The sequence below is a fragment of the Helicoverpa zea genome, chromosome 9 (assembly GCF_022581195.2).
Source record: "Helicoverpa zea isolate HzStark_Cry1AcR chromosome 9, ilHelZeax1.1, whole genome shotgun sequence".
Lineage (NCBI taxonomy): Eukaryota > Metazoa > Arthropoda > Insecta > Lepidoptera > Noctuidae > Helicoverpa > Helicoverpa zea.
The window spans coordinates 7,010,132-7,284,348 of record NC_061460.1 but is presented as its reverse complement, the minus strand read 5'-3'; the positions used below and the strand labels follow the sequence as shown (position 1 = coordinate 7,284,348).

The following is a 274,217-nucleotide window of genomic DNA, read 5'->3' as shown; positions in this document are numbered from 1 at the left end:
GCAGTCAAAAATAAGATGCTCCATGGTTCCTTCTTGTGATTCACAATGGGGGCACGTATTACTCGTAATAATCCCAAGTCTAGCAAGGTGTGACGGTGCAGTATTATGGCCAAAGCGCAATCTATTTAACGTAGTGATAAAGTCTCGGCTGGCTTCTTTCAGTCTATTGTACCAGGGTCTAACAGGTAATCTTTCTTGAATACTTCCATACCACTTCCCTTTGATGTTTTGGTCTTTCTTCCACATTTCTAACCATAAATTATGTACATTTTCATTAATACATTGCAGGAAATCAGTCATCGGAATTTCCATTGCATTTCTAACATCAACAGCATTATTACCATCATATGCGGTTTTATCAGCTATTTCATTGCCAGAGATGCCTCGGTGAGATGGTACCCACAGGAACGCAATTTCGATATGCTTAAGGTAATACTGATAAATTATTTCTTTGATAAAATACAAAATATAATTAGACTTAAATGAAATTGAAAGGTTAGCTAAAGATTTTATCAAGCTTAGTGAATCAGAAACAATCAAAAAGTATTTACAATGATCAAGCTGACGAATATATAATAATGCCCTATAAACCGCATATGCCTCTGCAGTGAATATATTACAAGTATTGTGCAGAACAAAGCTTCGAGAGAATTTTGAATGTGAATCGTATATAGCAGCATGCACATAATCGTTCCCCTTACTGCCATCAGTATAAATAACATAATAATTCTTATTTTCTGCCAAAAACTGCAACATTTCAAAATTATTATTAATTGAATTTTGCATTACTTTAATAGGATGTGTAATACTCTGATAAGAGAAGGAGTAACATGGCCATGGGCACTGTTTTCTAACACCAGTAAAACTATTCTCTGTTTCCAGCAATATTTTGGATAATGTTGGGGAATTGCCACTCAAGAGATCCTCTCCTGTTGTTAGTCTACTAGAATTAGTATTTACAAAAGGTACAATTTTATTTTTTATTTTCTTGTTATTTGCAGCAATTAGCTTAAGACAGAATCTTCCTGCAAGTAGAATACGTCTCAAAATTAAGGGCATCAATTTAGTCTCTACTTCCATGGCCCTTATGGGAGTAGAGCACATTGCACCAGAAATTGTTCTCAAAGCTCTGTTCTGCAAGAGATCTAATTTATTTACATGAGTACTATTTATATACACTAGAGAACTATAATCGAAATGACTCCTAACTATACTTTTGTACAAAATTGACAATATTTTCGGGTCTGCCCCCCATGAAACACCTGCGAGACATTTCATTATATTTAAGCCTTTTAGAGCATTCTTTGATATGTATTTAATATGTTCCTCGAAAGTTAATTTTCTGTCGATTACTATGCCTAAAAATTTCTTTGAATTTACTGTGTTTATAATTTCTCCATTATAAATTACTTTTGAATTTGTATTTTCATTTCCAAATATCATGACACTGCTTTTGGAGGGGTTAATTTTTAAATGCAATACATCATTATAGTAGTGGAATAGTTCAGACAGGGCTTTGTTGATATTGTCAATCGCAATTTCTACATTATAATTACTAGTGTACAGAACAATATCATCTGCAAACTGCAGAATTTCTACATTACTATTTACAAATTTACATATTTCACTTGTGTATATATTATATAGCAAAGGAGACAGTGTAGCACCCTGCATAGTACCTCTAGATGTAGATTTTGGACCATACAATGTATTATTGTGCCTTACATAGACTGTTCTATTTTTTAAGAAGTTAAATATCCATTTACACAGCTGACCAGGCACGCCCAACCTAGACATAACTTCTACAAGTATAGTCGGATCTAAACTGTCAAATGCACCTTGAACATCTAGAAATACACAAACAGTGTTTAACTTTCTATCTTTTGCATGTTTCAGGTCAAAGATTAAAGAAGTGAAGCTGTCAGCACAACTTCGTCCTCGACGAAATCCATATTGAACATGTGGAATGATGCTGTTAGATTCCATATACCAATCTAAACGATTTTTGATCATGTTTTCAAATATTTTCCCTAGACATGAGGAGAGTGATATTGGTCTATAAGAGCTGGCCAACTTTGCAGGTTTATCTGGTTTGAGTATTGGAATGACACATTGAGTTTTCCATGACTGTGGAATACGTTTACAATGCCAAAGGAGATTAAGAACATTAAGAAATATTTTTTGCGCAGATTCATCTAAATTTTTAATAATACAATATGGAAAATCATCTAAACCAGGTGTAGTGTCTCTCCGAGATATCAAACTCATGTTAAATTCTGACCATGTAAAAGGATGTAATAAAAATTTTGAATTTAGATTGTCATTGTTTAATTCAAAAATACTGCCTAAATTATCAGAATCTTTTAAATTACTATTATCTGATAATTTATCTAGAAATGGAGAAACAAACTCATCACTGTATGATTTGTTGCCAGTTCTTATACCTTTAAACATTTTAAGATGATTCCAAATCTTACTTATAGGTGTAGTTCTATTAAAAGTGTTACATAAGTTATCCCAACCTATTCCTCTTTGTTCCGATATAGTTCTTTTCTTAAGCGCATCTTTTCTTTTGTAATCTAAATAATTCTCCATAGTAGACTCACTTCTATAAAGTTTTAATGCATTATAAGAGGCAATTACACTTTTTTCACAAATGTCATTCCACCAAGGAGCTGGAGGCCTGCTTTTAAAATTATTTAATTTAAATAGTGAGTTTAGGAATTGTCATCTCTTTTAAAGTATCTAATCGAGAACAAAAATCATTATAGGTTGAAATAGGATCATACAATTTTAGGGCTAAATCATTGAATATTGTTTTGGAAATAGTTTTATACTTTATCCAATCTGCTTTTTTGTATATAAATCTATCAACTGGGGGATTAATTTGATATTTATCTATTTGTAGAGTAATCTCTGTTATTGTTGGATAGTGATAACTACCCATGGCATCATCATGCACAGACCACTCGCATATTGATGCGAGGTTAGCACTAACAAAGCTAACATCAATTGCAGATGGATTTCGTCTCGGGTTATTAACAGTTGTAAAACTACCATCATTCAAAATACACAAATCCAAGTCATCAATGATATTAAATAAATCCTGACCTCTGCTCTTAGTGGACAGACAACCAAATGCAATGTGATGCGCATTAAAATCACCGCTGATAAAGATGGGCTTTGGAAGATCATTAATTATATTACGCAGTCTGTTGATTCGTAGGTGTCCACTAGAAGGAGGACAGTATACACAAAGAATAGTTAAGCTACCATGCACAGTAGATAAGGACAAAGCAACAGTTTGTATGTCTTCATAAAATCTAGTGTTTAAAACTGTGTACTTTAAGTATGGCTTAATTAGTATTGCTACACCATTATGAGCGTTATTGGAATTTTGATTATAAATATTATATCCAGGTATTCTAAAATTATGATCTTTAAACCATGTTTCGTTAAGTAAGCAAATGTCAATATTTTGTTTTTCTAAGAATTGAATTAATAAGGGTTTCTTACTATTGGCACTCTGTATGTTATACTGAGCAATACGTAGCTTAGATATTGTGTGACTTGGATCCATTACTTTAGATTTTTAAGTAAAGTTTCTTTAATACTGTTTATGGTAGTAGGCGTATTATCTCCCTTATTACCTAGTTCCACCAATGTTTGCACCAGGGCCATGAGTACATCATTGCTGGCAACTATTTGTGCTTTGATGTCCACCTTAGGGACTTCCTTAGGTTTATTTACATTATGTACAGTATTATTTACAACAGGCTTATTTACAGAAGTATGTACAGACTTATTTACAGATGTATGTACAGACTTATTTACAGTTTTATTTACATTATTATCAACTAGTTTCATTTTTGGAGGTGAAAGAGGTGGAAATTGTGAAATATCAGTCATTTGTTGTTTTGTCATTGTTGCACTTGCGTAAGTTATTTTATTTTTCTTTTCTAAAATTTTGTTTAATTTAATTGGACACAATCTAGATATTGCCAGATGAGGCCCACTGCAATTGACACAGCAGATCTCTGTTGGTTTGTCACATACTTTATATAAATGCTCACCTCCACAAATGGAACATCTTTGTTTACCATTGCATATTCTAGCAGAATGGTTAAATTTGAAGCAACGGAAACATTGCTGCAATGGGGGGACATATTCAAATACTCGGTATGAAAATAAATCATATTGTACATTGTCTGGAAGAATATTTGATAGAAAAGTTATGCTAACTGTTTGTAGTGGTACTCGCTCTTGTCCAACTTTCTTTGTGAATCTTCTTACAGCTATTATTTCATAGATTGAAGACAGTTTTGTATATAATTCTTTGTTAGAGATGTTTGCTGGTACAAATCTGATTATACCTGTTTTTTCTATTTGCGCAGCCGGAATAAATGCTTTCAAATCATGTTTGTTAAGAAAAGCAGTATTATTAATAAAATTATTAGCAGTATTATATTGCTTGAATATTACCGCTATTTTATTCGCATTAATGCGCTGTATGGCCGTCACCCCTTTTATTTCGCTAGAAAATATGTGGTTAAGGTAGATAGGGCTCTTATTTCCTATTCTATCCTTATTGTTGGTGGCTTCAATGAACACTTTAAAGTCCACATAGGGTGCATTTTCTGGATATAGTCTTTTATAATCTGGTTTGAAATATGGTGTATAGTCAGTACGCTCACCGCCGCCGCCATCACCACAGCAGTCCATCGCAGTCCCTTCGCCTCCGGCCTCAGACCGGGGACGTTTATGTGAGGTGGGCGGGTTATCCCCGCCCCCCTCATTTCCCACCATTTTCACAGTTTTCCACACCTAGCACTTTTGTTTTAATTACTTTTACATAAAAAAAAACTAGCAAATGTTTAATAAAAACAAATTTTGAAAAAATCCTGAACCGCGCTTATTTAAAGTTCCCGCCAGAATCAATCAAAGAAGAAGTGCAGACACCCAACGACAGTATTATGACCATAGACATAATATAGTAAACAGGACTGGGCACTTTTAACCAAAAACGAGCCGAGTGAAACAGTTCGTACGGAGGCCGTCTGTCCCTTTCTAATAGGGTGACTATGAGATTAAGCTATGTGAGACCAATCCGAGTTTGCTAAGATTATTAAACACAGATTGGTATTGAAGTTTTAACTTACGCAGTTTGTGACCTAAAAATACTAATATAGGCTTTTAATAATTAGCGGGAATTAGCAGTAATAAAAACAGGAAGATACGAAGTGCACACTGATTTTTTTGTATTTTTGCTTCACATATAGACTGCTGAGCCATTTATATCGCCTTTCTACATTTTTTTGGGAAGCTATAACAATAGTACAACATTTTTAAAATCCATCTCCCATATTTTGACTCATTACAAGAATTCATGGTCACCCTAGTTGTTTGATTTACGAAAATGTTATTATTAGCTTACCTGTGGAACGATATATTGCAACCACCATAGGATTCACTTTCACAAGTATAAAAGCAACACTTTTTCACCATTTTAATAGTTTAAATTGATTTAATACAAAAAAATATAAACAAAATTTTAAATGCTGATTACGCGCCAAGAATGTTCAGGGTTACCGCTAGAAATAAAAAAAAGTAAAATAAAAATTTATGTTGTTTATGTTTTAAGAATAAATACAAATAAATTAATGCGATTGTTTTTAATTTGTTGACTTACAATTGTTAAAATAAGATAAAAATATAAGTGATTCAATTATTTTTTTGGGCTAAAAAAACTGTTCATCACAACATTTTTTTATGCTGGCAAGGTGTTAGAAAGAGACAAACGGCCTCCGTTCTAACTATCCCTCTCGGCTCGGATTTGCCTCTGTGTATTATGCAACCAATTTAGTACCTTATTGCGTTGGAATAGAGTTCATTTTCGTAAATATATATTTTGAGAGTGCGCAATCTTGTTTATAGTATATTACATCTATGATTATGACACTAATGACGGACTTATAGACAAAGTTTCCATACATCCAGCCAGCCGAAATCTGGCATGGGTTTTGTTTAATAAATCGAAACTTTCGCGTCTTTACAATAAACCACGTGTAATAAACTGCTATATGGTGAATTGAATAGTGAAATAATTGTTGTAACAGTAGAAGGATATTTGAACAATAATATCTATTGTACCTGTATTAGGTTATATTGTACCTCACGATACTTCTAACAAAACCGAAGAATGGCCAATTTATTGAAAGAAATGTAAGTTTCAAAAGATAATACGTATTTAAAAAAGTAATAGTTATCTTAATTGTGATATTTGTTATAAGAATCGTTTTCGCATTACAAATATGTTGCTAGTCACATGTTTGAGTGTATTCTGTTGTGAATTGAATCAAAATAAACAATATCTAAAAAGTTAACGATGTTATATTATAAGTATATTTCCATATAATATAATTTTACTTTTACTTCTTTCTGTTTTGCAAATTTTCTATTGATATATTTCAGATATGAAAAAACTGCTGAGTATACAGCCTTTTATACTGGTGGAGATGTCCAATGGACAACAGACGGCACACATCTACTGTGTCAATGTGAGGAAGTGATAAAAGTAGTAGATGTGAACACATTTTCTACAAGCCACAGTATCGGACAGATTGAAGAAGATGCTGAAGCAGACCAGATTTATACTTTTCAAATGTCTCACAGTAATAAAATAGTGATAACTGCACACAAAAGCGGATTAATGAAATTATGGGACCAAGCCACTGGTGTACAACAAAAGGTTTGGAGATCTGGTCATAAGGGACCAGTTGCGAAATTAGCATTTGATTACAATGATGAAAATATAGCTTCAGGAGGTTCTGATGGTAATGTCAGGTTATGGGATTTAGCGCACAATACTTGCACAAGCAGTTTAAGAGGAGCAATGGGTGTATTTTCTGTTTTAAATTATCATCCTGAAATAAACAAACAGTTAATTTTTGGAGCGGCCGATGACACTAAAATAAGGTCATGGAATTCCAAAACTGGCAAAGAACATTTAATCTATTCTGGTCATTTTAGTAAAATCACATCATTACAGTTTACTAATGATGGTAAACATATGATCAGCTCTGGTAGAGATCGAGTTTTAATACTATGGGACATAAATGAAAGTAAAGCACTGCGAGTTGTTCCTGTGTATGAAAGTCTGGAATCTACAATTCTGTTACCAGTTATATTTAAAATACCTAATTTTAAAAAGAAGTTAGAAACAGAAGGTATTTATATCGCTTGTGCAGGTGAGAAAGGAGTAGTTAAAGTGTGGGATGTACAGAAGAGCAGACTTATGTATGAACAGAATAACAGTCTTGTGTCACCAGCAACCGAGGAAGGAGGCCTAGCTGTCACGCACCTAATTTTTAATGAATTAAGAAATGTTTTATCTGTTGTGACTGCAGACCATAACATTATCATACATGACCTTGAAACATTTGATTGCAAGAAACAGTTGATTGGTTTCACAGATGAAGTGCTAGATATTATATTTGTTGGAAAAGAAGAAAAACATTTAGTTGTCGCTACAAACAGTCCAGATTTAAAATACTATGAAATTGATAATATGAATTGTCAAATTATTAAGGGTCATACTGACATTGTTTTAGCCCTAGCTTGCTTTCCTACCAAACCTGAAATGTTTATATCTTCTAGCAAAGACAACTCTGTTAGAATTTGGCTACAGACAACTAATAATGATGTGTTATGTATAGGAGTTGGAGCCAGACATACAGCATCTGTTGGTTCTGTGTTCGCTTCACAAACATCAAATGATTTCTTTGCTTCTGTCAGTCAAGATAGCTGCTTAAAAGTCTGGAGTGTACCAAAAGACCTTACAGAAGTTGGCCAGAAGATCAAGTCAACTTATACTGAAATAGCCCATCAGATGGATATAAACTGTGTCTCCGTATCTCCTAATGATAAAATGATTGCTACTGGCTCTCAGGATAAGACTGCCAAACTGTGGTCAGAGGAGCTGACATTATTGGGTATTCTAAAAGGACACAGAAGAGGTGTTTGGTGTGTGAAATTTTCACCTGTGGATCAAGTTGTAGGAACATCTTCAGCTGATAGTACAATAAAGTTATGGTCTATAGCTGATTTGAGCTGCTTAAAAACCTTTGAAGGTCATGAAAGTTCAGTTTTGAAAATTGAATTTGTTAGCAGAGGACAACAAATACTTTCTAGTGGAGCAGATGGACTTCTCAAGCTCTGGAATATAAAAACATCTGAGAGTAAAATGTCCCTTGATAATCATGAGGGGAAAGTATGGTCATTGGCAGTCAGTAAAGATGAATCTGTCGTAATTACAGGCGGTTCTGATTCCAAATTAGTTAAACTTAAAGATGTCACAACTGAAAAGAGAGAACAGTTAGCAAAGGAAAGAGAAGAGATGATATTGCAAGAACAAGAGTTAATGAATTTGTTGCATGATAAGCAATTAATCAAAGCTCTAAAATTAGCATTGCGCATGCAAAGACCAATGCATGTGTTAAAAATAGTTAATGAGGTTCTGTCTGGAGGCAATGAAAAACTTTATGAAACACTCAAAGAGATCAATCACACGCAAAAAGAAACTCTATTGAAATTCGCAGCGGAATGGAACACAAATAACAAAAACTGTCACGCCGCTCAACTCGTGTTCAACATATTGGCGCCCGAAATTATTGCTGGGAATTTAAAAGTTCCCGCTCTGTCTAGTTTTATAGAAGGAGCACTACCATACACAGAAAGACATTTTGAAAGGCTTACAAATCTGTTACAAGATCTTAACTTCATAACATATACTGTAAATTGCATGCAACCCCATGCAATTAATAATGTTTGAATAAACGGATACTGTTAACTTGGACTTAGTTTGAATCGCTTATGTTTAATTTGCCTTTTGTTTACCTAGCTTCTTGCATAAACACAAGTATAATAAACCAACTTTATCTGTTTTAGACCGTAACCTATGACGCAAATTAATATTTCTCCTCAAACAAAGCTTGCGAAATGTTAATTTGTTCGTTTTGTGTGTAAAAGCTCTGATATGGGAGCACGTCAGCGCCCGCGCAGCCTTTTTCCATGGAGAACAAGTTCAACCTGCGTGCACGCAGTAGTAGTGAATCGATCACGCGAAGCGGACCGCTTGACGAGCCGCGCTTCTATTTTCCGCGAGTTGCAAATGTTTAGTTATTAGTCATGGAACTAAAAATCTCAATTATTTATATTACTCTTTTAGTAATTTGCAATAAGGCGCAGGGACAGAAAACACAATTGTAAGTTAACTTTAATATACATTTTCTGTTGTTAGCAATTTTAACTGAGTTAACATTAGTGTAACTGATTCCTAAATCTAAACACCTATGTCAGTAAAATATTAAAATAAGTTGTTTATGTGACACTAACTTAGAACCATCTTAGACCATTTCGCATAAAGTGTAGGTATTTTTTGATATCTCGGAAGTTCTTTGCGTTAAAAAATATTAATTAATTAAGTACATACCGACTCATAAGTAGGCAATTGTTCTTATTTTCTTAGTCTCCAATTCTGATCACCTAATGTAGAAATTCTTTCATGCCTAGTTGGTACACTTTATTATGAAATAATTCGGCTTTTGATTAGTTCAACGACTTCCTGTTAATTACTGTGACGTGCATTCGTTTAAGTGTTCACAACACTCTCGATATTGTCCTGCTAATGACGATTATGATATTGAGACAAGTGCTAAGATAATTATTCTAGGTCTAAAACAGACATCGGGGAAACACGATTTATTAAAAAAATGGCGATGTATCTACACGTTAATGTGTACGTACGAAATTAATTTTAAATATTTAAGAACAATGGGCCGTAGAAATACATATATGTATATCTGCAGTTACTCGCATGAGTTCATGCTGATAATACAAAGACTATATAATAATGTTATTTTAATGATACGAATACTTATGATTGTTCGTATGTATCCAAAGTGCACCAAAATTAATATTAATGGTTGCGCTCGACAGCTCAATAAATACGTACGAAACTGATATAACTACGCTGGAACTAGAAACAATTGCTTTTTTTATCAAAGTGAGCCCTATAGGCAAAATGCCTAAGTTCCATTTAGGATTCCCGAAACGTAGAGACATCGAAATGTCGTCAACCAGCCTTGGTCGCGGCCATCAATGTCTTCGACCTCGATTGAACGATTGAACACTCGCTAGTGGCAGTAACAAAAAGTTAAGAAGCAGCCTCTTAACTAACGATGATCTTTGCAGTAATCTAGATTATGTACCTCTTACTGAAATAACGTTAACTCTGGAGTAGATTCCGATCATCATTGACTTATCATTTGACTATATTATCACCTACATGTGTTCCTTAGAATTGCCTGTAATGACCATGCTTCTTGGGAGCTACTTGGCGCACTCTAGGAAATCTATAGCTTTATAACCTTTCTTTAAATCGGACCAGGCATTCAACTAGACAACAGCGATTTCGAATCTCGGGCGCACAACCATTTTCCGTTAATTATTTTTGTTTCCATCAGGGGCCCGATTCTCCTAATTTTACTTACCTAAGCGACATACGATTCACGTTGGACTGAGATCCAATCCCGACTCAATTACGATTGAAGCGTATGTGGCATTCCGCTATTTTTTCTTTGAAATAAACGTTTTTATCCTTTTCTGTCATTTAATAATGAATCATTTTGTCTGCAAATGATTGTAGAGCAAACTACTGTATAGACCAAAATCACCAATATAGCAGACCAATCGCAAACCAATCGAATGTCGTTGGAATACGATTGTTCTTATATTAGTAGGTAACAGAATGCCCGACATGGTTAAAACTGCTATTGCGATCATATTGCGATGCTATTTCTATTAGATTTTGACTTTATTAACTTAGGAGAATCGGGCCCCAGAATCTCAGACAGACCAATACTAAGAAACATCAGTAGATATCCATCCTTGATCCTTTGATAAATTTGTAGGTACAGTTTCAATATCGTACTCATTTATCTATTTACTGTAGCATTATTCATTGATCATGGAAGCACCTATTACAAATTAATGGCTATTAGTGAGGTGCTACTTTAACAATTAATAGATAATTAGAGGTTTTAGATATCTTTACTAATATAATGCAGACGAAACATTTATGTGTTTGTTTGTTATAGTTCGGCCATTCAGAGAATGCGTTCCTGACACGTCGCGATTGAACTGACGACGTAACTACATTCATTGATTATTGATATAATAATGTTGTTTTAATGCTCCTCAATTGTTAAAACGGTAAACAACCAGCAAAAATATTTTTATCGTAACTGCAACGCCATTGCAAAGTTACGTCGTCAGTTCAATCGCGACGTGTCAGGAACGCATTCTCTGAATGGCCGAACTATAGTACCCTAAAGGGTACGAAACCATTGAACGGATATGGAAAACACTCTGCCCGAGTGTTCCTACGGGACGCGAGTGAAACCGCGGGAAATCGTCTAGTAAATGATAACAGTTACAAGCAACGTTTTAGCAGGAAAGTATGCATCGCCACTAATCTATACATATAATAAATCTGTAAAAAAACTGTGTCTGTACATTGAATATATTAAAAAAATAATAATTGGGTGGGGTTTAGAAACAGTAATGGAGCACAAATCCAAAAAAAAAATTCTGTCTGTATGTCTGTATGTCTGCATGTCTGTATGTCTGTATGTCTGTATGTCTGTATGTCTGTTTGTTTGTACACGCTAATCTTCGGAACTACTGGACGGATTTCAATGATTTTTTCTTTGTTGTATCAGTATTAAGCCTGGTCAACATATAGGCTATAATTTATCTTCGAAACTTGAAGACCTGGTGCAGAACACCAACAGACCAACAAAACTATAAGAGATACCAAAATGGTGCCATAGCAAAAATTGTTTCATGTGATAAGCATTTTCAGCTGAGATAATAAATTTTAAGATCTGGAACACCTGATGTGGAACCCCAAGAGCCCAGCTTCTCTGTACCATATACAGGTATGACGTTTTAGCAAAAGTTGTTCAACTTGATAAGCACTTTCTATTGACTTATAAAAATTGAAGATGTAAAACACCTGATGTGGAACCCCAGGAGCCCAGCTAGACTATAGCATATAAAGATATGACGTTTTTGCAAAAGTGGTTCAATCTAATAAGCACTCTTTATTGACGTATATACATCGAAGATCTGGAACACCTGATGTGGAACTTCAAGAGCAATACTACACTTAAAATGTATAGAAACGAATGTTATGAAATAGGTATGGTGACACAAAACCGACGATTATCCCTTTATACACTATAGAAATATGAACTCAAGGACAATCCCCGGTGGACGTCGTTAAAAAAAAGACAATGCCTATACCATACCGCTAACTGTGGATGAAAATTACTTGGGCTATTGTGATGGGATGCTAATGGACTAGGAATGGGGAAACTACGGGAACTATGGCACCTGCCGATGACAATGTATTAGATACATGTAAAAATTGCTGGTGGAGACTTCGCCAGCTCACTTACTGGGCCCCCGGGAATCAGTCACTGAATAGCAACAAGAGGACAACAGGGACATGAGCGGCTGAAGTGTGAGAATACCTCGGCGGATTTTAAACGCAGATTACGCGCTCCCTGTGGGTCACTTACCACGAGGCATCCTCCGAGCAGGGCTACTAACCCTGCTCTAGCGACTCCACTCTGGACGGCCAAGCCAAGCCAGAGGCTTGAGACCTACCCCCGTCATGGTTCACTCTGACCTGCCGGAGATGGGGGCAGTATACTCTCCCTGGAGAACTCAGTATATACAGCCCCGCGGGGTAGCTACTCCCCGTCATCAGCCTCAGATGTCCTGCGGTGCTTATATCTCATTATTATTGTCGTTATTATCTCAAGAGCCTTTGTCCCAATTATGTTAGAGTCGACTTCCAGTCACGATGCAACTGAGTACCAGTGTTTTACAAGGAGCGACTGCCTATCTGACCTCCACAACCCGGTTACCCGCTCAACCCAACACCCCTTGGTAAAACTGGTCAGACTTACTGGTCTGACTACCCATAACGACTGCCAAGAATGTTCAATGACAGCCGGAACCTACAGTTTAACCTACAGTTTAAGCCTTCCAAATAACGGTCATTGGTATCCAAAATATACGTAGAAAGTACCTACATACGAACTTAGAAAAGTTGCATTGGCAGGTACTTGCCAGACCTGGAATCAAAGACGCACGTTCATACTTGAGAGATTGGTTCTCTACCCACTAAACCACCACGACTTCCACTAAGTCACCACGACTTTGTCATCTATTTAACGTTTTTTACGTAATACGTGTAATATTTTTGCCACACACAACTTAAATGCGGACTAATTAGAATCACTACATTTATCCCTATGGTCGCGTCTATTGCGGTTCAGTTCTCAGCGTTTTGTTTAGTCTGCTGTGCTTTTGCCGTTGAAGTACAAAAATTAAATATATGGAACGTTTCTAATGCGTATCCCGTTGTTTTCAAGTCAACGGGCTCTTAAAATTCAATATCAGACGATTAAGATCTTTGATTTTGCTGACCCCGTAGTCGCTGGCATAAGGGACAGGATCCGCGTACGAAGTCGCGGGCAGAAGCTAGTACTTAGTATTTCCCTTAAGAAGTCTCTTTAAGCTTCTGGAGAATCCATGGGAGATATATTAATTTCGATGATATATATGATAATCTAATTCATAATTAATATTATCATGCTATCTACTAAGTAGATACGAATACTACTTCCTATCGATTCAAACGCTAAAGTTTTTAAGAATGCACATTTCTTTGTTACTCCTCACTCAAAAACGACTGAAAGGGTTTGATGAAACCTGATGGTGAATATAAGTAGCTAAGATATTAAAATTACATGCAAAAAGAAGAACTAAACTTATAAGCAACCTACTTTTTATTGGAGGGCGGGAAGCAGTTGCCTCGGCGAACCGCTGGCGGAAAATGGTAGGTAATAAAATAATCGCGACAATAATGATGACAACTTGATTAAAATATGGGACTAAGGGATTGTTCACACCAAACGTATTGTCCGCCGCTGACTGTGAGTATACTCACAGTCGGCCTCAGTGTGAACGTCGACTCAATCTGCAGTACGCGTACTCACCAAGCCGACAATAGGCTATAGCGTACGATGCGCTACATGTGTGAACAAAAGAATACGCTCGTGTAGGTTCACACTAGATGCGTACGCTGAGCGGCCGACTATTCTACACATAAAAGAGCTCAGTATTTGAAGTTGCTCGTAGTATTTTATAAACGATCTCTGAGATCACTCGTGGTTCCCATACGATAAAACTAGTGTATTTTTAAAAAAAATCGGACGTTTACTGATATTTCTATTAAATGATGCGCATTCAGATAGTTGCCATTTGCGAAGCTCTAGAGGAAGACGAAAATAATAAAAAGAAGAGATTGTGGGTACATCCCTTAAATTTGAAGAGATGTTTTCTTGGTCAATTTCATACTTTATATTTCGAATATAGACTTTATCCAAATAAGTTCAAGAAATATTTTCGTATGACAGTAAAAACATTCGATGAGTTACTATCTTTAATACGTATAAGTTTATATAAAAGGGACACTAATTATCGACGTGCTATTCAGCCAGAAGAAAGATTGACAATTACTTTAAGGTAAGAGGAAAACAACTTGTACTGTAATCAACACTTATTTATTATAATCAAATCAATCACGTTTAAACAATTGCGAAAAGAACAATGTCAGACGTCCATAGTAACTTAGGCTCAATAAAAATATTTCATGTACAGTGAAAATTCTTACAGTTTCTTGTGTAGTTTCCCGCTGATCCCCCCAAAGGATTGTTCCCCCCAAAAAATCCCCCGTGGGCAGAAAATACCCCCAAATTTGAGGGGAATCCCCCCAATCTGGCATCACTGCGCGGCGGTGCGGACGCGGCGGAGCGGCGGTGCGTACGCGGTGGAGCGGCGCTATTCGGCAACTGCGTCCGCGTAGCCAATCCGCGTCCGCCGTGCATAGTCGCGTAGTAAAATAATCGGCTACTGAGAGTCAGCTACAACAGACGACGTAACAGCGTATAGTCGGTTCGGTGTGAACGACAATTTCAATATATATGGAAAAGCAATAAACTGCGTAACGCGCGCTCACAGTCAGCGGCGGACAATACGTTTGGTGTGAACGATGCCTTAACCAGTGACGCATTTTATAGCTCTTGAACAGAGGGACATATGAAAGTACAAGTTAGTAGGTCACCTTATTCTGGAACATAGATTTGCACATTATCCTTATTTTTTTTTTAATGAAATCAATTTATTTATTTGCCAGAATCTAGGTAGGTACATAATAACTTGGTCTATACTATACAATAAAAATATGTTCCGACATAAAATGTAGTCAAGCAAAAAATTATTTATTACATAGTTTATTAAAACTAACTTAAACTTTCAACGGAGTCGAGATTTTCGTGTAGGTAGCTAATCAACTAATTAGGTATCTAGGAACACTGTAGGTAGGTAAACCTATCTACTGTAATTCCGTGAAGGTATATTTTAGTTGTCTCAATATTTTTCCTTTGGGCAGAAACTTTTTATAGGCAATAGAAACAGGAACATGATTTCGTATAGGCTTATATTTTTATCAGCTTTCTGAACAAACTGCGTTTTAACTAGGTATTCATATTCATATTCATATTATTTATTTGCATTCCACAATGTTTAAAGTAGGTGTTACAGTTAGGCTTAGAGCTAGGTACAATTGTGGACCCTGTAGGGCACAGCAAAATAAAATAAAACTTACAACTAAAATTATTATTATTAAATCTATAGAGAAAAAAATATATATATATGAAAAATACAACAATTGACTTATATTCTTATAGGAACAAGCGTGAGACTAGACAATAAGGTATACCAGTACAATTAAATAACACGTATTTGCTAATAATAAAAAAGAAAAAAAAATACTGTAAGGTCGGAAAGTGTGATGTGTTGTTATGTGGTGTGTTGTGTGTAGACTATATCTTTATCATTCATGTATTCGTTTATTGAGTAGTAGGCTTTGTTGATGAGGATGTTTTTGAGTGCGCGTATGAATTTAGTTTCGCTAGTTTCATTTTTTAAAGAATCTGGTAATTTGTTGTATAGTTTGATAGACATTACATAGGGGCTATTGGTGTGAAGTGTCATGTGTGAAGAGGGAAGCATTAACATGTTTTTGTGTCTAACTGGTCGTCATTATGTTTATTTCCACGGGTTATGAAGAAGTTTGCATTTCTTCTTACGAATTTACATATTTCTAAGATATAAATAGATGCTAGTGTTAATATTTGATACTTAATAAAAATAGGTTTACAGCTGTCGGTTTGTTCTATATTTTCTATAATTCGTATTAATTTCTTTTGGAGGATGAATAGGGTATTGGCGTCGGTACTGTTTCCCCACATAATAATGCCGTAGCTGAGCCAGGTATTTAAGTAGTTGACAAAAAACAAGTACCTACTTATTTGTCTGCGATTTTATATAGATAGTTTTTAATAGAAACTAGAATGTAATAAAAATATGTAGGTAGGTACCTACCTGTGTAGTTTTTATTTTGGACTATCTAAGTACCTAATTAACTAAATTTTGTTTTTTTATTGAATATTGATTTAAGTAGACATACATCTATTAGAAGTACCTAAGTGCCTATACATACCTATTTGGATTTTCTGGGTTCTAAGTAGGTACATAATAGGTCATCATCCTCATCCTCCTCCATCCAGGCCCGCCGCTAGCTGTTTGTTCGCCCGCGTGCAAAACCGATTATGCCGCCCTACGACTACATATTATACTGGGTTTTGTCAAAAAATATATAAGGGGTCCAGGGGGTCCGGACCCCCCCGCCCTTTCATATCCATTTTACTTGTCCAACAGAAAAAAATATGTACATGCACCGCTCTGATTGCAGAAAACCCACCTACTTTTGGATGCATAAATATTGCAATATGTACATACATATATTACACATAACTTTTTATTTACTTGAAATGCTCTAAGTGTTAGAGTAACCTAAGAAGTCCTGGGTTAGCCCATAAGCAGACTATAGTTCGGCCATTCAGAGAATGCGTTCCTGACACGTCGCGATTGAACTGACGACGTAACTACATTCATTGATTATTGATATAATAATGTTGTTTTAATGCTCCTCAATTGTTAAAACGGTAAACAACCAGCAAAAATATTTTTATCGTAACTGCAACGCCATTGCAAAGTTACGTCGTCAGTTCAATCGCGACGTGTCAGGAACGCATTCTCTGAATGGCCGAACTATAAGCAATTGCTTAGGGCATCAATGCAGTGCAATCATTACCCAAGTGGCCCCTATGTATTGAAAGATTGTGATTAATGGGTAGGTACCAACATAATGTATATCAAAGTGCTTAGAACAGATTATGGGTAACTTAAACTAACGAACTTAAATATCTATAGCAATGTTTAATTTCGGTAGAATATGTTATTAATGGTTTTTGGTGGGTTTCCCGTTGAAAAAGTCAACGCATGAGACACATTTCATATGTAAGGAAGCGCGAGCGAAGCGAAATTTTTTTAGTCTAAGGACACAAAACAAATAAAAACAACTGTAAATTAACAAAGCAAAGTCAAAAAGTAAGATATGCACAGAAATAAAGTGCAAATGTACATGAAGCCGCGAGCGAAGCGAGCGCGATTTTTTCCTTAGAGTTTTCATGAAGTAAACATGATGATTTTTCGGAATTGAATGCCTCAACAATTAAACAAAGATAAATAGCGATCAGTGCCGGTTTTAACTCAACCAGCGCCCTGAGCGAGATTTCTACGGCGCTCTCCAACTGCAATTCAAACCCATACGAAAAACAGAGACGTATGTAGTTACCGATTGCGCGAGCGAAGCGAGCGCGAATATTTTTTTTATAGTTAACAAGTCGAAGAAAAAATTACGTAAAATGTAGCCCAATCGTACATAAGCTGGTTGATGAATGCAAAAACACTGGAACATGTCTTCTGATTGCGCGAGCGAAGCGAGCGCGAAATTTTTTGTTATATTTTAGAACTCATAACCAAAATTACTTAACATTTTGCCCAAACGTACATAATTCTTTGTTGGTGATGGCGCCTATGTATTAAAATTTTGGGACTTAAAGTAGTACCGTAAATAAGAAAGTTCATATGGAAACTAGAAGTTACTTTCTTATTAATAAAATAACTTAAAAACGACGCTACCTTTTTGCTAGGGTAGACTAAAAAATTGTTGAAAAATAAAAACAACTGTGAACTGAAGCAAGCCCGAAAATGTTTGAGTTTTGGATCACTAAAAGTCCTAAACATATATAATAAAAAGCGACTGTGAAGTGAAGAAGCCGCGAGCGAAGGGAGCGCGAATTTTTTTGAGTATTGGGACATTAAAAGTAGCTTGTGATAAAAAATTGAAGCGTAAAGCAAGGAAACCGCGAGCGAAGCGAGCGCGAAAATTTTTGAGTTTTGGGACATAAAAGTAGTGTTTGTTCGAGAATTTCTCAAATTTAACGCGTAATTAAACACTAATTCGCTTCGGCTATTTCTAAAATCTGATGTAGCTTCTAAAGTACTGATTATTTGTTAGAGGTATTTTAGTAAGGCCTTTCCAGTAAAATATAATTTATTTGTAGAGAAGTGATTTATAAACTGAAAACACCTATCGATAATATAATCTAAAATAAGCTCTAACTTCTAAAGTACTAAGAATTGGTAATTAGTATGTTAGTACAAAATGTAACGCTTGAAAAGACCTTTCAAATGATGTATGACTCATTACTAGAGGGGGAGTAGACCAACAACCAAACATTTCGCCCATTGTTCTTTAAAACAAAAATAGGAGTAACATTCTGATCAAGGATTGGTTGGGGGCGCCTGCGGCGCCCTTTATATCCGGCGCCCTGGGCCGTCGCCCAACCGCGCCCTACCCTAAAACCGCTACTGATTGCGATATCTGACATGGAGGCGCGAGCGCAGCGAGCGCGAATTTTTTTGGGGATGCAAAGGGTGAACCCGTCAAAATTGATAGGGCGAGACCAAAGCGAGGGCGGCTTTTTCTGAAATTTTATTGCTAATGTACTCATCTATTTTGAGTAAAAATATTTTTATTACGTAATTATGGTTTAATTTTGCTGTATGGGTTAATTTTGCCGCCCCGTAAATAGTGCCGCCCAGGGCATTTGCCCCCCCTGCTCTCTCCCCCCACGCTACGCTAATGGTTGATCTTAAATCGTTTTTAATAATTTTTAATTTTGAAAATGTTCAACAGATGTAACTGAAACCGGCAGTGTAAGTAATATTCTTAGCGCTATTGCTGTGTTCGGATTTATTGAAATCAAATAATTGGTAAAAAGATATTGTATTTTTTTAATATTACGTGATAAGTTGCTCGATTTGCCGCCCCCTAGGACGTGCCGCCCGCGTGCGGTGCACGCCTTGCACGCCCGCTTACGGCGGGCCTGCCTCCATCCTCCAAAAAGCAACACTTATCACTAGCCCTTTTTTGCATTAAAAAAGCTCTAGATTGTGTATTGAATATCTAGTAATTGAATGCGTAATTGCGTAACAATTTTGGTTACCTTCAGAACTAATTTCTCATTTTCATTCATGAAAAGAGTACTTACCAGTAAACCGGTGCAGTATACCTTAAAATTATTAAACCATTGCCGCCCATTTATAATATCCGCCCGCCTACGGCACCCACTGAAAGTCATCGAGAATTTCACGCTACGTGATGTCATACTTAGGTACCTACATAGGTACTTCAATTTACGTATCTTGGCACTTTCAATTCGATCTAGGTACAGTGAAGAACATTTTCAATGACTTTAACTTAATGTTATGAAATAGCTCACATTATCCTTCAGAGGAAATAGTCTCTAATATTGTCAGCTGATATCTACAGCAGTCTGAAACGCAGGAAAAGTGCCCGTTTTCTGTCGTGCTGACTGACTGTTTGTTCCTATTGTATTAATAATGATCCGTGGTCACGAAGGCTACCCTACTCATTAACAGATTCATAATGAATAGATAATTATTACTAGTCCATCAAAATAACACTAAGTAGTCGTAGATCCTAACATTTTCCTTAATTATAGTCTTCCCATTTAAATTGTTCAGCCTAACTAAACAAACATATTTAAAACCATTCATAGGAACGAATAAATGTCTATCTTCTGTCCGTAAGGTGAAATTCTTTTGGAACTTTATCTGTGGATTAATTAAACCGTCGGATTATCTGTACATCATAAGGTGCACTAAGCTCTTAATTATGTGTATCTCTACTAACGTTGCCGACGTCTAATAACTCCGAATATTATGAACAAGGAAAAGTGTTTATTGGCAAGCGTAAAATATGGACCATGGGAAAAATACAGAAATCAAAAAGTATCGCCTACAGAATGCCTTTCACAGTGGTGAATTTTACGAGCGGAAAGCCAGTCACAAATTAGTACATAAGTAGTAACAGTCATCTTCAATTTACGCTGTCGTTCCGTAGGTTTAACTACTTAAGCGAAACAAAATTTTACACTAACTACTTAACCTATTTGTTGGACAGTATTGTTTTATGAAGCACCTGCATGTCTAGGGTACATAATAGAATTATAACAGATGTCGGTACCTACCGATAACGTTTTGAAGTATCTGACAGACAGATGATATCAAGATTGTATAATTCAATGCAATCATTGTAAAGTTGGTAATTTGTTAATATTTACTGTCTGAATGTGATAGGTATGCAGGAAAGTCGAGTCATTAATTCTCTAAAGATATAGAATGTTTCAAATCTGTTGTGAATTGAATGTTTCAAATGTTCATGACGAGGAGAGGATAGAAAGGAGCTATTTCGACTTTCCGACTGCTTAATCTTGTCAAACCTAGGTCTTGGAGGTCCTGTGTACCTTCCTCGACATCGGATAATATATGTACCTACTAAGGTCAAAAACGAAATTTACATAGATATCAATAGATACATGATCTTGAGAATATTCTTATCTCCAGACCCTCGGTAGGTACTTACACTAGAACCTACGAAAGATTAGTTTCTACCTATCTCAGAATAGTTAATGCAGACGTAAAGATACTTACAACCTATAAGTATAACCTATACAATGGTAAATAGTGCAAGTAAAGATTCTTTCCAGTTTTGGATATGTTAAAAACATTACATATAAGTGTAGCTGGCTACATACCTACGTATTTATTTTTACCTGGGTTAGACATTATGTTGAATGACCTCGTGTTACCCGCTTCAAGTATTTGTTACCTATATCGTGTGATATCCAACATCGTCATCGAGACTTTAAAGAAGAACAAACCGAACTAGGTATTTACTTTAGCTCTAAGAATATATTTTGATCATTATTATTTGCTTGATAAAAAGTTACAATAAGTTACAAGAACGGCTCTATGACACGGTCCGATAATTGACCGTGACCGCGCGTTAGACATTGTCTATAAATTCCGTGTTTAGATAAAATATAACAGGTTACCAACACTATTGTTGTAAGAACGACTTCCTAAACAAATGTTAGCCATGTGGAGGGTCTTCGTTAATCATCAGATACACGGCAGACCGTTACTCTGCCTACCTAAATTGGTTTCTGTCCCTTTAAGATATTTACTTAAAATATGGTACTTATTATTATGCAAGTGTTTTGTCAGCAGGAAGGTATCTTTCAAAGACTTAAATATACCTAGGTATCTTATATGGTGTCTTTGGACAAAACTGTATTGAAATGAATAAACTGAAGATAAATGTAGAATCCAAGATCTTCAAGGGAGATTAAAATGTTACTAATACCTAAATCAAAAAGGCTAGAGATGCTATTATAGGCTAAGTCAAATTAAATAGGTAATTAATATTATAATGCTCACTATAGATAGATTTATATCCAAATTGGAATTATACTCGCACTATTCAACTCGTAGCACTCATACTCGGTAGCCATTCTCTTTTTTTGTCGAAAACCCATTTTGGACGTACACTTTCACGTATTTAAGTCAACAATAGTTTTTATGGGTGATAAAACCAATTACAACCCAGCTAATTGTTGTTATAGAGCGAGGAAGCGGTGAATTGACCTTTTTCCAAGTTTTTATCGCTCAAGGCGCCGATGTAATGGATCGCATTAGTGAAACAGTGTTTTCCATCAAAGCCAGAGTGCCTGACATATTAAACAACGGTAGGTAGATAGGCAATGAAATCTGACTGGCCTTTTTCCAGCTATGTTGGTGTCTACTTCCAGTCAAACCGAATGCAGCTGAGTAGATACCAGGATTTACGTGGGATTTACCTGCTGCCAACAAGATCTTCCCTATCCTTTGTTAAGACTGGTTGTCAGAATGTGTCTTCCGAAACCTGGAAGATCTCGTTGACTTAGATGGTCACCAATCCACAGTACGACAGCGAAACTTGCTCGACCCGTCCGACTTAAATAAATTATCAGAATTTTCTAAGACCATCTAGAATATGTTTTTAAGGATCATTCGTAAAGATTTACATTTTACAGTAGAATGCTTGCAAATGTTTAATGCCGAGTCATGAGCGCTTCAATCATTTGATTACCAAGAATTTATACAGGTTGACTAATTTTCAAACCATTTGAAATTCTATCGAATGACTTAGCTCTTCGTCAGTGGCAGTTTCACTACTTTGGAAGGTGATTGATCATACCGATCATACCTAAGTACCTTTATCTTCTGCTTTGTTCGACTTTTATTCCGATGTACTTACTATTAGCCTGTTAATCTTAGACAAGTAGGTATTAGAAAAACAATGTCAACAAACATATTATGCAAAATAGGTATGTGTCCACATATCATATTATTACCAGTGATTATAAGCCATTATGTCGCCTAACCTCACTTGCACAACCCTTGTATGCATAGGACCTTAATTATGACACCGACCTTTTGTTACGTTCATAGGTTATTTTTTACTAATAGGTGCTAATAGCAAGGATATGTGCAGTGCGTTTACTTGAATGTAGGGTGATAAATTACCTACCTCTGTAAAAAAAGTTATCATGCGTAAAGTAAAAGTTTAAAAATAATATCACTAATTATACTTTGGTGCTATTTAGGATACTAATTAGAATTTATCAACATAAATTAAATAATCGCAATGCTCAGGAAGACTGGGCATTAATCACTTACGGCATGTTAGCGATTCCGGAACTGACTGAAGTACCGACTTTTAGTTACATTAGTAAGTCCATGAAGTTGTCCGGGTATACCTATTTCTCTGAAAGATGGTGAAACAGATAGTAGATAATGTTAATAAAAAGCTGAAAAGTTTTCATGTAGATATGTATATGCAAAGCTGGTCCAATATCGGCCATATTAACCAACTTAGGAACTTGTAGATATACCTATATATTATTCGAAAGGAAGTTACTTAACGCATTCATTGAATGGGAAGCGACGCGCTCTTGGCCATCCGTCACATGACTTAGATTCAAGATAGACCGACCATCGCCAATTACATTTGCCGAAAACCGCATTTTTCTATTACCTAATTACCATATTCGATTATGTAATAAATCCAGTTGTAATTTTAATTTGTATCTACACTTTATTCTGTTTGATATAAGTGAGATATCTTGGACTTGTAGCAAATGCATTGCATCACACCTATGCAAAAGAAGACAGTGTGGACAAGATTTTCGTGATTACAACTCACGACTGTGAACGTGGCTGCTGAATGATAAGGACGAAAGGAAGCTGCAGTATCATTTGTAATTATTAACATCTGTTGGTTTACAATAGCCGTGGCGAAGTGCCGCTATTCTGATGCAGATGATGCGCGTGCAACGCCACCGACCTTACGCGATGCCGCGCACCATCACCACAGCATTGTTCTAGACTACATGAAATGTAAATAAATGATTGCAAACCTATTTCCGAATCGAATTTCCTCAATGTGTGTTAACCTTACGATTGAGGTAAATGTGCTATTCAGATAACCACATAGACTAGTAGATAAACACCCCATGCGTTAGGTATAAATTGTATAATCTATAATCATTATAAAATGTGTAATCTCGTCAATTGCATAATAAGATTCAGTATTTAAATAAGAGCAATTTATGATTAAGGAAAACTTATTTTTGTGTCGAAAGATCTTAAATATTACCTAAGTGTAGTCAATAAGGGAGAATGGTAAGTTCAGTTCAATGGTAGTATAGCAATGATATATATAATGTATAGTGATCTATTTTTTATTGTTACCAATAAATGGTAATGTTATAAAGTTACTTACCTACTGCTTAAAATTCTAAGATCAGATTTATCTAACGTCGAATGTAAACTTGTCAAATGTATAGGGGGTGATCTGGGTTATGTTCCAACTATACCTAGTCGTTACCTGTCGACGAAGACTTTGAATGAATTGTTTGTCGATAGACTTGTCGACAGTCCTATTTCTTGAAATCCTAATTGTTTAGCAAACGGTATCATCTACGTCTAATATGAACCGCTAATTATGTTAATAGGAGAGTTAATATCTAATAAACATTTTCGTGACTAATCGAGCGTGACTCCCGGCTAATTTATTGTAAATTATTTACGAACGAAATTATCAACAATTATTAGCGTACAAATAGGAAATAATGACACATACCTACAGGCACTAAATTATACATTGTGTGGTCGATTATATGATTTGTGTAAGATTCGTAACTGCTACGTGGGTAAACTTCATCGTATTAGCGATCGTGAACTATATATTACCTACCTGGTCTAGTAATGCGTACTTTACAACAATTCAGAGAATTTTGAGAATTACGCCATAATGCTGAAAATTAGGACAGACAAGCAGGATTATAACTATATAGAATTATGAATATAGATATTTGTTACTCTGTCACGCAAAAACTACTGCATAGATTTTGCTGAAACTTCAATAATATAGGCTTGAAACCTAGCTCATATCCTTCTATATATTTTCTTCTATTCGGGGTGCAAAGTACAAAGTTCAAACAACTGGATCGAATAATGATTAGCAAATGCCACTCGTGACGTATTCTTCTCTGTTAGGCGCTGGACAGCTAATTTATATGCCTGCTTTAGGAGCATACGCAATTTTATGGAGTTTTCGAGGACGTCGCCCGAGATAACACCGCCATAATTTGCTTTACAAACAAATGAAGATTGATCGCTATTAATTTATTATTAGAAAACGCAACAGGATTACGATACATTTTCAATAGTGGGTAAATAATTTTGATGTAACCAAAATTTTTGTTTGGATTGTACTTATCAAAATTTTAATTAAAACAATCTATAATTAGTATTATATTATATCACAATAGGAAGACTAATGGCGGATAACAATGACTGTCCTATATATGACTATCCTATATACATAATATTGATTTCCTTGATATAATTTAATTTTCCCTTCTACTAATTATAATTATTGCTGCGCTCTTTTATTGGTCTAGGTATATGGTAAATGCTTTACCCATCAGTCACAAAGTCAGAAGTGTCTTCTTATTCTGTTCCGCAGAAATAGTTAGTTTGATAGGTAAATGTACGTTACTCAAAACCAAATACCTACATAAGCATTGGCAATAGAGCTGAAATGAAATCTATGTAAAAATAATCCCTTAATACATGATTGTTTTAGCGAACCAAGCCTCTTTACCTACCTTTTCATATCCTGCTACTATTATAATATGCAGTTAAGGATTTTGTATCATCTTACATGATTTTATGAAGATAAGATTCATAAAATATACATGAATAATTTGTAATTACAACTGCATCATACCGTTAGTCATGTTTATTTGAACGGAACGAAGTAACTGTATGTAAATACACCTTATTAAGAGCCTAAGCCAAAACTAACACCGGTTTATAAAAGGCTTTTCTTAGAAAACAGTAACGTTAGATGCACACCTATATATTTTATTTACTCTGACTAATAGGTACGTTGCGGTTGTTAATACACAGTAGTCTGATATACTTAAAGCAATTCTGTTTGAATAATACCTACTTCTTTCTTGAGTTTAATCGCTTTATTTGTAAAATGTCAAGTCGTCCAATATGTGTTTATTCAGATATTAATGCAGTTCCACTGCGGTTCCTTGGAAATGATGTTGCGTCGTCGTTGTGGTAGCAATGGAGTAGGAATGCCTACGTAAGAACTGGCGTACGTAGGCAATTGACGTAGACAAGAAATACACTACGGTTTGTGAAAAACCAAACCCTTTTAGCTGGTCGAAATAATATGTTTCAAATAACTTGACTCATATGAATTCAGCACACTGATAAACAATTTGTACATAATTGCAGTAATTTCCGCAGATGGCTGGACATTTAAATAAACTCTAGTAGCTGGACATAAAACGTAACTAGCAGCAGTAACTGATATGTCGCAGCCATTAAAAATCCATAAGTCAGCTAATTCTTACAACTTTATGGATGGCAGGCAAATGATGTCACCTAACATTTAGTAAAAATGATTGCACACTACGTCATGTACAAAAAATCATTACCTAGGTACTACCTAAGTAAAAAGGTACATAGGTATAGTAACAATCCTTTCAGTTAAAGTAGAAGGCCAGGTTAAAGCTTTTTATCCCTTTACTGTAAAAGTCTCTATTGTTTGTTTTTATCTTTTATCATATGAGTAAATTATTACACAGTTTGCAAACAGATTAACAATAAAGTGCCGCTAAACCAATTTGATTAACGCAGTAGCTGAAGTGTAAACTATGTCTAAAGTAAATAGGATAGATAGAGTCGGCCCTAATGTGTTTAATCTTAAAATTTTGAACATTTAAAATCAGTACTATGCAGACAGAAAAGTACCTAAGTGTAGTTTTAGAAAAACCTCATGAAAATGCTCATTTGTTGCCTGATAACATTTAAAAAACAACAAAAAATATGTAGTTAGCAAGTGTACAGTGTAATCTACGTCAGTAATTAAGTACTTTCAGTCTGCATAAGAATGTAATACATATTTAATGTACACGTAGCGTTCGGCTTAGCCTTAATCTAAGAGTAAATCTTGTTGATATCTCTCAGAATTGGTTCATAATGTTATCAGGCCCCACAAATATTAGCTTTGTGGTCGTTACCTGCTCCCTCTTCGACCTTGTCGCTCTATAAATTCATATATTAAGCTGATACTACATCTTTCAAGTAAACAATTACCTAGATAATGTTATTGAAAAGAGAGTTTGTTTAAAGCGCAATCACCGCCACAGACTGAATACGTGATTGAGCATAGATAAAATTAATACTGAAATACACACATTACGCTCGTAAGAAACTTCGTACAGTTTGAGCTACTACGAGTAAACACGTCCAAATACTTAGTTTTGCTATAATTTAAAATGTAATTGTGTTTGGAATCAATTATTAGGTAATATCGGTTAAAGCCGCATTATGTAACAGAACCTTACAAATTATTCAGCCATCACATTATCATAGAAATGTGGGATTGTTGGAAAGAGTTGAAATGAAAGATGAAAAAAAAAATGGGTCAGCTTTGTTAGTGATATTAGTTTTGACTGGACTGTTATCGACACCAGACCCACCACACAAAAAAAGGAGAAAAAGGCCCGGAATACAACATTCTTACTTAAAAGAAATGCAATATAGTGTCGACTATATATATGGTCAAAACAATAAGTATACTTAAAGAATAACGCTACTAAACTCTTTTGTTTACTTAAAAGAATGTTAAAAACTATGAATTTCGCCAATGATCAATAGCTAACAATGACAATCTATTATGGCCTTCATTACTTCTTAATGCTTCCTTATTGTTCACTTAAATGGTATAATTATGTTGACTATTTCTTTAACTGTAGCATGTTAGCATCGAGGGATTTTTGGATTTCGAATTTTCAATTTTTAATATATGTATGAGTAGATACATAATTGTAGAAACAAAAGAACATAATTCTGTTAGCAGGACATTTGGACCATGTGACGGGGTCGTTTACATGACGTACATTGTTGGTGTACCTACTCTAGGAATGTGCCATTCCTGGTAATAGTAGTAATACAAGCATTAAAAGCCGCAGCATTCCCTTAAATATGTAGATAGCCACCAATTTTACTGAATGAATACTATTATTATTATCATGAACAACTATTAAGATGATGCGCTATTCTACACTCACAGGTCACGTGAGATGTGCCATACAGATATATCGAGCCGGCATGGCATGAATAATTGATGAGGTGTCGTACATTAGCACTAATAGACACTTTTACCAGCGTCCTTAACTGCACGTATTAGCAATAGACCAGGAATCGGGATAGGGAAAACAATTCACTGGCTTTAAAATCAATGAGACAAATTTTGCGTGTTGCCCTCGAATAAGGCCGCTAATAGCGCTCGTGATTTAACAGTCTGCACAAGTGGACGCTACGTGATGAGGAGACGAATGATCTATTGTTGTCAAACTGCCATACTCATTGAGTGATAATTGTTTCTTACAGACAAAATGTAATCACTGATTGCCCGAGTCTGAACAATGGCGACAGCTACACGCAGTCAGAGTTCCTATCCCGGCTGGCCCACCAGTGCCGCTATGACCGGCTGCTGCTGCCTACCTACAAGACCAATGACGTAGTGTATGTGCACGCTAGCGCCTATGTCTACTTTATACAGCCGGCTGAAGCCCATGATCTGGTCAGTAAATCCTTACACAACCATTATAATATCCCTATATGTAGAGGTTGCCTGGATAAGTAATTTAGTAATCTAAAGAACATACTTCAGTCGATAGTAATTTTACAATATATTTTCGTGTTTCAGAACTTCAAACTTCATTTCTTACTGCAACTACGATGGACTGATCCTCGGTTGGCATATCAATTATTTTCGCCAGAAAGGTCAAAAATCATAGGTGAGAGTGACTTGAGAGAACGGATATGGGTTCCACATCTGTATATGTCCAACGAGCAGTCCTCAAGCCTAATGGGAACCGATAGCAAAGACGTCTTGATATCAATATCGCCTACTGGTGAAGTGATTTTCAGTCGGCGAATGCAAGCCGTGCTTTACTGCTGGATGAACCTCCAAAAGTTTCCGTTTGACGATCAAACCTGCTCAATGAACTTGGAAAGCTGTGAGTTTTACTTGATCTCTGATAAAGCTTTACATTATTTATTTGTAAACCACAACCACATTTATTGTACTCATTCCATAAAGCGTCTATTTATTTAACGTCATTGTGCGTGATTCATGAATTTGCAAAATGTGACTTTCCTGCGGAGAATAATAACATATTTTCCTTATAAATTATTTTTTAGGGAAATACAATGCATCCATCTTACGCTTGATGTGGGAAAAAGAAGACCCAGTGCGATTATCATCGGAGCTACATCTGACAGAATACTCACTTCTAGATTACTGGACGAATGAATCAGTTGTACGTGGGGACATAGTCAATATGCGCCTCGGAGGTAGATGTAATGTCGCTTTTTATGTTTGTGACGTCTTCATTATTTGGAACTAATTACAGCAGCATTTTGTAACAATTATTATTTTTTTACAGCGGGAAATTACAGCGCTCTAAAGTTCACATTTAAACTTGGTCGTGAAGTTGGTTACTACCTTATGGATTATTTCATTCCATCTATGATGATAGTCGCCATGTCATGGGTCACATTTTGGTTACAAGCAGACGCTTCAGCTCCTAGGATAACTCTAGGTACGTCAAGACAAACTCTGCCTCTTAATAATGCAGTACCACTCACCAAAGGCTGGATTTGATTTCGGCTAGTAGCTCATTTGCTCAAAAATAGCAGTAGGTACCATTATGTATCATTAAGAGATGTAAGCAGATACCTTATATGTTTTCCTTGTCTCATTTCAGGCACAAGCACTATGTTATCGTTCATCACACTGGCATCCTCTCAAGCGAAGACTCTACCAAAAGTGTCCTATATCAAGGCTAGTGAAATATGGTTCCTAGCCTGCACTGGATTTATTTTCTCTGCATTAGTCGAATTCGCTTTCGTAAATACAATTTGGCGAAGAAAGTATGTTGAATTTCATTAGAACTTACATAAGTCGTAATTTGTTTGTTTTTTCCAATATATGTACTGATTGTACCGGTACGTTTACAGGAAAGCGGTAAGCTTGAAGAAAGTAAATAGCAAGTATATATTGAAGAGTACATTGACGCCGCGGCTGGCTCGCAAGGAGCTACAGAAGGAGTTGCAGGAATCGTCTCCGCAGCTGAGCAAGTCACGCTCGTGCTCCTCACTCAACCAGGAAACGAGCACCGACCCCGCCGGACCAGGATACAACAACTATTTAACCGTACACGTAAGTTATTGTACATTGTTTTCAATAATTAATTAATTCCTTAATTAATTCATTCAATAATTAATTAATTCCTTAAATAGTTAAGGAATTATCTACATGCTCTTCACCTACATAATACCCTCCTATTAAGTATAGATTAAATTAGAGTGGATATTGCTACCGATGCCAAAGCAGTAAACAGATAAGTCTGTAAGTTGTTTCCGTTGAAATAATCTGAGCAATAATAACGGCACCCAGATCTATTGCCGTGGCATCTGTTCTCGAAGGAGATCAATCTGTGGAAGATCAGAACATATGTGGTACACTCCATGCTGTTTTGTGAAAGTTTCTTAGAACCAATAAAACGATTTCGACCCGACCTGGGAATCAATTCAGAGTCCTCATGCACAGCAGTCGCTTTGCAACCGCACTAGGCTTTTAGAATATTAGTTACCATCACAGAACATGCGTGGTCCACTCCGTCCACTTTCTTAATTCAGCATAAAATAATACCTTGACTCAAGTACATAATAATGACATGCATGTGACTTGGTACGACATTAAATTTGCATAATCGTAATTGTACAATGGGGCGACAAGGTAAATTAGATTTAATTGTTATCAAAGGTAGTTCACAAATAATGGGTCTGTACATATTGGTATAGCACGTGCAATATTATTGAATCAACACATGTTAAATAAGGCTATAGGCGCTTACTTAGTTGTACAGGTATGTACTAAACACCTGTGAATTTCTAATGAATAAGATTCTAAGTATGTGGAAGCTGGAATATCCTCTCCTTGACATACCTAGGTAATTGTACTAATCATGAGAATCACAATTGAACCAGTCATCAAATATAACTGCAAATAGGCCTCTAATACTGTTACCAAGGATATGCAAAGCAGTATAGTATGTTAAATGTAAAATGCTTAATGTTCCAGAGTTTCCCGTCTGCTATGAACCTGCCGACCATCACGACCCAGAGCTTCGACGAGCTGATCGGGCAAGGAGGCAAGCAACAGCGCGGCAACGGCAGCGAGGGCTCTGACGAGCCGCCCAAGCACAACTGGACCACCATGACGCCGCAGGAGATCGCCACCTGGATCGACAAGCGCTCCCGAATTCTGTTCCCACTCATGTTTGTCCTCTTTAACATTATTTACTGGACTTTCGTCTACTGCCTTTAATTGTTCAAATATGAAGTGGCTGTTTTTATACAGGAATTGTATCTCCGGACAGTTTAGATCCAGTGTAACGTATTTTCTCGTTTGGATACAAACTTCCTACACCTATCTAGACTTACATATGTCTCATCTGGAAACACCACTTAGATACAAAATGGAAAGGAAGAGAATCTTGGGGCAAAATCTTCGAATAGTAGGTTATTTACCTACACAACTTTAAGTGGCCATAATATTTATACTTTTTGACGATAGCATTATTTTTGCCAATCCGCGAAGCTTGCCTATAAAGATTCTAGTTACGCGAGGTTGTATTGAATTTGTAAGGACTGTGGAGGAACGAGGTGAGCATGGTACACCTACCTGTTGCCTCTAGAAGTCACTACAAGTTTATTGTTGATTTATTATAATGAATCAAGCTGTAACGTTGGGTACTTATTGTACTTATTACTACTTATAATAAAAGAGTAGGTACGCAAATGTGATATCGTAAAAGGCAAAATAATATCTATCAAAATAATTGATTATTTATTTATTTATTTGAACAATCATTCACAAAAACGAATAATGATGTGATTGAAAATAGAATGCATTTTTAAAGAAAGTATTTGTTTTGAATGAGTGTGAAATATAAATGCAATCATAGCTCATATCAAACTTAAGGGAACAAATAATTAGGGATGTTTGAACTTTAAGCTGTTGCTAATTTACGTTAGTAGGTGGGTCGTTTTCAAAAAAATTGTAAAAAACAGATAGGAAAGCTATATTGTTATAACGGAAAAGTAACAGAGAAGAATTATTAGGGTCAGTATATAACGACGTACTTTAAAAAAAAAATAAGAAGATAGTAGTATTCGAATTGTTCTCTATAATTTCGCTGTCGTCCACCTGGTGTTAGTGGCATATTGCCTGTGAAGAAAAGAAAACCTTAATACATAAATATTAAATATTCTAAAACAAACCCCACAGCAATTCTTATACCCGAACTAAAGCCATTCGTAGGTAGGTAACTATCCCAAACTTATCCCATTATAATACATGATGTTACCTGCAAATATCGATTGTAAAAATGTATATCGATAGAAAACATTTTCGAGTTTTATATTTTATTAGTGGATTGATTTTTATTTACTCTGTTCATGTCGACTTTTCGTAAAGATACTTTTATAAAATTATAAAATAAAAAGAAAAGTGGTAGGTTTGATTAAATACGTTTTTATCTCGGTACGTACACTGTGAACAAACCTTAACCGTTCATATCTGTTACGTCACAGAAAAAAGTAATCGATATGATAACCGATATGAATAAATTGCTTGTGTCTAATCTAAAAAAATCTCTTTTTCAATGCTAATTCTTACTTTATACGAAACTTGTATAGTACAGTGATAGTGTCAATATACATTTATTCTAAGCTGAGTTATAAAACAGTAAAAGTACTTACCGATACTTTAAAAGTCTCACAGTAATAAGTAACTTTTAATTGTCGAATAATCACTGCACCACAATATTTCGCGCTTGTTGCGCTTCTCAAAATTACCGAACATTTTTGATTCGTCGATTCTTTTGACAGTTCAGTTGCTAATGTTTTAGGTAAAATAATTTTGATAACTACTACAAAAATATTAAAATTACTAATGTAACAGACAGGAATAACAGAAATGAAGTGAAATCAAGACTTGCTTTAATTAATTATTCCTGAATTCTGCGTGTTATATTTCATGATAATTTTAGCAAATTCGTTCAGGTTCCACAATGCTCTGCTAAGAAATCAATTATTTGTCAGTTAAAATACTAATATTGAATAATAAAATGTTTTCTAAATGTCGCGCCAAGAATGTGGACACACATTGCTTATATGAAAACAAATGTTCTACGTTGTAGTTTTCTTTTAAAATTAATCATTCATTGAGGATTATGGGGCGTTATTTTTGTTTTTCATAATGCTGAAATAAATGTTTATTCTGTTTTAAGAGTAATTAGCTAGTAGCTATTCTTTAAAAAAGAATAACTCTGTTGGACGTTTTAATATACAATTTTTTTGAATATGACCCAGGTACACAATTATGTATATCAAAGGTGTTTTTTAAATTTTATTCCAATGTGAACTTTACATGTTAATTAAGTAAAGTTACCTAGTTCTTATTTTTGAAACACTATTACGAGATTTATTTTCGATTCGCATTTATGTAAAGTATATCAAATGAGATTAGTCGACTTTAGTCAAACTATGGTAAGACATTAATATTATAACTGTTTTGTTATAATTTTGTTAAGTGAACATTATTTATTAAGTCGAGTGTAGTACGTCGGACCGAGATACATAATCAAACAAAATTAAAGTTGCATATCTAATTATTTATTGTAAATCGCGTTGTGATTTTGAAAGCGGTCTGTGTTCAAAATGTTAGATTTGTAGGTACTATTTGTACACTCTTTTAAAAGATTATTTATAATTTATTCATAATGTAGTGAGTGTGATAGAAAATGATAGAATAATAATTCACAGTGTACATACGCATGTAGAATACATATTTTTGTTAAAGGTAATTTTCAAAAAATTAAGTGCCTCCAAGAGATTATTTTAGATAGATTAAGAAAACTTGTCTACGTATTAGATAAGTCCTATTTGTAATCTCAATAATATAAACTCGAAGCATGGTTATTGGTTTTATTGCTGGCTTGCATTATGTATAATGTTTATTTTCCCTCACGAGGTAAATGCAGATGGTTATTCACCTCGTTATTATTCATGCGTCGTGTCGTCTGCTGTTCTCCGGACATCACCCTCAACGAGATGTTATGCACACGACCACTTAGTTTTCCTCAATTACTTATTATACGTAGACATTAATCTTAAGCCCTAACCTATATACAAGTTTGCAATACTCAACAGATTCCTCTGTAATGATCTAGATATACGATAAGTACAAGTATCGTGTAGGTCGTGTATAAAGCTAAATAAAACAACTGCAATTCTATGCCAAACAAGTGGCGATTATATTTATTGGATCATTTACAAAAAATCACAATATCTTATAATACGCCCAAATTAACAAACAGATAGTTACAACCATTCACAACACCACTAAAGTGACCTAATCGCAACTTCAACATAGTGTTCTCAACGCGGGTAAAACCAACACATTTTCAAAACTGCAACATTCTATCACTTCACACATTTAAAGCCAAAATCAAGTAAGGACCCAAACTGACGATGGATAAAACCTAGCTAAAGTACAACAAATAATAAAACACCAGGAAGGACTATTTTTAAATACAACTTTGTGCGACTTGAAAACATTGTCATCGACATTAAAGCCTTTGCCCATTAAGTCAACTTTGGCTTAGAAATGCCCTTAGCATTTGCCCATGTATGCCAACCAGATAGAAGAAGAGAAACCAGATAAGACGAGGGTAGTGAAGTCAAGGCACTGGTTCATCGTCGCCGCGGTGACCGGCCGTCACCAGGCTGTCATCACTCGCGTAACGTTTGAGCGCCGACGCACTTGCTTGACTGAAATCAAAAGGTAAATTAAAGTCCAAGCTAGCTTTCACTTGAACCTTCAAGTATTTAGTAGTATTGTAACAGCAGTAACGTAGTAGTTCAATAGAGCAAATGAAGTATTATCACAGAAGAAGGAAAGAGAAGAGCTGGGACGCCATAGGTCATAAAGCAGGTAACTGTTCAGGAGCCTTCTTGCAGTCAGTTACTATTAAACTAACGAGGCGTAGGAGTTTCTTTAGGCATCTGTCAAAGCTTGGTCTTGATTGATTGGTTTTAAAAATAGGGTGCGAGGGAGGAGCTAGTAACGTTTCTTTTCCCCCATACACCCGCATTTTGGCGACGCTATATCTTAGATTTTGCGTTATTACAGCTCCGCATATCATGGGTATTACCTATACTAAGCTGGAATGTTACCTGTATCTGGTCCGTGGGCGCGGGGTGGGCGCGAGGCGCGGCAGGCGGTAGTCGTAGGCGAGCGTGCCGCCCGAGCCCGAGCTCGAGCCGCGCCCCGACCCGCTCGAGCTCTCCGACCACGTCAGCTCAGACATGCTGGGACAGTCAGTACAAATCATTAGGTACTAATGTACAAGTTGATGTGACTATAAAGCAAATAGGCTCTTAAACACAAAAGCAGTAGCATTTCAAAGGTCTCAGCCGTGCAAAAATTCAGTAAAAACATCGTTTCAGTACATTTCAGTAAACTGGGATTGGTAGAATGGAGGCTAGTTACTGAGTTATTTTTCCTATTTTTTTTTATATTGAAAAATCGTACCGTAGACCTGCTATAGAAAAAGAAAAACTAAATATAAAAAGCTAGTACCTGGTAGAAATAGGCGGCAAGCGGTAGGGAGGCGTGTAAATGTCGTTGCTCTCTGTGTACGTAGACGCGTGGATCTCTTGTTGGTACAACTCGTAGAGTTGAGCCAGCTCGGGGGGAACGCCGACGCCTACGTCTAAAGGAGAAACAATAAAATTCAACGATGAACATTAAAATCACATGCAAAGGTTAAATGAACTAGCTTCCACCAACGGCGAAACAGTTTGCTTTAAATCCGCAAAGTTTACGAACAACAATACATAGGTCTATGTGGTACCTATGAATGCAACTAAACGGTCAGTCTACATTTCTCTACTATTATGAAAAATCTTGTTAATGTTCTTTGATGATACTGAAAAAAAACACAATAAATACCAATTTTAGTTGAAGAAATCAGTGGTAAAAATCCACATATGAAAAAGTTACTCAAGGGGTGTATTTAATTTTTGGTTTCACTAAAAATGGAATAAATAAAATATGGTTTGTCGATCTATTTACTATTCTATATCTATGCGTGGGACATCCTGTAAGACCACAACGAACCTTGCAGCGCTCTCCTCTGGCGGGTAATGATCTCGTCGGACAGGCGGCGCTGCGCGTCGCGGCGCTGCAGCGCGAGGTCGCGGCGCCGCAGCTCGTGCGCCCGCGCCGCGCGCTCGCCCTGCAGCGCCAGCTTGTCGGCCTCCAGCTCGTGCACGCGGCACACCAGCGCCAGCACCTCGCGCTCGGGGCCGCTGCTGATGGTGGCGGGTAACTCCTGGAACATAAGTCCAACAATTCCCACCATTAAGTACCTATACCTACATATGGTTGAAGAAGAGGTGATTAAAGAGGATGCAGTGGGGAACGCAACTCATTTGAAGTCCTTACACGAAGCCATCGTGTCTACATTCAAGCAACAGATGCGACATACATACAACACTTAAGTCCAAGACCAATAAGTCACTATCTGCCAGGGCCCAATAATCTATCTATCTGTAGTTTTAACACATTTTAACATTACTTCTATGGGACTAATTTGAAATAACTGTCTCTAGTAGCAAAACCACAGACATACAAAATATGGGTGACGGACGTAAAATATGTAAGTGGTTGGCTTTCAGGTATACTGGCAATATCAAATGAGTTATACCTGTTCCAACTGCGCCCCTCTCAGGCGCACTTGCTCCAGTTGTCTCTCGACGCGTTCCCTCTCGGTTCGCGCGGACTCCTGTTCCCTCTCCACGGCGGCAAGCTCGGCCCACGCCTGCTCCACCGCCACCTCGGCCTCGGCCCGCTCGCTGCTGCTGGATGACAAGCCTGTGCCACCCCTGGATATAACAACTTGGGACTTAAAAACATAATCCTTCTTGGCAGGGTAAAAAAGCAAATCCGTCAGCGAGACCAAATCTCCTATACGTCATCATTGCTGTAATAAAGTAGGTATTCATAGTTTTGATGATTTACACAAACTTTCTTTGTTTAACGTTATCTCAATATCGATAGTACGAGTATCATAGAAAGTGAATATTGGCTTATTCGCAGTAAAACGGTTGATACGTGTGCGATTCACATGATAGATAAAGTGCGGGAAGTACCTGAAGCAATTGAGTTTGCAGCCAATTTGAAGGTCGCTGTTTTTGTATAAGAAACATGTCATATAAAAGAATTCTTCCTTACCCATATACTAGATAGATATACATTATTACATAGACCAAATTTTACATTTTTGATCTTATAACTGATTAAATTGGGTGACATAATGGGCGGTCTTATGATCACTAAGAGTCATCATCCGCCGAGCCTTTTTCCCAATCATGTTGGGGTCGGCTTCCAGTCTAACCGGATTCAGCTGAGTACCAGTGCTTTACAAGAAGCGACTGCCTATCTGATCTCCTCAACCCAGTTACCCGGGCAACCCGATACCCCTTGGTTAGACTGGTGTCAGACTTACTGGCTTCTGACTACCCGTAACGACTGCCAAGGATGTTCAATGACAGCCGGGACCTACAGTTTAACGTGCCATCCGAAACACAGCCAATGGTGTCTAAGATATACTTAGAAAGTACATACAAACTTAGAAAAGTTGCATTGGTACTTGCCTGACCTGGGATCGAACCCGCGCCCTCATACTTGAGAGGTTGGTCCTTTACCCACTAGGCCACCACGACTTTTATCACTAAGAGTGATCTCTTCCAAACAACCTTAGGATGGATCGAGACTGGTATTTGGGTCTCAGTAGTATAATGTACCTGTAACTCTGCTGCGTGCTGAGTCTCGAGCCAGGAATGTTGATAGGTTTATAGAGGCGATTGAACCTCGCCTCCCAGTGAGATATAGCGGCGTGTTGTCTCTCAGCGTCTAACGCTAGCCCTAGGAGGTGACTGTCCAACTCCATCAATCGTCTCCGGAGTCGCATCTGTTGCTTGAACGTAGACACGATGGCTTCGCGTAAGGACTTCAAATGAGCTGCGTTCTCCGCTGCATCCTCTTTGCTCACCTCCTCTTCAACCATTTGGAATTCCTTTGGTTTTCTGTAACATAAAACGACACTATTTGATGAGATTTTTTTTACTTAATATATATATATTTTTTTTTTGAGTATCTAATTCTGATATGACATAACCAAGACTTATATTTCAAAATTCCAAAAAAAACGATACTTGGTTACTCGTATAACGTTGGTTATATTGATACTATTTGAAAGAGATGAAAATTTTAAGAAAATTTTAAATATGAAAAAAAACCTGTCTTTGAAAGAACGTGAACCGTGTATACCTAAGAACGTGCATCGGACATTTTCTAGAAAAAGATAAAATTATCAAGAAGTATATTGACCGAGCATACTTCGTCTTAATTCAGATTTAACACACTACGTCATTGAGCAAAAAACCTACATTGTTCTATCGTCCTTCATCTTGAGTTTCAGTCGAGCGATTTCCTCGCGCAGTTCGTTGATGACTGTCCGATATTGTGAAAGAGGCATCGGAGTTTCGACCAGTTCTCGTTCCACCTGAAGTGTAAAACGTTCCCCAATTAAAATTCGTAATAAGTTGTCTGGCTGTCATGAAACAAAAACAACCGATTTATTTTAAGTTCCTCGTTTTCAATACCTAAGTATAAAAAATCCCTGTTAATTAGATTTCAGTTAAGAAAAGCATTAATCTCCTTACTAAAACATAATTTAAAAATATAATGTCCCACAATATTTTATCTTGAAAGCACATAAAGAATGAAGTCTACACATAAATATATAAAAATCGATATGCCATTAAAAATCGCTTAAGAAACAAATGACTACATTTTTAAAGAGGTTCCTATGTGAGCCAACCTTGTTGGTGATAGAAGAGGCTTTTTGAGCATAATGGAGCGTGGAGCGCGTGGTGTCGCGGTGTGCGGCGCCGGGCGCCACGTGCGCCACCATGGCGGTGCGGCAGCGCCCCCCCAACACTTCTCGCAGCAGTCGGGTCAGTTTCGAGTCGCGGTAGTTCACGTATCTGCGATTTGGAATATCATCAACTAAGAAAACTGGGGCCCGATTCTCCTACCGACATACGATTCACGTTCGACTCGGTTCGACTGAGATCCAATCCCGACTCGATTACGATTGAAGCGTATGTGGCATTCCGCTATTTTTTCTTTGAAATAAACGTTTTTATCCTTTTCTGTCATTCAATAATGAATCATTTTGTCTGTAAATGATTTACGGTTGCAAAATGATTGTACAGCAAACTACCGTATAGACCAAAATCACCAAAATAGCAGACCAATCGCAAACCAATCGAATGTCATTGGAATACGCCCAGCCAGCACAAACCTTTTGAGTAATTTTTGTTTAACAGCAGTCATAGAAGCTAATTGCAGAAAAAAAGTACTGTAAATAGCTGATATGGCGCTTACTCAGACGTTATTCAAGCAATTTGGGCACAAAATATACTGCTATTAGCTGTGTAATAGCAACGTAAAAGATGATTAATTTTTGAATAATTGTACGACAAGCTGAATATCTTCTACATAAAAAGATTTTGTTCTTTAACACAAGTATTACAGCTCTTTTAGCCAGATGATGAGTGAATGATGAATGAACATATTATAATTGACCGAGTCCTTCAAAGCTCAGATATTCAGATCATACACAGCGTTTAGCTTATTTCAGGTATATTTTAGCAAGTAGTTGATCAAATTAAATATTGACAAATCCGAACAGAGTTATACATATGCGTAGTATAATATTTTACCTATCGTAAATTTTACCCTTATTTAGGCTTGATGAAAGAAATTGTAGGTGCGCATGCAACTTTACCGTGTATATATATATATATTTCGTGTAAATTTTTCACGCGCTTCCTGATAAGCCGGGTTTTGAAGAAATAAACAACATTTTTTCTAGTTATGTTTTTTACGTGTAAAATATTTTTTTAGTTTATTTCAATGTAAGGGTTCAAAAATAACCATGTAAAGCTTTTTTAAGAATATTATATTTATTTCGTTATTAAACTTGAGTATTTGAGTATAAAATTCCACATCAATATAATTAGGTTATGTTGTTCGATAATGGCGACGCACATTCTGAATAAAATCTGATTGCACAGCGGCTTACCGTCTAATGTATGCATAACAGACCATAAGTGTCCACTTATTAAGTTGTGCTCTGGTTAAAAGTGGACTGCATTAAACATTTTTCGACAACTGTTCTATAATAACACACATTCGTACTGTAAATCAAACAATTAGGATTCAGTCATATAATAATAAAAACCCACATTATAGGAAAGCTATATTATTTTTTATTTTTAGTTCTTATCAAATTCAGATAATTATAGAAGATTCCGATGAATTGAGAACCTCATTCTTTTAGAAGTCGGTTAAAAAATATTACGATACGAAAAATTACATACTTAATTATAACTAATCATTGTAGTACAGAATTCATAAATAGTACGATACAAATAAATAAGCATAGTAGGTACTATATACCTACTACAAACGTGCGATTTTCACGTAGTAACCCTACAAAACTGTCAGCCGGTTAAATTCTGACTAACTTTCCAGAACAGCTCTTCTAGCTTAAAAATGTCTAAGTACTTCTCATGAATACGCAGCAAACTTCTGCATCAGAATCTGTTAATATTGCTTTAACTACAGTAGCTGCACATGACGGTAATTTCGTACTCAAAGCGTCATAAAGTAGTTACAACAGCTATCTTTATTTCTGTTAAGTTACTATATGCTTCATAACAGAAACAACGCCTATTTTATACAGCAGCTGAATAACGGTCAAGGTGTAGTGTGTAATACAACTAAAAGAAAACAGAATACAGCTTATCCAGTATCATGCTTGATAATGGAATTTTATACCAATGTTATACAAAAGATTACACGAACTCTTGAGTAGCAGGTCTTTTTATGATGATTATTCAGTTTGAAGAAATAAAATCCGCAAATTACTAAACTAATTCAGCTGATAGCATTATTATAGCAAGAAATAACTTTAATACATAATTTGGTAATACACTCAGCTTATATTCATATATAATAAAGCTTAACCCTGCATAGAGTTAAATTCTTGGCCAGTTATCTGACTTGTGTGCTGCCTGGGCGATTGGTCTTATATTAGTAGCAGAGTGCCCGATAAGGTTAAAACTGCTATTGCTTTCATATTGCGATTCAATTTTATTCGATTTTGACAATATTAACTTAGGAGAATCGAGCCCCTGTTCAACTGATTTCGGTTGTTTGTAGAAATGGTTGGATCTTAATTTACGGACACATGAATTAAGACTTTCGACGAACCTGTTTTATTGAATGAACCACCATACCATTTTTACCATAATATTTTTAAAAAGAGTAGGTAACTATGGAGATACTTGCCCGTTCTTCTCCATAGGAAGCTACTTTTGGAATGAGCAACTAGAATCAAACTATTTATGACGTTCATAAGTGCTTGTGTAGGCCTAAATGATTTGTTTTTTTTTTTTATATTTGACTTTCTAAATGGGTTTGTCGCCTACGTGTTCCGTTAACGTTAACGGTATTGTTTATTTCAAGAAAGCCTCTCACCATTGCCATTACTATATAGGAATCGATACCTTCACCCCAGATATTGAACGATGTCAAATTACAAAGGATTTCATAAATTCCATATTATTCACTTGTAACTCATATTATCAAGACTTTAAATTAAACAATTATCAAACAGGTGATAAGCACTTAGTTGCAATGACAATAATAAAAGGCGCTTCACCTACTCAACGTGAAATACCTAACAGCATAAAATACCTAGCAGCGTAAAATACCTGAGAATCAAGCAAAGCAGCAACTAAACTGTTCTCCGGATAGTTACCTGGCTCCTCCAGAAAGAGCCATGATGCAGTTCCCAAGCGCTAGAAGTGATCGGTTGATGTGAGCGCCCTCTAGTCGTCGCGAGCGCAGCCCGGCGCGCTCAGACCCAGCCAAGTCAATGAGGAACAAACGCCCGCGCTGCGTACCTTTCTCCACTTGTTGACTTACTGTTACACTGTAAAAGATAGCAGCAGTAATAATAAAGATCGTCAAAAATTATTGTCAAGAAGGCTTAACGTGCATCTTTTAATTTTCACAGTGAAAACCATCAATAGACAAGAGAGACCCATATCTATCAACAGAACTGAAAATAAAACCTTTTGTCTTTAGAATTAATGATACCTTAAGAGGGCATGTCCTCTGGAAGAGTGTTGGTTAGCATGTGTAGGCTCAGCAGTACGAGATCTGTCCCCCCTAGCCAGCAGCTCTGCTACATGAGCAGCACTGTTGGCTTTCAGTTCACTAAGACCTGCCACCACGGGAGCCCCGCTGCCCCCTTCATCGCGAAGCTCCAGAGGTCCCGCACTCGGGTTCAGCAAATCCCGAATTATCTCGTTGTATATCTCGATGTACGACATTTTTACCTGTAACATACGATTTAAGGTAAACCAAAACATTCAAAATACGCGTGTTTAAACAAGTAATCCGGAGTCTCATCAACATTGGCCTGTGGATCTGAATAATATTTGGTACCTAATTGTTACTTTTCCAGTTGTCAATTAAAAAACATCAAGCCAATTATTTTCAACTGCTATCATAATTACTGGTAAAGTGACAAAATACTGGTTATGCTAAATTAATGAGTACAAACAAAACGGCTATGGGAGTAAGTAATTATCATAATGATTACTTTGGGTACGGTGTGAATGTTCTGAAAAGGCAGGTACAGCCCTCCTGTCAAAATAAAGACTAAATAATGAAGCTAATGATAAATGTTATTTGACAAAATTATTCCACGACATGTACATACTACTACATGTACTAGTATGTACATACTACGTATTTACTTATACTTTCCAATTTCAAATATATTCGACCTTAATCGAGTGTTGACCGAAGACATTCGTTTCTACATTTCTTTCATTGAAACAGTAATAGCCGCTAAACTGTTTGCTTCTCGCACATGTCAAACAGCCATGACCATTAAGGGATCGTTATATAGTCCACAGTGGAATGTACCAACACCACCCCTATTGATTGCACGCTTCGATATACAGCAAACATCCATTTCGGTCTTTATGAATATCAAATATCTAAATGTACACAGAGTACGCAAACAACATTTCCGACCATCATTCACGATAAAATCGATAAGAAATTGTAAGTCAAATGTACAATTCATAAATAAATAATTTCAAATTGCGAGTTAGGTACTTTTTTCTGTTTTCACTGGTAACTATTTGTCATTGTCAGGCAACCTTTCTGAATGCGACCTTTTTATGAGAGAAAGAGAAGCTTTTCAAAGACCTATCCAGCTATAGTAGCGTATTTTAAGTGGGTAAATGGCCTAACAAATATTTATACTAATTGATAAATGCTCCCCTTAAATAATATTGCCACAAGGTTTACAGAATTTATATAATGTTTACGCCAAAAAAATGGAGTGTGCACTTTTTGTAACCATTTATAAAATGCTACGAAAAGGGGCTACGAATCATAGAAGAAAGAGATCGAGCTACGACTGCTACGACATCCAGCTACGCGTACTACGACAGGTCTACGTACTACGACACGGGTCTGATTCCTGCGCGAAAAGATAAGAGTTGAATATTGAATAATTTTTAAAGTATTTCTTTGTGTTTATTATTATTAGTTGCATTCTACAATTGTGTACATACTTTATAGGTATACATAATAATATACATACATACTGTTTCATAAAATAAGTATAATACAAATACATGTAATACATTTTTTCTTATTAAAAGTATTTTTTTTGTACTATGTATATACATAAGTATTTTGTGGAATAAATCTTTCGTTGCTACGCGAATGACCATTCCTTTTACTGGGTTAACATATTCACTGGTATTATATAGGTAGGTACAGTGTGCAAGACTGGTGTTATAACAACAAGAATTCTAAATATTGCACCGTTTTACGATTGTAGCTAAATGCAGTCGGCAGCACTATAAAATAACTGAAACCTGATGACGAACTGATGTGTTTGAACTGAAAATAAGATCATGATTTCATATCCACGATTACTACAGTGCATTTCAATCAATAATTGACTAGTAGAGCGTGTACTCTAAGTGCTCGCCATATTATGAACTAACTGTAGCTTATTACTGTACTCGCATTATCTAATTAACTTTTGCATTAGACCATGTTGTCACGACATTGTGACAATAAATGCGGATTGACGTCCACTTTTCAGAAATTGTAATGCACATAGATATGTGTCTCTTTATCCTAATAAATTGCAAAAAGGTCCCCAAGACTTTTTCTAATCTTTTTATAACAATGTTGTAAGAAGGCAAACCGCTAACCACAAATCCTTAAACTGTGGTTTTTACAATTGGAACACTACAGCAAACAGTCATGATCAATTCAAATAAACCTATGCATTTGCTTTATCCTCATTGATGAGTAAATTCTTACGTATTTGCAAAACATGTGACTAAACAGACGCCTTTTACTCATTTTGTTTTATTGGTGAACCTTAGCTGACGTAAACAAGTGAACGCTATCCAAACAATAAATCTATTAAATAAAAACAAAAGAATTACTCATTCAGCATTGCCCGCCGTAAAAGACGAAGGAGTCGAGTTACGTTATAAATGGATTTGGCCACCAGTGTGCAAATCCACAATGCGCATCGTATAAACATTAATGCAGTGCAGTGTTATCAGATGCAATACACAAAGCGACTTAAACGTTTCACTAAAGCGCAACGGGCTCGATGCTCCACTTCCACTGTTTATAATGTGTAGCTATTGGAGTTGTTGTTCGCCAGTTATCATAACACTAGATCGCGAAAGGCCTTCTAGAAAATTGTAATCTATTTCTAATATTTTCCATTGTTTAATTAAAACACAAATAAAGTTTTTTATCCAATTGCACATTTATTCATTTTAACTTCGGAAAACGGTGGGAAAATTGGCATGATTGTTGAATTTAGCAATGCAATTTTAGTTGAAAGATTTGGTCTTTTTCGTATCAATTATAAAGCAAGACAAATGACAAAATAACTTTATGACAATTAATACTGGAATTTCTAAACCTACCTATACAACTAAAGGATTAAATAATTGAAACTTTCTTGCCAAATCAATCATTATTAAAAGGTACATTAATGCAATTAATGAAACAAGATTTCCGCTAACCAGCTCACTTAACTAGGTAAAGGCCACTCAGAGTCTGGCTTGTCCTAGAATGTCGCCCCACAAATAGCAAGCCTTATTAAAAACTGTGTTAATTGAGGCCAACCCTTAAGAAAAGGTTTAATGTAAAACCTCGAATTTCGAATACGAAAATAATATGCAAATCATTATTTAACATTGTTGAATGAAGTTTGATAAGTACAATAATTACTCATGATTGCGATAATACAAACAGTTGTATTCAACTGCACCTGTTTGTTACTCGTTACCTATGGTTATTATCACTGGCCACTGGTCACGCTCGCGTGCTTAGGTTAATAGAATACCTCGTCTCACGATAACCTTGAATATTTTAGAACTACTTTCTTATACTGACATGTGACGAGTGACGTAGGTAAGCTAATTTCATGGTCCGCGAACGAACTTGACTTGCCTCGACATCTCTGTATAAGATAGAAGGGGGGCCGCACACAAATAGATCGGCAGCATTAATATGGTATCACGGTGGAAAACAGAATGTACCTACTATACAGATTGTTATTTGATTTATGAGGCATCGTCAACCGATGTTATCGTGGCGCTGTGTCATTGTTGTGAGTTTTTCTGATACTTTTCAGTACATTTTCCTGATATTAAGACATTTGTAGTGAGATTCTCAACCATTTAGGTATTTATATTCCCCGATTGAGAAAGTCTAGGGTAGCATTTAGGTACACTTATAAAAAAAGTTAAACTTCTTTAAACGTCTTTAATGTGTGTCGAAAGAACTGGTTTCTGAGTAAATTATTTTCCATCAAATGGGTGTTAATGATGACACACACCTATGGTAATATGTGTAGGTACAAAGCATGTCAGTGTATTGAAGAAAGCCTCGTCATAGGTTAATGGTTGCCGCGGTGTCAATCACGCGAGTCGAGGCGCCACGCTTCACCGACAGTGACCTTGCGGCCGGTGGCCTACAGGGCTACTTCACACCACTAACGTATATTTGATGGATATTGTCATTTAGATGGAGCCCCCTCTATGCTACCTATCTGCTTATCTGCTGATTAATCGATAAGATACGACGTTCCTATGCCGCGTTTGTCTCAAGAGGCGACAGAGTTATTTCAGGGATTGTACTAGCGTTTAATGACGTACCTACGGGAACAGTTACTGTGTGAATTTGTATTCGGAATTGAAATTAGCTACAAGGAGGTTGAATCTCGGAATAGAATCGGAGCGTTTCCAAAACGAGCGGCACCGGTACAGTTGTAATCATATAACATTTCCAGATTTCTCATAAGGAAATATCATCACAACACCTAGATAGATATCATAACATTAATTGAGGAGTACTGCATCCGCAGAAAAACTCATATAATTACAAAATGGTTCACGTTTCCCTCAGTTAATAAAAAGATTAACTAGGTATTTTTGTTTAAAAATAATAATAGATTTTGTTATTACCTACATATTTTACGACTTTCAATGAAAAGCAAGCAGGAAGAAAATAAAATATTATAAAAAAAATATGAATAAATCAACTTCACTTTAACGGTTTGCTTATTAGGGTACTGAACAAGCTCATCAATCTAATGGGTAGCACATACCACTCGGATCTTGACTCCGAGGTCAATCGAAGAACAGATAGGTAACTTACTGGAAAATTCCAAGTGTCTTTGAAAAATTATTTGAAATTGAATTTTATCAAAGAAATTGTGCCACTATTATTACAGGTAATTAGAATAAATTATGTATGTAAGATACCCTTCACCTTAACCTAGCAAAATATTATGTTGCATGGTAAACAGCACCTACTTATACAAATAAATGCTGTGGGTTACCTGAAAAATCGAGTGCAGTTTTTTTAGCTCGCTGGGTTTGAAGCACTTTTCAAGACTTTTCCTGGTCATTGCCAAGTTCAAAAAAATATTTTGTATACCAAATTAATAACTTCTGTCAGTTTCATTTTTGTGAGAATTTAGTTGTTAAGTATATAAACCTTCTCTGCATAAGAAGTGGCCTAGGCCTCTTCTTAGGCAGGGCATAGGCCCTCCAGTGGGACAATAAAATGGCTAATAACGACGAAGAGTATGTACAAAATTCCAAACAAAGGAATAAAAAAATCTATCAAACTATGGATTTCATGGCTCGTGCAATTTCAGCGGGGTTCGTAAATATGCATGAAAAACAGTAAAGAACTTCCGTTTGGTCAAGGTCGTCAGCGTCGACTTGCGGTCAGCCCCCCACATTTACATATTGCCCACCTACCCACAGTACCCACCCTATCGACTAATCTCACACTTACCGACTTCTACTTATAAGGTAAGGTGAACAGAGTGAACGAATGTTCGACCTCTACGAGAATTACTGAACTTGCTCGTTATCTTACTGATAGCTCGTAGTAGGTAAGTTGTTAATATCCGATAAAAGTTATATAAGATCAGTCATCTCTCTAGGTATGCAAAACACGAGTACGATGTCTAATTAATTACTATGAAGACGATAATTGAACCTTTTTCTAACGTTATATCACTTCCAAATCGTTATATGCCATCCTTTATATTTTTATACCTCTCTTATCTTAAATTTCAGTTGTGAGTTGCCGCAATATACTGAATTCAGGTCCATTTCAAAATGAAACATTCTAAGAAGCAAACCTAACAGCTAGGTAGTAACTCAAATATTATTATACTTGCCAGCAGAGAGTGTTAATTAAATTAATCAAATGCCAATCATTGCATTTATTTGGCACTCGCATACACGTGAATGTGCTCGAGTGACAGCGTGACAAAGAACCCAAAAAACAAATTACACGAATAAATGCCGCGATTATTTATTTTACACTGTATTCTAACTATTCGATCCACATAATTTATAACGTGCTAAGTGCGTAACAATGTTAAAACAAGCTGGCACAATAATAAACATGCAGTTCCATGTTCGATGTGACTGAACAATATAAAGCAAGGTCTGAAACGTCACGCTATATGGTCCTACCACTGTAGGAATGCAGGTAACTAATTAGTTAACTAACCCTTTAATATACTTAGTAAACAAGGTAGGTACAATATTGATGGAAATAATTTGAAGCAGACTTTTTCGTAGAAACAATATGGGTGACAATTATCAACCATATATGGGTGACAATTATCAACGTTTGTCTACATGGTAAATAAACTATTATTTGCTTAACGATAAATCTTCAACAGTTTCGTAACTTTTCTCTCATCTTATATAACAAATATCGCAAAGAGTATGTAGTGCCAAGGTATAAACATAAATAACTCATGACAAATAGCATTCCTAGAGATTTCATAGTTTCATAGCACATAAGTACTGTTGACGTTATTGGTAATACCAGAGTCACACTATTTTGTTTGCAAAGGCCAAGTCGTGAGTTTAGTTAATATTTATAAATACCAAACAACTTATGACAACTGAAAAATATCATAACATTTTAATTAGCGAATTTAAGACATAGTCCAACAGTAGCTCACAATATATTGTGAAAAAGAAATTAATTGAGTGTGTAGCTCAATTTCTTTTTCACAATATCTACCCAAATTCCATCTACGTATGCGACAGGGTTTATTAATCAAAAAACATCTAATAGAACAATAGGTAAGATTGATTATCATTTTAATAACAAAGTAAAAGCATAAAAAAGTAACAAATGAAGCGGTAATAGAGATTCGGCCGACCCTGGGGACGACGCTTCTATTTCACTAAAACCCACAATGATGGTGCGTTTCCAACAGAGGTCTGAAAGTGAATGAGACTAATGATACGACTTTTCACGTAAGGCTTTTACGATAAATATCAGCAAAAGGCCGTGAAGTGTTATTGTAAGTATTCGTCGCTTCGTTTTACAACAAAAAAATAAACATTCTTTTTAGTAGGTAGGTATTGATATAAATTATGTGATAATTATAGTTAGGTATTTCATAAAGAGACTTTATTTACCATATGATAACCATTTTCCATTGCTTTTGTCAAATGAATTTCCTTATTTGAGTAACCATATTTCGCTCTTCCTTTCTTCTACTGTGGTAAATACGTAGATGAACCCAATACTTACTTCGTATGAGTCAGGCTGTTCACTCTCAGCGATGCTGGCGAAGAGATGACTAAGCGCGCGGGACATAAGGCCAGTCATGGTGTACGTTTTGCCAGCTCCAGTGGCTCCGTACGCGAACACGGCCCCCGCGAAACCTTTCAACGTGTCGCCCACCAGAGGAGCACATACTGCGTCGTACACGTCTTCCTAGATCATAGATATAGGCAATAAGTATTTACTACCTATTTAAGCATTAAATACCTAATGATCCAAATAATAATATTTTAAGAGTTGTGCTGTTTGGAGCAATGCTTCAGCCAGACTTTCAACTTGCAAGCAAACGTTTGAAAAACAGAACCAAAATTCGACCATTGCTTTGTAGGTAAGTATTACTTTTTTTTCGTTGAAATAAATAAATCGGATAAATCTAAGTTAATTTCAAAGTGTTTCGTTGTAAAATATTAGTCACCTATAGCTAGCAGGTAATAAAATCAGCAGAATCCGTAAAACAAGCAGTTTTGATATTTTATACAACAATTTATCAGTCTATCTTTACTGCAAAGCGGACATCGAACTCTATGTATTCACTGACATAGATAGAATCAATCAATAGGTGAAAATTAACATTGATGAAACTGAAACCCTTCTGAAACTAGATACTATGCTACGAAGTAAAACTGAACAGCGTTCTGCGAACACGCGGACGCTTGGTGTAGTTTGGCATTCTGCCATGCATCGTGTTGGATCACACCGAAGACGTACCTACCTACTTATAGTTTCCTGTCAAGACTGCATGCTGAATACGTCATATGATATGTGATAAGTATAATGTTACGTTCGGTGAAATGTTACGCACTTGTGTGCTCCCTTCGCCAAACACGCGGTCGTAAATGTAATGTTTGTCGTTGAGCCGTCGCTGACGCAGCACGTCCCGACGGCTGTCCGCCTCCTCTTCCAACACCAACATCTGATAACACACATATCTGTTTGATAGGTGGTAAATGTGAAATAAATATCAGATAACAATGTTCGCTTGATAACTAATGATCGATGAGATAACGTAGGTATATGTATTTCGTTTTCAGGTAGGTGCTACTTACTTGACTCTAAGCTGCCGAAAATCCTATCTGCACTTATTAAGCAAAAATGTGAATAGGCTTTCCGCCAAATTGTGTTTCACTCGGAAAATTGATTCAATTAAGAATTCGCATGGGGAAAGTAGGAGTTAGTAGGTAAATCAAAACCATACCTAGATGATATGTTAGCTATGCAAATCCATTCAAACACAAAAATATATATATAAAATTGGCTATTCAGTGTTAACGTAGCTTTATTACTTAGATTTATTACGGCTTATTTCATAGCAGGCGATATATTTATATTCCTTATCATTGCCATAAGCCATGGTGGGGCTTTTTATGCAGCAGGTTTTACCGTTATGAAAGGTGAATAATTTAGTGTTCGTGAAGTAACGAACGTAAATTCAGCATTTTATAATTAACTCAGCTGCTTGTAATGCGCCATTTTATGGAAATACTGGACTAACTTACAACACGCAACATCTAGATATGCTTGTGTTGGTTGGTAGGCAGGTACCTGCCTGCATACATGGATTTTTCTATCAGAAACTCAACTATGCATAGAAGGTAACATACTTATCTAGTTAAGATACTAAGTAAAACAAAAAGTAAAGTGTCTTTCTATAAACACCGCGTATGTCATTGAAGTAAATGTTCTATTATCTGTGCTATTGTTTTGATTTAGGTGCAATTGTTTGACACCTGTGGTGATGCGTGATTGATGAGCGAGTATTCTAGTAAGTAATGCATGTAACCTTATCGCTGACCACGTGCACGATCCGGGGACCTTCATCTGCTCGCTGCGGCCGCACGCGCACCGCCACCTGTTGCATAGTACACCGTGCATCCAATATCATATTATTCCGAGCTATACACACTAAGAAAGAACATATAGTTAGAGGAAATCTGAAAGTAGCACCAGTTACAGAAAAAAAGAGAAGCAAGAGGTTTTCATTGTACCTATGGGCATGGAATGAGGAGGGATGACACGATGTAGGTAGATGGATGGAGAGGGAGAGGAACAGCTCAGAAAATATGGATGGATTGCTTGAAAGATGACTTAAATAAGTGTCAGTATGGCGAGTGCCATATACCTACGAATGGAAGTTCCCTACATGCTTCCCTAATGGAGAAGAATACACACAATCGGGTGATCACAATCGTGATCTCGGGACTGTAGTAGAAATCCTATCATTTTTAAACCTTTTGAATTTTAAATAAAAATTTTCAGAAATGTACATTTAGGTTCATAATTTCGCCATTGTCTTCAATATTTACATCAATCTGTTAAATAAATAAAACCATGTAAACAAAAAGTACCTAAGCTAGATCATGCATTTAAAATACTGATACCCAACTATCAGCAACACAATATTAATTCTAGTTCGCAATAAAACACAATGTTCCCAGTGGGTTCCCATGCAGTTAGCAAGCACACGGGATACGTAGATTATATTAGTGCATCCTTTTTATTGTTTCGGGGCCAAACATATCTATGTATAGATAGACCTATGCAAATACGTTCAACACCTAAAATGGTTGTGTAGGCACTACGGAGATGTCTTGAAGGAAAAAGATTTTCTTTTTCAATACACTTCATTAAGTCGTTTAATGTATGTAGCTAAGTGCCGCTAATTTATTAATAGAGATATTTAGATATCTCCAATTTGTTTTTTTTCGACAATTTGAATTGTAGATATAGGTACCATTTCTATCTAGCTATGTGATACTCTTATATCCATGCAAGTAAAGTCTATCCAATGTCACGACAGAGGTCATGATCATAGCTGATTACGGTTCACTTATCATTTTATATAAGCGATACATAACATTGATTGCAGCTCAGGGTAGATATGAACTTACCATCCATTTACAATTTTGTTACTGAGGAACGAAAAATTACCCAGGTCTGTGACCAGTTAGTGAACCTATTTAATAAAGGGTCAAAATAAAACTTTTGATATGGCTCTAGAAGCGACGCTCTAGATTAGAGACTGCGGCGCGGGCGTCTGCAAGTCTGTTGGTGTGTTTATTTTGCATAAATATATTTGGGAGATTGGTACGTCGAAAAAGAACGAATATAAAGTACAAAATTTGGACATCAGATCCTCAATAGACTAAGGTACCCCTATTACTCATAAGTCACAATTGTCGGTACCTATGTTGCGTAGGTACCGATAGTAAATAAGTGAGTGTTCTATTTCGGGAATAACCAGTAAGTGGGCGTAATCAGTTTACAGGTTAATATAAGATCAATTTAGATCCCAATAAATGGTTAAAATGGAAGGTACTTATTTACAGAAGTTGGTAGGTTGGTATATCTACCTAAAAGTAGAATGTAAAAATATAGGTGATTTGATTAGGTACCTATGTATTAGCGTTTTATTTATATTTTCTATATTATATCACCTGCACATACTTGCCTACCTGCTTAGCTTAATATTGTAAATGGTATGGGTTGCATACACTTAATAGTTACCATCAACTTCTCTTCAGAAACCGTACGGATGCTGCCATGTGATTTCTCAGAGGCTAGACTGCTCTGAGTCATGGCATCACTTCGTTGACCCCCACGCATCCAATCACAAAGACGTCCTGCACTGATAAGCCAAAATTATTTGCACTCGATAACTTTATTCAAAAATAAATTGCACCTAACAAATTAACATTAACAGTAATATAATAATAGTTTTTATATCTATATCTAGGAAGGAAGTAAACAATTAAGTAAAGGGTGTTCAAAGGGTGCGAAAACAAACGTTCTCCGCCCGCGTCGCTTCACGTGGACTGAACACTGGTCAAAATACAGCCTTCGCTTTGGGCGGTCGCTGGGGCAACAGCTAATCACCACAAATAAAAGTTTCATGCGCCGTCATGTATGTATGCTGCTGTTATTAATAAAAGCAACAACAGACTATCCTACGAATTGGGTACCTATCTAACTAGACGACGTAGGTACCTACTGAGCTAATAAATATTGCTAATAATATTTATTACATGTGCTCTCATGAGAACGTAGGAAGTAGGTATATAGAGGTAGGAAGTAATTTTAACCACCTAAATGGCTTCGCTAAGTTTTCTTTGGTTTGCTGAGGTACGTAGGTAGGTACTTACCTTCACTTTACACCAGGCAATTGGGTAGTTGACTAGGTCAAAAATAAATCCTTAATCATATCTAGATACTAAAAATAATGCCACTTACGCCAATTTACACAAGGTAAAATGGTCTAATGAACAAGCAAAGATCCTGTATCTTGTGAGACTGTCGTTGGGCGACAGGATCATGGGACTGTGTGGACTGGATATCGTGAGGAAGTGTCGAACCTGAGCTACCCTGCTACTGATGTAGATCAATTATAATGTCATGTGTCTCAAGGAGACTGTCCAGTACTATGTAAACAGAAAGACGCCTGTTTATGCTTGTTTCTTGGACCTGTCAAGGGCATTCGACCTTGTGTCCTACAGGAAACTATGGGAAAAATTGGAAGGGGAGACATCTTGTGAACAAGAAATTGTAAATTTGTTAAAATATTGGTACAATGGACAAACAAATATTGTAAGATGGGCTGGGGCATCATCAGATGCGTACAGGTTGGATTGTGGTGTGAGGCAGGGTGGCTTGACCTCACCGCGCCTCTTCAACCTGTACATGAATGGTCTTATTGGTGAACTCAGCAGCACTGGCGTCGGGTGTCATATTGATGGAGTCAGTGTCAACAACATTAGTTACGCGGACGACATGGTGCTGCTGAGTCCTTCAATCTCAGCCCTGAAAAGGTTACTCCGAATTTGTGAGACGTATGCGGAGTGTCATGGACTGAGATATAACTCAAGAAAAAGTGAGATACTTGTATTCAAAGCCGGTAATAAAAGCTATACCCCAGTACCTATCACCTTAAGTGGTAACGAGCTGAAGCAAGTGTCTCACTTTAAATATCTTGGTCACTGGGTCTCAGAAGACTTGAAGGATGATAGAGATATGGAGAGGGAACGTAGGGCGCTGGCGGTTCGATGCAATATGTTAGCCCGCAGGTTCAAACGATGCAGTAACGCGGTTAAGGTGACGCTTTTTAAAGCTTATTGCCAGTCAATGTACACGTGTTCCTTGTGGGTTAACTATACGCGGACGACGTACAGCGCCCTGCGTGTACAATACAACAACGCTTTCAGGGTACTGTTGGGGCTGCCCCGGTATTGTAGTGCCTCGGGCATGTTCGCAGACGCGCACACTGACGGGTTTCATGCCATCATTAGAAAGCGATGCGCTTCTTTGTTACACCGAGTGCGAACCAGTTCCAATAGTATCCTGAACGTGTTGACAGATAGGTGGGATTCACCATTACTGAGGCATTGGATTAGCCTACATACTGCTATGTAATTTATTACATGTGTTTTTGTATCGCTCATATGGACTTGTCCGAAATAAAGTTTTATTATTATTTTTATATACGTATTCTTTTTCTCCGGTTATCGGGGATTTGATTGATGGCACGGGCCTTAGCCAAGTGTTCATCAATTGGGTTTGTAGTTTTACGGGGTGGTGTTGTCCGCCTCGCATTGTAAAAACTTTCGGACCAATCTGCAGGTATTTAATATGACCGCTTTTTGTAGTAAGTGGTAGGTATTTGGGGACAGTTTTAGGGAATTGAGAGATTGATGGAGTTGTGTGGGTATTACGCCTGTTGTAGATAGGACTATGGGGACTATGATAACTTTTTGCAAATGCCAGAGGCGAGCTATTTCTTCCTTAAGTTCGGTGTATTTAGATATTTTTTCCGCTATTGTACTCTGTAAGTTATGTGTATTTGGCACAGCGATGTCAATTAAATATCCGATCTTGTTAGTTTTGTCTATGAGTGTTACATCTGGTCTATTGAAGTGGATTGTGCGGTCGGTGAGAATGGCGCGGTCGAAGTATAATTTGGTGGAGGAGTTCTCTAAGACTGTTTCAGGGTTGTATTTGTAATATGGTACTATGGAATCGATAAGTTTGTACGTGTTTGTACATTGGCAACTTGGTCGTGTCTGTGCTTATAATCGGTCTGGGCTATGGATTTACATGCGCCTGTTATATGTTGGATGGTTTCTGGGGAACTATTACATTTTCTGCAGCTGTCGTTAGTCAGGTTCTTTATTATATATTTCCTGTAATTTCGAGTTTCTATCACCTGATCTTGTATAGCTATCATGAACCCTTCAGTCTCTGGGAAGAGTTCGCCTCGCCTGAGCCACGCGTTCGACGCATCTTTGTCGACATTTTCCAGGCACAGATCGAGGCGGTGTCTGCCGTGTAGAGACTTCTGGGTCCATTCTAGCACCTTAGTTTTTTCGTCGGTTATTTTTTCATTTCGTTGTGTGTTCGTGTCGTTGAGGTTTAGGGGTGTGAAACGTAGGTCATTTTGTGTGATTAGCTTGTGTAGTGTAGAAGATTCTGATTTGGTGTAAAAATATTGCCTGAGTGTAGTGATTTGTTTATTGTGTAGGTTTAATATATCTATAAGTCCTCTGCCTCCTTCTTTCCTAGGTAAAGTAAGTCGCTGCAGGCAAGATCTTGGATGATGTTTTCGAAATTTTGTGAGTGTTGTGTTAATTTTCAGTTGCAGATTTTTAAGGTCGGTTTTAGTCCAGTTGATTACACCAAAAGAATACGTAAGAACGGGTATGGCAAATGTATTAATTGCTTTAATAGTGTTTCTTGAATAGAGTTGTGTTCGTAGGATTGTGTTTAGGCGGTGTTGGCATTGTTTTTGTAGCTTGTGTTTTGTGTCTTTGTAATTTATCTGGCGTGATTGTGCATACCCTAAATATTTATATGTGTCGTGTTCGTTGAGAGGTTCTATTTGTGATCCAGTCTCTAAGGTGTAGTGATGTTGGTAGTTCTGCCCTGCTTTTACTGAATTAATTTTACATTTGTCAATGCCAAACTCCATTTTTATGTCGTTTGTGAATTGTTCGGTAAGACTAGCTAATTGGTGGAGTTGGCTTTCTGTTGCCGCGTAAAGTTTAATATCATCCATATACATCAGATGGTTTAAGACGTTATTTTGAGTTAGATGGTGGTTTCTATCGTCAGCTTTAGAATATAAAGGGGTTCCTAATGAGGTTGAGTTTAATATGTTCGATAGGGGATTGAGAGCAAGGCAGAACCACAACGGGCTTAGTGCATCTCCTTGAAAAATACCTCTCTGGATTCTAATAGGGTCGGTGTGTAGTGTTTCGGTTGTGGTAGTGAGTCTGAGAACGGTAGTCCATGTTGTCATTATAGTTTTCAGGAAATGGATTAAAGTCGGGTGTACTTTATATATTTCTAGAACTTGTATTAACCATGTGTGGGGTACAGAGTCATATGCTTTTTTATAGTCAATATACATGCTAAACAGATCAGACTTTGCCTTTAGAACTTTCTTTAGAACTACAGAATCTATTAGTAATTGTTCCTTACATCCTTGGCTAAACCTCTTACATCCTTTTTGCTGTTCGGCTAAGATATTATTTTCTGTGATATGTTGGTATAGTAATTCAGATATACAGGATGTAATGATCTTATATAAGGTTTGCAAGCATGTAATTGGCCTGTATTTTGCTGGATTGGAAAGATCATTGCTGTCTTTTGGGATCATATAAGTAGTACCTAATGTGATATATGGCGGTATTGTATCTGGGTTCTGAATAAACTTGTTTATGTGATTGTGTAGGCAGCCGTGGACTGCGGTGAATTTTTTGTACCAGTAGCTGTGCACATTATCTGAACCAGGTGCTTTCCAATTATGGAGTCGGGCTAAAACTTTTTGGAAAATATCTGGGGGTACGTGTTCGAAAACCATTTCCTGAACATTTGTGTTTGTGTTAGTGATTTCTGTCTGTATCCACTCAGCCTGAATGTTGTGTTCGACTGGGCGTTCCCAGATTCCCGCCCAGAAGCTTTGTAGAGTATCTGGGTCCACATTGTTGCGGCCCTCTCTGATTTGGTGATTTTCATGGGAATTCGAAGTTGTGAGTTTAAGATTGCGATAGAAAAGTTTTTCGTTATGCGTAAATTGAAAGTTTTGTTGTTTTCTCTGAGTACACGCGCTATATCGTTTAAGACGACCTGTAACTACTGCCAGCTTCTGTTTAAGTGTATCTAATGTGTGTATAATTTGTGTGTTTGGTTCCTCATGTATTGTGTGGGTCTTATACTGTTTAACTATTGCGTTTACTCGTTTTATTAATCTGTTACTTCTGTTACCGTTAATGTACTGTGTCATCCTACCTATTTTTGATCTTAGATCATTTCTTTTTCGTTCTAATCGCTTCTGCCACCTAGGTTTGTATTGTCGTCTTATATTTGATTCTGTTTCTTTTGGTTGTAATTCTATCTTCGAACCGTTTACCTTAGCAGCAGTCCATGCTGCGCAATATATCACAGTCTGCAGTGTGTGAAAATCTGTATCTGCGTCAATGTTTTCTGGTATTGTTATTCTATTTAAATAGTTAATAATTTTGGCAAGAGTTATTGACGGTTTCTGTTTGGGGATATACATTCGGTTTATGGGATTACTTTCTTTATAAAACTGGAATGCTTGTTGAAATGTGTTATCTATTGTCTGGTCTCTTTCACGATTGAGTTGTGGGTCTAGTATAGTGTCTATAGGTTCAGGATTATTTTCGATGGTATCGGGGATTATATTAGGGGGGAATTCAGTTGTAGGGCTTATGTCTAAAATATTTGCGGATTGCGTGTTAACAGTTTCATCTACTAAAGTAGTTTCTCTAATAGAATTAAATGAGTTGTAAATGTTGTGTCTTAGTTCTTCAGCTACTTCCATTTTAATTGAATCTAATCTATCACTTTTAATGTATTTGTTGTTAACAATGGCTCTCCTCTGGTCAGCTATTCGCTGTTCACTAAGGTGAGAGAGTGATGGACAGGTGTTTATAAAGTCTAAATACATGGGCCTACGATGTGCTGTTTCATTTCTACCTAAATCTGTTACTCGATAGTATGATCCCATGATTGCTTCGTTTTGTTCGTTGGTCCATCTCATGCGCGTCCGCGTTTGTCTTTGTGTGTTATCGGTTCCATGTGTTGATGGCTGAATTTGAGTTAATTGTGTTGGTGTTGGTTGTATGTGTGATTGATCAGTGTGGGCTAGAGTGTGATTTGATTGTAGTTGGTTGAGTTCTTGTTCTACTTCTTTGTATATCTGTTCTATTAATTGTTGTGGTATGAGTTTGTTACGGATTATAGCTCTGCGTTGGTCCCCAACTCTTTGTCTGCTTACTTGCATATCTGGGAACTTTTCTGTAAATTTAAGGTGGAGCGGTTCAGGGTAAGTTCTAGTGTCTGTGTCTAATGAAGTTAATAGTAAATAGGTGCGCAATATGAATTCATTCATTTCATGTGTCCATCTTTTGCGCGTGATAGAACTGCTCGTAGTGGGTGCTAGATCAGAGTCAAGGTTGACATCCTGCACAACACTAGCAAGCGTGCTGGTGGACAAGGTCGATGTTCGCCTTGTCATGTAAGAGGGGCGAGTGGAAGGGATGGAAGAGAATAACGAAATAGTATCTTCGCCCGAGGAATCGGCTGTAGCATCTACGCCGTGAGCCCGCCTGCTCAACTCACTGCGACCGGCTGTAACTTTATTTTCGGTGAGAGTCCGCCTGCTCAACGCCTCACCGCCGATGGTTCGCATGCTGTGGCACCCAGCATCGGCTCCAGATGTGCCCCGGCGCTCCCCGGGAAGCGACCGTAAATTATATCTTCTTTCTTTACTCATCTCCATAAAGGGTAACCTTTACCTTGTTAGCCGCGTAAGTTTTTTTTTTTTTTTTTTTTTTTGTACTATTGCACAATACGCGTGTCCGCCCCCCACGTGGCTAGGTGTTCAGCTCGGACGTAAGGTAGGAATTTAGGGGGCTTATTATTATTATTATTATAATAACTTTGTAGAATATTTACTGGAATGATAACACCAAGCCCCATATTTTTTCATGTTAATTTGATAAATTATAGAAATATAACATTCTGTATTCGAATTTCCCGCTCCAGTCGGTTTGTAGGTATACAAATGTTGACATGTTATTATAAATGTAGGTGCATGGGAAAGGCATCGTATATTTTTTAGATTTCTAAGGTAGGCTTGCATCCTTTAAATAAGTACCTACCTAAAGACTAACGAAAAAGTTGAAAGCTACGTAAAAATTGATTCCTTGCTTACACGTAAAGTTGATGTTAAGTACCTCCTTCTGTTCGTTGGTCTACAGTAGTCGTAAAGTGCGATTGCAGCGTATGAGTTGACGGCTTCATTTCCGGCGCTGTTAGTCTAATCTAAAGGTCGGTCCCCACACATCTGTGCCGCGACACTCGACAGAACCTACGTGTCCGTCGCTAGATCGAGCATCCATGTACCAGGGATTAACTGTTTTTCTGCTCGCGTTATTATTTCCTTATGATTGCGGAGTAAGGGAGTCGGAACGCTTGTACACGTCAGGGAGCGTCAGCCCTTGCTATCAGCATTCCGTTAAACATGATCATAGAAAACGTTAGTCTGCACCGATTTTTTTTTCACGTCTGATGAAACTCATGAAATACATTCTGTTGTCTCTTACTCGGCTCAGATTTATAGGGATAGAAATAAAATCTTACGCTAAGCATGAAACTGAAATCTGAATCATGATTTTGTGGTCATACCAGTCTGGGCATCAACACTAGCTTATTGTCAAGTACCAGCACAGATTACAGAATCACAAAATACTACATAGGACCAGATAAGGTTTAGTTGATAAACAAAAAGAAACAACAAAATTGTGAAAATAATATTTATTTAAAACATCCTGTAACAAAATATATTCATACATATTTTTTTTTCAAACTGTACCTGGAGCAAACAGTTTAACTCCTCTATCAAATAATTTGAAAAGATATTTGTATGGTTTGATATCCATAATGTAAAAATGCTCATTATCATATTTTAGACCTGGATATGTTATAGTTAGATGTCCAGACACATCTGTACTCCAGCCTGAAGGCAGATTCTCAACCTTCACCAGTGTATGAGCTTTATGTGACAATAGATTTGACATTACACTTGTAACATCATCGTCATGTGCCTCATTGCAGTGACAAAGAACAAATGAGTTATTGTAACAAGTAACAAATTGTATCAACTCTTTACAAAACAAATTAACATCCCTGAGTGAATAATTTAAATCAAATAAGTGGGAAATGCCATCTAATATAACATTGACTACCTCATGCTTTTCCCGCATTGCTAAAACTTTTTCCTTCACCTTAACAAACAACTGTGGTAACTTATCATCAGACAGTAAACTATTTATACAATATTCTCCCAAGTGAAAGTAATCAATAAACCCTGTATCCACATATCTTTGCAAGTTGTAATTCATTTTCAGACCAACATTTTGGTAGTGTTGCAAAGAGTTGTGAGTTGACACTATGATAACAGCAGTCTTGTTCTTGATACAATGGTTTAAAACACAACTTGTTATAAATGAACTGTCACATCTGTTGATTTCTTTTACTACAACCACTCTGCTGGATAGAACTTTATCCAACTGGAGCAATGTTACAATATCTGAAGACATTCTGAAACAAACAATTATAACTGGAACACTTCCAAAATGTAACTATATACTGATTATAATTTCTGTTCCACTACAGTCCTCTACACCGGATGATAAGCGAAACGCAGTCTTTACTGGATGTTTTAAAACATAGGCCGCGTGTTCAGTTCATATTATATGAAAGGCAAACTCCGCGCGACCTCAGCCAGTAGGTGCTCGCTAGTTTACCGGGATTAACATTTCTCGACACATACATTAAAAATATAACACGCGGTAGATAATAACACAGTGTAATTTATCTGTAAGACAAGAATTGTTTAACGAACTGTAACTAATTACAATCAGCGAGAACGAGAAAAATGTAAGTACAATAACTAATAAATTGAAGTATTAAACGATATTCGTAAAAAGACGGAACATAAACAGGGAAATCTGCCAATATAATTATAGTTCATCAAATAACCTTGAAAATAATAGAAATATGAAGGTTTACGATTTTCACAGGTTATATGATTACGTCAATTTTATCTTGCCATTATGAAAATGTAACCTACCTATTTACGGTGGAAATTAATTATGTATTATATAAGTGCATGAATAAGCCCCGGATATCTTAATTATTAATTAATTAAAAATTAAATTAAAATGTTTATCGTGATACGGTCATGACATCAACAAATGACATACATGACGTATGTAGTCAAGTCACAGATTATCACAGACTCAGATTACTTTAAACAGTTATATAGTCCCCAGTAGCCTTATTCGCTAACTCTACTGACAGCTCGCAGATATCATCAATTGGTAAAGTGTACATCAGTAAATTGTCAAACAGCTATTTTCTTATTCGCTAACGCCAGTTACCAAATGAGATGACGTCATCAGCATCGACACAGGCTGATATCCACCATGACTCATTTTGACAGCGGTTTCTGTAGCCTTATTCGCTAACTCCACTGACAGCTCGCAGATATCATCAATTGGTAAAGTGTACATCAGTAAATTGTCAAACAGCTATTTTCTTATTCGCTAACGCCAGTTACCAAATGAGATGACGTCATCAGTATCGACACAGGCTGATATCCACCATGACTCATTTTGACAGCAGTTTCTGTATCGATAAACGTTATATTGCGATTCCGTAAGCCCAGTGGACATCAAATTGATAGAAAATGTCATTTTTTGAAATACACTACAAATAGCAGTGTTTTATGCCTCATCACTGGGATGTCTATACTATATTGTTGCATCAGACATATTAGATTTCTCTAATTTTGCGATTCCAATAGAAATACAAACCCTGAGTCGTTTCCTTTATTTTTTGATAGTGTTATTTTTATTTGTATTATTTTAATTTGTTTTATCTTTCTTTGTGTGGAATAAAAATTTCGCGTGTATTTTTGCTGGCATTTGTGGAATAAGAGACAAAACGAAGTTTATCCAGAATCCAGAAACGTCGTATGCGAGATTGCAATAATTCTCTGGATTTACGGGAGAAGGAATTAATGGCAAATTTCCGTATCAACAAATCAAGGTTTCAGCGAGTTTCGGCAGAGTTACGTCCGTTTCTGCAACGTGCTCAACAAAACACTGCTGTTGCAATTGAGCTAAAAGTAAGAATTTATAACGTAAAAAGTTAAATAAATACCAATATTACATAATTTGCAGCATGTCTTAACCTTCATTTAGTAAGTGCGGTAACCGATGCTCTCAATGTATGGGACGACCTACTCAAGTACGTAAAGTTACCTTCCTGTAGTGTACCAATTTTTGTTTTGCATGCAAAACATAGGAATCTACGTATCAAAATATTGTTTACGTTGTAAAATTTATAATAACTACAATACTCACAATATTCTCAGTTAAAATATTGTTCAACCACACGGAATTTTAGACACCAAGTTCACACACAATAGAAAGCAAATACTGAATTTTACCGCCACAGATTGTTTTTAAACATATAACACGCTGAAAATAAAGCGTTCTCTCAAACGTAGTAATGTAATGCTAATAGGGTATTTCCTACTTAGCAGTATAATAGTCGATAAAAAAATAGAGTTGTCAAGTTGTCATCGTAGTTTTGGCGTCAGCAACCGTGTAACGATATCCACCGATATCCACTTCATGCGATACAGAATACCAATGTTTTGAACTTATAGGTTGACATCAAAGTTCCGATGACAACTGAGGTCAGTTGACATCTGAGAATTCGAAAGTTAGCGAATAAGCCAGCTGTATCGATAAACGTTATATTGCGATTCCGTAAGCCCAGTGGACATCAAATTGATAGCCAATGTCATTTTTTGAAATACACTACAAATAGCAGTGTTTTATGCCTCATCACTGGGATGTCTATACTATATTGTTGCATCAGACATATTAGATTTCTCTAATTTTGCGATTCCAATAGAAATACAAACCCTGAGTCGTTTCCTTTATTTTTTGATAGTGTTATTTTTATTTGTATTATTTTGATTTGTTTTATCTTTCTTTGTGTGGAATAAAAATTTCGCGTGTATTTTTGCTGGCATTTGTGGAATAAGAGACAAAACGAAGTTTATCCAGAATCCAGAAACGTCGTATGCGAGATTGCAATAATTCTCTGGATTTACGGGAGAAGGAATTCATGGCAAATTTCCGTATCAACAAATCAAGGTTTCAGCGAGTTTCGGCAGAGTTACGTCCGTTTCTGCAACGTGCTCAACAAAACACTGCTGTTGCAATTGAGCTAAAAGTAAGAATTTATAACGTAAAAAGTTAAATAAATACCAATATTACATAATTTGATGTTACTAATTTGCAGCATGTCTCAACCTTCATTTAGTAAGTGAGGTAACCGATGCTCTCAATGTATGGGACGACCTACTCAAGTACGTAAAGTTACCTTCCTGTAGTGTACCAATTTTTGTTTTGCATGCAAAACATAGGAATCTACGTATCAAAATATTGTTTACGTTGTAAAATTTATAATAACTACAATACTCACAATATTCTCAGTTAAAATATTGTTCAACCACACGGAATTTTAGACACCAAGTTCACACACAATAGAAAGCAAATACTGAATTTTACCGCCACAGATTGTTTTTAAACATATAACACGCTGAAAATAAAGCGTTCTCTCAAACGTAGTAATGTAATGCTAATAGGGTATTTCCTACTTAGCAGTATAATAGTCGATAAAATAATAATGATAATAGTTGTCAAGTTGTCATCGTAGTTTTGGCGTCAGCAACCGTGTAACGATATCCACCGATATCCACTTCATGCGATACAGAATACCAATGTTTTGAACTTATAGGTTGACATCAAAGTTCCGATGACAACTGAGGCCAGTTGACATCTGAGAATTCGAAAGTTAGCGAATAAGCCAGCAGGCCGGCGAACAAATTTTTTTTTGATACATATACATTTAAGACTTTGTGAGTGCCTTCCTTACGATGAGTCCGACAAACTTTTCGAATGCGCAAATTTTGGTGCCGCTGCGTTTTTTAATGCTTGACTCCTGAAATTGTCGATATGACGTCACTATGGCTCTTCGTACATACACGTTTCATTTTTTGAGATTCGTTTAATAAAGTTAACTAGAGAATGGTGGTCAACTTGTCCGATAAAGATCGTGCTGCGTTTGGAGTGTCCACCATCCTGAAAATGTCGATATGATGTCACTATGGCTCTTCGTACATACACGTTTCATTTTTTGAGATTCGTTTAATAAAGTTAACTAGAAAATGGTGGTCAACTTGTCCGATAAAGATCGTGCTGCGTTTGGAGTGTCCACCATCCTGAAAATGTCTTCCTTCTTTGTGAAATCTATTCTTCTTTGGAATGAGCTACCTCTGGAGGTCAGGATGGTAAATAGTCGACACACTTTTAAAATGAAACTGCGAAATCACATCCATGGCAAGTTGGCCGAATCATTACAGTAGTTCATTTTTCTTACCATCTTCTCCTACATTCTCCTGGATACAGTTGTACATATATATAGTTATATATATATATATATATATATATATATATTATATTTATATATGCATAAATATATATTTTTATTATCTTCCACTGATGCTCAAATTGTGTTGCACCTACCACTTCTATTTCACCACCACCCTAAGGTAGACTGGCAGAGAACGCCTAAGGCGTTAAGTCCGCCGTTGTACAATGTGCAAAAAGTATTTTAAATAAATAAATAAATAAATAAAAATGTCGGTATGACGTCACTACGACTCTTCGTACATACCTGTTTCATTTTTTGAGATTTGTTTAATAAAGTTAACTAGAAAATTGTGGTAAGCTTGTCCGACAAAGATCATGCTGCATATATGGAGTGTCCACCGTCCGGAAAATATAGGTTTATTTTAAGATTTGGTATAAAGTACTGACAATTGGTGTGAAGTATGTTAATAGTAAATGTTGCATTTAGAAAGTCGTTTCGAATGATATATGTGTCATTACTACAGGAGGGATTTATTAACTTGAAAACACCTATCGATAAAATAATCTTATATAAGCTCTAGCTTCTGAAATACTAACAATTCGCCGAAGTTTTTTTAATATGAAATGTTGCATTTAAAAACGTCTTTTGAATGATGTATAACTCATTACTAGAGATGGGATTTATTTAATTGAAAACATCTATCAATAATTATAATTTTAAATAAGCTCTAGCTTCTAAACTACTAACAATTTGTCGGAAGTATGTTAACACGAAATGTTTCATTTGGAAAGGTTTTTCAAATAATATATAATTTGTTACTAAAGAAGTAATGGATTAGCTTGACAGAACCTACCGATAATATATTCTTAGAAAAGCTCTAGCTTTTAAAGTACTAACAATTTGTCGGAGTTATGCTAATACAACCTTGCGCTTAAAAAGATCTTTTGATTGAAATATGGCTCATAACTTCAAGTGAGATGTTATTCCTTAACACAATGTAAAGTATCAATAATATGCCTTAGGTCAGTTATGTCTTCCAAAATACTAAGAATCGGTAAGTGGTATGTTAAGACGGAATATAGCGCTTAAAAAGATCTTTCGATTGACATATGGTTCATACCTAGAGGTGGGACATTATTCCCTAACATAGGAAAACCTATCGATAATACGCCTTATTTGGGCTATATCTTCTAAAATACTAAGAATTGATAAATGGTATGTTGAGACAAAATGTTCCACTTAAAAAGACCTTTTGATTGATATATGGTCCATTAATAGGTGTGGGATATTATTCCTAAACATAATATAAACTATCAACAATACGTCTTAGTCAGGCTACCTTTTCTAAAATAGTAATTAAAATTGGTAGGTAGTATGCCAATTTAATACACTTAAATAATGCACGTGAATATTCAAGTCAGAAATTGACAAAAAGAATAAACTTCTTCCAATTGTAATATTTTTTTCTCATTTTCTTGTCGAACTGACTATTTGCCTCACTACATTTGTCGGACAAGTCGATATTTGCAATAAGAATAGATTATCTATCATTGTTTTATTTGACCGACATGTATGTATGGGGAGACACAGTGACGTCATATCGACATGTTTCGGATGGTGGACACTCCAAACGCAGCATGATCTTTATCGGACAAGTTGACCACAATTTTCTAGTTAACTTTATTAAACAAACCTCAAAAAATGAAACGTGTATGTACGAAGAGTCGTAGTGATGTCATGCCGACATTTTCAGGATGGTGGACACTCCAAACGCAGCACGATCTTTATCGGACAAGTTGACCACCATTCTCTAGTTAACTTTATTAAACGAATCTCAAAAAATGAAACGTGTATGTACGAAGAGCCATAGTGACGTCATATCGACAATTTCAGGAGTCAAGCATTAAAAAACGCAGCGGCACCAAAATTTGCGCATTCGAAAAGTTTGTCGGACTCATCGTAAGGAAGACACTCACAAAGTCTTAAATGTATATGTATCAAAAAAAAATTTGTTCGCCGGCCTGGGGACTAAGTTTTTGATATCGTGCCCGACGAACTACGGACCATACATGGTACATACAAACAAATAGACAAGGCATCAGTGTACACAGTGTAAGGCGGTCCCTAGACTACACAATGAATGTTATGATATTATGCATTACTTTTAGGAAACATTTTTTATTACGTTTGATAGGATAGAAATAAAAACCGAAACAAACACTCCATTAATGAATCTTTGCAAAACTGTTACTCAGTTTCGCTCGCATTTAAATGTTTGCGTTGACGCTTTTGTGTAGACTTTTTATTATTTTTTTAGGCCGGTTCTATACTTTACTTCTATCTACGGCTATAATAAGCCACAATGTCAAAGTCAAAATGGCAAAACGTCAAAACGTGGACAGGGACAGGATCATGACAGGATAGTACCGTCAATGTCAGTAGAGTTTATGTCTGTCTTGCTTGACAGATTATGTATGTATGTAGTTGATCGTCAGGCAACAGCAACCATGGACGTCACGTTATTTTAATTAGAAATTGCAAAAAAAAAACTAAAAAATAGGTTTTAAAATTACTGCTTCTTTCAATTAATTACTTTAAATCATTAAATGATCTTGGTCTAAAAGACATATAACAAGTAAGAATTGTATATTTATTTGTTTCTTGCTTTTTTCCTGTTTATCTTGAACATCTAACAAGCGAAAGTCACTGCTTATTATGTATTAATTATATTTAAATAAATTAACTGGTTAATAGTGCATGGAAAAATACAGCATTCAACGTTTTTGAGCCACAGTGTCACATAAAAAGCTGATGTGAAGTGTTTGTTCTCTGATGTTTATGTAAACATACGTATGATTGTTTTTTTAGTTCACACAATGAGTATACAGAAAGAGGTATTACAAAACGAAGTGAGAGTTTCAAAATGGTATTTCGGTGGATTTTCGTCAGCTGGAGCAGCTTGTGTCACTCACCCATTGGATTTACTAAAAGTACAAATGCAGACCCAAAAAGGAAAGAATATTTCAATGTTTCAACTAGTTGGGATAGTCGTCAGAAATCAAGGTAATAGTGATAAACTATTTTTTTTCATTAAAGTGAATGTAAATAAAGGAAGATTTACATAAAAACCTTAGGACTAGGCTCCACCAAAGTACTCCAAAGCAGAGGAGAGATGTTATTAAACAACCAATAGAATTTCTCCACTCAGGGATTCTGAGTGGTCAGAAGCAAGTTTGAATAATGAAATTCTATTAATAGTTTAATAACTTTTCTGCTAAACTGTGGTGAAGTGTGGGCCATTTTATTTGTGATGGAATGCAATTCTTGATATTCACAGAATCAAGATAGATGTAAATGTTAGATATAACTTTTTCCAGGTATCTTGGGCCTGTATAATGGTATATCTGCTTCATTGCTGAGACAGCTAACATACTCAACAGCTAGGTTTGGAATATATGAAATGGCCAAACAACAACTTACTCCTAAGGATGTAAGTAATTGCTTAAAACACTTACTCTGTACTGTACAAAAAGGAGATATTTTTTGTTTTTGTTTACTCTAAAAGCTAAAAAATTCTTTGATATCGCATTAAAAACGTGTCATGAACACGAGGCATAATATAACGTGCAAGTACAGCAAAGCTACCAGTGGAGAGAGCAGCTATATTTTCGCTAGATAGTCCAGACTGTAGATTAATTCTGGTAGTGCTAGATTGGCCATCTAGCTAGATGATCCTATAGCACCGGAATGGCCATGCTGGATTCAAAAGTAGAATGCCAAACCAGTTTATAAACTGACCACAAAACCTCCACAAGGGCCTAATTGAGCAATTGTAACTCGCACTTTGCCGATTTATATTTAATAATTGTGATGGTATTTACCTCCAAAGCAGTTAAATATGTTTTTATTAATCAATTATTGTTGTTATATTTTCAGGGCCGTCCTATTCCATTTTACTTGACAGCATTCATCGCTGGAATGGGTGGATTCGCTGGGGGACTTGTTGGAAACCCTGCAGATTTAGTCAATGTACGGATGCAAAATGATGTTAAGCTACCCCCTGAACAAAGAAGAAAGTATGTACAAATATTAATTATTCTGAAGTATTACAATATAACTATATTACTATTTTTTTATATTTTTCGGTTTTGAAGATGGCTCTGATACAAATTGCAACAACAAGCAAACAAATTATATTTAATATATATTTTTATTTTATTTTTTAAAGTTGCTAATAAACAAGCCTTCGGGGTCAACTGGATAAATATTGTATTTATATTGTCCTGTCCTGCCCCTGTGCGAAACTGGGCTCAGCATGTTCAGCAATAAGAATATATGTATTTTCATTCCAGCTATAAAAATGCTATTCACGGCATATGGCGAGTAGCAGCAACTGAGGGTGTACTTCGACTTTGGGCGGGAGCTTCGATGACATGCAGTCGTGCAGCGCTTATGACAATAGGACAACTGGCCTTTTATGATCAGATCAAGTTACTACTTCTCACCACACCATACTTCAATGACAATGTTGTGACACATGTAACGTCTAGTTTATTAGCGGTAAGGAAATTTTATTTTAAACTACTCTTGTTTATCTTGTGTTTGTGAGCCAGTAGCCAGTAGCCTAGTCTGGATTCTTGGAATTTCGTGTTTGTAAGGACATTTATATTTCCCTCCGTTTTTCCCATTTATTTTTGAATAAAATTAAATGGTCCAAAACACCATGTTTGTTCTGTTGAGTGCCAAAGAATGAAATGAATACAGTAAAATGCTAGATTCCAATTGACTTTTTTTATGGTGCTCTAAAAAATATTTCTGCAAAAAATCGTCTATTAGTTTTGCAGTCTAAGGAAAACATTTGCGATTAACTGAGCAAATACCGCCTTCTAACAAGGAATTAATAAGTTTATTTCAGGAGGTATATAAATATTATTTATAACATTTCAGGGAGGCGTAGCAACAACTATGACACAACCTGTGGACGTCCTGAAAACCCGTGCCATGAATGCTAAGCCCGGCGAATTTAAAGGCATTTTCCATCTCATTACAAGTACTGCGAGGGAAGGTCCCCTTGCTTTCTTTAAAGGATACATTCCAGCATTTGTTAGGCTTGCGCCACATACTATCTTGACATTTGTGTTTTTAGAACAATTGAGAATGAATTTTGGTGTAATCAAACACTAAATAGGAAATTTTACTATAGGACACAGGTACTTTTATAGTTTTGTAGAATGGTTTTAGGAGGTGTGTGATATACTTGATTAGATTATTTAGATGCATTTAGTTATTCAAGATAAAAATAATAACCATCTTATTTTAAACCTGCAAACATAACGTGCTTGTGTAGATCTTATAGTCAAAGTGTAGTCGAATTTACTTAACAACCTGTTCATAGAACGAGATCTGTCTTGGCAGAAGTCTGTGACTATTCAATACTAACATTTTCCTTGAGTACAGGGTAAATTCAATGGGCAAAAACTTTTCAATGGTTTCATTGAGACTATCAGTCAAGACAGGTAGTTGATTTTTATTTTTTGATGATAATCTTAGCCAAAAAGTATCTGATGCAAATGTGATATGGAACAAATTCTGCAGATGTATAAGGTCCAGACCTTAGTGAGTATGGTCTACATTGCAGAACCAGTACTTCCATGTACCGTTGTATTTTACGGTCGTAAATAAGTTTATACTCATTGTGCGATTTGTCTACAATATGGATGATACTTTTCATGGATTTATCCATGTATAATCTACACAGTCTTACAGTTCGTAAAGATTTAAAACTAGCGAATTAAATAATTTGTTATTGTAAGAATTTTTATAGTTACCATTTTCTTGGATGCTTTTTATTGTTTTTTAATGTTTTATACATAATTTATTTTTGAGATTTTTATGATTCAAATTGAACACTTCAAGTTACGTGGTTTTCCGCTGAAATAAGACGGTTACGTCCCCGGTTCGTCTCTTTGTACGTTAGTCACTGGTATTTTCCCTTTAAATGAGTTCGTCTGCAAATTCATTGACTAGCATAATTTTCTTGATAATATATATTAAATCAGACATATTTTTGAATACCGGAACCGCGAAAAAGCATGCTAGTGCGAAAAGGCGCCACTCGCAGTTGAACTCTAGGTGCACTTTTCCAAGAATTCTTGTACCTTTAAGTTACGACTGATCTAACATTCCGTGCACCGAATGTTATGTCTGTCCCTGGAATGAAAAACAATGTAATAATATATATCTTTATTAACACTTTCGATGCCCAGCACCCGGGATTCGAGTCGAACCATAGTTCATTCCTTATGCCCGCAACCCGAATACCGAGTCGTCGCTATGTGTAGCTATAGATGCATGTGCTCATACCCAGGACCCGAATAGCTAAGTAAGCTGTAAGGGTTGTCAAAAGTAAATAAATGAAATCAATTGAAAAAACATCGCTTTAGTTTATAACGGATTAGAAAACGTAAATTGGTATTATTCCATCCAGTTATTGCTTCATTCCAGTATTGTATTAATCGTTTGCCGAAAACTTTTTTAAAGTTAAAACAAAAGTGCATCTATCGCCTTTTGTGCAATAACGAGATTTATGGTTCTTTATCTCTGGCCCGTAAAATGACAAACAAAGCGCGTGGTGAGCTGGGCAGCGAAAGTGTTAAGTTTTATAACGATTTCAACGAAGCCTCAATTCGGTAACGGTTTTATTCGTAAAGCATTATATTCTTATTATAACTTCTTTAAAACTTTCATATCTTTTCTATCCCCTATTGATTGCGAGGATTTAACACATTGACATTCCAGGTTTTCTAAAGAGGCAAATACTAGATTCGACATTTTATATACCAGCAGACACGTAAGTGATCAAAGTGTATTTTATCTGATTAAAGACATTCAAAATGTCTTCCCCTGCAAGGCAAAGATACGAGATTTTGATTTATAAATACATAAATTCTATTTGGGGCTGTGTTGTTTAAAAATTAATTATGTTATGTTTTATATCGTGCCAAAATTATATCTAAAACGAAATAGGAATTTCTTGGTATTTAATACACTATTCCATTAAAATATGACAGTATCGTAATATTTTTAATAGAATTTATTTTTGGATGTACTTTTAAATGATTTGAGTTACATACATTCCTCAAAAACATTGTCTTTTAAACAGTATTCGAATACATAATTTTAGGTACGTGTTCTGTGTTCCGTAGAAATTGAAAGATTATTGTTCTGTATTCTTCACGTTGCTGCATTATTCTGGATGAAATATCCATTTGCGATGAGTGAAGGTTGAAGGCATCTTTATGGTTCGTCTCTAATTTACTCATGGTTTTGTCTACGTTTCCTACTGTTTATTATTTTAAACTACTACAGAAATGGATGAAATGGCAAACGTCTAATATAAGTAGCAAGTTGTTACAAAAAGTACCCGTAAAACTACCATCGCAGATTGTGACTTTGTGGGTGGAGAGTGCACAATTATGGCCCAGTGGGGTCGGGTCTATTATAAGTACGAAATATCCTTCTTTGATGACGGATTCGAAATTTACTTTTGGAGGGAGGTGGACGCCTATAGTAGCTTGGTTTAATGCGATTAAAAGAAAGGTCAGCAGCTAAAACTTTAAAGAAGGCCCCTGTATAGCTAATGACCTTAATTAGTCGCAGTACCTACACCCCGCCACAAAGTATCTGATGTCATGTTAATAGATGTTTCTGTGTTCACATTTGTGAATAAGTTACACAAGGGACCAATTAACCCGCTTTCCACTTTACGGGTATTTTTGAAACATCATGTATCCTGCTTATATTTTACCAATAGAACACCCCTACTGATAGCGAGATTGAGTTTCTAATTTTATTGTATAAACTGCATGTTAGGTATTCTCTATCTATCCTATCTATTTACAGAATACACGTAGCCAGTTAGCTATTTTGCAAGAAGACAGAACTTATATAAACTGCCTAACTAAATGTACGATAAATACATATACAATTTTTATGTCATCTATGGTATGTAACTTACTTTAGATAGATATTTCTTCCATTCAAGTGTCCTAATATAGTAACCAATAGGTTACATCAACAAAATGAATATATACCTAATAGTTGTTATTTTTAACATACTTGTTATAGACTACTGTTGTTAATTACTATATCAATGTTATAAAAAATATGAGGCGTGTATAATTCGTAGTTCCTAAGGTATTAATGTACCCACCCAAAACAAAAATGTGAAAGACTGCCAAGTTCGATAATATGGGAATGCTTCGCCTATAAAAGAAGTGAGATCTGAATAAGTACCAAGTTCCATACACATACCTCAGTTAAAAATAGTTACTTTTTAATGATGTTACTTGGAAAGTTTTCATACACCTTGTTATAAACCTACTAAACGCAATGAATCAAGTATTTAATTTTCTATTAAAACTTGCCAAGTAACATCATTAAAAAGTAACTATTTTTAACTGAGGTATGTGTATGGAACTTGGTACTTATTCAGATCTCACTTCTTTTATAGGCGAAGCATTCCCATATTATCGAACTTGGCAGTCTTTCACATTTTTGTTTTGGGTGGGATTTCATTTATTTTTGTAAGGTTGTTTATTTTATTTTTTTCTTATGATGAAGTTAGTTAAAGAAATGTCTCATTTATACTATCTTTCTGATTTTTTAATATGCACTATGTTTCTTACAAAGAAATGAACTAGATTAACTAAATGGACTAGATCTACCAACTGACTGACATGACATGTTATCATATATTATGTTCGTGGATCAAAGTTACACATTCGTTATTTTCGAAAGTGATTCACACTTGGCCGTTTTCAGATTTTTACTTTACTTTGACTAAATAAAAACCTTTGTAACGAATTTCAGATCGGTACGACCATTCGAAGATATATTATATAAATATAGATAAATTTAGTTCGTTTTAGTTCCTTAGGGGTATACATTTACACCGGGTATAAAACACCTTCATTATTTTGAAACCGACTCACACTTGGCCATTTTCAGATTTTTCCCTTTACCTTGACATAAAGACCTACCTTCATGCCAAATTTCAAGTCAATACGACCATTGGAAGTGGTCTAGGTTTTTGATGAGTGAGTCAGTCAGTCAGTCAGTGAGTGTATAGTAAAAATAGCGATTTTCTGACGTCAATATCTCAAGACCTACAATAGGTATATTAATGAAATTTTGTATTTTAGATAAGTGAGGGGGTCTCAATAGATACTAGAAATTTGATATGCGTAAATAAAATAGATTTTGAGTTACAGGGGGGTCGAATTTGGCCCGAAATGGTTCGTGTAATATAACCCACGGCCGGTGTGTCGCTTTTTTTGCTCGAACTTGGCGGACACACTGCCGTGTGTCTAGATGACATTATAAATGTTAATGGTTTCCCCAAAATATACTAACTTATGACTCATTTCTGTGTTCAATGGTCACAATATTTAACAGTTAAGTAATTTTTAGGAATTTATTTCCTTTTATGTATAATATTTATGATAGCGATATAAGAACGTGTTATTGAAAGGGAAGTGAAACATTACATCATTTATTTTATAGAAATTAATCTATGTGTCCAATTAGTTGGATAGGACTTGTGTAGATTTTGAGCATTTTTAGAATTCCATTATTTTGTTCTATGTACATTAAAATTCTTGTTACTGAATTATTATTTCTTTACATTTTCCTTGTTATTTACCTGTTCATCCTCTCCCCCATAAAACCTTTGGTAACAATAATCAAATCAATTTAGTAACAATTATCCTACTCTATGAATGCCTAAAATTTTCGAGAGTTGCCTTCGATTTCCTGTTTCCATCATCAAATTCTGACCAAACATGATGACGATGGGACCATTTTGGAAGATATACCCCTTCAAACAAAAATAATAAATGTTTTAATTATTTGGTAAACCATGGAAGCGCATATCGCGGGAACAAACGCAAAAATAATGCAACCATCCGAATTGAGAACTTTCTCGTTTTCAAAAAGGATTAAATAGTTTTTTTTTGCTATAGTTCCACTACCATCTAGGTTAAATAGGATAGGGTTATTATGATTGTTTGTTTAAATAAAATATTTTAAAAAATAACATTGGGTGTTTATTACACAATTTGTTTCACAAACTCATAACATGTGCATCAAACATTGGCACTTAAATAAGTGGTGAGATTTGTCATTTAAAATAATGTTATCAATCGATAACTGAGTACTAAACTAACACCTTAGGTGAATTATAAGAGCCAAATAAGGCTTGTATAACGTAAGAGATCATTCGTTCTTGCGCTGTTTCCCGCTCGCTCGTAACATGAGGCTCTGGCCGGCCGGCTCGATCAGAATAGTTGCGGGCCCCTGCATCCACGGCTCGCCATCCACTTGCATAGCGCAAGACCCTTCTAATTCAATCTAGAACAAATAAAAATAACTTAAAAGCACGTAAATAGAACAACATTTAGTATATTTTTTTTTCCTATTTAATGTATACAACAATTCAGGGTTATTCCCGCTCGGTAACAGCCTTTCGTTCACAGTGTTGACGAACGCTACTTATTATTTCGGGTAATTCCCGTTCGGTAACACCTTTCGTTCCTGTCATCCACACTGTTGACGATCGGGAAAAAAAAGTTAAAAGTTGTTAGGATGGCGATCCGTGGGTCCTTTTTAAAAAAAACACTTGTTACTGCTAAAAGAATGTTTATTAAGAAAGGTTATACACTACACAAGACACACTGGTTACACAACACAAGAACTGAACTCCCGACACGGATTGTACAGTATGTACTGCGAAATGGCTATGACTGACTACTCTAGCACATGGAAAATGGCTTTTTATAATATCTGTGACAATATGGAAGCGGCGGGGTTTTCACCTAAGTCAGCATTTGATGCATTACAAAGTCGGTTTATAACATCTCCCCCCTTTAGACTGAGCTTTATTTAATTTATTTAAATTAAAAGCGAAGGAATATTAAAAATGAATGTTCAATTAGTAAATAAAACTCAGGTTACAAAGTGTGTCTTAACTAATTACAAGAAATGCTTAAGTTTTACAACTTATTTAAGATAATATAGTAAACCCAAAATAACAATTATTAAACCCAAAATAGAAATTGAAACTTATATTTAAGATAATATAGTAAACCCAAAATAACAATTATTAAACCCAAAATAGAAATTGAAACTTATATTTAAGATGAAAGTAATATTAAACACACAGGGGACAGAGCCTTACGGAGCCTGTGATGGTGCTTTAAATAAACTAAATCACCAGTTTTGTATGTTTTCTCTCGGGCTGTCGAATCATAATATGTTTTTGAGGATTCTTTACTTTTATTCATATTTTCAATAGCTTTTTCGCGAGAGTATCTCATCCTATATTGTAAGGCACGAATGTATTCTTGATAGGTAACGTTATCGTTCGACTCGTAAACACTACTAGGAATTGACAGCTTATAACCGTATAGAAGTTCGAAAGGCGAGAATTCGGTAGTGCAATGAGGGGTTGTATTATATGACAGAATCGCTGTTGCTAGATAGCAATGCCAGTCGTTCTGATTGTCATTAACAAAAGATCTTAAGTACTCCTTGAGAGTAGCATGGCTTCGTTCTAGTGCGCCATTTGTCTGAGGATGATATGGAGTAGAAAATAGACTTTTTATTTTGAGAATTTCAGTTAACTGCTTAAATAGATCTGACGTAAAGGTTGTACCTTGATCCGTCAACAACATTTTGGGAAAACCAAATAAAGAAAAGAAATGTATGAGGCTGCGTGCAACTTCATCAGTCGTACAGGTTATCATAGGATAGGCACATGAAAATTTTGTTAAATCATCCTGAAGCGTTAAAATATATTTAAATTTCTGAAGGCCTGCCTCGGGTAAAGGACCAACGATATCGAGGGCTAATCTTTCAAAGGGCCTAGTACTCGTTGATGTTATTACCATAGGTGCCTTATTTGATGCTCTTAAAGGTTTATTTACTTGGCATAACTTACAGTCTTTAACAAATCGTTCAATATCTGAACGCATTCCTTTCCAATAGTATGAGGCTTTGATTCTACTAAACATGCGTTTAACGCCTGGGTGACCCGCTATAGTCGTCCCGTGGTTTTCTTTAAGGATATTACCGATCTCGGCAGGAGTTGGATAGAGTATTTGATTTTTATAAATACGGATCTCAATTTTAGTGCCATGAAAAATGTAAGATATTATATTATATATTTTAACGTAAACTAGTTTAGAAAATGGTTCGGAAAAATCAGGCAAAGCTAACTCCTTTTCATAATCATTTTTAGAAATAATATCATCACGTAATTTAAGTAGTAAGTTATAAAAAGTTTTATAAGTTGTTTCATCGAAATGATGGACCTTAGTGTATAAGAAATAGAGTATCTTATTGTTTTTACAGACAACCGTTTGTAAGGTGTCAGGTTCGCGTTCGCCTGCGCGAAATTCCTGTGGGTTGTCAAGCAACGCTAATAATTGCTCAATATGCGGCATTGAGTTGTCTAGATCTAAAGAAACTGGACAGGCAATACACTTTTGTTTTGTTTTGTGTAAACTCTCGTTATGTTCTACGATTTTTGTGTCGCAGACCGAAATGGTTTTTGTGAATTGTTTTTTAAAGTATTCCTCATACGTAGTCGAGTTGATGTTGGAACTTCGGGTAGTCACAGCATTGACTGGATAACGCGATAGCGCATCAGCGTTACTATTAACTCGACCGGGTTTATACACAATGTCATACTCGTATTCTTCGAGTTTTAATCGCCATCTTAACAAACGTCCGCCCGGATCTTTAGCGTTAAATAACCACGTTAAAGGGCGATGATCAGTCACGATTTTAAATTTATAACCGTAAATATAAGGCCTAAATGTGTTAACGGCGAAAAGTATAGCAAGGAGCTCCTTCTCAGTTGTTGAATAATTACCTTCTTGTTTATTTAAGGTGCGGGACGCATATGCTATGGGCTTATCTTTGCCTATCTCACCCTGTGATAAAACTGCTCCGACGGCATAATTTGAAGAATCCGTCGTCACAATAAAAGGTTGAGAGAAATCAGGGTATTGTAATAGAGGAGCTGAGATGAGCTTTTCTTTAAGCATGCTGAAAGCTTGCTCTTGTTCGTGAGACCAATGAAAGTTAACATCTTTTTTTAGTAAAGATGTGAGAGGTTTAGTTATGTGAGAGAAATTCTCGATAAAGCGGCGGTAATAACCGGTTAATCCAAGGAAAGATTTCACATCTTTCGGGGTTTTCGGTGTGGGGAATTGAGATATGGCCTTTACCTTATCTGGATTAGACGAAACACCGTTGTCCGTAATAATATGCCCTAAATAAGCCACTTCTCGTCTTAAAAATTCGCACTTATCGGGCTGTAATTTTAAGTTTGCCTCTCTAAATTTAGTAAATACAGATTCCAATGTCTGTATGTGAGTTTCAAGGTTATGTGAGTAAATAATGCAGTCGTCAAGGTATATATAACAATGAAGACCTTGAAGTCCCGAGAGCACAATATTCATCATTCTTTGAAATGTCGCTGGAGCATTTTTGAGCCCGAACGGCATTCTTGTAAATTCAAATTGACCTGATATACTGCTGGTCGTTACGCTGAAGGCTGTTTTTTCTGTATCCTTGGGATGTAATAAGACCTGGTGGAACCCGGAAGATAAATCAAGGGTACTGAAATATTTTGAATGGCCTAATTGATCCAAGATGTCTGTTATAAGAGGAAGAGGATAAACCTCGGATACAGTAACGTCGTTCAAGCGTCGATAGTCAATTACAATCCGCCACTTTTGTTTACCTGATGCATCTATTTTTTTCGGAACCACCCACACAGGCGCATTCCAAGGAGATGTTGAGGGGCGAATAATGTTCTGGTCGAGCATTTTTGTAATTTGTTTTTCGACTTCATTTTTATGCACTTCAGGGAAACGATACGATTTGACGTGAATTGGGGGTGCGTCCCCAGTATTGATTGAATGTTTGATTACGTCTGTATGAGATAAGTTTTCGCCATCAAGATGAAATATATCCGTATATTTAGAAATACAGTTCATCAAAGCCTTATGTTCTTGCGGATTTAAATGAGAACATCTTATTTGTTCAAGAACCCTTTTATGACGGTCAGTTTTTGAGAAATCTAATTGGTGAATAGATTCCTCATGAGTGTTATCTAAATTAGAAGGTAGTTGGTCAATTGGAGTTAACTTGACTTCGTAGTTATCAATTGGGACCTCATGTTCCGTGGTGTTTAGAATAGAGACATTAACTCTATTGTTAGGTTTTAAGCTCACTATACAGTTTGCTAAGAAAACACCGTCACGGATTTTATGATCTAAGATCAAACCTTCTTTTAGATTAGCAACCTCGGAGAGATTGGAAACAGGACACTCTATGACAGTTTCTGACCGCGGAGGTATAACATATGATGGCTTACTAAGGAAAATAGGTATTTTGTAATTTTCTAAATTAAGAGTATTGGTAGAGTAATGAATGTCTATTTTAAAATGTTGGATGAAATTACTACCAATAATACCATCGTAATTTAAGTTGATCGCATCGTTAATAGTATGAAATAAATACTCAAACATTATCTTATTTTTCGACGAAATGCCATATTCAAAAATTAGTTTGATGGACCCAAGAGATTCGCAATATGAGTTATTATCGCTTAAACCTCTAAGTTTTATAATTTCGGGGCCCAACACTGGTTTATTAAGTAAACTCGAAAGTTTAACAATAGAAACTGAAGAACCAGTGTCAATTAAAAAGCATAAAGGCTTGTTATTATAATTTGTTTTAAGATAGACGTGAGGTAAGGAAACTTTACAATTTATGTTAAGCGTTTGCTCACGTATTAGAGAAAATGTGGGAACACATTGTTTAGAACTTTGCGTGTCGTTTTTTGGATTTGAAGGTTCCGGTAGACACGAAACCGTAACCTTATTTAGTTTAAATCATCGGAATTATCAATGTCTACTTGATGCACATTAGAGCGATTATCATTGTTATTCGGTGCACTTGCACCTGGTGGTGTAGAGTTGCTAGCATGTGAGTTCTTTGCCTTAAGTTTCCGACACTCGCTTATCAAATGACCGCGTTTTTTGCAATATTTGCATGATTTCTCGGGGTCAAACTTGGAAGTAGTAGTATTATGGGAATTATCTGATGAATCTACATGATGGAAATTTGGAGAAGACCGCTTATTTTTATAACATTCGGATGCGGTATGACCACTTTTGTTGCAATGTGTGCAATGTTTATTAGAGCGCGTGGTTAATTTTGATAAATTAAATATTTTCTCCTCTTCAACGGCATGCGTTATTGCTTCGGATAATGATTTAGGATTCCTACACCGCACTATATGAGAGTAATTTGAGTTCAACCCTAACAAGAAAGTATTGAGGGCGAGATCCTCCATAGCGGCTAATCGACCTATAAGTTCTTTATCATTATCGCAGCTATAATGGATGTCTGATTGCAATCTTGTTAAACATGATTCAACACGCACAGCATACTGCATCGCGTCTTCAGAAGGCAATTGCTTACACTGTTGTAAATTAACTAATAAATGTGTGGTGTTTTTTCTCCCCAAAGGTAGTCTTAAGAAATTGTTTAATATCAGCCCAATCCTCAAATTTCTTTAAACAGGCTGCTAACTGAGCTTTGCCTTCTAATTGCGAGATGATATATTTACATAAAAAGTTCTGTTGTTCTGTAGTTGCTAAAGATATCGCACTCTCGCAGTTTGTTAAGAATGCGGGTAAATACTCGCGATCCCCGTTATAGGGTTTAATGAATTTAGTGAGAACATTGAGGGTGATTTTATCCGACATTTTATTAGTTTTATGTTTTACTGAAATGTTCTCTGATTCTGAACTGGATGAAGATGCGATTTCCTCAGATTGTTCTTTCTTTGGAGGCATTGAAATAGTAATATGATTATTATTTAGAGCACTTACAGAACATCAGATAAAAACAAAGCATGCACAGTAAAAAAATTAAATTCGTTTTGTTTCAATAACACACGAGTGATTTTGAATATTTGGGAAACGGCACTTCACTTCACTAAAGCACTTTTATAATATTTGAAAAAACTCACATTAGCAGATGAACAGCAGTCGCACACGTGAACATTCTGGAAAGGTGACGTCACGATGCACGCGGCGCTGGCGCCTGGCGACCCAGAGAGTCGTATTGCAGGCAGTTCCTGCACGTGGTGTGCTCAGAACACGTGGCTAATGATGAATGGAGACACAGCCACAAATCCCATGCGAGAGTTGTTGAAGCAGTACAGAGGTCTTGTGATAACCTGGTGATGCGGGCTCACACTCGAAAGTGGAGGCTGACCGTCGACCACGTGGTAGCAGATGTGTTCGGGGGTGATGCGGGCTCACGCTACACAGCGGAGGCTTATCGTCGATCACAGTAGCAGCAGCGCGGACTTAGACGTTTTTAGGGAGCCTAAGGTTTACCGTCGACCACGACACAAAGGACTTTCGACCACGGACCAAACAATAATGGTGCAGACACGTGGAAAGATTCGCGACGCCTACACCTAATGGATCCCAGTACTTAACGATTTTCCTGGGATCCCACTTCTGACACCAATTTGTTAGGATGGCGATCCGTGGGTCCTTTTTAAAAAAAACACTTGTTACTGCTAAAAGAATGTTTATTAAGAAAGGTTATACACTACACAAGACACACTGGTTACACAACACAAGAACTGAACTCCCGACACGGATTGTACAGTATGTACTGCGAAATGGCTATGACTGACTACTCTAGCACATGGAAAATGGCTTTTTATAATATCGGTGACAATATGGAAGCGGCGGGGTTTTCACCTAAGTCAGCATTTGATGCATTACAAAGTCGGTTTATAACAGTTCGTTCGCAGTGTCTATGAATGCTGGTTTATATTTTTAAAATATAGAAATAAAAATAAAACGTCATGGATTTTTATAGTGTAAAATGTTATTTTATCATGTTTTTTTTTATTTTATTGTTAACTAGCTTCTGCCAGCGGCTTCGCCCGCGTTGTGTGTTGATAAAAAGTAGCCTATGTGTTAATCCAGGGTATCTCCTATCTACATACCAAATTTCAATCAAATCGGTCCAGCCGTTTTTGCGTGATTGAATAACAAACATACATCCATACATTCTCACAAAGTTTCACATTTACATATAAGTAAGAAGTAAGATTGTATTTTAAAAGATCTAACATAATCCATTAAAACATTTTAAAAATCCAAACAAAATTAAACCAGCATTCATGGACACTGCGAACGAACGAAACTTTTTTTTCCCGATCGTCAACAGTGTGGATGACAGGAACGAAAGGTGTTACCGAACGGGAATTACCCGAAATAATAAGTAGCGTTCGTCAACACTGTGAACGAACGAAACTTTTTTTTCCCGATCGTCAACAGTGTTCACGAAAGGGTGTTACCGAGCGGGAATGTTGGTATAAAACAAAAATTAATTTTATATATTGTCTCTGGTAATGTTTAACATGGCAACACCAAATACTATAGTATAAAAGCCGTGAACGGTTATTATTTCGTCCCTTTTTCTTTTCATCTGTGTTAGGAGGCAGACATTATACCTTCCTTGCAGAAATATTAATTACAGGTACGATTTCTGAAATTGTATTTTTCTTTGCGCCCATATCCTATTCCCAATAGGTTATGGGCCCAGCCATACTGTTTGTTTGAAGTAGGTATTGTGCTGTTGTTCCAATATTTATCATGGACCACCTTAAAACGAAGAGAAACATCCAGCCATTCAACGGGGAAAAATACAGCGTGTGGAAGTTCCGAATTCGAGCGCTGCTAACCGAGTTAGACGTCATCAGGGTCGTCGATGAGGTACCTGTGATACGGCTCGAGGCTTGGGAGAAGCAAAACCGAACTGCGAAGAGTGTGATCGTCGAGTATTTGGCAGACTCCTTTCTTAGTTTTGCTAAAGAAGAACTGACCGCCAGAGAAATCTTCCAGAACCTCGACGCTTTGTACGAAAGAAAAAGTTTAGCAACGCAGTTGGCGATACGAAAGAAGTTGCTGAGCTTGAAGCTGCAAGGTGACACTCCACTAGTCAAACACTTCACGATTTTCGACGACTTAATGACGGAGTTATTGTCTGCTGGAGCGAAGCTCGAAGAAACTGACAAGGTTTCTCATTTACTTCTTTCCCTCCCAACTTCATACGATGGCGTCATCACGGCAATCGAAACATTATCAGAGGATAATTTAACGTTGAGTTTTGTGAAAACAAGATTGCTGGATCATGAAGTAAAACTTAAAAATGAGGGTAGTGACACTTCGTCAAAAGTACTTCACGCCCGCACCGAGTTCAATGGAAGGCGATTCGATACGAGATCAAACCAGCAGAGTTTTAAGGATACGAAGAAGCTGTCCCTCAAGAGGGACTGTTTTTACTTCAAGCGCCGTAACTACCAACATAAATTTGACCGGATGAATCAACCTAACCTACAGCGAAAACCGGCGGACCGGCCCCGAACGATTCAAGCGGTAGAGCTGACTGAGGGGGCATCCAACTCAAGTGAAGCCACCGGTTTTGCATTCATGTCTGGTAATCATGAAACGAACGACGATGTGAGACAAATAACATTCCTATTGGATTCCGGAGCATCCGACCACATCGTTAACAGGGAAGATCTTTTCAGTAATTATACGAGTTTACCCACACCGTTTAAGATTTCAATTGCTAAACACGGTGAATTTATTTCAGCCACCAAACGTGGAACACTGGAAGTGATGAGCGACACAGGCATCCAGGGCACTTTGGAGGACGTGTTGTTCTATCCTGAGGCGCCACACAACCTGCTATCGGTGTCGAGGATGCAACGTGCTGGGCTGACCATCACCTTCGATCAGCGTGGAACGTATATCAGTAAGGACGATAAAATACTGATGCGAGGTAAGGCAATTAATAATTTAATATCGATAGATTTTAAAATTTGTGTCAATCGGTCTATTTCCCAGTTGTGTAATAGTGATAAAAATAATTACGACTTGTGGCATCAAAGATTAGGTCACATTAGTAAACAAAAGTTTTTAGAATTAAGAAATAATTGTATGACTGACGATGGTAACCTAATTGAATCTGTGACACCTGACGCAACACTATGCGAGTCATGCATAAATGGGAAACAAAGTCGGTTGCCATTTAACTCGTGCAAGGATAAAAGGCATATTAAACGACCCTTATTTATTGTGCATACTGATGTTTGTGGGCCAATCACTCCTTCTACAATTGATAATAAGAATTATTTTGTGTTATTTGTGGATCAATTTACTCACTACTGTGTTGTATACCCGATAGCCTATAAATCTGATGTGTTTTCTGCTTTTAAAGATTTTGTTGCAAAAAGTGAGGCAAAATTCAATTTGAAATTGGTTAACTTGTATTGTGATAATGGTCGGGAGTATTTGTCTAGTGAAATGAAAGAGTATTGTGCGTCTCGAGGAATTTCATACCACTTTACTGTGCCGAGAACTCCGCAACAAAATGGAGTTTCGGAACGCATGGTTCGAACAATAGTAGAAAAAGCCCGCGCAATGGTTAGTGGTGCAAAATTACCTAAATGTTTTTGGGGTGACGCGGTATTAACCGCTGTATATTTGATAAATATAACGCCTACCCGCGCATTGCAACAAAATAAAACTCCCTATGAAATGTGGCATGATAAAAAGCCTGCTATTAAACATTTAAAGGTTTTTGGTGCTACCGTCTATGTACATAATAAAATCAGAAAAACTAAGTTTGATGAGAAATCATGGAAGGGTGTTCTTTTAGGATATGTACCGAATGGCTATAGGGTATGGAACGCAGAACATGTAAAATATGAAATAGTGAGGGATGTTATAGTGGATGAAATTAATTTTTTGCAATCTAGGCCTCTGTTGAGACTCGAAGGGAATGAAGTGGAACATTTCCAAAATACTGAACTGACATCAAAGTCAGGGTCAATAACGCCTTGTGAGAGTTCGAAACCTGATAGTGTAAAATCAGGTAGTTTAAAATCAGATACATTGAAATCTGATGAGTCGGTTCCCGGTTGGAAGAATCGTAAGTTAAACGATTCAAATGATATGGTTGAGGCAAATGTTGACAATCAAGCAAGTTCGACTAAAACTTGTAGTACTGAAGTAGATACCGAAAATTCTTGTAAATTGAGAAGGAGTGAGAGGCTAAAAGGTCGTATACCAGTATCTTATAACGAAATTGACGAAGTTTTGTTGTGTGCACAGTCAGTCAGCTGCGAATTACCTACTTCATATAATGATATTAAAAATAGGCATGATAGGCTTCAATGGGAAGGTGCAATAAAAGATGAATTAGATTCACTATTTGATAATAATACTTGGACGCTAGTGCCTAAGCCTGATAATAAAAACATAGTTGACAGTAAATGGGTTTTTAATATTAAAAGGGATGAGTTTGGTAATCCATTAAAATATAAGGCACGTCTTGTTGCTAGGGGCTTTAGTCAGGAATACTTGAGTGATTACAATGAAACTTTTGCCCCAGTTGCTCGTATAGCCAGTTTTAGATTTATGATTAGTTTTGCAAATCAATTTAATTTATTAATACATCATATGGATGTTAAAACAGCATTTTTAAATGGAATTTTGAAGGAAGAAATTTATATGAAAGTACCAGATGGTATTGTTAGTAAAGAAGGTTATGTGTGTAAATTAAATAAAGCTTTATACGGGCTTTAACAGGCTGCCAGGTGTTGGTTTGAATTATTTGACCAATGTCTGAAAGAAAAAGGTTTCGTTAACTCATCGGTAGATAGGTGTATTTATATTTTAAATAACGGTGATATTAATAGGAATATATATGTGCTTTTGTATGTCGACGATTTGGTCCTAGCTTGTGCAGATAGGTCACTACTAGACAGTTTTAAGAGTTATTTAAAGAGTAGATTTAAAATGGTTGACTTTAATGAGATTAAACTATTTCTTGGTATTAAAATAACTCGAAGTAATGACACTATAACTTTAGATCAGAGCTCATATATAAAAACCATTTTAGAGAAATTCGGCATGACTGACTGTAATGAAATCGGCACACCTATGGAGAATAAACCTAACTATGACGCTCTTAACATAGATAGTGAATATAATGCACCTTGCCGTAACCTGATTGGTTGTCTAATGTATGTTATGTTGTGTACACGCCCTGATTTGAGTATTAGTGTTAATATATTGAGCAGATACACTAACAAAAATAATAAGGAGTTGTGGCAAAGTCTTAAAAGAGTGCTTAGGTATTTGAAAGGTACTTTAGAATTAAAACTAACGTATGTAAGGTGTAATAATTTTGAACATGTTTTGTGTGGATATGTAGATTCAGACTGGGGTGGTAACGATGTTAATGATAGAAAAAGTACCTCAGGCTACTTATTTAAATTGTTTGAAAGCTGTACAGTAACCTGGAATACAAAAAGACAATTAACTGTGGCGGCTTCTTCAACTGAGGCCGAGTATATGGCATTGTTTGAAGCTGTAAAAGAGGCATTATGGTTGAAGTCTCTAATAATTAGTTTTAAAATTAATATTGTCAGTCCTATACCTATTTTTGAAGACAATAATGGTTGTATCAGTATAGCAAACAATCCCACAAGCCACAAGAGGTCTAAGCACATTGACATTAAGTACCATTTTTCTAGAGAACAAGTACAAAACAATGTTATTAAATTGTTGTATCTCTCCACAGGTGAACAGATAGCCGATGTATTAACCAAGCCACTGCCTGCTGTTGTTTTTAGACAGTTCAGAGATAAGATGGGTTTATGTTAATGTTTTTTTTTTTTGAGTTATTGTTGAATTGTTGTGTTGTATTTTATGTTGAATTTATGTTTATAATGTTTTTGAGTTATTGTTGTATTGTTGTGTTGTATTTTATGTTGAATTCATGTTATTTTATTTTGATATTTATGATTGATTATTTTATGGTCTGATTAGGTTTTACTGGGTTTTCCTAATCCTTGCAACGAATGTTGGACCATGATTTGATGTAATTTTTCCCAGGCAATACTTGGAAGGTTTTAATGTTCTGGTTAGTCAGAAAACTATGATTGTAAATAGTTTATAAGTAATTAATTTTTGAGGGGGCGTGTTGTATAAAACAAAAATTAATTTTATATATTGTCTCTGGTAATGTTTAACATGGCAACACCAAATACTTTTAGTATAAAAGCCGTGAACGGTTATTATTTCGTCCAAGTCCGGTTAAGCAGTACACGGCCTCCTAGGCTGAACTGCGAGATGCCATACCAAAAAAAAAAAAAAAAAAAAAATTATTTCGTCCGGGACTCCACTTCTGACTCTCGTCGTGTACGGACGTGTCGCTCTGCGCTCGCCCGTTTACGACTTTTGTCTTTGTTACGCCCGACGTAACGCTCACCGTAGTCGCTCTGCCGACTACAAATATATCAATCTAAAGCTGCTTTTTTCAAAGCGGCGGACGATTATCCTGTTTCTAAAACGTTTGTGTCAAGTAAATTCACTTGACCCCTTCTGGGTAAAAGCCACAGTTTCGTGGTTCTCGGTTGAAACCATACGGTGCCAACGAAGCCGAGAGGGTGTTGACCCAATCACACCCGCCGAACCCCTTCAGGGCAAGGCAGTCAATTGGACGGGAGCTCGGATTTCGGCCTTGGGGGATCTCCTAGTCGTGCCTTGCATCTGGTTTGCTTTCACAGCTACACACCTGGTGTCGGTTGGGTATCTCTATACCCTTCGCACTAGACTGGCTAGGGCCCGTTCGCACAATAAGACTGGCGAACGGCTTACAAGCTTAGGGCTCACCAATAGGTACTCACCTCCCTGCCTATACCCGGCAGGGAGGGTTACACATCCCCGGGCCCATCCACCCGGGGAGATAGGAGATAGGTTGTTAGGTTTTTATAATTAGGCCCCCACCTCTTTTAGCTCGGTAGCCCTCTTCCCTCACGGGAAAATGACTACCGAAGTAATTAAGTTCTTCTTTGAGGTCCTCCTCAAGGACCAAGACATCGTCGCCAAATATGGCGACATTATTAGTAACCTTGATATCAAGGACCCGCGCCTAGCGCGCTATTGTGTTATAGATAACGGCTCAACAAAGGAGGCCGGCGCAGCTGTGCCGCGCCCCATTGTCGAGCCTATAATTGTCTCTTCGGGGAAAACCGCCGCATTAGCGGAAACGGTAATCCCCAATACAATGGTCGATGCCCAGCTGCACTCGACCATTGTTTCTAATCCCATTGTCTCACAGACAATGGAAATAACTCAGGCGAGTGCACCTGCGTCAAACGTCGACGCCGAATGCATGGACACCTCGTCCTCCCGCTCTGCCTCACCCGTCCCTGAGGATGCTCAACCCTCCGAGCCCTCTGACTCCTCTTCCTCCGATGAAGACTTCACCGTCGTACTGGGAGGTAAGAGGAAAAAGAACAAAAACAACGACAAGGCGCGCAAGACCATCGCCCTTGCCGCATCTCCTCTCCCTGGCCCGCCCGCTGTGTCTACAGCATCCCCCGCCCCGTCACCCTCGACCTCGCAGGTCGCTTCCTCCCAAGGTGCCGCTAAGCCCAAAAGCGCACCTAAAAGCAAACCTCCGCCGCCTGTATACTTACAGGACAAGGCGAAATGGACCGAAGTGTCCAAGCTGTGTGTTGATCGTAAGATCAACTACAGATCGGCCTCCAATACCGGCAACGGTATCAAAATCGTCCTCCCTACGTCAGACGACTATAGGGAAATAACTAAAGCGCTAAGAGCGAGGAACATTTCGTTCCATACGTACTCCCTCCCTGAGGAAAAACCTCTCCGGGTCGTCATTACCCGTATTCCGAAGGAAATCCCTTCGGATGACATTTTAAGTGACCTTAAGTCACAAAACATCCCTGCGACGCAAGTCCATAGGATGCACCGCGCCCGCAGCGGCCACGCCTTCGACATGGTGCTCGTAGTATGCGAGCCGTGTCCTTCCAAAATCCACCCGATTTTTAACATCAAATCGGTGTGTAATTTAACCGGCATCTCAATCGAGAAGCCAAATAGATCTGGCATTGTATCCCAATGCCACTGTTGCCAACTGTGGGGTCACTCACAGCGCAACTGTTTCGCCCAGCCTAGGTGCGTGAAATGCCTAGGCCAACACGGCACCTCCGACTGCCCGCGACCCAAGGACCGCACTCTGTGCACCGAGCCTCCGAGCTGTGTACTCTGCGGCGCCTCAGGCCATCCCGCCAACTACCGCGGCTGCCCAAAGGCCCCAAAAACGTCTCCCAAGCTGGCCAAGCGTGCAAACGCCCGCCAGCTAAGGGAAAGCCCATCAGCGAGGCTACCTACCGCTCAACTTCCCGAGCGTCTCAGCCCACAACGGCCCTCCCCATGGAACCCTCTCAACCATCAGAGAGCCTTTCCAACCCCGAGGCCAACTCAGCCCCAGCCAACTCCCGCCCCGGTGAATAATTCCACCGCGGCGCCCGCGAGCTTACCTCGCGTCCCTCCCGTCCTTCCCTCCGCGCCCTCCGCGCCCTCCGCGGCTCCTATAGCCGCCAAGCTCGCGCAAGCGCAAGCGCCATCCAAATCCGTCGCGCCCTCTTCTAGCCCAGTATCAGCGCTCAGTTCTATGAACGTTATACTGAGCACGTTCAGTGTATTCACGAGCGACAGAGCTCAACAACTTTCGAGGGAGATAGTCGCCAGCAATGGCGACCTTATCAAACTCTACTCCGTTATGCAGGAGTATTCAGACGTCGCCCAGGCAGTTCAAAACCTGCCTCACTTTAGGAAATAGAAATGGATAATACATCCAAAATTAAACCCCATTCCCTTAGGCTTGGCTATTATAATGCCAACGGTATTCTCGGCCAACGCGACGAGATTTCCGCCTTCCTACAATCCCATAAGATAGACATTCTTCTCGTACAAGAGACCTTCCTAAAGCCGCGTGTACGCGGCCCTAATATAGCTAACTACAAGTTAATTAGAAATGACAGGATCACACGCCACAAAGGCGGCACGCTTATCTATTATAAAAGATCGCTACATTGTGTAGAGATCACTCCCCCCGACTTAAGCTGCATTGAAGCCTCGATCTGTCGACTAGCCATGTCCCAGCACCAGTCGATCACTCTCGTATCGGCCTACTGCCCTCCCACGTCCTCATCCTTTCAGTCCTACGACCCGATCCTTTTCACGAACGATCTCAGAGCCTTACTAGGCCTGAGCGACTCTGTAATAATAGCAGGCGATCTAAACGCCAAACATCCCGCCTGGAATAGCAACACTACCTCTCCAAGAGGCAGGTTGCTATTTAATCAGTGTGAATCCCTCAACTTCGATGTCATCGCTCCGATGCATCCCACTCACTTTCCTAATATAGTCGACCACCTTCCCGACGTTCTCGATGTAGCGCTCCTCAAGAACGTAAACTTACGTTTACATTCGATCGAGGTACTACACGAGCTCACCTCCGACCACAGACCGGTTCTTGTGGAACTAGCCTCGCGCTCAGGCCCACTCGACCCGGATCGCCCTCCTCCCACCCAGATTGTCACGGACTGGAGAATGCTAAGCGAAAGCTTGAAATCCTCCTCCGCCCAGTTAGAATCAATTCCCGATGAAATCAACTCAGTCGCTGACATGACGGGCGCGATCGGCTCGTTCACCGAGCACGTACAATCCACCGTGGACAAGTGTTCACGTAGAGTTGAAGCGACGAGCTTTCATCGCTTCAAGCTCCCGGATGACGTGCGTGCTCTGGTGACCGAGAAGAACGCGGCTGTCCGTGCCTACAGTACTTTTCCCTGCGACGCTAACAAGTCTCACATGCGTAACTTACAGCGTGCTGTAAAGGAACGCCTTGCTGAGATGCGTGAAACGCGCTGGGACAAGACGCTGAGTGAACTCGAGCCGACTCATCAAGCCTTCTGGCAGCTTCAAAGGAAACTCAAATCCGATGAAGTAGCTTCCACCCCGCCGATCAAACGCCCCGACAATTCCATCGCCTTCGAGGACGATGAAAAAGCGGAATGTCTGGCCGACAGCCTCGAGGCTCAATGCTCGCCTAGTACCCAACCGGTCGACCCGGCTCACCTACTAAAGGTCGAAGCCGAGGTCGAGCGCAGATCCTCCCTACCACCGCAAGAAGACCCCGACGATCCCTTGCCACCCGTCACTCCAGACGAAGTGGCAGAGATCATCAAACGTCTCAAACCCCGTAAAGCTCCGGGCCCAGATAGAATAACCAATAAAGTGTTCAAAATCCTACCCGCCTCCCTCGTAATGCTCATGACCGCGATCTTCAATTGCGCCATGACCCATAACCTGTTCCCACAGGCATGGAAAGAGGCAACCGTAATCGGTATTCCCAAACCCGGTAAACCAAAATCAGACCCGTCCAGCTATCGCCCTATCAGTTTACTCAATGTGTTCGGCAAGATCTACGAGATACTTATCTATAAGCGTCTCAAAGATTACGTCGAAGCAAAGAGTCTTATTCCATTAGAACAGTTTGGTTTTCGAACCCATCACTCTTGTGTCCAACAAGTCCACCGCATCGCGGAAGGTGTGAGCCACGGATTCCAACGTGGCCAACTCACCGGCACGATTCTCTTCGACATAGCAAAGGCATTCGACAAAGTCTGGCACAAAGGCTTGATTTACAAGCTTTACCAACTCGGTGTCCCAGACCGTCTCGTCGTCATCTTACGAGACTTTTTGTCGAATCGCACCTTTCGCTATCGCATAGACGGCACTCTTTCTTCGGCCCACCCTATAAAAGCTGGCGTCCCACAAGGCTCGGTACTCTCCCCCATCCTCTTCACGCTATACACTAGCGATATTCCTAAGAACAAGCATGTTCAATTAGCCTTATTCGCCGACGACACGGCAATCTACTGCTCAGGCCGCAGCCCAGCCGCCATAGTGAGACATCTCCAAGCCTATTGCAACACCCTAGGTGTCTGGACTAGGCTATGGAGAATCGAACTCCACCCCGACAAAAGCCAGGCCATACTCTTTTCGAGCCCCCGCCGTAGGCTTCCTCCCGCGCCCCCGTCAGTCACCATGTTTGGTAGGCCGATTCCTTGGAAGGAGCATGCCAAATATCTAGGTGTAATCTTAGACCAGCGCCTCTCATTCGCCGAGCACATACGTAAGGTGCGCTCTAGAGCAGCCTTTGTGTACGGCAGATTGCACTTCTTGCTCAATTCAAAGAGCAAATTATCTCTTAAATCCAAGTTACGCCTCTACGGATCGTGCATACGCCCCGTCATGATGTATGCTTGCCCTGTGTTCGCACAGGCAAGCCATCGCCGCCTTCACAGAATGCAAGCCCTTCAAAACCGTGCCTTACGGAAAATCACAGGAGCTCCCTATTATGTTCGAAATGAGATTCTTCATGTCGACTTAAAAATCCCTACCATCCGCCAGTATATGAAGCGTGCCGCCATACGGTACTTCGAACGCGCTGAGAAACACGATAACTCACTTATCGTGTCAGCCAGTAATTACACTCCCTCCCGCATCAGTAGGATTCGCCGCCCTAGGCATGCCCTTCTAGAACCTGACGATGAGATAACTGTCCTCCAAGAGAGTAGTAAACTCACTAGCACCCTATACAAACACAAACCGCGTTCGTACAAACCTCGCCGCCGAGGTCCGCCGCGACGTCCCGTTCTCTGTCCTCCCGACCCTTGCTCATCGAGCCAGCCCGCGAGCTGAGCCAGTAGCTTTAAATTCCCCATTTAATAATAATGATCATATGATCCAGCCTGTCCCTTTGCTGCCTCCCCAGCGACGCCCTAAGCCGAGGTCCGACCCCACAGGGGGTACCCTTAGCGCAGTCGCTTAGTTTATAAGTTGTTTTACGCCCCTGGCTGGAGGCCTTAAATTCTAGGCATCCACAGGGAAAAGTCCGGTTAAGCAGTACACGGCCTCCTAGGCTGAACTGCGAGATGCCATACCAAAAAAAAAAAAAAAAAAAAATTATTTCGTCCCTTTTTCTTTTCATCTGTGTTAGGAGGCAGACATTATACCTTCCTTGCAGAAATATTAATTACAGGTACGATTTCTGAAATTGTATTTTTCTTTGCGCCCATATCCTATTCCCAATAGGGAATAACCCACAATTCATAGCAAGAATTTATTTGGTAGCGGTTATTCCAAGCTCTTAACAACAAAAGCGTAGTACTTTTTAACCCACAAATCAGTCTCGTATAATAAAAATAACTTTTTCATCCCTCATTGCTGCGCTGATCTATTTAGACAGACAATCGGTCGAGACGTTATTATTATTTACCTTTAGGCTAGAAGCTTGAGCGAAACGGTAAGGTTCTGCTAGCCCACACTGCAATCTCGCTATGTGGAACGATGACGAAATTCCGACTACCTGTAACCATAATTAATGGTTTGTTGATGATATTGTTTGTTCAAGGATAATTTTATATTTAACACTAAAACCGAAACTTTGGCGTTTACCTCAAGCTTCCCATCGTTAATACTCTGCTCTCCCACTTCATCTTCGCTGCCCATACCTGAAGAAATTATATTGTCAGAAGATATAATTGAACTGTAGCTGAAGTAAAGATCTGAAGAATTGACAATCTATCGGTCTATATTTACATATCTATACAAATGTATGGACACATACTAGTGCTCGAAATTTTGAATCAGAACGAATTTTAAGAAAACTGATGATCAAAGTTAGTGGGCAGGAGGTCCCAACATTTTCGCTCCTACAGACAAAATAGTGGATAGATTGGCAATCGAGTTATTTGAGTGAAGCCAAAACTGAAATACTTAGTTGAGTGACTTTCTTATGTGCGATTAAATATGTGCCAGTTTCCTTCAATATACTTAGAGGTATTTGTGGTGTTCCTTCATTTTGTTACTATTGTTACTATTCTTTATTGCACACTTAACAATACATAATAAAAAAAAAAAAAAAAAAAAAAAAAGACAGTTTGATCATAGAACATTAAAAAAATTTTTTCAATATTGCGGGGTTTGTTAGGTACATGCTCTTGATAAATACAAGCCCACTACAGGCTCCAAAAATGTGTTCGTTTTTTGGACTCATACCACATATAGTTACGATACGCCACGGAGGAAAGAAAGATGAGAGGAGATGCTATAAGGCAGGTAGGTCAGAAGCCCTCGTCCCCCGAACACCCGTATTTTGGCAATACAACTTTCATAGAAGATTTTTCGTTATGACATCTCCGCTCATCATTTTTTTTTTGCCAATGTATCAAATCAAACGGCAGTGAGATCGTAGGTAAATATAAATGCATGCTGACTCCAGAGGTCGACGCCGGCGCCCCAGGAGGGGATGTTGAGCGCGACGAGCGCCTGCAGCGGCGGCAGCGCCAGCGCCTCGCCCGCCACGCACACGCGCAGGCGCCGCTCCAGCCCGCCGCAGCCGCCGTCGTCCAGCGCCCGCCCCACGCCCAGGAACGCGTACGCCATCTCAAACACGGATTACTACAGTTAGGATAATTGACTAACAGTCTATCTAATATGGCTGATAAAAGGGGGAACGAAAACATCATGAGGAAGTCGGAAATCACCAACCCGCATTGAGGAAGCCGAAACAGCAGTAGTCTAATATTTATTGTTTGTTTGTTGGATTTGTTGTTTGTTTAATATGCATAAGCTCCGAAACTACTAACCGATTTGAAAAATGCTTTTACTGTTAAGAAGCGGCACTATCTGCACTAAACATGGGCTGTGTTTTATCCAGGTACAGGAAGAAGTTTGGTTGTCAGACTTGCCTGCCGTAATGACTGCCAAAGATGTGTGAAACCTGGATGTATTAGATAATTTTAACTTACATAATTAAGAGTCCTACTAGCGTATCTGTAGAGAAATTGCGCGCGTGCATGATGGAAATCCAAGGCCACTTGAGCGTCTACGCCGATACTCGCGTAGTTGTACGCGTACAGCATGCGCGGCTGCCGATACCGACCCAGTCTAGTGCGCTTAGGGTTTATCGTCACCTTCCATCTGTTGACACAAATTATTTATACATATTATTTCATTACAGCGATATAATGTGCTTTACCATTAATAACTTTACCAACGACAAAACAATGAATTCGCTTACTGCACCTACTTGCATCGATTAAACAAATAAATAATTAGTTACTTCACTTTGTACATAATTTTACAATATTTTGCTTAACTCTAAAAAGTTCCATTGATTGATTACATATTCAAAATAATAATAAAACCATTAATACCTGTCAAGTGGTTGATGACTGGCATTCTTTACAGAATTAATGATGTTATGCGCGTCCAATGTAGTGTGTCCGCCTGCGCCCCATCCCAGCACACGCGACAGATCATTGCCAGTGCCCATAGGCAAAATCGCAACAGCCGCCTGAAACAAAAGTTTACCTACAGTAATACAAAACGAATACGATAATTTTAAAAAATCTTTCACTGTTAAAAAGCTACACTAATTCCCAGTAACATAAGCTATATTTTATCCGGGTACGGGCAGAAATTCCCACAGGACGCGGCACGAGTGGAAAGGCAGGAAAACAGCCAGTTAAGAATAATGAAAATAAGGCGTTAAAAATATTAAGCTACAAAATAATGTACGTAAACTGTTTACCTTAACTTGAGGGAAAGAGAAGAGAGAGTTCATGACCCATGCCACAGTGCCGTCTCCGCCAGCCACGAGGATGCGACATCTTGGAGGCAACCATCGCACCACACTTTCTGGAGAAGTTGAACTGATATCCACTACCTAATTAACATGAATTAACTTATATAAATCATTATAGAAATGAGACATTATAACAATTTTTACATTTGTATAATGTAATGATGTTATCAAACTTGCCTGTATTGGATTAAGCACACCTCTAAACAAAGACAGTACTTCATCACTTCTATTGCTTCCGGACTTTGGATTAGCTGAAATTTTTAAACGTATATTACGATTGCATAATTCGTTTTGCTCACTGATATTGAATCTTTTAATAGTTCTTTGTTTGTTGCCATAAGTTGAAACATTGTTTACCAGCAAAGATTAATTGATAAGATTTTATTTTATAGTAATTTGGTAAGCATTAATAAACATAACACATCAATAATTAAATATTCTTTCTATCAATCAAGTTCATTAGAATTCCATTTGCATATACAGGTGGCAGGTCACCAGTATATAGCAAAGAAGGTAACCGATTAGTACACTAACCTCAATTAAATAACCATTCAAAAAGAAAATAGATACAATGACATTATTTTCTTGCCTTCAGTACAAAACTTAACAAACTCCACATATTATATGAATTTATTATGGGAGTTGTTTATAATAAATATGATCAATCCATAGTGCTGAGAAAAATAAGTATGGTTGGATTTTGATAAAACTGGGCAGAAATAAGGCTAATAATGCATATCAGAAAAAATGTAAGCTACTTTATACATATCTTTCTGAAGGAAGTTGTTGTCTCGGAAACAGGTTAACCACAAGCTAGCAGGTGAAGGAAGCTAGCACTTGTTTATAATGAAAATATACTGCCTTGCTTTAGGACTTTGCTCCATATGGGTAAAAAGATATTTGTGTTCATTCAAGTAGAAAACATACCCAAAATTATAAACGGTTCCCATTCATTGTCACCTGGATGTTTTATGTTAGAAACAACTCCTTTTTCTAACTGAACACATGCAGGTGGAATTATTATATTTCTGTATTTTTGAAAATCACATAGCTGCAAAATTTTAATAAATAACATTAAAGGGTTATTATAAAATACCATATTTAATAATAAGCCAAAGGGTTAAGAATATGCTCTTGGCAGTCAGGTCATAAAGGAATACCTCTCTATCATCAGCAAGAGTATGAGCCCATAGTTTTGTCCTTTGACACCATGAACAAAAGTACTTTCTAAGACCTTCTTCATTCTGGTCCACACTCTCAGACGGACTGGTTCCCACTGATAAAGAAAATGTTTATAAGTTCATATGGCAAGGCAAATAAACTAATACTATTATCAACAAATAAGCAAATACATGAATGCATACCATGAACCCAGTGATGGTAAAATGGCTTGTCTCCAGGCCAAGAAAGTGATTTACATTTAAACTTTTTATCTATAGCCCTATGACACCTTTTGCATGCGCTTATAGCGCAACATTCACAGAAGAGCCCCACAATTGGTAACATCAGTTTACCACAATTTGTGCACTGCAATAAATGCCAAGTTATATCAATATGTTATGCAAATAGACAAATAATAAGAATAAAGTGTACTCACATAAATATTATAAGGTAATGATTTGTTACACTGAATGCTTCTCCAAGTATGACCTCGGCTTCTATATCGTGTGCGCATATAATTATTATCGGAAAATATCGAATGAAGAATTCTATAAACTAAATAAACGAGAAATACGCCGCCTACTAAGAAATAGTGATTACAGATTAGAACGTCATTCAAATTCAAAAAGGCTTCCATTTCAAATCAATGCCAATAACTATACTTCCGATTTAGAAAGTTTTGGTAGTACAAAAGTTCCAATTGACCAAATAATAAGGGAAAATCAATAATTTTATTTAAATGTTTACATCTGTAAACTAGTTTATCCAATACACTTTTTTTTTTTTTTTTTGGAATTTTATGACCTGGTAACTGAGACCTTTAAGTCAAGTCATTTTTTACACATAAACTTTATCACTTCACTTCACGACACTTAAATTGTTTTGATAGTATTTTTAATGTATTTGTATATGGGTTTATAACTGTTCTTGTCTTTTAATAACTGTTTAAGTGGCGGCGGGCGGGATGAAGAATCAAACTTAATTTTCAGTTCACACAGTTCACTAGCCAACACTAATCTGTCAAGTAGGAAGGTTTGGCAGTCAAAAATAAGATGCTCCATGGTTCCTTCTTGTGATTCACAATGGGGGCACGTATTACTCGTAATAATCCCAAGTCTAGCAAGGTGTGACGGTGCAGTATTATGGCCAAAGCGCAATCTATTTAACGTAGTGATAAAGTCTCGGCTGGCTTCTTTCAGTCTATTGTACCAGGGTCTAACAGGTAATCTTTCTTGAATACTTCCATACCACTTCCCTTTGATGTTTTGGTCTTTCTTCCACATTTCTAACCATAAATTATGTACATTTTCATTAATACATTGCAGGAAATCAGTCATCGGAATTTCCATTGCATTTCTAACATCAACAGCATTATTACCATCATATGCGGTTTTATCAGCTATTTCATTGCCAGAGATGCCTCGGTGAGATGGTACCCACAGGAACGCAATTTCGATATGCTTAAGGTAATACTGATAAATTATTTCTTTGATAAAATACAAAATATAATTAGACTTAAATGAAATTGAAAGGTTAGCTAAAGATTTTATCAAGCTTAGTGAATCAGAAACAATCAAAAAGTATTTACAATGATCAAACTGACGAATATATAATAATGCCCTATAAACCGCATATGCCTCTGCAGTGAATATATTACAAGTATTGTGCAGAACAAAGCTTCGAGAGAATTTTGAATGTGAATCGTATATAGCAGCATGCACATAATCGTTCCCCTTACTGCCATCAGTATAAATAACATAATAATTCTTATTTTCTGCCAAAAACTGCAACATTTCAAAATTATTATTAATTGAATTTTGCATTACTTTAATAGGATGTGTAATACTCTGATAAGAGAAGGAGTAACATGGCCATGGGCACTGTTTTCTAACACCAGTAAAACTATTCTCTGTTTCCAGCAATATTTTGGATAATGTTGGGGAATTGCCACTCAAGAGATCCTCTCCTGTTGTTAGTCTACTAGAATTAGTATTTACAAAAGGTACAATTTTATTTTTTATTTTCTTGTTATTTGCAGCAATTAGCTTAAGACAGAATCTCCCTGCAAGTAGAATACGTCTCAAAATTAAGGGCATCAATTTAGTCTCTACTTCCATGGCCCTTATGGGAGTAGAGCACATTGCACCAGAAATTGTTCTCAAAGCTCTGTTCTGCAAGAGATCTAATTTATTTACATGAGTACTATTTATATACACTAGAGAACTATAATCGAAATGACTCCTAACTATACTTTTGTACAAAATTGACAATATTTTCGGGTCTGCCCCCCATGAAACACCTGCGAGACATTTCATTATATTTAAGCCTTTTAGAGCATTCTTTGATATGTATTTAATATGTTCCTCGAAAGTTAATTTTCTGTCGATTACTATGCCTAAAAATTTCTTTGAATTTACTGTGTTTATAATTTCTCCATTATAAATTACTTTTGAATTTGTATTTTCATTTCCAAATATCATGACACTGCTTTTGGAGGGGTTAATTTTTAAATGCAATACATCATTATAGTAGTGGAATAGTTCAGACAGGGCTTTGTTGATATTGTCAATCGCAATTTCTACATTATAATTACTAGTGTACAGAACAATATCATCTGCAAACTGCAGAATTTCTACATTACTATTTACAAATTTACATATTTCACTTGTGTATATATTATATAGCAAAGGAGACAGTGTAGCACCCTGCATAGTACCTCTAGATGTAGATTTTGGACCATACAATGTATTATTGTGCCTTACATAGACTGTTCTATTTTTTAAGAAGTTAAATATCCATTTACACAGCTGACCAGGCACGCCCAACCTAGACATAACTTCTACAAGTATAGTCGGATCTAAACTGTCAAATGCACCTTGAACATCTAGAAATACACAAACAGTGTTTAACTTTCTATCTTTTGCATGTTTCAGGTCAAAGATTAAAGAAGTGAAGCTGTCAGCACAACTTCGTCCTCGACGAAATCCATATTGAACATGTGGAATGATGCTGTTAGATTCCATATACCAATCTAAACGATTTTTGATCATGTTTTCAAATATTTTCCCTAGACATGAGGAGAGTGATATTGGTCTATAAGAGCTGGCCAACTTTGCAGGTTTATCTGGTTTGAGTATTGGAATGACACATTGAGTTTTCCATGACTGTGGAATACGTTTACAATGCCAAAGGAGATTAAGAACATTAAGAAATATTTTTTGCGCAGATTCATCTAAATTTTTAATAATACAATATGGAAAATCATCTAAACCAGGTGTAGTGTCTCTCCGAGATATCAAACTCATGTTAAATTCTGACCATGTAAAAGGATGTAATAAAAATTTTGAATTTAGATTGTCATTGTTTAATTCAAAAATACTGCCTAAATTATCAGAATCTTTTAAATTACTATTATCTGATAATTTATCTAGAAATGGAGAAACAAACTCATCACTGTATGATTTGTTGCCAGTTCTTATACCTTTAAACATTTTAAGATGATTCCAAATCTTACTTATAGGTGTAGTTCTATTAAAAGTGTTACATAAGTTATCCCAACCTATTCCTCTTTGTTCCGATATAGTTCTTTTCTTAAGCGCATCTTTTCTTTTGTAATCTAAATAATTCTCCATAGTAGACTCACTTCTATAAAGTTTTAATGCATTATAAGAGGCAATTACACTTTTTTCACAAATGTCATTCCACCAAGGAGCTGGAGGCCTGCTTTTAAAATTATTTAATTTAGTGAGTTTAGGAATTGTCATCTCTTTTAAAGTATCTAATCGAGAACAAAAATCATTATAGGTTGAAATAGGATCATACAATTTTAGGGCTAAATCATTGAATATTGTTTTGGAAATAGTTTTATACTTTATCCAATCTGCTTTTTTGTATATAAATCTATCAACTGGGGGATTAATTTGATATTTATCTATTTGTAGAGTAATCTCTGTTATTGTTGGATAGTGATAACTACCCATGGCATCATCATGCACAGACCACTCGCATATTGATGCGAGGTTAGCACTAACAAAGCTAACATCAATTGCAGATGGATTTCGTCTCGGGTTATTAACAGTTGTAAAACTACCATCATTCAAAATACATAAATCCAAGTCATCAATGATATTAAATAAATCCTGACCTCTGCTCTTAGTGGATAGACAACCAAATGCAATGTGATGCGCATTAAAATCACCGCTGATAAAGATGGGCTTTGGAAGATCATTAATTATATTACGCAGTCTGTTGATTCGTAGGTGTCCACTAGAAGGAGGACAGTATACACAAAGAATAGTTAAGCTACCATGCACAGTAGATAAGGACAAAGCAACAGTTTGTATGTCTTCATAAAATCTAGTGTTTAAAACTGTGTACTTTAAGTATGGCTTAATTAGTATTGCTACACCATTATGAGCGTTATTGGAATTTTGATTATAAATATTATATCCAGGTATTCTAAAATTATGATCTTTAAACCATGTTTCGTTAAGTAAGCAAATGTCAATATTTTGTTTTTCTAAGAATTGAATTAATAAGGGTTTCTTACTATTGGCACTCTGTATGTTATACTGAGCAATACGTAGCTTAGATATTGTGTGACTTGGATCCATTACTTTAGATTTTTAAGTAAAGTTTCTTTAATACTGTTTATGGTAGTAGGCGTATTATCTCCCTTATTACCTAGTTCCACCAATGTTTGCACCAGGGCCATGAGTACATCATTGCTGGCAACTATTTGTGCTTTGATGTCCACCTTAGGGACTTCCTTAGGTTTATTTACATTATGTACAGTATTATTTACAACAGGCTTATTTACAGAAGTATGTACAGACTTATTTACAGATGTATGTACAGACTTATTTACAGTTTTATTTACATTATTATCAACTAGTTTCATTTTTGGAGGTGAAAGAGGTGGAAATTGTGAAATATCAGTCATTTGTTGTTTTGTCATTGTTGCACTTGCGTAAGTTATTTTATTTTTCTTTTCTAAAATTTTGTTTAATTTAATTGGACACAATCTAGATATTGCCAGATGAGGCCCACTGCAATTGACACAGCAGATCTCTGTTGGTTTGTCACATACTTTATATAAATGCTCACCTCCACAAATGGAACATCTTTGTTTACCATTGCATATTCTAGCAGAATGGTTAAATTTGAAGCAACGGAAACATTGCTGCAATGGGGGGACATATTCAAATACTCGGTATGAAAATAAATCATATTGTACATTGTCTGGAAGAATATTTGATAGAAAAGTTATGCTAACTGTTTGTAGTGGTACTCGCTCTTGTCCAACTTTCTTTGTGAATCTTCTTACAGCTATTATTTCATAGATTGAAGACAGTTTTGTATATAATTCTTTGTTAGAGATGTTTGCTGGTACAAATCTGATTATACCTGTTTTTTCTATTTGCGCAGCCGGAATAAATGCTTTCAAATCATGTTTGTTAAGAAAAGCAGTATTATTAATAAAATTATTAGCAGTATTATATTGCTTGAATATTACCGCTATTTTATTCGCATTAATGCGCTGTATGGCCGTCACCCCTTTTATTTCGCTAGAAAATATGTGGTTAAGGTAGATAGGGCTCTTATTTCCTATTCTATCCTTATTGTTGGTGGCTTCAATGAACACTTTAAAGTCCACATAGGGTGCATTTTCTGGATATAGTCTTTTATAATCTGGTTTGAAATATGGTGTATAGTCAGTACGCTCACCGCCGCCGCCATCACCACAGCAGTCCATCGCAGTCCCTTCGCCTCCGGCCTCAGACCGGGGACGTTTATGTGAGGTGGGCGGGTTATCCCCGCCCCCCTCATTTCCCACCATTTTCACAGTTTTCCACACCTAGCACTTTTGTTTTAATTACTTTTACATAAAAAAAAACTAGCAAATGTTTAATAAAAACAAATTTTGAAAAAATCCTGAACCGCGCTTATTTAAAGTTCCCGCCAGAAAAACCTATCCAATACACCACAAGTTACCACAGACAGTGGAAAGTCGTATTATTTACTACAGACTGCACATTGTTATGTTTTTGTTACAGAAAGCAAGAGTTGGATTGGAGGAGAGCATGCTGGTCTGGTTGAATTAGCTTGCTGTCAAGTGTCAATGAATGTCATGAGCTTGTATTTTTTAATCTAGTGCAACACTGAGAGTTCTTCTGTCAAACAACTAAAGGCTTTCCCAGGCAGCTAACGATGCGATGTGTGATTTTACAATGTTAGATTTTCGCCGAATTATGCAAGAGTTGAGACTTTTCACTACAATGGGTCATTATTACTGCACGCATCAGTCTGAGTGAAAATTATGAACTAACAATAGCAGATTTATCTATAAAAATATTTATTTCCCATCATAAAAATCGAATCGTTACGGGTCGGGGGTCTTTACCAGTCTTTACTTCCCAGTTGTTATTAGTTGTCAATGTCAATTGTCAATGATACTTCATTTTCGATTTGTGTTTAATTCAAAGATTTTGCATTTCACTGTTTATTACATTGAATTTCGTGATTTTGCAACAAAAGAAGCGCTTTTAAATAAATTTGCCTTGCTTCCTTCGTTGATTGACACTAACCCTAGTTTTTTAAATTATCTAAATAATTATAAACACAAAAGCATCATGTCTATAGGCTCAGTTTATGAAACCGCATACCGAGGAGACTTTAATCAAGTAAAAGTTAAGGTTGATGAAGATAATGCTTTGATAAATAGACCAGATTCGGTAAGTGTGCACTTTTTTCTGCCAATATATGTATGTGCATTTACATTTACCGGCCAGTGGGACAGTGGGTCATCTTCAACAAATGTAAGCTTTTTTAAAACAATATTATTTATATCCGACTTTTTATAAAGAATTATAAATGAAAAACAAACTTCGTGGTGAACTTATACGTCACAATAAACGGTTGGTCAATATAAACGGATTCTACTGCATTTTTTATATGACTAAACTTTAATTGACCAATACAATAGATATTTAAGTTTTATTAGATTGCTTATTTTTCTCATTACAGAACCAACGTCTTCTAATTCATTGGGCTGCATTGGGAGGGAACAAACACTTGGTTGACTTCTTGATTGATTTAGGAAGTCCCATTGACCCTTTGGATGACACAAATTCAACTCCTTTAATACTATCGTCGTCAGCTGGGAGAGTAGATGTAGTAAAACTTCTGCTGAGCAAGGGAGCCAATGTTAATCAGAAAACTAATCGAGGGCAATCATCTTTACATTATGCTTGTTCTAAAGGCCATTTTGAGGTGATCATAATTATCTGACCATGTAACTTAGATTGAGACTTGAATAATGTGAACAGAACTTTTTTAATTTGTGAGACTTATCTACATAAGTTGTAGGAATATAGACTTAAGTTAAACTAACATAGCTATAGAAAGGCTAAACATTAATACTGGAGAATTTTTATAAACAAACAGACAGAATAAAATCATCTAATTTTTTAGCATGTATAATGTATAGCTATTGCCTGCCGTTTCTATATAGAAAGATTATTATTTATCTTTAGAAGAATTTGATTAAAAATTATTTCTTGTCCATTTAGGTATCAAAATTACTAATTGAATATGATGCAAATGTCAATGATGCAGATGTTTTGAATGCAACACCTTTGCATCGAGCTGCAGCTCAAGGCAGAAGTAATATTGTGGAACTTCTCCTAGCCTCACCACATATAAAAGTAGATGTGTGTGATTCCACAGGATCAACACCATTGTAAGTATTAAATACAGAATGATTGTATAGTACTGTGATCATTCATTCATCATTCTCCTCAATTCATCATCAAAATATACTTTCGTTTGATTGATTATGCATTTTCCTTTTTATTTTATAATGGCTTGTGTCCTATAAAAATAGAAAAGGAAAGTGAAATTATTAATTTGACAGCAGTGACAGAGCCTTTAAAAAACAAACAAACACAAACCTCTTTATAATCTCAGTTAAAAGATAAGTTGAGATATTGTATACTGGCTGGTGCCCGCGACTTCGTCTGCGTAGGTTTAGTATTTCGAACAATATGTTTACAAATTGTAGCCTATGTGTTATTCTGATGTATAAGCTATATTATTGTAAAGTTTCATTAAAATCCATTCAGTAGTTTTTGCGTGAAAGAGTAACAAACATCCATACATACAAACTTTCGCGTTTATAATATTAGTAGGATAGATACATAACTGATCATATTTGTTTTGCAGGCATATAGCCTGCGAGGAAGATAGAGAAGCAGTAGCCTGCATGTTGGTCAAAGCTGGAGCTAATATGGAATTGGCCAATAAAGATAAAAAAACACCTTTGGAATTAAGTTCATCACCAAAGTTGAGAAATATTTTAAGAGCTATTGTAATATAAATAACTAGGTATCCATCCATAACTGTACCTAATATTAAATAATAAACTGACATAAATTAAGTTTGCAAAACTGTTTGTTAATAGCTCCTCCTTTATCATAAGATTCAACCTTACCATTACATTTTTTTATTCAGGATTTTTTGCAATGCTGCTTGGAGCCAAGGTAAGAAATATGTACATAATGTATCCCATCTTTAACTCCGAAAGTTCTTTCATTTTAAATGTTATACAAAATGTAGGATTCATGTTCAAATGTTATATGTCTTTTGTATTAAAAAGTTTATTTGGTTTACATAAAATTGAAAGAATTTGAATTCGCGCTACCATTGAGAGTGGGAGCGTTTGAGCGTGGAGCGGTAAACGCTTGTCGGTAGTGAAATAGGTACCAAGAACAGCGCCATCTAGCCAGCAGCTAAGAAAAGAATAAAAAAAACCCTCGTTCCACATAAGTGGCAAAGCCACACACGGCAGGTAGTATAAATCTCAAGTCGACAGCGGCTCATGTTCCAAAAAAATCAAGCGCGAAACTCAGATCAGACTTGTGTCCAGGCAACGTCTCCACTCGCCAACCGCTTGTTCCACTTGCCAGCAAGGGGCAGCGGGATAACGCGAACACGTTTTCATTGCGATTCCTTTACGTAACTTGAATTTTGCATAAATAAATAATAGATTAGCATCCAACCATGAACGTGTAATACAACTTGGCGAATAAAAACCGTTTAAAAACAATCGAGCGAGAGGGCCCCAAGTAGTAACGTTATCCTTTTTCAATAGGGTGTAGACATACATAAATTTAGTTTTTCTTTTTGGATCGGAAAGTGTAATAGCTATTAATATTTTGTTTAAATCTTTTCATATGGTATGATGTGAGGATATATATGTGTAGACTGTGTAAAGTAGGTATACTCTTCCATCTTATGGCTGTTAAGTCCGCTCCAGACTTGCGAAGTTTGCTTGGCCAACTTTGCCTCGTTATATTCCGTCCCAATAGTCAGGCCCTAATGAACATTCCCGAGAACGAGCTGAGGAACTTTGCGAATAGGTAGTATTGAAGACATGGGAGAAGATTCAAAGTGGTCTCAAACACCATATTTGTTGTATCTATTTAAATTAAACAAAAATTGCGATTTGTAATTTTGTAAAACTTTATTTGTGGTGTTTTAGATTCATGCATCCAATTAAGTATTGTAAACTCCATCCCATCCTGTTTGATGTTTCAACCTTCTAAAACCGTAATCCAGTAAAATCTGGTGAAACCTCGATGAATCGATCTCCGATTAGTGTTCCCTAGATCCACTGAACCAATTTTGAAAATTATTTTGTAACATTTTGTCCGTGTGTGTTATACTTATGACTTGATTTTATTCATACCAGAAATACTTACTTCCAGATCCTGAAACTGAAAGAAATAGGTCGTTTTTTATACTGCAGATATTTTTATTACTTATTTTTTTAAGTGTTACATTCCAGTACTCGTTGGTGAGAACATTTTTGTGACTTCGCGAATTATGCGAAAATTCAACTTTGACATTGGGTTTGGTAAAAAATACAGTATGTTATTTGTGCAATTACTCTATATTTAATTTCAAACTCCATTATTCACAACATTTAATAGGTTCCTTCAAGAGTTGATTCACAAAATAGTTACATGACATCAGGGTCTCCAGTAAGTTTTCGTAGCTCCTTGACCCTGTGTGGTGGTGTGATTTGCCGTATGTACCTACCTTCCGACGACCGTGCCGCTGCGCTGTGCGTTTATGAAGTTGAAACGAATGACGTTTGTAATCGACACAAATGTATGAAATTGAAAAATACCTTTGTTAGCAATTTCTTTTTATGTGATACAAAGAAAGATGACGTGATTGATACTTTATTGAAATGATAGTCACTAGTTGAGGCAATAAAAGTCCGACTGTTTCAAAGCTACATTCAGTAGATGTGTGTTGTGATAACTGGCAAACAATAAAGCCATTAGGTGTTTCAGGTTCAACAAATAAAGTATCTGTTACGACGAGCTTTATGGAGATATTTTTGTCATCCTGGGGTAAGAGAATAAGAATCCATTATATAATAGTTATATGTTTTGAATTTGCTCTGCCTGGAATTTATTTTTAACGAAACTTTGTTTATTTACAGTAAATAACTTTTAGTGACAATGACGTATTATGATTATTATGATGGGAGTAGAATATTCCTGTTCATATCGAACAAAGTTGGTCTTCCCCTAGATTTAGTAAGTATATTTTCATCAAACATAATATAATATTCTTTTTTTTGTATCACCTACTGTGTATCAAAAACATTACTGAACAATCTGTGTTTCTGATTCCATCACATAGTTAGCTTTCTTAAAATAATACCTGCTATAGTATTCATGATTTTTGTTACCAATTGCATATTGATAAAATTCAATGTTCCCTTGTATTACTTGGGTACCCAATTGGTGAGAATTACCTTGTGTCAACTTAATATTAATTTGTTTCAATAGGTTTGTTTATTGGATGCTATTCGATATCAATCTAACTATTAGAAGTCAATTAAGCTCTTGGCCAGTCAAATACATAAAAAAAACTGGCCAAGAGTATGTTGGGCCATGCTCACTGTAGGGTTCCATAGTTTCCCAAGTATAGCCGATAATAGGTATGATTGATCGATCAATGCAAAAATTCTAACTCGAATTCCCCGAAAAAACAGCAACACCTCTCGGGAAATTGACTTACAACTTTGTAAAAACTAGATGGCTTATGTATGTTGCGTTTTCGGTGGTAATTTTGGATTGCATAAAGCAATTTAATTATTATTTAAAAGATAGAAGCGGAGAATAAAATATGTATTTTTTGTAGAGACACATTATTTTCAACTTTCAGAGCGATTATTTCTGGAAGTATTCATATTATCAAAAAATATTTTAGTAAACCCCTATTCATTTTAAATACCTATCCAACAATACATCACACGTTAGGGTGGCATAGAAAACAAATATTTCCCGCTTTACGTGTACTGGGGTACCCCGTTAAACCATTTTTTGCACTTTGTTGGCATGATTGAAATACATATTGGTACCAAATTTCAGGTCTCTAGTGCTTTCTTCACTTAAGTTAACCGCGGACAGACATAATAGGCAAACTAAGGTTCCTTGTTGAACCCCTAAAATACCAAACATAATTATTTCTTACTGTAATTGTTTAGTTTTTGTATCATATAGTGTAGTTTGGTAAATCAACCGTTTTTATGTTTATAATTGAGTAGAAATCAGATTGAATCAAACAAACAACACAATACAATATTTTCATAATGTCAAACTCAATAATTTAATGTGAATTCCTGTATGCTAGCATACAATAATGAATACCATAGCTATGTAAATACAATTCATAATATACAAACTTGGGGGAAGGTAGTATTTTTTGAATACGTACGACATACGTATGACAGTAGGTACTGCATGTCTCATAAATATTATTATACTATTGTTTTTAAATGGAATCTACTTTTGCTGTTTTCAATACAATTAATACATAATTAATGAATTTGTAGCTACAAGGTGCCTTAATGATTTATAAATTCAAATAGCAAAATTTTAAATATAGATAGAGTACGAGTATATGGCAACTAAATTTTGAAGGATTTAATTTGTACACTTTAATAGCAATAACAAGATTGAAAAATGTGAAAAAATTAGAAAAACATTCTTCATTCAATTTACTTCCTTCCCCAAAATACCAACATTTCCGTGTATCAAAGTTTTAAATTAAGCAGCAATTTTCTATTACAAGCAGATTTAGTCACACTGATTGAAAATTTACTATAGTTACACCTTTGCATGCAGTATAATTTTTTCCATGCAGTAATTAAAATGTGAGTTTGACTTGTACTTGACAGAGTCAAGCAGGTCAACATAAAATTGTATGTTGACCTGCTTGAAGGTAGAGCCGGCTCTGCTTGAAGGCATAGTGATAACATTCATTTATGACTTATGCAAACAAATTTAATTATGTTGTGAAGCACATTGAAAGTCATAAATAAAACCATTCTGACAAAACTACTTTATATATTTACATATTTCCATCTAAATTGAAATCTATTGTTAACTTTATTTCAAGAAGTCTATTCTATTTATAGCAGTGTCTGGAAATAATGGTCTTAGTATTGTTGCTTAGTAAATTAAATAAGAAAAAAAAATACCGACACTAGCACATGCAAATCTGTTTTTTTTTTCTAATGTTAAATGGAAACTACCCATACCCATAAAAAGTAGCTCTAGTCACGTGGGGATAAAAGTGTTGCTTCCCAACATAGAAAGAATTTTTCAAATTGTGTCTGAGCCTTTATGGTACAAAAAACAAAACAAAATTTTCCTCTTTATAATATAAAGTAAATATTTACCAGTAGCCTGTATCCCGCGGTTATATTAATCTTACCCAGTTCAGCCATTTCACTGTGAAAGCATACAAACAAACTCATTCACCTTCATTTAACAATACACATAGGTCTTGCATTCGATTAACTAACTGGATTTAGTATATTCTCATTATAATGGTATTTAGGAAAATTGTCTTAGTTAAATAAAGTTTGGAAGTGCAGAAAAAAAAAACAATTTAATTAAAATAGTTTTTAACAATATTATTGTTGATTTGTACAACATTAAATCGAATGTGTTATCTATTGTATTGAAAATCGTGTGATTGAATAGATTTTCTAGTGTCTCATACATAAAAATCCTTTCAGCTGAGCATAGCACACTATTCGCATTTCAAAAGTTGCCTTATTTACACTCGAAATAGGAATCTAGCTTGACCTTGGTATCTTATCTGTGCAGCTTTTCATTAGCTACCAGGCTTTCCTGCATAATTTGCCAAGCAATTAGAAATAAAGTAGCTTATGCTATCATTATAGTATATTTTAAGATATTACCAAAGTACCTAGTTGGTAAACAATACAAGTTATATATGTTAATCCAAGTAGCTATAAATAACACAATGTATGTAAATATAATGGTTTTATTATATGTATGGTAGCTGAGTTGTTGCTTATAGAATAGAAAAACACAATTATGTTTTACAAATTGCACATTATTCATTAGTTTTTTTTTTCAATAGGTAAATTTTTTGATCGCACAAGTAGCTGCACTATGCCTGGCAAGACTGTTTCGAAAACCATTAAGATATGCTTCTCCGGAATTTCGACATTCTGTGTGCCTTGTTATAGGTTTAACAATGGGGTATTTCTGTTTTGGAAGGTAATTCTTTATTTTCTGTTTAATTTATGCATGTAATCGTTTTTTTGTGTTGAAATGTGTACAACAGCATTTTAATTGTAATATAGCTCGTCTAAGGCTACACATAGTACTGGTAGATACCGGCAGCCTGGTTACTTTACAGTCTTTTAATTTCCTGCTTGTTTATGTTGGTGACATGCCGCTCGCCATAAATCCAGCGACACTGCCGTATTACCGGCTGTGTGTGTAGTATCCTAAGCTGAAATTACACGCCCCATAACCATAATTATGCACACAAGCTTTACAACGTGTATATAGGTAAATGCGATAGTAAGGCGCGTCATATCAGCTAAGACGAGCTCTATCTGCCTTCATTTAGGTATTTCATGTTCGGGTACCTTTTATTCGATACTTGGGAACTTTTGTAAGGGGGAAGAAATTATTTCCTGAAACTAATATAGCTTCGCTACGTACCTGCTGCTGCTTATCATCAATTATGATACACCTACCTACTTTAAAAAGGTTTTGCTTCAGGTGAATCAGCTAAAAACGTTCTTATTAAACTATTAAATTATTTGAAAACATGCCCGATTTCCTTTTACAAATAATACCTATATTTTCTGAAAGTACGAATTCCTGAAAACAAATAAGAGTTTTGTTAACCCGATACGTTGCTGTTATGTTACGATCCATAGCCTCGCTGTTGTATGTTAATTAATGTATTTGTATTGTGTGCAAAAAAGAATGATAATGTTTTCCAAGCCTGAATTATTCCTAATCGAAATTTTTAGAGCTGTTCCTAGAACTTTGTTTCTAGATATTAATCCCATCAGATGCGAGATCGTATTTTCTTAAGTAGCTGGGCATATACATCACACGACAGTTACAACATATTTTAACGGTACAACAGATTAAGCTCAAACAATTAAATCAATCATTTTTTTCAGACAAGCTATCCATTTATCGGTGCTGCCTATGTTAACTTACACCTTGTTAAAGAGCGTCAAGCACCAAATAATGGGCAAGTAAGTAAACAAAACGTATTATAAAAATATTTATGTGATATAATTTGATACTTGTCTTGGGAACCCTGTACCTGTAAGTAATCCTAGCAGCCCTCAAAGTGAGGTCCTATGTATATTTATTATTTTATATTCCTGTTTGCATAGAGCTATCATGGTGCTAAAACCGCTCGACTTCGCTTTCAAAACTAAAAGCTTTTTTAGGTCCTAGCGTCCTATATACATTATTTTAGTCTCTTAAAAACTTTAAAAAATATAAAAGGTGTAAAAATCTTCATTTTCATAAGTTCCCTTTTTGCAAAGGGGATTATTCTCGAGAAGTCATATATCTATGAGAAGATATTTCATAGTATCTTGATTCTTATTTGCTCAAAATATTTTCACGACTTTAATATTTGAAGTCAGAATAATTAGCAACAGTTAATAAGAAGATAAAAACTGAGGCCAATTAGCACTTGAATTCAAATAGTACCTACCTATTGCAAGACGCAATGAGCTTCACTATGATTTTGCTTTTTGTTTATAAAATACATTGTACTTTTATTACTATATTTGTGAGTTTTATCCATGGGTACTTTAACATTTTATTAATTTTCAGCGTTATCCTGGCAGTGTCCATGATATATCTTTCATGTCTTCATTTACATCGACAGATATATCACACGGCTGATTATACATTAGATATAACAGGTGCGTCAAAATAACAAAAAATGGTTTAACTGATTTGTTCAGAATTTGTCCAATTCTTCAAAAACTGACGAATAGTAATGCGATCCAGACTCATTCTCTTCTCTTGTTCAACAAGAACCTATCCATGAAAGTAGTAGTACACTTTCATGGTTACGGTTTTATTTTATAACAGCCTGTACTATTACTATGTATAACTTTGATGAACCTATTTTCACTTTCAATACTTTGATTAGACATATAGTTCACGAAACTTTCAACACTAATTATCACACTTTCAACTTTCAGGTCCGTTAATGGTTATCACTCAAAGAGTAACATCATTGGCTTACTCTCTACAAGATAGTTTGACTGTTAAAGATTTAAAATCGAAAGCGACGGCTTTGCAAACTACGGGTGGCGAAGACTTGGTGAAAATAGAGAAAATACCCTCACCGCTCGAATACTTCGCATTCACTTTGGCCTTTCAAACATTAATGTGTGGTCCAGTAGTATTTTATACTGATTATATCAAATTTATCGAAGGTGCTCGTGTCGATGAGGTAAGAATGTTTTTTTCATTTTAAGTTATTCGGGGATATATAGAAGTCAAATATCCTTCCATCAAACAGAAGGGGGTATGCGAGGCTTAGACATAAAAATTAGAACATTTTCTTAAATTTCAGTTGGAGAAGTCGGCAGACACGAAGGAGCCCTCGCCGCGGACAGCTGTGTTCTATAAAGTTGCCGGTTCTTTAGCGGCGGCATTGTTATATTTAACGTTAGCTAAGAAATATCCTCTGACTGTTTTAGAAGGTAATTGCTTTTTAATACCCAATTGATTATTATTTAATGACAAGGCAATTAATAGGACGCAGATATCTATTTATGACTAGCTGATCCCTCGAACTTTGTATCGTTTAATTAAACCTTCCCTGGACCTCTACAAACATTTTAAAACCAAAATAAGCCAAATCGGTCCAGCCATTCTCGAGTTTTAGTGAGACTAACGAACAGCAATTCATTTTTATATATAAGATTTGAAATGTCGATTATCCAGTAAGCTAAGAATCTAGAATCTAAAATAAAATAATATCTAGTCATCGAAAAATAAGTCAGAGTTAATCAGACACAGGATATTTTTATCCCCATCTGGGTAAGGGAATTAGTTCCTATTCTTGGCGCGGGTGGAATCTCTGGGTTGTTGCCACAATTTAATGAGGTTCAAAGGTTGTTGCCTCATTTACGTAATTACAAAGATAGGCTCAATAGGGTTGCCAACTTTTTTTACAAGAAATAAAGTATATTCAGGTCTATGAAGATTATTAAACAGTATTTTAGCAAAACAAACAGTATTTATTGATTATTTTAAAAAATATATATTAAAAAAAAAACTGTGAGCGTCTAAATGTAACACATAATAATGTGTCTGCATTTTGATGCTGAAAACAGTATTTTGTATACTTTTTTTTGTTAAACAGTAAAAAGTATAATTTAGTGAAAAACAGTAGAATACTGTTTAAAACAGTATAGTTGGCAACCCTAGGCTCAACATCGCAAAATACTTAACTGATTCAGAAAAACGAAATTTTTATATATTTTTACAGAGCTAACGGACCCCACATCGGAAGTATCTCGTTCATGGTCTGCGCTGTACTTGCTGTGGTACGCGTACCTGTCGACGCTGGTGGTACGCTGCAAGTACTACCACGCGTGGCTCCTGTCCGAGGCCATCTGTAACAACTGCGGCATGGGATTCAACGGGTACAACAACGACGGATCGCCTAAGTGGGACAAAATGTCCAACATCGACATATTTGGTTTTGAGGTAATTTTTGTTTGATCTTTCTACGGCTTCATTAATTTTTCAATTATGCTGGGGCTGTTGTCCGCAGTTCCTACTAGGGTAATTCGCCACTGGTAATGACAGGTTATAAGTATCATGAGACTGAACCTTTTTTCAAGTCAAGAAATCGCGTAGCGCGCAACTGATCGCCTATAGATCAAGAGTTCGGCGTATTATTGAATATCATATGCGTTATAGAGTAAAAGTCGTGTGGCCTAGTAGGTTAAGAACTAACCCCTCAAGCGTGGGTTCGATTCCAGGACAGACAGGCAAGAACTGCAACTTTTCTAAGTACCTATATCTTGGAGACCAATTACTGTTTCGGAGTGCACGTTAAACTGTAGGTCTGTGCTTATACCATAATTATAACACAGCAAATTAGAAACACAAAGCTAGTGCAATTGTCGGAGGTAAGATACAATTGTAGTTTGTTTGCAGTTCGCCCAAAACTTCCGCATAGCGATCGCCAGCTGGAACAAGAACACGAACGCGTGGCTGCGCGACGTGGCGTACTCGCGCGGCGGCGCGGCGTGGCGCACGGCGCGGGTGTACGCGCTGTCCGCCGTGTGGCACGGCTTCCATCCCGGCTACTACCTCACCTTCTTCGCGGGTGGCATATTCACCGTCGCAGCTAGAAAGGTATGTTCGGTCCGGCTCGCCCATCTACAAATTACTGTTGTCCCAATATTCTATATACCTGTCGTTTTTTTTGCTAGAGCTATCTCTAGACTAGGCAACTATGTGAAATTCCACCATACCAGCATCTAATGTTAATTTTATCTGTCGTTAAAGTATTTTCAAATCAAATAGGTACCTTTATTTGCATGCTGCATTGGCCCATATATATATGCATTGGACATATTTATACAAAATAGGTAAAATTTTAGGATAGGTAGTGTTTTAGGGACGTTATTAACGTTCAATCGTATTCTTTTACAGATCCGTTTCGTAGCTCGTCCTATGTTTTTAGACAGTGTTCCTAAGAAGCTATTCTACGATTCAGTCTCGTTTATCACTACGCGAGTTGCGATGACATACGCCACGGTACCATTTGTCCTGCTTCACCTCGCGCCAAGCCTCGCTTTTTATGCGTAAGTACAATTATAGGTATGATTCTTCGAAAGACTGCCTTTGCGGATTATTGCGCCAAATATGTAGCTGCGCAGAAACCATTTTTAGGAATCCACGTGATGCGCAATATGATTTTCAGTAAAACTCGATCATCTACTTGCTAATGCTAGTCTAGTCATTTTGATACCACACTGCTCCGTTCATGAATACAATTTAGTGGTAAAGTAAATATTTAACATAAACGAAAACATTATTTTACAGAAAATTCTACTACTCCCTCCACTTCATCGCCCTAGGTGCCATGTTAATACCCGAAAAGGCCAAACGACCCAAACCTGCAGTTGTTCAAGAGCAGCAGTCGAAATCCCCCACACTGAGTAAGGAAGCAATGGAGGAATCCCTTGACGAATTGAATGGTAAACTGAAAATATCATAAAAATAGTATGTAGGCATTGAAGGGTCGACAACACATACTTCATCAAGGGGACCTCTACTGTATGACCCAGTCAAGATTGAACTAGCTTTTTAACAAATCATCCTCTAATTGTAACTGTTTCATATTTTTTTCCGGAAGGTGGTAGGTGCAATTAATCTGTATTATTTTTTGCATTTAACTACGAATACACGCCGTCCAGGCATGCACCGTCAGCCATCATAGTTAACTTCTGTTGAATAATGTGTATCACTCATATAATTTTTATTTTAATACAATGATTGTTAGTAATTGTTTTGATTAGCGTTTCTTTTATTTTAAGTTTATTAGATTAAGAAACGAATTGACTATTATTGTTCATAAAAAATAATTCACAACTAAGACGTCAGAGTGTGAAGCAGATTGGAAATAAACTATGTATAAGTTCTGCTTTAATATTTCGCACGTTGTTGGCTGAAGCTAATTTATTTTAGATTAATATTGTTTGAGTTATTTATACTTTTCCGAGTTCTTGACCCAAAATACTTCAAAATGTTTAGAGAGCAACCAAGTAGGCTCTGGTTGATCAAACATTTACCTGGACTAGTACCTAGTAAAGAGGCACATGCTGCTATTCTCGAATCATTTAATGTATTACATTATCATATTGAATACGTTTACCGCGCGTTTTATTTCGGCAACAGAGGTAGTAAAATTTGTTACGTTAACAACGGTTACAAAATTTTTATTCTAATTATACCGGAGTTCCTAGGGGGGTTTGAACCAGGACTGAATGCTTCTTTCTTTCTTCCCAATGGTCCCATTGTCATCATGATGATGAAAACCCTTAGGAATCACGGGTAACCCTCGAAAATTGTAGTAAGCTTCGGTTCGGTTCGCGTTCGCGATTCACCCACACAGGACCTTCGTGTACAATTTTAATTACTACAACTTATTTCAAAATCAAGAGCACGATTTTTTATTAGGTAATTCGTCAATAATAAGCTCGCTATCTATACATTCCACTTTTCCGTAAAATATTTTGTCCAATTTGGGGCACTAGGAACTCCGTCTTGCTATCTACTAAGCTTAACATATTGGAAACGTATTTTTGGTGTCAACAAAACATGAAAAGTTGTATGTATGTACTAAGATGTAACCTATTGCTCCGAAAGTGGGGACTTGTGACGTCACAGTTAAGTAATATTTGTGCTTATAAGTGACAAATTTTAATCATGTTATATTTTCTAATAAAGTTTTGAGACAAAACAAACGTTTCCAATATTCTAGGCTAATTACTTTACTTGATTACTATTTTAAAAAATTATGTTTTCTTTATTTGCCAAACCTGTTGCTTTTTTGGAAAAGGAACATAAGTTAGATACCTATTTAAACAAAATATATAGAGGTATATATGGTTTCTATTTTATGCCTCTAACCAACCGCGAAAGTCGGATACGTCGCTCATCACATTTAGGTACTTTAGGCAATTAAATCAAGTGATATGTATTCACGATGCGAATCTCATCTGATGTGCATTGTCTTGGGCTACGGTAATGATTACAATATTGATGAACTACGATAGGAGTCAGCCATAATAACTTTCAGACCATTTTAGTTGTTACCTATATATAAGCCAGGCCCTCGAAGTATTGATCAAATCGAACAAGCTCATTTTGGCACTTTTCAACTAATTCGGATTGTGCTCAAAGAAAAATATATTTTTTATTAAAAATCCAATGTTTTTTGCCAAATCCATTTTTGATTTGATATTTTTTAGGCACTAGTTGCTACCTACCTATTACCAAACAAAAGGCTAGATCTTCTTCTGAAAACAAAAATTGAACCGGTAGCCCCACGGATATTTAATAAACAAGTACTGATTAGTAGAAAACTGCAAAAAAAAAAACAAACAAACCCAATCGTCAGTACATGAATTTCCACGCTACCAAAAACCAACAATAATTTGTTTTTTGAAAAAATAACACTTAGTGGGAGGTAACTTAAAAGATGTATTTACAGAAAAGATTCTAATTTAAAGTGGTTACATAGATGCAGCTTTTATTCAAAAGTTGCTGGGTACACCAACCACGTACTCTTGTTGATGCTATCCCCCAACAAAAGGACAAATCTTCAATATTTTTAGACTTCATTTTAATAGATATTTAATTAGCTTTGAGCTATTTTACTGCACAAACATTTGTGGTTGTATGAACCCAATGAAAAAATAAGTTTTTATGAGGAACTTTGGCTATTAACACACGGCACCGCGCACCGCCGCGGTAGGCGATGAAGCGGATCTCATGTCGCATTGACCTGTATTAAATCCGTTAATTCCTAACACACTTACACCGCCTGACCGCGCGTTCGAGCGGTGATCTTTTGTTCGAGCGCCACCGCCCTCCGCGACAGTGCGCGGTGCCGTGTGTTAATCGCCTTTCTCGAGTAAGCATATGAAATTCATAAAATCATTAATACTTTACGACAGCTGATCTTTTATTTCTGAAATCAGTACAGTATTTCCTTATTGACAATTAAAGAATTCTTTACAATTAATTATCTCTATTATTTTTTCAATCTACATACTATAATTACATTATTTTTAATATTACTTTAATTTTAAATTTAAGTATTCTAAAACATAGCTACTAAATAAATATAAATTATCAGATATCTATACTAAACATCCCTGGTTTTCTTTTACATCTCAAGGTGTACCTTAAATGTTGTCTTGACACATTTGCAATTACAGAATGAAAATCTTTGAATACACTTAAGGATGTACAAAAAAAACTGGGATCTCGAATATTTCCACTCGTCATTTATTGAGTAAGCTGTTAAATATCAAAATTTGATTACTAATTGTAATTACTTACATGTCATTTGCAAAAACATTGTATAGAATGTGTACTTCAGGTAAATTTTAAATTCGTTAGAAGTACTTTCGCCCACTTCACGAAATGTTGCGCAGCTTCTTTTTTGGCTGGTTTAAAATAAAAATTTGTAACTTAAACCAACTGTATCCGACTTGGTGTGCCGTGAAAGCAACCGACGAAAATATCGCGCATTTCATGAATTGACAAAATGTACGATATGGCTTCGACATAAATAATGAATGTTTTTGTAAGCGATTGCATTCATCAGCATTCTATATGGAAAACTAATGATAATACTTATGTATTACTCATATGTGGCTACATGTTCATTTTGATCAGTCATCGCATTGTCAGAAATAACATCAATATTTCATCTTATCAAATTATCTAGTTGTAAAAAATATGTGGATGTGTAGCCTTGCTGCGGTTTTCTTTAACCAATCTATCCGTTGGTTTTTGATTAGAGATCTAAATTTGTCCGATTTCATATAGAGCTTATGTCAAAATTCTATCTCTAATCGCACATCGGCCGATATATAGGGTAAAGAAATCCACTGTATGTAATACTTACCTCAAACATGGAATTGTATTTATTTTTGTTACAAATTAATTTTATATTAAAAATGTATTTTATATGGTTAATAAAAATATATTTTACTTGATGATCTTAATTTCTGAATCCATATAGTAATAAACATTGCGGTTTTTAAATTATACTGATACGACTTAGACATTACAGTCACAGAATTAGGAAATATGAAATGTCATTATGCAGGTAGGTCAGGCGCCTTCTTCTCGGGCAAATGCGTATGGTGAGCATAACCAAAGTGGTCAGTTATGAGTGAACTAACGAGGCTTTCGGATTATTTGAGACTACGACTACGGTATTTGAATCAAATTCAGAGAAAGTCAAGAAATACGTACTGCTAAGAGTGAAAGTACTTGCAGAATGTGGCTTAGTCCCCCGCCCTAGCATTACATAGTAAGTAGTTGCAAAAAATATTTGATGTATTGAACTGACGGATTTGAACAAAATCTAAGTTTACTTTGAGTAATATTGGGTATTACATTCTGATCTTTAACATTCATATGAAAGAAAAGCACACCTTGAACCTACCTTCAGTACTTCCTGCTACCTGACCCATCTTCAAATGAAACATTATTTCTTGTACATTTTACTTTTTAAAAATGCTTGTCTTATGCTACATAATGCTCCAGGTACATCATTTGTTTCAAGCAATTTCTTGCTCACTTCCTCAAAAGCCTTCAGTTTTGGTATAGCACTGGATACTGAAATGATAATATGTAAATAAGATTTAATAATGCCAAACGATTACTGTCATGGATTACGGCAAAGTAAAGCCTGATGCCATAATAATTAACATACATGCACATGTAAGAATAAGACATTATATTGAACTCGGAGCCGTGCCTCCGCTGCGATCGAAAGCAGACGTGTGCAACTAATTCTAATAAATATATATTGCAATCTTTAAATCGTAATTAGCAAAAGTGATCCTTAGTGTACAGTGATAAAGTAGAACCTTGCAACAAACAGTTATCTACTTAAAACCTTGTGCATCTGAGTCACGAACATCGGACAGCGCGCGCGCAGTGCCGCACCCGCCTGTATCACCCCCGCGGAAGGAGAACCGTGGCGATTTTTCGACTCGCTCACACACGCACGCAAACTCAAGCACCGTGACATAATGAATCCGCAAAGAACACCACCGCCCAAGGTGATAAGCAGTAGCGAAAGCGGAAGCGGGTCAGTCCCAAACCTGTCAACTTATGGCAAAGATGAATATAACAACAATGTCAACCTCAGAAAACGGAAAGAACGTTCTGAAGAAAACGACTATAAAGAAGACTTTGACGATTTCCGCATGGAGATGATGAAATTTTTGGAAGACTTTGGACGAAAACAAAATGAAAACCTAAACGTCATCCAAACAGAAATATCGGAGATTAAAAACGAGATAAAAACCATAAAATCAGCCACAGAAATTTTAACACAACGTTTTGAACTCATAAACAACGAAATACAAAATATTAAAACCAACAACAGCACAACTGAAGATAAAATTAAACACATAGAATGTGAAATATCCCAGATCAAAAACCAACAACACAAGAATAGCTCGTCCGCTGAATCGCTCAGCTTATCATATGAACACCTTATCCTCGAAATGAAAGAGCGCTGTGAGCGCGAACACAATATTGTGATTGTGGGTATTCCGGAAATAACTGACCAAAACTCAATTGCTAGGCAAAAACATGATAATGAAGAAGTTATTAAGATCACAAAAATGCTGGTCGAAGACTGTCCTATACCAATTAAATGCTTAAGACTAGGAAAGTACTCGCCTACTAAGAACCGGGCTATAAAAGTCCAATTTAACAACAATAATACCCCCAAACAACTACTACAAAACAAATCAAAACTACCTGATAACATGCGGCTATTCTCCGATCAAACTCCATCACAAAGGAAATATTTGTTATCATTAAGAGATGAGATGAATAAGCGCATCGAGAACGGCGAAAAAGACCTCACCATCAAATATGTAAAAGGAGTACCTTCAATAACCAAAATAAATAAAAAAAACTAAGCACAGCATCACTACAAAAGGCAACAAGTACAGATATCCTCAACAAATTAAACCACCAAATAGTACAAAACTACGAAAACATTCCAGTCCGCCCATCTTCATTAAGATTTCTATATGCAAACTTACGAAGCATTCGCAAAGCGGGCAAGTTTGATGAAATAAAATGCATAATTAAAGCAATACCAGCGACGATTCATTTATTGATATTCACAGAGACCTGGATTATCTCGGAAAGCGATGCAAGGTTATATCGATTAGACAACTATAATCATGTTTACAACTACAGGAAAGACTGCAAAGGAGGCGGTGTCTCAATTTATATACATAACAGTATTAAATATGATATAACTGAAGAACTATACGAAAATGGCAATCATTATCTATGGATATACATAGACAAGCTATCATTAAACATTGGAGCTATCTATAAACCTGGAGACACGAATATAAATAACTTTTTAGATACTTATTCTGCACAACTGGAACAGCGTCGGAGATCTATAGTGTTCGGAGATTTCAATATCGACTTACTCAGCAAGAATGCCGGTGTCACAAAATACATGAAGGAATTACAAGAAAATGGTTACCGAATCCTGAACAAAATTGACAAATTATATAGTACGCGTGAAACTAACACAACAAATACTATACTCGACCACGTATGTACGAATGTAAACAATCACTCGTTCAGTATGTCGATTATCGAATCTTGCCTTTCCGACCACAAACAAGTTTTCCTCGAAATCGGGAGCTTAAAAACAAACAACAAAAAAAAGAAAACACGATATAAAGCACTCGACTACGAAAAATTGTATAACAGCACGTCACGAGAAACCTACACGAATGAGGACCACGACTATTACTACTTGGAACGTTTCATAACACAACAAATAGAAGCCAACAAAATAGACAAAGTAAAAGTTCAAAACACGCCGCAGAATGACTGGATTAATCAAGAAATAATCAATGCAATTAATTTACGGAATATTATATGGCAACAAACAAAATCTGACCCAGAGAATGAAGAACTACGAAACACTTTAAAGAAACAAAAAGAAAAAGCCGAAACTCTAATAAGCACAAACAAGAAAAAATACTACTATAACCTATTTTATAACTGTCGAAATCAGCCGAAGAGAATGTGGGAAACTATAAACAACTTAGGTTTAAATAAAATTAGTGACAGCAGTGCTCCTACAAAACTAATATCGAACCAGGTACTCGTAACTGAGGCGAAATCGGTATGTGACTTATTTAATAATTTCTTCTCGTCGATCGGAACAGATTTAGCCAACAATATACCTAAAGAATATCACATAAACACTGGTAACATACTAATGTACGATGATAATTACACACATGACACAATCTTAAGCGAACTTACACCATGCACTACAAACGAAATATCTAAGATCATTGATAACCTTGACAGCAATACCAGCACCGGACTAGATGGCATAAGCACAAAAGTGGTTAAATGCTTAAAAACCATAATTATTGACAAGCTTACTAACTGCATAAACAAATGCTTATCAAGTGGTACTTTTCCTGATACCCTCAAGTTAGCAAAGGTGAGTCCTATTTACAAAGCTGGGAATAGGACTGACCCAAATAACTATAGGCCAGTGTCGGTACTGCCTGTTTTGTCCAAAATATTTGAACGAGTTATGTATGACCGTCTAAATAATTATCTCACTCAAAAACAATTTCTAATAGAACAGCAATATGGTTTTCGTACACAATCAAGCACTAAAACAGCCGCTATTGATCTTATCACAAAAATCAAAACCAACATAGATCAAGGAAACCTAGTGTTAGGGATTTTTATTGACTTAAAAAAAGCTTTTGACACAGTGAGTCACAAAAAGCTACTACAGAAATTATCCAATATAGGTGTCACAGGAGAGGCCCTTAACATTTTTAAATCCTACTTACAAGACAGGAAACAGGTAGTTAAAATAAAGGATACTACAAGCGCAATCAAAACCATGCCACCATACGGCTGTCCACAGGGCTCAATAATCAGTCCACTATTATTCTTAATTTACATAAATAACCTTAATAAAATTGGCTTAACAGGAAAGCTAACATTATATGCAGACGACACATGTCTTTTTTACTATGGAAAATCAATCCACAACATTATAGCCGACGCACAAAAAGACCTTGACCTCATTAACGAGTGGTTAAAATACAATTTGCTGACAATTAACACCTCAAAGACATCTTTCATGATATTTGCGGCAAAAAATAAAAACATACCAGACTTTACACAACTCAGAATAAATAATGAAACAATAAATCAATCAAATCATGAAAAATATCTCGGACTGTGGTTGGATGACAAATTAACATGGAAAATGCACATCGATCATACTAGAACCAAACTAACGTCAACACTAGGAGCATTACGTAAGGTCGCAAAGTGTATTCCACAAAAAGTACGTACAGTCATATACAACTCCCTCATCAAATCACACCTAGAATACCTAATTGAGGTATGGGGATCAGCTGCTGTAACCAATATAAGCCCACTTCAGAGGATTCAGAATAAATTAATTAAAATATTGTTCCGATACCACTACCTCACTCCAACAAAATTATTATACAAAAAAAGTAAATTACTAAATCTTAAGCAATTATACATCTATAACACTTGCATTCTAATCAAAAAAATTATATCTAATCATGTTTTAACTGACTTGCAACTACCTACAAAAACAAGTACACATAATTTAAGAAAGAAAAATAAACTACAACTCATTAAAATTCGAACAAATTATGGGAAGAAAACGATATTATTTGAAGGAGCACAGCTATACAATAATTTACCTAATGAGATGAGAGATTGTAACAACCTAAACGTATTTAAAAAGAAACTTAGGAATTATGTATGCACACTCTAATGTAAACCTAGATACTATAACTGGAGGTGTAAATAATTAATTTAATAGTAAGTACTTTGTATCTCATTATAAGTGAACTGTATGTAAGTTCTTATGAGAAATAAATATCTTTAAACCGAACTCAATAGAATGTCTCAGTAGAATGTGGTGTATTACATGTTATCAATATATTTTTTTTTTATTCTCAAAACTTTTGAAACATTTCTAAGAAGTGTATCGAAACTTACATTGATAGCATCCTGTGTTTGTGTTTCTCACTAGACGAACTGAATAATTTTCAGATTCCTTTTTGGCTTCAGTAAAAAACTGTACAAATATAGTTTGGGATCCCTCACTTTTTGCTTCTATGGTGTAATAGATTTTCAGAAACTTTTTGTAGTATTTTTTGGCCATAAGAAATGCTTCATGAGTTTCTTTGATTTCTTGAGACAACAGTTTCTGATCTGTAAAGAGAATGATAAAATATAAATATTTTGTAATGAACATTGGCTAGCCTTTATTATAATAAAAATAAAAGGTACACATAGTTACCTTTTTTGTAATTTTCATACTGATTCTTCTGTTGTGACAGTTCATTCAGTTTTATATCGATGGAGTGGCGCAGCTGCTTATTTTGCTCTATTAATGCTTTCAATTCTTCATCGTTATTTTGGAGTACATTGTTGTTGCTATTGTATTTCTTCTTGTCTTTAAAACCGTTTTCTATTATATTTATTAAGTGTTCATTTAAACTTTCCACTTTAGCCTCAAATTCCTGATAACATTTTTCTTCTATATTATTCAGGTTAAGTTCTGTGCACCAATTTTGCTCGATTATACTCATTTTGTTTTGATATAACTAGACCACTGAAAATAAAAGCTACACTTAAAATTACAAGTCCGTTATATTTGATTTCACTTGACGTTGACGCGCCGTATCGCGCTGTATCGCTGAATGAACCATAGAGTAATAGGTTATTATTTCTGGTAAGGTTCGTCATAGGAATCATCATTCGGCGTTGTTTATTCCTAATCTTACGTGCTCACTAGACGGTCAAAATCATTGTGATGTGAAATCTTAAATATTATATATCCCTAAACATCATTAAACTTGCACAATATCGTAATATCCCAGATTGAAAATAAAATGTGGCTGTTAATGTTAGTACTTACCTAAATACAATTAAAACAGTTACTTAATTATTTTAACCAATAATTATTTGTTTAATTTGTATTTCTGTAAAAAGTCCTATCAAGCAAGACTGTAAACTAACTCAAATGGAGTACACTAGTAGTGTATTTTATTTACTTATTTTGTGTATATCTCTTATTGCCGTATGTTCAGTTAAGATGAGATGTAAATATTTTTTTAATAAAAAGTATTTTTTTATTTACAACGTCATATAATTTTCTGAGAACCTCCCTTCGAAACCTCCCTTCGAGAACCTCCTCGTAGTAGTCGGGTAGTCGGTTAATAATAATGTATGCGTATTTTACTCGCCTTGCTCAGAAGTTGCCTAGCTATTTACTATATATCATATGATATAAATAAATGATGATATATATTTTAGATGTGCCGCGCTGCGCTGAGCTGTAGTTCAAGTGCAGTCTTAAGGCAAGACCGCACTTAGCGACATTGCGCGACGCGACACGTAACGACAAAATATTCTTTGTAAGAAATTGTATGAGGTATAACGCACTATGCAGCAGCGGAACTACGCGACGCGACACTTCACTTTTTTCAAGTTTTGGTTTAAACGAGAAGTCGTGTTTGAAATGGCTTTCGACGAAGAGAAATTAATTATGTTAGTCAGTCAGTATCCTGAGATATATGATCATCAAAATGAACATTATATGAATTCAAGAGAGTGACAGCCAAGCGAGTGACAGACAAAATTTGCTGCAAACTGTCGCAGCACTGCAGTTCAAGTGCGGTACGATACCTATAGTGTCGTTACGTGTCGCATCGCTCCACTGCCGCGGAGTGTCGCTTAAGTGCGGTCCTACCTTTACCTTAAATGTTTTCCCATCTCTAAATTATATCTAAATTCTATACTTGTCTATGGTATATAATTGATATGTCAAATTGTCATTAAAGATCGTGAATAGAAAATGTAATAGAAATAAACGAGAAATTTCTTTTTCTACCCTAACTATTGCACAGGACGTAATAGAAGATCAATGGATTCATTGTTATGAAAAAGTCAAACTCTTTGCTGACGATTGATTTGATTTTAGTCTGATTATTGTAAGTTATCTGAAAAGGATATGAATTTCTGGTAAGCAAATCAATGGGTACATTTTATCAGTACCTTTGTCATGTGTTTACTTTGTTATCCTTTAATTTTATTATTTATTTCAGGTTGTTGGCGAAACAATTTGAGAGGACGCATCAACAGACTGTTTTTTATCATTATGTTTTATTGCATTTATGATGAAAAACTTGTAAAGTCTGTTTCTGTGCTTGCAAAGATTTTTATGACTGTCAAGTTATTTGAGCAGAATTTGTCCAATGGGCCATTGTCTAAGTTGTTTCAAAAACCAAGCTAATGCAGACATTACTACTTCTCCTCATAGGAAAAAAGATGGTGTGTATTTCTAAAATATAGTGTAGTCATGTCTTTGTTCTCTTAGATATACCTATTATAAACTTTACTGTTACAGAGCTGACAGATATAGCAGTCACAGTTTCTGTTTTTCCACAACAAGAGCCACTTCTGCATGACAATCAAAACAGCATTAACAGCTTAAGGAACACAAGCACATCTCAAGTATCAAGCACCAGGTCTGGAGAGCAGAGCCCTGTTGATATAATCAATACTCAGAAAACACATTTAGTTTCAGAAAAAGTACCTAAACCATTTTATCAGAAATTGCCAACCATACCCAGGACTATGTCATCTTTGGGGGCAAATGATTCCCGCATATCTGAGTCTAAAATTAATCAACTTTTTGATCAATACAAAGATTCATTAGAAGATGCTATATTGGCAGAAGGAATAGAAAATCTTTGTAATGATTTACAGCTAAATCCTGATGATTTTAAAGTTTTGGTTTTGGCCTGGAAATTGAATGCTAGTCAAATGTGTAGGTTCACAAAATCTGAATTCATTCAGGGCTTGAAAAATATGAAAACTGAATCTATTAAGGGTATTCAACACAAATTGAATGAGATCACAAGTGAACTCAAGAGAGACACTGAACAATTTAAGGATTTGTATAGATTTACTTTTAAATTTGGTTTAGATGTCAGTACTGGCCAGAGAATACTGCCTACAGACATAGCTATTGTACTATGGCGTCTGGTTTTCACAAACAATGAGCCTCCTATTTTGGACAGATGGTTGTTGTATTTAGAAAAGAACCCACACATAAGAGGCATTCCAAAAGATACATGGTATATGTTTTTAAATTTCTGTGAATTCATTGGGGATGATCTCAGTAGTTACGATGACACAGAGGCTTGGCCTAGCCTATTTGATGATTTTGTGGAGTATGAAAATGATCAAATGAATCAAAATGTCAAGAAGAATGATATCAAACCACAGGATTAATGTCCATTGCCAAATTTTAGCTTCTGTAGGTACTTAATTAAGATATTGAGACTGATAATCTGATAATGAATGTTCAATGATGTTAGTCTTGTATCTCTGGTGAAGTTAAGTGTTAATAAGGTAAATGAATGTATTACTAGTATGATGTACTGAACAAAATTGAGTAGGTACATATTGTGAGATTTAAAAATGTACATAAAGTACTTTTATATTTTATAAATGTTTATCTTTAGGTTTATTTTTAAAAATTATTTAACATTCCAGTGATGGAATTAGACAAAATTGTGTAAATATCGTTTTTAGTTGCATCAAAGGTACCTTCTATTTCTTTAACATTGTATATTTTTTACATCTACCTTTCTTTGTTGCTATTTGTGGAGTCTAAATCTTGCACAAAATGAACATTGCCTGAAAATAATTAAATAAAAATAGTAAAGAAGTTTTATTTAAAAATGGGTATGATGAAGGATAAGCGGATTAATGACTAGAAGTCCCTTCACACTAGAGGATTTTCCGCTCAGTTTTTATATGTGCAACAAAAAACCTGTCGAGCGGTTTTTTCACAGACTCCTATACGCACGACGCAAATTTTGAATCATTCTGTTGGCCGAACTAGGCCAGCGCGCTAGGGAACGACACGCGATGGCGTAGGTAGAGGTACGTTTTGGAAGCGAGCTGTCGACTTCATTACGTGCACAACGACTGCACACTGAATTCGTCCGCAGCTGTACTACTGGAGTGAGTAGGTTCATAAGGTGGGCCGATATATGTACTATTAAATTTCGCATTAAAATGAATAATTGTAAGAACAACAAAAATGCGTCAACCCTAGCTAGTCGTAACCTCTATTCGCCAATACGAATCAAATAAGACGTGGTCTTTGCTGTACACCGATGTGAAGTGCCCCTTATTATCTGTTTGTGCACCTCTAATATATACGTATATAACGATACTTTTACCGATGTGTGCATACAATTTTCGAGAGTTGCCCGCGATTTGCATCATCAGATCCTGACCAGGGGCCCGATTCTCCTAATTTTACTTAAGCAACACGATTCACGTTCGACTGCGATCCAATCCCGACTCGATTACGATTGAAACGTATGTGGCATTCCGCTATTTTTTATTTGAAATAAACGTTTTTATCCTTTTCTGTCATTCAATAATGAATCATTTTGTCTGCAAATGATTAACTATTCATCATCAATCAAAAATCATTTTGCAATCGTAAATCATTTGCAGACAAAATGATTCATTATTCAACGACAGAAAAGGATAAAAACGTTTATTTCAAACAAAAAATAGCGGAATGCCACATAAGCTTCAATCGTAATCGAGTCGGGATCGGAACTCAGTCGAATCGAGTCGAACGTCAATCGTAAGGCGCTTAAGTAAAATTAGGAGAATCGGGCCCCAGACCAATCGCAAACCAATCGAATGTCGTTGGAATACGATTGTTCTTATATTGGTAGCAGAATGCCCGATATGATTAAAACTGCTATTGCGATCCGATTTCTATTCGATTTTGACATTATCAACTTAGATTGGTCTGCGGAGAATCGGGCCCCTGATGACAAAAAGACCAAACTGCTAGTACCTACACACTATCATATAAATAACTGGCTTCCGCCGCGTGGTGTGTTGACAAAAAGCAGCCTGTTAATCCAGGGTATCACCTATCTACATACCTACCTTTCAACCAAATCGGTCCAGTCGTTTTTGCACGAAGGAATAAGAAACATAATATATTCTCACAAACTTTCACATTCATAATATTAGTAGGAAGTAGGATTCTACGCAACAACTCTCCATGTAGGGTATACGAATCTTATATTTTTATTTTCGAAGTTTATATTTTTATCTTTTAAACTCTACTACTTTTTCTAAATCTGTTTTTTAAACAAATATAAACAAATTCAAAACAACGTATGTACCTAAAAATCTACAGCTCTCTATGTAAGCGCTTTATATGAAAACTAGCTAATGGCCAAACGTTCGCGTAGCGGAAACTTGAATTTCTCCGAAGTTTATGCATGCATTGATTTCCCAGAATCCAGGCTGCTTTGAGAAAGGTATTTTGACCTTACTCAGGAATCGAACTCAAGACCCCGTCATACAGACATCTAAGACCATGGGGGAGTCAGATCTGATAGTATTTTCAGTAGGTGTGAATATTTCGTCAACATGTGACATGTGAAAAAAGTAAGTGCCATAGTATTAATAAAATTTTATTTTAAACAAAATAATATAGTCGCAGCCTGCCAGTGCTCGGTCGGTGTCGAGGCGCGGGTGACGCCCACGCAGCCCCCCGCAGCAACATAAAGGCACTACGGCGTCTCCGCGCCCTACTTCCCTCTACTGAAGCATGTCCAAAACAAAAGCATGGGGTGAACCGGCTCGGGGGACTACGTGCGCCTCACATCTTGTTCTGATATACACAAAATATGACATTATACAAACGCCCTTAAATGTAAATCTGATTATATTAAAAAAGCTGACAATTTATAAATTCATAATATACATTATCATAACGATTCGGAGTTTGGGCCGACGTTGTAAGAAATAATATTCGTAAAGCGAACCCCTTTACATATCTTTCCATAAGTACTCTCAATGTTTCTACAATAATACTTTATGTATGATTAGAAATGCGGGCGTTTCCAAGTATTTTATCGTAGAGTGTATAGTTATCTAGTGTAATACCAATATATATTTAGGAATATGTATAATATAATGTTGTCCATTTTTTTGCAGAAATTCAGTCGTATTCTTATACAAGACATCGTTACCACCATAGATAAAGAATAATAATAAATAGAATAATAAATAGATGGTCAATCGAGTGATTTTAGTAAAGCCAAAATCGAAATACACCAGCTGAGCGACTTAAGTGTGAATAAATGTACTTCTATCCTCAACTTCGACACCGGTATTTTTGGTGTTTCTAGTTTTTCATGGTAGGAAATACTTTCTTTTTCAAAATAGGACTGGTTGTGTATAGGGCCCCCAAGCTGTTTATTTTTGGACCCATTCTGTCACTCATAGGTGTCTATAAAACGGTAGTAGGATCCTAAATCTACGGTTACAGCACTTTTCATTCCAAGTATTGCTGTCTCGATAAAAATAGAAATCTTTGTTTCGCCCCCGCATCGGCCATTAAACCAATAAATAATCTATTATCATAATAAGATAAAAATATTGCAGGTTTATAATAAGTAACATTAAAATAGATGAGGCAAACTAATATTGTTATGCTCAAGTATTTAAGTTTAGCTTCAACTGACATGAAAATAGTATAAAGAATGATGTACTGTAATTATAGCAATTTTTAAAATAAAACATAATTTAGTTTTGTAATAGAAAACAATATTATAATCCATAATATGAGAGAATATTATAATCAATGTAGTAAATATGTGCGCCTCACACAACATGAAGATACTATAGAATATATTATGTTAAAAATTGGTCACATTACAATTTATTAGAACACTAAACTGAATTATGTAGTTTATAAATACCTAAAATTGTTGGAAAGTACATGACCGAAAAAATAAAACAGCATTTATATAAAATTGAAGCCAGTAACAAAGGTTCTTGGTAGCGGCTAGCGATTTATGTGACGTTGGTTATGATAATACGCTAATGACAACGCTTTAGCATATGTCATGTGAAAATGATAATTACATTTACATTACAATATATTTAACTACCTTGTTTCTGTTGAAGACACATATTATTTTACACTATTTTGCTTTTATAAGTGATACTGTTGTATCACTGTTAAAAAATGTGTTAATTCAGCTTTATGTGTTGCTTTATTTGTGTGAATTACCTTTATTCCATATTTTATATTATCTTCGTGTGTGAGACGCTTTAGTGATCACCACATCAAAAGCAAACTTAGTGTTATATTGAAAATATAATTATCTAGTTCGACTTAATGTTCAGTAGGTATTTAAAAGCGAATCACTAAAATTGCTGACAACTCTTTCCTAGCATTTAGTGGGATGATCAATTAAACAATTTACATGAGAGCCTTTTCCATCGAAAATCACCACGCTCATGATAATAGAAGTAGTATACAGAAATAATTGCGGCTTATAATGAAAAAAATATATAGTATTTCATTGTCCATTATAATAACTCACAAAAGTTCCAAGCATTTGAATACTAAAATTCTACGCGATGCTCGTGGGGAATGGACGAATAATTTAGGGTTACAAATAAACCCCGAGGCAGGATGTTAACAATATCAAAATGCACACCATACATTTATGAAATATTAAATACGTTCCTAAAATATGTTCCGGGTAGGTCAGAAGACAGTATATTTAAAAAGTAAATATGCAACCAGTAAGGTTATGCAACAAGATGTTGCATGTCGCAGCCGAATTCTATTTTAAGCATTATATGGTATCGCGTAGGCAATTGTAACGTGTTTGTATTGACAAAAGTGCTATCTTTGTTTAAAATGAGCAAAAAATAACCACTACAAATCTCTGTTAGGTTCGCGTTTATGGGTAGGAATTTCAAAATCCGCATTCAAGAATTGGCTACGACACTGTTATAAATTAGAGCTTAAACATTAAAGTAAAATTCACTTGAATGATAAGTAACAGTAACAAACGTAAGAGCATCGTGACGAATTCAGTAAGTGTTGTGTTGCTTTATGGTTGAGACTTACAGCCGGTTGCATAAAAAACATTTTACATATTTGTAAAAGTGATCGCGTATTTTTTAAAGATGGCTGGTTCTTGTTGTTTTACGATTAATGATTTAATTCTGTCTGCAAATAAATAAGAAATAAAAGATTCTGAGAAAACAATATCCAATTATTAAAATAAACATTTAGTTATCTGATGCAACCAGCCATAAATAATATTACATAAAACCTAGCTGTTCTATGCTATTGAGAAAATGCGAAATGATTTATTTAGTGATCATGATGAAGCAATACACTCGAGCTCTCACAGGATACAGATCCCAAAATTCAGGATTACATTATTACATGCATTCTCTGTTGATATAGGTTTGGAAAGGCCTATCCTAGCTAAATTACAAATTGTAGTGCCAATTTACTCAATCACCTTCAGGACTTTACCAATCGCGATGGTTTTATCTGAAACAAAATTATTAAAAATTAGTTACGTTAACCTCAATAAATTCTTGATTAACCATAAAAATATTAAAAATATCTTAAAAAAAAACCAAAGATATTTTTGAGCCTTATAAGGCTCATCATATTTAAGCATTTTAATGATTCTGTAAACATTGAATCTAAGTTTACTCACTCTCATCTCTTAATGTGAACCTGCCCATTTGAGCAAATTTTTTGAATGGTTCTAAACATATAATTCCCGCGCATTCTATCCTCATGATAGCCACTTGATCTTGCTTCACAAAGCGGGGTCGCGTCTTGGACTTTTCGCCAGTCTTTTTGTCTACCAGACAGATTAGCGCCTGCAAGTAATAATTATGAGTTGTCAATTAAGTTTAAATTAAGTTATCATTAGAAAGTACTGGAAAGCAGTAAATCTTGCTGTTTACACACTTGTAAATAAAATTACGATAAAAGTATCTTAATTATTATTTTCGACGTTAAAATTCCATATATGAGATGATTCACGCGGTTCTTGCGTCCTAAAGGTGTTCCTCCCGCACCGAGATAACAGTGGTCTCCATTGAAGGCCCCTCCGAATTTTTTCTCAATCGATTAAGCCACCTTGAAAGAGTTACAAGTACATATCCAAGTCTCAGTATGAGTGTGAATTACCTTTACGGTGATTTCTTCTGCTGCGCAATGTATATGCATAACTGCTGAGTAACCAGCGCAGATAATAGATTTGTGTTCAAGAATCACGACTTGAGCGTCGAACACCTGTAATTGACACAATGGTATGCATTAACTTTAATTTTTTATAACACAATTGATCAACAGACTAAGTGAAGATTTGTAAGTATCTAATACTGTGTAGTTTACGGCGTGCATCGGATTTATAATATAATAAACATATCATCATATGGGTTTATGACTACATTATAATTATTTACAATTGCTACAAAGCTATTTGACTACACACCCTTCCAGTAGTGATAGGTTCGGCAGTGTCACAAAGAACGAAGCCAGGCGACACATCTTCCTCCTCAATTCCTTTGAGCTTGACTTTTACATTTTCTCCAGGACCAATTGATGTCACTTCAATGTCGTCAGACCATAACTGGTCTACAGTGACTTGTACCTGCATTTAGAAAATACATTGTTGATGTTTAAATCCATCTCGAGTCTTAAAAATAACAATAATATTTCTATAATAGTGTTGAATATCAAGTCAAAATATTTTAATTTTAGGTTATTTTAGCTATCAATGCCCGATTTCGAAAGTTACTTACCCTATTTGGCATAAGGAATAGAGCAGCACCCTTGCGAGTAACACCTGCTTCCACCTTCCCCATGAGTACAGTGCCCATGTCCTTGTATTTGTCCACCACAGGCATTATGAAGGGGCCATCCATCTTGCGATTGAGTGATGGAAGTTCATCAATTAGTTGAATGAAGGATGGACCACGATACCACGGACAGATTTCTTCAGTTACCTGAATAAATACAAATAAGATGTCAAAGGCTACATAGAATGATTATTACCCACACACAGCATTGCTGAATTTTTATCGTCATTTTGGTAATGCGACAACTTTTGTGGTGTTGCGCGGCTGCGCTCTTAGAGGCAAAAAGGAGTATGCAAATAACTGACTTGGGCCTATCATAATTGCCTTTGTATAGATAACCCATCTGGTTATTTTTTTCCTTCCAGTTTAATCAAATTAAGTATAGTAACAGAGTTTCAAATGAAGATATTGGCTATCTCAAACAAACAATATTCCTTGTTAAATCTGCTTGTATGACTCTAGTGTCTACACATAACAACTGCCAAAGACATTATATAAAAATGTACAATAATATAAAAGACAGCTTTTTTAAAACGTAAGTCAAAATATTGAGTCAAATTTTTATGCTTACTTTCTGAAGTAAACCTTGTCCAGTTTGTCCTGATACGGGGAGGAACGACAAATCCTTTGCTGGATTGAAGCCTAACTTTTTCAGGTAAGGCATGATTTTGTCTCGACATTCATTGTATCTGAAAAAAAAAAAAAATGACGTAATATTATGATTGACAAGCCAGTTTTAGAAAGCATTAGTAAGAAGGCAAGCATCAGTGCTGGCACTAGTGTGTTGGCCAACACTTAGCCTGTTTAAACAGTCAGTTTGACCGGCTCATTAGTAACACTCCTGTGGTCTGCAGGGCAGTGGGGGTAATTACAATGTCCGCTTTCTTAAATAATATTAAAGTCAGCAGTGATGCAACAACCAGCAAATGTATTTACACTTGGTTAATATCCGATTAGCACTACTTGTCTCTAATAAGGAGTATAAAGTAAACGCTTTTATGAGATTGTAATTTAAAGAGTTAAAAGAAGGTAGTACAGCTGCGGTCTTGACGTACCTTTTCTCATCCCAGTTCACAGTTGGGTCATCCATCTTGTTAACAAGTGCAACTAAATGTTTGACACCTGCAGTTTTTGCCAACATAGCGTGTTCTCGAGTTTGACCCCCTCTATCAAAGCCCGTTTCGAATTCACCTTTACGAGCAGAGATTACCTGAAGGAGAATAGATATTTATGAAATGCCATAGCCATATTCAAAGGTCGTAAGGTGCGAGGAGTTTAGTTACCCCAGGACATGGACAAAACTGAATGAAATAATTAGTTTCACAATAAAAATCAACTATTTTCTTATAACAGCAACATTGCTCATGTGATTGAGTTGTGTTGACTGTAGTGTCATCTGAAAAGATTGATCTCATCTGGAATAATAAGCCAAAATAAATATAGGAACTGAAGGTTATATGATAATGGACATATGTTTTTGTAATATTGATATTATTTTCCTTAAAAGTTAGAAACTATTTTAAAATATGTAAATACTAAGAAAAAAAAACATACATACCAGGACAGCTAGATCTGCCTGGGCTGCGCCACCAATCATGTTTGGTACAAAACTTTTATGGCCAGGAGCGTCAAGGATTGTGAAATGCTTCTTGTCAGTCTCAAAGTATGCTCTTCCAACTTCAACAGTCTTACCCTTGTCACGTTCTGAGTAAATAAAAAAAAAATAAGTATAGTTTCCTCTCACAAGAAAAATCGTTTTATATTATACATGTATATACATATTTTTCTTTACCTTCTTGATTGGTATCAAGTGCCCATGATAAATACCAAGACTCCCTGGATTTCTCTCGCGCTTCTCTTTCGTACTTTTCAAGTGTCCTTTTGTCCACCATTCCAGTCAGTGACATAATTTGGCCACCAATAGTAGACTTCCCAGCATCTGTAAAAAATAATTTTATAACCTGTAATTTTATGTTTTTTTCTGAGGTTTTAAATTACTTAGTTTTAATATTTTATGGCTTTTAAGGCTCGATCATAATTGATTTTACGCACCTACGTGTCCTATGAATACAACATTCACGTGTTCTTTTTTGCTGCAAGTGTCTTCAACACGTGGCGGCTTTTTCTTCGGGATTTTCTTAGTGGCTTCGCCGTCCTCCTGTAGAGTAAAAAGTCCAAGGTTATAATAACAAAATAATAAAATGATAAAAGTTTCTGATTGACAACAAATACAGATTAATTAATTACTTTTATCGTCATGTTTTTCGATTAATTAACTTATAAATAAAGTGAACAAGTTTAATTATTAACAGCAGTGACAACGTCAGTCACTGCTATAGGCGTGTGTCGTACAGTGTATGGTAAAACACTAAAAATGTTGTGGTGACGTAATAAGATAAAATTGATACCTACATATTTGGAAATACCGTGTCAGAATATGAGGATGTTATGTAAAAGTTATTACAAAGTATGGTAGTTAAAATATTAACACTTTGAGGATAAGGGATCCTCTAAATGTAATAAATGAGCTCTTAGAGCGTAAATTCTGCAAGTAGTTAATCTAACCTGTTGTTCAATTTCTTCATCTTCAGGTTCGTTGTTTTCTTCAGGGGTAAGTAGAGCGTCATCAGCTTCAGCCTCCCAGCTGTCAGCCGTGGGGGAGACATCAGTTGGTACCGGTATAGCGCCGGCAGTAGCCGAAGGCGCGGGAGCATCGGGGGTTCCTACGGCAGGGGTTCCATCGGCTGGAGTGCCGGAAGCCGGCGTCCCTGAGGCCGGCGACGAAGCCGCGGGGCTTCCAGCGGCGGGAGGCACGGGAGGCGGCTCCTCCACCCGAGGCGAAGCCGACGCAGCTCCACCATCACCGCTTTCACCGCCAACGTCACCGCAACCTAAAATCATACACAATATTTACAATCATGTGTTTAGGATGAACTTTTCTAATCCTTTGTTTCAGCTGTTAATTATTATTTCACAGGCAAACGCAGATTCCAGCTCTGACATGGATAGCAAAATAGTTTTTTGTGATAGGCGGTTACTTTTGTATAAATGAAACATTATAAAAAGTAATTAATTGTAAAATAATAAATTTATATCATTACATTGTAACACAGCTGTGTTGCCAACAAGTTTCTTCTTCCCAGCCATATAACTTGAAAGCAGTGAAATGGGAAGTTTTTGGGAGTGCTCTCCTAAGTAATTGACGTGAAATAGTGCTAATTTAATTAGCCTAATTACAATAAACATATTGTGACTTTGGAGTCCTTTATGTGCTAGGACCTTATGTACAAAGGGGCTTAAAAATGTTGCTAACATGCTGAAGCAAACAGTTAGTGAGGTGTGAGTCTGAATGAGAAAATCTAACCTTGGAGAATATCTATGAAAATGGTTTTACCTAATGCTGTACCAACACCTGGTAGGAACTTTATAGTTGATACATTTTAGAGGTATTTTTAGTGATTGATGTGGTATTATTACATTTCTTTGGAAAAAACATCTGTTAAAATTTTTCCATACCTTTTATTAATAATGGTTAAATTAAGAGGTTAATATTCTACAGGTCTGCTTTGGTAATCGGGTTTTATAAAATGTACTACTGTTAAAACCAACATGTTTTAAGAGTAAGTATCATTACTTTGGTCTGCTGCAAAACCAATATATTTTTATTTAGGGAAGCAGATCTACAAGCAGACAAACAGTCTCTCCTAAAACGCATGATTATACAAGCCTTCTTATAAGGTGCTCCCTTGATGGTCAATATCATTGCACAATATAATAACCCTAGATGTCAATATCCACGGTCCACATTCAACAGCATAAGGCAAATTTTCAGGAAGCTATCTCCATTTGAGTGAGCACTTAACATAAGTTAAACCATCTTGATATGAAATTCTATGTAAAATCTTGTTGTTGTTGTTACATTGATAACTTTTAGTTAATCAATCTGACCATTATTTTAAACATGAGGTTTTTTTGTTTAATATTTACCTAGGTAAACTGTCCTATCAGGATTGTTTACTTGTAATTAAGTGGCTAGTTAAATGGATATAATGAATAAAGTATAATTCACTATACAGTGAACTGTGAAACTATTTTTGATCTAAGGTAGTAAAGGAGATTGGGATTCCTGGGCTACCTGTGATCAGTCATGAAATTGGTATTGAACTTATCGCAGTATCACTCTTACAATATATATTATATAGTAAGGAATAACTTATACCATAAGTGTTGTCCCATGGGACACAATGGATTTTCTATTGTTCTCGAATTAGCGGCATTCAAGAGATTAATTACACCATGGGTATAGAACTGGATATAGTGATTATAGGACCATACTACATCCATTAGGACCAAAACCATCACTGGCCGCTGATAGCATAGGCTCCATAGAAATTTGCCCTTTCTCCTTAGGTATAAATGTCTATTCTTCAACAGATTAATTAACCTTATGGCAAACATGATGATTTAGACTATGACTAAACAGTTATTAAGGGACATATCATAGATACAACATGCTTTTGGTTACCAGCTGTTAGCATAATAAAATGACATTGAAGGGCAACAAAAATCACTTGGAATGATGTATTACAGTACAGGAACATATATTTACTCATAAGATTATTCATTGACTCATAACTAACCTCAATTTTTTTTTTCATCTTTGTCAGCAGTACTTGTAGTCGATCAAAATTAAGTACTATAGTTGACTAGCTATAATAAGGGCACATTTTTATCATATTCTTTAAGCCATTGATAAAGCCAAGTATGACAAATGTATTAAGAGGATAATGTAAGCAAGGATGGTAATTTGGAAAATCCAAATTATGTATTTTTTGGACACTGTCTTGTTCATAATGTCAAAAATCTGTCATGTTTTATTTACTCATGAACAAAGCTTAGCTTAGGTCAATGAAATGAGAAACTGCACTGTGGGCAAGTGAAATATCTTTAAGTGTATGACAGAGAATAAGTATATAGCTAATGTCTTACTGATATTAAAATATACACACCTTTAGCCATGATCTTCGTCAATATTGGAGAATCTATTGTTTAATATCGATATTTAAAACCGAGAGAAAGTTATGAAATAGCAAGTATACGCTTTTATAGTTATAAAGTCGCGCGCCGCGTGTCGAGAAATAACCCGTTAGAACTGGATTTAGAAAAAAAATAAAGTCATCGAACGTATGTTCCGCTTTAGTAACCGTTTGATTTTCAGGTTGTGTACTGGTACAGTGAAGGTGACAACTTTGGTAAAACAATGTATTCACACAAAATTAAACTTGAAAAGCTTCAATGCAGATAGATATGACAAGACATTATGACTTACCGTTTAAGACAGGACTTCCCACAGATTTTGTTGATCCACTTTCAGATTTTTGTGGAGTAGTGGGGGTTTCGGAATCGTCGGTAGCCTGTGAAGGCTTAATAAAAGAAGGCACGAACTCCACGGCATTAACGTTCAACGTGGAAAATTTAGCAGACACATCGTCCGAATCTTTTGCACCTTGTTCACTTATGAAATCGGCTTGACTCTCCCAAGAGTCCGGAGCACCGTTATTGGACATTTTAGTAACAGACAGTGTAAATTTCTTAAATAAGTCTTTCTTTTCAAGTTATTTTTATGATTAAACGCGTTTTTTTCTCGATAGATCCGCGTGTGTCTTTATCTGAAACCGGAAGTTCATGGCAATTTGCCAAATAAGTAGTAGTAGAGAAACAATCACTTGACACATTAAATCAAAATAAAGTTATCATCTTCGTAACTGAAAACTCTTAACTATTTATTATGTAATATTTTTTTCCAATATGAGATAGTTCAATCTAAATATGTATTTTAATTTTACATTAAGTAATATATATTATGATTACTTCCGGTGAAATTCTGCCATGATAGATTTTTCGATTGCCATACGAATGAAATTAAACGGAAACAGGTATTTTTTTAAATGAAAAACCTAAATGACTAAAAACACAATACATGTCTCTAGGCAATAATTTATTTATTAATTTAAAATATTCAATATTACCTCTTTACCGTCTCTAAGTTTACAGAATTCTGTTGATCGTCTAGGTGCCGCCTAAAATCAAGAACAAATCTATCACACGTAACAGCTCACTTACTGTTAGGTAGCCCTTAGACATACGATAACATTGCGCAATATTACAATAAAAGCATTGACATCCTTTTTTGTATAGTTTTCTTAGATTATTTATGTTTAATTAGCTATTAATGTACATATTTACATGACGTAAAAAAAAAAACCTTATTTATACATATTATTTCTTAGATTAAGTTATAAAAACAATTTAATGTTCAATCGCTATATTATTATCTCTTTGACACGCCATTTCATTTGCGTGAACGGCTGGACTGATTAATATAAATTAGAATGGAGGTAGCTTTTTTTTTTGTTTAGCCTATGCTGTCCCACTGCTGGGCAAAGGCCTCCCCCAAAGCCTTCCACTTTTCTCTATCCATCGCTGCTTGAGGCCAGTCCGAGAGGAAGCTGTCCAAGTCTTCCCTCCAGCGTTTCCTTGGTCTCCCTCTCGGTCGCCTTCCATCCTCCGGGATCAAAGTGGATCCCGGAGGAGGTAGCTTACACCCGGAAAAAAGACAGAATAGTTTTTTTCACCATCCGGCCACGGGAAGCAGCTACCTCAGGATGCAAGTGAAACCGCGGGTGGAAGGTAGTTGAAAATAAATAAAAATCGAAATATTACGCTGTCTTACTCTTCACTATTTCAAGTTTACAAAATATCGCAATATTGCGAAAAGTAATTGATTGTCAACGCTGACCCTTAGGTATCCAATATTCATAGTATTCTATAGCTCCCAGTACACAATGGCCTATGCCACACATTGCAATGCACAATAATTGTAGACCACGATCAGTTGGTGTCACATAATGGCGCATGGCTCGCTCATTGCTGCCTGGCAATGCACTTGCGATGGACGTGGAAGTAATTGCGGCTGCGGCTATTTATTTGTATACACTACTATATGTATTTATATTATACTACAAAACTATATTTACTACTACATTTATTTTTACACGCAACACAAAAGCGTACTATCCTCAGCGGCCGGTGACGAACTAATCAATGGCTGATTATGTAAACACCACATGCCACGCTACGCCACCATTCCTTTGAAGTGTGCCCAAAAAACCGCCATCTTAAACCAATAAACCCTGTGCACAATGACGATGGTGTGTAGTGGCAACGCATGGGCCATTGTGTACTGGGGGCTTTAGGGTATTCTCGTTTCTTTTGTACTCTGTGTTTCTGTGTCACAGACTATATAGGTTATATGTATTCTGTGGTGATACTGGTGAAATTTATCGAAACGAAAGTAGTTTTCAGAACAAAATGGCGTGTATCCATTTTGACTGGATTTATTGAATTAAAATATCTCTGATAGAAACGATTACAATATCATTAATAGTTATTTAAATAAAGCATAGAAGTAGTCTTCATATTTTGAAACCTTAACTTTCCTTACTTTTGTTTAATTTTCTTAGTGGAACTGCAAAAGTGAACCCTGTATGTGAAATCGTACACAGTGATTCCATGTGTTGTCATGTTGCTTATATTATTTGAAAAAGTGAAATGTCTGTGCATTACAAGTTCAAAAGTGCGTTAGATTACGACACAGTTACTTTCGATGGGTTGCATATATCAGTAGGAGACTTGAAGTCTGCCATATCTCAACAGAAACGGATCGGGAAGACGTCAGATTTTGATCTCCAAATTACTAATGCTCAAACAAAAGAAGGTTAGTGTTGGCTATGTGTTAATCTGCTTGTGATTATTAATATAATAAATTAAATACAAAGTATGGAAAGGTTTGTATGGAACATTCACATAGTGCAATGTATAACAAAAATATATCTCCATACTCCACTTCTATTGCTGTTATAATTTATTACAATATTTATTTAAGACTAGCTTTCGCTTTCGCCCGCAGTTTCACCCGCTTCCCGTAGCCGGATGGTGACAAAAGCTATCCTAAAACCTTCTCCCGGGTCTAATTCTTTCTCCCCTAATTTTCAGCCAAATCGGTCAGGCTGTTTTCATGTTATGTCGTGACAACGGAAAGCGGGTTTCATTTTTATATATATAGATGTGTTAGCGTTACTTTTAGGTATAAAAATTATATTTTTTCTTTTACAGTTTATGTGGATGACAACACCCTAATACCAAAAAATACATCACTTCTCGTTGCTAGAGTGCCACTCTCGCAACAGCCCAAAAAACAGTGGGAAGGATCGAACAGTAACCAATCACTACACAAAGATGTCGCTCCTAACAAAGGATTGGCTGATCTGTCTCGCATGGAAGGTAGCGAACAGGATAAAATAAATGCTATGATTTCACAATCCACTTTTGACTACGACCCTAGCAAGTAAGATGAAACAGGTTTTTTCTTCACAATTTATTTTGCATTTATTTTCCATTATTCCCTTTCCATTTGTTTTTTTGAGGATATTTAATATTTATTTATGTTAATTTTCGGTGTTTTGGTGCAAAATTAACTTACACCATACTGTGCACAACTGGGTTCTCATTAAGCAGCATTGTGCCAGGCAGCCAGTACTGATAGTGGTTCTAAACTAAAATGCTTACCTAAAACACTTTCATAATGTCATCTACATTCAACCTAAGGCAAACCATTGTAATCTGATTAGTCATTATTCATTAGATACATTACCCAACTGCTAATGCGGGTTATGTGTTGTATGTCAGTGTTGAACAGTGGTGAACAGCTACTGACATTGACTATAATTCAAAAAGAGCAAATTTTCGGGGTGTCCATAAGCAATTTGTATGTTTGGAATACCAATAATTGTTTTGAAATAATTTTAGTAGTGACTTATCTATTATTATAAGGAGAAAAAATTTAAGACATATTTAAACTTATTGACACAAGGAAATAAAACTATGTGTGAAGGTTTAAAAAACTTATGATTTGATCCTGTTTCTCATGTCCTAATCTCAAATTAATTTGGTGTCCTCCATGTCCTCTTCATCCACACTTTCATCATCATAGTTTTGGGGACATATGTTCACTGCTGAATATAGGTCCCCAATTCCCCGTTCATATCTATGATTTCTATCTGTTGTCATCTTACAAGTAATGGTTTAGTACTGATGTTCCCCTCCCGTTTAGGGGACATCAGAGAAGTAAGTAGGAGTAGTAAATCAAAGTAGTAACCCTTCTCTTCTGTTAAGTTGTGGTGGCTTAGTGGGTAAAAAACCAACATCTCAAGTATGAGTTTGTGGGTTAAATCCAGGTCATGCAAGTACCAATGCAATTTTTCTCAGTTTGTATGTACTTTCTAAGTATATGGGGTAGTACATAATAAAGTGCATATGTAGGGGTAATAAATTGGGCAGCTTATGGGAGGTGTATATAGGGTGAGTTTGTATGGGACTACAGAAAAATAGAGTGATGTGATGAGTATGTCAGGGTTGTGGACATACCCATAGTATCTACCCATTACTATAGTTCCACCACTGTGATAAATAGGATACAGCATAGGTGTGCGGCTACACCAATTTTTAAATGATGCAAAGCTCTAGCCTAGATGAATAAATATTTGATTTGAAATAAGTCTGAAAGGATTACATAAGTGCTACAGACATCATTCTTAAATATCATTTCTAATGTATATTACTTCATTTAGTGTATTACTTCCGTACTTATTTTTATAAAATATGTTCACTACATTAATCTTGCAATAAAGAATCGTTTTTATGGTTTGTTTACCTTTTGGCTCAGGCATGTTGAATAAGGAATAAATCTACGTAATGTCAAGATATGTAGCAATTCAAATAATTTACGAAGTACTTCAGCAAGTTTGATTTGTCGCACAGAAAAATAATTCTACATAATATTGTGTCGCCAATGTTCCAACCATAGATTCGTCAAGATACATCGCTTGTAGTTGCGGTATTCTTTGAAATTAATAGTTATGAACTGCACTCTACTTGGTTACTTAGCCTGACAAAAAATGCATAAAAAATATGAAACACGTATTGATTTAATTTTGAGTAGGGTTTCTGTAACGGAATTATCATACATACAAACTTTGCCACCTTCTTTTTTCGCTTTGGACTTGAATTTCGCAAAATCCGTTTTATGCTTTTTTAACATTCAATTATTCAGTTTTCTAAGCTTCTGTTTTCACAACAGTATTAGGATTGGTTTCTAGTCTGGAAACAGCTGAGAACGAGACTAAACTTCCTTGATACATTCTCTTAGGGACTTACTTGTAGTGGCTTGATACTTCATACTCACTTAGGTGATTTCTATTTAAGCAAGTCAGCAATTAATGTAAAATATGCATATTATTTAACTCTTTCCTATATTTCAGTTATCAAAAAATTAGAGGACAAAATCAGAGAGGTGTAGTTCCTAATAATTACATCTGTTACAAGTGTCAAAAACGTGGACATTGGATTAAAGATTGCCCATCTGCAAACTCGGTATGTTGAATTTTTGGATAGCTCATAGTTTAAGATAAGATATGTAAAAAGAAATCTAGATTTTGTATTAAATACTTTTGCAAAAATAACGGGCCCTTTGAGATCTTTGTTTTAAGCATTTAATGTAGATTAGACTCTTCAGATCTTCGTGACAGTCACTAAAACACTTTAAATACACCTATAGTCTGTTTTTTAATCTCGTAGACTAAATTGACACTTGCAAAATGTCAAACTTTCTAATAATTTTGCTAGCTCTGTGGTGCAGTATTGTACTTACGATACCGGTTCGTTGAATCGTAACTTTTTATCTATAATAGACGAATTTAATATTCATTCAAAGTTTTATATTTAAAATTCACGTACGTACACATGGCTGTACGACGTGCTACAAACTGCCAGGGATATCTGACCACGCAAAGCCATGCGTAATCATCAAGGATAAGCCCATTATTTCAGGATGACTTATTGTAAAAAGTTACGATTCAACGAACCGGTATCGTAAGTACAACACTGCACCACAGAGCTAGCAAAATTATTAGAAAGTTTGACATTTTGCAAGTGTCAATTTAGTCTACGAGATTAAAAAACAGACTATAAGTGCCACTTTTTTTCGCAAAAGGGTGAAGTTTAATAAATTGTTTACTGTTTTTCGCCTTGTGTTTTTTATTTGATGAATTTTAATTGATTTTTGTCTCAGGGGGATCCAATAGAGATAAGGCGGAGCACAGGAATCCCTAGAAGTTTTATGGTACCTGTTGAAGGTCCAAAAGCTCCTGGCGCGATGATGACCCCAAGCGGAACTTATGCTGTCCCAGCCGTTGATCGGTAAGTGCCTCGCGGTTTCAACTGCCGCGGTTTCATTAGGCCCGTCGCATTAGTTAGGGTCTTCCTCAGTATTAGGGCTTCTTTCCTATGTCTGCTACTTTATTTTTCATTGTTTAATGTTGCTAATAATGAATAATATATATTTTTTTAGTGAAGCATATTTGGCTTCCGAGAGTGCTGGAGGAGCAGACACTCCAACGAATGCACCGGCCGCACCTGAGCCTAACATACCCGACGAATTGATATGCAGTCTGTGTCGGGATCTACTTACGGACGCCGTCATGATACCATGCTGTGGCAATTCTTTCTGCGATGAATGTGAGTTAAAATAATGAACAAAACAAAATGACTATTGGAGATGTCAAAATGGAAAATCTCCTAAGAGTTATTTTTTTGGTAGTAATATTTATTTAAGCGCGTCTTTTATTTTTTAGGTATACGAGGAGCACTCTTGGAATCAGAAGATCATGAGTGTCCGGATTGCCGTGAAAAGGAAATTGCTCCAACGACGTTAATTCCTAATAGGTACATGTTGTTATTTTATTTTATTATCTAACGCCCTTTTATTTCGTGCTATTTATATCGCGAACATAGGCTTCCAGAAAGTACTACGATTTAGGCAGTAGGTAGTTCTACAATATTATTTTAAGTACTCGGGTATCTAGACTAACCTATGTTCTCAAACGTTCCACCACATTCAGAATTGTGAGCTTAATTTGTAGGTACCACAAATCTTCAAGATTAATTGAGACCTAGACCTAGACCTTAATTGCTTTGAGTACACTCTTTAACAATATTGTATCTTATGTAACATTATGTATATTTTTCTAGGTTTTTACGGAATTCAGTGTCGTCATTCCGTAATCAAACGGGCTATAGCAGACGGATGCCACATCGACCTGCTGCAGCTCCGGTTCAGCACCACCCGCCAGTTCTAGGTGCGTCTAGATTAAATACTTATTCTAAAATATATTATATTTTATTATATGACCTAATATTAATAATAACCCTTTTAACGACAATATTATATGGAAAAATAATCATGATGATGAATATGTTAACGTTCTAATATATTTATTTTTGTAATTGTTTTAGAACCTCCTCCAAATGCACAAGTTTTGCTTCCGCCAAGTGGTCCGTTGCAGCCCGGCTCTAGTGGAGGTCAGTATACATTTGGGTACATTCGTATTTTGCTCCACTGATACCATACTAAATCTGTGTTGCAAGTTGGGATGCCTTTACCGAATTGCTATTTACCGCATTGTTACATGCCATTCATATTATGCAAATAACATAATGAGTTTGGTATTCAAACAATTGTCCTTATTCTTGTCTACCCAAGTATATAGTTTAATAACAATAATGTAATTGGATTTTTTTATCAATTGTTCTATCTTCATAACATCGTTTGAATACTTAACGAAAATTGTTTATCATAATAAGACCTCCATTAATGCAAATTATATATTGTATTCAGTGTGAAAGTTATAAAATTAATTGAAAGTTCTTGCCAAGATTTATGATAAATGTTTTCAAGAAGTGTTTTTGGAATTACTAATGTTTTTAAAGTATGTTGCGTGATTCTTTTAAGGTTTGCCTCCTCTAATGCTAATAAAATGACAAAAATGTCAGAAGCTTGAAATAGAATGTAAGTTGCGTTAATAGAAATTGACGCAAGTTACTGAATCGACAAAAATAGGTGTAGTGTAGCTCTTAAATCGACAATTCCGATTCAATTTTCTTTGTCAACCGATTCGATATTATAAAAGCAATCGATTAAATTCCATAATAATTAATATCACTTTAATTATTATTTATGAAATGTGAGGGAACTCATGATAACGCGAAAGAAGTACCTACAGTATTTATTCCGTGGGCATAAAATGGTAGATAGATCGGCAATCGAATATTTTTTTTTGTAAATCCAAAGATTAAAAACATCAGTTGAGCGACTTTTTCATATGTGCTTAACTCATTTATGTGCTGCTTTCCTCAACATTAATACATCTTTCAAAATATCGCGGGTTTGTTGTTAACATTTGCGTGTGACAATTGACGTTTTACAATTTAAATGTTTTGCACTCATATCACATAATAGTTATGTCACGTATTGCCGAACTATCAAAACGGTAGTGGGATTCTAAATCTGTTTTATTCCATTTATCGTTATGCGTTGGCTTCTGTATTAAAGAAGGTCGGGTCGGGGCGAGTGGGACGAGCGGCGCCGGCGCGGGCGAGGAGTCGGACGGCTCGGCCGACGACAACATCACGCTGACGTTGCCGGCGGCGCACCGCGCGCCCGCGCCGCCGCCCGTGCGCGCCGACCATCACCGACACGCGCGATACGGTACACGACGCCGCGCTCGCATCACTTGCTAAACTTACCTGCATGATAAACTAAACTCAAATCTTGGTTTTAATACATTTATGTAGGTTAAAAGATTACAATAATTGTAAAAGAGGCTGCTATATGTTAAGGCATAAATAAGAGTAAATTCTTAATTCGGATTTTAAAGGCTGGTTAAGAAAATGATATAAACCCTGTGTTGTGTAAAATCGTTTAATTTGCATGTTGGGTATGACATCACCTTACGTCAAATTGTTTTGAGAACGCTAGAGCTGACTAACCCCCAGAAAAAGAAATACCGAATACAAATTCGAGGGTCGTCTCTTTTTATATAAATACCATAAAATGTCATATGATCAAATCTTTGATTTAGTAGTCGCACAGCGCGATTGCTATGCACAAGGATTTGGGTTCGATTCCCGGGTCGGGCCGAAATCGCTTCGTGGAATTTAGAAACTTTCACAAAACAGCCCGAAGTCGCCAGTGCATCGGAGAACACGTTAATTTTGGTTCTGCGCCTAATTTCTCATTTATACCTACAAGTGCCCGTTCACGATTATATTGCGAGGATCAGCCGTCGCCCCCATCGCTCATTTTTGAGGGAGGGACAACATACATCGACATATTAAAACCAAGATTATCTCTAGTCCTAGAGTTTATTAACTGCCATACTGCTCGTGTTTGTTATAACGCTTCCCAGCTTAATTCAGCAGATTTCATTGCATATACAGGAGCTGATCTATGATGATACCTGAATATTACGCGTGGTTTAGCGGAATCCGAGTTTTGAAAAATGTTTAGTTAGCCAGTTTTCTTTGCTTGCATGCGTTAACTGCTTCCAATTAATAAATAACTGGTTAACAAATATTTTTTCAGTCTTTAGAACCCTTTTGACCTGTTTGCATGTTGCTTGCTTCGTTCTAAGGTCGTTCTAACTTAGCTTATAACATTCAGGTGCGACGCAGGCGGCGTAAAATATATGACGGACTTTAAATCTGTGAGAAGGAAACATAGGGAACTAAGTACATATTATGTGGTGACGCATACGACGTACTAAAATCTGCGAAGGAAATAGACCAGCAATCTATGATATGTCTAAGAATATAATGATAGGTATAGTTCGGCCATTCAGAGAATGCGTTCCTGACACGTCGCGATTGAACTGACGACGTAACTTTGCAATGGCGTTGCAGTTACGATAAAAATATTTTTGCTGGTTGTTTACCGTTTTAACAATTGAGGAGCATTAAAACAACATTATTATATCAATAATCAATGAATGTTATAATTTTGTGCCAAACTGAGTGTCAAATAACTTGGTAAACAATATTTTTCTAAATCTATACTGCGCTATTACAAGGTTATGTCAGCGGTTTATATTTTGTAGTGCTGTGCTAAAAATAACAGGCAAGTATCGTAATCTGTTCTTATACAGTTATAATATAAAATAATACGTTTTGATTTTCTTTTTAAGAATTGGAAAATAATGGACTATAAGACTTAATTATAACGTTTATGAAATATAAAAATAAAACTATGACCAAACCGCATTTTTATACTTAGATTAAAAATGGTAACCCCAAATGGCGTTATGGGCCGCCATTTTGTGACGCTAAAACAGTCGTCCGTTGTCGTTTCGTGCGCATAGACCACGTTTTTCAAGTGTTTTCGATCTGTTTTTATTTGATTACCCGGCTTTTGTTAGACCGAGATATCAGGATTGATTCTGTTATTGATAATAATATAATTATACATGTAGGCGAAGATGATGATGAAGACACCACCTCCTCAAGCAAATCGGAGTCTGATTAATATTCTGTTCGCACATTCAATTCAATGTACTTGTAACAAAGAATAAATAAAACAATTTTATTATATGAATATTACCTTTTTTTGGTTTCCACTTAAATAACTAAAATATAAAACAAATGATTCCGCCAATTTAAAACGAAAATAATCTTAAAATAATGCGGCGGTTCATTTTGAAGGAACGGTAACGAACTCAGTGTTATGTTGTGCCCATCACTAGTCGTGACTAACTGATAGGTGTCAGGAACGCATTCTCTGAACGGCCGAAGTATAGAACATCGTTTTTTGAACACAGAAAACTTTACCAGCCTTTTGACCGACCAAATTGTTATATTTCATTGAGACTTATTATTAATTCAGTTAATTGTTAAAGCAGGTCTTAAGAACTGATGACAACATTTTAGTCTTCGAATTGTACTTGGAAATGGCCTTTATCTGTCGAAAGAACGGGATCTACCCGAAATTCTTTTCTTCAAGTCAATAATAACAAAAAAAACATAATATATACATATTTTCTAAATTTCCATAACCTCCACATCTACAGTTCGGCCGACATTCGTGTGCGTTGTCTGTGAATAATAATCTGCGACGGAGTAATACATTGTGTGCCACATTTACACACACCTGTTGTATCACAGATTCGATCGCGTAAAAAGTGCGTCGTCTGCGTCGCGCCTAATTTTACTTAGTTTATTCGGGTAACATAAGTTTATACATATATTGAATCATGAGTTGATTTATTTAAATTCAACACATCTCGTAGAGACGACAACTTTATTATACATTGAATAAAAACAATAACTATGTTTATTAATAAATTAATTAGAACAATTTAAAAGGTAATATTTCCAGGACCTACTCATAAACCTCATTAAGGTTGACTTGATTAGAAAGATACATGGCGATATTACTGAAAAAAAGTTAAGACTGAGGCCTCGTTATAATTTAGAAAGTGTTTTACATTGGATTACAAATAAAACATGCACCAATGTAACTATTTCTAAATATTAATATATATGCTTAAATTCGTACTGGCTGCTCTCCGACGTCTAACAAATTTCATATTGACTAGTTTTGTGTTTGAGCAAGGATAAATTTTAATGCATGTGAATCAGATCAGTTACCGTAATTATCCCGGCTCGTATCCCGATACGAGAAGAAGTTACCCCTGGATGCGCTTTTCATTCTTAATCGAAATTTTTTCTAAGAGTACACAATTCATATAAAATAGAATGTGCGTGATGTTATTGTTATTTATTTAATGTATTTTTCTTGTTTTAGGGCCACCACAGGGCTTAAAGCCTCCTGGTATTGAAACTCCACCAAATGCTGCAATGATTGTAAGTGAAGAAGTTATTTTAGCTTCACAAAAATCATGATGGATCGAAGATGTTAAATTAATACGTGTTTATAGATGCCGAGACTAGAGGAGCAGAGAGCCAGTACACCAACAATTGATGAACGAAGGGACCCCATGTCTTCGCAGGTATTTGAGTCATGAACCATTAAAAATAAGCTTTTATTGAAATCTTTTCTTTCGTTGTAACTAAAATTAATCTATTTTATGTTTCTAGGTAGTGTACAATCGTGGTCCTCCACCGTTCATACCGGGTGTTCCACCACCGTCACGTCGTTATAAGTAAGGAAATATGCATATGATTGTAGTTATTAGACGCATTCCAATGTCCAAGAGTTGTATTAATCTGTCTTTTTTACCTCTAGCTCACCATTCAGCAGAAATGTCAGACCCGGAGGTGCGCGGCCCTACAATGACCGCTATCCACCAGAGCCTTACCAACCTCCTCCGCCTGGCATCAAGGATTCGCCTACTAATGGGTACGGTTCATAATATTAAAGAAAATAAACAGACAGGCAGTTTTTTGTAGTGGTTTTAACATCGAATCGAAGACTGAAAAGTGTTGATCTGTGATTTCTGCATTGTGATTGTCGGTTATCTTGATTCTGTAACTATGCTATTTATTTTTCATAATAAAATCATCTTGTGATTTGAAACTGTACCTTCAGCAAAAGCTTTTTATTTACGTAGTCGGATTATATGGTTTCAAATATGAATAACTACTAGGTAATTTTAATTTTACGGTGGTCTCTCTCGACGGATAAAACCAGCTCGACGAATTGGGTTTATCGTTTAGCTAAGGACCGTTGCATGTTATATTGTCGTAGGCACGAAGATCCCCTTGAGGCTTTCAACCGAATGATTCGCGAAAAGGAGATGAGGGCGAAGCGGCGCGAGCAGGAGCGCCGACGAGCGCAGTCGGGTTCCCGCAGCCCGCGCTCGCGCACTCCCCGCTCGCCGCGCTCGCAGCGCTCGCCACGCTCTCCCCGCTCGCCGCGGCCGCCGCGCCTGTCCCGCTCGCCGCGGCTGCCGCGCTCGCCTCGCTCGCAGCGCTCGCCGCGCTCGCCACGTTCTCCGCGCTCGCCGCGCCTCCGACCTCGCAGTCGGGGCTCCAGCCGACTCCGATACTCTAGGTTCGTTGATTGTCCTCATTTTTGCACGTTCCGAGAATAAGGTTGTTTACGTTTGTTTATCGTCTTTGCTTCATAATATGCATGTGCTTGATTATTTTAAATGCTTTTGATGTCGTACTGTCTTCGTAGTTGCCTATCGTTTTAATCCTAGAGCGAAGTTGTTATCGAATTTTAAAATATCCTTATCCAATCATTCATTCATCACCAATTATAGTTACCTACCTGCACATTGTGTTGAAAATATAATTGTATCGATGCTTTGTTATTTGTCGTTAAGTTTGGTTATACTGAAACATCTTAGTATTTGAAAGATTTTAATATCTTTTTGTTCTGTCATATAGTAAACCAGACGCTACATTTTGTCACTTGCGTTACGTCTTATATAGTATTTTGGGCTGAGTGTCATAAAGTGAAAGTGATTTTTTTTATAATCTCTTTGACGCTACTGAAGAAAAACATGACCTGCAAAAAGTTAAAAAGACGTTTATCCTGTGTTTAAGAAAAAAACAAAAACAATTTTTTCTTGAGAACGCATCAAATATCTAACTTTTTTGTAATTAAACCACTAATGTTAAATTATTTGTCTAGTTCATAATGAAATGGTTGTGACTTTTGCAGATCACGTTCCATATCACGCGGCAGGTTGCGACGGTCACCCTGGTCACCGCGTCGTCGCCGCACTCGCGAAAGGACATTATCGCTAACTAGGTTGGTCTGCTATGCTAATGGTTACTAACTTAAACATATCTTCAGAATATTGTGTTACAAGTTATAATTTTGCAATTTGCAACATTCAACAGATATTACCATATGGAAGGTCTTCAATAGCTTTCATGTCATTTTTTGGCAGCCAAGTAGAATTCTAGAACGAAAATGTTTCATCACAATTAAAACGATGAACTACTTTTCCTGATAATATTTAAATGCTCCAACTAACTAACTCTCGCTGCCATGGAATGGAATAAAGTACTCTTCAAAAGCTATCATACGACGTAGGGTTTGATATGTTTTACCTAGAGTTATTGGGTTTCCTGGTTAACTTGACGAGGTAAAGGTGTCCTTGTAAAACACTGATACTCAGCTGCATCCGGTTAGACTGGATGCCGACCCCTACATAGTTAGGAAAAGGCTAATCAGATGATTACAGTTTCTGTCAAGTAATGCCAATTTATTGTAAATAGATCGCCGTCTCCGCGGCGCCGGCACCGCTCCCCGCTGCGGTACCGCACGCCGCTGCGTTCACCGCTACGCTCGCCGCTACGTACCCCGCTACGCTCGCCGCTGCGTTCACCGCTGCGCTCGCCCTTGCGGTCGCCGGTGCGGTCTCCGTTGCGCTCACCTCCACGGTCTCCGCCGCGATCACCGCCGCGGTCGCCGCTGCGTCCGCCAATGCGTTCACCGCCGCCGCCAAGGAATATTTCTCCACACCGGTAAAGCATATTTTGTAATATTAAAAAAAATATAAATTCATGTAAATGCTGTGAAGACTGATGACGAAATTTTTTCTCATAAAAAAAACCTATTAAAAATCGGCTCTAGTATGACACAAGTTTATCTATAAAAGATAATCTTATTCACATTAGATATGGCTGCGAAAAAAATAGTTATTTCACAGGGAGCTTTCAACTAAACATAGTGTTTACTTTGTTTACAGATACGCCGGAGTTTACGACGAACTGTTGTCCCCGCCCCGACGTACAGTCGAGCCGCCCTACGGAGCCAGGTACGATTGTAACAGTCTAAATAGTGTCTTCATGCGCCCTTTACCGACACCTATGAGAATGCGTTTGTTCCTTGATGTCATGAAATTGCTAAGCGGATTGAACCTGTGTTCGCGTTTCAGTGTATAAACTTGAGTTGATCGGGATATCGCGTTTCGTATTTAGTTGTGTTAGCGTAAGCTGTTGAAATGTTATTACTTGTTTAATGTATGACATTTTCATTGAGCCAATAATGGAGGTATGAATAATTCATACCTCATTAATACTTCATAGAAGTGTTGTATATAGATATTTTATACACTACTACTCATCATCAAGCAGATGATGTTGAGTAGTGGTGTATGAAAATTTGACAGCCTCGTGGTAAGTATATATTATTATACTGAAAGTAAAATCGACGACAATAATCGACGAAAATGTGATTTCAACATCGGCGTGGTTTTACACGTCAATTTGTTAAGCTGTGATATTTGTTATATAAGATTATTGTTTAAGTATTACTCGAGCTTTAAAATTGTGCAAATAAGTCTGACTCAACAGTATTATGGTGAGTTGTTCCATTCAACTTTAACTGAACCATTTTCATTCGTCGATCGCCGGTTTGACCAATGGGCGGCAAGTATACGGCTGGTTATGGTTTGTTTATCGTCATGGTTAAATGGTGCAACTGGGCCTTAGAATGATAAGTTAAGATTAGCTTTATATTATTATGAACCAAAAATGTTTTTAAAATGAAATATCTTATGTTAGATATTCTATAAAGAAAAATCTGATTATTCAAGTTGTTTTTACCTTTCCTTAATCCTCAACATAGTTTTCTTTTTTTATGAAAGTCTAAAAGACAGTATAGGTTTTGTACATTTTGCATATAAACTCTTTTGCAAAAAAAGCGGGCACCTATGCGAAATCTTAGTTTTAAGGACTTTACGTGTATTTCAAAGGGTTTTAATGATTTTAGTATGTTTCTAGCATCAAAAGAGTTAGCCGAGCATGCGTGAGAGTGTATTCTAAATTTGAATTTTGTACAATTGCTAAGAAATTGGTTAAACCTTGTTTTGGACTAATTGCTAGCAGAAAGTTCGTCGGTGTTTCGAAAAGTTTTTGAAGTGATATTCAGAAAAATGATAATGCAGTTTTAATTAATGATTAATGTACTTTTTTGTTGGATCAAAACATTTTTGAAAAACTATGCGTATTTGATAAAATTTTCACCTGCTCGAAATGGGATATACTGATGGTTGATGGCAATGTTAAGAGTTTCGGTATTTTAGTGTAAAGCGTTCTATTGTTTAGATATTGTACCCACGTGTTTTCAAATATCGCTTTTTCATAAATAAACACTACTTAGAAGAGTATCAGTACTTTGAGCTGCGACAAAACCAATTTAAAGTAAGCAGTGCCGATCAAAACTCGTCTCCTATCAGACTTTGACATTTTTAAAAGTCTTGAAATTCTACAAAATATAGAAAATAGCACATAGACTGTGAGCACGAGGTCTTAAGGTCTCGTAATCACTGATTTTTAAACAACCTCGTCTCTTGGGAAACTCCGTAGACCTCTGAAGATCTATGAGTCTGAACGTTCAAATAGCGTGTTTTCATCCCACGGACATTTTATTAAATAAACTTGCCTACAATGAGATTTCCTGGCATCTACAGCACTTTCTTGCTTAAATCATAACAATAATTGGCTATCTGCTCATTTCTTAAGAACCATACGTTTGGCCAATAATTTTGAATTGTTGACTCCCTTTCAGCTAAATCATCGTTGAGTAACCCGATACCTATGGAGTTATCGAGAGCTTCAACGCGGCAATAATTTGACTTTTTAGATAGCTTTAACCCTCCTCATCATTTTTCATGTGGTTAATTATAACATTTATTGCAAAATTTGGTATTTTTTAAATGTCAAAGTGCGATAGGAGACGAGTTGTGATCGGCACTGCTTACTTTAAATTGGTTTTGTCGCGCCAAAGGTACTGATACTCTTCTAAATAGTGTTTATTTATGAAAAAGCGATATTTCAAAACACGTGGGTACAATATCTAAACAATACAACGCTTTACACTCAAATACCGAAACTCTTAACATTGTCATCAATCATCAGTATAGCCCGTTTAGAGCAGGTGACAATTTTATCAAATACGCATAGTTTTTCAAAAATGTTTTGATATAATAAAAAAGTACATTAATCATTAATTAAAACTGCATAATCATTTTTCTGAAAATCACTTCAAAAACTTTTCAAATACCGACGAACTTTCTGCTAACAATTAGTCCAAAACAAGGTGTAACGAATTTCTTAGCAATTGTACAAAATTCAAATTTAGAATACACTCTCACGCATCCTCGGCTAACTCTTACGATGCTAGAAACATGCTACAATCATAAAAACCCTTTGAAATACACGTAAAGTCCTTAAAACTAAGATTTCGCATAGGTGCCCGTTTTTTTTGCAAAAGAGTGTACATATAAATATGAATAATTATATGATTCTGTCTATAATCTCTTGCCGCTAGGCGCGGCTAAAAGGTGAAATGATTTAAAATTAGTATAATGTATACATTTGCATGTAGTTAATCGATTAATGAGCAATATGTGTAAAATATATTGTTGCATACAGTTATTTATTTAAATTGATATTATTTCTGTACTTCATGAAACTGGCAAAATAAAACGTACCTATCGCTACCTAAATGCATACGGAAATGTAGTTCTCTAGGGCATATTCGTACATTGTTTGTAAATTGATATTCTATATTATCATTTTATTTAAAATACCCTTCACTATACCCTATTATCGGAAACAATAGGTGAACATATACTACTTTGGAAGTGGACAGCAATAACTGATAGGTACTGCGGTGTACAATGACTAGAGCAGATGCGTCCATATTATGAATGCGTGACTGCTGGAAACTTAATAATTAGTGTAGAAAATTACATCATTGACGCCTTGTCAATATATTTTGAAATTGTACGGATTTTCAATAATCAGATTGTTTTTTAAGACATTTACCTGCCTAAGAAAATGTTGTTGAAACGGCATTGCGCTGTCTTAATTGAAATATTAATCCACTCCACAGTGGCGCAGATTCCATAGTGACCAATGTACACACCAGTTCCTTTCTGTGACGTAATACTAGGCAACATGACAATGTCTTAGTAGGCGTGTCAACTACCGGTCTACGGGCCGTAAATACTAGGGTCCGTTCAGATAGACCGGGTCGGAGAGCATCGGCGCGCATTTTTCTTTTCACACAGACCGGAGCCGATCGGCTGCTCGAGCATTAAAGAGCATGCAAACGGAGCCAAACGTCAAGAAAAAATACACGATCGGAACCGGTCGGCTCCTCTTATTATTTCACACCGAGCGCAATCGAGCATTCTCAATGACAAAAGCAGTGCGCATGCAATAATAAACCTTTACTTCAAATACTAAGTACTCAATTTTCAACGTGTTAAGAATTTGCTCTGCTCTCCGAGCCGGTCTGTCAGAACGGACCCCTATTCCTATATGTGTAACTTGCACTTACGGGACTTATGTATAGACTGAGCGCACCTTAGTACAATGCCACTTCCAGTTGGTCGTATTCCACGTATGTTTACAGTTTAAGTACGCAGGTATTTATCGCCTACCCTACAGCTTTTTTTGTTTATAGTATTATTTATTTTATACAGTAGTTAATAAAAAAAAGTGTTATTGACTAGAACTGTGCACAACCATAAACGTTTTTGTAAATTAATAGTCTTATATGGAATATCTTGTGCCTATAGTATTGTTGTATTTTTTTGTTGTAAAATATGTCAAATTTTATTTATAGATCATTTATTGTAATAAGTATTTATATTTTTTTATTTACTATTTAATAAAAGAATAATGATGTGAACAATATTTAGCAAAGTGTGCCACTAGTGGGTGTTTCTCGTGTTGAACCAAATGCCCTAGTCTCTCTATGGCTTAACTAAATTGGCAATTAGCTTTTTGGGAATGTTATTGTTTTTCGTGTGAACTTCATTGTTATTTGCTTTATTTTTCTAGTCACAATAGAATGTGTTTATAGATTGTTTAAAACAAAACAAAATAGATTTTACTCAGAAGAAGGTTTCTTTTTCAATCAAATATGAAACGAAACATAACGAGAAAGAAAAAGTGAGAGCCAGACATTAAGAGAGAGGGGCGAAGAAAGGGAGAGAGAGAAAGTCAGAATGAGAGGAAAGAATATAGTGAGAACATTTCTCAGGGGGGGGTAGTGAACATACTAGGAGAAAACGGATGAGAGCCTCTTTGATTTCTTTAAAATATCTGAATGTTTGAATACGGATAGAAAAAAATGGCTATATCTGGATGGACATGTTGTCTAGTTGATTATCAAAATTTACGCATTGTACTCATCATTAAAATTAGTGCGTGTGCTCCTTCAAAATAAGAATGCGATTCTGGCGTACACCTATATCAAAGTAACAGAGCTAGGGATGTACTAAAATAATGGGAAATCAATATTGAATTCATATTTTAAAAAATCGTTTGGTTCTCTGTGTCTAAAAAAAAATCTTGCGATATTGCGATTCTAAGGTATCAACTAGGCACGTTTATCGCAAAGTAGTGAACTTGGCGAATTTTCTACAATGATTTCTATCGGTAGCGTGTTTCCACGGCTTATGTCAAAGTCAAAGTCAAAGTCAAATCATTTATTTCACTTAGGCTTTCACAAGCACTTATGAACGTCAAAAAATATAAATAAAGTTGATTCTAGTTGCCCATTCTAAAAGTAGCTTCCTATGGAGAAGAACGGGCAAGAAACTCCATGGTTACTCTTTTTAAAAATAATAGGTATTACAGTTTGTATGTATTGATACATACTATAATAACATGCGAAGATCATGTAGAATCACAATAGACAAAGAATATGAGAATAAATAATAATAAAAAAAAGGTTAAAATGCTACATGGTGTTCACATTTACAAATCAGTTTATATATTTGTACAAAGTTAAATCAAAAGAATAACACAATCTTACTAGCGGGTGTAATTTTAAATTCGCAATAATTTGATACTGTCAGTGCGTCCTATGGAGCAGGACCAGCATGTTTCCAAGCATTTTATGTTAGACTTTTATGGAAAACTACCCTACAAGATGATTATTTATATGGTAGCTCAGACAAAATTAGATATCGAACATTGTATAAATGCTAGAAATGCAAAAAAATATGAATGTTGGGATTGTAATGAAATAGTAAAAAATCCCTAATCCCCCTAGTTTTTTGTTGATTATCAAGTCTGAAATGTCCGAATTGCAATCTTATTTTAAACAAGGTTATATATCTATACATATAATAAAATGATAGGAAAGTCAAAACTGTACATTGAATATTTTTTTTAAAGAATACTTGGGGGTGATCCATAATCGATTCTGAACCCAAATATGTAGTTTCTAGAATTTTTGTCTGTATGTCTGTTTGTCTGTATGTTTGTCCCGGATAAACTCAAAAAGTACTGCATGGATTTAAATCAAATTTTGCATGACTATTACCTGGGGGCCGGTTCAACACGTAGGCTATATATTATCACGCTATCACCTACGGGGGATGAGCAATGAACGATGAACCGAATGCAGACGAAGTCGCGGGCAACAGCTAGTAAATAAATAATATGTTAAAGACTGATCGACATAGTTACCTCCGAGTGCACACATTTTACTATAATATTGTTGGAACATGTATTATTTGATTGATTACTGTCAATCACAACTATTTGTGAATCTATCTTAATAAACAGAGTCTTGATATATTATTGTCTTTTATTTCTAGTTTTAAGGATTTTAATTTGTAATTAGTTTTAAGCCAAAATATGTATTGCGAATTAATGTATTGTTCCTTATTTACACTGTAGGTATAATTTAATAAAATTATTTATGTTGGTTGTCAGAATTTTTCATGCTGACTATAGGGCACAAATAGACTAATGACCATAGTCTATTTATTCGTGTACTACCCGTGCCGATAAAGAATGGGATTAGAAATCGCGACAGCTATATTTACCTCTAGCTCATACACTATAGCACATGAGCGAGAGTTGAATACAGCTGTCGCGATTTCTAATCCCATTCTTTATCGGCACGGGTTGTAAACTAGACTTTTCTTAAAGTCTGCCGACCGCACATGAAGCGACTGCATTAAACCGGATATGAAATCCTTTTGGATTGAAGCCGCAGGTGCACGTGCAGTCGCCCTCAGATATCGATTGCTTTCATGCAGTCATGGCATGTGCAGTTGACATTCAAGACGTACCTTAATTTACATTCTACTACGACCATTTTGCTTTATAAAATCTGTAATTTGATATTTGGTCGAGCTCCTATTTATTAATATTAAGGTTTAATTTAGAAAAGGCTAGGGTTAATTACAGCACTGTTCACAAGATACTATTCCTTCTAAATATATTTTTAGGTTACATTATATGATAGAATGTAGATTGCAATACCACGTCAACATGATGGGTAACTTAAAACATTTGTATTTTTTTTTGTATAATATCGACAGTGGAACGTATAAAAAAAATATATGTAGTTAGAATAGTTTTCGTTTTAAGTCTACTTTTGTATATTCACAGACTGTATGTTTAATTAGAGCGATTGCTGTGATTTATCATGCAATTCTCTTTTATTTATGTCGTGATTTAAACCATAATTATGATTGTTAATCCTTGCAAGCATTAAGCACCATCCATTACATAAGATTTGTAAAAATAGTATAAACGTAATTAATTTTCATTATAGTACGGGCCTGTAACTTTCACTGGTACAATAAAAAGGCTTATGATGATAAACATGCTTACAATTAGTCATATTTTTTGTCTAGCTGTATTGTATAGCCAAAAATATTATGAAATTAGCGATACACGCTTGTTGGTAACTGATTAATATGTACATATAAAGCCACGCTGACAACACGTCAAAATATCGAATCGTCAGAATCTCTAGTTTCTTTTGAAAATCTACGAATATTGAGCGGATAGTGCGTGTACAAGCGTGGCTTTAGCTTGAAAATGTTATTGTTACTAGTATTGTTATTTAAGTTTGCCGATTACCAGTAAGAGTATTCAATTCTTACGGTGAGTTGCATCATTTAGCTACAACTACAACCATTTTCAGTTGGCAAACCGGCGATTTGACTAATGCGCGTTTTTGTGCGCTAATTGTGGTTTGTTGGTGTAGTTAAATTGTGCAACCTTAATGTCCGGCAACTTGTATGTATTTATTGTAATATGCTATTTATAATTCATATTTTTCCAACATGACTGATGGCTGGATTCAATACATAAGTGTAATTAGTAGGTAATTATAATCATACTCGATAAAAGCAAAGTTGTAAAACTGAATGTATAGTCTGTATAAGTTATTGAATTAGTTCAGAACTATTAAATTGTTACTTTGCTATTTTAAGGCAGCTTCATCTGAAATGCTTTCTAGTGAAGAAGATGACTTGTCACTACATGTTCCTGAAAGAAACCGTCGGCAGGCCGGAGATGTCAGCAACACCAGACTGCGGGTAATCTTAATCTCAATATGAAAAGGAATGTTTTGGTTACGTAGCTATACAGAATATGAAATGTAAGCGAAGCATGAGTGAATCTAATCAATCGGCTACAAGAAACACAATGATATCTAATGTCCTAATGTTAGACGTAGCCGAACTTTTATCAAAATTGTAAATTGCCCATATATGTGAAATGAAAAAAAAAGCATTCCATAAATAACTTTTTCATACAATGGATATGTCCTGGATGATCTTGACGATTGGTAAGTTCACCCAGCAATAACATGCATATGGAAATGGGATAGGTACTGGGTTTTGGGGGGGAGTCGTGTAATGTTATGTTGTCAGTTTTGATAGCCGAAGATATTGAAAATCAACAGTCCTATGTAGCTTAAATAGTAGGATACAATTTAGTATGGGTTATTACTATGCGTTAAAATTTGCACAGACATAAAATATTAAAATAAAGTTGCGTGTATTTTTTGCCTCAATTGAGCTTTCTGGTGTATTAATGTTTCAATTCTTGCACTTTAAAAACTTTCGTTGTGTAATTTATAAAGTATGATTTCCAAAAAATGACGTCATCGATCGTTGATTTAGCGCCAATATTATTGGGGAATATGGTGTATAAAAAAAAACAGTACATATTGTATTTTTTTATTATACAATTTGGTAATTTATAACCTAAGTACATAATGTTTTTGCAACAGTATGAAGAATTTAACTGTTTACATACCTACATATCTTGAAACCAATCAATGATACGAGATTTTGTAAATCTTTCAAGTGCGATTAGTCTTATTGAATATAATTTGCTGAATGATTTAAAATAACGAGGAAGGTGCTTCAGAAAGTTGAATTGAGGTAGTATAAAACTAATTTAAAAATGCTTAAAACCTAAAATTATTTGTACATTTTTCTACACTGTACTTTTTTCTATTGCAGGTTCGATTCGCGCAGCAAAAAGCAATTGACTTGATATCTTGTTTGAAAATACTGTATTATTTTGAATTTGCCGAGAGCCTCCAATTATTCATTATTGAAACCTTTCATAATTTCCAGCTGATAATTTCTCGAAGTTTATAATATGGTCAAATGAACGGCAAATACCCCTGATATAATTTAAAGATAATATATAATTAAAAATAATAGGCAGCCTCATAATACTAGTCTGTAACAACAAAAATAAAATTTGTCTGTAACAACGTTTTTACATCGCTCGTTTCGTACACAATTGACAACTACCAGTGCAAAGATGACGTTTAAAGTTTTAGTCTTTCGTCAAAAGAAGCTAATGGCCGAATAACAGCAGCAATGCCACGTTTATTCCGCGAACGAGTACCTTACCATCTTATCATGAAAGGTTCTCTCGTATTTCGGAGGGCATGTTAAATTGGTCCCAGAAGCCATTTGAAATCTTTGACAGACATGACATCTGAAACCGGAAAGTCTGACGAAGTCGCTTCATTTAAAATACAGGTTATCAGCTGCATCCCGGAATACACGGAATCCGTGGAACGTGGCCGATGGATGGATCGACGAAAAGGCTATGGCAGATCAACTTTTAAGTCGGACTTAATTTTTTTATCGATCTCGATTAACTGTTATAGCGATCCTGTTTCTAAACCCACTTGTAAAGACCTTTTTAATGTGACTGAAAGGTGAAGTAGTAAGACAACATACTAAAATTCATTTTTGATGACAAATAATTGAAAGAAAATGGCAGCAGCCTGCAAAATTGTAGGTACTAAATATTTTGAACATATAAAATGCCTCACAAGTAATTTAAGAGGAATCTCCTCATGATCTTGGGGCAACCTAAGAAAACCTGAGAATTTTACCTAATGGAAAAACTTGTGATTCAAGGAAACCCGCCTATCAGTTCACATGAGCTTGTGATGCGATGGAAGCAATTTTTAACGGTCTCATAATATTACATAACTTGTACCAGTGCCGGTGGCATTGCCGCCGTGTTTATACCAGAATACCATCGACATATTCGCTCTCATTCTCAATCATCACATCAGCACGGGACGTCTCTTTTCAATAATATACATAAGTTCGTATCGGATGACTGCGTATGGAGGTTGCATCTTTTAAGCTCTTTCGCTAGAGGCAAAACTTAGCAAAAGAAGCGTAGTGGCACCTGACCATACTAACTGACCTTAACATGCATTGCATTGCCCTATACCGGAGATAGGTATTAACGCAATTTATCGAAAGCCTGCATAATCTACAAGTACATCGCTCGGTGTAAAACGTCATACGTCACGAGTAGTTGTCAGTTGTATGCTGTCGCGCGTACAAAACGAGTGAAGTCGCTGGGAAAATCCGAGCGGAAAATCCGCTATTACAGTTACCTACTGATTTGATTGATTGAAAGTCACAGAGGTTCCTTCAAAATAAAGTTTGCAATACCAGTTTTGAATCCTAGGGATACGCGTGACATTGCAATTTTATATATTCAAGAAACCATTGTTTTATTTTACATTTAATTCCCAATAAAAAAATCTAAACTCTTTGTTTACAGATATGGACCTAGAAGCGGTGCACCTCCACCTGGGTACCCACCGATGGGTTTGAAACAGATGCCTTTGGGTAATATGCCCGTCCAACCTGAACAGCCACCGGGTTATAGAGGCCGTTACGATGCCCCTGGTTTTGATGAAATTCCACCTGGCGTGGAGCCACCTGTTCCTGGATTTGAGCCATCTCCTTTTGAAAAGCCTGCTTTTGGTCCATCCGGTCCAATTGATCGGGATCGCTTGCCACCTCCAAATTACAGAGATCCATATAGACCGCCACCATATGGTGAGGGTCCTAATAGCTACAGGGATCTGCCAATACAGCCTCCTGGCCAAAACGAGATTCCTGTTCATGTAGGAGAGCAACCACAGCGCTATAGAGATAATTATAGGCCAACTCATTATCGAGACCAAGGACCAATGACGTTCAGGGAAGGGCAACCATATCGAGAGCCTGGGCCACCTGGCCCGTATCGAGACCCTAACTTTAGAGGTGGTCCACCGCCTTTCCGTGATAACACCTACAGGAATGTTCCTTACAGGGATGGTGGGTTCCGTGAAAACATACCACATAACAGTTTTCGTGATCCAGGTATTCCCTTTAGACCACCTAGTGCAGATCCTCGAGAGACCGTACCACCTAATTATCATGATCCAAACTACAGAGAAAATTATAGAGATGAGACCGCTCCACCTCGGGATCATTCTCGGCCTGGATATAGAGGTAACGTTCGTAATAGAGGTGGTCAAAGACGCAATGCTAATGTTGAACACGATAGGCACAGAGATAGAGAAGGCAGAGAAGGTCGAGAAAGGGAAAGATATAATGATAATCGGGAGCCGGTAGACAAAGCAGAAAGATCTTCTGATAGACGAACGGGATACGAAAAAACTCGTGAAAATCGCGATGATCGTCCGAGAGATTATGATAGAACTCGTGATTATGAAAAGGAACGTGAACATGATAAAACTACGCCGGATAAAAAAGTCCGATCCTCGCCGAAACGCAGTCGGGAAACTCGTGAGAAAAAACGAAGTGAGTCTAGAGGAAGATCTCGTGACCGCGAAAGTAGAAGGGAAAAGAAAGAAGAACGAGCACGAGAGAAATCTTCTGCTGACCGAAGTAAAGACCATAAAGAAAAAGAAAAGAAACTCAAAGAGCGAAAGAAGAAAAAACGAGAAAAAGAAAAAGATACTGACAAAAAAAAGAAACGTGAGAAAAAAGATAAGAAAGACAAAGACCATGTAAAAAAGGAAGATGACGATCCTGAAAAGGAAGAAGTTGATAAAAACGAAGAAAAAGGCACAGATCTTAAAGAAGATACTGAGAAACAACCTGTGGTTAAAACAGAAAGTGCAAATATAAACCCTGAAGTTGTAATAAAAAAAGAAAAGTCGCCTAAGGTAGAATCATCAGAAAAACCTGCAGATGACTTGTATGGAGAAGAAACATCTGGAGCGGTTGATAAAGAAATCATAGAAGCTTATGTTAAATCTGAGGAAAAAGACGTGACCGCAGATCCCAACTGCACTGAGAATATGAATAGTTCCAAAGAAGAACCGTTTGACGGGATTGAACTTCAAGCAAATGCCGACGAATTAGATTTAAAAACCGAGATCGAAGTCAGCAATCCAACTAGTAAAGAAATGTTAGCTACTTTGCCTGAATTGTCAAAGTGGGAAGTAGATGATGAAAATGTCGAGAAAAGTAAAGAACCAGGGGAAATAACTTCCCCGGAAGAAGAGGACGGTAGTAAAGTTACGTCAGACGTTATTAAACGAGCGGAAAACGCCATATTTGCAAAAGCAATAAATTCATTGAGGCCTATTGAGATAAAGAAAATCAGCAGTGACCGTCTTAAACTTTACGGCGATGAAGTGCCTAAGCCTTCGATGAACAACATTCAGATCACAGTTCCAGTAATAGATTCCGAACCGAGATCAATTGAAATTAACGAACGTAAAAAGAGGTATTCGAAAACTCCACCTCCTCGACTGTCTGTAAAAGATCGCCTTGGCGGAAAAGTAGAAGAAGCCCGCAGGGCTAGAGAGCCCAGAGTTGTTCAGAGTACTGTAGAACGAGTAAAGTCTCGATCAAAAACTCCCAAGCGTGAACAACCTTACAGACGTGTGACCGTAGAAAGAGAGAGAAGTCGAAAACAGGATACGACGAGACCTGAACCTAATAAGGCAGAAAGGCGAGTTATGTCGGAAGCTGTAAAAACGGGCGAGAAGCATCGAGCACGAAGTCCTAATGAAAAGAAATACTCCGAGAAACATAATAAAGAAGACAAAAAATCGACTAATGTTGAAAACAATACGTCCCGTGAAAGAGTTTCAGAGAAAAATCCACCAGGTGATAGTAAGAATACACATCCAGATCGTGAGAGAAAGAAGTCAACATTAGATGAAGCTCATTTTGAGCCAGACTATGATGAAGCTGTTGAATCCGATCATGAGAACAAAGAAGAAAACATAAAGAAACGAGAACGTTCATTATCACCCAGCGGGTTAAATGAAACTAAAAAACCTAAGCTTGACAGCGATAGCATAAAACTGGATCTGACTAATGTAAAAAAGAAACCTGATTCTGAGAGTGAATCCACTAGTGACTCTGAATATTCGTCATCGTCGTCATCATCTGATGCACGTAAACGTAAGAAGAAAAAGAAACGCAGCAAGAAAAAGAAAAAGCGAGCTGCAAGTGATAGCGATAGTGAGTCTGAATCTAGCTCAGACGATCATAAGAAAAAGAAAAAGAAACGTAAGCATAAGAAAAAATCTAGTAAGAAGAAGAAGAAATCCAAACATAAGTAAAGTTTTTATTCTTTACTGGTAGATGTGTAATGCCGTTTATGTTTATTATTTACTTACGTAATATGTATATGTAAACAAATTTCTGGTGTTTTGTCAGTTTGAATGCATAAGCTCAAGCTCATAAGAAATGTCTGCTATTTTTAAAGAATTAGTGTAGTAGATTAAAATTTTAACAATAAATGCTATTATAATACCTAAAAATCGTTTGTTTCTAATTAAAAGTATATCCATATACGAGGCTATGGACACGGGTTGCCCAAACCCGTAATGATTGGCGCTCCTTGGGGCAAGATTACAGATACAATAAACCCAAATTATTATCGGCTGGCGATGGCCCTCTGATTACTTTGCTTAAAATCCGACTGTTAGCAATACACAGGAAGATCTGAATTCGAATAATTGGAACTAAAATACATGAAATAACAAAATTTTGCGACTACTTACGCTTAGCTTCAGTTTGCGCCAATTAACTTTACGAAACATCCAAAAACCATTTCATTTTGAATTTCCCGCTCTGCGGTTGCGTAAGGCGTCAAATGGCTAATTTTAGAAATGCAATGTTAATTGGGGTGAACTGCAGGTACTTTATTATCCTACTTTATATTCCCGCGACTAATATAGGCATGAACTATAATTTGGCCTCAAGTCTAACCTTGGCCCGTATGGACACTGAATGACTGCCCGTTTGCTAAAACGACCCACTGACTTCTGCAATTTCCATAGATTTAGGATCCTACTAATGTTTGAAAGATCCACAGAGAGATAGGGAAAGCGAGACATGTTATTATGACTTTGCATATACAAAAGAACACGGACTAGGTAGAGGTATGAAAAGATAATTTGTTTGTTCAGTAGTAATGTCAAGTTGATACAAGTATGATCCTCAAAACCCAAATTATGCCTACTCAAAAAGGTACCTATATTATACACTTTCAAAATACTACGGGTTTAAACAAAGTTCCCAAAAAGAGGTTCTCAATTCGGATGACACGCACCCTCATGTGCCACATCGTTCTCTTATTTTTTTAAGATTAAGTTATATAGGTACAAATATATAGAATTGAGATTTCCTTGTCCATGTGGTCAATTAAGATCCCACCCAAAACAAAAATGTGAAAGACTGCCAAGTTCGATAATATGGGAATGCTTCGCCTATAAAAGAAGTGGGATCTGAATAAGTACCAAGTTCCATACACATACCTCAGTTAAAAATAGTTACTTTTTAATGATGTTACTTGGCAAGTTTTCACGCACCTTGTTGTAAACCGACTAAACGCAATGAATCAAGTATTTAATTTTCTATTAAAACTTGCCAAGTAATCATCATTAAAAAGTAACTATTTTTAACTGAGGTATGTGTATGGAACTTGGTACTTATTCAGATCCCACTTCTTTTATAGGCGAAGCATTCCCATATTATCGAACTTGGCAGTCTTTCACATTTTTGTTTTGGGTGGGATTTCATTTATTTTTGTAAGGTCGTTTATTTTATTTTTTTGTTATGATTAAGTTAGTTAAGGGAATGTCTCATTTATACTATCTTTCAGATTTTTGAATATGCACTATGCTTCTTACAAAGAAATGAACTAGATTAACTAAATGGACTAGATTTACCAACTGACTGACATGTTATCATATATTATGTTTGTGGATCAATGTTACACATTCGTTATTTTCGAAAGTGACTCACACTTGGCCGTTTTCAGATTTTTACTTTACTTTGACTAAATACAAACCTTTGTAACGAATTTCAGATCGGTACGACCATTCGAAGATATATTATATAAATATAGATTTTATAATAAATTTACACCGGGTATAAATTTACACCTTCATTATTTTGAAACCGACTCACACTTGGCCATTTTCAGATTTTTCCCTTTACCTTGACATAAAGACCTACTTCCATGCCAAATTTCAAGTCAATACGACCATTGGAAGTGGTCTAGGTTTTTGATGAGTGAGTCAGTCAGTCAGTGAGTGTATAGTAAAAATAGCGATTTTCTGACGTCAATATCTCAAGACCTACAATAGGTATATTAATGAAATTTTGTATTTTAGATAAGTGAGGGGATCTCAACAGATACTAGAAATTTGATATGCTTAAATAAAATAGATTTTGAGTTATAGGGGGGTCGAATTTGGCCCGAAATGGTTCGTGTAATATAACCCACGGCCGGTGTGTCGCTTTTTTGCTCGAACTTGGCGGACACACTGCCGTGTGTCTAGATACCACCTGCAATACCTTTTTTTTTTTTTTTTTTTTTTTTTTTTAACGACGTAAAAAATCATCAAATGACCCCTCCCGCTGTGGGTTAGCAGCGGTGAGGGAGTGTCAGACTCTTACTGACTAAAAGCCGTCGTGTTCCGTCGTAGGCCTTATGTGCTAGGGCCGCGGTACCTCTTTCGAACAACCCGCAGACCACCTGCAATACCTACAAGAATATCGTTTTAGCAGGCCAAAGAATGTACCCTGTGGTAGTGAGGTCTTAATATGCTGTCTAGGATTATAACAGTCGATGGAAAGGAGATGTTTGAATAACGAAATTCCATTGGTTGCTTAAACATTTTTCGGGTTTCACATTAGGTAAAAATTAAAATATGTAATTTTTTGGGTTTTGAAGCTTGTCCCTAAATTAAGCTTTGACGATTGAACAAAAGGAGATGGAATTGACAGCAATCTCAACTAAATGTTACATTGGAAGCGGAAAGTTCCCTCTAGCTACAATGCTACTTTGTAATTAAGTAAATCATCTTACAGTAACCTGTTAAATACGGGTTATTCCCGCTCGGTAACACCCTTTCGTCGACACTGTGGACGATCGGGAAAAAAAAGTTTCCTTGTTCACAGTGTTGACGAACGCTACTTATTATTTAGGGTAATTCCCGTTCGGTAACACCTTTCGTTGGGTTATTCCCGTTCGGTCACACTCTTTCGTGAACACTGCTGACGATCGGGAAAAAAAGTTTCGTTCGTTCACAGTGTTGACGAACGCTACTTATTATTTCTGGTAATTCCCGTTCGGTAACACCTTTCGTTCCTATCGTCAACACTGTTGACGATTGGGAAAAAAAAAGTTTCGTTCGTTTACAGTTTCCATGAATGCTGGTTTTTATTTGTTTGGATTTTTAAAATGTTTTAATGGATTATGTTAGATCTTTTAAAACACAATTAACTAGAAAATAAAAAAATGGCCTTATCATGTCCATAATAACCATTTTACACTTAAAAAACCATGACATGTTCTATTTTATTTCTATAATTTAAAAATAAAAACCAGCATTCATGGACACTGTGAACGAACGAAACTTTTTTTTCCCGATCGTCAACAGTGTTGACGACAGGTACGAAAGGTGTTACCGAACGGGAATTACCAGAAATAATAAGTAGCGTTCGTCAACACCGTGAACGAACGAAACTTTTTTTCCCGATCGTCAGCAGTGTTCACGAAAGAGTGTTACTGAACGGGAATAACCCTTAAATACACATATATGGAGGTATTTTATGGTTAAGTTTATGAGAATTTGTATCTTTGTAGAATCAGAAAGTATAAAGGATAATTTTCAGTAAATGAAACAATGGTAGAGTTAAATTAGTATTATTGATTTAAAAATAGCTTTATTACAGACTTAGACGTAATATGATACAGTACCTATACATAACAGAATACAATAAATAATGTTGAGTAAAAGAATATTCAAGTTGAAATATTTACATAATCACTTTTGTCCTCTTCGGTATCCACCAATCAAACTTAAACCTATGTGGTGGAACCAATTCTTACGTTTCAGTTCTCTTTCATACTTAGCGTTGCGGCGGAACTCCTTCCACTCTTCGCGTTTTTGAAGGTTTCTGGGGCCATAAGTTGCCTTCTTTCTAAATGATCGTTTCACGGTCTGTAAATAATAGGTACAATTATGATAATTTTCTAGGTAATAAGTTTTATACGTAGGATTGGTTCAATAGTAGGTAATTATGACAATCAATTCTGTTAGGTACTCACATCAACAAAAGTATCAGATTTATATTTCCACAGCGTAGCTAACATGAATATGGGAATCAGTGCTATTCCGAAGTATTGCAGAATAGCTCCAGCAACTGAAAAATATACACATTGTTTAGGTAAATTTAGAGTATTGCGTTTACAAAATTAGGTTCCTATAAGAAAGTTTATAAAACGTACTGTAAGCTCCTTGTGGATATTCATACGTTCCGCCGAACAACAATTCTTCTGTTGTGATCAAGGAGTAGAAAAATACAACCATCATCATAATAGGTGTTACGATCCCCCAACACACGCGCCAGTATATTGAACTCTTTAATCCTAACATGTATTCAATGTCCAGACACATGTTTTCCAGACCTGTAATGTTAATACAAGGGAATTAATGAATCATCTGTGAAGCAGCGTATAAATATGGTGACCACCACAACAATTTGGGTAAATCGGGATGTCATATTAAGGATAATGCTAGGATTTTGATGACACCGTTTTTTGGTTGCAAAAATATATGGGTTGTAGTACCTAGTAAAAATTTCAATGTTCGGACTGGTTGAGTTAATCAATCTAGGTACATGTAGGTATTATGAAGTGAGATAATATTATACTTACCATAAATCCAGAATACACCCATCGTTTCAATGATAGCTGCGAATAATCTCATGAAAGTTCCTCCGTAGTAATCTACTAATTCCAAAATGTACTGTCCACCCTGTAACGATATATTTAAAGTTGGATTTTAGATTGCAAGTAAATACTTATTGCGTTATTTAGTAAGTAGTTACCTAAACTTCAATAAAGTTGGAAAAGGGTTAAAGGAAAGTACAAGTACCAATCTAGACCGGTGACACGACCTCACCTCTCTTACTCCCTTGATTGTCTCGACGAAAATTTACTTAGGTCAGAAATATCATTGGTTGATAGTTCATGCCTGTCACAGGAAAGGCCTCTTATCGCTCTAAAACGTTATGGTCTTTCAAAATAAAATACGAAACTTACCGGTGTAACATAAACAAGCCCAACTAAGAAGCATATTGTACAGTTTATAGCGGACATGTAAATGATCGGCACTTTTGGGAAAGCATCAATAAGAATGGTGTTAATTGTTGAGAACAAGGCTACTCCTGACCCCACACCGAGGACAGCCATCATCAAGAAGAACAGTGCAGCAAAGAGCTGAAAAATAAGCGTAAGATTAAAACATGATTTAATAATAACTATTATAAAAAAAAACTGGTTTTAACCCTTACTTGCGGTACGAATGGCGACTGTGCAATGGCATCTGGGTATGAGATAAAAGCAAGACTCGAGCCACCAGATCCAATAACATCATTGATATTGTCGTAGCCAAGTTGGAATGCAAGATTTCCCAAGATACCGAAGATTGTTATGCCGGAGATTAAACTTGTGAACGTGTCCAGTGTAGTTACAATCATCGAATCTCTGAAAAGTTAATAAAAATACTTTACTAACATAATATTCGTGTCGTGACTGCAGCGTTGATATTTTTTATAACGTTACCTACCTGTAAACGTTTTGAGAAAAGTTGTTGAAAGAGGAGAACATTATGAGAGCTCCTGAGCAAGCGGACAGAGAGAAGAATACTTGTGTAACAGCCGCGTACCACACCTGAAATTACACAAACGCTGTTAAAAATATCAAAACGTTTTTGATGATAACTTTGCTTATTCGACAACTAGATAAAAAAAGTTTCATCTCAAAAGTTATTAAGAAGTCATACCCTCATTTCCAAGATTTTCTCCCATTTTGGTGTAATGAAGAATAGAATTCCCATTTCAGCACCAGGTAAAGTGACAGCTCTGTAATCAAACATTAACATAAAATAAAATAGAGCTCCATAAATACTACGACGTAGCTGCTACGCAAGTGCTACGACAAGCTACACATTCTACGAGTACAGTCACATCGGTTACGATATTCCTACTACGCCAGTGCTACGACAAGCTACACATTCTACGAGTTACGGTTACGATACTCCTGCTACGAAAGTGCTACGACTTTACTACGAAGGCTACGAAAAATAAAGTTATTACGTAAATATGAGGTTATAATGATTTAGAGTATAATCTTACTAATTAAATAAAGAGGTTAAAAAATCGTTTTTTTTTTTTTGTATTTTAAATCTTTCACATTTGGGAAGCTTCGCTATCCCCGAGTAAGGTAGGCTATATTTTGTTCGGGTACGGGAGTAATTCCACAAGACGTAGGTAAAAACGCGGGAAATAAATTTAAGATGTTTGAATGCTTATTACCTGATCAATAATATGAACATCACAACATATGGGAACAGAGCCAGGAAGTACGCCGCTTTTCCTGAACTTTTGACTCCTCGAGCAACAATCAGGAAGATAATTAACCAGGATACGAACAAGCTCAGGGTTAAGTCCCAGATTGGTGCACCTGTTAAACATACATTTAATGTAGAGAATTTTTTATCCAATCGTTCTAATTTCATAGGCATTCATATGTATTGAAGCTGTAGTTATCGATAAGCTCCTGAAATGGGTCTAAATCTTACCAATGCCATCGTGAATTCCATCGGACTGCCGCAGGATAGTTTTCCTGTAAACAAATGTTTTGATTACGATGGTTTTACTCAGCTAAGCTTATATCGTGAGATCAGTAATGAAACCTATGACATAGCCGTTTTATTTATTAACTAGTAGGTATGGTATATTTTAAGGACTGGATCTTTAAGACATTCGTATCTTTAGGAAATCAATGTTATTTTTGGTTGTAGAGAAGCTGACGGTATTATAATAGCATGATGCCATATCTTTCTATCTGAACTATAAAATTGTATTATGTAGCACTATATTTGGTCAATAATATCTTACCAAGAATATATCTAAATACATATAGAAACTTGCTAGAGAGGATCATTTTATGCATCACGTGAATGCAAAATAGAAAGATAGAATGATTGCACGAAAGTTTAACAATTCTCTAAGGGTCGTTGTAATAATATTGTTGAATGTTATCTGTAAAACATCCTGCTGCTGATAACCACGTGGAATAAGGATAAAAGATCATCTTATCGTTCGTATCTTATCTGTTTTAAAATATGAAATTAGGCACTTATTCGTAATTAGGTACTGTAATACGTCAATGTAAGTACACAACGCCACATGTTATCATTACTTATATGGTTTATCTACAATTATGTTGATTATTTATTGTATGATTAGATTACTCAGAAATAATGCTATAAATCTTCATAAAACACGTGGTTTTCAGTTGACAACAACAGATCCTTTTCTTACACTAAATCAATGTTTATAATATAGCTTATTTTGCAGATTTTGAGGGATAGCAGTTGTAGGTATATAGGTAAACCAGGCCTCTATCCTTCTTGTGCGAGAGAATTACTACCGCAAGCGGTACCGCACGTGGGCTGTCGCGCATCGCCATCCTAGGTACTTAAGTAGGTACTAATAATATTTATTGAACTGACGATGTCGTCTGACAGTTTCTGTGATGTTCGTGGATGTAAAAGATAGGTGTAGGAGTGGGAATAGAGTGTCTCTATCCATCATATTCCATCAGACAGCAATCCGACACGACCGGAGATTAATCGGAGACAAATCTGATATTTGCAATCACTTCCTTCGTCCGGGTTCCACTTATCCAAGTAACTTAAAACTTGCAAAGCGATTTTGGTCCGATTACGTTTGGAGGCCACTTGACTAACGAAATAATTACGCAGTAAAAAATGGTGAAGGTTGTTGTAAGATTTTTTATTTTCAAAACTCATCAAAGACATTACGGATGAGTTGATTGATCTATGATTTTAGAAGCTTCAAGTTGTTTCCTGCATTTCGACGTACAAGGTCATATCAATACCTATCCATGAAATGAATGCGGTAATTACTTATTGATTACCTGCATAAGCATGATTTTGAGTTGACGTTTTATTAACACTGTAATTAGTAATTACGCTAATGATAAGATTATTCACCGTGTGAACTTACGTGAAATATAATTCCGCGCTGGATACCGGTTCTCCTGTTAACTCTGTGTCGTTTGCAGTCTGTCCAGAGGGCACACAATTTTCCCATTCGGGTCTGCAAAGGGCCCAGGGCAGAGTGCTTTGAAAGCTCATCACTAAATAATATAAGCACAGTCCTACGATGGACATATAGTAGGAAACTACATAGAGAGCACTAAGAGCTTGTGCGTAGCCCGTCCCTGCAAACAATAAACAAGTGTTAGACAAATGTAAAGATCGAATTTGTGGAATTATAAAACAATGATAACTTTGTACCTACCTTTCATAGCCGGTGACAGAGCCCACACTTTGACACAATTACTACTACTGAACTGTCCTAGGGAAGTTTCTAGGTAGTACATAGGTTTTCCTATTAGTATAAGAACGATGATGTACGGTATAAGGAAGGCGCCGCCTCCGTTCTGGTAGGCGATGAAGGGGAATCGCCACACGTTGCCGAGACCGACCGAAGTGGCGATACATGACATGAGGAACTGGTACTGGTTATCCCATTGTTGTCTTTCATTTTCAGTTGCCGGTTTAGTTGCGTCCTAAAATGAGAAGTGCACAAAAATAATTAACATTAGAACCCATTACGGCATCCTTGAGGAAGTCCGTTGCTACATAAGAACTAAGCGATGCCAATGATAGATTAGTCGTTATAGTTACTTGTTATAGTTGTGTGCTGGACAGAAACCTAGCAGCAGCCAATTAGGCTAGTACCTAGGTATAAAATATTTATTATAAGCATATCAACATACGTTGGATTGTAAATTATTTTCCCGCTATGAGTGTGTAAGCGTGATAATTAATTTACCTCCTCTGCTGTATGAAATAAAAATATTTTTCATCCCACCATCTCGGAAAGGGTATTTTTACTCTTTGATATCTGAGCGCAAAAGCCCATTTTATCCTCTAGAGCGGCAAAGTGATTTGAATTTAGAACGTCATGTGGACTGAGTTTGTGAATTCGGCTGTGTTCCGAAATTAAACTCAGTATACTGCCTAGTGTTAATGACCTCACGAATCAATGCCTTATTGTACGGAGTGCTACGGTGATACAAGTTGACGTAATGTCCTGAGCACTAGCTTCGGAACACAGCCCGTCATCAACATTTTTGAATTCAGAAAACCTTGGTACTTTTTTTCTTAATTTGCGTTGCGCGCGCTAATTTCTTTTTACGTTATATTGTTTAAAAGTGAAAACATATTCTTATAGTGACGACGACGACATATATTTGACGCCGACAGAATTGATCGAAACTGTAAATAATGTACAGATGACCTTTCTCCCTCAACAATCACGCGAGAAGTATTTGAAACAATATGAAATGTTCAATACATGGCGAATAGCTAAAGGTGCCAAAACATTTTCAGAAAACGTTTTGCTTGCATATTTTGTTGAATTATATAAGACGAGGAAATCTAGCACACTATGGAGTACTTACTCAATGCTAAAAGCAACGATTAAGATGAAAAAAGATATTAATATCGAAACATATACTAAGTTACTGGCATTTTTAAAAAGAGCCTCATCTGGTCATCAACCAAAAAAATCGAAAGTTTTCACAGCATCCGAAATAGAAAAGTTTGTTAACAATGCACCAGATTCCATGTATTTGGCGGCAAAAGTAAGTGTACATTCAGTAGGTATTATTATTAATGTAGTTGGCATAAGCATGCATGCATATTAATGTAATTAATTTTCATTATCTACTACTTAAATACTCTATTCTTTACAGGTTGTTCTTATTATTGGCATAAACGGAGCATGTAGAACAAATGAACTGACACTGCTTAATGTCACAAATATTGAGAAACATTCGGATGAATTGTTATTGATACACTTAACGAATACAAAGACCAAAAGAGACCGCAACTTCGTCATTCGCAAGGAGTGCGCAGCGATTGTAGAGAAATACAAAGCTTTACGCCCTCTTAACACTCCAACCAATCGATTTTTTCTACAATATCGCAACGGAAAGTGTGTTCGACAGCCTATGGGTTCTAATAAAATTGGCAGTATCCCACGAGAAATAGCGACATTTCTCGAACTCCCAGAACCTCAACTGTACACGGGTCATTGTTTCCGACGAACTTCAGCCACACTTTTGGCCGATTCAGGAGCTGATCTTCTGTCTCTTAAGCGTCATGGAGGCTGGAAGTCTAATGCGGTAGTAGAAGGATATATAGAGGATTCTATCGAAAATAAGTCTAAAATATGTAAAGGCATCGTGGGAGCCATTACACTGAACAAGCCTTTGTCAGATCCTTGGACTGGCCCTTCCACATCAACAATGAGCCGGTACGAAACATCTAGCCTTCGCCCTCTCTCGCCAACATTTACGCCAAAGGAATCTAATGAATCTGTAGAAATATTAAGTGATACAGATAACTTACCAAAAAACAATAATAATAATACACAAGTCTCTACCACCAACATTACAGTACCGAACAAAAACAAAAATATTACACTCCACATAACTAACTGTAACAACGTTACATTCAATTTTTCTTAATTTCTAATCATCATTTGTTAAGATTAATAAATTAGCCTGTAGTATAATGTAGTAGTTAATACCCAAACTAAAATTAAATTATATTTATTGCAAACGTATTTTTATTCCTTCTTCTTCTCGTAGTTTTCACTGCTGGAGGTGAGCCGTCTACTCATTATATATTTTTTTGCATTTAGTCATTTCCTCGATGAGGTGGGATGAAAAGTTACGTGTTGCACTCGAGTGCAAAGATTTTTCACCTTGTGCTCATTTGATTCCCTCGCTATCGCTCAGGATTCTAATTTTTGAAACACTCGCTACGCTCGTGTTTCAAATTTAGAATCCTTCGCTTGCTCGGTCATCAAAATTGAGCCCGCGGTTAAAAAGCAACTTTGCACTCTTGTATAACAAATAACTATGGCGATGGTCTTCAAAATATATTTGTAGTATTTACCTACTTATTTTATATTATTAATCTAAAGAGCATGTCTTCTTGAAATTACTATGCTCATCTCAAAAACTATTGGATTGATTTATAAATTCCTTAATTGCTAGATAGAACATGTATCGAGGAAGGATATAAGCGGAGTATGTATTTATTAGTCCAGTTGAACGCGGGTGAAATGGTTCGAAAAGCTAGTAAGGATATTCATACAAATATTAATAGACTTTTTATTGTTAAGTGACTTCAATGAAATTATTTGTTCGTAATTTTAAACGGAAACGGATTTATCCATTGCGGATAAATAATATTTTGTTTATCTCACGTGTGCTTCGTATAAAAGCAGTGTCCGCAACTGCAGGGAAATACCAAGAACTCATTGCTTGTGACGTGTTTAGTCATTAAAAGGAAGTTATAAGAAATTATTTAGTTGTAAATTTATAAACCTTTTTTATCTTTTATCGATCACAATAATAATCTACCTAAGTATAGGTACATGAATACTTAGATGTTGTTTTGTAAAAATAAGTAGCTTTATTTTTTTTGTTATATGTAGTGCAAAACAGTACAATTTAGATAGGGTTTTATATCTTATCTAACACATTTTGTTTCAAATTACAGTAATATAAATATTTCCTGATGGACTCGTTTATTTTGCATAGTTGACACGTAAGGTCATTTTATTGCCTTATAAGTGTAGATACTTACCTATAAGGCATATATTATTCGTAACAAAAATATCTTTTCTTTCGACATTGTACTCAATTAAACCAGCATTGTTAGCTACAATAGCAAGGGAAGTAGATACACTGTTTCATGGCCAAATGGTTTCCACGTTACCCCGTTTAAAATTTTTAACTCCGATAATAAACAAAAAACAGGCGGCGCTTAGTTTGTCGCTCAACTCCAACTACCACAAGTAAAATTACTTTTTCATCCCACCATCTCGGAAAGAGTAGTTTTACCCTTTGATATCTGAGCGCAAAAGCCGTTTTTATCCTCTACAGCGGCAAAGTGATTTGAATTTAGAACATCGTGTGCAATACTCCATTTGTGACAATCTTAATAGACTTTTCAAACAAATACATATTAAACAAATAAAATACTGCTTACAATATTTATTCAATTAATTAAGTATATTTTATTGTGGTTTTTACATCGATTTTTAACCTCGTTTCATTTTTAAACTGAGTTTTCAAATAAATGAACTTTAATAGTTACTTCTTTTTAATTTGATACCCATATGTGCGCGCCATTTTGTTTTTTGCATTTAGTGATTTCCTCGATGAAGTGGGATGAAATTATTATTTTTTATTGTTTTAAGGTCGATTTTAAACCTCATTACATTTTAAACTGAGTTTTTGCATAAATAAATTTTAATAGGTACATTTTTTAATTTGCCATGTGTGACGTGCGTGCCATTTTATTTTTTTGAGTTTAGAAATTTCCTCGATGAGGTGGGATGAAAAGTTACGAGTTGCACTCGAGTGCAAAGATTTTTCACCTTGTGCTCTATTGATTCCCTCGCTATCGCTCAGGATTCTAATTATTGAAACACTCGCTACGTTCGTGTTTCAATTTTAGAATCCTTCGCTTGCTCAGTCATCAAAATTGAGCGCGCGGTTAAAAAGCAACTTTGCACTCTTGTATAACAAATAACTATTTCATCCCACCATCTCGGAAAGAGTAGTTTTACCCTTTGATATCTGAGCGCAAAAGCCGTTTTTATCCTCTAGAGCGGCAAAGTGATTTGAATTTAGAACATCGTGTGCAATACTCCATTTGTGACAATGTTGATAAGACTTTTCAAACAAATACATATTAAACAAATAACATATTGCTTAGAATAATTATTCAATTAATTAAGTAATTTTTATAATTTCTTTACATAGATTTTTAACCTCGTTTCATTTTTAAACTGAGTTTTCAAATAAATTAACTTTAATAGGTACTTCTTTTTAATTTGTTTAATTGTTTTAAGGTCGATTTTAAACCTCATTACATTTTAAACTGAGTTTTTGCATAAATAAATTTTAATAGGTACATTTTTTAATTTGCCATGTGTGACGTGCGCGCCATTTTGATTTTTGCATTTAGTAATTTCCTCGACGAGGTGGGATGAAAAGTTACGTGTTGCACTCGAGTGCAAAGATTTTTCACCTTGTGCTCTTTTGAAAAAAAATTGAGCCCGCGGTTAAAAAGCAACTTGCGCTTTTGTATAACAAATAACTATTTTTGGCAATAAAAATTATTTTATCTATTTATTTTATATTTATTTATAATAAACAAATATATTCTCGGAAAATAAAATTATCAAACGCGGTCATAAGTCGCAAAAGTATACCATTATAAAAACATTCTGAGTGAAGCAATTAGGGAGATACTTGTAACGAACGATAAATAGGTAACTGTTTAAAAATTTATTTTGCCTTTAACCCCTCATAGGTTTTCAACACCTAAGTAACCAGGCAAATGAGGCAAATATTTTTATGATAAATGATAAGAGCTAATTAATCCTCATTAACATTTTAGTGTGTTGTTATCTATGAATAATTATATGTACTTATATGGGTGTTTATTTGAGTTAAAATTTTAATCACTAGCTATTTCGATCAGTTTCATTTAAGGACGTATTTTCCGAGGGAAGCACTTCACGTAGCCGATTGAAAAGTTTTCAAATATTCCTCTTAAAACCGTATACAGCCGACCCTTATCGTTTTCATCGGAATCGATTTTGTCGTTTAGTGAAGAGTTTAGAGTTTTAGTGGTTGTTGTTGTCATTGTAGAAAGCGTAGCAAACTCACTTACGCATTCATAAATGTTAAAAGTTAATTTTATAATAATTAGAATTAAATATTGAGATCCTAGAGACTTATTACGATGTTTTGAAGGATATTACGATATTTTTATGTACGTTACGGAGCAACTAACCACGGTAAAAGGGTCAAATGTAGTCACTTTGACTACTCATACGTACCTACTGGAAAAGGAACCTTAAGAAATAAAACGTTTACTAATAGAGATTAAAGTGACTCAATTTTCACAGTATGTTGTAGATAATGTGACGACATTATTCAATTTTATCAAACTATATCAAGGATTAATGAACTATTTGTAACTAACATTACACACATGCCAGTAGATACATAGGTACCTAGCTGTTATTGCTAATTAACTGTATAAGATAAGATTGATTGATATTTAATTTTTCCATTCAACTAAACGTTTCGCAAAGTAGTTCTTTTTGTAGGCATGTGCACTTAATATATTGCCCTGCTGGGTGCATTAGGTAATAGGTACAAGATATTATTTGAAGTTAAAATAGACAGTGCAAATTCGACACTCGGTATGGACTATGTAATGATGGAGCCGTTTAAATCTATTAAAAAATGGCTTATGTTTAACTGATCGCCAGATATAGTAACAAATAGCAGACAAAAATAGTAAATGATCACCAAAATGAAACTCGCATTTTAATGTAAAACTATAACCAAAGTTTTAACACTTTACTATCCTATTTAAGTGAAATTACTCCAAAATAAATCATGCGTAAGCCAAAAATAGTAAATGATCACCAAAATTAAACCACCATTTTAAAGTAAGATTATAACCAAAGTTTTTAAATTCTGCTATCCTATTTAAGCAAAATGAGTCCAAATAAATTATTGTTATCCCAAAAGTAGTAAATGATCACCAAAAGTAGTAAATGATCATCAAAATTATACCAGCGTTTTAATATAAAATGATAATCAAAGTTTTTACATCTTGCTATCCTGTTTAAGTAAACTGACTCCAAAAAAATAAGTTCGGCCTGATACAATAAATTTTATAACATTATGGGAACCCTTTTCCTGCACTAGGGTGGAAAATTGTCTATTGCATGCCTCTAAACAGTGCGATAAGAGTGTGTTTTCGAGGGAGTGTATTGAGAAACACATTCTTCTTCTTCTTTCTCCTGCCCTGTTCCCAATTTTACTTGGGGTCGGCGCAATATGTAATTTTCTTCCATTTTCCCCTGTCACTCGTCATACTGACACTCACGCATGCATTGCAAGCCGGACACATAACTTAATATGGCATCATAATACTTTATTTGGTAATAAGCCTACATTTTATGGCAATCACAGTGACTTATTTAGGCAAAAATAATACATTAATTTGGTCGTCAAGTGTTGGTGATCATTTACTAAATTTGGTGGTCGAATACAATTTAAAGTGAAGTCGTGACTAAAATAGCTGGTACTATTACATTTTTAGACTTTATTTTTCTGGTGTTCAGTAGATATTTCTGGTTACAAAACTAAGGGTATCAAAGCATTTTATGGTGGTCATTATATTTGTTCCCTTAAAAAATCACAAGTTTAAAGCTACACGCATTTGAATATTAATTTATAACGATCTTTATATGACTTGAACGTTGGCATTTTTAATAGGCAAAAACTTAAAAGGTAGGATACTTACTGTGATTTGACTTTCTAAGAAGTCTGTAGTCAGATCTTTTTTCTTAGATACATCCCCATTCTCCGGCTCTGGGTTAAACCCTGGATTCACTCGACTACCATCTTCAACCACATTTACGCCGTTTGGCTCCTATGCAAAAACACGTCGTTGATTAAAATTCGATACATACTAAAAATCCAACATATAATTTAAGATATTTAGAAAAAACAATATTTATTTACCATTTAACCGTTTGTGGGACACTTAAAATATGCGCGCCACCACGACATACGTAGTTGAAGTGACGGTTTGTTTTAATTCTTATTCCTAATAAATATATGACAGAGATAAATTAAGTATGATACGGTTATCTAGTATCCATCAATAGATTAAGTATCTAAATCGTATAATATTAATGCTGCTTTATGACCCTAAAATGCCCGTATATGGTTTTGATGTACGGAATCATCATGATTTCGTGAAATCACCTGCATTGACTTAGTTTGAATGCCGATTCCCGACGCTTAACACAGGCAACACACAACACAGGTAGGTAAGGTATAGGTGATTGTTTCATAGTGTCACATATTTATAAAGTACACCGCACATTTTATGAGGAATCCAAACTTCAAGCACTCACTTGAACTTTTAAGATGAAAAAGATTTCATGAATAACTTCATAGTAGTCATTAAATTAATCAGAAAATAATTTTCTGTTTTGCCTATTATGAACCTTTCCACTATTAATTTATATTTTTTTATGTGCTGTTTGACAGATTTTGAAGAAAAAATATAAGTCCCTTATGAGAAATATACGTTACCTTGAAACCTCTCTGGCAATGGAATAAGCGTGCCAAAACACCCTAAAATAAACACCTTGTGAATCTTGTGACGGAATCCAACCACGTTCATATACTTTTGACCTTCCCACATTTTGCTAGGGGCTTTAACTAGGAGTTAGCCTCTAGGTGAGATTCCACCAAAATGGCACCACACAAACACCCGTGGCTCTGTAAAAAAGCCCTTGTCAGCGAAGAAATTGATTTGGCGCCTTTTTCCAGCCGACATCGTGAATAGGAGGTTCTGAACTCGGAGCTTGGGTTCGATTCCGTGGGTCAGGCAAGTACCTACTAATGCAACTTTTCTAATTTGGTTTTACTTTCTAAGTACCTATATCTTAGACACCAATAGGTAACTGTGTTTCGGATGGCACGTTAAACTGTAAGTCCTGGCTCACCTGGCTGTCATTGAACATCCTGGAGAGGCCTATGTCCAGCAGTGGACTGCGATAGGCTGATGATGATGATGATGATGATGATGAACATCCTGGCAGTCGGTGTGGTTTAATAGCTGCTACTTGCTGCTGTTTGGGCATTGTGCATATTCCATTCATATTGATAAGGATTTTGCACCATTATGGGTTACGAATGCCACTGTGGGTAAGTATTAAAAATATTATAGTTTTGGAGCCAAAACTGAAAAGCCTAAAGACACTGAAAGGGTTAACGAAATTTTTACAGAGTTCTGGAGGTTGGTGTCTGCACGTCTGTTGACTGTGTTTATGTCTGTTGAGTGTGTTTTTTTTGCGATTTTAAGCCATGTGAAAGGTTTTATTGTATCCGTTCCTATTTTTTTTATAAAAAAGTTTTTATTTTCAATAATTGTAGGTATGCCTTATCTTTTCCCAACTGTAGGTTCGGCTTTCAGTCTAACCTGATGCAGCTGAGACTGAATAGGTAGTGTACCAGTATTTAACATGGAGCGATTAACTATCTGACCTCCTCAACCCAGAGAAACGGGTCACTCGATGTAATAAGACTGGCATCTGACATCCGATACGACGATTAAAAGCCGAAATCCACAAATTTCAATTTCCAATTTCCAAAATACAAAAGAACTCGACATAACAAGGTGGTCACCTAAGGTAACTAGGCTATAAAAGGGTTAGGTAGATTAGTAAGATTGGTCTAATCTGCGCGTCCCCTCATTCTGCGTCCAGAGCTGGGGTGCGTGGCGCCCTGAAAAGCAACCACACCCGGGTGACCCTCTCCGACAGCCGTCGCCGCTGGTAGAATACCCAGTACTTTAGAAAACTTACGTTGAGAAAGCCTGATAACTCAGGACAAGTAATCATTGTCATGATGCACATACTCTTTTCAAAATAATCAAAGTAGGTATTTTCGCCATTTTACATTGCTCAAAATAAGTGCCGGAATTCTTAAATTCCTCAATGGATCAATTAACTTTTACATTAACAAGTTACGCTTTAACTCACCTTTTTTTGCAAACACATACATACATTAGAAAATCGTGTCAAGAGTTTTGTATATTTTTTTTAATAATTATTTCCTAATTTCGGTTACGCATCCCTAATAACTACTGAGACGGTTAATGACGATATTTAAATTAATTTTCACTTAATCATCGAGCTAATTACAGTTGTCGGAAGATTTTACTCACATATCTGGCTCGTTGATAATAGCACGGTGACCATGCAATTTTCAGACAAAACAAAATTTTGAAAAAATCCGATAAGCTAGTGTTTCGCCGACTTCATCGGAATGTGGACTCAAATGGAACTCTAGGTAATGTCTATGTCTGTCTACTTTTATTCCATTTTATTCATAGTTGTCTTACATCAGGAACGGTTTGAAGCTTATGTACTTTTATTTCTTTGAAATTATAGGCACACAAATATTCTTGGACACAATAATTGTAAGCCTTGTCAACTTAAAATTATCATTAATAACTACAGCACTTTATTTATTTAGGAAGTACAGTAATATTGGTCATAAAAGATAAGTGTAAGTCATAAAATTATGCCACAAATACCTATTAATAATGCTAAAAATTGGGGTTTTTAATCGAGCTGAGAAGTTACAAATGTTAAAAAGTATTAATATAAATTATAAAATAATTTTATTTAAATTATAAAATAATTTATACACAATAAATTATTTTAGCCTTTTGAGCAGCCGGCAAAATATTTGTTTATTAAAGGTAGAGATACATCAATTCTGTAGATACATCAATTCTGTAGCAGTGCAAAGGACGCATGCTTTTAAATCGGCTCATGATTACTAATTTATTAATAAGTATTTGATCTAAGCATAAGTAGTCCTACTTAGTGGTCGCTAACATACGTTAACGCATTAAATTACGATATTATAAACCTTCAGGCTAAGGTTTGGATAGATGAGCCTGTTCTGCAGTTATAAAATTACAATGAACAGTGGCATTCATTTTTTAATAAATATTATGTTTAAAAAATAAGAAAAAACTCTCAAATGTAGAATTTATATATACATATATACTTTCTAGGAAAATTATTTTGAACTCGATTCATTAAACAGTTTTTGGAAAAAACAAAATAATTTCTGAATTAAGTTCGTAATTTAACGGTATTTGTAAACATTTTTTAAAAGTATGTTACACATTTTCTTATCCTTAACGTATCTTATTTCAAATAAAAATGGGAGATTAAAATCGGTTCACGCAATCCAAAATACCTACCACCGAAAACCCAAAATACATAAGCCATCTAGTTTTTACAGAGTAGTAAGCTTCCCGAGAGTTGTCGCTGTACATTGGGCAACTTCAAGCTGTTAAGATTTTTTCCGAGTTAATGGGGTCGGGGACAGAGTAGGGTCGAGATAGGTAAGGGCTCTGGAAACTACTACCCCTGTATTGAGCGGGTCTTTACCCCCGAAAAAAAAACAGCTATTTAGCTTATTATATGAAAAATATAAAATTTCAATATTTATTTTTGAATTTAGAATTTGTAAATACCTAGATTTAAAAAACAATAATATAAATGGTATTTCATAAGTATATTGTATTACATGTGTATTACTATATATTTTTTATTTGTTCATCAATTTACTCTTCGGTTTAATTCAAATCTATGGCTTGAGTTCATAACAAGTGCGCAATGCAATAAATGCACTTTACATGCCTATAGGTAAACGATGTAGGAGATAAGTGTCAGTTTTTGGTGAAGATAAAGTAGGTATAGGTTTCTACTATAACAAAACTGCGATGAGATGCGAATTCTTGTTTTTAGGATTTGTAAGATGGATCGCAAAAAGATCATTGCACTGCTGTTATTGATAAATAGATATAAAAGAAAAAGAAGATTCTGGGTTTTTCCATTTATTACGATTATGAATTCTGATACGAACTATTTTGATCGATAGTACTATCGGTTGAGAACTGCCGAAGATATTTTTTCTTGTAATTTTAGAATTAGCAAATCTTCATTTGAAGAGCTTTTGAGTTTATTATTATAAACATGCCCCATGCCCTCAAAAACGATATGCGAATTCGCATCGCATCGCAGTTTTGTGTGGGGCCCTAACACAATCTTTTCTCTCGCTTTGTTTCAGGTAGCGTCAGAATAATATTATTATAAGCAATATAATCTTGACAATGCATTAGTATAACGGATGTCTGGAGGCTATCGTAATGCGCATGGTTTAAGCGGTAGTAATTACTGCTTGTCATGGCAGATTAAATTATAATTTCTATCGCTTATCGTGAATAATTTTGTGATTTGAATCGTATCGATTATACGATTAATGAACACCATTTCTATCGACACGTGCTAATCATAAATTAATTCCTTTGATTATGCGTCACGTAGATTTTACCATTAAATGTTTAAAAAAATGTAATCATGATAAAAAAAAAACAATTTTCATACCCTGTAATCAAAATAGTATTTCACTAGTATCGAAAGGCGAAAGCTTGCATGTATTAAACTTCTTATCGCAAAAACGTCTAGACTTTATTTGGTAAACTTTTGTCTGCAGATAGCTGACGTCTTGATTATTATTAAGTGACCTTTGATCCGGTTTGGCATGCTAACTTATTAGTTTACCTTATCAACAAATTACAGTCCTTTGTCGAGTCACCTAATTGATAACTTCAAAAGGTCTCAAAATTTGTTTTTCACAATAGAGTCACAGTAGAATTTTGTGTAAAATGTGTTATTTATTTTGAGACCTTTGAATTTCCATTTCAATTAAAAAACTTCATACAATGTAGGTACGACAATCCAGGGTCAAACAAACTTTCAGTAACTAAACTACAGAATATTTGTATGTATCAATTCTATGTATTAGTTTTGTTTACTTTGTTGAGAACAGACGAGTGTACAAAGTCCGAATAATTAGGCACTTTTCTGATTAGTTATCGAAGGGATAAGGGCTCGGCGCGTGCTAACTATCTGCTTGGCAATATATTAGGAATGCTCTATTAAAGAAATAGATATAGGCGTAGGTAAACCGAATGCTTACAGCTGATTTCGTGCCGACTAATCAAAATTGATTGCTCTAAGCTGATTGCAGAAATATGTAGAAGTAGATAGGTATCAATTTTTTGCCATGTCGTTAGGTTTGTGTGAGCATAGATAATGTAGGTGATCAATTACCTAGAGGGCAAGGATTGTCCGTATTTGTGTTGTTCCTATTAACTTAAGCGTTTAACGTTTTTATGAGCTTTTAAAAGGCTTATTGTTTTCATAAAAATGTATTTTCACTGATATAAAAAGTTTCAACACTTACATACTTAATTGATATTAACTTAATAAATACCCTGAATACAAAAGTACAACTTTAATAAATTAGGTACTATTAAAATAACATTATTTTGGCAATTATTTTCCAAACCTAAGTAGTTTACAATTTACAAGAAATTGACGCTTAGGTAAATTTAAGGTACTTGGAGCGATTACGCTATTTTATAAATACTAGTACTATATTAAGTCTATGAATAAATTTATCCTAGTGGTAAAGCTAGTGACTAGTTTATAGTCGTTTCCTGTATCCGCCGGTGAGGCTGAGCCAGATGTGTCGGGCCCAGGACGTGCGCATGGCGACGCGCTGCTGCTTGGCTTCGGCCTTGAACTGCACCCAGTCGTTGTAGTCGCTCGGCGTGCGAGGACCCCATGAGCTCTTGGCCTTGAACGCCTGCTTAATTGTCTACAAATATCATATAAAGATGTTCAAAGGAAAAGTATAAATAAAATACCGAGCACGACAGAAAGATGAGGAGCGATGCCGTAAGGCAGTTAGTCACCGTCTTGCAAGTCAAATACGGGTGACGGACATGATCTAAATTCTAAATGATCGATTTCGAGTGAACATGTTATTTGACGCGTCCGTCGGAGATTTTTGATTTCTCACAGTAACATTCCTCGTCCCCCTGGTGACGCTAGTTTCTCAAGACATTTTTCGTTATGTAATCCCAAACGACGGGAAAGAGATCAGGCATAAAAAGTAGCAAGTACTAAGGTACATACAGATATTTCCATGGCATTTTTATAAGACGCCATTTAACAACCAGCAATTACAGGCAGTTGCATCACATTTTTGCGTCATCCAAATGTAGATATAATTTGATAAACTAAAATAATCGTATTATTTTATGCGGTCCACTGATGATCCTATCTATTGTTATATGCTAAATCACTTTATATGGAGGTCATTATTAAACAGGCAACAGTACACGTTCACAACATTAATATTGAAGGTATAACTCACTTGGATGAAATTTCCAGTTTTGTTCTTGTACATGGTAAGCGAGATTGAAATCGGCACGAAGAGAATACCAACAATAAGCATCATGTATCCAGATACTGAAAAGAAAAAGAAACGTTTTATATGCCTATTAGTTTATGCCGTAGCAATTTAAACACAACTAGAAAGATGAGAAAAACGTGACTGAAGAATTTAAATCAATACAAAATATTAAAGTTATCCACTAACCATATCCAGCTGTTGGGTAGGTATAGTAACCACCGAACAAGAGAGCTTCATAAGAGGCGAAAGCGTAGATAAACACGGTGATCATCATAGCAGGCATGATGAGACCCCAGCAGAATCTCCAGTAGAAGCCAGTCTTGATGCCCAACATGAACTCGATGTCCACGCACAAGTTCTCCAAACCTGGAAAATTCAATTACATGCCTTAGTTTGAATATTAAGAACTGAGGTCCCGGGATACAAGTTCCTATTTGTGGATTGTTATAGCGTATCTTCTTTTACATTTCGAAGACATGACGGAGAAAATTATAGTTTGATAAAAGAATTGCTTCTAGAAGTATTATTAGAAGAAAAACCATAAAGAAGGCCTTACCGTAAATCCAGACAACTCCAATAATTTCAGCGATAGCACAGAAGAGAATGAGGAAAGTTCCACCGTAGTAGTCAACCAACTCTAGGATATATTGACCTCCCTGTAAAAGTAATCAAGTTAAACTTTTAGTAGAAAAAAAAGAAAAGTTAAACCTGCTAGTTGTATACTTTTCGCCTGATCAGAATTTAATTGCAATATTTTACAACATGATGCATTTAGTATTAGACTGCTCGACTATCAACTTTCGAATAGGTAATCGATATAAAACAGCACTCATATTATAAAAAAGTGGTAAGATTTTTATTAGGCATCTTTAGAGTTAAGAATGAGACCGAAAAGTATTCAGAAAAGTCTTGAGAGAGTTTACTTACAGGTGTGACGTAAATCAATCCGACGGCGAAACCGATGGTGCAACAGAAAGCAGACATGAAGACGGTACGAATGCGGGGGAAGGCGTCCATCATGACTGTGTTGATAGTGGACAGCAGCGCCACCGCAGACCCCACGCCGAGCACAGACATCATCAGGAAGAACAGCACCGAGAACAACTATAAACAAATAGGTTAATTAGGTTAAATGTAGGAAATCGTTTGGGACCGAAGCCTGTCGTCGCTGCACAATATTATATTAAGAGAAATTTTAAAACGGTCCAGAAGGAACAAAGATAGGTTTTAGTAAATTATGACTATCCCACTGGCACGTTTGATGATTAATCACAAAAAAATAAAGGAAGAAGAAATCGTAACGCAAAGCTACAAAACTACAAACCATTAGAACAACTGACCTGTGGCAAGAATGTCTTCGAAATAGCATCAGGATAGGAGATGAAGGCGAGGCCGGTACCAGCAGAGCCGATCACATCTTTAACCTCCTGGTTCAGCTCAACAGCCAAGTTACCCAAAATACCGAAAATGGTGATTCCGGACAGCAAGCTCGTGAATGTGTCCAACGTCGTTACTATCATAGCATCTCTGAAAAACAACGAATATCGGTTAAATTCTGCGACTATGACTTAGGTAAGTACTTTCTTTGTGAACTAGTTTTTAATGTTTAATTCGATTTTATGTTCCTACTACTCTATCTTAAAATACGATTAAAATTAGCCTATGCATGTAACTCGAGGATCGTGTAGCTTCCCAACAGTAAATAGATGTATCAATAAACAAAAAAATCTTTGTAATATTTTTTTAGAAGACGTGATAACATAGGTACCTACCTGTAAACATTTTGTCTGAAGCCGTTGTAAGAGGAGAACATAATAATAGCTCCGGTGCACACGGACAGAGAGAAGAACACTTGCGTTACGGCGGCGTACCACACCTGCGAAAGATTTACAAGAACAGATATTATTATGATTGTTTATGTTGTCAGTTCGTTTTGTCTACTTCTTTTTAGCGAGTGTCTGAGTTTTCTCAAATCCGCCTGCCTGATGGCCTTTGACGTGGAACTATAACAATGACTGCTGCAGAGTACTATTCGGGGACGCTAGCGTTACGTGTCTTCCGAGGCACGGGGATGTAACACTGCCAATTTACAGACTCCGGGCTGCTTTATGAAAGTTTCTAAAACCCACAAACCGATTTCAGCCCAACCCGTTAATTGGACCCGTACTACTAGACCAACGAAGCAGTCAGTTCGTTCTGTAATAATAAAATTAGACAAAAAGTACTTACATCCAGTTCAATAAGTTTGTCCCATTGTGGAGTCAAAAAAAAAAGAATACCGTCGCCTGCTCCAGGGAGGATCACAGTGCTGAAATTAAACAAAGTTAAATTTCAGCAGGACTCCAATTATTTATTGTGTGTCATCTAATATATAATGTCATTGTCATGTAAAATAATTTCTTGATATATTGTTTTCTATTATGCATCAATTTAGTGTTGAAAAAATTGAAGTTTAAAAGGAACCCAAAACAAAAATGTGAAAGACTGCCAAGTTCGATAATATGGGAATGCTTCGCCTATAAAAGAAGTGAGATCTGAATAAGTACCAAGTTATACACATACCTCAGTTAAAAATAGTTACTTTTTAATGATGTCACTTGGCAAGTTTTCACACTCCTTGTTATAAACCTACTAAACGCAATGAATCAAGTATTTAATTTTCTATTAAAACTTGCCAAGTAACATCATTAAAAAGTAACTATTTTTAACTGAGGTATGTGTATGGAACTTGGTACTTATTCAGATCTCACTTCTTTTATAGGCGAAGCATTCCCATATTATCGAACTTGGCAGTCTTTCACATTTTTGTTTTGGGTGGGATTTCATTTATTTTTGTAAGGTTGTTTATTTTATTTTTTTCTTATGATGAAGTTAGTTAAAGAAATGTCTCATTTATACTATCTTTCAGATTTTTTTTATATGCACTATGTTTCTTACAAAGAAGTGAACTAGATTAACTAAATGGACTAGATTTACCAACTGACTGACATGACATGTTATCATATATTATGTTCGTGGATCAAAGTTACACATTTGTTATTTTCGAAAGTGATTCACACTTGGCCGTTTTCAGATTTTTACTTTACTTTGACTAAATACAATCCTTTGTAACGAATTTCAGATCGGTACGACCATTCGAAGATATATTATATAAATATAGATAAATTTAGTTCGTTTTAGTTCCTTAGGGGTATACATTTACACCGGGTATAAAACACCTTCATTATTTTGAAACCGACTCACACTTGGCCATTTTCAGATTTTTCCCTTTACCTTGACATAAGGACCTACCTCCATGCCAAATTTCAAGTCAATACGACCATTGGAAGTGGTCTAGGTTTTTGATGAGTGAGTCAGTCAGTCAGTGAGTGTATAGTAAAAATAGCGATTTTCTGACGGCAATATCTCAAGACCTACAATAGGTATATTAATGAAATTTTGTATTTTAGATAAGTGAGGGGGTCTCAACAGATACTAGAAATTTGATATGCGTAAATAAAATAGATTTTGAGTTACAGGGGGGTCGAATTTGGCCCGAAATGGTTCGTGTAATATAACCCACGGCCGGTGTGTCGCTTTTTTTGCTCGAACTTGGCGGACACACTGCCGTGTGTCTAGATATGTCGTTTTTTTATTCGCCTTTTCACTTTACGTGTCTGTAGGCGATGTGGTAAGTATTAGTTTTCAAGGAAGTGTATTAAAGTATATCTTACGTGATGAGCAGAACAATCATGACGACATATGGGAAGAGAGCTAGGAAGTAGGCGGCCTTGCCGGAGCTCTTGACACCACGAGCGACAATCACGAAGATCACGAACCAAGCGCCTGCCAGGCACAGCACCAAGTGCCATACGGGGAGACCTGTAGGACGAAATATATATGTTATGGACCATGTGATTAATTCGGGCATTATTTATAATGCCTGAGCATTATGAATAATGTCTAGCTTTATCGGGCCAAGTGATTAATAACTATCTTAACTTCATTATTTATCACATTGTACGGGCATTATTATATTGCTACATGATAGTTGGGCAAATTGATAATAAAGCATATTTTACGCGGTGCGAGGGTGGCAGTTGTTCTAATAAATAAATCCTGTTACTTGCTACATATTTTATGATTATTGTTTTGCAAATTATATGTTCTATTTTAATGGGAAATTATAAGTCTAGCCACAAAATTATTTATTGGACAATTGTCATCTAATTTACTAACTCGGCCTCGTTTTTTTTTATCTCATTTTACTTGGCTTGTTTTTTTATGGTAGAATTTAATTTGGATTCAAAACATTGTATTAAAAATTGAAGTAAGTGACGAAAACGAATCGCTGCAAAACCGACTCCACGTAGTCTTGTCTGCCCTACCCCTAGAGTGTAATTCAAAACCGCGTAGGCGCGGAGGGGCGAGGCGGCCTGCGAGCTAAGGCGCAGGTAGTTGAAGCGCTCGCCGCCGCGGCTGAGGCTGGCCGGCTCTGCCGGGCAGCAAGTCGAAGTTGCGGTGGTGAGCGTGAAAACCATCTGCGACGACAAGCTCGCATGGGACCGCCGGAGCCCCGCAGCGCCGGAGCCGTGACAGAAGCCATGCTTGCTGCATGTTGCATGCTTACTTCCATGCTGGGTCAATTAATATGGGATGTGTTATATTTTAAACGTACTGAGTAAAAAAATTAGAAGCTAAATAAATATATTTTATGATGTCATTTAATAGTATTTTAGAAGTTTACTTTAGTGTGTACTTTAGAATGCGTGCTACAAATTTAGATGCTAAAAAATAACCATCATGCTGAGTTGTATTTCGAGTGGTTTATTAGAAGATAACTAGTGGCTAAGATAGTATTATTCAGATGCTCGTTAATTGTGGCTGACTTAGTAATTTAGAAGGCAACATAATTTTTTGGGGGCGAATAACGATATTAAAAAGAAGCCTGTTGAAATAGCACCCTATTTTAATTATATTTTCATTTGACTTTTATTTAGAGAAGATGCTAATTATGCCAAATAATGAATCTGATTGCTTAAACTTTAGTTTATTTTGTTTTACGAGGGCTGCCTTTTAAGTTGTGTCGTTTGAAATAAGTATAGATAATCCAATAGGTTATTACCGTTTATTATTTTTTTAAGAATACTTAGCGATATTTAATGCACTTTTGCATGCATTCAAATCAGTTTTTAAATATTTATTCCATTCCAAAGTGGGGGTAGTCAAAACGGCCGATTTGTATACGTCAACAGCTTCTTCAGGTGTGCTGAAAGGTAGTCCACGAAGAATTTTCTTAATTTTGGTTAATGTATTAAAATCATTAGTGCTTAAGTTACAGTTGTAAGGTGGATGATCCAATATTACAACATTTTGGGAACTCAAAAACATCGGTGTTTGGCGGGCGGTGCGCGAACTTGCATTGTCATGGTGCAGTATCATTCGAAGTCTTGGATAGTTTTTTCTAAATTCGGTGATGACTTTTGGCAAACAAACAATGGTATACGAGTCAGCGGTAACCATGTCGCGATATTTTAGTACAATAGTGGCGACACGATCACCCTTTGCCAAAAACGAGACAACCATTTTTTTTTAAGTGCTTTGCGAGCGTACGACTTTGGTCGGTTTTGGCTCGTCTTGGAAGACCTAGACAGCTGACTGCTGCTTAGAATCCGGATCATAAGCGTATATCCAGGACTTGTTATCACTAACTATATCATAGACCTGCTTTGACTCTCCTCGGTCGAATCGCTGCAGAGTTTGACGTCACCAACTTACTAGGGCTGTTTCTTGGTCGTCGCTAAGAAAATGTGGTATCCATGGAGAGATCATCTATCTTACGCCAAGTTCTTCGTGTAGGATATTTTTGACTGTGGTCCCTGAAATGCCCACGGATGCCTCTATTTCACCATATGCTACATGTCCGTCTGCGAGGATTAGCTGCCGCACAGCCTCGATATAAACTTGCATCATGGCGGTTTTTGGACGACCTTCACGAGGCTTGTCACTGAAGCTAGAGTGCCCAGGTTGAAATTCTAAATATCAGCGTTCTGCGGTCCTAAGGAATGGTGCTACATCACTAAATACAGAATTAATCTCTTTCTAGTACTGAAGTCGCGACAATCCCCTTTTAAAGTTGTAGAAAATTATCGCACTCAAATTTTCCTTACACATTTCCATTTTTGCAACCGACCTGTCACCTTTGAATGGACGATACAATAAAACTATTCGACCTATTTAAAAACATTCTTTTGTTTTCGAATTCTAAATTCAAAAAGATTCAAATAGCATATATATATATTTTTAAAAATCGCGGGAGGTTACCAAACGACAGAACTTAAAAGGCAGCCTTACGTATAATAATAAGTCATTTCTATAAAACAAAGATATGTTGTAAAGTAATTATATTTTATGTTATATTTTTAATATGACTCTCCTTAACTTTTAAATGCAAAAACTAGTGGATTTTTAAGGCAGAAGTCCTTCATAATTAATCCAAATCATGAGGCTGATTATTTAAGTGGTTTAATATTTAGTTTATTTTAAGTTAATAACAATAAAAAATATGAAATTAAATATGTTTGTATTACTTTGCCCAAAAGGTCACGGGCAATATGTATAGTGACCGGTCAGTTTGATTATTGGATAATTATTATCGAATTGCACTCTCATATTGGGCATTTTTCATAATGACCGGGCATTATGTATACTGCCCAATTTATCACTTGGTCCATAACATATATAATGTTTGTATCACAGACGTTTTTTTCTCTTTCAAGTAAAAAATACTAGATGGGTTTTGATGAAACTATTGGCAGTAGTACTGGTAGTACAGCTTATATATGTACATAACAGAATAACATATAGGTTTTTTATCTCTCTTTTTGTCTCAGGAAGCGGGTCATGCCGCTAGCTTAGGCTGGTATACGGATACCAAAATACTCTCTGATCTCGGTACATCTATTGTAAACATATAGAGAAATATATACTACGAACGTAAAATTGTGTTACTTACCAAGTCCACCCTCAATACCATCTTTCTGCTGTAGAACTGTTTTTCTGGAAATAATTAATGTCTTCTTTAAAATCATGAAAATAAATCGGATGCTTTATAAAGAAAACAGTACTTCAACTAAAGCAGTTAGTTTATCAAAGAAATATGATATTTACAAAGGATCTTCGCTACATTCGGTATCTAGTGGTTTCGTGGTCATTTGGATACATAAATAAAATACGGATACAAAGGGATCGATAATCTGATAACTCGATGTACATATAGGAAAAGGATAGTCAATACAAAATGTCGAGTGCTATCTTATCTAAAAATATATGGGACTGACATTGTTAAAGCTGGATTACGTAGTGTACTTCAGTACCAAATACCATATATATAAATAATAAGAAAATAATTACAGGAAATAAAGTTCAGCACTGCTGGTGGCGTTTTCTGTGACTACGCCAACCTCTTGGCTGGGGTCGGACGGTACGCAGTCATCCCACTCGGGCTGACAGATTCCCCACGGTAGAGTAGCCTGGAAGCTCATAGCCAGGTAGAACAGGCACAGCGCGACTATTGACACGTAGTACGACAGGATGTACCCACAACCCAGAGCGGTGGCATAGCCCGTCCCTGGAATAAACAAAGATCAATAAGATGACATAAATCATAAAGTTTCGAAAATGTGTTTTGTTTTATTTAAAACCAGGAACCCACCCCGGCTTCGAACTGGATTGCCCCACTATTTAATATATTTCATTATACAATAAATAAACCTTCCTTTTCAATCACTCTATCTATTAAAAAAAAACCCATGAAAATCGGTTGTGTAGTTTTGAAGATTTAAGCGTACAAAGGGATATAGGGACAGAAAAAGCGACTTTGTTTATACTATGTAAGTAGTGATGATCATACCTTTCATGGCTGGTGATAAAGACCAGACTTTAACTGAATTCCTGGAACTGAACTGTCCTAAGGCGCATTCGAGGTAGTACATAGGTTTTCCGATAAGTAGCAGTACAATGACGTAGGGGATGAGGAAAGCTCCGCCTCCGTTCTGGTAGGCGACGAAGGGGAATCGCCACACATTGCCGAGACCGACTGACGTGGCGATACATGACATGAGGAACTCAAGCTGGTTGTCCCACACTGCGCGCTCGGGCACGACGGTTTCAGGATCGACCTGGAAATATAAAGTAACAGTGAGTACATAAATCAGGAAAAAAGGAGCTCCTATAAAAATATATTAAACGCATTAATTAGACAAAAGGTATTGTAGAGGTAGTACTTAACTAAGTATATTTAATGAATATTTGCCGGTGTGGCTGTTTTTTATTGTTAGTAGTAGGAACTTCATCGGTGTTTACATTTTTAGCTGTGGATTATTTTTATCTTAATTGTGTTTAAAACTTTGCTTAGACTCTTACTACATACAATGTTTGTTCTGATGTTATTATTAGTCTACGTGAGTAAGGTGCTTCACCCTGTTATTGGTCATCGTAAAAAATGCATAAAGATAATATATGTGTAGGACTCATTTGTTATCTTCCAACGTAAACAGAGAAAACATTGTTAAAAACCAATCCCAACGTGTTACTTTTCAGTTTTGCGAAGGACAATGACTAAGTCCCGAGGAAGTAATAAAATTAAAAATCTCGAATAACCTACATAGTCGCGAATCGATGTTTACTTCACAATAATTTTCATAGTCTTTCTCATACATATAATGATCATCAGCAGCAGGTGTTTAAAAAGACTAGCGATTTTTTATTAATTGTTTGATTACCGATACAAACCCTAAAAATCGGCAGTGGTAGTTTTAAGACTTCTAAAACCGTAATAAACCGTTTCTTAATGCAAAAGAACTGGCTACGCATCACTCACTTTTTTCTCATTGTTTCCGCTAACCCCATTAACTGGGGCTTTCTCGGTCAATGGCGGGATCGGCAGTGCTCCGACTCCCACGCGTGAGCCCTGCCCCGGATCCTCCGACGACAGGTCGAAGCCTTCATTGTTTTCGCCACTCTGAAATCACATAAGAATAAACTTTTACTTTCGTTACTTACACAAACTGTTAATTTTTTCAACGTAAACTAAATATATATTTACCTACATAAAAAAGAAACTTAAAACTAATAAAGGATGGTAAAAAATTGGTCCTCATCGCGTCACCCGGCTGTCACTGTACTCAATAGAAAATTATAAAATTAATAAAGAATTATTTATAATCTGACACTATCTCTGATTGCATTCTATGTGGACTATGCGCATTTATCCGGACCTATCTATGTAATTGCGCATGTTTGATGGAATTTGATAAGTCGATGTTTCTTTAGATACACACGAGTATTATCATCGTACCTTAGGATCGGCGTAAGTGTGAATTGAACTAAAGTGGATTAAGTAAAATCTGTTGGATACAAAAATTGCCAAGCGTGCCAAAAATTCACGGCTAAATTACTTCTAACCATAGTTCTCAAAAGTTTGATGCCTACAGTCATTGTAGAAACTTCTATCCCTATCTACATTTATGCAGAGGTTTCTATAAAAAATACAACATTTGCACCAAAAATGTACCTACTTAGACGTAGAAAATTTTCAATCATTTGTTTTTAGTCATGCAAACATGCAAATTAGTTTCTGTGGATCCAAAATATAAATACCTAAGGACATAATGTCAAAGATAGGATTATTTAATACGTTGTACTTAAATGATAATAGTGCATTTCGATAAATGCAGTAAGTTTGTCATTACAGTCGAATTGGGTCTGAATCTCTCACCATAGAATCGGGCGTCAATCAGTCGTCAGTTACTGCTAATTAACGAAAAATGCTGGTGTTAGGTCAGTAACTTTAATCATTCGATAATTTATTATTTATTGACACGTTTTAATCTCACGATTTCGTATCTTCACGTGTGCTTTAGTGCAAACGTATAGATACGCGACACAGCTAAGTGCTAATTATTATTTGCTTGTTACCAGTAGCAACAAAAAAATCCAATCGATAGGCGATTTGTAGATTAAGTAATCATTACGAACATGATTCTAATAAAATGATCTGTTCAGCTTACTAACGATTCAAAGATAGGAATGTTGGAAGATAAAAAGTATGACGTTGAATCAGATATTGGACCTATCTAAGTACCTAAACTGAATTGAATTAATTAACACGACCTCATTGGTTCCATTCTATTCAATGCAGCATTTCAAGAACAACTTTTAATAACACAGATAATTTCCATGTTTTTATATCTTGCTGACTACCAAACAGTACGATAACAGCGACCTCGCTTTTCAAATGTAAGTTACCGCTGGTTCGCGTTCTATATTGGACAAAGTAATTACAATATAATGATAGTACTTTGAGCTATGAATTATTGGTTCACATAGATTAGGAACATTAGGCGAATTATATTTCATTATGGGACTGGTATATATGTAGATGTCGCAGCCATCCGGTTAGAATGACGTTGTTTAGTAAAACGGCTAGCTGTTTGATTGAGTGTCTATTTTAGTCAATTCTCTGCGACATAGGTAGGTATATTGTATGATACCTTCCCCACTGGGAGGATATATGAGGGGTCTGCCGTAAGGCGGGCAATTGCCGGTGGGGGACTGGACGCCATAGATTCCCAGACCCCTCCACTCAGGTGAGGTCGGAGTGCCGCTGGGCCTTTTTAGTGGGTATACCGGGAACGTATTTACCGGGGAGTCCCACATACCCCCCTCCGGTCCCCGACGGGAAGGGGATGCATTTTTAGCCCAGCGACAACAAAAAAAAGGTGTATATATGATACGTATCCTAATGATTCAGACTATATTTCAAAGCAAACCATAAAGCTTGAGCTTATGCTTTTGTAGACGAACTAAGGGAACAGATAAAATCCTAACGTGGAATTAAGTATATATCAAACATTATTATATTATCGATATTCAATTGAACGATATTTTATTGGTTTCTGTGAAAAAACATTTAAGGAAAAACCCTACCACGATTGCCCATCAGTTTGATAGTGTTTTAGTGCGAAATGTCAGTGCGAAACTCCTAACCTTTTACTGTTTCCCTTCTGAAATAAAAACCGGCCAAGTGCGAATAGGATTTTCATGAGGGGTTTCGTATCTATAAAATTAGCAAAAAATCGGCGCAGGAAAAAATATAGCACGATATTTGAAGAAGAGTTTCCTGATGATTTTTTTAACAAATTGAATCAGACCCATTTAGTTGTTAACCAGCAAAATATTGCCACGTGTTCAGAAGTCCTATGATCATAAATGCGTTATCTAATTATTCATAAAAACATTGCCGATAATTTCATATCTTCAGATAATTCATAATCTAATCCTTGTCATTATTTATGAGATTAAGATAGCAAGATATATGGTAATAAAATAAATGATTCTAATATGGATAACGTATTTTATGTGTAATTGTTTTTTTTATTATAAACAATTGTATTAAACTAAGTGAAGTAACGTTTAATGCTACTACGGCTTAAGTACAGTTACTAATTACCTGAACAAATAGATAGACTCTATTAGGTATCTAAATAATTCAGAAATTCCACCAATGGAATATAAACTTTAGTGCTGCCAGAATACATTTCTCAATATTATTTATTATCAACTGATACAGATTGATCAAATTAAAAAGACATTTAATTATCATAAACAGGATCTTATTAACGCGTGCTGTTTTACGAGTTTGTATTAGTAAGTAGGTAATATCTCTATCATATTACCCATTTACATCAAAATTGTTTACGTCAAGATAAATAAATATTGATCCTTTAGTGGTAATTAACAATGATAAAAAACTCAGGTGATTAATTTTTGTAATGGATCTGAATACACGTCAAATAATTTATTCGTAATAAGGAAAAGAAAGACAAATTGTTGCAACTTTGCAAGCGTCACTAGAATATCACGTGTCTGCTATCTATTGTTGTCCTTCAAATGCCAACAATGTTTAGGGCCCTTAAATTAAAAGTTAGCCTCTTGACTCGAGGAACCCCGCCAGGGTCAAATATTTGATTTAGAAAGGCAACAAAATTAGACTGTGTGTACCTACAATGTTATTATTTTCGATTAACAAGTAGGTAATTAAGTTTTCAGTACCTACACGAATTTCAAAAGAAACGCGACCTTTCTGCTTGAAACTGGCGTATAAAGCAATATCGTCGAAATTGCTTGAATCATCAAAGTTAATCATTAACTTTTGCTTATTTTTATACCTGCAGATTATGCATCACCGTCATCAAGTGTTTATGGAAGCAATAAATATTTGTTTCAATAATTTATCGAATATCCAATAAGATTATAACGAACTTAGGATTTGGCATCACTTTAATAACTATGATTTACAATTATGGATTACTAATTATCAAATTGTAGAGTCACTATTATTTAAAGTTCTTACAACTGAAAACAGTTACATATAATATTTACAATGTTTATAATTTGAAAGTTTTTACAGAATTTTAAGTTTTGGATAGTTATAAATTACTTATCAACTACGGTTATAGTCGTCCGAACCAAAACAAAATTAAATAGGTACCTATTTCTTTTTAACTCTTACTTTGAGTTAGGTAAACATTAGACCCGGAACTCACATAGGTATCATATAAATATTGACCGATAAGTAGGTAATAAAACGAAAGTTTGGAACCAATGACTCACCCAGCATAACACGCATATAATCTCTGTTTTTACAGCTTTTGTGACTGAAAAGTATTTTTTTATATAAAATAAGAGTAATACCGCTTTGTTTACTCTATTTAGCATAACCTACTTGTTTCTATACTGACATATTACCAAGAAAAACTATTTCTGTTTAGTGGACGATGACAATATAGGAAGAATAAGCAATATAACATAAATAGTGCATTATGTTAAATAGTTGTAACAAGTTTTCTTTAAATATGTGTAGGTACTGTACCTATAAACACATTCCTCCTGCACGTGAATCCTACAACAATGCCTTTACTTATGTAACAAGTTGTACTTATTTAGGACACAACAGTGATACAAAAAGTTTAACGCACAAACTGATGGATTTGACCGTGGCAATGAAAGTCATTACCAGGCTATGTTCAATTGCGCATGCATACGTTATTATGGAGTGACTTTCATGTAGGTAGAACGCGTTTAAACGTGTATTCACTTCTAATAGAGCTGTATTAACGACGTTCCTATTTACTGCGAGGATTTACACCTTTCCAATGTAAGTACACATATGTCAACGAATCTGTTTAGGTATTATTGAAGCCGTGATGTGTCCTCGAACATATTTACATTGTGTATCATTCACCTTACTTTGTTTCCCGGTAAATTACAAAGTGACCGCTGAAAGGGTTGAACACATATCTACTTATATCTATGTTTTGCCAACATTCTGTTCGCTATTCATTATCTTTGTTATTGTTTATGATAGAAAATGGAGGTTTTATAAAGAAAGTTATTACAGGATAGCAATTATTGATATCAAAAATGAATTGTGTTTTTTTTACATTAATTCACTTTTAATGGGTATACGGACAATAACCTTGTAGAAACGTGTCATTATAGCAATAAAACTTTACCTTGGTTTATTACAGAGACAGTCCAAAATTTAATTTTATTCCACTAATCACCAAAACACTTAAATATTTTAAAAAATACCTGAAACTTGGCCACTTCAGGTGAGCTGAAATCCAAAGGCTGTCAAGAACTAAAAAATAAAAATTCTGCTCACCATTTTCACAGATTCACTTGAATTGTTTATTTTCACTTTGCGATCAGTTGATCAGTTTGTGATTGGTGGGCAGGCAACTAAGGCGACGAACACCTGCCGCACGCGAGTGAGACGTTGTGGTGGCTCTTCGCTTGTTTTATACAAATACGTATCAAACTGCGAGCACCTGCCGTCCTCGATGACAGATTTCTTCTGTTATCTATCTATCAATAAAAAAACCAATACTCGTAGGTATTTGAATGTCTCCAAACCAATGCCTAAGTGCTTTGGTATATGGACTGCACCACTTAACCCGACACAACCTTGTATACTGATCTAAGTTTGCTACTTAAGCTGCCCGTCTGATTTGATTTGAAGTACCTTGAAATAACTCACCGAAACATAATTTAAAGGCTACCTTTCAACGTTATTCAACTCGCCAATATTTTATGCAATCATGTGCCCATTCATAAGGTCGGCATCTATACATATTACTTAAGTGTATTCTAAAATTACCGATTTAGTAATTATTAAAATGTTGTGGTTTATTAATTCAGTTGGTAGTTTAGGTTTGTGTCTACATTGATTTACGTATAACCATGCATAGTAGTATCCGTTTACAAGTTATAACTCTGCCTAACCGAATGTAACCAATAACTATAAAAACCAACCTAAACAAACCCAGCCTAATGGAATGCAGACGAGTTTCAGTGTTTTACATAGAACGACTGTCTATCGGACCGCTTCAGCTCGGTTACCTGGGCAATCGGTTTTATAAGAGCCTAACAAAGGCCTATTTGAAATAAAAAATCCTAAACCTTCATATTAGTAAGACTGGTTGACAAGCTTCACTTCTAAGTTCTGTATCTAAATTTTTAATATAAATTCACTTAAGAAATATAAAAAATTCAAACAAACTCACTAGAGGAAGCTAGACTTAAATATTCGTGACACGTGGCTTTCATATATTTCGCGTCTTTACTTGAAATTCATCCTTTTCCGACTACTGACGTGATTGAGGAATATGAATCGACTATGACATGCAGTTGTTATAAACGTATATATCTTGTATAATTTTCGTTAAATTATTTAATCATATCCTGCAGTTCTGTATGTAAGGACAGTTACGATGAGTTGTTTAAAAGGGAGGTACTTCTAAGGAAGATAGAAATTAATGCCTGCCATCATTAACATTAAACCTAGAACATAATTTATTAATATGAATAATAATAACACATTTCACATCTAAAACTAAACCTATATGCACATAGAAATATAAAACGTAAATACTAATGTTCTATAAAATTGGTCAGGCTTCGAAGTATTCCTTCACATCACTGTCCCATGGAAACGTGCCCAGAAGACTGGCTGCAGGGCCACGTTGTATTGTACGGTAATGCTAATTCTTTGTCCAAAGGATAAGCCAGACCTCTTTTCACCGCGCAGCGGGCAGAGCTCCGGCGGGATGTCATGGTGGCCTGGAGGGAGCGACTGTCGCAACCCAGTGCAGGGCACGCCACCATAGTGGCGGTAAGTCCCCTCTTTGAGGAGTGGCTCGGGAGGAGTCACGGCGCCCTCACGTACCGCATGAGGCAGGTCCTCACCGGACACGGTTGTTTCGGGAGGTATCTGCATCGAATCGGTCGTGAGGAGGTGCCCGGGTGTCACCACTGTGCGGATAGCCCCGAGGACACGGTGGACCACACAGTTCAGGAGTGCCCTGCGTGGGAAGGGCACCGCCGGGTCCTCGTCGAGGCTTTAGGCGGCGGCGACCTCTCGCGTCCGGCCCTGTTTCAAGCCATGGTCCGGGGCGAGAGGGAATGGGATGCCGTCGCCTCCTTCTGCGAAGCAGTCATGCTCGAGAAGGAGGCGGCGGAACGTCAGAGAGTTCGCTCTCATCCCGGCCGCCGCGCTGGAGCAGGTAGACACCACGGGCGCCGGGTGTCGCGAGACGACTCCCGGCCACCGTAGGCGTCGGTCTGTGGGCGGTGAGTTCGGGTGGCTCATCGCTCATGTCTGTTTTTAGACAACAGACCCGTGTCGGCGGCGCGCGTTGTTCCACGCGCTCCTCAAAGAGATGTCAGCAACCCCAGCGGGGCCCAGCAGGGCCAAGGCCTGCCGGGGCTGCGGGTTGTTCGAAAGAGGTACCGCGGCCCTAGCACATAAGAAGGCCTACGACGGAACACGACGGCTTTTAGTCAGTAAGAGTCTGACACTCCCTCACCGCTGCTAACCCACAGCGGGAGGGGTGATTTGATGATTTTTTACGTCGTTAAAAAAAAAAGACCTCTTTTCACGCGAAGCGTCAACGAGCGAAGAATACTAGTGAATTTTGGCCCGAAATTACCTAGAACTAAGTCAATGACATAATTTTTGCCCTCTCATCAACGGTCCTTTTCTTTACATTATTTTTAATACATATAATACAGATTTTACTATATAGTCGTTATTACTACCACCCGTGGCCTAGTGGGCAAGGAACCAACCTCACAAGTATGACGGTGCGAGTTTGATTCCAGGTCACAATGCAACTTTTCAAAGTTTGTATGTACTTTCTAAGCATATCTTAGACACCAAAGACTGTGTTTCGGCACGTTAAACTGTAGGTCCCGGCTGTCATTGAACATCCTAGGCAGTCGTTACGGGTAGTCTGAAGCCAGTAAGCCTGACACCGGTCTAACCAAGGGGTATTGGGTTGCCCGGGTAACCAGGTTGAGGAGGTCAGATAGGCAGTCGCTTCTTGTAAAGCACTGGTACACAGCTGAATTCGGTTAGACTGCAAGCCAATCCCAATATAATTGGGAAAAAGGCTCGGAGGATGACGAGGATGTTATTACTACCACCCCTATACTAACTGAGCTAAGCAAACGACTGTAGAATCAGTCAATAATTACAATAAAATTAACAGTAGTTTGAATGAGCTATACGTGTACCTATTTATACATCATACGTAATCGTTCTATGTCTTTTGATCTGACAGTCAATCGTGGAGAAAGACAATAAGCATTATGTAATAAGTAAAGCGGGACAATATATTGGATCGTGCAATGTATTTCTGTATTCAATATGACTTCATACTCAGGCGCGAACATAGTGCGCGTGCGTGCATCAAGTGATGTGTGTATCAATTTTATAAAACGCTCATTCATGAACTTCAAAATATATAATTTTCATGGTCCTTTTGACACAGCACTCTCAAAAAGTCTATAAATTATTCTGATTTTAAGATAACTTAATATAACAATGCATATTGTATATGCATAATAATTGCACGAATCAGTTCCATAAACGGATATTTATACGACTGGCTTCTGACCTCTCCTCAATTACCATTTAAATAAAGTAGAAAAACATGTATGCAATGTGAACCCTACATTTTGTTCTTAGCGAAGGTTCTTCCGCGAACATTTCCTTGCGCAGCAGGTAAATAGTAGGCAGAATTGCATCGGCCGCACTCCTGTGCCCTTCGCACTCGTCACGTGATGATTGACATAATTAATTAAATCTATGTTGTTTACATAGCAACTTAAACTTTACCCACATACTAAAGATAGACAACAGACAATAATCGACGTCACCTGGTCGATTAGGAAAATATTTTTTTCCTTAACCAATATAAATAAAATGAACATTTGATACTTATCTCAGATTATCTCATTAATACCTACTGTCTGCAAAGCTAATCAGGGGTATTTTAAAATATGAAAATATGAAATTCCAGCAATGCTCTATAAATACAGGTTACATGACAATCCATCCGCATTCATGAAAGGATTCGCTTCAAGAAATATTCTCAAACAACTAGGTATTTGAAGTCAGATGTATGACATCGTGGGAGTAAGATTTTACTCCTGAAAGTAGAGACCTCCTTAGTTCTTTACAAAGATATGTACCTCAACATATTTTTTTAGAACACTATGAAACGCTTCATACCGAGGAAACTTTTGGCATCTTACCGTTCTTTCAAATTCCTATTCGCTGCTTTCGTTTTAGCGAGCAAAAATATCTCGAACGCTCGCCTTTGAGGAATCGTCCTAAAAATTAGACCTTTTCGTAATAATTATTCACGATAACTTTTCGAAACTCAAAGTAATTGGACCAATCATATATTTTTCGAGGAAAGTGTGTCGTTGTTTAAATAAATAGTTTGTTTGTATCAGTTATTAAAACCATTCGCTCATTGCCATCGCCCAACCAAGCGCTCATTCTCAGCCCACTAATAATTTATCTTTGCATTTGTAACCGAAAAGAAGGAGGTTCTCAATTCGTCGGAATCTACACTCAGCGGCACGGAATTTGGCCCAAACAAATACAAGTAGATATCAGCCCAGATAGCTGTTGTAAATTCTAATTTCATATGACATATTGTCAGTCCTTTCGTAATTGTTAATTAAAATACAGAAAAATGTGTGTCTGTTTAACTTTTGTAACACAAGAAACAGATTCCGTTGTTGGAACACAAAGCAGAAAGTTAAGTTTAAATTCAGATAGAAATTGCCGAAGTACTAAGCACGTTCCAAAAAAAATTTATGATTATGATAGATTTTTGTTTCTCTTTTTTTCTCAATTTGATCTGAAAATTACCCTTACTGCAGCTCAAGTTGCTCAAGTAGTGTTGCTAAGACGTCAAGGGCGGAAGCAGCGGAAGATGGTTGAAACTTTAAGTGTACCGCGTACAAGTTAAAGATATGCATAGAAAATGTATGACCAGACTGGCCTTTACATAAGAAGACCAGAAAGTGGGGGTGTAAGGTGTTCGTCGGCGCAAGACGACCGATTTGTCATACGTGCAATAATGAGAAATCGGTTTCTCACTGCGTTAGAGATACGCCAGCCTTTGCAAACAGCAAAAGAAGTCAACGTCCGTAAGCGCACAATAAGAAGAAGGATGGAGGAACGGGATCTGCGTGCTCGAAGACCAGCTCGAGGCCCGGAACTTCTCCCGCACTATCGCATAGCCAGACTTAGGTTTGCAAGAGAACATGCAAATTAGACGCATGGCCAATGGAGTAAAATTTTATGGACCGATGAATGCAGAGTCGTCTTAAGAGCTCCAGACGGCCGTGAATGTGAATGGAGAAAGCGCAGAGAATGGTTTCTTCCCACCACTACCAAGCAAACTGTCGGTTTTCATGGTGGGTCCATCTTGGTTTGGCGAAGCATAAGTTCAGAAGCCCGTACTGAATTATTGGTTGTCGAAAATCGTCTGACAACAGTGCGGTATATTGAAGAGATCCTTCAAAATCATGTTTTACCCTGTTAGGGATTCATAGGAAGTGAAGAATTTCGTATAATGCAGGACAATGCTCGACCTCACGCAGCCCTTTGCGTAACCGATTACTTGTTCGAGGTCAATATTCAAAAATTGGACTGGCCTGCAAGAAACCCAGCCATGAATCCTGTAGAACATGTCTGGAACATGCTTAAAAGACAGGTCCAAGCAAGTCGTAACCCACCACGGACTCTTAGTGAACTGAAAACCGCGCTGGTAGCTGCCTGAGAGGAGATCTCTCAGGTGGAGACAAAAAACATCATCCAGAGCATGCCAGATCGTATGCAGGCAGTCATCAGATCAAGAGGAAGAAACACCCATCATTAAAATTCGATAACTTTCTGTTTTGTTAAAAATGTTGAATTTAAAAAGTTTATGGTGATTATTGCGGTAAAGGACTCTGTTTTCTAACTCAATGAAACTTAATGAAAATCCTCACAATTCTGTTGTTTGTTAGTCATTTTCTTTTGGAAAATGAGTAAATTAAACAATTTTAAAATAAACATTCTTATTTTTCATTTAAATAATGGTTATTAGGCTCAAATGTGCCTGGGTCAGATTCCGTGCCGCTGAGTGTATTTTATATAAATACTAGCCGTTTTCCAGCGGCTTCGCCCGCGTCCCGTGGGAGCTACTGCCCGCACCGGGATAAAATATAGCCTATGTTACTCGATATACTTATATATGATCACCTATTACTCAAATACGCCTGGACCGCTTTGAAAAATTAATTCTTTATTTGACAGGGTATACTTCCAAGGTGGTCCAACAGTCGTCAGGTCAGGATCTGATGATGGGAAAATTGTAGGCATGCATAGGTTAAAAACTTGTCACTCAGATGTATGCCTGACCGCTCTATACAACAGTAGTATAGAGCTGACCCGATGGTGAAGACGAGAGAAGGTCGAGGAAACTCGAAAACGGTATGTATTAACTAGGTACCTACCTCGTGTTTGGGCTTATTTATTCATATTGCTGAGGACTTTCCACTAATGCAGTGACAACTATGCTTGAACAGTTGAAAATAAAAACTTTTTACAAAAAAAAATACTTCCAAAAATACTGAAAAGCAGAACAAAACTTATAGGTGCATCTTCCAGACACTGACTTCTTGGCCGAGGCACCTAAAAATAGTTAGTTATTTTTTTCGCTTTTTAGTGTTTTTGGAAGTCGACTTTTTTTATAAAAAGTTTTAGTTGAATACATATGTAACTAATCTTAATTTAATCAATGAATGAATAGTATAATTTGTCATCCATAAGTATATAATAATTCATTCGTTTATTAGGTAGGCACCATAAGTCTTCAATACCATGATTATTGAATGTCTTTATTAGGAACTTATAAAATGTGAAGCTATTTTGCTAAAATATTTGTGTTTCCTAAATAAGTAATGCATTAATGGCGCGTTCAGACTAGAATGCAGGCACGAGTAACAGTTTATATGTGATTTAATGCCACGTTTGTTAATCTTTTAATGCTCATTATAGTCGCACGAACCGATGTAGATGGATAATTTGATATGGAAATATAAGCTTGCGATAAAACGCTAGATAATAGATTTACGTAGTTTACCGACAAACTGCGATAAAATGAAAACGAATACAAATTCTTATTTATACACAATCGGGATTTAATCGCAATGTTTTTATAAAGGTACCTTTCCTTAACCCAAAGTTTCAAATTCCCAAACTCCTTTTTTTCTTATAGAAAAGATAAATAAATAGGTACCGTTTCAGTTCACTTGTACCGTGACAATTATATACACGATACATTTCTTTGCGATAATATTTCCAAATATTTAATTTAATATTTTGCGATGACGAAGAGTAATTATCCTTTTTTATAATTTTTAAAGGGTATGATATGATAAGAAATGTCACATGGTTTATTCCTGAAGTTGCAATAAGGCCTGCAGGTATTCAGAAATCATAGATCCCAATAAAAATTACAAAACTTTTACGAGTTTCTTTGCCATTTGAGATTTTTAAAATGGTTTGATTATATTAAGCAGCCCCGGATCTAGGGGGGGGCAAGCCGGGGCCTGTGCCCCGGGCGGCAAATTCAGGGGGCGGCAAAATCAGGCGGCTGCCAAATTCACACTTCACAGACCAATGGATAACGTGTTGTAGGTTCAGAGTAGTGGATAGATGGATAACTCATCATTTATTTAACTTTGACCACGGAATAAATAATAGCACAAGTACAGCAATTTCATGGCCATATCAACTTGACCGATACCCTGCACCACTGCACGAACATTTATTATTCACGAGGCGAAGTTTTAGCAAACTAAAACTGATTAAAAATTATTTGCGATCTATGAGCCAGGAACGCTTATCGCATATATTTATTTTTATTTTAAATCCTACATCACAGATTACTGTAATGGTTAGGTACCTACAGCGCCATCTTAACCTATGGTGCAGGGTGTGCGCATGACCCGGGCGCCTTGCTCGGTCTCAGGGGCGCCACGGGACGCCCCACCACCAGGAAATTTCGATGAAATTACATTTCGATACTGACAAGCAAAGTTTCTAAAAAAGTCGCCTTCGCTTTGTTTGATTGATCATTTTGATTATTTTTTACTTTTAACATCCTCCAACTAACTGAAAAAATTCTTGCTCGCTATGCTCGCGGCTAAATGCCAGCGCGGCTGTTTTTCTGATTGTTTATTATTTTTATTGACTCGGTCGTCGGTCATTGATTCAGTCTCTAATCATGTTTTCTTTTTATTTGTACATAATTCCCAGTTTAATTTGTGAGTCTTCAAACAAATAATTTAAAAAAATTCGCGCTCGCTGCGCTCGCGGCTACTTGTTGCTTTACAATGTCCTTTATCAGGTACTTCTGTGTCGCGGGCTCAAAAAATTTCGCGCTCGCTTCGCTCGCGCACTATTATACATGCATTGCCTCAATGACTTCATAAGTCAAGTCCACACTGCCTTAACTTTTTATCTTTATTCTTATCTGCGAAGCCTAGGTTCACTACCATTTACTGTTTCATTTTATTTATATTCAAATTTTAAACAAAACTACGACAGAGCATGCGCGAGACATCGAGGCGGTCACCCCTCTCAGTCCGACTGTCACCCCTCTCTTATATGTTTGCTTTATCTGATTACTTAAATTAATTCCTCAAAGTTAGAAAAAAAAAATCCGCTCGCTTCGCTCGCGGTTCTTTCTTAATTTCTATTTTGTTCTGCCCTTGCTTTTTGAGTACTCAATCTAACAAAAATTTAAAGCACCGAAGTAGCAAAAACAACTGACGCTCGCTTCAGTCTCGGTTTCTTTTTATTTGTGCTTAATTCAGAGTTAAATTAGAGTCCTCAAAAGTAACAATTAAAAAAAATCACTTTACAGTGGTTATTTTTAAGTTGTTTAGGCGCTATTTGTAAGCGGAGGTGGAGGACTTTGGTATTCCACATCCAAACAATTTTGCGCAGCTGCCTCACTTTCCGGTGGTTTTTTTTTTTCAAACTTGTTTGAGTACTTTTGTGTTCCAAAACTCAAAAATTTCGCGCTCGCTACGCTCGCGGCTTCTTCACTGTGCAGTGCTTTTTTTCAAACTTGTTTGGGTACTTTTGTGTTAACAAACTCAAAAATTTCGCACTCGCTATGCTCGCGGATTCATTTACCGTTTTTTTTTTTAAATTGGGATCTTTTGTGTCCTACATCTCAAACATTTCTGGGGCTCACTGTAGGTTTTTTTTTACTACGTGATTATATTCTGTCGTTTTTTTTGGGGAGGTGGGGGATGCTCGATAAGTAGTCCGCTCCGGGTGCCACCCGATGCTACGCCGCCACTGGTCAAATGTAGTAAAAAATATATATTTATGGAGTCCTCAAAAACAAAAAAGTTTGCTTGCTGCTTGTTACAGCGCTTTTTTAAACTAATTAACTTTTTGTTTCCCAAATTAAAAAATTTGCGCGTTCGCTTCGCTCGCGCTGCTTTTTACAATTGCATCATTCTGTCTCGACTTTCATAACTTAAACCGCCAACAGTTTGAGCCTACAATGAATTGGACACATTTTTTAAAGTCCTTTACCTACCAAATAGTGCACTTCATTCGAACGTTCTTATTTATATTCCTTTTAACTACTCTAAGTACTTCAATACATAGATGGCGCTTGGATGATGATTGCAACCAGGCGCTACATGAGCTAGAGACGGCCCTGCCTGCCTACATATTGATAGCTAAAATTATATGGATGATAAAGGTGAAAATAAACATAAGTAGGTAGGCGGGCGGCATTTTGCAGATTTTGCCCCGCCTAAAAAAAATTGACGATCCGGGGCTGATATTAAGTTATCAATGTTACGTAGAAATCTGAACAAAAATGTCGCTAATGCGTTGAATTACCTGCACGTGACATGGAAATTGCCGTGTCATATACCTAATTATGAAAGGCTTCTAAGCGCTCACAGCCTCTAGTTTGATGCACCCTGAAGAATAGTGAAACTGCACTCCTGAATTTAAAAAGAATAAGTAAGTACAGTTTTAACTAAATAAAGCATAACCCATGTTTTACTTAATATCCCAACAATCCCAGGATTAACATATTTCCCCGTATGAAACAGTGATTAGAATTCCCATGGGAAGACTTAGGCTACTTTAACCCGGTACGGAAAGTAGTAAATTCAGGAAGCGATTTACGATTGAACCGTGAGCAACAGCACGTAGGTTATGTACCTACTGTCTAGCACAATTCCAAAAGTTTCCTCAGACAAACAATCAAAAGGAAAGTCCGAAATAAATACACCTTATCACCATTTGTACCCACCGCAGTGTTGACTTCAGCCCTATCTGTTTGTCTAGACACAATAACTGTATAAGGAAAAAGATTAAAAATTCCTTGATTCCTTACTTATTAATAAAAACACGAGAGCTCCTGTCTGTCTGATATTGTTTTAAGTATCTAAGATAGGTATTAATCTGATTAGTACCTACCTACGTATTTAATGATTTGCGTTTCACAGAACACAGAATTAATCTCGGAAGGGTTCAAATATCTCTTAGCTCTGTATAATTTCAGTTCAATGATCAATCAGTAAAAACGATCTAGTTTTAGTCGTGATTAACGTAGGTTTATTTCTGAGTTTTAAAATAAGTATCGTCGTCCAACCTTTCTTTGGGACGGAAGTACACACAAACGATACAAACTTTTGGTAGAGCATAGTTTTGGGCTGCGGCTCGTGTTAGAGATTGCTCGAGATGAGAACTCGCACAGAAGACCAACGTGAAGTAGCCTTTATTGCAGCGGATTGTTAGGAGAGTGCTGCAACCGGACACCAAATCCTTTTCTTTCCTAAAACTACCCTTGAAAGACCCTTAATAGGACTGTTTACCCATGTAAGAAGCTATGTTAAACATTATTTTTCCAACCGGAAAGACTTACCGTTTACCAACAAGTATCTACGTAGATTTAAAAAACTCCAGATGATTGCACTAAATTGGAAAACTACCTACTTTTCTATTGTGTTTGTGTCTATTTTTGTTAGGTCATCGAATGATCCTCTCGCTGTGGGTGCAGCATGACTAAAACTCATATTTTTTGTAGCCTTTTGAGTAGGTACCAGGGCCGCTGTAACACTTTCGAACAGTCCTGGAGCCCCGCAGGACGATCGGGCCTAGATTTGATTTTTTTTAAAGAAAAACTAAATTATCTTTTGCGAAGCCAGAGCGGACAGCTACCTAAGCAGATACCTACTTATCTAATATTATATAATGAGGTAATTTGATCATAAGTTTCAACAGACAGAATTATTTTAAGATTTTCTGATGATACAAGATAAGATTATAAAAACCCGCAAGCAATTTTATTTTTTATCGGCATTATTTCCTGATTAATGCCATATTATATTTTGAATATAATACAATAGTCAAAAGCTGTTAATCCATGAAAATACGGCCTCCTAATTCGAAACAAATAAAATAATAACAATGTCGGCAGTTCAGCATGACCGATCGTCGGCCACAGTGGCTGTTCTCTAATAAGATCCGCCAGATGAGCAGGACATTTATTTTACCAACAGTGCACAAGCGTTCGCGCAGACTAAGGAGCAATCTCTATTCTTTCACTGTCTTCTCTTCACCGGTGGGAGGCCTGGGAGGGCGAACCGATACGAATGGAAATACGTGTTGGCAGGTGCTATTTAAGTATTACTTTGAGGAGCTTCTCTTGTTTTCGATGTTCCTACTTGTTTGCTAGGAAAACACAATACATGCATAGGTTACATAGGTAGGTACTAAATGGAACTAATATAATATATATACTTCTTACTCAGTAATTAAAATTACCACTAGGGTTTTATTTAGAAAAAGGGTAACATAATGGTAATTTATTATATACCTACTTATTTTTTGTCTAATATTGCTTGGCACTAGTTTTAAGTGATTTAACTCGTATCAAATAATTATTTCAAACCTAATGGGGTAGGTAGACCGGGAATGTGCTAACGTGTAATGACAGACACTAGGTATACCTATCATACACATGCATGAATCTATACATATAGGTAATTCATTTTATCTCAATCTGATGAAGATTATTAGATGATGATGTCGCCAGCTAAAATCTTGTGCGTAAGTATTAGTGATTACTTTATCAATATCATACGGGCCAGCCTACTATGACCTTGGAATTTTATTCAAGTGTTTCGCTGGGACACCAGTTAAAGGAAGGTTAACCTAATTGTATGAAAAGTTCAGTATTCTACCGTTGTTGGCAATTCATCTAAAAATCCTGCTAAAGTGCCAGCAAATCGGGACCTTTTGCCAATAGAACACTGAAATTGCTGGATTAGAAATCATCACTGAATTGTCGTTGTAGGCGAAGAATTAAATGTCTTTGACTGTAGGTTCAATACTGTAAGACATTATATATTGAGTACTAGCTTTCGCCCGCGGTTTCACCCGCATCCCGTAGCCGGATGGTGACAAAAACTATCCTAAAACCTTCTCCCGGATCTTAGTTACCTCCCCTCTAATTTTCAACCAAATCGGTCAAGCCGTTTTCATGTTATGTCGTGACAACGGAAAAGTAGGTTTCATTTATATAAATATAGATTATTACTGCAACGATTACCCATTTCAACGTGTTCATCTGGCGCTAACTCAGCTGGAGCGATATAGCGAAACATTGGACTTTCGTCCCTTGTAATAATTGCGTATCAAAATAATTATCAATATGCCCTATAATTTAACTAATATATCTTGATCTGACAAATATGCGTTGTTATCGTAGGACAAGGTGCGGTGTGGTGCGGTGGCCACCAGTTTTGATAAATACCTACAATTGTCGTAAATACCTACGACACATTAGGTACCCCACTACTACTACAGGTAGGGGAGACTGGGTACGGTTGAAACATTTTAGCATTTATCATGCATAGCATCGAGATTTGTCAAGCGAGCGATGTCGAAATCTCCGTCTACTACAGGGCAATGTTATTTAAGATCAATGTATAGTATTTTCTGTTTGAAATCAAATTTTAAAAAGGCAGTAATTTGTTTCAACCGTCCCCATGCCAGGGTCGGTTGAAAAAATAAAATCAATTAACATGTTTTATTCATCTTTTAATAAAATTTTTCGAATGGTTATGGCACATTTGACTATGACAAATATTTTTATTAAGTAATATTTATATTTTGAGCTATATTTATGAGGAAGACCTAAGAAAAGATGGATGGATTGCCTGAAAGATGATATGAATAGGAAGGGAGTGAGTGTCAGTATGACGAGTGACAGGGGAAAATGGAAGAAAATGACATATTGCGCCGACCCCAAGTAATATTTGGGAACAGGGCAGGAGAAAGAAGAAGATTTATAATCTAACATTATATTTAATCAGCCATTCAAAGTTTTATATTAAGTACAACTGAAGCTTATTAATAATTAGATGTTGGTAGTGATATTTTTTTTTAATTAAGTTACCAAGCAAACGCGCTATTATGTTTCTCACTTATCAACACTTTTAATTATAACTATAACAACAAGGAATAGGGAACAGTGGTTCAGTCTATTTTTTTCTGCCACTATTCTCAACGAAGGTGTCACTTTCACATCTTTATAAGCTTGTTTGTACGTTGATAAGTCGGTTCGACCTTTCGTAGTCTTCATTAGGAGTACCCTTTTCACCTGAAAAACAATAAAGTTTAATTAATAAACTGTTTCAACCGTACCCACGAATAATGTTTCAACTGTCCCCATACCCCCATCTTGGTATAAAACGGTTCATATTAAGAATGATAGTTAATAAAAACAAAAACTTATCATACTACAATATTGTACAAACTTCAATTCAACTGTAACAAAACTCTCAATCATCTAAGTATAAACGAAATCTTAATAATAGGCATGATGACAGTAATCAAAAATCATTAAAATAATATATTTATTAAATTAAACTTGAAGCTTGGAATATAAAACGCGCATTGTTTTCTTTATTAATAATGTGATTAATATGTATTTTTATAAAATAAAATTACGAAATAAGGCAATCCGCCATGATATCTTGAACACCAATCAGAGCTCGAGACGTCATCTCTCAAAACAACTCGCGCGAAAGCGCGCGAACGTCACATTTCGTTATTGTGAACTTCCACTGCGATCTTTGTTTTTAATTAATTAATTGTTTATAACACGAGTTATGGAGCCCGGATTTATCTAGGCAAACAGCGCTAATTTGCCTAGAATTGATATCATAATGCTGGGAAAGTTCTTGGCATCAAATAAGGATTTTTGTTCAGCTGAATTTAGAAATGTTAAAACTTCCATGTAAGTATACTAGTTTAATTAAAAAACAATGAGAGATGAAACCTAACCTCGAAATAGTTATTTACATTATAAACTATGCTAGAATCTAGAGAACTATGTAATAACTTACATCAAAGTGATCTTCACAAAAATAAAGTTGTACCCTGGGCAATATTGCTTTTGAATCTCGCCTTGCAAGTTTAAGCCACTTGTTTCGTATTTTTTTATTGTGAGGAACGTACACAAATAACTTATCAGGAGTTGTTTTGGATGTGTTCTTACACTGGGGGACCCCACAACACCTATGCCCTTTCGAATTCATATTTAATAACACAAAAAACTTAATTATTGCACGAGCGTTGTTTACTTGCGTCTTGTAATTTCAGTCGTGACGTCACAAGTGACGACATGACACTGACAAGCGTTTTCGCGCCGGATTCAAAGTGGACAGAGAAAAATGCAATTATTTGATAAAAAAACTTCGCATTTTCTTAAAATTAATAATTTTTCATATAAAATAGACGTATACCTACATCATACAAAGGAATTTAAAAATTTGTCATCATGCCTATTGCAAAAATGTAGCTACATAAATACTTACTTTTCCGTCAACAAACACAATGGGCCCTCCTACAGATAAACACAGCGCCCGAATAGCGACGCAATACTAAAATTCAAGTTTCGACTTGTTGCCCGCTTCGAACTCCCCTTGTACCCTTCACCCCATCACGCACTATTCACGAGATATTCACTTTGTTTCAACCGTCCACCGTTTCAACCGTACCCAGTCTACCCTAACTACCACCCATCTCAGTGGGCTCTCTCTGAAATAGGCAGTGATCCAACTGCCGACTGATCAGTTTCCTCCCTGGTGGTCAGAAAACTGAAAAACCAGCGCAGTCGACAAGTGAACAAGCGGGCATTGTCCAATAAATAGTGCCTACGGTGCAGGGTGTACCTATAGTGAACCCGGCCGCCGAGGTCTCAGAGAAGTCACGCGGACGCTTCATAAACTCAGATGAAAATATCCATATTACGACTAGTCGTAGCAAAACAATGCCGATTCGCTGATAATTTGTATATTGGATACCAACTACCCACTATGAAGCTCTGCCTTTGAACCAAGCAGCGTCTGTATCGCAAGAGGCAGATATATAATTTTTCAAAGATTTTTTGCAAATCACTCTACAAAAAAAACAAATATGTATGTCAAACTTTCAAAGAAAACTCATTTATTTAAATGTAAGGTAATATACATAAGTTGACATATAAAAGCAAAACATAATTATTCAAACCATTCATTACTAACTGATGCACACTGAATTGTAATGATTGCTTAGAGAAAATACCGAGGTTTTATGAAAAGATAAGCTCTCAGATAGATATAGGTTTAACAATGATATACTGACATACAAATTGTAAACAACAAAAGGACAATCAACCATTTAAATTAGACCTGTTTTCTTTTAGAACTATCAGAAAAAACAAAGTTTTCTAATTGCATCACAGAAACACGTCACGTCGTTCGATATTAGCTACTGACATTCTAATCATAAAATATACGTTATTGCTAATACCATAAAAGGTGATGGAGTTAACCATTAAGTAGTAAATATATAGAAATTACAATCAACATATGTTGTGAACTTGGTAGCGTAACTGAAGCCTGACCAGTCCTGGTCAGCGTCACCGGCGGAGGGCCCATAGGCTCCAGACTCTGAAGAAGTAGGGTGTCCATTGCTGCGTATGCTTCGTGGACAACACGCTGGAAAAGCCATTTTATATACTTTTTATAATCAGATAGTGGAAGCTTGGTGATAACACATACATGGATTGCCAAATATTGGAATTCGTTTTGTGTTCCTAACTGGATTTTTACAATCGACTTCAAACGAAGATAACAAAAAAAGTCCATAGCGAAAAAGGATTTTTAAGTTGATACATTTTTATTAACATAATAGATAGGGACATACCTCTGTAATAAGTTTAGAGTTGTATGAGTCCGTGGGTCGGAACATCATAATTGTGTATGTGTTGTCGATGCCCAAGTGGCCATCGACCCAGTCCTCTATACCGCCAGCGTATAAAGCTAAAATGTTAGGTTCATTAATTTTATTTAAAATTGCTTTTAGTAGGTAATACAAGCATATATTTTTTTCCAAAACTATGACGATGAATATGTAACTCTTATAAATGAACCTTACGTAAGAACTCGGATGTTTGTCCGGCCACATACGGTCGATTGCCAATACTGTAGGCAGCTGCTGCCGCCCTCGACGCCCGTTGTCTCTGATCATTAAAAAGGAAAATAAATATTTTAAATATGGAAAAGTCATCAAATGCCCGCACTTTTCCAGTCTAAGATAAGGGGGTTTGAATACCGTAGAGTCGGAGTACTCTTTCCATATAGTAAAACTAAAAGATGAATATGTCGATGTTTCCAAAAAATCATGATTATCAAAACTTTGTCATGACCAAAAAATATAATGAGGTACTTATAAATTATTTCCTTGGTTTACATTGATACTATCTTGACAGTCAATCAGAATATGACGGATTACCTCCGCTAGATAGGTACTTACTAGCGCATGCTACTGTGGAATGAAATGAAAAAGCATTTTCAGTGCTCAAATACGATGTAAAGGGATTAAATAAGGTAGGTACTTACGTATACGTGATCAAAAGCACGCTTCTTCTTAGTGTGCGAATATGGATACAAAACTCCCTGCAAGAGACGAGGGTTGTTTAAGTTATGCTAGCGAACCTCTGGCTAATAACACCATTTTCATAGGTAGGTACATCAATAAAAAATCCGAATGATGTAAAAATAATCCAAGTAAAGTTATATTTGCATTTTTCCTAATAATTGATAATCTTGTTGATTATTTTTTTATTATCCACGAGTATTATTTCCCCTGATACCTCATCGGTTTTCATGGCACTGGAAGTACCTACTGATAAATAATTATCTAATGCAAACTGATCTGTCTGACTTCTTCATTTGTCGGCTGCTCGCAAACCGAGCGCCTTTGTCCTCGTCTGAAAGCAGCTAGCAGCAGGTTTCCCGCAATCGGGCCGATTTTCTACAATGGTGCCTGTTTTCGAAGGAGACTAACTATAAAGAAGATACAAACGCATGCGCACACCTCGGTACACTCTGTTCAGTTGCCCGGGCAACTCGGGGCAACCCGAGACCTACTTCTTGGCTTACGAAGCCAAACCAACCACTCTTGACTGGTTGTCAAACTTTCTGTCTACCCGTAACTACTGCCAAAGATCTTCAAAAGACACTGCATAGGAACCCTTATAATAAAATAAAAACCTCACCAGAACATCGCCTTCTTTAAAAGCAATGAAGGTGAACAGTGGCGTGTGCTGGTCGTGCATGAAGTGCGTGAGAGCGCGCGTCTCCGCCTCGCTGAGTTGTCGCGAGCCCGCGTACAGGCTGCCGCAGGGGTGCTCTGCTCGAAGCTCGTCCGCTGCAAGAAATACCAAGTAATACTTCACAATTAGGTAATCAATAAAAATATTATTTGGAAACACGTAACTTATTTCTTTCCTTAGCGATCAAAAGTTTGCAAAGAGGTTCACAATATGTGTATCTATTAATTTGATAATATCAATGAAACGAAACGGACGGAGTTGTGGGCAAAAGCTAGTTAATAATAATGTATTATTCTCACCAGGTATCCATTGATATTCAAAATTTCTATCAAGATTAACACCATAACATGATTGTATAGTACATCGCAAGCCGTGGCTCTCACACGCTTTACATGTTTCGCGTCCTTTGCATGTATCCCATAACTGACGCAAATTTTTGGACCATTCTCGTCTCTACAAAGGGCAAAAGTTATTTCTCAGAACTATACAAGGAAGTTTATTAGTACCGTTCTCGATATTTAGGTACTTACCAATCAAACTTTTTATTTAAATAACATGTACTGATTAACATACGTGTGGAAATGTCATGGAGTAGTCGTATCCATCGGGGTTGAATACAGGTATGACCCAGAAACGGTATTTTGTGAGTAGGTCAGCATGAGCTTCACTTCGCTCTACTAGTTGATATAAGACGTACATAGCAGCAGCTACTGCATGGTGGTCTCGCCCTTGCATACCTGTAAAAAAAAATGTTGAGGCTTCTCGTTTTTTGAACCTCGTTTTAAAAATACAATCGTCATGTTTTACTTTACCTGCAACAATCATGACAGTTTGCTTCGCGGATACAATTTGACCACTGCTGGGATCATCTACCATCATCATGTAAATAGGATTTTCCATTGCGGTATAATTTCCATCAGTAATATCTATCCATTTAGCTACGGGACTATCTTCCGCCCACTGCTTTAATTGACTTGTTATCTAATAAGAAACCATAATAATTGAATGAAATACAAGTATTCAATAAAACATTAAGATAATTTTCAACTGAATAACTACCTCTGCTAATGTTCGTGGCGAATTAAAATTCAATTGTCTTAGCTTAAGTAAACTGCAAAACGGGCGGCGTTTATCTCTGAGTGTGTCTTTAAATCCTTGGGTCGATACTATCTCTATGGCAGGAATGCCAATGACACCTTTAGTAGTCATCCTTCTTGTGACGTTGACCGCAGCATCTTCTTCCTGTTCTATTTGCAAATCTTTAATAACCGAGGATTTTTTTATATCTTGGTCCTCAGTGTCGTTATCTTTAGAGTCTGGAAGATCTTTTTCTGCAGCTTCTTCTTGGTTACCTTTTTTGTCATCATAGTTATCACTAGTATCTGGATCTTCTTTTTTGGAGCCGGAGTCACTATCGTCGTCACTATAAAACATCATGTTATATGAAGACTCAGAATCTTTTTCAGCAATTTTTTTAGTTTCCTCTTCCCGTCTTCTACCATCTTCAAAATATTTTCTTTCAGTCGTTGATTCAATTTCTACTTCCAATTCATTAGACCTAGTAAACTCGAAGGGTATTGTTGTTCTGTCCGGAACCGCATAAGTGGTCCGAGTTAAATGTTCACGCGTTGTAGTTGCTTCTTCAAATGAAGAATATCTTTGGAATTCATCTAAATCAGTTGTAGTTCTAGTCGGCAGTGTAATTTCTGAGTATGGTTGGGTCCGAGTAGGAGTTAATGACTGTGGTACTGATCCTTGCTCCTGGAGAAAAGATAATTGAAAATAAATACATCGCTTCATTTAGGTTAAGACGGTCCTTTTCATCGGTAAGATACTTACATAACTATGGACGACTGGTGGAGTTAACGGAGCAATGGTTGTACGACGACTGAATGCGACTGGAGCTATAGGTGCGTACTGACGTGCCATCAACACCGGTGTCCGCGCTAGGAACTGAGGGCTGGCAGGTGGACTATCATCACGTTGTGAATTTCGACCAGCATAGCTGCCTGTATGATCGATTTTGCACTCTTAGTTTGTAATACTATAAGAGTGATATACATATGAAGTAAAACAAACAAGAAATATTTTTGTTTAATATATGGCTAAGCACTCACTAAAGAAGATTAGTAACTTGTATTGATATAGGAAAAATAACAATAATAGGTACATTACCAACCCTTTGGATGCAATGCCGGAATAGGTGCATTTGTCGGAGCAGGTGGAGCTATCGGAGCAAGATAAAGTTCCCCCCCTTCTGCTCGAGCCATTGATGCTGTAGTAGGAGGCACAAATCGGGTATAATCTTTAACCGCTTCAGTGGTAGCCGACGCAGTTGTTGGTGGAGGGACCTTTGCACCACCGATGATAATCTTCTCACCTCCCTTAGTAACTGGCTGAATGTTCACAGCAATAATTTGCTGTGATTGAGTCGTTGGTAAATCTTCATCTAAAACCTTCACTAGGAACTCGTTTGTAGTTTCTTGATTAGCGCGCCATCGCGTGTATTCTGTGTAGGATCTTTTTCGACGGAAATCTAACACACAAATCATTTATTTTATGAAAAGGAGTATATATTATGGGAAATGCAAATACCTACCAGAAGTAATGTCATACTTCTGCATAAGAGAGCACTTACATCGAACGGGACAAACAGGGTACAAATCATAGTCAGTAATATTATTATGGTCGTGGTTGCACAAAACTAGTTGTATAAATCCTAATGCTATCAAAAATCCATAAGTTTTCATGATAACAAATTCTTCATATTTTGACATAGCATGATGCCTTACGTTGACGTTTAAGTTATCATAAATTTATCTTAATACATGATCGTATGTGGCCAGAACCTAGTCATTATTTTTGTGTTTTAACTTGTTTCATGGGCTTATTTATTTCTAAACTAGCTTCCGCCAGCGGCTTCGCCCGCGTGGTGTGTTGATAAAAAGTAGCCTATGTGTTAATCCAGAGTATCAGCTATAGGGCATGCTACCATAGTGGCGGTAAGTCCCCTCTTTGAGGAGTGGCTCGGGAGGAGTCATGGCGCCCTCACGTATCGCATGACGCAGGTCCTCACCGGACACGGTTGTTTCGGGAGGTACCTGCATCGAATCGGTCGTGAGGAGGCGCCCGGGTGTCACCACTGTGCGGACAGCCCCGAGGACACGGTGGACCACACAGTCCAGGAGTGCCCTGCGTGAGAAGGGCACCGCCGGGTCCTCGTCGAGGCTTTGGGCGGCGGCGACTTCTCGCGTCCGGCCCTGGTTCAGGCCATGGTCCGGGGCGAGAGGGAATGGGATGCCGTCGCCTCCTTCTGCGAAGCGGTCATGCTCGAGAAGGAGGAGGCGGAACGCCAGAGAGTGCGGACCTCTCATCCCGGCCGCCGCGCTGGACCAGGTAGACACCATGGGCGCCGGGTGTCGCGAGATGACTCCCGGCCACCGTAGGCGTGGGTCTGTGGGAGGTGAGTTCGGGTGGCTCATCGTCCCTCTGTCTGCTTAGACGACAGACCCGTGTCGACGGCGCGCGTTGTTCCACGCGCTCCTCAAAGGGATGTCAGCAACCCCAGCGGGGCCCAGCAGGGCCAAGGCCTGCCGGGGCTGCAAGTTGTTCGAAAGAGATACCGCGGCCCTGGTACATAAAAGGCCTATGACGGAACACGACGGTTTTTAGTCAGTAAGAGTCTGACACTCCCTCACCGCTGCTAACCCACAGCGGGAGGGGTCATTTGATGATTTTTGACGTCGTTAAAAAAATAAATGAATAGAGTATCACCTATCTACATACCAAATTTTAACCAAATCGGTCCAACCATTTTTGCGTGATTGAATAACAAAATACATCCATACATTCTCAAAAACTTTCACATTTATAATATAATTAGGATAATGTTTTTTTTACGAAACTTATATACTTACTATAGGGCGAGTACATTTTTCTGGGTGTGCGCTGTGTGACCCTCAGGACGAAAGCGAAGCCGCCTGAAACGACCAAAACACGACGTAGCAGCGAGTTATGAGAATTTGAAATAACTAGGAGCGGGGAAGATTTCACCCACGTCGTTGGCAACAACTTCTCCCGAATGGATAGTAAGTTAATAGGTACCAAATACTTCCTTCTTCTTCTTTATCGTCACACTCTTGGCAGAGTGGCAGAAACGCCCTCTCGACGTGTAATGGGTCCGAAGAAAGTGAGAATTCAAAAATACTTCCGCATTTGGTAATATTTTCAGTGAGTTTTTCTTCCCGCCTTCGTCTCTATGCTGTCAACGTGACATGTAATTTTCTTGTAATGGATGAGGATTCATCTAAGCTCGATGGGATTCATCCCTATATTCAAATTCAATTCTCAAGGATGATGATGATGAACTTCATAGTCCATGTCTTATGAAAAAAAATTACCTGCTGTCAGAATTTTGTAATACATTTTGTAATAGTTTGATTTTCTTGTGTACAATCATGCTTTTGCAGATTAAAGTTTATTTAGTAGCGGTCACATACTTCCTTGGTGCTATTTTCATGGTCTTATTTCCACCAAGAAATTTTGAACTGTAAGTAACTGAAAATGTCCACCTAGGTATTTAATTTCGAATATGAACAGCTATGTTAGAAATAAAGAAAGGTGACCTGTGCTTTAAAAGTAACCTCTGCTTTTAAAGTAAGTAAGTAGTTAAGTGAAAACGGAGATGGCAATGTACATACTTCAATAGTTATTAGCTACCGCTTTCAGGTTTGTACTTATTAAATTACCTACTTTTATTCAGATCTGGGGCTAAAATAAGAACCACAAGAAGTGTCGGTGACTATATAAAATTTAAGCAGTACGCCAATCAGAAAATAGTGATGGCTACGCTCGAACGATTCAGTCGACATGATCCAGAAGTGGTGAATGTGGTGCACTTGGCTCCGCTCACATTTGAGAACCGGAGTATTATGGCGGTGGAGCTGCGAAGTGATAAACAAACTAGAAAACCTGGTATACTTATAATTGGAGGTACTTTAACTGTGTTATTGGAGTAGGTATTTTTTTTTTAAGTATCGTGACTTGACATCTTTTCCTAGTGGCGACCCCATCTAATTATGTTGCTTGGAGGCGCGCTTAGGTAGGTAGGTATATCTATTAAGAACAACATTTTATGAATGTGGCAATATAAAAAGCTTGAAAAGCCCTGACCGTACATTTAAATAGGTACGCCTAGCACGAAATAGCTCATACAAAATAAATACAATATACCGACTTCATATATATCTGCACATAGGTAAGACACACCAATAATGAAATCACCTTCGCCAGACAGTAATAAAATGTAGATATATCATGTTGTAGACATCACTGACGTATTTTTATAGGTAAGTGGATTTTACATTCATATCTTAGGCAACTGTTAAAAAAATTAAATTACCTACTTTCAAGACCATATTAACACTTTTTCCTTGTATGAACTTTTTATCTTTCTCAAAGAGCAATGTTTTTCATAGCACTAAACGCGATGTCATGGGGAGCGACTAATGCTATATTGGAGCTAGCTGAGAAGTTACTCTACGATGCAAGCTACCAGACGCCGTTCTTCAATGATTACGACTGGTTAGTTTATTTTCAAGTATGTATAACTAAACAGTTTAGGCAAAGTAGGTAGGTAAGTGTGTTAAGTATACCTACGTACCTACCCCTAGCCAATATTTGAGGATTATGTTTTTATTTTATGTTGCATAGCATAAGTACTTAAGTATCTAAAATGTGATGGCATATAGCGGTAACGTTGGTGGGACATCAAATTAAATTCTCTATCAAAAAATAATGACGGATATAACTATCATTAGATATTATGACTACCTATCCATGTGTTAGTGTAAATTACAAAAAAGATATGATTGAACGATAACTAAGTATTCGTAGATAGGTATCTATTTGTAGGTAACAGAATAGTCGATTTTCCTACACATCATAGATCTGTAGTTGGATAAGGTAGTTTATAAGGTAGTTTATATAACCCACCAAGTGTTGTCCTTTCCACAAGGTACCTGATTCCGCTTGCAAATCCTGATGGTATCCAATTCACCCATGAAATGGAATCACGGCCTCCTGTGGACTTCGATGAATGGGCGCGCAACGAAACCCTGAGACTTCACACACGACCATCCCAATGGCACAAAAACGTTGAAAAGATTGCCGAAGATAAAGAATCCTGTTTTGGGACAAACATCAATCGCAATTTCGCTTATCATTGGCAAGGTAAATCGATATTTTTGCCGATATTATTAGGTATATAAGTAGATAGGCAACATAAACCTACATAAATCAATTGGGGATTTACCATAGGAAGGAATTTCAAATACTTAAAACAACACGATAATTATGAATTTATTTTTAATGCAGACAGATTAGTAGCGGTGCAGTACCTAAGTATAACCAATAAAAAGATAAAATTGATGTTCGAACACAAATCGTTGTGCACCGTTATCTATAAAACTGCCAAACTATTATGTTTTAGCATGAGACCCCCCTAAAAGATTAATAATATTACTTTACAGTGAATATTGATAACATCAAAACAAGTTACTAGGTACATCTTCTATTTCAGATGATGTTCATAAGACACCGCCGCGTTGTTGTCAGTACTACCCTGGTCAAAAACCCTTTTCCACCTCCGAAGCGAGAGCCATTCGCACGTATGTCGACAAACTGGGGGATATAATTAGTCTGGCAATACATTTACATGCAAGTTTTTCACCGAAAAAGGTTGGCATAATTTCCATAAACACCTCTCTCATACTTAGATCTCACACAGTTTGATTTTGACTCAAAAGATAACTTCTAGCTCAAGTTGATATTGAAAAGGAGCCACTTTTACAATTTAAGTGTAAATACATTTTCTTTTAGGAGTACATACTTTACCCATGGCGTTATTCGCTCCGAACACCGAGTAACTATCGCACTTTGCAAGAGATTGGAGAATATGCGGCCAGGCAGGCACGATTGCCGGATGGTCGACTTTACGAGGTATCTACAGAGAAAATATATGCAAAAATTCTTATAGAAGTAGTCAGAAACTAGATAATAATCTTCTGTTTCGCCGGTTTCGCTCTACATAGCTACGAGCCATTTTACACTTTACGCACCTATGTAGAGTTACCCTACGTAAAGTGTAATGGCTCTTTTACACTTTACGTAGGGTAACTCTACATAGGTGCGTCAGAAAAAGGAGTCGTGCTAAGAAGTCTTAGGGATTCCTTCTTCTACTAAATTACTATAACGTTTAACAGTTAACCTACGTTTTTATTTAAAACTAGCTTCTGCCCGCGACTTCGTACGCGGATCCTGTCCCTTATGCCAGCGACTACGGGGTCAGCAAAATCAAAGATCTGAATTGTCTGATATTGAATTTTAAGGGCCCGTTGACTTGAAAACAACGGAATACGCATAACCATTAGAAACGTCCCATATATTAAATTTTTGTACTTTAACGGCAAAAGCACAGCAGACTAAACAAAACGCTGAGAACTAAACCGCAATAGACGTGACCATAGGGATAAAAGTAGTGATTCTAATTATTTTAGTCCGCATTTAAGTTGTGTGTGGCAAAAATATTACACGTATTATTACGTAAAAAAATATTAAATAGATGACAAAGTCGTGGTGACTTAGTGGAAGTCGTGGTGGTTTAGTGGGTAGAGAACCAATCTCTCAAGTATGAGCGTGCGTCTTTGATTCCAGGCAACTTTTCTAAGTTCGTATGTACTTTCTACGTATATTTTGGATACCAATGACCGTTATTTGGAGGGGATGTTAAACTGTAGGTTCCGGCTGTCATTGAACATTCTTGGCAGTCGTTATGGGTAGTCAGAAGCCAGTAAGTCTTACCAAGGGGTGTTGGGTTGAGCGGGTAACCGGGTTGTGGAGGTCAGATAGGCAGTCGCTCCTTGTAAAACACTGGTACTCAGTTGCATCGTGACTGGAAGTCGACCCTAACGTAATTGGGACAAAGGCTCTTGAGATAATAACGACAATAATAATGAGATATAGGCACCGCAGGACATCTGAGGCTGATGACGGGGAGTAGCGACCCCGCGGGGCTATATATACTGAGTTCTTCAGGGAGTGTATACTGTCCCCCATCTCCGGCCGGTCGGAGTGAACCATGACGGGGGTAGATCTCACGCCTCTGGCTTGGCTTGGCCGTCCAGAGTGGAGTCGCTAGAGCAGGATTAGTAGCCCTGCTCGTAGGATAGGTGCCTCATGGTAAGCACAGGGAGCGCGTAATCTGCGTTTAAAGTCTGCCGAGGTATCCTCACCCTTCAGCCGCTCATGTCCCTGTTGCCCTCTTGTTGTTCCCGGGGGCCCCGTAAGTGAGGTGGCGAGTCTCCACCTGCCATTTTTACATGTAGGTACCTAATACATTGTCATCCACTAACATCCCATCACAATAGCCCAAGTAGTTTTCCTCCATAGTTAGCAATAGGTTAGCACAGAACCGGGGATTGTCTTTTTTTTAACGACGTCCACCGGGGATTGTCCTTGGGTTCATTTCTATAGTGTATAAAGGGATAATCGTCGGTTTTGTGTCACCATTTCATTAAAGTTGTATCAAAAGGGCTTCAGCGTGTTGGCTTCGGCCCCACATTTGCCTTCCAAAAATTCGGAATTCTGTAGTCCCGAGGTCTGGAAGAGACATACAAAATAATAATGAGATATAACGCAACAAAGTCAGAGAGTGGGGGCTCGTGACGCCACGTCTAGGTATGTAAAATTTGTACTAAGCAGTGACTTAACACGAAATTCAAGCTTTGTTGTATCTTCGTTATTATTTGTTTGTGAGAGAGAGAAAAGAAAAGTACGTGTCCATTATTTTAGGGTTATCTAAAAGACAGACTAATTACTTTTTTTGATACCTATTTCATAACATTCATTTCTATACATTTCTAGTGTAGTATTGATCTTGAAGTTCTACATCAGGTGTTCCAGATCTTCGATGTTTATACGTCAATAGAGAGTGCTTATCAGATTGAACAACTTTTGCAAAAACGTCATACTTCTATATGCTATAGTCTAGCTGGGCCCCTGGAGTTCCACATCAGGTGTTTTAGATCTTCAATTTGTATAAGTCAATAGAAAGTGCTTATCAAATTGAACAACTTTTGCTAAAACGTCGTACCTGTATATGGTACAGAGAAGCTGGGCTCTTGGGGTTCCACATCAGGTGTTCCAGATCTTAAAATTTATTATCTCAGCTGAAAATGCTCATCGCATGAAACAATTTTTGCCACGGCACCATTTTTGTATCTCTTATAGTTTTCTTGGTCTGTTGGAGTTCTGCATCAGGTCTTCAAGTTTCGAAGATAAATTATAGCCTATATGTTGACCAGGCTTAATACTGATACAATAAAGAAAAAATCATTGAAATCCGTTCAGTAGTTCGGAAGATTAGCGTGTACAAACAAACAGACATACAGACATACAGACATACAGACAGATTTTTTTTTTGGATTTGTGCTCCATTACTGTTTCTGAACCCCACCCAATTTTTTTTTTTTTTATATATTCAATGTACAGACACAGTTTTTTTACAGATTTATTATATGTATAGATATAGATTAAATATTAGGGCTGTATAAAATGGCTGCGGGTTTGTTCGAAAGAGTTACCGCGGCCCTGGTACATAAAATGCCTACGAAGGAACACGATGGATTGACATTGCCATCGATAAAAAAAGACTGTATAAAACTGGCTTTAATTTTCAGGTTCACCAGAGCAGTAACGACGAGCGCGTGGCAGGGACGCTGACCGATTACATAACCGGTGTTGCGGGCATAGATCTCGTGTTTATCCTCAAGCCGTACCACCAAATGTTTCCCAGCTACACAGATACCAGCAATCTGGGTACGTTTCCATACCGTGCGATAACCACCACATTTTAATGATTCATTATTTCTATGACTACTGATTTAAATTGTAGGCATTTGTGATATTAGACAATCTATAGATTCACTTTATAACAATTAATATAAAACACGGATTTCAGAGATTAAACAGTATAATATACTTAATCTATTAGGTACTTGGAAACCGCTTTAAGTTTAATTACGTACTTTAAGTAGGTAATTCATGTAAGATTTTCCGCCATTGATGATATCCATTGGTTTGCAGGTATATACGTGAAGAAAGCTATTAATACGATCCTGAGCGTGGTGCGTGGTTGGCGCAGCAGTACTAAGCAAAACACGCTGTCCTTCTTCGGAAAAGATGTTGAGTTCTAAAATAAATGAACCAGAACTTCTGCAAAATGTATATTATTTTAGTACTATGATTATCTGCATTGAATGGTATTCCCTGATATTTGAAAATTTCTTAAAGAAACCGTTATTACGAAAATGTGAAGGAACCTATTCAGAATACACTTTAGGCCGGCAATACACGGAGCTGAAATACAGAAGCTGTCGCCCCTGACTGCTTCAAGCGGTCCGTGTATTGCCGGCCTTATAGGGTTGTGTTGGGTTATTGGAAGAAGAAAAAAAACTACTGAAGTATATTTGTTTTCAACATTTAATAGTACTTCGGGCTTCAAAAATAAATAACATAGTTACATATTTCTATATGAGCAATGTACACTATTTACAAAGTTAAATCTAATATCAACTTCTCTCTCGTAGTGATGTGAAAGTGGCATTATTTCTTGTTACTGAGATATCGATATCCCAGTTCTTGGCTAGTATGCTAAGGGAGTCCAGTAGTGATGTCTGTTTCACACAATTCGGACTGAGATCGGTTATATGAAATAAACTTAAGTCCAAAGCAAGTGTGTGTAAGTGTTGCAGTCTTTTAAATAAGGCTTCTTTAAGCTCATTGTCTTCAACCTGTCTCCAATACTTAAGATTCCTGCCGATGACAGATGTCACGTGCTCCTTTATGTCTTTTAGACATATCCTTTTGTCGGTTAGACTCTGTGGGAGAAGAAATAAAACTAAAACAAGATTCCATTATGAAGGAAGAATTTGTTTGAACACCACCGAATGGCATGGAATTTTTCACGAGGAAAAAAATATAACATGGTAATTTTTTTATGGCATTTATCGATTGAAACCAATATTTATGAAACAAGTTTTCAAAACCATGTGTTATAGCCTAGTATTGGTAAGTAGGTAGCACATACCTGCACAGCCGAGCACAAGGCGAGGCGGACGCGCAAGTGCTGCGGCGCGGCCAGCGAGCGCAGCGCCAGCGCCACCACGCCCGCCGCCGTCACGCGCTCCTCGCTCGGGTACGACTGGCTGTCTGCCTCACCGCGCCTGTGCAACAAAAAAATGAAAACAATAAAGCTAAGAAGAATTTAAAAAATTCTAATTCTGATTCGATAGTGGAATATGATGAAGGCGCGTAAATGTCGGTCCTGCGCCTGATCTCTCTCCGGTCGTGTCGGATTGCCGTCCCATCGGGCTTAGTGATGTAACGAATGTCGGATTTCCCATGCGAATATTTAACTTCAACATTCGCGATTGCGAATGCGAATATTGTAAATGACAATGCTATTCTTTGTATGGAAGTTGGGCTCAAGAGTTGCCCACAGTAACTGCATAGTGTATTTTGTTCCATAGGCTTATAATAGGTCCCAGACCGAAATATTTCGAAATCTATCCCAGGAGTCCTGAGAAAAACTGGTTTGACTCTTATTCAATATTACGAAAAATATTAATTATATAATTGAAATGCATTATAATATTAATCGACAAATACGAGGTATTGAACGAGATTTTCTTTTACCGACTTCAAAAAATGGAGGAGTTTTTCAGTTCGTTTGTATTCTTTTTACGTAAGTACGTGCATAACTCCGTCGTTTACCAACCGATTTAAACAATCATTTTATTGTTTGAAAGGATTTACTTTCCAAATGGTTCCTTTGTTATTCGGTTCAGGGTCTGGTGATAGAAACCTTAAAACAATAGGGAACTCTCGGAAAAATTGTTAGCGCATATCGAATAAAAACTTGTCATTCGGGTACATGTCTCCGACACCACAAAACAGTGGAGGTTAAGACTGGACCTGACGATGGAGACGACAGCGAGACGAGGGAACTCCTCAACGGCATCTATTTATTACCTCGTGTTCGAGCTTATTTTATTCGTCTTGATAAGATTTTTCCATTGCCATTACGGATATTAGTTGCATGGCGCTACACGAACTTAGGACTGATTGTGGTAGATAGAGACTGAAAAGCAAGAGAAACAACAGTTACCTTTAAAAGTCTATTTCTGTTTTTTTTTTTATCCTGTTAACAGTGAAACCACTAACTATCTGAATGTTATTTCAAGAAAAGAGGTTGTTAGGTTTGTGGCTACTTAAAATGGCTTGCTAACAATGGCTGGCTAACATTAGAACCGGTTTTTCTCGGGACCTCTGGGACCGATTACAAAAATATTTGGATTCCGTCTTAAGAGTGAAGTAAAGAACCTATTTTAACCATTCCCACTACTGGGCAAATGGCTTGGGCTTTGTAAAGTGACTGTTCAAGTTGAACATTAGAACCGGTTTTTCTCGGGACCTCTGGGACCGATTTCCAAAATATTTGGATTTCGTATTAACAGTGAAGTAAAGAACCTATTCTAACCATTCTCACTACCGGGCAAATGGCTTGGGCTTGATAAAGTGACTGTTCAAGTTTAACATTTGAACCGGTTTTTCTCGGGACCTCTGGGACCGATTTTCAAAATATTTGGATTTCGTGATAACAGTGAAGTAAAGAACCTATTCTAGCCATTCCCACTATTGGGCAAATGGCTTGGGCTTTAAAAAGTGACTGTTCAAGTTTAACATTAGAACCGGTTTTTCTCGGAACCTCTGGGACCGATTTCCAAAATATTTGGACTTCGTGTAAACAGTGAAGTAAAAAACCTATTCTAACCATTCCCACTTCTAGGCAAATGGCTTGGGCTTCATAAAGTGACTATCTATGAAGAACATTTGAACCGGTTTTTTTCGGGACCTCTGGGACCGATTTCAAAAATATTTGGATTTCGTGTTCAGAGTGCACTATGGAACCAGCTGGAACTACTCCCACTGCTGGGCAAACTTAGAGCCCAGACCCTGGCATTGTCCTTTCAAAAAAGCGCGCGTAAAATGTTTGACAGGTTTGACGTTTACGTACACGTACGTTTAACATGTTTAAATTGAACATAGCCGAGCCGTTATTGGTTGGTTAATTGAATTGTCCCCAGTGAAAGAGTTTTCAGTGGAGCTGGACTACTTTACACACCTCACCGAAACAGGCTGGACGGAGAAAGAGCCTCCAAACTTTTATTTTTAAAATAAAACATTCTATTGCTTCAATTTAATTATTAAGAATTAAAAATTATAACTTTAATAATTAAATAGTCAACATGTTATTAGAAAAACCATATTTTGTATACCTTCTTACTTACTCATATTTATACATAGATAATACATGAATTATTTTTATACATAGATAAATAACTTGCAATTGAAACCAAATGTTAACATAAAAAGTATTGAAGTTTACTTTAGTTTAAAATAATAAAAGAATGTTTTTGAAAAAAAGGTTAATTTACAAATAGTTAATTATTCGTTTTTTTTTAGTTTATATTTTATTCATTATAAATAAATTTAATTCCTCAGATAAATAAAGTGGAATGAAAAAATATACATTTAAAGCCAAAGGTTATAAATACTTTGTTTCAAGTACCTAATTGTTTAGTTTTTTAGTAAATATAAATTGTAAACTTTATTTAAAAATGGTAGTAAAAAAATAAAACAAGGCTGATTAATATTAGATTTGATAAGATCTCTGAATTTCTATTTTCATAATAATAACTTTAATTTAGAATGTAAGTAAGTGTGATTTAATAAAAATATCTAAATGTTATCTATTGTACTCTTATTTCATATGCATGCATAGAGAGTAATTTCCTTTTTGATTATTAAAAACATTCGCTAAATATTCGCATAATTTTTGCGAATGCGAATATTGAAAAATATGCGGATATTCGCGCATGCGAATGCAAATATTCGTTACATCACTAATCAGGCTATGAGATTGAACGAATACTGCGTGCACCTGTGTCTGCGCAAATGCTTGTGCACTATCTCCGTATATGAGAACAGCCGCCGTAGCCGATAATCGGCTAGGTGGACATCATATGATGAAGGATTAGGTTCGCACCGCCCACAGCGCGCGTGACGTCAGACGTAGTGTAATGTTACCTGTGCGCGGGGAACACAAGCAGCGTGGGGTAGTGGTGCACGGTGTAGTGCCAGGGAAGGTCGTGGCGCAGCGCGTCCAGGCGCGCCAGGCGCAGGCGCAGGCCGCACGGCGCCAGCAGCCGCCGCGCCGCCCACAGCGCGCGTGACGTCAGAGCGCTGCACGCGCCGCCGCATACCGCCACCAGCGTCATCTGGTTCAATCCGGATAGTAACGTGAGAGTGACGTCACAACGAGTGAGGCGTCTCACGCAGCGCAACGTGCGCCCGCCTTAAGCTGCGAATGCCCTTAAGATCCACATTAGCGAAACATACAAAAAAACCGGCCAAGTGCGAGTCGGACTCGCGCACGTAGGGTTCCGTACCATTCAAACTAATATTCTATATATATAAGGTGCTTTAATATTACCTGCCAGGACTTGAATGGAGGGTAGTATTGCGTTTATAGATTACAATAGTTAAGATAAATAATTGATTATTTGTCTTTTTTTTTACAAAAAAAAATACATATAAATACTAATTTTACTTAATTTATTAGTTTAAAACCATCCAGTACAGTTGCGCATTGCCACACTTGCAGAACAGATGGAAAGAGATAGCAGTTGTTTTCATTGACGAAGCGACACTACGCGCGTAATTTGTGAACCACGTTATGCAGAGTAGAGCCAATGTTAATTTAACTTGTTTACTGTCTCAAATTGAATTGACTGTTCCGGGGAACGAAATTTCTTCACTATTGTAATCTATAAACGCAATACTGCCCACCATTCAAGTCCTGGCAGGTAATATTAAAGCACCTTATATTTATGGATATCGAGCAAAAATGAGCAAAAAAATCACGTTTGTTGTATGGGAGCCCCCCGAAATATTCAATTCTAGTTTTCATATTTGTTATAGCGGCAACAGAAATACATCATCTGTGAAAATTTCAACTCTCTAACTATCACGGTTCATGAGATACAGCCTGGTGACAGACAGACGGACGGACGGACGGACAGAGGAGCGAAAGCAATAGGGTCCCGTTTTACCCTTTGGGTACGGAACCCTAAAAAGCGCAGGGTTGCATAATTGCTCGTGGGACTTTTTCGTGGTATGGACTCTGAAACGTTAATTACACGCGGTGAATCTTCACTGTTATTAATTTGTGAGAGACAAGAAAACTTGTATCATATTTTTACAAATAAATAATTTTTTGATCAGACATGAAATATAATAACCGAATTCTAACATCATTTCTTTCAAAAGTCATTTATTCAAAATCAAAAGTCATTTATTCAAACTTGGCTGCAAAACAGCACTTTTCGAACGTCAAAAAATAAATTTACAAAAGACAGCCCCCAAAACGCCCACCCTTCACCACTTCCTATGTGTTTTTGCTGGGAAGAAGAAGTGGCGCAACAAACTCCCCAGCAACACATGTCTGTCTGTTAGGTTAGAAGAACCTTAAACATTGTTTGATATGTACATTTGTATACAATTTAATTTGTATATTACAATAGAGGACAATACAGTAAAAATAATTTATACACCACATGCTAGCTAGCACTCACCCTACATACCTTAACTTTTACTTAACAGAAAATTATAGCCTCCAATTATTTAGGTACACTTAATAGAATATGAGGGAGTGCCCACCTACATGTGCTATTCTTTTGTAAACTAGTAAATTAGACCGCTCAGCCAGAACTATGTAAAATAAAAAGAGTTTACAAATATAAACAAAAAAAACTAATATATAGTCAGTAAGACGACCTGGCACCACAAGCAGCACCCGTTCACGAGCATAACGCGAGGATCAGCCATCGCCCCCCTCGCACATTTTTGAGGGAGGGAGGCAACCCGACCGCCGACGCTACCGCAAGCAGTGCCGTCTAAGGGAGTATGACGTACTCACTGCTACACAACTCAATATCAAGATTAAATTATCAGTTCCCGCTAAGTAGTATTATTTACTAAAATCCAAAACAGAAAATTAATACAAAGAATGTATCTTGTCAATAATGTAAAAACATTAAAAAATAATAATTAAATAATAAATAAAAATAAAATGAATGTCATTGAGTCAAGAGATTGAATGGAAGAAATTATCTAAATAATATAGCTAATATAGCTGTCTTGCGTTCATCATGGCGACCAACTATTTTTATCATTCAAATAATCATTGATGGTGTAATATGCCTTTTTTATAAGAACAGCCTTAATTTGCTCTTTGAATTTATTAAACGGCAGTTCTTGTAAGGTCAAAGGAAGCTTATTATAAAAACGAATACCTAAACCCAGAAATGTGTCATGCACTTTATGAAGCCGATGATAGGGTACACACAGTTTATGCTTATTTCTAGTATTAATGCTATGGACTTCACTTTTTTTGGTATATAAATGTAGGTTCTGTCTAATATACAGAATGTTGGCAAAGATGAACTGTGATGCCACAGTGAGAATAGCAGCGTTTTACCTGAAATAAAACGCATATTAAATACTTACCTTATTTGAAGCTTACTAGTTTGAGATAGGCACCTACGTGTTTTCCGCTTTTATCTCTGTCCTTTTCTACCCCATATCTTGCATCTCTCTCGCACACCGACCAGTTTCACTCCCCACCAGGCAGGAGGCGACGAGTGTTCTCGGCGGCCACAGTTCGTCATTGAGTCGAAAACACCAGGCAGAAATTAAAATGTAAGCTTCAAATAAGGTAAGTATTTAATATGCGTTTTATTTCAGGTAAAACGCTGCTATTAAATTCTTGACCGTTATTTGAAGCTTACTAGTTTGAGACGTGTTTGTTATCGCCTGGTGGAAGTGGACGCCAATGTGAGCAAAAGCACAATGAAATTGTGTATGTAAATAGGTACTTAGGTACACGAGTAATCACATGTAAGTATGTGTATTGCGTCCTGGAATACTAATGTAATCAAAGTTAACTGGTACTGGTACTCAGCTACATCCTGTTAGACTGGAAGCCGACCCCAACATAGTTGGGAAAGGGGCTCGAAGGATGAGTAATAAAAATTAAAAGAGAGATGCAAGAACAAAAGCAAAAATTGATTTCATTTTCTAATAGTAATTAACAAAAACATTGCGATACTTCTTAATAACAATAGTAACAAAAAAAAAATATATAGACATTAATCAGCTGGATTAATTAAATAATCGAGATAACTTGCTACTTCTATTTAGTGGGTATCTTTCCCTTCTGTAAAAATGGGCAAATGTATTGCCTGATCGCCAATTACCCTTTGCTAATATATCGTCCAAAGGTATATTGTCAACACAGATTTTGACGCTACCGCCGAGTGGAAGCTTCCTGGGGCTGTAGTTATTCCTGCCTCTTTTAACAATGTCTTAATCCACCCGCATCATCGTTCGGGTGCCTGCCTTTGGTTGGCCTCTAACGGATATAAATAAATTTAAGGAATTAGCCGATGTCCGTCTATCTTCTAACAAGGCTTTAGTCTTTCTGACCCAATACACTGGACTTAGATTTATATTTTCCTGATTATCCATCAAACAACAACCCGACTGCCTATGACTAGAACTGTCGGTCTTAGAGCCAAAGACTGGCCATAAGATTAAATTATCTTTGTTGTTTTTGAAATGTTCTGGGTCTATTGCAAGCAAGGAAAGATCATGGACTCGCCTTTCCGAAACAAGCTAGCAAAAGAAAGAGCAGCCTGGAAGTTGCAAATGGATTATTCTCGTCTACGTTTACTGCACTTAAGTAGGTTACCAATTAGTCAATATTCCAGATGGACGGCTTCCCGGGGAACAGGTTTGCTCAGCGCTATTGATTTTAAAATGTGTCCGACTAGAACGTGTGAGCCTAGCTCTAGAGTGGTTTCTGCATTGCATAGTGTAGCTATAACTGACTTGTGTAATAAAATAGTATTGTATGCTAGTTTATTTACTATGTATAAGTCCGCTAAAAATTGGGTAAGTATAGGTCCAAATAGGGATTCAAGGATTCATAGGATCCAATTTCATACTTTTCGCCCCAATTTAACCATCGACTCCAAGCTGATTGATAAGTGTTGCGTGTGGATTGAAGAAGACTTCAGTCGGAGAGACTCCTTGTCCCTCCCCCCCCCATTTCCTTGACCTTGGCAGGGGGTATCCCCGTTGCTGTGTCTATCGGTTTCTGCTCGAGGTTCATCAGTGTGTAGGGTACTGCTAATGATCGGGACTTCAAATCTGCTCGCCAAAATACCTGGTGCCACCGAAGGAACTACTATGAGATTAACTCCCGTTCCTGAATTGAGATGACTGAGGACCTACGGTATAAGGCAAGGTGGCGGTAATACCCATGCTAGCGGGTAAGTCAAAACTTGAGAAAAATGCATCGTGGAACCCCGCTTTCGGGTCCTTCAGATCTAGGGGCACGTAGTACACAACTATGTGTCCCTGGGCTCGCTTCGAGTCAAATAGGTCCACTGCTGATACAAGATGCCACTCCGGTGGAGGTTTGTGTCGGGAGAGATGGTCTGCCTGACTGTTGAATAGGGCTGGTATATGATTCACGACGTGATAGATTTGATACAGCTCAAGATAACTGAATACTCTGTACGTCAAGTTCGGTAAGCTCCTTGATCAGGTGCCACCTTGATTTCTTAGATATGACACCACAGTCCCATTTCTGCATTGAAAAATGGCTGTTGATCTCTTTAGCAACTTGCCGTGATTTTCCAGTTAATACTGCAAGCATCTCTTTCAGATCGCAGTGAAAGCCTTTTTCTCTCTCGTTCCATGAACCCATTACGGGAGTTCCGTTCAGTTGTGCCCCCATCCTACATCGGAGGCGTCCGTGGTTATAAGGTGACAGGGAAGTGGCGAATGAATATCCAAGGTTTGGTGGCAGCTGACCAGCCACCACTTTAGATCTGCTAAGGTATCTGCTGGTAGGTTCAACATTGCTATACTCCATTCACCGAGCCGTGAGCCCACAATGTAACCAAAGAATGACACTTTTTCAAAATGGTGGGTATAACCCGACCGATGACAAAAACGTCACATTTTTATGTAAAATGTTCTTAGTATCTGTGGTCTTCAATTAAGTAGGGTTCTATGTATGACAGTCAAGACTTCTAGGTTCATTTTACATGTAAACGATTTACTACATATTTCATTAAAATTAAGAAAATAATTTACGGCATTTATCATACATATTTGATTTCAATTAAGTTTGAAAAGATTGCATAAGTTCCACAGACATCGTTCTAAAATATCATTTCTAATGTTGTCAGTATATTACTTTCGTAGTTATTTTTATAAAATATGATCATTACTTCAATCGTGACTTATAAGAACCCTTTTTATGGTTTGTTCACCGTTTGGCTCACGGTTCCATGAATAGGGTAGGTATAGATTGCTGTTCAACACTGCATTGAGGAAAGTGAGGAGAGCCCGGTAATGCAGTCTGCCGTATGGAACAACGAAAACTTGCGAAGTTTAAAAGTCCTATCAAGCTATGCAGGTCTTCTAAGTTTGTCGTGCTGTTTGTCACGTAGTGCGTTTTGTTATTATCTTGTTGATAATGCTTGCGATTTATTCACTTGCCATCCAAAACATGGTGCAAATGATCCCAAAGTAGGCAAATATATCTTGGTGAGCCACCAGAAAATCGAGATACACAATTATAAGTAACCCTTGAGTTTTCAAAGTTTGAGCCACCCAAATTGGTCACTGTGGCGAAGGTCTTGGGTGCCGTGCTTAAGCCAAATGGTAGGCACGTAATCTGAAGCAGTCTTCTTCTGTATACTAGTCGAAGAACATATCTGTGACCTTCGGCTACCGGAAGGTAGAAGTAAGCCTGGGCGAGATCCACTTGCACAGCCATTCGTCTTTCTGAAGAAACTCTAGCACCCGAAAAACATTTATTAAACTGAAGGGTTCCGTAATTATGAACTTGTTGAGAACCTTGAGATTGAGTATTGGACGGTTCTTTCCGTCGCCTTTTGGGCACAAGAAACATATTGGAAAGAAAGCTGGCAGAATTTGCAGCTATCAATAGAACTTTTTGTTTTATCATTTGGGATATGACGACATCCATCTCTTTGGACTCTTTGGTCAAATCTGGCATTATCTATCAAAGGTGGCTTTTGGCCAATGGTATGCGATACCCAGTTATTATTTTTAACAAGAAAGGCGGAGCTCCCATTTCTTTCCATTGGTCTTGATATAATGTTAGGCAGCCCGCCTGGAAAGTCATAACTTACGTGCCTTGTTGGACGCATCAAAGTCCGCCTGCGGTCCTGGACGCTTTCTGTTTCCTCTGTTGGACATGGTTCCTACTGTAATTTACTCGTGATATCCCAAGGGAGCTTTTAGAGTTTTGCGTCACACGCCATTCAGCGTGAGTGTGATTACCATTTCCCTTCGAGGGAAGGTTATAATGGCGACTCTTCGAAAGTCGATCCAAAAAGCCACCCTGCGAGGGTAGATTGCAATGATGGTACGACCCGCAACATGCATGATTGGTACCCTGCGAGGGTCCGTGATAATGAGCCGACCCCTGCGGGGGATGGCTAGTATACTTACTGGTCCCTGCTTTGTAATGATGCTGCTACTCGCAACATGCAAGATTGGTACCCTGCGCGGGTCCGTGATAATGAACCGACCCCTGCGGGGGGTGGCTAGTATACTTACTGGTCCCTGCTTTGTAATAATGCTGCGACTCGCAAAATGCAAGATTGGTACCCTGCGCGGGTCCGTGATAATGAACCGACCCCTGCGGGGGGTGGCTAGTATACTTACTGGCAGTCCTAGGCGGAGCGTACCAAGTCTTTCAAGGCCGAAAACCATCACACGCCGTGATAATGAGCCGACCCCTACGGGGGGTGGCTAACAGACTTACTGGCAGTCCGAGGGGAGCGTACCAAGTCTTTCAAGGCCGAAAACCATCACACGTCGTGATAATGAGCCGACCCCCATGGGGGGTGGCTAACAGACTTACTGGCAGTCCGAGGGGAGCGTACCAAGTCTTTCAGGGCCGAAAAGCTTTCTTGACACCACCAGCTCTCTTCAAGTGCGGTAGTGACCAGTCCGAACTAAGGAGATGCTGGTTGGACCGCACCTCACACCATTCTTTTTTGTCAAAAAGTTGAACGCCTTGCAGGATTGAACTAGGACCACAGGTGCCTTAGGAACTTCGGGCTTGCTTTCTTTTCCATAGTCACGTGCACGGGCTGTGGTAGCTTTATTATTTACCGCATCCATATTTGCTTTATAAGTCACTCATTCTGAAAACAAATTACTGAAAAAAAAAAAGTACACGGAAAAAACTCGTGACAAAAAAGGGGTAGATGTACAAAATATTAACACTTGATTTCGCAAAATCGAATATCGAACGGTAAAACCGTTAACAAATTGTATAAAATATTATAAACTCACCTGTGTTCTGCGAGAGCACTGAGTTTATTTTTCAACGAAATACTACAGCGGTTGGTTAGACCAACCTTCTCGGGCGGAAAACAAGACGCCAATGACGAACTGTGGCCGCCGAGAACACTCGTCGCCTCCTGCCTGGTGGGGAGTGAAACTGGTCGGTGTGCGAGAGAGATGCAAGATATGGGGTAGAAAAGGACAGAGATAAAAGCGGAAAACACGTAGGTGCCTATCTCAAACTAGTAAGCTTCAAATAACGGTCAAGAATTTAATACCAATTTCTTTAAACAACTCTCTGAGGGAAGTTCTGGTACCTACCTTGTATATGGCACGAATAGCACGTTTTTGTATAATAAATATATTCTCTATATCAGCGGCTTTGCCCCACAACAAAATACCGTAGGACATGACGCAGTGAAAATAGCTGAAATACACTAATCGCGCAGTGTCGACGTCAGTGAACACGGTAGATGCAACGGTTTGAAGAACCTCGTTGTTTAGGATAATATTAGGACCTAGGTTTTTTACATTAGGGAAAGTGAACTTAATGCATTTTGTTTTTTTAGCATTTAGTACTAAATTGTTTGTTGTAAACCAGTGCGTAACTGTTTACGTCGTCAAATTGCTCTCTATTTCTGTCAACTTTGAAGATAAGCGATGTGTCATCGGCAAATAATACAACATCGCAGATATTTTTGAGGTGGTAAGGTAAATCATTAATGTACACTAAGAATAAACATGGACCTAATATTGAGCCTTGTGGCACACCTAGCTGAACTGGAAGGCCCGATGATTTAGCACAATTTACATCTACACATTGCAATCTATGTTGGAGATACGATTCTATTACGTTTAGAGCTCCGTTTTGGACTCCGTAACAGAGTAATTTGCGTAAAAGTGTATCGTGATGGACGCAATCAAAAGCTTTGGAAAGGTCACAAAAGACCCCAATAGCATTTTGAGAATTTTCCCATGCATTATAAATGTGTTTTAAAAGGGCTTTACAAAGATAAACAAAAATAACTAGGTAGCTGCAAGGACTCACCGTGCCCGGAGTCTTCACCATTCTCCTGAAACCTCTGGAAGTGAGGTCTTCTATATACACGGAGGTATTGCTGATGCCCATCTGTGCTGTCTCGCCGTCGGAGCCGAAGTAATGTGTGTGAGCAGTATCGTACACGTGCGAGCGAAGCGAACGCTTCAGATCTTTGTTCGTGAAGTTCGATATGAACTCCCTTATTGACTTAGCGTTGTATTCCTCTGACAATACGTACTGGCTTTCGTGCTGTGGAAATTACACCAACCTCTATGTATTTTATTCGTTATCTGACAAGTGCTTCACTAAGGCACTTAACTAAGCGAATAGACAAACTTTTCAGCTATATAACGTCAGTATAGATTTGCACAAACCTTGCTATCCAGAATAACGACTGCAGTCATATCCTTCTTATTACTGATATCAATGCCAAGCGATTCAGCAAAGTGATGGTTCCTCACGCTATCGACAGCGATCATGTGTAAGCTGAAGTTTCGCGCACATGACAATCCTTCAATATGCGTTATATTTATCCGACGTTCATCGACATCTGGTTGCCGGGAGGGATAGATAGGCGCTCCCCACTCTTGTGCAAACCGAAATACTTTACAAAAGTGTTTCACACTGTCTTGTAGAAGGTTATCGGGTGATAGTGGGTCGTCTTCAAATGGCAGCATTGTAGTTTCTACTCTGAAATTGTTCAGACGCTGTTAGAATATCAACCTTATGATTATGGTGATAAGATCAAAAGTCAAAGTATACTGAAGTGAACACTTTATTCTCGCGAGGGAAACGCAAATTAAGGATATTTTGGCATTATAAAAGGATACTTACTCTTCAACTTCGGGAACATCGTGATCATGATTGAAGCTTTCTTCAAAGGACTGACACTGTTCGTAGTGCTCATAAAAACTCCTTTCAGCCGGCAACGCCTTCATACCACATTCTTGCAACCAGTCTAGTGATGAGAGCAACTGAGAGCTCTCCTCAACACTTTCAACAGCTTTCGAAGTAGTAAAACCTCTTTTTAATAGGAAATTAAAAACTCCATTCTTGTGATGTTTATGGGTAGAATTATACCATGGGTATTTATTATTTTGGGACTCGACCCCTTTCTTGAAGAACCTGCTTTGTTTTCTTATAGGTTTCTTGAATTTGAACTCATTACAAAACTTTGTGTAGTTCTTTTGTTGATACATTAATCTCTGTACTTGTTGTAATTTTTGTAGTTCTGACGTCCATTGACTACTGGGCTTGCCCTTACAGTTGTAGTATTCCATTGCTACTTCACGCATCTGAAATAGAATAACGTCACTCCTTTTACATTAAACCATTGACGTGATTTTAATTTGCATAGGAAATACGTTTCACGTGTGGAATGACCTTGGTCTCTTACAATGGTGCAGTTAAACAATGCGTTTAGCAGAAACGCCTTCGCAGATGTTTACGGATTAAAAAATGTAGTAACACCAGACTATAGCAATATAAATTCATATTTGTATGGACAGGTGCTGATAGCCACAATTTTGTTTTGTACCACAATGAACGTCGTACGAGGGAGCGAAGAGAAGACGTTACTGTCGCAAAGCTACCAAGTTTACTGGTTGAAATTCAGAGAATCAACAGTTATACATCCTGTCAGGTTACTTGTTTACGCAATTTCAATATTCGCTATGCTAACAAACTTACCAAGGCGTACGACGGCAGTTGTTCATACAGCGGATTGAGTGGAGTAAAGAGTATTAATATTGGATTGCCGTCGACATATCTCTCGAAATTGAACGCCTTTCGCCACAACGGCATTATTCTCGCCACTGGCTGTGAGAAGTTGTCCAAAACCCAATGCATTAGCGATGAGTGGTTCCAAGCTTGTAGATCACCGTCTCGTGATATGTACTCCTGTTAACGAGAAAAATAATCTTTACACCTAATATACAGCTCAAAAGTTTGATTGTTGGCTTGATTCGGAATTTTTTTTTATGATAGATAGCCCATTTATTGAGGAAGGTCATAGAGTCTAGAGTTTGTATGCGGGTGTCAGAGTAGTTAAAGTTAAATTGTATATTTTAAACCTTGGTATCATTCCACAACATGAGCCGAGCATTCGGCACACTTTCGACGCCTAACTCGGCCGCAAGTTCCTCGGCCGTGACAGCCGCGAAACATATCTCTCCAAGAATATCTGCCTCCCGGGACTTTAACGCGACAGTGTACCAAGTATTGTAATACTTTGACGTGTCAGTTAACGGAGTGTACCCAACTGCTACTGCCTGAAATAATATCATATCACAGCTGAGTAAATAATACAGGAAAAGATAAAGGTACATATGTAGTTGTTTATTGAACAATGCATCTACAAAACCAGTTTACATCATGAAAGCCATTTAGTTTCTACTTGAAATTATAGAATGTTGTATGTACCCACATCGCAACGCGAGAGTAAATTGACAAGCTCCTCAGATGATGACACTCTTTTCAAGGGCTTCATCATAATTTCTAAAAAGTTCACCATACTGTGAGCATCTCGAGGTCCTGGAAAGTACATATTAGTTGAGATTTTAACAATACTGCTCTACCCAAGATTTCCTCATTAATGTTGACTGAATAGCTTTTGATATACTTACCATAGTAAAGTATTCCTGTTGATATGGTTGTATAAGCCATTAAAATAGGCCATGATGATATTTTACTATTATGTAACCTACATTCACTTCCTGGGTTCCAACAGTTTATTGCAGAAAACAGAACCTGAAATATAAAAGCAAAATATTTCTATCATACCTATTAGTTATTTTGTTGTTCATGTACCACACACATTGTTTAAATTATTCTTTATCACAAGTAGATAAGCGGTACTTAAAATGCAACAAGTGGATTACTTTTTGATAGTAAAAACCACTTGTTTTATATGTAAAAGAGAGAAGAGGGACTTTAAAACTCATGCATGTAATTTTACAAACCAGGTTTATAACTTTTAATAGAAGAAAAACCATCTGACTAACTGCAACTACAGAGATATTTAATTTATGGCTTTCTTTCTTTCTCTCAGAGTTAGTCAATCGGATTGATTATCCTAGCCATTCCGTAGATTATGTAGTAATAAGGATTAGCTGTTAGCTAACACCCATAAAAACTTTTAAGCATAAAAACGTCATGTTAATCAGACAATGGCAATAAATCAGCTGGATAAGTTTATTAATAAAGCTAAATACTCACACGATCTTTTAATATATAAGCAGCTTTCTCAAACTCTCCCCTTACATACTGGGACTCTGCGTCCCACGGTGCGTAATACATAACAAATGAAACATCCACGCGGTTGACACTGGCTAGCACATTGTTGAGCTGACCTCTGTACCAATCCTGAACTACTGAGTCTGGTCTGAAAAACCTTGTGGCTTGTGGATGTTTGGATACCTTTGTAGGTCTGTAAAAAAATATAACACATATTCCTAAATTTGGTACTGGATTTGAGACTAATAATGATAATACAAGTGTAAGATTGTATATACTTTGATTATTGCTATCCATAGATTACTATTGACTTCATAAAATAGTTGTTGTGTTGGTTTACGTGCTAGAAATGCTCAAGAATTATGTAAAACAATTTTGAAAACACAAATACTTACGTGTTGTGCAGGGCCCCGTACGTGGTCAGGGCCAGGGCCAAACAAAATAACATCTCTTTAATTAACATGTTGAGTGTTAACTCCCTGTTGCTCGGTTGTGTTGCGACTTGAGTATTTTCAACCGAGTTTTGGGCATCGCTAGAAGCAGCTGACTTTGTTGTTAATGACGTGACCTGCGAAATATCCTCAGAGTCCGCCGTTGGAAACATTACACGTCATTCAAAAACAATATTGATAATGAAATTCGTTCATCGAAAACACAGCATTGCAATGAGAATTTGTAGAAATAAATACTGGTGACACTGACAATGCTAAGTGCGTTACATAGAAAATTCATAATCAATTTTCACTAAACTAGTATAGAACAGTTTTATTGTGTTTTTATTTCCAAATTCCAATAATTTTTTAATAGTGCGGGGTTTCATGTCTTGTCAGCTGACAGCTGAGTTGTCAAACAAAACGTCATAAATATTTTTTTTAAGAATTAAGGGCGGCCTCAAACAGCCGAAACAGTTTTCGAGTTCCTTTCCTTCCTGAATTATTAGAATATTAATTTGGAAAGCCGCTCGAGGAGGGAATCATTATTTAGTGGTAGCGTATTTTTATATGTACCTATTTATTGCTTGTTTAGTTGAATTTTATAGCCAGTTCTTTGAATTTTTAGTACAGTCGACTATGAGTCGTGAGAAGAGGGAATTTGGTGCTCAAAAGCCTAGAGTTCAAATATTGTAAAAAGTGACATATATTTTTTTAATATTAATTGTCAATAATTGTCATTGTGTCTCGCAGCCATTTTAATTTCATTGAATTTTTACTGTTTTGGATTTTTGACGACGAAGTTGTGTCAGTTTTTATGTTTTAACGGCTGATGTTTAACAAAACGTGAAAATTATTGATCACAACGACTTCGATACGAATAATTTATTATAATAGTATCTGCGCACTAGTTTGTAAAACCTGTAACATTATTTTGTTATGATTCGTTAAACATCCTTGGAATCTCTTAAATTGAAAGTAGTAATTGTTGAAAACATGGAATCTCCCAGACAGTCAGACTCTGATACTGTCGAGTATTGGAAGAAACTAGCTAAGTACTATGAACAAAAGTAAGTACAATACACGTTACTACTGAACTACAAACATGATGTCTTGCTGACAACCATGATTATCATGATTCACCACTTGATTTTGTTTTATTTTAGAGTTAGCGATATACAACAAGAATTAGATGAATACACTGAGAACTCAGCACAACTTGAAAAAGAGTTAGAAGCATCATTAGTACAAGTTGAGAAACAAAACAGAGATCTGGAACATCAGAATCAACGGCTTAAAAATGAAATTGAAATGTTAAGGGTAAACAAAATGATAAGTTTTAAGTTGCAGCAGTTTTTTAGTACCTAATGATGTGAATCTATAATATTTTTGTGTTTTCTAGAGCAAATTGGAAAGAAGTCAGCAAGAAACTAATGCATTAGAAAATGAACTGCAAGCCTTAAAAATAGATAAAGATAAACAAGGAGTATACATCAGGGAGTTAGAGCAAAAAAATGATGATTTAGAGAGAGGACAGAGGTAAGAAGTTATATAAGTTTACATATTCAATTTGAAGAGATTAATAATATAAGCATTGACAGTCCTCTAATTTGCCTTTAAAACTAATTTGATGTATTTATATTAATTATCTGTTTTTGCTTGTTATCTTCCCCACTTTGCAGTTTGAGATAATTTGTCCTAGAATCATAGGTCATTGAACCAAATTCTTACATGTGCTACCTGTAAAAAGCTTCACAATTGATAAGCAAATTGTTTATAAATTTTGACATTTTCATTCAGGTACAATACTATGACATCATTTGCTTGATCTGTTGTGAAAAATAATACATCTGTTTACAGAGTTATATCAGAATCTGTGTCATGCATTGAATCACTTCTAAATCAAGCCTATGAAAGAAATGCAGTTCTAGAGAGTGAAGTAGATGAAATTGAGACCTTGAGGGTGAGGTTGCAGAGAGCAACGGATGAAGCCAGAGGTCTGTAATGTTTTCTTATGCATTTAATTATTGTATTAGTTAAAAAGCTTAAATGAAAACATGAAAAGGAATTATGTGAGTCATGATTTCATCTTTGGGATATTGTATCAATAAAGAGAGACTAATATTGATCTGAGCCTTCATCAAGATACTCTTCTTCTTCTGCCTGCCCTATTCCCAAATACTATGAGATCAAAATAATAAAAGCATATCATTTGAATATTGAAATAAAAATCTGCACTGCATGTTTCAACTACATATTTCAATAATTTCAGATCTGAAGCATGAATTGAAAGTAATGGAAAAGGTTCCAAAACCAAAGAAGGGAGATGAAAGTACAATTGAAGGTTCTTTAGTGAATGGTCATATTTCAAACCCATCTCGAACTCAAGTTGAGATAGAAACACAAACATCTCTAATGTCACCACAAAAACGTAAGTGAAAAGTATAAGCAGATCTTAAGAATAGAAATCTGTATGCAACTTGGACCTTGCATGCAAACATTGACATTTCAAAATCCCTACAGATATAATTATTTTTGATCGTTTTAATGATTATGATTGTTGGTGTACCAATTTAGATTCAACCTTTTGAAAAAAGAATACCTTTGCATAGCTTATTTGTCTTTCAGTCCAAATCATTAGTGTGATTACTTTTAATCACACACATTCTAGTTAGTCTATCCAGCAGTTTGGGGCAGAACAGTATTCTAGAATATTCAATCTTCAATCATTAGCCTGACAAAACAATCATTTCATATCCCATTTATGAAATGATTGATTGTTTAGTCAGATTTGGTAGTTTGGATCTAAAACTTAGCTTATTCCTCAATTAGACAGCAACTCACCACTTGTTTTATTTTATTAGTCTTAACCAAAAGTGTATAAAGCGTGGGTTAATTTTTTTTCGTAATCCCTTCCATATTTTTTTTTTTTCTCCCTGACATAAATTAAAACAGAAGTGAATGTTTTAGCAAATTGTGACATAAGAAATGCTAATTTCTTATTACAGGCGAAATTAATGGCAACGGAATGACACCATCATCTCGAGTAACAGCTATAAATATAGTCGGCGATTTACTGCGCAAAGTGGGGGTGAGTCATCTAGATATTTTTACCTTAGTCAAAGCTGTATTAGTCCTTATTGTAGCACTAGTCACTTTAGAATGCACTAGATAGTAGGGGAAAGCTAAGGGATATAATTATATTTATTTATTGTATGTATGTACTTTATATTTATTATTTTGAGCTTATTTATGTATTTATTATTATCATGGAGATCAAAATGACCAGCGAAAATGCCATAAGTGAAAATATAAGAAAGTAGCGCGCCAAGGGCGGAGCGAGTAACGTTCGGGCTACGAACGTTACTCGCTCCGCCCTTATACGCCTACTCTGGAGCCCGCCCATTTTTTTTTTGTACTAAAGATCGTTGACAGTTATCTCAAGAAACCCAAACGCCTTATTAGTTCGTTCGTAACTGATCATTTTAATCATGCCCACCGTAAGAACCACCGTAAGACCGAGAAGTTGCCTGACCTTCCTGCATTATGGCATTTCTGCTCATCGTTTTCTTTCTCCGTGATTATTATGCTGTAGTAAATACAAATGCCTCCATTATATAACACATTTTTATTTTTATGTAAACAGTTAAATCTTCGATAGATGTAAGTATGAACTTGAATAAATTGAGTGAAATAAATACCTATTATTTATTTCTATATTAGCATACATTGATTCATAATTGGATATTAAATAGAAACTTTGCACTCTGGATGAATTTCAAGTACTTATCATCTGGACTTTGGTTTACTATGATCCCTTATATGGTATGGTACCTATCTAGGAATAATTACAAATCACTCCAAGATTTCATTTTTTTTTAATGTCTCAAATCATGCCTTGTCACTCTTATGTTATGATGGTTCATAAATCCTTTTTTTTACTTCAACAAAGGATGAATTTATTTCTTATCACAGCTTTTTTATTATACTTACATTGCTTAGGTATCCCATACTTAGGTGGACATGTTTTTAACTCTATCACCTAATTATATTTATGTTACTAGAAAATAATAAATATAAGTATAATTATTTTCTTATTTTATTCTAAACTACCATTCTAGGGTTCTTAAGCTAATGCGGTAGCTAGGACAAAGGATACATTATGAAATGCCAATTCTTTTAAATTGATATGCTCATAGATGAAGTAGTAGAAGTACTTATAGTATTAGTAGAAGTAGATATTAAGTAGCAGTAGATTTTACATTATGTTTATAAGCTATCACTAGCAGTATCCATTTTGTATTTGCATGGTTGTGTTGTGTAGTATGCATGAATTTATTGCTTACAGCTTGAAAGGTTTCTTTGCCGTGAGTGTGGTAAGGTTAAATGCTCCTGTGACACGCCTCCAGCTGCTTCGCATATAACAACGCCGAGCCACTCCAGCGCCAGCACAGACAATGGATTAAATCATAATCATAATGATTTAGATAACGGTGATTCCGTTGAGTACAGAAACAAAAGAGTATACGTAAGGTCGCATTCGGGATCGGAACACGATCAGATATCGAGGAAACCACCTGTGTTAGCACAACGTGCTTCAGAAACACCGTTTTTGCGATCTACACAGACAGAAAACGGAAAGTTGAGAAGATCCTTTGCCGTACGGTCCCGCGAGGGCTTAGAAAACCTTCTGAGTTTTGCTTCTATCAGAAAAGGGCATGATCAAACTAAAAAAGTACAAAATTAATGAGATTTTAAGTGTTTTGTTGTGATAGGCAATTGTACAATAAATAGTAGCTTTACTAGATTATATTTTTAATGACATAAATGTTGTTTATGTTTTAATTCCCTTGTTTCATTGTGAATTTGTACATGTTTCCTTAACGTATTATATTGTTACTCAATCGGACCCATAGTTGACTATACATATAGGTTGAAATTGATTATATAGTTATAATCTTATAACGTACATTGTTTTGTTATGTAAGCAAACAATAAAGGCTAGGACCTGCATCCACTATTAAAATACATACAATTTTACTAGGCATTGCACGTAATTTTTGATAATTTTCAGCTTGTCATATGCATCATTTGTACATAAATACTGTATTGTATAAATGCTTAAATAATAGGTGTTGGTTATCACAGCATTTATCTTCCTATCACCTACTAATATTAACATCATCATTTACTGTGTACTTTTCTTCATTGTAGGCTTTGGAATCAAAGTTAGCGTCGTGTCGCGGTACAGTTAGACCTAAAGAACATTCACCAAATTCAGCTTCGGATGTCAATAAGGACTACAGGTGTGTACTCAAGAACTAGATACGTCCTTCATATCATCATCAGCTCTGTATCGTGACGTGCCGCCGCAGCGTTTAGCTTTTATCATAGTGTGATTCTATATCAAGCGGATCTCTAAACATCGCTTCAAGTTAATCTTGCTGATCAGAATACAGCTCGAGTACTGTGATCATAATCACATTTTTCCTAATTTTACTAATATCTGTGATGATAATGAAATAGTTAAGAATCGATATATTATCTATGTGAACGGTTTTGGCCTACCCACCGGAGAACTAGCACTGTGTGAATGGAATGCCGCACATTTCATGTAGTAAATAGCTTCACGAAACATTTGTTGTTTCTTAAAATAATAAATAAAAAGCGTCCAAAAAGCTTCTTATAAAAAAAAAAAGATTTTTGCTACCGTATTTGCGGTAATAAAGATCTGTTTGGATTCTGTCCAAGCAAAACATATAATGATTGTTATATTCAATTATTACTATATCACTTGAGTGCACGTATTCTTGGTGTAAAAGATAGGAGCTGTTGGACTCACCTTTATAATATTATAATAAAAAATAAGATACTTTAGTCTATTGGTGGACAAAAATATTTTCGAATGATATTTATGTAAATAGTAGGTAAAGAGGTATGTATGAAATTGTTAAAATTAAATATAAAAATTTATCAACATAATAATTTAGCAATGACATGTATAAATTTATGTATGTATTGTATTTTGTACTTGCATAATAATAATAACATGTATATGTAGATACAATCAGATCCATGTATTCAAAAATACATTGAGATGAGGATAATAATAGTTATAGCAATAACATTTAAGTTAAATTTCTCCGTTAATGTGCTTTAGGTATCATTGTGAATTATATGTTTATATTGAAGGTTTTTTTTACAATTTTCGACAAGAATAATTTAATAACACCACTAATTATAATCAGGTGCTCAATACACAATTAGTTAAAATAGAACTCAAACAGATTGAATAGTGTTTTAAGAATGAGTATGATGTCAAATAGATATTGAAACATTCTAGGTGTTACATTTATAACTTCGTGACTAACATACAAGGCCCATTTATGCAAAGAATGAATTATCTGTTTACATTTTATTGCTTTTTGCAGCAAATAAATAAATGTGTAAATGAGCCTTTAGTTACTATTGGGCAATAATTGCATGAGTGTATCATTACATTGTTCTTGGCATGCACTAATATTTTGTGTTATTCGTTCGCCATTCCCATAATATAAAGTATGTATTCTATTTTGTAGCTTTCGTCATAACCTGTTTTACTCACCAAGTTGATAGAGAAAGTAATTCTAATGTCCCTGACATTTTCTTAGGATTAAAAGCTTGGTACAAAATAATTTTATAATTTAAAATTATGACAAATTAAGTCGTGTCTTGCCTTAACAGTTATTAGTGAGTGGCAGTAAATTTTCGAAATGTGTGTGTAATTAAGTTACAGTCTATCATTACTAAAAATAATATAATGAGAGAATTTGAAATGAAAACAATTGACTGTAGGTAGAATTTGTAATTCAAATATTTATGCTATCTAAACACTGCGTTTTATACGAAAATATAACATAACACACTTATTTAAATAGCCCCAAACAAAATAGTACTTTAGTATCACAATGTAACATACCTCTAAACAATTTGTGTGATGTCTGTAATAAATAATAATTGTATTGAAAATTGTTCTAGTAATATGTCTACACATTTAGTTAGCAAAACAATGGTTTGTTATTTTTACGTAACCTTACTCAAATATATTTGCCCAGTTTGCTGCAAATAGTTTTAAGTATCTAGCATTTATATGTTCACGTGTGTGGTGACCAAACAACTTTTTATTTTTTATGCAATATGAAATATCGAACGATAATAAAGTAAGTCAAAACAGTTCTGATGTTTCGTTTCAGTTTCCCATATGTAGATAGACTAGTATTGCATACTACTAGTTATTCTCAGTATAATAATATTCTTAAACTATTTGCTTCCCAACAAGAACGTTTGACAAAAGGTTGGTCCATTCCACTTTATTAGGCACTTCAACAGGAGGCTTGAATAACTCGACTAACTCAGGGATACTCTTATTTAATAATTTTATCCTGAGTATCAATGGTGCATTCTCATCTTGATTTACCACTTCCAATAATATTTTACCTGCAAAATATTTTTTGATAATAATGTAATAATAAGTAATACATTTAATAGAATAAATATAAATTAAGTAATAAATATTATATTCCACAGCAAAAGCCAATTTATGATAACTATAAAATAAAAGTTATCTAAATCATCCTAATACCTGTTACTTTAGGTGAATGAGCCAGCCACAAACTTATAACATACATAGGCAGTGTTTGTACCATGTAGATCATTTTCGCTATCAAATACTGGACCACCAGAGATAACACTCTGAACTGAAACATAGAGTGATTATAATTCCGTAACACATTAACAAAACTCCATGGTGCATAAAATATTTATTCATTTTATGTCCAGATTTTCTTACCATTGTAAATACAATATAGTAAAGAGTTGTTGTGGGCAATAGTAACAGTAATATTGTAAAAGCTACAGTGCCTACAAATAGCTCTTGGTTAGTATATTCACAGGAGTCAATGCCACCTCTCAGAGGGTTGTACTTTCGTCCAACAAACAACCGTAATAATGCTATCAGTCCAGATATTTGGATATTGAAAAGCCTGAAAGAAATTTCAAAATAATGAAATGATGGTGTACAATTTGAGCTAAAAACAAATTCAATACTTCTTCAGATACTTGCGTAGCCAAATCTAGTAAAAAAAATTACCTGGCAGCATACACATAGATACAATATGAATGGAATGTTGCAATGACTATAAGATCTGATATAATGGCTGATTGGAATGTAAATCCCAAAAATCCTATGTAATGATATATGTGAAGTATAACATCCAATTTCTCTCCTGATACATCTGAAACCAAAGTTTTTCAAGTGAATAGGTACGTAAACTAGCTTATCTTGCAATATTTCATGGATTACTGATTTATTACCTAGAAACAGCCACCAAAGTTGCACATGGTAGGAGAAATATTTTCCAAGCATTTTATTGAATGCATTATTCAGTTTTAAACCTACTGGAGCACCCATCAGCCATTTTAGTAGTGAATATAATGAATTAATAAGCCTCTGGAAAATAATTTTATCTATAATATAAAAATGAATCGCAAAATGTGTTGGTAAGCGCATAACTCAACAACGCCTGGACCAACTTGGCTAATTCTTTTTTTGTTGTGTTTGTTACTGTCAGAAGAAGGTTCTTATGAAAAAAAAATAGGGTAAAGTAGAGAAGTCAGTTGACGAACGTTGACGACGACGTTGAGAGCGAAGCCGCGGGCAAAATATTATCATTAATAATATCAAAATAAAAATAAATATCATTAATAAAAATAAATATTCATATAATAAAAACCTTTGTGTTGAATCATTTGTACAGATTTTTTTTATTTTTAATGAAGTTTGTAGGAATATACTACCAGTATCTTCTAAGCAGCAATAAATACCTCTAGAACTCCCATCAGTGCTATGCTAATATCTTTTTTATCTTGTGATAACAGTTGAAGAGCAATGTATCCTAATATAATGTCCATCAAAATTGCTAAAATCAAGTTACCCTGCCGCACTGCTACCTGTAAAATAAAAAGAAATATAATGTTTTTACAATACTCAAACTCTTCAGGATTTATGGCATATTACAGTCCAACCTTGTTTCTCTTAATAAGAGACAGGCAGATGTATTAAACTTACTTTTTTATCCCTTCCAATAGTTGATATCAACCATTTGATAAGTATCCAATAATTATATATATGCTGAAGGAACATCGAATTTGCCAGCCAGTATGAATATTTACTGCTGTGTTTCTCATCATCTTCAACTGTTTGTCCATGCTCCTTTTTAATCAAACTGACCAGATTTGTAAAATAGTTGTTTTTTGTGTCATCAATTGCTTGGGAATCTTTAATACTATTATAATCGTAAAGCATAAGAGTACAATTACTAGTTATAACAATTTGTATTCCATTTAAAATCAACTTGTTAATTTTAAACGTAAAGTTTTGTTCAATGTCTAGGAAGTTCAAAAATCTATTTGACAACTTCTTTGGAAAGTAATTCCCACAGTAACCGTAAATTTCATTCTCCTGTTGTTTCTCAGACCAAAAGTCATTAGAATCTGCATATTTTATTATGTAAATGGTTACAGTATCTTCTGAGAATGTAATAAAACCCTTAAAAAATATATCTTTGGAATTCGGTGATAATAAGGGCAGTAATATTTTTATGTTCTTACGCATTTTCACATCTCTTAAGAATTTTTATAATAATTCGTTAGAATAACAATCCTGTATCTAATGGTAAACGATCAATTATAGTTTCTGACTGCTACGAAACATGCATGAAAAACAGGAAAATTCTGTCTACAAGAAAATAAGAAAAACATTAAACAGAATTCAGACTTTTGGCAGTGATCTAACCAATAACCATGATCTAACCACAGAGTACATTACAAGCAGTGTTGCCAGATGATGATCTAGCATTCTCCCCAAATCTCACCCAAAATCCCCCCAAAATGTTAGTGTTTTGAGAAAAAACCCCCAGTAATTAGAAAAACGTTTAATTGGAAAGCTTTGGGAAGTTTATTGTAAAAGCGTGTACTTTGACCCACGAACGAGTTACTTACTCTGTGGAGGCGAGTGGCATGTACATCAAGATTATGTTTATTCCTAGTATTTATGCTATGAACATCAAACATTTGAACAAAGTTAGATATGTTATTACGAACGTACATTAAATTTTCAAAAATTTATTGAGGGGCAACAGTCAGAATATTTATTTCTTTGAATTTCTCTCTCAGAGAAACTTTTGGACCCAGATTATAAATGGCTCGAACAGCTCTTTTCTGTAAAATAAATATAGTGTCATCGTTCATCGTCGTCCTCCGCACGCAGCATTATTGTGGTAGTGTGTGTATGTTTTTGTGTGTGGTTCTATGGTGCGTTAGAATTAAGTAGTGAGTTATTTGGTCGCGTTCAGTCATAAAACTTTTTCGAAAAATCCTCCAACTCCCTCCAAGCCAATTTTTAATCCCCCCGCTGATCCCCCCAAAGGATTCTTCCCCCCAAAAAATCCCCCGTGGGCAGAAAATACCCCCAAATTTGGGGGAAATCCCCCCCATCTGGCATCACTGATTACAAGATCTAACTGTCAATGTCGTAAAGTCAAAGACTTGTCAAATCTCTCATTGACATATAAATAAAGGGACAGGAAATGTCACGAAAAAAACGTGCACACCTACTGTCAGTCTGCAGTCGTAACTAAAATGGCTGCCATTACTAGGGTTGTACCGCTACCGGATTCAACAAATATCGATATTGTATTCTAGTTAGAAGTATGTACGAGTCTTACTGGGTGCATAAAAATAACCGAGTATAAATAATCTCTTCGTCATAGAACTAACTATCACATTAACTTCACTGATACTAATAACCTCAACAACATCAACCAAATGGGAGGAGTCATTTCAGTAGGGTGATACCTTTGAAAAAAAAAAATAAACAGGCAAAGTAATTATTTATTATTTCAAATAGCCCTATGAAAGTTCTTTCACGTCAGACTAGTTGCAGGGTGCCAAAGATTCGGTCCTATGAAGAAGAATCCGCAAGAAACGCCATAAGGATACTCTCTTAAAAAAAAAACAATAATTTAAAATCGTTTTCAAGCTATTCATAAGAAAGTTATATAATGCAAATGGAGCTAATTATGTATTAATCGATTGTACAAAACAATTTTAGTGCTAAGAAAAAAATATTTATACAATTCGAAATCTATACTCGGTAACTAAGTTCTCAAGCAAACATTGCAACTTGCATTCCGATTTGCTCGTCTGTGCGGAAGCACTGCCGTGCCCGTGGTCGCCGTAGAAGCATCATGTGAAAATAAAAAGGCAAAACATATTATTTTCAATAAAATATGTCTTTAAAATCCTGAATTTTATAATACGCCTTTTTAATCAAAATGTTTTTAACTGATGTTTTGTTGAAAATAATACACAACTCTGAGGGCTCAGTGTCTTAGGGACAGTAAGTTCTGATGTTAAAATTTGTAAAAGCAGACTTATTAAGTGGATATTATATCGATACTATTATGACAACTGCACAGCACTATGCCAATATAACATGTTATTGTAAACAACATTTATTTCTAAATATAGGTTTTTATACAGAAATAAACCAAAATATAAGTACTTTCACCATCAATTCATGTTCCCGTAACATATTTTTTATAAAATGTGAATTATTTTATGTAGTTTCTAGCAAAAATAGGTTCCTAACCTGTGTAAAGACAATCCAGCTTGATTTTGGTGCTTCCTAGCACCACACTTCACAATACAACACATAGGCATATTCGTTGATTATTTCACTATTGAAATAGTAAAGTCTTAAAAGTAAACACGAGTGATATTCTATAAAATAGCAAAAATAAGTCACGAAGAGCACCTATTTGACAGCACAACTACCATGACATATATGGCCAGATATGGCACGCAGAAGGATTTCAAAAGTAAATGTCACCATTTTACGCAATCACAAAAATATTGTTGTCCCTGTTTTCAAATACACTTATCTGCTTAGAAAGAGTGAGACAGAACTATGTTGCATAGTTTGTTTCATATTTATATAACTATAGATACGTCAATATCAAAACGGCGTCTCCTTATAATTCTAAGCTCGATGGTTTCAAAGCCAATAATATTTTAGGGTTGATTATTTATTGGAGTCTTGTGTACTGCTTAGTCTTGCTTAGGATTAAGATTAGTTCTATGAAAGTATCTGAAGAAGTATTGTTTTTTTTTTTGCTAAAATTGTACACCATCATTTCGTTAATCAAACCGGAGGTCGGGCTGCAGCGTCCTCCGTGTACTGCACATCCTCACTGCGATCGCCAACCCGCCTGCCAAGCGTGGCGATTAAAGGCAATTACCCCCAGTGAAGAGCACAGAAACCAGGCCCCCAGTCTCCAGCAGCTCCGCTATCCCTGGCGCGGGTAGCGGTCAAGGTAACGGCGGATCAGGGGCTCGATTCTCTTAAGTTAATAATGTCAAAATTGAATAGAAATCGAATCGCAATATGATCGCAATGACAGGAGCCCGATTCTCCTAATTTTACTTAAGCAACATACGATTCACGTTCGACTCGATTCGACTGAGATCCAATCCCGACTCGATTACGATTGAAGCGTATGTGGCATTCCGCATTTTTTTCTTTGAAATAAACGTTTTTATCCTTTTCTGTCATTCAATAATGAATCATTTTGTCTGCAAATGATTTACGATTGGAATATGATTGTAGAGCAAACTACCGAATAGACCAAAATCACCAAAATAGCAGACCAATCGTATTCCAATGACTTTCGGTTGGTTTGCGATGGGTCACTATTTTGGTGATTTTGGTCTATTCGGTAGTTTGCTCTACAATCATATTCCAATCGTAAATCATTTGCAGACAAAATGATTCATTATTGAATGACAGAAAAGGTAGTAGCAGAATGCCCGATATGGTTAAAACTGCTATTGCGATTCAAAATCAATTTTGACATTATTAACTAGGGAGAATCGGGTCCCTGGGCCTACGATTACTGTGTTATCGAAAGCTTTTTTGAATGTGCATAACTTAGCTTGACCAGGTTTCTGAAATCATTCTGGTTCCCATCACTCATGGAAATAGTTTTCATTCACTGAAATTCACAACCATAGATGTATAGTAAGTTCAACTCAGTCTTGCGCGCGGCCTTATGTGTGGGTAACCCTTGTACATACACAGTGACTTTGTGTGCGTGACAAGAGGTACAGTCGGGTACAAATACAGTTATTTAGGGGTTACGGCAGCGGCTGTTTAAAGAAAAACAGTTATTACGTAATTTAATGTTTATTTATTTATAATGATTCTGAATCGCTACTTGAAAAATCAAATGATGAATTTTCGGATTCGCTACTCTCACCGAGGTAAATTATAAATTTTGACTCCATGTCAAAATGTCTATAGTATTTTTCTTTTTTCTTTTGTACATGTCGACAAGTATTACCCAACATCCCTTCATCAATATGACTTAAACGTTCATTTATGACTTTCATTATTTCCGTCTTATTTTGGTCGACATTATGCGAAGCAATATTATTTTTTAAAATTCCCCACACATTTTGTTTACATTATTATACTAGATTATACGTCTTTTTACATTCTTAGTCCACACTTTTATTTACTGTCCGCGTACCCCGAGATCTAGAAAATATGTAAGGAGTATTTAATTCATCTTAGATATTTCACCTCATTTATTTCTTAGATACTGTCAACGTCAATTTGAAAAAACTTATGAGAAAATAATGAAAAACTGTAAAATGTAATAATAAAAAGCTTTGAATGTTGTTTCATTTTTTGAAACGCTACCTGACTCCTTAAACATTTTCTCCGTGAAGAACTAGACATTTTCGTAAACGACTGTACCCATAACAAAAAGCGATAAGAACACGTCACGCTCGGACGACGTCACTGTCACACGAATGAAAGTTGTATATTTACAAGCCGACGCACACATAGGGCCGCGCGCAAATCTGAGTTGAACTATCTATAATATACTAAACAAGATTGCGCACTCTCAAAATATATATTTACGAAAATGAACTCTATTCCAACGCAATAAGGTACTAAATTGGTTGCATAATACACAGAAGCAAATCCGAGCTGAGAGGGATAGTTAGAACGGATTCCGTGTGTCTCGTTCTAACACCTTGCCAGCATAAAAAAATGTTTTGATCAACAGTTTTGTCTTCCCAAAAAACAATTGAATCATTTATATTTTTATCTTATTTTAACAATTATAAATCAACAAATTAATAACAATCGCATTAATTTAATGGTATTTATTCATAAAACAGAAACAACATCAATTTCTATTTTGCTTTTTTTTTATTTTCTAGCGGTAACCCTGAACATTCTTGGTCAGCATCAGCCTATAAAATTTTGTTTATATATTTTTTATTAAATCAATTTAAACTATTAAAATGGTGAAAAAGTGTTGCGTTTATACTTGTAAAAGTGAATCCTATGGCGATTGCAATACATCGCTCCACAGGTTAGCTAATATGTAATAACATTTTCGTAAATCAAACAACTAGGGTGCCCATGAATTCTTGTAATGAGACACAATATGTGTGATGGATTCTAAAACTGTTGTACTATTATTATAGCTTACCAAAAAATGAAGAAAGGCTAATAAATGGCTCAGCAGCAACATATGTGAAGCAAAAATACAAAAAAAATCAGTCTTCGCTTCGAATCTTACTGCTTTTATACTGCTAATTCCCGCTAATTATTAAAAGCTTATATTAGTATCTTAAGGTAACAAACTGCGTAAGTTAAAACTTCAATACCAATCTGTGTCTAATAATCTTAGCAAATTCGGATTTGTCTCACATAGCTTAATCACATAGACACCCTATTAGAAAGGGACAGACGGCCTCCGTACTAACTGTTTCACTCGGCTCGTTTTTTGGGTATATGTGCGCAGTCCTGTTTACTATATAATGTCTATGTTCACAACAGATTTACTTCCCTTTTATATAGAGTATTATTATCTATGCTTCGCTCTTCCCATAATCCTATCTTTCCAAAGAGAATACAATAGACAATGCTCATCTTTCTTTCTTCGCTGCTTCGCTCTGAGAACGGGGTCCGGTGTGACGAGAGCTGCCAAAAAACTTTATTTTGTATTATTAAAAATCAAAAGTTTTTAACAACACAGAACAGACATCGTTTCAGCCACTGGTAGGTTGCAATAAGTTTATTTCAGCCTTGTCTTGTGTTTAAATAATAGGCCCTTGCCCATTATGTCGCCATCTTTCATTTTCAAACTCAATGAAAAAATCTTTGTTTAGTACCTATTGTTTCTATATAATGTTTCACATCAAAACATGATATAGCAGGAGACCATTTCACTTTTTATATTATTAAGCTATACCTACGTTGAATATATTGTCCACATAGTTTTTTCTTAAAACATGCTCTCCATGTTATTTTTCGGTGGTTGTTTTTAAATTTGTTTACCCAAAACTACAAAATTTTGCGCAATTAGAGCTAGACGACCCACTGACCCTAGATTCTGCGATTGTGTAAACTTATTTGCCTGCTCAGGGCTAACATATTATTGCTTAGGTAGGCTTTAGCCGGTATGTATACCTAAACAATAATATTATGCCAAGCTAAGCTTTCTGCGAACAGAAAAGTGACCGGCATACATATACTAAGTGTTACTAAGTGAAACTCCTTTTTTTAAAGCTCAATTTCAATTCCCCGTATCACACATGTAGATTTTATCATACCTACCTACATTTTACATTTTGTAAAACCTGCAAATGGCTGCCATAACCTTGATAGGGTTTATAGTTACCGGCACGGATATTGGGCTCTCGGCGGAAGAGTGGGGATCGGTTTGCGCACCCGTACGCATTAAGCCCCCAGTACACATTGGCCCAAGCGTGGCCAATACACACCATCACCAATGTGTACACGGGGTATTGGTGCATGTTGGCGGACATTTGTCAAGGTTGGCGCGCATTCGGCGAGTTGTCGGTTTTTTGGGCACACATCAAAGGAATCGTGGCCCAGCTTGGCGTGTGGTGTTTACACATTCGGCGAATGTTTAGTTCGTCACCGACCGCTGAGGAGTACACTTTTGTGTTGCGTGTAAAAATAAATATAGTAGTGTAGTATAATATAAATATATATAGTAGTGTAGTATAATATAAATATATGTAGTAGTGAACAAATAAATAGCCGCAGTCTTAATTACTTCGACGTCCATCGCAAGTGGTTTGCCAGGCAGCAATGAGCCATGCGCCAATGTGTAAACACCATTTGATCGTGGCCTACATTTGTGCATTGCAAAGCTTGGCCCAACACAGGCCAATGTGTACTGGAAAACTTAAGGCAATAATAAGGCAGTAAATCGCTTCTGCGCAGGTGAAGGTCATGGCTCGATATCCGTGCCGATAACTGTACCTTCAAATAAATATTGATCAATATTGACCATTTATTATTATGTTTTGTATTTAGTTTCGGCATTGCACCCGTGCGAAGCCGGTGCGTGTCACTAGTAATATTAAACTGAAGCGTGCTTGAGCATGCATCTTGAGAACTATGTTATATATGGTCCATTTATTGAGGAAGGTGATATATCTTAACCTCCTTTTATCCGAGTGCGTGAAATATTTTTAACAGGACACAAGTGAATATTAATGAATAAATACTTATCCAACTTCCATTTTCAACAGACCATGTCGGAACCTGGGAGAGGTCGTTCCCGTGGGCGTGCAGGAAGAGGTGGTGACAATGCTGGGCCACCTCCCCGTAAACCCGGCGAACAACAGCAACAGAGGCCCCCACAGCAACAGGGGCCACCAGGCCCCCGGCCACAGCCACCATCCGCTTTTGGTGCTCCCGCACTGGGGCCGCCAGTGCGAGCTGGTGTGCCTACGCCCGCCCCGCCGGCAGGCCGCGCCTCTCTCCGACTAACACCAACAACACATCAGGAACACCCTGGTGATGTTGACGTACAAGAGAGGATGCGGAGCATGCAAATCAGTAAGACACATTTTTCTACTGAACTTTAAACTCAACAATAACTAAAAATTCTAAGCATCATTTTCTACCATAAACAGGTGCTGCTTCACAAGTTGGTGCTGGTGAAAGCTCCTCTGTGATTGGACGTGGATCTCGCCGTGGCGGGGGCAGGGTTTTACCTGAACAAATGACAATTTTGCGCACTCGCCCAACAACAATTCAAACGAAGAAGGGTATGTCCATAACTAGACTCTTGCCTCTAAACATTATTAATAAACCATGCACCTGATGATTAACTAAAATTCTGTAAACAGGAACCTCGGGAACCGTGATAGATCTGAAGGCGAATTACTTCACTGTTAACACAACGCCCCAGTGGCGCCTATACCAATACCACGTAGATTTTTCCCCAGAAGAGGACAACACAGCTGTACGCAAAGGCTTACTGCGTGTCCATGCTAACACTCTAGGAGGGTAAGTCCATGACATTTTATGATGGATTTTCTGAATTTGTATCACACCATTAGATTATTAATTATAAAAATTGCTTTTTGTCCAATTAGGTACCTGTTTGATGGAGCAGTATTGTATACTGTTAAGCGCTTACACCCTGACCCATTAGAGTTGTACTCTGATAGGAAAACTGATGGTGAAAGGATGCGAATTTTGATAAAGGTAAAATTATAAGATGATGATGAGACAGATGTAACGCCTATGAAGTTATTTGTTTACTGCAACGATGAGCCTGATAACAAATAGCTTCTATGAAAAATGATTCAAATAAAGTGATCTATATTGTACATATTAAATTTGTTTTCAGTTGACATGTGATGTAAGCCCAGGGGACTATCACTACATTCAAATATTTAATATAATTATAAGGAAATGTTTCCAATTGTTAAATCTGCAACTTATGGGCAGGGATTACTTTGATCCTGTCGCTAAGGTAAATATTATATCGTTAAGTACTATACTTAGTCACACTTGTTCATTATATATGTTTATTATAACTTGAGAACAGCTAGACCAATTTTCATGGTTTTTGATTTGTTTTATTTCTATCGGTCCCAAATGTCAAAAGAATATTGCAATGACGTAAAACAGCAAACATCCTAATTCCACGCGAACGAAGTCGTAAAGAATAGCAAATTTTTGCAATATTGGTAATTGTTTAATTGTTCTTCAGATTGATGTTCCTGAGTACAGATTACAAATATGGCCAGGATACAAAACCACAATCAATCAGTACGAAGATCGATTACTGATGGTAACGGAGATTACCCACAAGGTACATCAACACACTATGAGATGTATTATTATGTTTCTAACAGAGTGAAATGAGTGAAAAAAAATTCCTTTTACAGGTTCTCCGTCTTGATAATGTGTTGCAAATGCTCAGTGAATACGCTGCAACAAAAGGCAGCAATTATAAAAAAATTTTTTTGGAAGATATTGTCGGTGAGTTTACCCTAACGATACTACTTATGACTAAGACCAACTTCGTATACACTAGATCTTGCAGACCTGTCTTCCCTAAGATTGTAATTGAGATTAGCCAAACCACCAGGGACTTTAAACAACCTATTTTGCAAATTTCAGGTAAAATTGTCATGACTGACTATAATAAAAAAACGTATAGGGTTGACGACGTATCATGGCAAGCATCGCCAAAATCAACTTTCAAGATGCGTGATGAAAATATTTCTTACATGGAATATTATCAGAAGGTATGTTATGTGAAAAAACCTGACATTTCACAAACGCAAATCGATATGCATTCCATTTAAAACATTAAGTTTATATTATAACTGTTGTCAGAAATACAACATCCGCATCCACGACGGCGGGCAGCCGCTGCTGATCTCGCGCTCGAAGCCGCGCGACATCCGCGCCGGCATGCCGGAGCTGGTGTTCCTGGTGCCGGAGCTGTGCCGGCAGACGGGGCTGACGGACGACATGCGCGCCAACTTCAAGCTCATGCGCGCGCTCGACAACCACACCAAGATCGGACCTGATGTACGCATTCAGAAACTGTTGAAGTTCAACCAACGTTTGACCAGTTGTCGTGAAGTGGTTAAGGTATGTACCTCTTCCAGTTAATGTTAAGGGGTCGGCGCAATATGATTCCGGTTTCATTCCTGTATTTCAGCTATCATAATAATATTCAGCCCCTTTAAATAAGTAGTGTTATCTTTCAGTCAATCTATATATTTTGATCAAGTTGTGTATGTTCTCTCTTTTTAGGAAATGGGTGATTGGTCTCTTACTCTTTCCCATGAACTTGTCAGCTTTAAAGGTCGGCAACTTCCCCCTGAAAATATAGTCCAGGGAAACAATGCCAAGTACCCAGCTGGCGACACAACAGAAGGATGGACAAGAGATATGCGGTAAGATAAACAACATTTCAAATAAAACTTTAACTCTGTCCCAACCATTAAGGTATAGTTTTTTTGAGAATTCGTATAAGAATTCCGTTTCAAATGATTCTGTTGCCATGTGATTGGTTAGTCATCGGTGTCTTATGAGGTAATTTGACACAATACATATATGGGATGTGTTGTACGTTGTACCTATTCACATTAAATCCTATAACATAATACTTTATGATATGTATGGCGTACGTGTGTGGTGTAGTGGTTTAGCCACAGGAGTCATTTTTCATTTTCAAAATTTACAACATCATGTTTACAGCAGAGATAAAGTATAGGAGTATCAAATGTTTTGACCTCTTGACAGCTGTCAGTTTTCAAGGGAGAATTTCCGAGAATTAGAACACCTTTAAGGGTGCGTCCACATCTGGCGAATGCGCCGCGAATGCGCAGCACGCGAGCCGATCGCGAGCTGTCCGCGAGCTGCGCGCGTGCAGTCACTGCAATAGTTCGGTGCGCCTCTTTAGCGCAACTCACGCAAGGCTCGTATAGAGCGCGCGAGCGGCGCGCGATCTGCGCGCAATCAGTTCTCGCCCTTACAGTTCCGTATATTGGCTCAGTACTATCGAAGATGGCAGACGTCGCGCGCCGCCTGCGCGCCGCTCGCGTGCGGCGCTTAGGTCGCGCGCGAGCTGCGCGCGGGCGGCGCAGAAGCGGCGCACGAACAAAAATGCACGCGCGCAGCTCGCGGACAGCTCGCGATCGGCTCGCGTGCTGCGCATTCGCGGCGCATTCGCCAGATGTGGACGCACCCTAAGAGTCAGTCCAAGACTCTGAAAGGGTGTTTTAATTCTCGCACACTTTTATTGTATTTACTAGCTTCTGCCAGCGGTTTCACCAGCATCCCGTGGGAACTACTTCCCGTACCGGGATAAAAAGTAGCCTATAGCCTTCCTCGATAAATGGGCTATCTAACACTGAAAGAAATTTTCAAATCGGACCGGTAGTTCCTGAGATTAGCACGTTCAAACAAACAAACAAACTCTTCAGCTTTATAATATTAGTATAGATTTTGTTAAAAAATAAAAAAACCATTTTATTTGTGTATTTTTATTTTTCATTTGTGTTAATCAACATATATTAACGTATTTAATTTAATGTTATTACACACCCGATATACATATATGTATATCATTATTTTTTGAATACATGTAATAATTTGTATCAATGATCCTTTTCAGCTCGAAACCTCTATTAGATATCTCACAATTGCCATCATGGGTGGTCATAACCCCAGAAAGACAACGTCGAGATTCAGAAGGATTCATAGATTTAATTATGAAAACTGCTGGGGCTGTAGGTTTCCGAATGCCGAGACCTGAAATAAGTGAGTAAATATTATTAAAATATATCTCCTGTCCTGTTGAATCCTTTATCATACTTAATTATGATTACTTTTAATTGGTATGTGTTATGTATTTAACAGAAACCGTTCTATTTCTAGTACCCATCAGGAATGACGGACCTATGGAATATGCAAATGCTTGTGAGAATGCAATTGCCCGCAAGAATCCCGCTATGATCCTGTGTGTTTTGGCACGCAAGTTTGCAGACAGGTAGAGCCTCACCTGTCATATATCAGAGCAGTAAGAATGGCGTAGTGTTTTTACACGCAATGATTGAGGATTATTAAAGAAATTATTTTTTTATGCCTTGGAAACGAAGTATTTCCCTAAAGTACAATGCTTACCATGTTTATTATTTACAGGTATGAAGCGATAAAAAAAAAATGCACGGTAGATCGTGCTGTGCCTACTCAAGTAGTTTGTGCTCGAAATATGACCAGCAATTCTGCAATGTCTATTGCAACTAAAGTTGCGATACAGATTAATTGTAAGGTATGATCAATTCTTGATTAAAATGTGTTTGATACAAATGTTCCTCTCATTCATAATATAAATGTTATTTTGATACGATTATTATTTTCTAGCTGACTTGTGTCTTCCCAGTAACGGAAGTCATTATCAAATTTGAATTTTCCCAATAATAAGAATGTCATTTTCAGCTTGGTGGTGCTCCGTGGCGGGTGGACATACCTCTACAGAGCATCATGGTCATCGGCTACGATGTCTGCCATGACACTCGCTCTAAAGAAAAGAGTTTCGGTGGATTTGTTGCAACCCTTGACCGGCATTTGACTCGTTACTTCTCAGCGGTGAACTCGCACACCTCTGGTGAGGAGCTGAGTGCCCACATGGGCTTTAATGTGGCCGCATCTCTACGCAGATATAGAGAAATAAACGGTAAGTGCTTTTGGAAGCATTCAAATACGTGTAATTAATTTAATGTGTTTACTGTTGTGTATCCTAATGTACCATGCTGCATTACTCCGGCGGAATTCAAGCTCGATGGTTAACGTCATATTCAGGATTAGGCATATGTTACCAAATTTAAATATACATTTTCATAAAGATATTATTCTGCAGGTGCGCTGCCACAGCGAATATTTATATATCGGGATGGTGTTGGCGATGGCCAAATTCCCTATGTACATAGTCATGAGGTAAGGTCACTCATCCACATGTATGTGCAACTAAGGATGAAAGCTTAATTCGTTAATAATGAATAGAGATGTAGATGATAATAAACAATATTTATTCTAGGTGGCAGAAATAAAAAAGAAATTAAGTGAGATATATGCAGAAATGGAATACAAGATGGCTTATATAATCGTTTCCAAGCGTATCAACACGCGTATATTTTTGGACCGCGGCCGCAATGGTGAAAACCCGCGTCCGGGTACAGTAATTGACGATGTTGTGACACAGCCGGAAAGGTAAGTTTCATCAAATACAATGTACAGTCAACACCAAAAGTCGATGAACAGAATCAACATGACAAAACACCTGTTCACAATAAAATGCCATAAGTTATAGGCGCAACTAGGAAACAAAATAGACTGTACACCAGAAACTTACAAAAGTCGTTAAACACGAGTATTTCAAAAGTATCTGTGCACTAGTATTCCTAAAGTCGCTGTACACCATCAATCCAAATGTCGCTGAACATCATTGTATCAAAAGTCACTAAACAGCAGTAAATACAAAATTAGGTTAACAAAGTATATTTTTAATGTTGCCGTGTGTTAATGGACTTTTGACGCTTATGTTGTTCAGCTACTTTTGGGACAGTACTTGCTTGACCTTAATAATGTATGTTAACACGTTAGTATCTATTTCAATAATTATAATAATTATTTTGTAAATACACTCTTTTGCAAAAAAAGCGGGCACCTATGCGAAATCTTAGTTTTAAGGACTTTACGTGTATTTAAAAGGGTTTTAATGATTGTAGTGTGTTTCTAGCATCAAAAGGGTTAGCCAAGCATGCGTGAGAGTGTATTCTAAATTTGAATTTTGTACAATTGCTAATAAAATTGGTTAAACCTTGTTTTGGACTAATTGCTGGCAGAAAGTTCGTCGGTGTTTTGAAAAGTTTTTGAAGTGTTTTTCAGAAAACTGATAATGCAGTTTTAATTAACGATTAATGTACCTTTTTGTTAGATAAAACATTTTTGAAAAACTATGCGTATTTGATAAAATTTTCACCTGCTCTAAATGGGCTATACTGATGATTGATGGCAATGTTAAAAGTTTCGGTATTTTAGTGCAAAGCGTTCTACTGTTTAAATATTGTACCCACGTGTTTTAAAATATCGCTTTTTCATAATTAAATACTATTTAGAGGAGTATCAGTACATTGGGCTGCGACAAAACCAATTTAAAGTAAGCAGTGTCGATCGCAACTCGTCTCCTATCGTACTTTGACATTAAAAAATACCAAATTTTGTGATAAATGTTAAAATTAACCACATGAAAAATGATGAGGAGGGTTTAAGCTATCTAAAAAGTCTAATTATTGCCGCGTTGAAGCTCTCTATAACTCCATAGGTAGCGGGTTACTAAACGATGATTTCGCTGAAAGGGAGTCAAGAATTCAAAAGTATTGACCAAACGTATGTTTCTTAAGAAATGAGCAGATATCCAATTATTGTTATGATTTAAGCAGTAAAGTGCTGTAGATGCTAGGAAATCTCGGTGCAGGCAAGTTTATTTAATAAAATGTCAGTGGGATGAAAACACGCAATTTGAACGCTCAGACTCATAGATCTTCGGAGGTCCACGGAGTTTCCCAAGAGACGAGGTTGTTTGAAAATCAATGATTACGAGACCTTAAAGGTAGAATTCCGTGGGTCGCGGCTGACGCAGCCGCGCGCGGCTTACGACAGTCGTCGGCCGCGCGCGACAATAGTCAACCTATGAAAATGTATGGCACCGCTGCCGAGGCTCGCGACAGTCGCGCGCGGCCGACGAATTTCGTGAGCCGCGCGCGGCATTGTGTTGAAATTAGTAGATTTTGTTGGTCCGTTCCCTCTAGTCGAAGTGCTAATTGATATCCTTGAAGAAGAAGAGGATGACGTGTTGCTGTGGCTGTATTATGAAAATAGATTACCAATCTACCCTATCTTTAAAAAGTAGAAATGATGAAGGATACACCAAATACTGATTCAAAAGCATTTGTATTGTAATGAAAACAAAATGAAGTTTTGCCGACTAAATAAAAAACAATTCAATTCTGGTTTTACTAAAATTCTATAGATGTTATTAAGCGCTAGACCATGTTGAGATGCATACGGCCGCGCGCGGCTCACGAAATTCGTCGGCCGCGCGCGACTGTCGCGGACCTCGGCAGCGGTGCCATACATTTTCATATGTTGACTATTGTCGCGCGCGGCCGACGACTGTCGTAAGCCGCGCGCGGCTGTCGTAGCCGCTATCCACGGAATTCTACCTTAAGACCTCGTGCTCACAGTCTATGCGCTATTTTCTGTATTTTGTAGAATTTCAAGATTTTTAAAAATGTTAAAGTCCGAAAGGAGACGAGTTGTGATCGGCACTGCTTACTTTAAATTGGTTTTGTTGCAGCCCAATGTACTGATACTCCTCTAAATAGTGTTTAATTACGAAAAAGCGATATTTTAAAACACGTGGGTATAATATCTAAACAGAAGAACGCTTTACACTAAAATACCGAAACTCTTAACATTGCCATCAATCATCAGTGTAGCCCATTTAGAGCAGGTGAAAATTTTATCAAATACGCATAGTTTTTCAAAAATGTTTTATCTAACAAAAAGGTACATTAATCGTTAATTAAAACTGCATTATCAGTTTTCTGAAAATCACTTCAAAAACTTTTCAAAACACCGACGAACTTTCTGCCAGCAATTAGTCCAAAACAAGGTTTAACCAATTTCTTAGCAATTGTACAAAATTCAAATTTAGAATACACTCTCACGCATGCTTGGCTAACCCTTTTGATGCTAGAAACATACTACAATCATTAAAACCCTTTGAAATACACGTAAAGTCCTTAAAACTAAGATTTCGCATAGGTGCCCGCTTTTTTTGCAAAAGAGTGTATTTCCAAAATAATTATTATAATTATTGAAATAGATACTAACGTGTTAACATACATTGTTAAGGTCATGCAAGTACTGTCCCAAAAGTAGCTGAACAACATGAATTTTTGGCGCCAAGGATTTCAATTTTTCTCAGTAAATTCAAAACGGATCAAAATACAATTTCGTTACCTGAAAGTTCATGATATAAACCTTATTTTGTTAGACGTAGAAACATGATTAGGTAACTTTTATAACAGAGAAAAATATATCAAACATACCTCTTTTTAAAAAGAGATTCACATATTATGGGCATACGGGACCGATTTAAGCCTCTTAACTTTTTTAGTAGTTGAGTATGTACATACTCTTTAAAATTGTAGAAGGAATTTTTATCAAATTATCATTTCTAAATAATAAAATTACAAAACCATTTTGTCGCTTACGACTTTTAGTTATAAGCTAGCGCGCGTATTGTTATCCTCGCCCCGCTCAGACGCTCCGACCCCTTTTGGCGCCTTAGATGCGCGTGCCGGTTATGGAATTATTGTTGACCAATTCCTCGCCTTAAAACACGGCAACATTAAAAATATACTTTGTTAACCTAATTTTGTATTTACTGCTGTTTAGTGACTTTTGATACAATGATGTTCAGCGACATTTGGATTGATGGGGTACAGCGACTTTAGGAATACTAGTGCACAGATACTTTTGAAATACTCGTGTTTAACGACTTTTGTAAGTTTCTGGTGTACAGTCTATTTTGTTTCCTAGTTGCGACTATAACTTATGGCATTTTATTGTGAACAGGTGTTTTGTCATGTTGATTCTGTTCATCGACTTTTGATGCTGACTGTACTTAATATGCTTAACCTAGTTTGTAAGTGGAACATTATTATGTTATCCCTACTAATATTATAAATGCGAAAGTAACTGTCTGTCTGTTACGCTTTCACGTCTAAACCACTGAACTGATTTTAATAAAATTTGGTACAGAGATAGAGTTGACCTTGAGAAAGAACAGGATAGAACAGGAGGAGGATCCCGGACTTTTGAAGAATTCTCTTGGAAACGCGATATAACCGAACTCTACGCGGGCAAAGCCGCGGGTGGAAGCTAATTAAATATATAAAATATTGTTGCATCTGAAAACATGTTTACATCACTAATCTTCTTGGTTTCACTTTGCAGATACGACTTTTACCTGGTGTCACAAAACGTTAGAGAAGGCACAATTTCTCCTACCTCCTACAACATAATTGAGGATACGACTGGACTGCACCCTGATAGGGTAAGTTTATATTTTCAAATTATTTACTTGGAAGGATCATTTGTTTGGGGTTTCCAAAGTCACCAAAGCATTAAGGGAATAGTTGATCAAAATAATCGTTTACAGTCGTTAAAGTTTTTGATCCGTAACAGTTAAAATAAAATGTACCAACATGAAGAAAAACTATGGAATAATGCAACTCTCTTGACATACACTAGAAACAAAGAATTCTACGATAAGCTCTCACAGTCGTTGCGTCACTGACTCTAATATACATAAAACACAGCATTTTAACCCTTTAATGCGAAAGCGCTGATATGTTATACCGATACGCGAACCACAATTTGATCTGGCATACAAGCAGTTAAAAACCATATCCATACCTGCTACATAATAATATATCGAATTGAAACAGTTTTAATGTTCCATGACTAAATTATCTGTTAAAAGTGCTTAAAAATCTCTGGTTATCAGTACAGTAACAAACAAACGAATTAAACGTTTCAAGCATTTTCTCACATTCTTATAAAATTCTGAAAGTTCTGAATATTGCTAACCTATTTTAACTAACAATTGTTTTCTTCCTTTTAGATGCAATGGTTGACTTACAAGCTGACTCACTTGTATTTCAACTGTTCTTCTCAAGTGCGTGTCCCGTCTGTGTGCCAATACGCCCACAAACTGGCGTTCTTGGCTGCAAACAGCCTTCATAGCCAGCCACATTACACTCTCAGTGACACGTTATATTTCCTGTAAAGACGATAGCATTAAGGCGGGGGTCCAGACATGTATCATTTGCCCGATCCGATCACCGTATCGTATCAAGCACCGTATCAAGTTGTGGACGCCTCCGATTTGCTCCGTATGATGGACAAAAACCGACACGACATGGGACGATATCATAACACGGATATCAAAACGGCGTATCGAGATCGCGTATCATTATTCGTCCACATATGTGATCATGATACGCGTCGACGATACGGATACGATGATCAGTTCGGGCAAATGATACATGTCTAAACCCACCTTTATGTGTACATGTTAATTCGAGGCCCTCACCTATTGTGATTAAAGAAAACCTGACTGTTAGAATATTATGACAATAAAGTTAGTTTTTTGGTCCTGTGGACAGTATAAATTATATTTTCTTAACAAACTGGGTAAACCTAGTTAGTTTAAAAAAAGTACTCGTAAGTTAATGAACGACATTACTCAAAAGAAGTATAATAATAAGAACTCGAATTTTAGGTTTAGTTGGGACTTGTGTTTGCGCAATCCGTTCTGATTTTGATTACCTCATTTCTTATTTTTGTACGATCTTAAGAGTAGTTGTTGCAGAGGCAGCTCGTAACCTGCAACGAAATTTGTTATGTTGATTATATTTTAGTTAAACCACGCTCTAGTCGCCTGCCACCGAGCAAAAAGCGCTTATAACGTGATGAATGTTATCTTGTGTTGATTTTTGCAATTTATCTGTGTAATAAAGTTGAAATGTCGACGATGTGCTTTCATCACTCATTGTAAAATTGCCATAAAACTTATGCCACAGGCATAGCATTTCGCTACTTTTAAGTTCTTTAGATTATAAGTACGTACCTAAGTGAGATTTAGTATGTAAGGATTTTTCAATAGTTGAATAAATTTTATCTGTCAACTAAATTTATCAGTTGTTAGGAAATCTGACAACCTAAAACTAATATTATATAGATAAGATTTACTCGACTTTTGAACAATCCCCAAAGAAGTACACTTCATGCTGATGTTGTTCCAAACATTCCAAGCGATGGGTTATTGTCACTGACCTCTATATTTACCACTGGACAGGCTGTTCCGTACGTTTGACAGCAATTTTTTTGTGCCCATTTGAAGCGCCAAAATCGTCTAAGCGAGTGTCCACAGAACTAATTTTGACGTATAATTTCAAATGGCTGTGAGAGAAGTGTTTCATTGGTTCACTGTAAAATAATTTTAGTACCACGAACACTCGCTACGTCTAACAGCGCCAAAATGGCGATTATCAAACGGGCACAAAAGCACGTTGACAACAGCCTGTCCAGTGGTAAATATAGAGGTCAGTGGTTATTGTGTAGACCGCATGGTCTAATTCTCCTCTTTCATTATTTTCATGTTTCTCTTTAATAATTTCAACCTTTGTTTTAAGTACAAGTGACTTTTTGCATATAAGAACTTAACTTATAAATACGTCTTGGACCATGATGGCGGAGACTCATTATCAACACCACCACTCGGATTTAAATTTTCA

The 274,217-nt window shown here is 36.6% G+C and overlaps 20 protein-coding genes and 1 long non-coding RNA gene across 36 annotated transcripts; 10 read left to right on the top strand and 11 right to left on the bottom strand.

Annotated features, from left to right (window-relative positions):
* Positions 1 to 5,963: 5,963 nt before the first annotated feature.
* Positions 5,964 to 8,848, top strand: LOC124632963 (transducin beta-like protein 3). The gene is made up of 2 exons (XM_047168007.1): positions 5,964 to 6,222; positions 6,472 to 8,848. The coding sequence occupies exons 1-2, from the start codon at positions 6,200 to 6,202 to the stop codon at positions 8,828 to 8,830; spliced, it is 2,382 nt and encodes a 793-aa protein (XP_047023963.1). The 5' UTR covers positions 5,964 to 6,199; the 3' UTR covers positions 8,831 to 8,848.
* Positions 8,849 to 9,094: 246 nt separating this feature from the next.
* Positions 9,095 to 34,157, top strand: LOC124632965 (pH-sensitive chloride channel 2-like). Of its 2 annotated transcripts, none has more exons than XM_047168010.1 (9): positions 9,095 to 9,263; positions 28,498 to 28,690; positions 28,817 to 29,129; positions 29,314 to 29,466; positions 29,559 to 29,714; positions 29,880 to 30,045; positions 30,133 to 30,334; positions 31,259 to 32,217; positions 33,553 to 34,157. In XM_047168010.1, exons 1-8 carry the CDS (start codon positions 9,187 to 9,189, stop codon positions 31,502 to 31,504), a joined length of 1,506 nt encoding a protein of 501 aa, XP_047023966.1. In that variant the 5' UTR covers positions 9,095 to 9,186; the 3' UTR covers positions 31,505 to 32,217; positions 33,553 to 34,157. The 2 variants fall into 2 exon arrangements, with proteins under 2 accessions (XP_047023966.1, XP_047023965.1); XM_047168009.1 differs by having other exon boundaries at positions 9,097 to 9,263; positions 29,314 to 29,472.
* Positions 34,158 to 34,472: 315 nt separating this feature from the next.
* LOC124632964 (kinesin-like protein KIF19) lies at positions 34,473 to 53,377 on the bottom strand. The gene is made up of 14 exons (XM_047168008.1): positions 53,069 to 53,377; positions 51,345 to 51,413; positions 50,367 to 50,477; positions 49,532 to 49,717; positions 42,485 to 42,726; positions 42,144 to 42,317; positions 39,132 to 39,297; positions 38,698 to 38,813; positions 38,053 to 38,334; positions 36,954 to 37,131; positions 36,365 to 36,578; positions 35,825 to 35,957; positions 35,419 to 35,553; positions 34,473 to 35,013 (listed from the first exon to the last, which is right to left on the bottom strand). The coding sequence occupies exons 1-14, from the start codon at positions 53,165 to 53,167 to the stop codon at positions 34,923 to 34,925; spliced, it is 2,196 nt and encodes a 731-aa protein (XP_047023964.1). The 5' UTR covers positions 53,168 to 53,377; the 3' UTR covers positions 34,473 to 34,922.
* A 7,002-nt stretch (positions 53,378 to 60,379) lies between these two features.
* On the bottom strand, positions 60,380 to 61,879 carry LOC124633040. The gene is made up of 2 exons (XM_047168131.1): positions 61,713 to 61,879; positions 60,380 to 61,180 (listed from the first exon to the last, which is right to left on the bottom strand). Exon 2 carries the CDS (start codon positions 61,177 to 61,179, stop codon positions 60,442 to 60,444), a length of 738 nt encoding a protein of 245 aa, XP_047024087.1. The 5' UTR covers position 61,180; positions 61,713 to 61,879; the 3' UTR covers positions 60,380 to 60,441.
* LOC124633038 (mitochondrial dicarboxylate carrier) lies at positions 61,262 to 72,175 on the top strand. Of its 2 annotated transcripts, none has more exons than XM_047168129.1 (6): positions 61,262 to 61,519; positions 67,964 to 68,158; positions 68,473 to 68,585; positions 69,032 to 69,171; positions 69,448 to 69,655; positions 70,043 to 72,175. In XM_047168129.1, the coding sequence occupies exons 2-6, from the start codon at positions 67,972 to 67,974 to the stop codon at positions 70,277 to 70,279; spliced, it is 885 nt and encodes a 294-aa protein (XP_047024085.1). In that variant the 5' UTR covers positions 61,262 to 61,519; positions 67,964 to 67,971; the 3' UTR covers positions 70,280 to 72,175. The 2 variants fall into 2 exon arrangements, with proteins under 2 accessions (XP_047024085.1, XP_047024084.1); XM_047168128.1 differs by lacking the exon at positions 61,262 to 61,519 and adding an exon at positions 67,429 to 67,730.
* Positions 72,176 to 75,184: 3,009 nt separating this feature from the next.
* Positions 75,185 to 102,973, bottom strand: LOC124633037 (diacylglycerol kinase epsilon). Its single transcript, XM_047168127.1, has 13 exons — positions 102,955 to 102,973; positions 97,407 to 97,744; positions 97,174 to 97,336; positions 96,970 to 97,085; positions 96,737 to 96,860; positions 95,987 to 96,060; positions 95,756 to 95,890; positions 95,379 to 95,518; positions 94,971 to 95,142; positions 94,437 to 94,605; positions 93,616 to 93,671; positions 93,437 to 93,526; positions 75,185 to 75,505 (listed from the first exon to the last, which is right to left on the bottom strand). Exons 2-13 carry the CDS (start codon positions 97,605 to 97,607, stop codon positions 75,371 to 75,373), a joined length of 1,575 nt encoding a protein of 524 aa, XP_047024083.1. The 5' UTR covers positions 97,608 to 97,744; positions 102,955 to 102,973; the 3' UTR covers positions 75,185 to 75,370.
* A 442-nt stretch (positions 102,974 to 103,415) lies between these two features.
* On the top strand, positions 103,416 to 105,417 carry LOC124633039 (26S proteasome non-ATPase regulatory subunit 10-like). The gene is made up of 4 exons (XM_047168130.1): positions 103,416 to 103,704; positions 103,997 to 104,242; positions 104,542 to 104,711; positions 105,194 to 105,417. The coding sequence occupies exons 1-4, from the start codon at positions 103,420 to 103,422 to the stop codon at positions 105,345 to 105,347; spliced, it is 855 nt and encodes a 284-aa protein (XP_047024086.1). The 5' UTR covers positions 103,416 to 103,419; the 3' UTR covers positions 105,348 to 105,417.
* Positions 105,418 to 107,056: 1,639 nt separating this feature from the next.
* Positions 107,057 to 119,120, top strand: LOC124633561 (lysophospholipid acyltransferase 6). Of its 4 annotated transcripts, none has more exons than XM_047168839.1 (12): positions 107,073 to 107,143; positions 107,332 to 107,391; positions 107,484 to 107,580; positions 110,447 to 110,586; positions 111,513 to 111,590; positions 112,186 to 112,277; positions 112,563 to 112,816; positions 112,940 to 113,069; positions 113,861 to 114,081; positions 114,538 to 114,738; positions 115,039 to 115,190; positions 115,432 to 119,120. In XM_047168839.1, exons 3-12 carry the CDS (start codon positions 107,503 to 107,505, stop codon positions 115,604 to 115,606), a joined length of 1,521 nt encoding a protein of 506 aa, XP_047024795.1. In that variant the 5' UTR covers positions 107,073 to 107,143; positions 107,332 to 107,391; positions 107,484 to 107,502; the 3' UTR covers positions 115,607 to 119,120. The 4 variants fall into 4 exon arrangements, with proteins under 4 accessions (XP_047024797.1, XP_047024793.1, XP_047024795.1 ...); XM_047168840.1 differs by lacking the exon at positions 107,073 to 107,143 and adding an exon at positions 107,149 to 107,166; XM_047168837.1 differs by having other exon boundaries at positions 107,059 to 107,391.
* On the bottom strand, positions 118,058 to 124,921 carry LOC124633562. The gene is made up of 3 exons (XM_047168842.1): positions 124,508 to 124,921; positions 124,204 to 124,419; positions 118,058 to 119,748 (listed from the first exon to the last, which is right to left on the bottom strand). Exons 1-3 carry the CDS (start codon positions 124,797 to 124,799, stop codon positions 119,618 to 119,620), a joined length of 639 nt encoding a protein of 212 aa, XP_047024798.1. The 5' UTR covers positions 124,800 to 124,921; the 3' UTR covers positions 118,058 to 119,617.
* A 1,088-nt stretch (positions 124,922 to 126,009) lies between these two features.
* On the top strand, positions 126,010 to 127,940 carry LOC124633418 (DCN1-like protein 3). Of its 2 annotated transcripts, none has more exons than XM_047168633.1 (3): positions 126,010 to 126,203; positions 126,318 to 126,543; positions 126,620 to 127,940. In XM_047168633.1, exons 2-3 carry the CDS (start codon positions 126,468 to 126,470, stop codon positions 127,507 to 127,509), a joined length of 966 nt encoding a protein of 321 aa, XP_047024589.1. In that variant the 5' UTR covers positions 126,010 to 126,203; positions 126,318 to 126,467; the 3' UTR covers positions 127,510 to 127,940. The 2 variants fall into 2 exon arrangements, with proteins under 2 accessions (XP_047024589.1, XP_047024588.1); XM_047168632.1 differs by having other exon boundaries at positions 126,010 to 126,234.
* Positions 127,941 to 129,716: 1,776 nt separating this feature from the next.
* LOC124632927 (eukaryotic peptide chain release factor GTP-binding subunit ERF3A) lies at positions 129,717 to 139,724 on the bottom strand. 2 transcript variants are annotated; one of them, XM_047167941.1, is made up of 12 exons: positions 139,289 to 139,724; positions 136,525 to 136,850; positions 136,012 to 136,117; positions 135,752 to 135,898; positions 135,518 to 135,663; positions 135,015 to 135,169; positions 134,531 to 134,648; positions 133,903 to 134,106; positions 133,593 to 133,751; positions 133,286 to 133,390; positions 132,804 to 132,972; positions 129,717 to 132,631 (listed from the first exon to the last, which is right to left on the bottom strand). In XM_047167941.1, the coding sequence occupies exons 1-12, from the start codon at positions 139,524 to 139,526 to the stop codon at positions 132,588 to 132,590; spliced, it is 1,917 nt and encodes a 638-aa protein (XP_047023897.1). In that variant the 5' UTR covers positions 139,527 to 139,724; the 3' UTR covers positions 129,717 to 132,587. The 2 variants fall into 2 exon arrangements, with proteins under 2 accessions (XP_047023897.1, XP_047023898.1); XM_047167942.1 differs by lacking the exon at positions 139,289 to 139,724 and adding an exon at positions 138,969 to 139,175.
* A 1,586-nt stretch (positions 139,725 to 141,310) lies between these two features.
* LOC124633574 (E3 ubiquitin-protein ligase RBBP6) lies at positions 141,311 to 166,723 on the top strand. Of its 4 annotated transcripts, none has more exons than XM_047168857.1 (18): positions 141,311 to 141,736; positions 142,135 to 142,366; positions 144,339 to 144,450; positions 145,148 to 145,275; positions 145,427 to 145,593; positions 145,710 to 145,800; positions 146,107 to 146,213; positions 146,371 to 146,436; positions 147,470 to 147,622; positions 150,713 to 150,771; positions 150,846 to 150,917; positions 151,006 to 151,070; positions 151,154 to 151,267; positions 151,616 to 151,921; positions 152,540 to 152,629; positions 153,103 to 153,351; positions 153,576 to 153,644; positions 163,711 to 166,723. In XM_047168857.1, exons 1-18 carry the CDS (start codon positions 141,571 to 141,573, stop codon positions 166,520 to 166,522), a joined length of 5,058 nt encoding a protein of 1,685 aa, XP_047024813.1. In that variant the 5' UTR covers positions 141,311 to 141,570; the 3' UTR covers positions 166,523 to 166,723. The 4 variants fall into 4 exon arrangements, with proteins under 4 accessions (XP_047024813.1, XP_047024812.1, XP_047024814.1 ...); XM_047168856.1 differs by having other exon boundaries at positions 147,467 to 147,622; XM_047168858.1 differs by lacking the exon at positions 147,470 to 147,622 and having other exon boundaries at positions 141,312 to 141,736.
* Positions 166,724 to 170,105: 3,382 nt separating this feature from the next.
* Positions 170,106 to 182,305, bottom strand: LOC124633261 (sodium-dependent nutrient amino acid transporter 1-like). The gene is made up of 14 exons (XM_047168437.1): positions 182,155 to 182,305; positions 181,934 to 182,062; positions 174,813 to 175,083; positions 174,516 to 174,732; positions 173,063 to 173,106; positions 172,797 to 172,944; positions 172,265 to 172,343; positions 172,049 to 172,152; positions 171,774 to 171,966; positions 171,523 to 171,699; positions 171,136 to 171,235; positions 170,707 to 170,886; positions 170,527 to 170,621; positions 170,106 to 170,419 (listed from the first exon to the last, which is right to left on the bottom strand). The coding sequence occupies exons 1-14, from the start codon at positions 182,155 to 182,157 to the stop codon at positions 170,243 to 170,245; spliced, it is 1,917 nt and encodes a 638-aa protein (XP_047024393.1). The 5' UTR covers positions 182,158 to 182,305; the 3' UTR covers positions 170,106 to 170,242.
* Positions 182,306 to 187,425: 5,120 nt separating this feature from the next.
* On the bottom strand, positions 187,426 to 202,350 carry LOC124632974 (sodium-dependent nutrient amino acid transporter 1-like). The gene is made up of 14 exons (XM_047168021.1): positions 202,202 to 202,350; positions 197,354 to 197,494; positions 196,385 to 196,652; positions 195,886 to 196,102; positions 195,488 to 195,531; positions 192,207 to 192,354; positions 190,723 to 190,801; positions 190,266 to 190,369; positions 189,834 to 190,020; positions 189,421 to 189,597; positions 189,050 to 189,149; positions 188,680 to 188,859; positions 188,455 to 188,549; positions 187,426 to 187,893 (listed from the first exon to the last, which is right to left on the bottom strand). Exons 1-14 carry the CDS (start codon positions 202,202 to 202,204, stop codon positions 187,720 to 187,722), a joined length of 1,917 nt encoding a protein of 638 aa, XP_047023977.1. The 5' UTR covers positions 202,205 to 202,350; the 3' UTR covers positions 187,426 to 187,719.
* A 15,067-nt stretch (positions 202,351 to 217,417) lies between these two features.
* LOC124633267 lies at positions 217,418 to 222,406 on the bottom strand. Its single transcript, XM_047168444.1, has 12 exons — positions 222,235 to 222,406; positions 221,776 to 222,132; positions 221,436 to 221,605; positions 220,656 to 221,357; positions 220,409 to 220,577; positions 220,170 to 220,333; positions 219,896 to 220,049; positions 219,540 to 219,691; positions 218,881 to 218,937; positions 218,417 to 218,501; positions 218,186 to 218,301; positions 217,418 to 217,977 (listed from the first exon to the last, which is right to left on the bottom strand). The coding sequence occupies exons 1-12, from the start codon at positions 222,371 to 222,373 to the stop codon at positions 217,807 to 217,809; spliced, it is 2,436 nt and encodes an 811-aa protein (XP_047024400.1). The 5' UTR covers positions 222,374 to 222,406; the 3' UTR covers positions 217,418 to 217,806.
* A 1,301-nt stretch (positions 222,407 to 223,707) lies between these two features.
* LOC124633293 (zinc carboxypeptidase-like) lies at positions 223,708 to 229,885 on the top strand. Its single transcript, XM_047168471.1, has 8 exons — positions 223,708 to 224,145; positions 224,359 to 224,588; positions 225,074 to 225,179; positions 225,613 to 225,827; positions 226,177 to 226,334; positions 226,476 to 226,595; positions 229,334 to 229,472; positions 229,740 to 229,885. Exons 1-8 carry the CDS (start codon positions 223,982 to 223,984, stop codon positions 229,847 to 229,849), a joined length of 1,242 nt encoding a protein of 413 aa, XP_047024427.1. The 5' UTR covers positions 223,708 to 223,981; the 3' UTR covers positions 229,850 to 229,885.
* Positions 229,886 to 230,117: 232 nt separating this feature from the next.
* Positions 230,118 to 246,303, bottom strand: LOC124632908 (thioredoxin domain-containing protein 11). The gene is made up of 12 exons (XM_047167918.1): positions 245,844 to 246,303; positions 245,431 to 245,641; positions 244,839 to 244,962; positions 244,640 to 244,746; positions 244,287 to 244,484; positions 243,904 to 244,113; positions 243,049 to 243,509; positions 242,589 to 242,904; positions 242,224 to 242,463; positions 233,805 to 233,995; positions 230,743 to 230,878; positions 230,118 to 230,533 (listed from the first exon to the last, which is right to left on the bottom strand). Exons 1-12 carry the CDS (start codon positions 246,050 to 246,052, stop codon positions 230,225 to 230,227), a joined length of 2,712 nt encoding a protein of 903 aa, XP_047023874.1. The 5' UTR covers positions 246,053 to 246,303; the 3' UTR covers positions 230,118 to 230,224.
* A 314-nt stretch (positions 246,304 to 246,617) lies between these two features.
* On the top strand, positions 246,618 to 251,766 carry LOC124632910 (nuclear distribution protein nudE-like 1). Of its 2 annotated transcripts, none has more exons than XM_047167921.1 (7): positions 246,618 to 246,949; positions 247,046 to 247,199; positions 247,282 to 247,418; positions 247,740 to 247,876; positions 248,152 to 248,310; positions 248,888 to 248,970; positions 251,094 to 251,766. In XM_047167921.1, exons 1-7 carry the CDS (start codon positions 246,876 to 246,878, stop codon positions 251,202 to 251,204), a joined length of 855 nt encoding a protein of 284 aa, XP_047023877.1. In that variant the 5' UTR covers positions 246,618 to 246,875; the 3' UTR covers positions 251,205 to 251,766. The 2 variants fall into 2 exon arrangements, with proteins under 2 accessions (XP_047023877.1, XP_047023876.1); XM_047167920.1 differs by lacking the exon at positions 251,094 to 251,766 and adding an exon at positions 250,228 to 250,724.
* A 942-nt stretch (positions 251,767 to 252,708) lies between these two features.
* LOC124632909 (phosphatidylinositol N-acetylglucosaminyltransferase subunit Q) lies at positions 252,709 to 255,729 on the bottom strand. The gene is made up of 7 exons (XM_047167919.1): positions 254,986 to 255,729; positions 254,742 to 254,867; positions 254,232 to 254,367; positions 254,008 to 254,152; positions 253,708 to 253,900; positions 253,501 to 253,615; positions 252,709 to 253,355 (listed from the first exon to the last, which is right to left on the bottom strand). The coding sequence occupies exons 1-7, from the start codon at positions 255,529 to 255,531 to the stop codon at positions 253,174 to 253,176; spliced, it is 1,443 nt and encodes a 480-aa protein (XP_047023875.1). The 5' UTR covers positions 255,532 to 255,729; the 3' UTR covers positions 252,709 to 253,173.
* A 2,300-nt stretch (positions 255,730 to 258,029) lies between these two features.
* On the top strand, positions 258,030 to 273,088 carry LOC124633274 (piwi-like protein Siwi). Of its 3 annotated transcripts, XR_006984716.1 has the most exons (20): positions 260,919 to 261,057; positions 262,563 to 262,872; positions 262,950 to 263,084; positions 263,166 to 263,325; positions 263,415 to 263,526; positions 263,672 to 263,797; positions 264,038 to 264,139; positions 264,216 to 264,309; positions 264,451 to 264,578; positions 264,670 to 264,930; positions 265,096 to 265,238; positions 266,462 to 266,607; positions 266,725 to 266,836; positions 266,989 to 267,118; positions 267,286 to 267,523; positions 267,707 to 267,783; positions 267,884 to 268,056; positions 271,873 to 271,972; positions 272,543 to 272,768; positions 272,813 to 273,088. XR_006984716.1 is itself a non-coding variant. In XM_047168452.1 (19 exons), the coding sequence occupies exons 2-19, from the start codon at positions 262,566 to 262,568 to the stop codon at positions 272,705 to 272,707; spliced, it is 2,709 nt and encodes a 902-aa protein (XP_047024408.1). In that variant the 5' UTR covers positions 258,030 to 258,292; positions 262,563 to 262,565; the 3' UTR covers positions 272,708 to 273,088. The 3 variants fall into 3 exon arrangements, 2 of the variants coding, with proteins under 2 accessions (XP_047024408.1, XP_047024407.1); XM_047168452.1 differs by lacking the exon at positions 260,919 to 261,057 and adding an exon at positions 258,030 to 258,292 and having other exon boundaries at positions 272,543 to 273,088; XM_047168451.1 differs by having other exon boundaries at positions 272,543 to 273,088.
* Positions 266,462 to 273,817, bottom strand: LOC124633276. 3 transcript variants are annotated; one of them, XR_006984717.1, is made up of 4 exons: positions 273,551 to 273,817; positions 273,250 to 273,306; positions 272,509 to 272,701; positions 266,462 to 266,598 (listed from the first exon to the last, which is right to left on the bottom strand). It is a non-coding gene; the product is annotated as an uncharacterized LOC124633276 (long non-coding RNA). The 3 variants fall into 3 exon arrangements; XR_006984719.1 differs by having other exon boundaries at positions 273,757 to 273,808; XR_006984718.1 differs by having other exon boundaries at positions 266,469 to 266,598; positions 272,573 to 272,701.
* Between the last annotated feature and the right edge of the window lie 400 nt (positions 273,818 to 274,217).

Excerpts from the sequence above, each read along its gene's own strand:
- LOC124632963 (XM_047168007.1), top strand. The coding sequence starts at position 6,200 with ATGGCCAATTTATTGAAAGAAAT. Across the intron at positions 6,223-6,471 it reads GCCAATTTATTGAAAGAAAT|ATATGAAAAAACTGCTGAGT; the intron begins GTAAGTTTCAAA and ends GATATATTTCAG.
- LOC124632965 (XM_047168009.1), top strand. The coding sequence starts at position 9,187 with ATGGAACTAAAAATCTCAATTATTTATATTACTCTTTTAGTAATTTGC. Across the intron at positions 29,130-29,313 it reads CTCAATGAACTTGGAAAGCT|GGAAATACAATGCATCCATC; the intron begins GTGAGTTTTACT and ends ATTATTTTTTAG. Across the intron at positions 29,715-29,879 it reads AGCTCCTAGGATAACTCTAG|GCACAAGCACTATGTTATCG; the intron begins GTACGTCAAGAC and ends GTCTCATTTCAG.
- LOC124632964 (XM_047168008.1), bottom strand. The coding sequence starts at position 53,167 with ATGCGTGGGGGTCAACGAAGTGATGCCATGACTCAGAGCAGTCTAGCC. Across the intron at positions 49,718-50,366 it reads TTGGCGAAGGGAGCACACAA|GAAGACGTGTACGACGCAGT; the intron begins GTGCGTAACATT and ends TCTATGATCTAG. Across the intron at positions 42,727-49,531 it reads AACAGCCTGACTCATACGAA|GTAAAAATGTCGTACATCGA; the intron begins GTAAGTATTGGG and ends CGTATGTTACAG.
- LOC124633040 (XM_047168131.1), bottom strand. The coding sequence starts at position 61,179 with ATGTCTTCAGATATTGTAACATTGCTCCAGTTGGATAAAGTTCTATCC.
- LOC124633038 (XM_047168129.1), top strand. The coding sequence starts at position 67,972 with ATGAGTATACAGAAAGAGGTATTACAAAACGAAGTGAGAGTTTCAAAA. Across the intron at positions 68,159-68,472 it reads GATAGTCGTCAGAAATCAAG|GTATCTTGGGCCTGTATAAT; the intron begins GTAATAGTGATA and ends AACTTTTTCCAG. Across the intron at positions 69,172-69,447 it reads CCCCCTGAACAAAGAAGAAA|CTATAAAAATGCTATTCACG; the intron begins GTATGTACAAAT and ends TTTTCATTCCAG.
- LOC124633037 (XM_047168127.1), bottom strand. The coding sequence starts at position 97,607 with ATGGAAGCCTTTTTGAATTTGAATGACGTTCTAATCTGTAATCACTAT. Across the intron at positions 97,337-97,406 it reads CATTACCTTATAATATTTAT|TGCACAAATTGTGGTAAACT; the intron begins GTGAGTACACTT and ends CATTTATTGCAG. Across the intron at positions 93,527-93,615 it reads TTAACGATGGGAAGCTTGAG|GTAGTCGGAATTTCGTCATC; the intron begins GTAAACGCCAAA and ends TTATGGTTACAG.
- LOC124633039 (XM_047168130.1), top strand. The coding sequence starts at position 103,420 with ATGATACTTCATTTTCGATTTGTGTTTAATTCAAAGATTTTGCATTTC. Across the intron at positions 103,705-103,996 it reads TGATAAATAGACCAGATTCG|AACCAACGTCTTCTAATTCA; the intron begins GTAAGTGTGCAC and ends TTCTCATTACAG. Across the intron at positions 104,712-105,193 it reads TCCACAGGATCAACACCATT|GCATATAGCCTGCGAGGAAG; the intron begins GTAAGTATTAAA and ends TTTGTTTTGCAG.
- LOC124633561 (XM_047168837.1), top strand. The coding sequence starts at position 107,503 with ATGACGTATTATGATTATTATGATGGGAGTAGAATATTCCTGTTCATA. Across the intron at positions 107,581-110,446 it reads TTGGTCTTCCCCTAGATTTA|GTAAATTTTTTGATCGCACA; the intron begins GTAAGTATATTT and ends TTTTTTCAATAG. Across the intron at positions 114,082-114,537 it reads TCGACATATTTGGTTTTGAG|TTCGCCCAAAACTTCCGCAT; the intron begins GTAATTTTTGTT and ends GTTTGTTTGCAG.
- LOC124633562 (XM_047168842.1), bottom strand. The coding sequence starts at position 124,799 with ATGAGTATAATCGAGCAAAATTGGTGCACAGAACTTAACCTGAATAAT. Across the intron at positions 124,420-124,507 it reads GTATGAAAATTACAAAAAAG|ATCAGAAACTGTTGTCTCAA; the intron begins GTAACTATGTGT and ends TTCTCTTTACAG. Across the intron at positions 119,749-124,203 it reads AAACACAGGATGCTATCAAT|TATCCAGTGCTATACCAAAA; the intron begins GTAAGTTTCGAT and ends TTATCATTTCAG.
- LOC124633418 (XM_047168633.1), top strand. The coding sequence starts at position 126,468 with ATGGGCCATTGTCTAAGTTGTTTCAAAAACCAAGCTAATGCAGACATT. Across the intron at positions 126,544-126,619 it reads TCCTCATAGGAAAAAAGATG|AGCTGACAGATATAGCAGTC; the intron begins GTGTGTATTTCT and ends TTACTGTTACAG.
- LOC124632927 (XM_047167941.1), bottom strand. The coding sequence starts at position 139,526 with ATGTCCAATAACGGTGCTCCGGACTCTTGGGAGAGTCAAGCCGATTTC. Across the intron at positions 135,664-135,751 it reads ACTTGATACCAATCAAGAAG|AACGTGACAAGGGTAAGACT; the intron begins GTAAAGAAAAAT and ends TTATTTACTCAG. Across the intron at positions 132,632-132,803 it reads GTTCACATTAAGAGATGAGA|ATAAAACCATCGCGATTGGT; the intron begins GTGAGTAAACTT and ends ATTTTGTTTCAG.
- LOC124633574 (XM_047168856.1), top strand. The coding sequence starts at position 141,571 with ATGTCTGTGCATTACAAGTTCAAAAGTGCGTTAGATTACGACACAGTT. Across the intron at positions 151,071-151,153 it reads CCACCGTCACGTCGTTATAA|CTCACCATTCAGCAGAAATG; the intron begins GTAAGGAAATAT and ends TTTTACCTCTAG. Across the intron at positions 151,922-152,539 it reads AGCCGACTCCGATACTCTAG|ATCACGTTCCATATCACGCG; the intron begins GTTCGTTGATTG and ends TGACTTTTGCAG.
- LOC124633261 (XM_047168437.1), bottom strand. Across the intron at positions 175,084-181,933 it reads TCTTAGAAAGTCAAATCACA|GACGCAACTAAACCGGCAAC; the intron begins GTAAGTATCCTA and ends TTCTCATTTTAG. Across the intron at positions 172,344-172,796 it reads ATGTTCATATTATTGATCAG|AGCTGTCACTTTACCTGGTG; the intron begins GTAATAAGCATT and ends GTTTGATTACAG.
- LOC124632974 (XM_047168021.1), bottom strand. Across the intron at positions 196,103-196,384 it reads TTTATCACCAGCCATGAAAG|GGACGGGCTATGCCACCGCT; the intron begins GTATGATCATCA and ends TGTTTATTCCAG. Across the intron at positions 188,860-189,049 it reads TGGAGTTGTCTGGATTTACG|GTTTGGAGAACTTGTGCGTG; the intron begins GTAAGGCCTTCT and ends TGAATTTTCCAG.
- LOC124633267 (XM_047168444.1), bottom strand. The coding sequence starts at position 222,373 with ATGTCAAAATATGAAGAATTTGTTATCATGAAAACTTATGGATTTTTG. Across the intron at positions 220,578-220,655 it reads CGCCACGAACATTAGCAGAG|ATAACAAGTCAATTAAAGCA; the intron begins GTAGTTATTCAG and ends GTTTCTTATTAG. Across the intron at positions 217,978-218,185 it reads ACTCTAAACTTATTACAGAG|CGTGTTGTCCACGAAGCATA; the intron begins GTATGTCCCTAT and ends TGGCTTTTCCAG.
- LOC124633293 (XM_047168471.1), top strand. The coding sequence starts at position 223,982 with ATGAAAAAAAATTACCTGCTGTCAGAATTTTGTAATACATTTTGTAAT. Across the intron at positions 224,146-224,358 it reads CCACCAAGAAATTTTGAACT|ATCTGGGGCTAAAATAAGAA; the intron begins GTAAGTAACTGA and ends ACTTTTATTCAG. Across the intron at positions 225,180-225,612 it reads TTCTTCAATGATTACGACTG|GTACCTGATTCCGCTTGCAA; the intron begins GTTAGTTTATTT and ends CCTTTCCACAAG.
- LOC124632908 (XM_047167918.1), bottom strand. The coding sequence starts at position 246,052 with ATGTTTCCAACGGCGGACTCTGAGGATATTTCGCAGGTCACGTCATTA. Across the intron at positions 244,114-244,286 it reads TGTTGTGGAATGATACCAAG|GAGTACATATCACGAGACGG; the intron begins GTTTAAAATATA and ends TCTCGTTAACAG. Across the intron at positions 230,534-230,742 it reads CCTTGTGCTCGGCTGTGCAG|AGTCTAACCGACAAAAGGAT; the intron begins GTATGTGCTACC and ends CTTCTCCCACAG.
- LOC124632910 (XM_047167920.1), top strand. The coding sequence starts at position 246,876 with ATGGAATCTCCCAGACAGTCAGACTCTGATACTGTCGAGTATTGGAAG. Across the intron at positions 247,877-248,151 it reads AGCAACGGATGAAGCCAGAG|ATCTGAAGCATGAATTGAAA; the intron begins GTCTGTAATGTT and ends CAATAATTTCAG. Across the intron at positions 248,971-250,227 it reads ATTTACTGCGCAAAGTGGGG|CTTGAAAGGTTTCTTTGCCG; the intron begins GTGAGTCATCTA and ends TATTGCTTACAG.
- LOC124632909 (XM_047167919.1), bottom strand. The coding sequence starts at position 255,531 with ATGCGTAAGAACATAAAAATATTACTGCCCTTATTATCACCGAATTCC. Across the intron at positions 254,868-254,985 it reads CTATTGGAAGGGATAAAAAA|GTAGCAGTGCGGCAGGGTAA; the intron begins GTAAGTTTAATA and ends TTTATTTTACAG. Across the intron at positions 253,356-253,500 it reads TCATTCACCTAAAGTAACAG|GTAAAATATTATTGGAAGTG; the intron begins GTATTAGGATGA and ends AATATTTTGCAG.
- LOC124633274 (XM_047168452.1), top strand. The coding sequence starts at position 262,566 with ATGTCGGAACCTGGGAGAGGTCGTTCCCGTGGGCGTGCAGGAAGAGGT. Across the intron at positions 266,837-266,988 it reads GCACGCAAGTTTGCAGACAG|GTATGAAGCGATAAAAAAAA; the intron begins GTAGAGCCTCAC and ends TATTATTTACAG. Across the intron at positions 267,119-267,285 it reads CGATACAGATTAATTGTAAG|CTTGGTGGTGCTCCGTGGCG; the intron begins GTATGATCAATT and ends TGTCATTTTCAG.